Raw genomic sequence first — 255,302 nt, forward strand, 5'->3', positions numbered from 1 at the left:
CCATGGCCCAAATAGTAGTGTTCTTTCATATTTGGGCCACAGTTTTTGCAGGGATATAAGAATCATTAAATAAGAAATAGGTCTATTTCATTCACCAACATATCCTTAGCACTTAGTATAATGCCTAAGCCATCAACCATTTCAATAAATATTTATTGAATAAACAATAAAACCTATTCCGGACTTTTGGCCAAGATGGAGGCATCAGTGGACACACTGTGCCTCCTCGCATGACCAAAATTAAGGACAACAGAAATTTAGACACACAAAAACAACCAGAACAGACAGAAAATTGAACTGCAGGGAAGTCCTGACAACCATTCATCCAAACAGGTAAGAGGGGTGGAGACGAATCACAGCAGGAAAAAGCAGTGGCTGGCAGACTGGGTGCACAGGGTGCAGGCGGCTAGCAGACCCCAGGGGCAGACCCCTGGCACGGGCTCGGAGAAGGAACAAGAAGACCCAGCGAGACGAGCAAGGCAGCTGGCTGCCCACAGTCACACATTCATTCCCAGATAAACCATGTGAAACTGGCAGTGAGACAGACCACGCAACCCAGGGCCCCAACACAAGGAAATACAGCCTGAAAGCACTGATTGAAAACACTTGTGGAGGTTGAGGTGCCAGGAGAGACTCCCAGCCTCACGGAAAAGTTCACTGGAGACATCCACAGGCCCTAGAAGGTACACAAGCCCACCCACACAGGAACCAGTACCAGAAGGGCCCAATTCGCTTGTGGGAAGCAGCAGAGGGGACTGAAATTCGAAAGAGAGCAGAGCAAGCACCATTGTTCCCTCTCTGACACCGCCCCCACAAACAACATCACAACCCAGCAACGTGAGTTGCCCTACCCAGGTAAACATCTAAGGCTCTGCCCCTCATACATAACAGGCTTGACAAGACAAAAACAAAAACAAAAAAAGGCTCAAACGGAAAAACAGATCAAAGCCCCAAAGCCAATACTTTTGCCAATAGTAGCGACCAAGAGATAGCCAACCTATCAGATGCACAGTTCAAAGCACTGGTGATCAGGATGCTCACAGAATTGGTTGATTTTGGTCACAAATTAAATACTAAAAAATGAAGGCTATACTAAGTGAAACGAAGACAAATGCATAGGGAACCAATAGTGATGGAAAGAAAACTGGGAATCAAATCAATGGAGTGGACCAGAAGGAAGAAGGAAACAACCAATCAGAAAAGAATGAAGAAACAAGAATTTTAAAAAATGAGGAGAGGCTTAGGAACCTCCAGGACATCTTTAAATGTTCCAACATCTGAACTATAGGGGTACCAGAAGGGGAAGAGGAAGAGCAACAAGTGGAAAACTTGTTTGAACAAATAATAAAGGAGAAAGGAGAACTTCCTCAGTCTGGCTAAGGAAATAGGCTTCCAGGAAGTACAGGAAGCTCAGAGAATCCCAAAGAAGTTCGACCCAAGGAGGAACACACGAAGGCACACCATAATTACATTACCCAAGATTAAAATGAAGAAGAATATTCTAGAAGTATCAAGAGATAAGGGGACAGTCACCTACCTACAAAGGAGTTCCCATCAGACTGTCAGCTGATTTCTCAAAAGAGACCTTACAGGCAAGATGGGGCTGGAAAGAAGTATTCCAAGTCATGAAAGTCAAGGACCTACATCCAAGTTTGCTCTATCCAGCAAAGCTTTCATTTAGAATGGAAGGGCAGATAAAGTACTTCTCAGATAAGGTCAATTTAAAGGAGTTCATCATCACCAAGCCCTTATTATAGGAAATGTTAAAGGGACTTATCTAAGAAAAAAAGATAAAAGACATGTATAGTAAAATAACAGCAAAGTCACAGTTATTAACAACCACATCTAAAACAAAAAGAAACTAAGCAAACAACTAGAACAGGAGCAGAACCACAGAAATGGAGATCGCATGGAGGGTTAGCAACAGGGGAGTGGGAGGGGGAGAGAGGGGGAAAAGGTACAGAGAATAAGTAGCATAGAAGGTAGGTAGAAAATAGACATGGGGAGGGCAAGAATAGTATGGGAAATGTAGAAGCTAAAGAACTTATAAGTATGACACATGAACATGAATGAACTAAAGGGGGAGAATGTGGGTGGGAGGGGGTCTTCAGGGTGGAAGGGAGTGAAGGGGGGAAATGGGACAACTGTAATAGCATAATCAATAAAATATATTTCTAAAAAAACAATAAAACCTATTCCTATTGAAAAACATAATATCAATCCTAAGTTTGTATTCTTGTTTCACACAATATTTAATATAGCAAAAGTTTGGAACAAGCAAAACCCCTAATTACTGGCAGCAGCTATAGATGGGAGAATTAAAACAAATATGTTAGTATTTTTTCTCACCAAACAATCACAGCAACATATTCTCCAAAGTTTATTATGAAGCAAGATTTCAAATACATTTTTCTATTACTCTGTGTATGTAGACTTAGGACTAGCTTTCCAAGTAATCATCTGACTGTCCTTTCCTATAGTAATCCTATTGTAAAGGAACAAATACTGTCCCTCTCCTAATACATATGCACACATATGCAAACTTAAGTCTGTCTGTCCTCCAACCACAGATTCAAAACTATACACACTGAAAAGAAGTTTAAAGTAGATACCATGGAAGATTCTAAAAGTGAATACTCTAGCTTCACCAACTTCATGCTTACCTCAGTCTATTTTGCATTTTATCTCCATTGTTTGATACAACTTCTGGTTCTATGAAATTTTGGTGTTGTGTCAAAGAGTCAAGGGTCCTGGAGCAAATGCTGTAAACATTTTGGTTACAGAATAGACAGAGAAGAAATGCAAATAGGCCAAAATTCAGTAGATGAGGCAAGTTTTAGGAGGAATATGGTTGGTTGCAGATGAGGCTGACAGTACAAGAAGACATAGTGAAGAAGAGAGGTGCCCCAGCAACCCTTACAGAGAGTTGCAATACTCCTAAATGGACAGCTGCAGGGAAGAGATGATGTTATGTTTTACAGTGTGCCTCATTGAGTGGGTATTGTCTTGTGCTTGCTGGGGTACTTAGTGTCTTTCCCCCAGTCCACAACCAGGTAATTCTCACACAGGAGTCTTCAATCAGCGGGCACCTTATTGGCTCTTAACTGCCTACTCATGCTTGCACAAAAGCAGCAAACTCTCTTCAAGGAGCCAAGGTATCCCAATACATTGGAAAATACAACAGAAAGGAAAGAAAGAACAAAACTCTCCTCCAAGCACAAGGGTGGCAAGGAGCTATCTTACCCATCTGGAGTTTCCACAAAGACCTCCTGGCTGACTTGCCAAATTGTTGCAGATGGAGATGGCATCCAGGTTCTTGGTGGTCATGAACAAAAAATTGAACAGATTACACAAACACACTTAAGAAAAGCAAGTGAAACTTATTAAGAAAGGTACAGCCCTGGCTAGTGTGGCTCAGTGGATTTAGCACCAGCCTGTGAACCAAAGGGCCACCAGTTCAATTCCCAGTCAGAGCACATGCCTGGGGTGCCAGCCAGGTCCCCAGTAGAGGGCACACGAGAGGCAACCACACATTGATGTTTCTTTCCCTCTCTTCCCCCCTCCCTTCCCCTCTGTCTAAAAATAAAATAAATAAAGTCTTTTTTTAAAAAGTGCACTTCCCAAGATATGTGAGTAGACCACCTCTGACCACAGAATGACCCCTTCTGCTGAAATGGTGCATGCTTTATCGGATCCCATAATTCTCCTTGATAGCCCATACTGGGGAAGAAACCGCAATGCTAATTTATTATAATGAGGCAAAGGTGATACAGCAGTTAACTGAAGATCTGGCATGAAAGTGTGGCTCCTTGCCAGGTGTCACAAGGTGATTCTCAGAAATCAGGATGTTGACTGATGACAGCTGGAGTGTCTTAGGACTTCCTATTCTATCTCCAGCAACACTCAAAGTAGGCTATTGTGTGTAATTTTTTTTGTTGTATAGGGCTGAACTCTTCACTGTTTTACTATTGATTTTTAAAATTTTTGTTAAATCATTTGGTATTCCTTTAATTATATGCTTATTTTATATTACATTGGTAGATGGCCTCCAATAATAGACAACTAAGTGTATCAGTTAGGATTCTTCGTGTCCCTAATAACAAGGCACTAAAATTATAAGAAAATTTATAATCTCAGATAAAAAGAAAACCAATACGTAGAGTAGGCTACAAATGTAATTGCTTTAGTTACTCACTAAAGTCTTCATGGACCTCGGCTCTTTCTATTTTCCATTATGCTATCAGTAGTATTGGGCTTCAAACTAAGGCTTGTTCTTTTTGTGATTTTTACTGGCTGCAATGTGGGCTACATGATTACTTATTCATGTTCAACTATAGAGAGACATCAGTTTTTGGCATCTGTCTTAGAAAGAAATAATATTTCTAGAAGCTTCTAGCATTTCTCTTCTTATATCTAACTGATAACACTTATGCCACATACTCATTCCTAAACTATCATGTTTAGGATAAACTTGGCAAGTTTGACCTTAGATAAATTTCTAAATTCATTTTTCTTTTTTTAAATATAATGCAGTGATTATGTATTACAATTGTCCCATTTTCTCCCCCTTTGCCCCACTCCATCCAGCACCTCCAATTCCCTCCAGCAATTCCCCACTTAGTTCATGTCCCTGGGTCATGCAGATAGTTCTTTGGCTTCCCCATTTCCTATACTGTTCTCAACATCCCCCTGCCTATTTCGTACCTGCCAATTTTACTTCTTAATCCCTGCACCTTTTCCCCCATTCTCCCACAACCCCCTCATAACTGATAACTCTCCAAATGATTTCCATATCTATGATTCTGTTCTGCTTGTTTGCTTAGTTGGGTTTTTAGATTAAATTATTGATAGTTGTGAATTTGTTGCCATTATCATGTTAATAGTTTTGATCTTCTTTTTCTTATATAAGTCCCTTTAACATTTCATATAATAATGGCTTGGTGATGATGAATTCCTTTAGCTTTACTTTATCTGGGAAGCACTTTATCTGCCCTTCCATTCTAATTGATAGCTTTGCTGGATAGAGTAATCTATGTTGTAGGTCCTTGGTTTTCATCACTTTGAATATTTCTTGCCAGTCTCTTCCAGCCTGCAAAGTTTCTTTTGAAAAATCAGCTGACAGTCCTATGGAAATCTGCTTTTCTCTTGCTGTTTTTAAGATTTTCTTTATCTTTTACCTTTGGCATTTTAGTTATGATGTGCCTTGGTGTAGTCCTCTTTGGGTCCATTGTGTTTGGAACTCTCTGTGCTTCCTGGACATATATGTCTATTTCTTTCACCAAATTAGGGAAGTTTTCTTTCATTACTTTTTTTTAAATAAGTTTTCACTTTTTTCCTCTTTCCTTCTCCTTCCAGCACCCTTATGATTCAGATGTTGGTATGTTTGAAGATGTCTCAGAAGCTCCCTAGCCTATCCTCATTTTTTTAATTCTTTTTTCTTCTTGCTGTTCTGATTGGTTGTTTTTTGCTTGCTTTTGTTCAAAATCATTGGTTTGATTCTTGGCTTCATCCCCTCCACTGTTGGTTCCCTGTGATTTTTTCTTTATTTCACTTAGTGTAACCTTCATTTCTGCCTGGGTCTTTTTTATGCCATTGAAGTACCCAATGAGTTCCTAGAGCATCCTTATAATAAGTGTTTTGAACTCTGCACCTGATGGATTGCTTATGTCCATTTCATTTCGTTCTTTTTCTGGAGTTTTGTTCTGTTCTTTGGCTTGGGCCATATTTCTTTGTCTCCTCATTTTGGCAGCCTCCCTGTATTTGTTACTATGTGTTAGGTAGAGCTACTTTGACTTCCTGTCTTAGTAGCTTTGCCTATGTAGAAAAGTAACCATTAAGTTGAATGAGGCAGAGCCTTAGGTGATTGCTGGGTAGGGGGGAGGGACTCTTTTCGCTGCTTTGTGGCTCTGTGAGGAGGGCTCAGAGAGGGAACAATGATGCTGCCTGGCCTCTGGAGTTTTGTCCATTTGGAAGCTGCATCCTGGCACTCGCCCTGATGCCAGTCACTTCAATTTCTCCCCATATGTCACTGGTGACCCTCCAGCTGTTGCTCTGGTGCTGAAGCCCAGAGGTAGTGAGTCTGCCTAAGTCATAAGTCTGTTGCAGACCCTTTTAGATGAGACTCCTTAGAATCCCACAGCTTCTTCCTCCAGCCCAACCCCCAGTTCTTTTTATAGCCAGAAGTTATGGGGACTTATTTTCCTGGTGCTGGACCCCTGGGCTGGGTGGTCTGGTGTGGGTCTGGGATCCCTCACTCCCAAAGTATCTCTCCCAAATTTTATCTACCACACATGGGTGTGGGACCACCTGTTCCATATCTCAGCACCTCTCTGCACCTACACATGCCTTTTCACATCTATGCCCCTCCTACCTGTCTGGATGAATGTGACTTCTTTAATTCCTTGGTTGTCGTATTTCCATACATCTTGATTTTGTGATGATTCTGGGTGATATTTGTTTTGTAGTCTAGTTGTAATTTTTGCTGTGGTTGTGTGAGGAGTTCAGCCAAGTTTACCTATGCCTTTATCTTGACCAGAGGTCTCTGAAATCTATTTCCATTACTCAATGGGATAATGGAAGAATAAATATTGGATGTTTAGTATGAGGGTCACCATAATTTATTAAGTGGTTCTGGAATTATGTGCTATATTTTATGGCTTATGTAAAAATTTTTCATGCTCTATCATTATTATTCAAAGCACAATGCAGGACAATTCATAAGTTATGGAGGCTTTTATTAGCTATAAAATGTCTTTCATATATTAAGTGGTTGTAATAGTCTGCTTTAATAAATTTCAGATATATTGGAACCCAAAATTTGCAATGCTTCTCTCCCCCACTGCTGTCCTAAGGCAAGAAGGATTCCTGAGGAAGGGAATATAGGTTGGTGTACCTGTGTTCAAGGCTGGTATACCCTTTCAATTGGTACTACTCCAGAACAGGTGAGGCATTGCTTCCCCTTTCCTGCCTATATCACCTTCGTTTGCACCATCACAGGAGGACATTAACAGGCACCTCCTGATCCTTTGATCTCCTTAGCGCTCTTCATAGTCACCCTACTCAAGCCATTGCACAGCCTTTGATGGTTCATTCCATGTGGGAACAGGGGACCTATTACCTGTATCTCCTGAAATCCCTTTGGGGGTCTTCCCAACCCAGGTTAGGTTTGTAAAAAACTTAGAATATTCTTGCTCCCTTTACATTCTTGAAGAGCCAAGGAAACTAGTTTTAGTTAACCAATTCCCTCTCTGGTACTTTACAGAGAAGAGGCATACCTCTTCTCTTATGTTTTACTCCTGTAGATCCTTGGGACATGAGAGACCCTGGCCCACATAACTGGATTTCCTCACACTCAGGAACAGTTTGTCTGGATTGAGCAGTTTTTCTTTGGTCTCCAGTCTTTTGGGGAAATATTTCAAATGACTGGTATAATTCTTTCTCTACAACTCCTTGCAGGAGGCCAACTTATCCAGGCTCTTCATGAGGCAGGCCATATATAATTTAACCAAAACCTCTGAATTAGATACCAGCAAAAAGGGTACAATTAGTCCATGGCAACTCTAGTTTGTTTTCTTCTGGCCAGCATACTCAGTTATTAATGGGACAACACTTTATCAGCTGGTCAGTCCCTGATATTTGTAGAAAGCTTCAGAAATTACAAATGTGCCCACAAACTCCTATGGTGCAGCTGATAGATACTGCCTTCTCAATCTTTAACAATTGTGACTGAGTAGTAAAGAAAGAGCAGAGCCACCATGAAGATAAAAAAAGGGAGGAAGAGCAGGCCAAACTAATAGCATTAGCTATTAGCAGTGCCCTTGTCAATGTCCAGCCACCTCCAGGTAACCTGGGAAAGCCACGAAAATGTCAAGGGCAAAAACAGCAAACATGCTTTGAGTGCAGACATCCTGGACACTGGGCAAGGTGATGCACTAGGCCACCCCCATGGCCATGCCCCATGCACACGCACATGTAAAGTGCAAACTCTGATCCCTGGCCCTGGAAGTTAGACTGCCCCCATTCCCAGAGTGAAAAGATGTCATCACCTAAGGTCATGGGAGCACTTAAGGACTGAGGGTGCCTGGGAAGCAGACTGGCCCCAGACTACACCAGCACCTCAATCTCTACTGAGGAACCCCGGGTAACCCTTGATGTGGCAGGTAAGAAAATTAGTTTTCTTGTTGATACTGGGGCCACTTACTCTGCCCTCAGTTCTTAGAGTGGACTTCTCTCCTCTAATTCAATTAATATTATGGGGGTTGAAGGGAAATCTCAAACTTGTTTTTATACACCACCTGTATTCTGTCAATTTGAAAGCCAAATTTTTAGACATTGTTTCCTAATTATTCCACAGTGTCCTATGCCGCTGCATAGGACGTCTGCAACGTCTTGGACGGATAGGGGTGAGTTTGAAGTTTCACGAGGCCTGAGTTAAGATCTTTAAAATTATGTTAGCCAATGAAAGAAAGTAAACTAGAAAATGGTATCCTAGAATAACTTTTACAAAAAGTAGGTTCCCTAGTTTGGGACTCTGGGGTTCCTGGAAAAACTAAAACTTCCATCCAGTTCAAATTTGCTTAAATCCTGGGACAGCCTATCCCCATAGGAAATAGTATTCTGTCAAATAGAAGGCCCTAGAGGGTCTGTAGCCCATCATAGAGAAATTTGTAACACACAGGCTGCTAGTACCCTGTCAATCCCCCTGCAATACTCAGATCCTCCCCATTCTTTTTTAATGATGATTATAGCATAGCTGGGATATTTTTTATTGATTATGCTATTACAATTGTCCCATTTTCTCCCCTTCATTCCCCTCCACCCTGCACACCCCCTCCCACCCACATTCCCCTCTTTAGTTCATGTCCGTGTGTCATAAGCTCTTTAGCTTCTACATTTCCCATACTATTCTTGCCCTCCCCCTGTCTATTTTCTACCTACCATCTATGCTACTTATTCTCTGTACCATTTCCCCCTCTCTCCTCCTCCCATGCCCCTGTTGATAACCATCCATGTGATCTCTATTTCTGTGGTTCTGTTCCTATTCTAGTTGTTTGCTTAGTTTCTTTTTGTTTTAGATGTGGTTGTTAATAACTGTGACTTTGCTGTCATTTTACTATACATGTTTTTTATCTTTTTTTCTTAGATAAGTCCCTTTAACATTTCCTATAATAAGGGCTTGGTGATGATGAACTCCTTTAAATTGACCTTATCTGAGAAGTACTTTATCTGCCCTTCCATTCTAAATGAAAGCTTTGCTGGATAGAGCAAACTTGGATGTAGGTCCTTGACTTTCATGACTTGGAATACTTCTTTCCAGTCCCATCTTGCCTGTAAGGTCTCTTTTGAGAAATCAGCTGACAGTCTGATGGGAACTCCTTTGTAGATGACTGTCCCCTTATCTCTTGCTGCTTCTAGAATTCTCTTCTTCATTTTAATCTTGGGTAATGTAATTATGGTGTGCCTTTGTGTGTTCTTCCTTGGGTCCAACTTCTTTGGACTCTCTGAGCTTCCTGTACTTCCTGGAAGCCTATTTCCTTAGCCAGACTGAGGAAGTTCTCCTTTCTCCTTTATTATTTGTTCAAACAAGTTTTCCACTTGTTGCTCTTCCTCTTCCCCTTCTGGTACCCCTATAGTTCAGATGTTGGAACATTTAAAGATGTCCTGGAGGTTCCTAAGCCTCTCCTCATTTTTTAAAATTCTTGTTTCTTCATTCTTTTCAGATTGGTTGTTTCCTTCTTCCTTCTGGTCCACTCCATTGATTTGATTCCCAGTTTTCTTTCCATCACTATTGGTTCCCTATGCATTTGTCTTCGTTTCACTTAGTATAGCCTTCATTTTTTAGTATTTAATTTGTGACCAAAATCAACCAATTCTGTGAGCATCCTGATCACCAGTGCTTTGAACTGTGCATCTGATAGGTTGGCTATCTCTTGGTCGCTACTATTGGCAAAAGTATTGGCTTTGGGGCTTTGATCTGTTTTTCCGTTTGAGCCTTTTTTTGTTTTTGTTTTTGTCTTGTCAAGCCTGTTATGTATGAGGGGCGGAGCCTTAGATGTTTACCTGGGTAGCGCAACTCACGTTGCTGGGTTGTGATGCTGTTTGTGGGGGCGGTGTCAGAGAGGGAACAATGGTGCTTGCTCTGCTCTCTTTCGAATTTCAGTCCCCTCTGCTGCTTCCCACAAGCGAATTGGGCCCTTCTGGTACTGGTTCCTGTGTGGGTGGGCTTGTGTACATTCTAGGGCCTGTGGATGTCTCCAGTGAACTTTTCCGTGAGGCTGGGAGTCTCTCCTGGCACTTCAACCTCCACAAGTGTTTCAATCAGTGTTTTGAGGCTTTATTTTCCAGAGCTGGAGTCCTGGGCTAAGCAGTCTGTCTCACCCCGCAACTTTGCCTGGTTTGCCTGCATGTGAATGTGGGACTACTTGGTCAGCCAGCCTCCCTGTGCACCTCACTGGGTCTGCCCACTGCCACCCCATGCCAGGGGTCCATCAGCCACTGCCTTGTACGCCAGGGTCCACAAGGCTTTGCTGCAATCCCTCTCTGCCTGGCGCCCAACTCCACTGCTCCTGCTGGACTGGATGAATGTGTCTAACTCCTTGGTTGTCAGACTTCTGTACAGTCCAATTTTCTGTCAGTTCTGGATGTCTTTTTTTGTTTCTAAATTTTTGTTGCTCTTAATTTGGTTGTGCAAGGAGGCACAGTGTATCTACCTACTCCTCCATCTTGGCCGGAAGTCCAGATCCTCCCCATTTTTAAACCAGCAGAGGAATACAGACTGATCCAGGATTTAAGACTAGTCAATGAGGCTATCATCCCCCTACATTCTCTTGTAGCCAACCTTACACCATACTCATCCAAGTGCTGGACTGTACTCAGTGGTATACAGTTTTAGACTTCAAAGATGCTTTCTCTTGCATCCCTGTCCACCCAAATTCTCAATATCTGTGTGCATTTGAGATAACAGACCCAAAAATCATAACCCATCGGCAATATACCTAGGTGGTACTACCACAATTATTTAAAGATAGCCCTCATTTGTTCTCAAAAGCATTAGAAAAGATATAAGGTAATTACAATTACAAGAAGGAGCCATCTTACAAAATGTATATAATATCCCAGTCAGAAGACCCCAAAGGAAGCCTCAGATTGTGACATTATCCAAACTCTGAACTTCCCTGGGGACCGGAGATATAGAGTCTTTAAGAAAAAGGCCCAAATTACCAGGAAAAAGGTAAATGATTTAGGATATAGCCTAACCCCAGGATCTAGAACTGTCCCAAGAAAGAATAAAAGCAATCACTGAGCTATAACCACCCACTACTAAACAACTCCACTCTTTCTTAGAAATTGCTGGCTTTTGCAGAGATTGAATCCCAGGCTTTGGACTAATCACAAAACCTTTATACAAAGCTATTAAGGGACCACAATGCCTCCCTATAGAGGATATAAATACTTGTTACTCCTGATAGATACCTTTTCTGGATAGATTGAGGCTTTTCCAACAAGGATGGAGAAGGCCACAAAAGTAGCAAAAGCTCTTCTAACAGAAATAATACCCTGATTTGGTTTTCCACACTCCCTACACAGTAATACCAGGCCATTCTTTACATTTAAGATTACTCAATCTATCTCTGAGGCTCTAGGTATAAAATATTATCCCCATTCCACTTGGAGACCTCAGTCCTCTGGGAAGGTAGAGCAGGCAAATCAGACCTTGAAAAGGGTATTGGTAAAGCTCTGTCAGAAAACTTCTGAAAATGGGTTTAAATTACTATCTACAGCACTCATAAGAATCAGGGGCTCCCCTAAGGCTGATACTAGACTCAGTTTATTTAAGATGCTATATGGTAGACCTTTACTAACTCTAGATCTGATATTTGATACAGAGACCCACCAAGCAGTTAAATATATAATAAACTTAGGACAGGTACAAAAAACACCACCAGAATATGGAAACAAGGTCTTACCCACTCCCAGAGGAGAATTTCAGTACCCTGTATCTCCAGGGGATTGAGTACTTCTCAAAACTTGGAAAGAGGAATTTCCTACAGATCCACTTAGCCCTAAATGGAAGGGACCCTATCAGGTTGCCCTAATTACCCCTATGGCTATGACACTGCTAGGGTAGATAGTTGGGTCCATATTTCTAGAATAAAACCAGCCCCTGTTAACTCAGATATTCCCCCAGGCCAGCAGAAGAATCCAGACTCCACCTATACCTGTGAACCTTTAGAAGATCTCAAACTCCTGTTCAAGAAGAAAAACCTTAAAGATAAGTAATAGTTAATTTTCAATATGAAAAATCTCTTTACTCATTATATTTCCAGCAATCTTCCCTATTGCTACTCCGTCTTGGGTCAATGACTCTCCATTCCAAATAAGGCAGGATTTGCTCTGGAGCAATACTTTCAACAATTGCTGGGTTTGCCATTGCCAACCACAATATAGTGGGCAAGAATACTTTGAGCCAAATGAACTATAGTCTTTGATATTAATGTTTATAGGAAATCTGTTAGGAATTGCAATCCAGTGTATTAAGTGGACTGGCATGGTGGGGACTTGGTCTCTAGGATTTGTAACACTATTCTCCAACCAAATGTAAATAGTCACTAACAATCCTGTCAACCTCATCTGACTCTCTGGATCTCCATGGAAAAAGAGAGAACCAGGGCTACTCACAATTGGAATAGTGACCCTAATAGAGTCACTCCTGAGACAGGCTAAAAGAGTATAACAGCTATTTCCATTGTTGCTGGAGAAGCAGGACATGATTTCAAATTGCTTCAGAAGTCTCTTGATTTACTAGCACACATGGTAATAGATAATAGACTTGCTCTAGATTACTTATTGGCCCAGGGGGGGTGGGGTTTGTGCTACAAATAGAACAAACTGTTATAGCAAGCAACATGGCTAAAAGAATTATATTCCGGGAACCCCAAAACTATCTGGGATACCATTAAGGGATACATTCCCTCAGAAACTTTGTTCCTACCTCTGTTAGGACCTATTATAATCATCATCTTAATTCTAATCTTTGGCCTATGCATCTTTAACCTATTAATTAAATTTGTATCTTCTAGACTTGAAGAGCTCCACATCAAAATGATGATGCTCCAGGATTTTCAACCAATCCCTAATTAATCTAGGCTAATACTTTCCCACACACAGCATCCATGTCTGTCTCAGCAATTCCTATTTAACCTGTAGGTAAAATAGGGTGAGAGTTTTGTGGTTCTTGGCAGGCAGGGTCTACTGTTCCTTTCTAGCAGGAAGTAGCTACAGAAAATTGATCATCCTCTGTCAGCAATCCCAAAAAGGCACTTTTGAGAACCATGTCTCTTAGGGGAAAGTTGAGGCAGGAGATAAAATAGGAAGTCCTGAGACAATGCAGCTGTCATTACTCAGCATCCTGATTTCTGAGAATCCCCTTGAGACACCACGTAAGGAGCCAGTTGTGCACCAGAGCTTCAGTTGACTGCTGATACAACATTTTCTCATTATGATAAATTCGCACTGCAGTTTCCTCCCCTATGTGGGCAATCAAGGAGAATTATAAGACCCAATGATGACTGCACCATTTCAGTCAGAGGTGGCCTGCTCCCATATCTTGGGAAGCATACTTCTCTTAATAAATCTCTCTTGCTTCACTTAAATCTGTTTGTGTAGTCCATTCAATTCTTTGTTCATGACCACCAAGAGCCTGTATCTTGTCTCCATATGCAACATGAGCACATAGTATTCAGAGAAAATGTTTCCTATTTGATTAATCAAGTTTTTATATGATTGTTTACAAGCAAAATTTTTAAAAGTTAAACATAAAAGCTATCCTAAGGATGAAACTCTATATGTCAGTCTATCATTGTAAAAAAAAAAAAAAAACACTTTATGGAAATAATAGATGGAAAAGGCCTGTCTGGTTTGTCCTTTTGCCAAGGCATGAGTTTCTTACAGCATATTTTTTCATTGCAATTATACAAAAGGTCTCAATCCTGAGGCCTTAGTGAATAAACTGACTTCTAGCTGGGATTCCACCCTCCCCCACCCCCCCCCCCAAGTAATAGCACTACAAATGTGATCAAGTAAATTACTGAGGGATTTCATCCTATTCTGTAAGTCTCCTGGTCTGTTCTGAGGTGATAATTTCTAAATATAAAGAATAGGAAAAGGGAAAATGTTGTGAATATTTCAGAATAAACTCAATACCCAAGAGAGAAATTAAATTCAACAGAAAGAGTTGAAAAACATTCTCAGCTTCCATCACAGCCACAAACAGATATAGAGTTTGTGTGGAAGTAAACTTTCTAAAAGTTGTTCCTATTAAAAGGGCCATAAAACAACCTCAAAAATCTAACTTGCCATCACTAACTAACACACATCAATCACAGCAAAATAGTCAGGCTTCACAATTTCTTAAAAAATACTTATTCTTCCAAGTTTTACTTGTGCCAATCCCTTTGTTTAGGACTCCCTTTCCACCACACCCTGTCCCTTCCACTCTTCTCCTCTCCTTCATCACCTCTCTTCTTCTCTCATCAATCCTATTCTCCACTCCTCTTGCCCTCCAATTCCCACTCATCATTTCAAGTCTAATTCAAGTGTGACCATATGCCAGAAGAACCTCCCTGAGCATCCCTCTGCTCTGGATTCCTATAAAGGAAAGTCCATGCCAAAAACCAATATATCCTGATTTAATAAGGCAGAATGGTGTAATGAGCATAGTGTTTAAGAAGAAACAATAACTCAAAGGCCAGCTCTGACACTCAATAGAATACCCTCACTAAAATCAGTACTTATTATTATTATTATTAATAGCAGTAACAATTAACAATTATTAAAACCTGACTCTGCTACTTAGTAATTTTATGATCTTGAGCAACACATTTAATCTACCAAAACCTCAGTTTCCCTATCTGTAAAATGAATAACATCTGTTTCATCAACCTCATAAGGTTGTGAGTCTTTTTTTTTATTTTAATCATTGTTCAAGTACAGTTTTTCTCCCCCCTACTCCCATTCCAGCCCACCCACCCAACCCTCCCCCCTTCCCCCCACAAATACCACATGATATCACCTTTAACAGGAATCTAAACAACAAAACAAAAAAAACTAGCAAAATATAACCAAAGACACTGAAATAGGGGATAGTCTGACAGTGGCCAGAGGGGAGAGAAGAGGGAATATCAGGGGGGAATGGGTAGGGTTTACAGGAACAAATTTGGAGGACACATGGACAAAAACTAGGGGTGGGGGGTAATGGGGGAAAGGTTGTGAGTCTTGAGATAAGATAATGATAATAGTGCTTGTAATAATTTTACAAATACCTACATGAGGGATTCTAAGAAGGCTATTAAATATATTCATTAAAAGATTATTAATAGCATGGGGAATGCTTATATTTTCATGTCAAATTAACTGAGAAAAATAGACAATTATTCAACAATATAATTAAAAACTACATAAAAAGTTGATTTTATATGGCTCTAATGAAACATACCAAATAAGTAATAATAGTTTTCAGTGCAGGGACTAATGTGAAGCTAGTGAGCTGCACACAAAATTTAAGGAGACATTCCCTTTTCCCATACAAGTAAGGTCAGCCTCCTTAAATTTTGTACCAAAGGTAATATTCTGGATACCCAGATAAAGTTGCGATTCCGGGACAAGATAGGAACCACAAGAAGGAAGCAAGCCCTCCTCCCTACCTACTACCTTCTGATCCCCCTCTAGCGGGGCACCTCCTCTGGCAGATCCTAACAATAGACAAGAGTTGATGACTCTCGATCCCCAGCATTATAAATTATAGAGGGTCATTTGCTCCTGAGAAACAGTGGCTAAATAATTGGCATACAAATTAACTAAAACTCCCACTAGGAAGACTATGTCTTAACTGTTTTTCTTCTAATTAAATTATTTCTAAAGATAAATTCTGCCAGAAGGCAAAGGCCGAACTCCCAGCTAGAGGAGAGCATAGAGTAAAGACAGGAACCTATCATAGATTTGCATGTACTAAAAGGGCTTACCTTGGGTTGGAAACAGAACCTGCCTGGATTTTTTTTATGTTAGTCAACATATGATTTCATGAACCAATAATGATCAATTTTTCAAAGAAATAACTCAGTGACAATGCAGATAGTATAATGCTGTGGTTGACATCATGAATGTCCAAGTCAAATCACCCAGTTTCGACTCCCAGCTCCATTAATAGGCCTAATGACTTAAAGTAAATTACTTTAATTTCTTTGTACTTTAGTTTTCTCACCTATAAGACTAATACAATATTAGCACCTATCTGATAGTGTTATTGTACATTAATGAGTTAATCTATATGCAGTGATTAGAGTAGTGCATGGAATATAGTAAATGCTTAATAAATTCTGGCCATTATTGGTGGCTGATGATTTCAATTCTTCCTTTAGTTTGAAAAAGTATAAATGCTTCTAAGGATAACATTGTGACTTGTGGTCAGTTATTTACACCAGACTGTAAATAAAGATCTGAGGGCAGATTTGGAAGAAAAACATAAGGAATCAGGAGTGGAGATTTAGGAAAATACATGAGTACTATGTTTATAAAAAATAAATGGTAGAAATAATACACTGTAAGATCCACAGTATTTTTGCTCATGGTTATATCTCTTGCATAGTGTCTGACATATAATAAATATCACTAATTATCTATGGAACAGATTGCTTGAATTTAATTATTAAGAAGTATTGAAAGTAAAGCATGTAAGGGATATTTCTTCCTCAGTTTCATCTTGAAGGAGGTTGTTCAGTGCTTGAAGTATGACTCTAATAGATACTATGCGTCATTGTAGGTTGACTGGTTTAAATGTGGAACAGGAGGACCTAGTATTCCTTTTTTCCCTTCCACTAAATAAAATCATAAAAGATATTTGGAGGGAATCTAATAGTTACATAGAGCTATGTATGCAAAGTGTTCTCAAGAAACTCACTGAAGGAGACACAATTTATAATCATGAAATAATTAATGATTATCATCAGAGAGCATATAGCAAAGAACCAAATTGTCTGAAGTAAACAGTTAAGTACCACAGAAGTTTAGTGATAGAAGGGACAAATCATCAACCTTATTGAAGCTACAAGGACCTATCTTGTCCGGTCCCATACAACACTTCCCAGTATCAATGGTTCCAAAGGATCTGGAGCAACATAATTAAGTCAGAGGTCATTTGACTTGCAGAATCTGAGATTTTACTGGCAACATAATGTACTTCACGCCATGGAGATCAAAAATATGGTCTCAGTCTGATACAGAGAGAAGCTTTCACAAAGATCTTCTAAGTCCCCACATCACAACAACTCTAAGTTTTCCCAGTGTCCCCCTTTCAATATAGCACCTACATCTATGTATCATGGAAAAGGAAAAAGAAGCAGGAGAAGGAGTTTGGTCAGGAAAGAAAGCTTGCTGTCTTTTTCATAAGAGGTTTCTAAACCTATCTGTCTCAATGGCTTTATCTTATTCTTAGATCTGTTAAATAGGCCATGAAAAAACTCCTTGATCCCACAAGAAATCCTCACAAATCTTAAATGTATAGATAATGAAGGAAATCAGTCTTTACCATTTCACCTTAACTTTGTTTTCAGACAAAGTAATTGATGACAAGAAAATGAGACTTTGGATCTCACCTAACTAGTTTTCAATTAGCAAAGCGTTCTTCAAACTTTACTTTGCAACTCTTTAGTGGATCATGAAATCCATTTTGAAAATTATATTATATATTTGTATTTAGGTTTACATGTATATGGATTGTGATATAAAATGTATTACTATGGGCCACAAGACAAAATATTTGAAAAACACTAGTCTAATCTATTAACAGGAAATGAGATTTAAAAAAAAAAGAAATATACCATATTGATACCTAGCCATACAAAGCCTTATGGATATAATTTTCAGCAAATGAGAGGGGTGGATAGGTCATCTGATTTGCCAGATCTCCTTATAGTATCAGAACATTGCCAATCATTAATATGATAGTTGATAGTATCATAGAAGGACCTGGAGAGAACTCTATATTTGTATGTTGGGTTCACTGTCCCTCACCATTTACTCCATTTATTATGTCATGATTGTCATTTTCCCAAGTCTGTAAATAAAGACATATGCCTATGGATGTTGAAGAGTTATATATTTATATACAAAATATGTAATATAAAGTTTTGTGTCTATGTACAGAATATATAAGTGTAAATGGCATTTCTTATTAATATAAACAATGCTGGAGTCATTCATAACCAAGTTTGTTAAGGAAATTTTATCCAGTAGGACACATGCAACATAGGCAATTACCTCATAGGTTGTGGGGAGAATGCCCTGAAAACACAAGCTGCAAGATATGATAAGCTCTCTACAGCCAGGTGGCCAGAAGGCAGCTGACAAGGAACACAGATCAATGTCTGCATGAAAGGGCTTCTTCCTTCATTCCTATCCTGCTGTTTCTTGTTTATTTACTCTAGAAAGTTCAGCCCCCCTAGTGCCAAAACTGCCCTGAATATCAATACAGGAATAGACAGAGCAGTCTCCCTCATTACTGTTAGTGCTCATTATTTTTATCATCCCTCTTTTACCCCTTTTTAGATGATGTGCATTGCATGTCATACATGCTAGTGTAGGTAGCTAAATATTAATAAAGGAAGGAAGAAAAGAAAATCAGACATCACTAAGGATAATAGAGTGGGAAGTTGGCAGATAATAAACCTGCTTGCTTCTCTAGAAAGTTACATCTTCATACACTCCCCAGAGCATCCTCTACCTTTGGGACCTAATTCCCCAAAGCAGGTATGGAGGAATAAAAACAGCAGGAAAAACTTTTCTGCTGGGTGCATGTGCAGTAAAAACAAAGATGGCAATCATAGAGGCCTGTCCATCTAGCATGGGAAAAGGGTTGGCTTGGATAAGAGACACAGAACCCCAAAAGATCTAAGAAATAGATTGGTTAGGGGGAGGATCCAGTACAAGCCTAAGAAAGCTTGGGAAATTGACTGGTTAGTTTGAAAAGGTGCCTGGTCCTTTCTAAGCCCAAAGTAATACAGTCCCAACTTAACAAAGAAGCTCTCTCCCTTGCCTAGTAACACTCACTCACCCGATTGGTTCATGCATTTTCTCTCCATAGGAACCATGTGGCCCTATCAGCCTTCCATCAGGTTCCAAATCTTTGGACTTTCTGCTCAGCAGGACAAATGGAGATAAGATATCAGGAATCCAGGATCAGTCCTTTGATTTTGCCTCTACAATGACTCTCACCACGAAGCCTGAATCTCCCACATGTATGTCTCCCAGAAAGTTTTCCTTGAGATCCTATGCAAGAACCCCACTTTCACCACTAAGATACAAGCTAAACCGACAAGTTCATTAGACCGATTGCCATACTTCCAGGCTGTATGTATAGTTATTTAGACATCTTCATAATAAAATCATTTTCTTATCCATACATTTCTCATCCACACAAACTCTAAATCAAAGAGAAATGGAAAGGCTAACTGAAGCCTATAGAACTTCCCACAGAGCAGCATAAATCAATTTCACTTCAGTCTCACCTCTTTTTCCCCAAATATGATTGGCTACACTACCTATAACTGACATAAATAGAAGAAAGAAAAGCATAAGGGAGAAGAAGCGGGGAGGAAGTACTATTAAACTCCATTTTCATAGCCCTTAGCAATTTTACTAAAGCACTTACATATATTGTACATTATAACATTTTATCAGGACTACATTTTAGTGTTGTGGATAATATCATTTCTCTTCATTTTTCAAATAAGGGTTGGAGGCTCAGAAAGGTAAAAACAAAGCCAAGACTCAAACCCAATCCATCAGATTCTACCATCTACCACCACACTGCTTGTCTACTGATTCAGGTACTTTGGACTTGTTCAAACAGGATGAGTTTGAGCCCAGGTGAATACCTAAGGCCCCACCCCCTTACAACCTATCAGCTGCTCCAAGACAAGGAAATAGCAAGGAAACAGCAAGACAAGGCAAATGAAGGAACAAAGCAAAGTCTCAGAAACAGAACTAAGCGAGGAAGAGATCGTCAACCTATCTAATGGAGAATTTAAAGCTCTGTTAATCAAAATGCTCACAGATCTGATTGAGCTTGGTTGAAAAAAGAAAAAAACAAATGAAGGATATCCAAAGTGAAATAAAGCAAAGTATTCAGGAAACCAAAAGTGACAAGAAGGAAACCAGGACTCAAAGCAATGATTTGGAACAAAAGAAAGAAAGAAACATCCATCCAGAAGAAAAAGAAGAAACAAGAATTCAAAAAACTGAAGACAGGCTTAGGAACCTCTGGGACAACTTGAAATGTTCCAATATCCAAATCATAAGGGTGCCAGGAGAAGAACAACAGCAAAAAATTGAAAACTAATTTGAACAAATAATGAAGGAAAACTTCCCCAATCTGGCAAAAGAAATAGACTTCTAGGAAGTCCAGGAAGCCCAGAGAGTCCCAAAGAAGTTGGACCCAAAAGGAACACACCAAGGCACATCATCAAGTTACTGAAGATTAAAGATAAGGAAAGAATCCTTTAAAAAGCCAGAAAAAAGGAGACAGTTACCTACAAAGGAGTTTCCATTACACTATCAGCTGATTTCTCAAAAGAAACCTCCCAGGCAAGAAGGGGCTGGAAAGAAATATTTGAAGTCACGAAAGGCAAGGACTACAACCAAGATTACTCTATCCAGCAGAGCTTTCATTCAGAATGGAAGGGCAGATAAAGTGCTTCCCAGATAAGGTCAAGTTAAAGGTGTTCATCATCACCAAACCATTATTATATGAAACATTAAAGGGACTTATCTAAGATAAAGAAGATAAAAAATGTGAACAGTAAAATGACAACAAACTCACAAGTATCAATAAATGAACCTAAAAGAAAAGAAAAACAATGAGAACAAAAACTAAGCAAACAACCAGAATAGGAACAGAATCTGAGAAATGGACATCAAACAGAGGGAGCTCAGTGGGGAGGGGGAAGGGAGGAATATGAGGGAAAGGGGATAGGGAAGAAGAAGCATAATTAGTAGGCATAAAATAGACGGGGAGAGACAACAATGGTATAGGAAACAGAGTACTCAAAGAATTTATATGTATAAACCATGGACATGAACTAAGGGGGAGGAATGCTGGGGGGTTAGAGGGAGGGTGGAGGGGGAGAAAGGGGGAAAAATTTAGGAAAACTGTAATAGCATAATCAATAAAAATACTTAAAATGGTATTCAAGCATCTCCAGCCATAAACACAATGCTCAGCATTCAGCAAATGCATACTTCATGAACAGACAGATGAATGGATGAATGGGTGGATGAATGCATGTTTTCAACTGCAATACTATGAGGTGTCCTTTCCCCTAGAATCACCAACAGATTCTCAGCCTTGTTCTGCTCTCAGGCATTGCCAAGAATATGACTTTCCTGTCTCCCTTATGACATGACAGTGATGGAAAAAAGGAAGAAAGATCTTGGAAGGCTATTTTCAGAGTGCCAGACATTAAATAAGTGCAAGGGACTTAAAAATTGTGCATGACTTACTAGAAATAGAAGCAGAAGTACATAGCCCATCGTATTCAATCCCACCCCTAGTTTTTGCATTTGATCCAGTTTAGGATGAGGTAAAGGCTTCCCAAGCTGCAGCCTCCTCCTTTCAGAAGAAAACAAAATAAAATAAGTACATAAATAAACAAACAGGATGAGTTGAAATTATTTTTTTGATAGCATAGTGTGGTGTATCATCTCAATCTCCTTTAACCTTACCTGCAATTCTACACAATGTTGTAAAGGCCTCGTTAATATCTGGCTTTGTAATAGGTTCCTGCTACTACTAATTATTGTGGTTGATAGCCATCCTAAGCATTTGTGATAATTATGTATAACAGAGCAAATACACTCCTTGCCCCCATTTTCTCAGAGCAAATCTAATTTCTAAATCTGAACCTAGCAATGAACTAGATATGATATTCAAAATTCAGGGTCAAAATCAGGAAATTTTGTCATGTGTAACTCTCTGTAAAATATATATACAGGATCACTAAAAAACCCAAGTTAGGGTGGTCTTAGAATGTCCCCCTGCTTACATGAGTGTGTTTTCTGGGAAAATCAGTGTAGATGTGAAAAGAAACATCCTCCCCAGTGACTCAATCTTTCCCAGTCTCTTATACCCAAGAAAATGATAGAAAATATATTAAGCAATTGAAAGGAGAATATCACTTTGATGGTATAGCAAATTTTTATTTTTAAAATTCTTGAACACCTCTAATGTGCATGTAAAAATAGTGATGGTGGTAGAGCTTCAGAAACCCTTTGGATCAGGTCCTAGCAAATGAACAATAATTGTTCTTTAACATCTCATCTTGATGTTCCTCTTTTTCTCTCTGTCTTGCTTTCTTTCCCATAATCACAGGCTGTAAGTCTGACTTAGAACTCAAAGTTCCTAACTGAGACCACTTATATCTACCTAAGTGTCACAGAAAAAAACAACCCTGACTCTCCACTTGCCCTGATTTAATACGTAACATCTCCAAAGGGTTTTTAAATCATGTTCAGGTATCCTTTTGGGGGGTATGTTTTCTGTTTGTTTGTTTCCTTGGAGTTTATTGCTTTGGGTTTTGTTTGGTTTTGTTGTTTTTATTGTTTAGTTTCTTTCTACAATTAGAATTCCATATAATAGAGTTTAGTAATGGGAAAAAATTCCCAAATATGACATAATGAGATTACATACAGTATACATACACACACTACATAATACAAATCTAAATTTCAAATAATCAGATCCAAAAGGAAAAATATAAGAAATACCAGAAAATAAACTAGACTTATTGCAGTTAAGAAAGGTTATCTTTTCTTTCTTACTATATTGATAGTTTTATCACATTAGTATTCATCCTTTAGTACTATTCAGTCTTAACAGATAGTACTACTGTTCTTTGAAAATAGTTCTTATTGTGCATTCCAAGTAAATCTTCTATTTTAACCACTTGAAATGAATCAGGAACACAATACTTAATGTTAGCCAGTTGTAAACTTTTTGTCAAGTGAATATTTGCAACAATGCATAAAATTGAAATTTCAATTTGATTTGAAATTGGATTTCAACTGAAGCAGACATTGGGCTTAATATTGGCTGTGTCCGTAACTGACATAGGTCACTTTGAAGTTTCACATTCACAACTAAGTGTTACCCTGCAAATAGTGTTGAGTGTGTGCCCATGAACATTTCCTGTTAAAATGGCTGAAAAGAGCATGTAACTGTCTTGATCTAACTCATTACTGAATATTCCAAGTCGCCCTGTAATGTGCTACAGATGCAACAATGTTTTCAAAAACTAGTGTCTGGCTCTTATAGATAGTATCCCTCACAAGAAAATAAAAACTGACAATTCAAGTTGATGTGAAAAGGCACAACCTAATGTCCCAAGATACCACTCCTTCTTTCTGACCTCAATCTATCATCCAACAAATTACTCTACCATAAGTGACCTGAGACATTTATGCATACAGAAAATTGCTTAACATTTCTAGGACAGCATATGCCATATTGATGTGCATGAAAACTCTGTTTTAGAAAACTCAACTTACAGAGTCATTCTCATCAGGTTTAGGTAAAGTGAGATTCTAACCTAACCACACCTTATAAACTGAAAGTCTCAGAAAGCAGGCACTCAAAATTCTTTCCTGGTTCTTTCGAGAGAGGTAATGAGATACAATACAAAGAAAAGGGAATTGGCTATCAACCTCTACCCTAAGGAAAGTCCTAAGTAGTCTAGAGGGAGGATGATTTTTTTTTTTTTTGCTCTAAATTCTGCTTTCCCAGTGGCATAGGGGAAAACAGAGAGAACAATTGTAAATCAGAATAGGAGACAGCATTTCAGGAGAATAATGAGGAAAATCAGAATTTCTCAGAAGGTTTTCTAGGTCTTTGGTCAAGTTCAGATTAATATAGTCATCTTAAACTTTTGGGCTGGCCAAAAGTTTCATTCATTTTTTTTCCATAACATAGCTCTAGTAGCATTTAGTTGTCTTTAACATCATTCAAAACAATTTTGTTAGAGTGTATTTCAATAGCTGTCATATCAGCATGCATTTTTTAGAAAAACTTATAAAAATTGGCAAATTTTTGTATAGCCATTTTAACATTGAAGATGAAAGAAAATACACAGCCTTTTCAGCATATTATGCTTTATAGTTTCAAGAAAGCTAAAAATGATACTGAAATGCAACACAAGATTTGTGCAGAGTATGGACAAGGTGCTGTGACTGATTAAATGTATCGAAAGTGATTTGCAAAGTTTCATGCTAGAGATTTCTTGCTGAACAATGCTCCACTTTGGAGTAGACCAGTTGAAATTGATAGCAATCAAATCAAGGCATTAATGGAGAGCAATCAACATTATACCACATGGGAGATAGCCAACATACTCAAGTTTTTAAATCAAGCATTGAAAATCATTTTCACCAGTTGCATTATGTTAATTGTTTTGATGTTTGGGTTCCACATAAGTTAAGCGAAAAAAAACTCTTGACCGTATTTCCACATGCAATTCTCTACTTAAATGTATAAAATGTTTTGTTTTGTTTTTTAAAAAAATGGTGATGGGTGATGAAAAGGGGATACTTTAAAATAATGTGGAATGGAAAAGATCGTGGGGCAAGTGAAATGAACCACCACCAACTACACCAAAGGCCAGCCTTCATCCAAAGAAGGTGCTGTTGTGTATATGGTGGGACTGAAAGGGAGTCCTCTATTGTGAGCTCCTTCTGGAAAACCAGATGATTAATTGCAACAAGTACCAACTGAAAGCAGCACTTGATGGAAAGCAGCCCAAATTAGTCAACAAAAACACATGTCATCTAAAGGTATAATAAGAATTGCTCAGTCAAAAGGCAGTTACATTTTTAGTTTTCTGAGGAAATTCCATACTGTTTGCCACAATGTCTGCATCAGTCTGCATTCACCCCAACAGTGCACTAGGGTTCCCTTTTCTCCACAACTTCTCCAGTACTTGTAGTTTGTTGATTTGATCATGATGGCCATTTTGACCAGTGTGAAGTGGTATCTCATTGAGATGAATCCTGAAACACCAATTCAAAATAATCTATGCACCCCAAAGTTCATAGCAACACAATTTACAATAGCCAAGTGCTAGAAGCAACCTAAGTGCCCATCAGTAAATAAGTGGATCAAAAAACTGTGGTACATTTACATGATGTAGCAGAAACAAAGAAGGAGCTCCTTCCCTTTGTGAGAGTATGGATGGATCTGGAGAGCATTATGCTGAATGAAATAAGCCAGACAGTGAGAGACAGATACCATATGATCTCACCTTTAACAGAAACCTCATCAACAAAACAAACAAGCAGGCAAAATATAACCAGAGACATTGAAATATAAAGAACAAAAACTGACAGTAACCAGAGGGGAGGCAGGAGAGGGATAATGGAGGAAAATAGGAAAAGGGCCATCGAGGAACATGTATAAAGGACACATGGAAAAAGGCAAAGGGGGTAGGTTAGAGGGTGGGAGGCAGGGATGGGTTGGGTGGAGGGGATTGTGGGGGGAGAATGGAGACAACTGTACTTGAACAACAATAAGAAAAAACATTACAAAAAATAAAAATATAAAAGAAAAGAAAACACATAATCTTCCATCAGGATAATGCAATACCATATGTTTTTTTGATGACCAGACAAAAACTGTTACAGCTTGGCTGGGAAATTCTGATTCATTACCATATATATTCACCAAACATTGCACCTTCAGATTTCCATGTATTTCAGCCTTTACAAAATTCTTTTAATGTAAAAAATTCAATTCCCTGGAAGACTGCAAAAAGCACCTGGAAGAGCCCTTCCCTCAAAAAGATAAAAAGTTTTGGGAAGATGGAATTATGAAATTTTCTGAAAAAATAGTAGAAGGTAGTGGAACAAAGTGGTGAATACATCATTCAATGAAGTTATTGGTGAAAATAAAATCATGTCTTTAGTTTTACTTTAAAACCAAACAAACTTTTTGGCCAACCCAATAGAAAGGAAAGACAGCTAGTGCTGGAGAAAAGACCAAAACGGAGACCCTAACTCCCAAAGGGAATAATCCTCCCATTCATTGTCCAGCTTTTCTCAAGGCTGAGGCATATGCAAAGTCCACTGAGCCAGCAATAAATCAACAACCCAGAGCCCATATGCGTAGAGGGTTCAGGCCTTAACTTGTGCCTGACTTTGCCTCGGCACTGCAGCCACTTGTCTCCCAGTCTGAACCAACCTGGGCAGATATATTTTACTAAGTAACAGTCCCACTTCCTCAAATGAAGAAAATCTGGCATTTGGTACCTAAATCACAAAAACCAGATAAAAGACAAATGTCTTCTTTTCTCTCTGCTCTACAGGCATGATGTACACTACAATACTTTCTTTTTTCTTTTTCCATTGTTCAATTTCAGTTGTCCCAATTTTTCCCCTGTTGCTCTCCCCTGCCCAGCCCATCCCCTACCTCCTACTCCTTCACTCAGTCCTTATCCTGTTGTCCATAACCATGGGTCTTCTGTACATGTTCCTTGGCTTGCCCCTTCCTCTTCTTTCCCTGATTAACCCTATGCCCCCCACCTTGTTACTGTCAGTTTTGTTCTTTATTTCAATGTCTCTGGTTATATTTTGCCTGATTGTTTGTTTTGTTGATTAGGGTGCACTTATAGGTGAGATCATATAGCATTTGTCCCTCACCGCCTGGGTTATTTCACTTAGCATAATGCTCTCCAGTTCCATCCATGTTGTCACAAAGGGTAGGAGCTCCTTCTTCCTCTCTGCTGTGTAGTATTCCATTGTATAAATATATCATAATTTTTGATCCACTCATTTACTAATGGGCACTTAGGCTGTTTCCAGCACTTGGCTATTGTAAATAATGCTGCTATGAACACTGGGGTGTATAGGTCCTTTTGAATTGGAGTTTCAGGATTCTTAAGGTATAATCCCAGCAGTGGAATCAGTGGATCATCAACTTTTCCTGTTAGATGTATGTACTTTCTTATTTAAAATTTTTTTCCATTATTATATTGTTATTGGAACCCCAATGTTTTTTCTTTGAGTCTACCTGCCTGCATGCATTGGCACAAAGAAATGCACAAACAGAAGTTTGCAGTATAGAAAGAAAAATATAGTTTAATATTTAATTAGCCAATACAGAGACAGGGAGCTTATCCTCTAAAAACTTGGCTTGTTGACAGCAGATAGTTTGCAGATCAGGGCGAAATCACAAGTCATGATATGTTAGGAGGTATGGTATCATTCTAGGAACTGATTTGTTGGAGTTGAGGTGAGGAGAATAAATAATTTCTTTAAGTCTTGTGGACAGCTCTTTTATCTCAATGTCCTTCTCTCTGGTGTCATGGGAAAATAGCCAGGGGATCATTCCACTTTAGGGCTCAGGAGCTGAAACATAACTTAGGTCAAGATGTTATTTTTAGCCTGACAGAGGTCTGGACCTTGTGACGATTAGTCAGGTCCAGGCTACTATCTTCTGCTACCTTGGGGTTGCTGATTACGAAAGGAAAGGCTAGGTGTCTGGGGGATGGAAGAGAGAGAGAGAAGGAATTTCTAGAGCTAAGATTTTAAAATAAATTTAATCAGTCACAGATACACTTGTTCTCAATATCTGAGTACTTTTTTTACCATCTGTTGTCTGTTGCAACTTCAGAGATGCCAGTTGTCATTGTCTATCATCCATGTCTGGCGTCCTCTTCCTAGTTTCTTTCTTCTTCGTCTATTTTGCATTCACTGTAATCTTACGCCTTTCTTCCACCACATTAATTTAAAGGTCAACTGTATTTTCTGTTCTTTATTCTTTTAATATATTTAAAATGTTGTTATCTTGGTGAGCTTCCTTGATATTGAACTTATCTTTTTAGTTCATACTGTTGTTTTATATTCTTGTCTTTCAGACTTTCATTTCATTGATTTTGTTTTCATATGAAATTATATTATAGCAAGAAGTATGTACAAGGAAACAGTTTCTTTTACTGAAATTATAATTTATTGCAGATGTTTCATCATCTGTCTTTTACATGTATGTTTCAGTCTTTGTTTTTCTCTTAGCGCATTTGTAGAGTTTCATGTCATTTTTTATCTTACATATGCTTAAATGGGAACATTATTCAGACATTATTTGCTCTAATACAGTATTTTGCAATTATTTTTATTTCTTCATGTACAGTCTCTCATTAAAACTGTACAAGAAGCTCTGGCTAGTATGGCTTAGTGGATTGAGCACTGGCCTCCAAACCAAAAGGTCACTGGCTTGACTCCCAGTCAGGGCACATGCCTGGGTTTTGGGCCAAGTCCCCAGTTGGAGGTGTGCGAGCAGCAACCAATTGATGTTTCTCTCACACATCAATGTTTCTCTCCCTCTATTTCTCCCTCCCTTGCTTTCTCTCTAAAAATAAATAAAATCTTTTTAAAAATTAAAAATAAAAATAAAAAGATTGTACCAGAAGATACAACCGTTGAAGAGGAAAAAAATTTTTCCACCCTGAAACTGCCTTTTGGGATGTCGATTTTAAGCTGTGTATTAGAAACAAAAGACTAAGAAAGAACTTTTAACCCTCCCTCTTCCTGCCTAAGAGATTCAGATCAAAATGTTATTGTAGATAATTAGCTAACTTGTTTATGATTTGCTGTGCTCATTAAACTTTATGTTCTTTCTGTTTTCATAAGGTGTGTGTCTATGTCCTCATTTACCTGGTTGCTTGTTTACAGAGTATAGACCTCACTTTAGAAGCCCATCTTCATCACCACCTCCTAAAATGAGACTCAATAGCTTAACAGGATCGACTTGTTGTAAAGACTAGATGGTTGAGTCAGTGAAGTATGGGGTGGTCTATCAGCTTTGCTTGAAACTCCTTTCCCTTTTCTGTCCAAATGTTCAAACAGAAGAGGTCCAAAGGTCTTCAGGAGAGAAAATCTTAGGTGTTAAACTCAGCCTAATTTGAGTTTAGTATGGTAAACAAGAGGGCTTCAGGAAGGTGTAACAAACCTTCTTCCAGGGAAGCTACTCCTCTAACTTAATCTGGGACACTGTAAAGTCAGTCCATTCCTGTCACCTAGTTTTTACCTCTCACCAGATCTTTTGTTGCTATAATTCTCCTCATTTTTCACTATGCCTTTTTAATCTTCTTGTCAAATGTTTACTCCTAGACTATAACAAAGGTACCAATATGTCCAACATTACCAGCCTCTAGACATCATGTATGCTGCCTCCCAGGAATAGCAGACTGACCTGGACTTTGCAAAATCCCTCTTCCCTGCATGAAGACACCCCTTCTCTTTTTGTTTCTTTCTTCCTTTGTCAGATAGGAAGAACCTCTGGGCCTGGGGATAGGCAGGACTACAGCCCTTGACAGCAAGAAACAGATGCAGAAGATAAGACCTTCATCCGTTTACCTTTGTATAATTACAAGACCCATGGCTTCAGGGGGGAAATGTGAGCGTATGTAGTTAATGGACTTGATTCCTGATTATTAATAAAGGAAGGAGGCAAGTGAATTGGACATTCTTGACTGTAATGGGCTGTAAGCTTAGCCAGGAAGTTACAGGAGATCATAGCATTGCCTTGCCAAGAACCAATACCCCTGCCTTCCCCACTCTGGTACCGGATTATTGGGGAGAGCAGGGAAGAGGTAAGCACATGCTCAATAGAAGGCAAAATGGCATAGGAGGAGTTGCTTGACCATAGAGGCCTGTCAGTCTAACCTGGAAAAGGGGTCAATTGGCTGGGTGGTAGATATATCAGAAGCCTGCTAAAGGTTGGAAAGTTGATTGGTTATTTTGAAAAAGTTCCTGGTCCTTCCCAAGCACAAGATAATATAATCCCAGGGAACAAAGAAGAGCCATCTTGGTGACCCATGCTCACCCCATGAGCTTGCATGTTCTCTCTTTATAACCATGTGTCCCTGGCGCCCACATGGCCAATGGCCCCATGGACTCCAAATACAGGCTCCAGAAGGAAGCCTGCATACCATAGCATAGCAACAGAGTGCAACTGGGAATACAAGCTAAACTAGCCAGATGGTGAGAAAGGTTAGACTGGACTAAGCTTTATTATGACACAGAAATTCTAGACAGGGGCCTTTGTTTGGCCTTGTGAAAGATGTTGTTGGACATTTTCCCATGGCAGGACAGATGGAGATAGAACACAGGGACAGCCTTCTATTTCTTCTATTTTCACCCAAATAAATCTTGCCACCCCACAATCTCCCATGCATAAGTCCATGAAGTGCTTTTCTTGGGATCCCCTGAAAGAGTCTCACTTCCACCAGCAAAAGAAAGGCTTACTCCAGGAAGGGACTCTTAGGATGTTGCTCAGACTAATTTGAATTAAGTATGGTAAGTACGGTAAGGAGGGCTTCAGGCAGGGGCCTATTAGTTAGATATCCCCTGTGTCCCATTGTTTCTGAGCTGCCTAACAGGAATTTACCTGCCATGGGTGTTCTGTTCTTCCTCAACAACCTGCAAATATCCCATTTTCACTACTGAAATCTAAGACCCCATGCCCCACCTCTCTCCTTTGTCCAAATGCTTTATGTACCCAATGTTGCCTCACTATCTGAGGCATTTTCATGCATATGTGAATTCCCTATGTGTGTGTATTAAAATTTAATTTTTCTCCAGCTAGAACTTTGAAAGTAGGAGAAAAAGTATTATATATTTTTTAGTTCCCACACCCTGCTAATGTCTACAAAGGGGGAGAAAATAATAAAGTATTTTAAGTACATTTTATTGATCATGTTATTACAGTTGTCCCAATTTTTTCCCCTTTGTCCCTTCTCCCAGTACCCCCTTCCCTCCAGCAATCCTCCCTCTTAGTTCACGTTCATGGGTAGTACACATAAGTTCTTTGGCTTCTCTCTTTACTATTCTTAATCTTCCCCGTCTATTTTGTGCCTACCATTTATGCTTCTTATTTCCTGTATCCTTTCCCTATTCTCCCATCTCCCCCTCCCTGATGATAACCCTACATATGATCTCCATTTCTGTGATTCTCTTCCTGTTGCTTAGTTTTTGTTTTTGTTTTTTAAGTTCAGTTGTGGATAGTTGTGAGTTTGTTGTCATTTTACTGTTCATAATTTTTGATCCTCTTTTTTTTCTTAGATAAGTCCCTTTAATGTTTTGTATAATAATGGCTTGGTGATGATGAACTCCTTTAACTTGACCTTATCTGGGAAGCACTTTATCTGTCCTTCCATTCTAAAGGAAAGCTTTGCTGGATAGAGTAATCTTGGATGTAAGTCCTTGCTTTTCACAACTTCAAATACTTTCCAGCCTCTTTCTGCCTGCAAGGTTTCTTTTGAGAAATCAGCTTATAGTCTCATGGGAACTTCTTTGTAGATAACTGTCTCCTTTCCTCTTGCTGCTTTTAAGATTCTCTCTTTATCTTTAATCTTGGGTGACTTGATTATGATGTGCCTTGGTGTGTTCCTCCTTGGGTCCAGCTTCTTTGGGACTCTTTGGCCTTCCTAGACTACCTGGGAGTCTATTTCCTTCACCAGATTGGGGAAGTTTTCCTTCTTTATTTGTCGAAATAAATCTTCAACTTCTTACTCTTCCTCTTCTCCTCTGGCACCCCTATAATTCAGATATTGGAACATTTAAAGTCGTCCCAGAAATTTCTAACCTCTCCTCATTTTTTTGAATTCTTGATTCTTCATTCTGTTCCAGTTGGAAATGTTTATTTCTTCCTTCTGTCCCAAATAGTTGATTTGACTATTGGTTCCCTTCACTGTTGGTTCCCTGTATATTTTCCTTTATTTCACTTTGTAGTCTTCATTTCTTCCTTCATTTTGCATCTGAATTCAATAATTTCTGTAAGTATCTTGATTACCAGTGTTTTGAACTCTGCATCTGACAGGTTGTCTGTCTCCTTGTTGCTTAGTTCTTTTTCTGGAGTCTTGATCCATTCTTTCATTTGGGCCATATTTCTTTTTCTTGATGCTCCTGTTATGTTGTAAGGGGCAGGGCCTTAGGTATTCACCAGGGCAGGACAACCCTCTTCACTGTATTGTGGCTCTGTATGTGGAGGAGGGGTCAGAGAGGGACAATGCTGCTCAGTTGCTCCACTCTAGCCCCACTTTCTGTCACTTCCCTCACTTCCCACAAGCAGATTTTGTGCCCTTTCATGTGCTGATTCCCAGGTGGGTTCATTCTAGGATCCTGTGGGCCTCTCCAATGAACTCTCCTGTGAGACTGGGAGTTTCTCCTGCCTTCACAACCCCCACGAAATTTTATAGCTAGAGGTTTTGAATATTTAGTTTCCCAGTCAGCCAGCACCAACCCCCCCACTCCCTCCACCCCCAACCCCCTTCTCGCACCTTGCCATGGGTCTTCTCCACCCAGTTGCCCATCTCCACCCCTCCTACCAATCTGGATGAATAATTCTTTAACTCCTTGGTTGTTGGAGTTCCATGCAGTTTGATTTTCTGACAGTTCTGGTTGTTTATTGTTTTTAAATTGGTTGTTTCCTTCTTTTGGTTGTGTGAGGAAACAAAGCGTTTCTACCTAAGCCTCCATCTTGACCAGAACTCAATAATAACTAATATTTTTTAAACACTTCTATGTGTCAAACACTCTGCCAAGTACTTTAAGTTGATTATTATAATTTATTTAAGGGAGACACTAAGAAGTAGAGCTGAAGAGAATAAGATCTGGATCAAATTGTCCAGGCTTAAACCTATATAGTTTATCTTGGGCTAATAAGTAATTTAATCTTTCTAAACCCGAGTTTCCCAATCTCTAAAATGAGACTAACAAAAATACCTAAATCATTGTTGGGGGTGGGAGTAAATTAAACAAAACATTAAAAACACCTATGAGGCTCTTAGTGTTTGTCAAATGAATGAATGAATGAATGAATATATATTCTCCAAATAAAAATTATAACTAAAGTTTGAATAACTTGATTTGAAATTCAACTAAATTTGTGAACAGTGCTTTTATCATTTTTTCCTGATACAAGTACAGCTGTCTCATGCAAAGATGTGGGTTTGAAACAGCAACAATTTTTTAGCTTGATGCCTCTGAGAAATTGAAAGAGGAGGCTTGCCATCTAGTGGAAACCTTTTAAATTCCAGTGTTTTTTCTGAGTTCTGGCAAATTCTTGAATTCGAGTTAACTGATGATCTTATATCTTTTGTGAGAAAGTTTCTTCATGTAGTTTTCTTGCATACATTTATGTGGGAAAAGGCTCTGTGATAGAGTGAAATAATAATAATCCAGCTCAAATTATCCTCATGTTGCTGGTGAAAATAGGATTCTTACACAGAGTTATGAGAAAAGCATTTTAGGGACCCATGCACAGGAGATTGAGGTATACTGGCAAGATTTATTGGAGTAAAAATTAAGGATTGACCCCTGGTGCCTGGTGTCTCATCATTGACCAGATAGCTCAGCTCCATCCTGCTGTGGAAAAAGTCCAGCCTCTGGAGGCTTAAGTCTACACCTGCAACAATTAGGCCCAGCAGGGCCAGGACTCAGAGATGCAGGACTTCTCTGTGTTTCATTTCTCCACCTGCATGTCTACCGCCAAGGCTGCACTTGGGCCAGTATGGCTCCTGGGCCTGCACAGTGACCACAGAGAGAGAGTGTGCAAACAAATGAGCAAATGCACAAACGAACATGTGCTACCAACAGGGTCATTGTTAAGTTTTAAGTATACTACCTCGAGCTTGGGAAAGAGCAGGCTTTCTTTCAAACTAACCAATTCCTTTCCCATGCAGGCTTGTGCTGGGTTTTCCCCCTATCCAATCAGTCTTCTTCTGACATTCCCCAGGCTAGACTCCACCCCTTTTTGCTATTTTTGGCTTTTACTACTCTACTGTATATGCTTCAAAGTTTTGCCTTGTCATCTGGTTTTCGCCACACATGCACCTAGCAAAGAAATTTCCCCTGCTGTTTTTATTCTTCCCTCCATAATCCCAGCTAATGACTGGTAGCCAATTCTTCCCACCAGTTTCGTGGACTAAGTCCCCTCCACAGAGGATGCAGCTGTCCCCTGGGGAGCCCATGAATACTGTGGCTTCCTAGTGAATCAGGCTTAATATCCAATTCCATATGACCTTTCCCTTAACTAACTAGCTACCTATGCTAATACTCTGATCAAACAAAATATGCTCTACAAGATAACACTTATGTCATAGTATTTTCAGGTCAGGTTTGAAAGAAAATGTCAGAAAATAACAAATACATCTCCTTTTAAGGAGATGTGGCATCTCCTTAAAAGGAGATGTAAAAGGAGATTCCTTTTACCATCAAAATACAACCTAAACAATTTTTTTTAAATCTTTACTTGAGGATATTTTTCTTTTAATTAATTTTATAGAGAAAGGGAGGGAAAGAGAGAGAGAGAGAAACTTCAGTGTGAGAGAGAAACATCGGTCCATTGCCTCCTGTACACACCCTGACCAGGTAACAAACCTACAGCCTAGGTATGTGCCCCGACCTGAAACGGAACCTACAACCATTTGGTATACAGGATGATGCTCAACCAACTGAGCCACCTGGCCAGAGCTCCTTTTTTCTTAATATGTTATTGTGTTTAATAAGACTTCTTGGTTTGAATTTAATATTATTCCTTTAATCACCATAGAAGTACAATCTTAAAGTTGTCAAGTCTTATGAAACTAACTTACATCTCAAGACACAAATTACACTGTTAGGGTCATGAGCAATTCTTAGATGAAAAAGTAACTAATCTACATGTTGAATAAAGTTCCTTCTCTCTAAAAATAAGGAAACTTGACAAAGGTATGAGTGATAATTCTTTAAAAAGGCAAGTAAGTGGATTCCATTAAATTATTTGAAAGGTTAATGATTATAAAATATAATGAGACAGGAGCATGGTTAGAAGAAAAATACACCAGTGAGACAGGAAGAAATGCATTTGTGCATAGAATAGGATAGTCAATGGTTCCCAGAACCTCCTCTCCTGTCTTTCAAGGTCACATTTCCATTCTCAGCTGACCCATTCATAAACCAAGCTTGAGGGTTTTTTTTTACTTGTCCTTCAGGTAGTCATAAAGAATCCCCCATGGAATCACAGGCATGAGCTGAGGGAAGGGCACTGATATAATTATGCCACAGTTGTCTGTGATAACTGCTCATGAAGCTTGTTTGTGCCATCTGGTCATGCTTATACTTGCTCCCAAATGCACCACTTCCATCTTACAATGTACTGTTGCCAAGACTGTGTGACCCTTTTATGGGGTGGGAGGGGAAGAGTTTGACAGGAATCAGTTCATTACAGCAATTTCTAGATAGGATAGTCCCTTGATGTTCCATGGCCAGGCAGGACCAGAATACATCAAAAAATATATAATTCTTGCATGTTTGATTCTAGGTAGGGCACATATCTAGGTTGTGGGTTTGATCCCTGGTTGAGGCACAAACGAAAGGCAAATGATTAATGTTTCTCCCACACATCAATGTTTCCCTTTCTCTCTCAAATCAATAAAAAATATCCACAGGTGAGAAGATTATATATATATAATCTTAAATATATATAAGGGAAGACCATTACCTTCTGGAGGGCAGGCCCCTTGTAGCACAGGCTTCTCCCACTAGTCGAGTGTTCTAGAAACCCATCTGTGTCACTGTATCAGCTGGTGTTAATTGTGAGAGGCTGTGTTCACCTTAAGTAAATTCTCTTTGAAGACTCAATGCTTTTGCCCATTCCATGATGGGTGATTTATGAACACACCTGGCCACACTATGTTGAGTGTTCAGAAGTTTTTAACCAAAAATGGCACGACCCCCATGCTCTATCCTCCCTATTCGCCCAATCTCATCCCAAGTGGATTTTTTTATTTTCCTGGTTGAAAAAAGCCCTCAAAGGGAAATGTTTTGCTGATCTGGAAGAGGTGAAACAAAGAAACAATATAAGCACTAAAAGGCATCAAAATTGATGAGTTCAAAAATTGTTTTGAGCAGTGGAAATAAGTCATGATAGGTGTATTGCATCAAATGGAGAGTACTCTGAACATGACTGAAGTTTAAACATCAAAGAATAAATACCAATTTTTTATAAATAAAAAATATTATATATATGTGTATAATATATATTATATATGTGTGTATATATATTTTTCCACTGAAAATGGCTAGGCCTTGCTCCACAACTCAAGGGGCTTATGTTATGATTTTTCTGCTGGGGTTTGCCACAAACTCCATGCAACATCTTTGCTCACCAACACTTTTACATCATAGACTTTGCCAAATCATAGGGCCCAAGTGGCAGTGGTGCTTGCACCACATCCTGGACTGGTCGCTGAACTCTTTCCTAATCTAGATCCCATTTAAAGTAGTCATCCTTTATATATATCTTTTTTTCCCTCCCTCTCTCTCTAAAATTAATTAAAAGAAAAATACCCTCATGTGAAGATTTAAAAAAAAATTGTTGCCCTGGCTGGCGTACCTCAGTGGATTGAGCGTGGGCTGCAAACCAAAGCATCGCAGGTTCGATTCCCAGTCAGGGCACATGCCTGGGTTGCAGGCCACGGCCCCCAGAAACCACACATTGATGTTTCTCTCTCTCTCTCTCTCTCTCTCTCTCTCTCTCTCTCTCTCTCTTTCTCCCTCCCTTCCTTCTCTAAAAATAAATAAATAAAATAAATAAAATCTTTAAAAAGATTATTTAGGTTGTATTTTGATGGTGAAAGGAATCCCTTTTACATCTCCTTAAACAAGTATCTGTCTTTTCTATTGTTATTTTCTGACATTTTCTTTCAAACCTGACCTGAAAATACTATGACATGTTATCTTGTAGAGCATATTTTGTCCGATCAGAGTGTTAGCATAGGAAGCCAGAGAATTACACTTAGGTATAGAATTATGCTGCCTCCAAAACTCAGGGGCCCACCAGTATTGTGCTTCATTTTTAATGTAGGAGATACAAGATAAAATAAGTTGTCTTTACTTTGGAGGAGCTATCCAGTCACAACACTGATGAATATATGCCTAAAATATTTATAGATGTGGCAGGCACTTGAATCTTCATAAGATTGTCTCCCACATTCTAGATCACATGTCTTACCAGTACCACCACTGTGCTCACTTTTTTGCAAATCCAACCCAATCAACATAATGTCATCCAAGTAATTGGTTAAAATAATATACAGTGCAGGGTGTCAAGATCATCCATATCTCCATAGAATATATTGGGTTGGCCAAAAAGTTCTTTTTCTGAAAAATAAAAGACACACTTTTCATTTTCACCAATAACTTCCTTGATTTAGATATTTTGAGTATGTTGGCTGTCTTTTGCATGACATAACATCGAGTGTTCTCAATTAATGTCTTGATTTGATCACTATCAACTTCAACTGGTCTACATGATATTGGAGCATCATCTAGAGAAATCTCTAGCACAAAACTTCACAAACCACTTTTGGCATGTTCAGTCAATCACAGTACCTTCTCCATACACTGCATGAATCTTTTGCATTTCAGTTGCATTTTTTACCTTTCTTGAAATAATAAAGAGTACTATGCCGAAAATGTTGTGTATTTTCTTTCATCTTCAATATCTAAATGGCTGCACAAAAATTTGCCAATTTTAGTAAGCTTTTATTAAATGCACACTGATATGATAGCTGTCACAATACAATCTAACAAAATTGTTTTGAATGGAGTTGAAGACAACTAAGCACTACTAGAGCCATCTTATGGAAAAATAACAAACAAACTTTTTGGCCCACGCAGTATTATGACAGAAGACAGGAAACCAAAACAATCCTAGGACAAATGTATAAATGAATATTATTACCTACTTCATATGAATTGGTTTTTATTCTCTTTTTTAATTGCATTAGAAAATAATGCATTTTCCAACATTATGGCCACTCAACTCATACCTGTAGCCAAATTAATCTACTCTAGAAAAAGTTCCTTATTAAGCACACTGAGTACAATTATTTAGCTAAGCTTATAGTAGTCTACAATCATTCTTCAAGAACCATTGAATTTTTCAGGGGGCAGGTAATTTAAATAGACATATCATAGGGAATACCATTCCAACATCTAACTAGGAGTTGGCAAACTTCTGTAAAGACAAGATTATAAATATTTTTGTGTATGACTTTGTGGGTCATACATGTTGGGAACCACCCTGCCTGGTTTCAGAAATTATAACCCTTCCTGGCTAAGGCTGAGTAAAAAGACCTTGGGCCTTAAGCCTGAAACAATGCTGGAGGTGGGTGTGGCCCTGTCCTGGAAAGGGCGGGTTCCCTAGGGTGATCAGGCCTAAGAAAGAATGCATAAAATCCTATGAAACCTACTTTAATACCCTCGATTTAAATGATGAGGGTCCAAGCATGAAGTAAATTTGTTCCCCAAAGTTTTATGGCCCTTTAGTTATCTGACCCTGACTCAAAATAAGCCCTCAGAGTTCTTTGAATATAATCTTTTGTTTGATCATTACTGCCTAACAATGATTGATGAGCTTTATGTATACACCCCATATTTTTGTGCAAATTGAACTCAATAGAAGCCTGTCCAGGCAAGGGTTGGGGCCCTCTCTTTCATTGAGAGAGTGGCCATGTCATCCCTTTTTCTCCATGGAATTTTTATAGTCTGTGTGAATTTGTCTCATCTCATTCATAATGCCACAGACACTGCAGGCCGGTGTCCGCATCACTTACAGTCTCTGGCCGGTGTCCGCATCACTTACAGTCTCTGTGGCAACTACTCAACTCTGCCATCACAGTGTCAAAGTAGACAAAAACAATATATAAATGAATGAGCATTGTTGTATTTCAATAGAATTTTATTTACAAAAACAGGTATCAAGCCAAGAACTTGGTAATAGCCACCCTATCTTGTTTTCTGTACATAGGTGTATTAGGTCTTTTCTCTGTAAATCTCAAATACAGAGAATTTCATCCACTAGCACATTACCTTTTACTAATTTACCCTCCCAATTTGCCAAAGGTGAAACCTTAACAATGAACCATAACTTTGCCAGGAGCTGTTTGAGCTCTTGATTGTGTGCCAGGCACTGAATAACCCAGGTATAAAAACTCATCTTATTGACTACTTTTTTCAGCTTCCTCTCAGTACTAACTTCCAGCAATTTGCACTCTCCAGAAGTAAATGGACAAGAGTTGGAGGTACAAGATATTTACTAAAGATCAACACCTATGAAATGAATGGGGAGAAAGGAGGATTGGGGAGAGAAAGAAATTAAAATATGACATTGATCCAGCAAAGCCTCAGCCAATTTGGCAGCAAGCCCTGGAGGAAGTAATTCCCATCAAAGTATTCTGGGATGTGCCAGAATGGCCAGGCCTTTATACCTCACTCAGTCACCAGACACAAGCTGCCCAGAGAGGATATGACTTCAGGTAAAGTGGTTCTCTGTAGCCAAGGAAGACACTGGAGAGACAGGTGTGGTAGGTTGAATGATGGCCCCAAATATGTCCATGTCCTACTGGAAACTGTGAGTGTTAAACTATATGGTAAGAAGGACTTTGCATATGTAATTAAGTTAAGAATTTTGAGAAGGGAGAATGTATTTTGGGTTATTGGGAGGGGGAGGAGGGGAGTAGCAGGGGAGCTAGTATGGTCACTGCAGTTATTAGAAGAGGGGTGCAGGAGTCCATCGAAAGAGAAGGACATGTCATAATGAAAGAAAAGATTGGAGTAATATGCTTTGAAGATGGAGGGAAGGGGCACAAGTCAAGGAATACAAGTGATCACCACAAGCTGAAAAAGGCAAGAAAACAGACTTTCCCTTTGGAGCCTCCAGAAGGAACCAGCCTTACCAATGTCCTTAGCCCAGTGAAACTGATTTTGGACTTCTGTCCTCCAGAACTATATGTTTATAAAAAGACAAATATGTGTAACTTTAAACCACTAAGCTTGTGGTAACTTGTTTTAGCAGCCATGGGAAACTAATATAGCTAAAAATCTGGTTGGTGCATGCCCCTGTCCACCTCCCTATGCTAAAGCCATGAAGCCTTGGTCTTTGAGTATTCAAGGAGATACATAAGCTCCACTCTAACAACTGCACCCCAGAAAACAATGTATTGGAACAAACAAAATGAAGCTGACAGAAAAAATGATTGCATGAGATTAAAGACATTCTGTAAATCATGATGGATCAGTCATAGTCTTCCATTTATGGGTAGGGTGCAGTGATCATTCTAGAGATAAAAGGCAATGTTGGTCGTGAAAGCAGCAGCCAGACTTAAATGTCAGGAGCTCCAAATGAAACCAGCTTACACACTAGATTCTTAAATACAAAGACCAGTTGAGATCCAGAAATATCACCTATTGATGAGATAATCTGAATGTCTTTTGTCTTGTGCTTCACAGAACACCAAAACAGCAAATAACTGCCAAAGATTTCTATAAACATGGGAATGGCATATTCTCCAAGACTGCACTGGTATAAGTTCATTAGTGGAGTTTCTGGAAATTCCTATTCTACCATGCAATATCAATATTTAGGGTATATTGATCCAAAAGGTAAAACTTAACCAAGATTCACAGGCATTGGAAGTTGGTAACTATGTTTAATGAGATACTGGTTGGTTGAGATGGACTAGGGGCATAATGCTTAATTATGGACAAAATTGTTTCTTTCCCTCCCTCCTCTACACACCCCTTTAGACCCTTTCTGATTCCTTGTCCTCTGGTAACATTCCATGTTTCCTCCTTTTCCCACATCCCCACCAGGCTTGGTTTGGTAAGAGCAGGCAAAAGTAAAACTAGAAGGCAGCCAAAATACTCCTGCTCCCAAGGTAGCAAATGCTTATGTTCTTGGCATCTGTTTCTTCAAAATAAATGTAGTATGTGGAAGACCACAGCTTACTTCCATCTTTCCCATCCTCAGGAGAATCAGAAATGTAGGTTTAGCTCTGAAGAAACCATCCTAATAGAATAGTTATAAGGCTAATTTCACTAAATTCAGACTGTAAACTGAATTTTGAGGTTTTTATTGCTCATTACCTTACTCGTGGCTGTGGGGGAAGAGCAAATTTTTCAAGATTATATCATCAGGGCAGAGGGATTATTTCATTGTATATTTTCTTCTAAGACAGGGGTAGAAATATGAGATAAATCTAGTATTGGTTCAATGGCCAGTTTACTTCACCTCTGGATTGTGTTGATAGTCTTTACAATGTGCTTTGAACCACACTATTTGAACCTTAGACATTAGCTGGTCTTAGCTTTTATTTTCCAAGAAAAAAAAATCTGCAAAAGAGAACTCCCAAATTCCAGCTGAAATAAATTTTACATTTGTTATATTCTCCATTCCCAAGTCTAGATGATAATAAACAAAACCTAGGGAAATGCTTTACAAAGCCTTTTATTTAAAATGACTCAGGTTTAAAAAAAAGGAGAGAGAAAGATGAGGGAGAAGCTTTAAAAAGTAAAGCAGCAAATGATAAGATGTATTTAAATACAGGAGTGGGCAAAAGTAGGTTAATAATAATAAATAACACAATAATTAATACATAAATAACAGTACAAGAATAAACTCTGTTTCACTCACAACTATAAACCTACTTTGCCACCCATGTATTTGTTAAACTACACAGAGCACTTAAATGGCTGAATGTGACTGAGTTGAATTGTTCTCCATCCCATGACTATTTTGTATGACAGCCCTCGATATACTTTTCTAATTTAGTTTTCCATTGCAGTTTACATTCAAAATTATTTTGTATTCATTTCAGGTGTATAGCATAGTGGTTAGACAATCATATCCTTTACAAAGTGTTCCCTAAAATATTTCCAGTATCCACCTGACACCATGCATAGTTGCTACAGTGTTATTCACTGTATTCCCTGTGCTATCCATTTCATGACTATTTTGTAATTACCCATTTGTACTTCTTAATCTCTTCACTTCTTCACCCAGCCCCCCAACCTCCCTCCTCTCTGGCAACAATTAGTTGGGGTTTTTTTCTGAATCTATCAGTCTTTTTCAATTGTTTGTTCATTTATTTTGTTATTTCGATTTCACATGGTAATTGTCTTTCTTGGTCCAACTTATTTCACTTAGCATAATACCCTCTAGGTCTATCCATACTGTTGCAAAGGGTAAGATTTCCTTCTTTTTTATCAGCTCTTGATCTCATACATTAAGCAGACATAAACCATTAAAAAAGAGAGAGAGATTTCTCATGTTTTTTAAAGACTTCTGAAAGGGTGGGGGGGACCTGTATGTTTCATGTCCTCTCTCAGGAAGCTTCTTTTTAAAATAAGGCTCTTGACTCCTTCTGTCACTAGTAATGGGTATACACTAACCTGCCTTAGTCCATTCCCAAAGTGTAAGCCTCAGCAGGAAACAGAGGGGATGCTCAGTTAAGGTTTGAAGATATTTTAGTAGATGATCTACAGATGTGTGAAAAGAGTTTAGAGATTCAACAAGGATGTTGAGTACTCTGGGACCATTACCACATCTAGACATTCTGGAGTTGAGGTGATGGAGGAGCTGGGAGAATAAAGACCTATAGTTGTACAGCTGCAGTCACAGCCAGAATATAGCTGCAAGGCAGGGTCAAAGAGAAGGCAGAAATATCCTGATCTCTCCCTTCTCTCTCCTCACATGCTTCAACCCCTTGCTGATGCCTCCCATTGCCTGAACCAACTGGAAGCCAGAGGACAAGAAAGTCTACACAGCACAGTTTTTCAGGATTCACCTCCAGGGGCAAAGAGTATAGCAGAGAAAGGTGGAAGATAAATCTGGGGAAGGGGAGTAGGGAAAACAGAGAAAAACCAGCCCAGCACTCAGGTACCTTACCTATTAATGACAAATAGTAGCACGTAACAACCCATGCTCTTCTAAGAGCCTCTTAAGAGGTGTCCCTGGGGAGGTTCATCTCCAAGGATCGATGATGTACATGTCTCAACACTGAGAGGCCACCTCTCTCACTAGAGCGGATACAAACTAAGTCTCTTAAAGAGCATTCTGAGATTCTTGTATTATTTTAGACAACTACCAGAATTTCCAGACCTACTCTGCTTCACTCAAGGAACAAGCCACAAACAACTTTTCTCTTAATTTCTCCATTGCTTTGAATATTAGGTTTCAACTAGATATTTTGCTGCCAGCCATATATTTTATGACAAGGTAGTTATATCAGTTTTTGGAAAGACCAATTAAGTATTTTAGGATGTTGCCCTGGCTGGTGTGGCTCGTGGATTGAGTGCTGGCCTGTGAACCAAAAGGTCACCAGTTCAATTCCCAGTCAGGGCACATGCCTAGGTTGTGGGCCAGGTTCCCACTTGGGGGCATGGGAAAGGCAACCACACATTGATGTTTCTCTCCGTCTCTTTCTCTCTCCCTTCCCCCCCTCTAAAAATAAAACCAATAATATATTTTTAAAGTATTTTAAGATGTTAACTAAATTCAATTCACACATGACAATATATTAAACAAACATAAATACATATATGGATACTAGAAAAATTTTACCATTAAGGAAATAGTGAAGGTATAAAATACATAAAATGGGGTCACTTAAACCAAGTTGCTAAAATTGTTAACATTATGAAGGTTGAAGCATGAAGATTCCATTCTTATTCCAACTAGCCTGGGAATTTAACTTTTTAAAAACTTTCCAGTCTTGTGTCAATGCTTGAATATGCAACTGGACCTCCAAATAATCCTATAATTACCCTCAAAAGGACTCATGTATCCAGACCACCTGATTCCCCCCTCCTAAAGGACTCACATGTACACCTACCTGAGATCCATTATCCAGAAAACCAGAGCTGACCAAACCACCTGGTGCCAATCTTCTGGGCCACCTGGCATCCATCAGCCTGACGGCCTATCAACTAACTAATAACTGTCTACAACCAATCCTAGGGCTAAGATTGCAGGAATAATAATTCTCAGAAATGTACTTCTTGCTATAAGGACTTTTAACTTTTTTTCTGTGGTTTGAAACACTTCTGGGTTTTTTCCTAGCTTTGTTTCTAATTTGCAAAATCTAAGACCCTTAAATAAATCTTTCTCACATTTCTAGCAAAACCTTAAGACTCATTTTGAGTTTGTTCAATAGCATGAACTAAAAACATAATCAGTTCTTAAAAATCACTTTAACTGAATATAAATATCTCATACCATTTGAAACAAAAGAGCAAACAAAGGAAGAGAAGAAAAGCTATTTGATTTTTTTTAAATGAGTAAAATAAACTTTAAGGCATACATATTACATAAAATAATGGAATTTTTATTTTTTTACACAAAAAAGGCACAAAAAAGTCAAGTTATTGCCATTTAAACTATATCACACATTTGAATTATTTTTACTCTTCATAAGAAAACTAAATAAATCTTCTGAAGCCCAGACCAATACCTTTTCTGGTATGACCTATTTCTGTGGTAATACCATTCTCCATCAAATTTCCCAAACCAGAAACAGGAAGGTTTTGTTTTAAAAATTTCCATCTCCCAGGTCTCACATCAAACTGGCCATTTAACTGTGTCAAGCATACTCCTGTAATCAGTCCCCAACCTGCCCATCCTTACTTCCAAAGTTTTGGTCAGGCCCTTCTCTAGTCCTGCCTTGACTGCTACAAAAGCTTCTGAGATGGACTCCCCATCTGTAGTGTCATCCTGAAGCAGGAGACAGCATAGGAAGAACTCTGAGACTGTAATACTGCCACTGGCCAGCATTTATCACCCTGGTTGCAAGAAAACGCCTTTTATCAATTAGGTGGAATAAATAGTAAACCGAGGCAGGGAGGTGGAAGGAGACAAGTCTCACATGCTAACTCAGCAGTCCTAAGCTTGTTCTGATAATATTGCCAGGTGTTTCAATATCACAAGAAACACTATATTAGCAAGAAAGAGCCCATAATTTGAGTTTGGTTCATTGCCTACATCTGGTCACTGTCTTACAAGGGAGTCTGTGACGCTTATAGAAAGAGCCCATAAATAACTTTGGAAAGTGCCCCAAAATTTAATTAACTGCCTCCTGTCACATATTTTACAACAGGATGACCAAATGGAGCCTGGAGCAAGGTAAGAATTTGGGTGGACGGACCCCCATTCATCCCTAAATTGGGGTAGTCACATTCCCCCAGGAAAGCTGGCGCCACATTTACCCATTAATCAATATGTAACTTTTTCCCTCCTATCCCACCAACTATGTAAGTCCTGAGAACAAAGGACTTGCTCTCTCTGTCTCGGGGGCTCAGGGGGCTCTTGGCTCTCTGGCCACAGGGCCTCTGGCCACCCGGCCTTAGGCTGCCCAGGGGCTTGCCACCCTGGTCTTCAGCCTCTCTTGCTTTTCTCACCCTGCTTTGCCCTACAACTTTCCCTTTCACCCCCTACTCTACCCAGTCCTGTTCTCTTCCATGGAAGCGAGCCACTAATAAACTGATTACATGCTACTAGATTTGCTGATATGTAATTCTTTACATGCGTCTGCAAGAAGAACCAGGTCTCTCCCGTTAACAATCCGACCCTAGTTATTTCTCCACACACTACTACAGTGGTCATTCTAAAATTCAAATGTTGGTGAGAATGTGTAGAAACTGACTCACTCATACACTGCTGGTGGTATAGTAAAATGGTACAGCCACTCTGGAAAATAATTTGGCAGTTTCAAAATAACCAAACGTACACTTACCATATAACCTAAAAATTATACTCCTGGGCATTTGCCTGAGAGAAATGCAACCTAAAGCCACATAAAAACTTGTAAGTTATTATTAATCATTTTAGCAGTTGATAAGCTTTGAATTTTATATTTATTTCTCTTGTCTTAATAGCGAACATACTTGCTATTTAATAATGGATTAGACCAGACCATTATTACTTATAGCAATAGCCACAATTGGTTCCCAAACCCCATTCTCCCTCTACAGGGTGATGCAATAAAAGCCATTTGGTTATATTTGAATTAATAAAACAAGGGATGTTGCTCTGCAGAAGAGGATCTTGAAATTATGAATCTGAGAGCTTAGATAGTAACTGCTATAGAGCTGCCCTCCCATCTCCCTGAGAGAGAACAAATCATTTATCTCCCTAAGGTAAACAAGGCAAGTGGAATAGAAACAGAGGGCTCTGGATTTCACCTCTTTGGAATGGACCTGGTAAAGGAGACATACTTTATCTTCAGTGCAGCTCAATTTTCTTTAGTCAGAAATATGACGAAGTAAATATAGCAAATAAGTAATTCAAAGAGTCCATTTTTAACATCAAAATATCAGACAAAATAGAACTCTGGGACATAGTCAAAGGTATACAGCAACCAAGAAAATGCTGAATCAAGAAAGAGGTAACTTAAAAGTAGTAGTAAAACTTTATGAGAAGGATTTTTAATTACCCTTACTGCATCTCCCTCCTTGGTTTGGTGATAGTTTTGAAGACAGCACACCGTATTCCTAGTGTGGGACTCTGGTCCCTAGTTCCAGAGGAAGCAGAGCTGACTTTTTTCTCAAAGATTGTGCTGCTCTGTCCTCACCTTTTGGGGGCCTACCTGGAAGAATGCTACGAGGTGCTTGCCTTTGTTTTGATTACTTGGAACCAACTCAGAACAGAAAAATGGCTGCATAGAGAGAAGACAATGCTCAAAAAAATTAGAAGACAAATAAACAATATGCTGCTGTCTGAGGCAAAAGATTACTGTCGAGGCAAACATTACATGCACTGAAAACCTGGAAGGAAAAGCTAGAAAGAGTTCTCTGGGAAGTTAGGGTACTTAAAAGTGCCTGAATATACTGGGGAATTTGAAAGCCATGGACCTGTCTAGCACAGAATATATCCTTAGAAATAACCTAAGAAGACCCTAAGCTTTTATCTCTGGTGAAATTTTATTTTAATGTATTATTATTCTATCTTATCTTACTTTATTTTCTTTTGCTTTTCTATTCTATTCCAGAATTCAGGGAAATCTATATTGAACACTAATTGAACATAAGCTAAAGGAACAGAAACTTTAGAGACCACACATGACACAGAACACACATTTTACAAAAATTGTGTATAAAATATCACTAAATAAGCAAACAGCTACAGCCCACAGCATACAAAAGAAATCCTCACAAGGAAAAACAATCTGTTTCCAGAGTTAGCACATTTTAATATTCAAATATCTAATTTCTAACAGAAATTACAAAGCATGCAAATAAACAAGGAACTATAACCCATTCACAAAAAAACTTACAGAAATTAATTCCTAAGTCCCTCAGGAAGCATAGACAAAGTAGTAGACAAAGACTTTAAGTCAATTACTCAAATTGCTAAACTAAACAATAAGCAAAGATTTGAATGAAACAAGCAAAATAATCTCTCAACAAATAGAAATACCAATAAAGAGACATAAATTATAAAAATAAGCCAAACAGACATAGTGAAGCTGGAAAGTACAATAACTGGCTCTGACTGGTATAGCTCAATGTATTGGGCATCATCTGGCAAACCAAAAGATTGCAGATTTGATTCCCAGTCAGGGCACATACTTGGGTTGCAGGCCAGGTTGTAGGTTGGGGGCGCTCAAGAGGGAACCTATTGCACATCAGTGTTTCTCTCCCGCACTTTCTCTCTCACTTCCCCTCTCTCTAAAAATAAATAAATAAAATCTTTTTAAAAAAGGAAGTGATAAAGAACTCACATAACTCTACCCCAGGAAGACAAACAATCCAATTAAAAAATGGGCAAAGGACCTGAACAGACACTTCTCCAAGGAGGACATACACAGGGCCCAGAGACATATGAAAGGATGCTCAGCATCACTAGCCATCAGAGAGATGTAAATTAAAACCACAATGAGATACCACTTCACACTGGTCAGAATGGCCATCATAGATAACTCAACAAACAGCAAGTGCTGCCAAGGCTGTGGAGAAAAAGGGAACCCTATTTCCTTGTTGGTGGGAATGCAGACTGGTACAGCCACTGTGAAAAACTATGAAATTTCCTCCAGAAGTTTCTATTTTCCACGGCTTCAATCCCCACTTGTTTTTACAGCCAGATTACAGGGACTTATCTTCCCAGCACTGAAACCCTGGGCTGGGGACCTGGTGTGGGGCTGGAATACCTTAGTCCTGATATCCTTCCCAATTTTTATCTGCCATATGTGAGCGTAGGACTAGCCCATTTTGCATCTCCACCCCTCCACCTAGTCTCAGTGTGGTTTCTTTAATTCCGTAGTTATAGGACTTCCATTCAACTTAATTTCTTGGTGGTTCTGAATAATGATTGTTCTGTAGTTTAGATGTCATCCTGATGTGTTTTTGCCAGGAGGTGAGCAATGTTTACCTACACTACCATCTTGACTGGAAGTCTAAAATGAAAATTCACTAAAAGTTTACAACAGTATATTTGAACAAACAAAAGAAAAAAAATGAGTGAAGTTAAAGAAAGGTCAATTGAAAGTATCCAGTTTGAGAAACATAAAGAAAAAGAATGAAGAAAATGAACAAAGTTCAAGATACATATGGAAACCATCAAGTATATCAACATATGCATTCTGGGAGTACCAGAAAGAGAAGAGAGAAAGGAGCAGAAAGAATATTTTAAGAAATGGCCAAAAACTCCCCAAATTTGATAAAAGACAAAAATATACAAATAAAAGAAGTTCAAGAATTCCAAAAAGGATAAACACAAAGAAATCCACAGCAAGACACGTTATAAACAAATTATCAAAAGACAAAGACGGTCCTGGGCAGGGTGGCTCAGTTGGTTGGAGCATTGTCCAGTAGACCAGAAGCTTGTGGGTCCTATCAGGGCACCTGCCTAGGTTGTGGTTTCAGTCCCTGGTCAGGGCACATACAAGAGGCAACCTATGGTAGTTTCTCTCCCTTTCTTCCCTTCTCTAAAATCAAAAAGTACATTCTTGAATGAGTATTAAAAAAGACAAAGACAAAAAGCTGTAATAGATTATCACATACAACAGAACCTCAATATCATTAAAATCTGATTTCTCATGAGAAACCATGGAGGCAAGAAGGCAGTGAGATGACATATTTGAAATGCCAAAAGAAAAAGACTGTCTAAAAAGAATTCTGTATCTGGCAAAAATATTCTCCAAAAATGAAGGAGAAAATAATACAAGCCAGATAAACAAAAGCTGAGGGAGTTTTCATTAGTAGGCCTTTTCTATAAGGAATGCTAGAGGGAGTCCTTCAGGCAGAAATGAAGGAATGATAGGGGACTCAGGACTTGGAAAATTTTAGCTTAAGGTAAAAAGCTGCAAGTCTAGCAAGCAATGTGTGTGTTAAGCTTTTGTTTCAGAGACTATAGATAAGGCCCCTCCTAGCTCCTGGGAAAAGCAGCCAACCTCCTGGGGCACTGGCTAGAGATTACCGCCTGGGGACATCCGAACCTTTGTTCCAGGAAGAGCAGAAGACCACCCCTCCTCCTTGGAAACAGCTAACTGCCCAGGACAGGAATGTTGCAGCTTCTGAATCTCAAAGCCCTCACTGCACCTTGTTTGTCCTCCCCCACTCCCTTATAAAAGATCTGGCCAGGAAAGAGAAGGGAAGATGGTTTGTTAGGGTATGAACCCACCATCTTCTTGGATTGCCAGCCATCTGAATAAAGCGCCCATAAAAGATTCAATTGCTGTCATTGCTTATTGGATTTGGTAGTGATAGGCAGCCCGAAAGCCGGTGTCTTTTCCAGTTACGGGAACACTACATAGCAACTTGAAACAGTAAGAAGAAATCAAAAACTCAGATAAATCAAACAACACAGGTAAATAGAAAGCCAGTATTCTTGTATTTTGATTATAGCTCTTTTTGTTTCCTATATAACTTAAAAGACAAATACATAAAACAATAATTATAAATCTTTTGAGTTGGCTGTTGGAAATCGTCCTGCCTGGTTTCAGAAGCTGCAACCCCCCATGGCTAAGGCTGAGTAAAAAGACCTCAGGACCATAAGCCACTAAGGAGACTAAACTTATCCTCCTGGCAGGGGTGCAGCCTCTGCCCCCTTTATTTCACCCTGCTTGGCCTCTGGAAGATGGCTGGTTAGCCAATGACAGGTAAGATTCCTCAAGGGAGGGATGACCTAAAATGGGCACAATCATAAAAGGGCCATCAGGGAAGGATTTAGGGGACTATAGAAAAGGGGTGATGGACCTTCACCCCTCCGCTTTGTTATAGCCTGAGTCCTCATTCTGTCTGTAAAAAGTCTCCTAAACTTGGCTGCCTTACTTCCCCCACCTGATTTAATCCTAAAACAATGCCGGAGGCCTCTGTGGCCTTGAGCAGGAACGGGTGGCTCCCACCTCCTACAGCAGCGGAAGAAAGGATGCATAAAATCCTGTGAAACATGCTTTGCTAAGAATGCCCTCAATTTAAATGTTAAGGGTCCAAGCATAAAATGAGTTTGTTTCCCAAAGTTTTATGACACTTTGCTGTCACTCTATCTATCTCACCCTGACTCAGAATAAGCCCTTATAGTTCTTTGAATGTTGTCTATTTCTTGATCATTACTGCCTGCTTGACAATGATTGATGAGCTTTACATATGTAAATACTTCCTGTATTCCTGTGCAAACTAAACTCAATAGAAGTCCATTGAGAAAGGGGCTTAAGGCCCTTCTCCTCTGAGAAATTGGCTACGTTTCCTCTCTAAGCAAATCAGGTCTTGGTAGACTTGTTCTCATCCTCCATGGCCAGAAGGGCTCTGTGGGCAGACAACCCCTCACGCCCGCTGCCCACATCTGGCCAAAAAGTCCATTTAGGTTTTTTCCATAAAATAAAAGACACATTTTTCATTTCCACCAATAATTTAATTGACTTGGATGTTTTGAGCATGTCGGCTATATCCTGTGTGATATAACATTGATTGTTCTCAAATAATGTCTCAATTTGATGGCTATCAACTTGAACTGGTCTACCCAACCCTCGAGTATCATCCAGCAAAAAATCTCTAGCACGAAACTTGGCAAACCACCTTTGAGATGTACAATCACTCACAGCACCTTTTCCACACACTGCACAAATCTTTCTTTGCATTTCAGTTGCAATTTTACCTTTCTTGAAATAATAAAGCATAATATGCCAAGGATTGATCTTCAATATTAAAATGGCCACACAAAAATTCACCAATTTTGACAAGTTTTTTTTCAAATGCATGCTGAAATGACAACTGTCACAATGCAATTTAACAAAATTGTTTTGAATGAAGTTAAAGACAACTAAGTGCTACGAGAGCCTTCTTATGGAAAAAAACACAAACTTTTGGCCAACCCAATATGATAATGGACATATTATTTGATTTATAAAGATATAATTAATGACAGTAACAATATAAAGGCAGGGACAGAGCTTTAAAAGAACAAAATTTTGTATACTATTGAAGCTAAATTGGCAACAATTAAAATTAGATTATTATGCATTTAGGTAAAAACAATCCACTGACAATGGAGAAATGGACAAATACAAAGGGATAAATACATATGATGGAATATTACTGAGCCATAAAAAGAAATGAAGTACTGATACATGCTACAAGTATATGAACCTCAAAAGAATTATGCTAAGTGAAGGAAGCCACACACAGCAGACCACATATTATATGATTCCATTTACATGAAATAACTAGATTGGTAAACTCATGGAGACAGGAGGTAGATTGGTGGTTGCCTAGAAAAATAGGGAATAACTATTTAATGGGTATGAGATTTTTGAAGTGATAAAAATATTTGTAGGTGCTGGTTGCACAACATTGTAAATGTACCAAACACCACTGCACTCTGTACTTTAAAATTGTTAATTTCAATTTATATTAATTTCAATTTATGTTAATTTCATCTTAATTTTAAAAAAATAAAGCCTTAATCATGCAAAAACATGAAAATATTCACAGTGACCTACAGTTATACACAGCATTAAAAAAATGGTAAATATAAGAAGAAAATATCAGCATGGATTGTGCACATTAAAGGTAAGTACTGTTTTAAAAAATCTTATTTTAGTTATATGCAGTTTTTGTATTTATTAGTTTATTAGGTTACAGTGTGAAACATATTTCTTACTGTGTTTTACAACAAAAACATTAAAAGTCCCTTAGAAGGATCTTCTATTAAAATTGTTAAATTGTCCTTCTGTGACAGCCGTGAAAGTGTGCAATTCTAATCTCCTGTCACAAAAGAGTGCAGTTGCTCTATGAGGAGTGCAGTTAGCTGACAGCCTTCAACAGCATTGCTTTCAGGATCTGTTAAAGTCTTGACTTCGTTAAATGGTGTTGAGAAAAGTGGACAGCCACGTGCAAAAGAATGCAACTGGACCACTATCTTAGGCCATACATAAAAATGAACTCAAAATGAATTGAAGACTTGAAGATAAGGCCTGAAACCACAAAACTACTAGAAGAAAACATACAGTAAGCTCCTTGATATCAGTCTTGGCAAAAGTACTTAAGATTTGGCACTAACAGCAAAGGCAACAAAAGCAAAAATAAGCAGTGGGGCTACATCAACCTAAAGCACTTCTCTGCACATCAAAGAAAACCATCAACAAAATGTAAAGGTAACCCATGGAATGGGAGAAAAATTTGCAAATCGTACATCTGATAAAGAGTTAATGTTAAACACGTAAAGAACTCACACAATCCCAACAGCAAAAAAAATCTGATTTTAAAGTGGGCAGAGAAACTGAACAGACATATTTTCAAAGAAGACACTCAAATGGTCAACACGTACATGAAAGGGTTCTCAACATCACTAATCCTCAGGGAAATGTAAGTTAAAACCATAATGAGATGTAATCTCACAGCTACTAGGATGGCTGTCATCAAAAACACAAGAGATAGCCCTGGCTGGTGTGGCTCAGTGGATTGAGCACGGGCTGTGACCCAAAGCATCGCAGGTTCGATTCCCAGCCAGGGCACATGCCTGGGTTGCAGGCCATGGCTCCCAGCAACCGCACATTGATGTTTCTATCTCTCTCTCTTTCTCCCTCCCTTCCCTCTCTAAAAATAAATAAATAAATCTTTAAAAAAGAGAGAGATAAATGTTGGCAAGGATGTGAAGAAAGGGGAACTCTACTCCACTGGTCCTGGAATTTAGCTTGGTCTAGTCACTGTGGAAAAGAGTATGGAGATTTCTCAAGAAATTAACAATAGAACTACCATATGATCCAGTAAGTCTACTGCTAAGTATAAATCTGAAGGAAATGAAATCCCTTTCTCAAGGAGATAACAGCACCCGCATCTTCATTGTAGCATCATTTATAATCACCAAGACATGGGAACAACTTAAGTGTCCACTGATGGATGAAAAAAATGTGGTGTATATTTACAATGGAATATTATTGAACCATAATAGAGAAGGAAACCCTTCCATTTGTGACAATGTGGATGGTCCTTGAGGCACTATAAGTGAAATATAACAAAGAACAGGTTGGTCCTTTGATGAAGGGGGGGCACCGGGAAGAGGAGAAATGGGTGAAGGTGATCAAAAGGTACAAACTTCCAGTTATAAAAAAATAAGTCCTGGGGATATAATGCACAACATGGTGACCATATAATTATTATATTTAATAATTACAGTTAATGACACTGTATTTTATATTTAAAAGTTGTTAAGAGAGTAGATCTTATAAGTTCCCAGCACAATAAAAACAATTTTAAGCCCTGGCTGGTGTAGCTCAGTGGATTGAGCGTGGGCTGGGAACCAAAGTGTCCCAGGTTCGATTCCCAGCCAGGGTACATTCCTGGGTTGCAGGCCATAACCCCCAGTAACTGCACATTGATGTTTCTCTCTCTCTCTCTCTCTCTCTCTCTCTATCTCCCTTCCTTCCCTCTCTAAAAAATAAATAAAAAATCTTAAAAAAAAAAACAATTTTAACTGTGTGGTGTTGGATGTTAACTAGACATATTGTAGTGATCATTTCACAATATATAAATATATCAGATCATTATTTACACCTGAAACTAATATGATGTTATATGTCAATTATATCTCAATTTAAAAATCTTTTAATTAAAAAAATTTTAAGGCTTTGAGTCAAGTCATGTTCTTTCCAGGCAGGCCCCACATGATGAATTCCAGGAAGTGCCCATTTCTGCCCAGTAAAGAACTCCCCTATTAAGCTACCTCAAATTGCCCTTTTGGGTTAGCCAATACTTTGTCAATTCTACATCACAATTTTAGCTTCCCTCTCCCCAGTTCTATTTCTTTCGCCCCTTTTCCTTAAAAAAATGTCAGAGCTGCATCAAGGTCTGAAGATTTACCAGACCCAATACTTCCTCATCCTCCTTAAATTTTCACAGGCCTCATCTCCCGGTAAACATCTTACACTCCTAAATCCATCTTACCCTAACCTTCTTGCAGGATCTGAACTGATACATCTTCATAGCACTTACTATAATTCACAATGTTGTTTATATGTTTGTGTGTTTGTATATTATCTCTATCACATTGCAACCTCCTTCGGTGGCAGTCTTTTCCACTGAAGGGCTCTGCTCTCATAAAGCCTGGGTAACCTCCCTGTCGACTACATCCTCATCCTTCCTCTAGGCCCAGACAAGGCAGTAGTGGTTGTACAGCTTTATGTTACATAAGGGATCACAACAGAGAGGACTAAAGCCCCATTTTAGAGCTACATCTTCCAAGGGTAGGACTTCTCAATTTTGGCAGTATTGACATTTTACATTGGCTAATTCTTTGCAGTGCAGAGGTTGTGCTTGCACATTATGGGATGTTTAGTAGCATTCCTAAACATCTAGTCCTCTACTAACTAGATGTCAATGGCACATCTCAGTTGTGACATTTATGTTTACATATCCCCAGGGGTGGAAGGGTGGGGGTTAGCGGAGAAGTCCCCTTCTGGTTGAGAAACACTAGCCTTGAAAAAAGAACATCTTTTTTCTAATTCTCCCCAAAATGCCATATGGTGAATTAGAACCTCTGCTAGAATTTACCATGGTCCTGGCTAAGCAGATGCAGGCTAAGCAGACCCAGATGATTTAGCAGCAATTCCCACACAGTGTGAGGTTTTCAGTCCCTTGGTTGTATGTCTGTCCCTTGGACCCTGGGTGAAATTGCACGTGCTCCTATGAGTTACAGACTTAGGACTGAACAGAAAATCTCAGGTGGCTGGCTGTGCCTAATAGAAGCTTTCTGCTCCTGGCAGACAGAAAAATTTAAAGGAGGGCCCATCCAAGGAGTCACCATTGGTGTTCCAATGGACAGATGAACATTCCTTTGGCCTCTATGTCTTCTCATCACAAACTGTTTTATCCAGTTTTGCTTGGAAAATCATTAATCATCTTTATGTAAATTTCTGTTTCTGTTCACTCTGAAACATGCTACATACTGGTTACTTCTTACATAAGAAGTGCCTAATTTTTTAAAAAGTCTATAATTCTGAGTGACTGACCTTAATATTTCAAGGTACCTATTTTGGCTTAATATGTGAGCCATAGCTATCTCCATCATCCAGCATAGAACCTCTAATATCTCTATTTCAGATGCTTTGCAGTGTGAATGCCAGCTCTTCAAAGTTTTTTAGGTGTTTTTTTTAGACTTTATTTATTTATTTTTAGAGAAGGGAGGGAGAAAGAGAGAGAGAGAGAAACATCAAATGTGCAGTTGCTGGGGGCCATGGCCTGCAACCCAGGCATGTGCCCTGACTGGGAATTGAACCTGCGACACACTTTGGGTCGCAGCCCGTGCTCAATCCGCTGAGCAAAGTTTTTCTATTCCACACAGTGTATTTCATACGTGCCACTTAACATACATTTTAAGTTTGGCTTTTCCCACAAATTTGGTGTAAATCCATGTCCTGCCATTTCCTCATTATGCTGCACAGGCAGAAACTTCATTTTCTCTCTGGATTTGCTTCCCCTCCAACCCCACCCCAACTGGTTTTATTTCCTCACTTGCATTCATTTGCATGCTTTAAATGTATATTTTGGATTCTGAATATTTGGTGTGCACGACTTAGTGGATATGTAACCAGAAAAGACACTGGTGTTCAGGCTACCTGTCACTACCAAATCCAGTAATAACAGTAATTAAATCTTTATGGACACTTTATTCAGATAGCTGGTGATCTAAGATGGTGGGTTCATACCCTAACAAACCATCTTGTCTTTTCTTTCCAGGCCACATCTCTTATAAGGTTGGGGTGGGTACATAAACAAGTTGCAGTGAGAGCGTTCAAATTCAGGGAGGATTAGATGATTGAAGCCGCAGCATTCCTGTTCTGGGCAGTTGGCTGTTCCCAGGAATGGCGGTCATCTTTATCTTCCTCCAGCACAAAAGGTCTGGATGTCCCCAGGCAGTAATCTTTTAGCAGTGCCCCAGGAGACTGGCTGTTTTCCCAGGAGCCAGGATAGGCCTTATCTGTAGTTTCTGAAACAAAAGCTTTAACATACACATTACTTGCTAGATTCATAACTTTTTACCTTAAGCTAAAATTTTCTAAGTCCTGAGTCCCCTAACAGATACAGGATTTAGAAAGGGGGATTGCAAGACACTTGAATAAAATCCATTACAACCTTTTCAGTCCAGTCTTAATGGAGAAATGCGACATATGCCTCTAGAATGTTGAAGAATTTTCACGAATGAAACATAGAATAAACTTCTGCCCCAAATGCGGTTGGGGGGGGGGGCGCGGGGATGGAGGGAGCAGGGCAGAATTCGTGGAAAAGACGCAGGGCTGGAACTGGAAAGGGTTTAGGGCTGAAAACCCTTATTATTCGTGTGGCTCTTCCCTGTCAGAGAGCAAGACTGAAAGAAGGCGCTCTGTACAATGCCTCCAGCCAGGGACTACATGTTGCTGGGGCGCTGGAACAAAAATACACCAGTCTTCCCCGTGGTTAAATCAGTGGACAGCATCAGAGTATAGGGCTCATTCGAGGCGCCACCGTCACAAACGACACTGCAACACAAAGTCATACTTTCTGAGATAATAGCTCAAACTAAATAACGCAACGCTGAGTATAAATTTGCATTCAGCCCATTATCTCCTCAAAAACAAGACGTTCTTTCTGGGTCTTAAATACCAGAAAAACTACAAACTCCGCGGAACCTACTCAGCAGGGCGGGCGTTTATGCAAGCACAGCGAGCGAGCACACGCACCAAGAACGTGTGCCGCGGCGAAGGACCAAACTTGAATATCCACAGCGCGCAGACGACGAATGACGTAGGCCTATTTGGCGTAGGCCTCCTAGCCGCAGAGCTTAATGGGTGGAGCGGCGGAGCGCAACATGGCGCGCGCCGCTTGAATACGAAGGGAACTCTGAGGAAGACCGGAGAGGCGCGACCGGTACCCACGGTAACTTGGGTTACCGACCTTTTGTGGAAACTGTATTGCCAACGGAGCGCAGGGGCCGCCCCCAGTTTTCGTGAGTCCGCTCGAGACGCACAGTGACGCAATTCCAGAGCGCGCCGGTGCCGGGTTGGCTGGCGGGCGGGCTCTTCAAATTTGAATCTTACATAGTTGTGGGTGTTAAAGAGCTCCTGGCTGGCTGCTGGTTGGGGCCGGCGAGGGTCGGAGGCGCCACCCTCAGACGCCTGGGCCCGCATCCACACTAAGCTGAGTCGCGACTGCTGTCGTCTCTGTCTTCCAGGCCCTTCACTCCAGGTACGGCCTTCTGTCCTTCCGCTTCCCTTCTGCCGCAGAGTCCCTCTGGCGCTGCGCGTCCCGGCCCTTGATCATTCTAGGTCCTCGAGAGCTTTGTAATATTTCTGTCTTTGGCAGTAGTTTCACAACTACTCACTTATTCGGTGTGTGCATTTGTGGCGTGTCTACTGCATGTCAAGAAAGTAGCCCACTTTTGTTCAGATTTGTCTAGATGTGTGCTCTAGGCCTTTGTTCTAAAATCACTTCTGGCGTGGGGGGGCTGGCGGGGGACTTGACTTTAGAAAAATTACCAAGGAGGAAAATTGTGTGCATCGCTGCCCGGTTTTTCACCTTGGAACCCAAGATCCACAGGGCTGTAGAAACAATTGATCCATCCAGCTTTTGTTTTGTTCTGATTAAATTATATATTGGTTGCGAACATTTTAGATGTCAAAACTAATTAGAAGATGAAAGGCCCCTTCATCCTACTCTTCAAATATAGACACTTTACAGTTTGGTACGATTTCAGATTTTCCCCCTTCTTACTCTCGTGTGTGTGTGTGTGTGTGTGTGTTATCGTAACACGATTGTATGTTCTGTCGTGCTGCTTCTTTTTTACTTAATATATCCTAGCTATTTTTATGTCATCATATAATGTGTTTTTATTGAGTACATAGAATTCAGTTGTATGGATGTAGCAGAATTTTGTCCTGTATTAGACATTTAGATTGTTTCTCATTTCTTTCGTATTCTGGTGAACGTCCCTAATACAGTGCCTGTTTAAAACACTTGGGCTTAGAAATCAGATAGTTTTGGATCCAGCTCGTAATCATTGTCAGTGGGACTTTGCGGCAGGTTATTTAACCACCCGGTGCCATAATTTCCTCATATTCAGGGAATTTCTTGATCAGTGGCATGCACACCTGTATTTTGAAATTAAGCTTTACCAAGCTGATAAGTATAAGAAGTCTTACTATTTTAATTTGCATGTCTTCATTTATTAGTAAATGGAGTGTCATTTTACTCATTTATTGGCCTTTGTAATCTTTCTGTTAATTGCCTTCATCAGTGTCCTTTGTCCATTTTCTGTATTGATCATTTTTGAAATTGATTCATTTGTTCTCTTTGAATGTTATATAATTTAGTCCTTTGTATATCAGGTACTGCTTTTTTAGGGGGGTTCAAATTTACCATTTACCAGTTAATGAACAAGTCCTCTCTCATTTTTCCCAACTCAACCTCCCAATTTTGGTTAGTGTGCCTTGGAATTTTTTGCCCATTCCATTATCATAATTAGAAGTAGTACTGCTATCACTACAGTGAATTCCTAGAAAAAAAATTCATGTCTTTTTGGGAAGAAAAGTAATCGTTATATTCAGTATCCTGTTCATTATAACAGTTGTTTAATGTTATATTTACATTTACTATAAATGCCCCCAGCTAGCCTGTTTATGTAATGGTTTTCCCATGCCTGAGTTTTTAATTTCAATAAATAACAGTTTTTTCCTAGTATATCAATGTTTGTCAGTTTTTAGAATAAATTATAAGGATTAGATTTTTCCAGATAGCTTTAAGCATTTAATGAAAGCACAAGCATACCATTTTAGAATTCACCTGCTTTTCCCCAGTCCAGAAAGAAGATAAACATTTTTTTGTTAGTGACTTCTGTTGAGTCAAGTATACTAGGCCTTCAAGACACTGTTCCTTCCTTACTTAACTTGAGGAGTGCCAGTTACTGGATCCCCATTGTTTAATGTTTCTCTGTTTCATTGGAGTCTGAGCAGCATAATTTGTTTTCTTTGATTTGCTCTTCTTTTAAGGAGGAGGAGAACAGGGCCTTCAGGTGTTTCTTGATGGCCTCTACCCCATGGTGTTTTGTTTTTCTTCATTGTCTATTCTGCAAAGCCTCTATGGTCAGAGAAAATCCTAGGCGATTTGTTCCTCCTCTATTCTTTGTTCTAGATCAACCATAGTGAAACTACTGTCAATTATTGCCAACTCTTTTGGCTTCTATTGAGTTGCTGTTTACCACATGGTAGGAAAGAAGGGCTTTCTGAAGATGTTTAAAAAATTTGATGACCCATCCCTCCATCCTACCACATGGCTGAATTGAGAGGGAAGAAATTTGGGAAACATGGAAGAGGCGATATGAGCTGATCTTGGAGCCTTTCAATATGACCATAATTATCTGCCTTTAGATGCAGTTATGTGTGCCTACTACACATTGGGCTTATTTTTAGTTCTGCTAGTTAATTTATAGTTTATACTTCCTGTTGAGCATTTCATTAGGTTCTGAGGAATTGAGATTGTGTAAACTTGCCATACTTTTGCATTTTTTCACACAGTTTTCCATTTTATTAATTTTTGGTTTTGGGAATTGAAAATAAACAGCTAGTGAATAGTGTAACTGCTAGCACAGAATTTCCATAATACCACTAGTACATTGCCATATAATTATGTGTTAGTGCATCTTTGTTGAATTAATATTCTGTGGAAGAATTCATTGTTTTTGTATCATACAGCTAGACTCCCAAATACTTTTCTTTATCAGCTCTTGTTATTGAGAAATATTTCCTGCTCTTTTTCTCCTATAAACTATTGGATAAAATAGTTTGTATGTGAATTTTTAACTTGCATATTTATTTCTAATAGAAGTTAACTGTACATTAAGATTTTTGATGTCTTTGGTTTAGCTGCATTAGTATTTTCTGTGAAAGGCTTTTTATGTTTATATAATGTCAAAGACTTAATGGAATAGTTATAAATTCAACAATAAGAGATGCTTTAAATCTAGACTAATAAGTTCTTTGGGTTGAAATATTTTATTTATTCACCAAGTATTACAGAATGCAGTTATATAGCTTATCATCTATAATCTTAACTTCTAGGTGTCAGATATAAAATTTGTATATAAGAAACAAGCTAAAACAAGTGTAAGACCATGTATGCTCAAGTACATGATTCCCTTGAAAAATCCTAAATAGCATGAAAAGAAAATTTTAATTAGAATGATTTAAGGGCTTTTTAACTAAAATCTCAAATTGATATGTTCTATGACATAATAAAATCAAAACTGGGGATTATTTACCTAACTTGAGTTGATTTTTCAGATTTTATTAGGATATGTGATGGTATCTGCTGCCTTAAAATTTAAGTACCTAAAGGGAAAAACTATATTTGTGAAACTTAATCTTTTGTAACCTAATATACTGCCATATGCAGGTGTCCTTTAATGCTTTTTGATGCTAATACTAGCTTGGAACCTCCCGGACTTGAGGTTTAAGTAAATTTCAAAAATGACATTCAAAATTCAATTCTTAGAGCTATTAAGTAGATGTTTTGGTGAATCCTACCTTTTTGTTAAGAGATTATCTATTCAATAGATAAACTGTTTATCTATTGGAAAATAATAAAGTGAAGTTTAACAAAAATATAAAATCTTAATCTGACTTGTTAGCTCTAGGTAATCCAGTGTTATTATGAACCAATTAAACCTTTTCATTAGTATAATGTTGTTATGGAAAGCAAATAAACTTAACTTTTTTGTACCAAAGCATGATAATGGTTGATTTCAAACTGAATTACAGGTTCTTCTGGGCCCCTGCTGAAGATCTGTCCTTAAAATCGTGTCTGAATAAGTTTTCTAATAGAGGAAATCCTGTTTATCAAGATGATTACAACACCTTTGAAACGTCCAGGAATTCACTTGTCCTCAGAGACATCTTCTCAAAGGAGAAATATGCCCATTCATGCAGTCTTTTTTGATAGCATTCCTTCAGGCACACTTACTCCTGTAAAAGATTTGGTGAAATATCAGAACTCCTTTTTAAAATTGAATGACCATAAGGAGAACCAATTCTTAGAAATGCCAATTTCTAAAGATAAAATTGTATTTCAATCTACCATGCTAGCAGAGCCTTGCACCTCTAATAGTTTTCTTAACATCAGTGCTATAAAGCCCAACAAGGATGTATTGAAAAATAAAGCAAACTATGAATCGCCAGTAAAAGTATTTCAAAGAATGAAAGAAAAAGTACTGCGGAACAAGCAACAGCAAGCATCAAGAAACAGTAATGTGTTGGAACCACCGAAAAGTGAAAGTAACAAAATTTTCACACGTAATGGAGCTGAGAAAAGAGTGTTACAGCATACCTACCTCTGTGAACAAAAAGAAAACAACAAATCACTTCATTCAGAGGACAGCTCATTAAAAGGTTAGTTATGTGTCGGTTAAAAAGCTATAATGTGTTATTGTATACAGCACTATTTTAGGTACTCAGTATACAGCAGTGAACAAAATGAGTAAAAATCCCTGCCCCCATGTAGCTAACTCAGGTTCAGGTGGTGGGGGACAGAAGCAGTAAGTAATTTTATGGTACAGTAGAAGAGAAGTGCTATGGAAAGAAAAAGAAGGAGGATGAGGGTAGTTATAGCAGGTTGTAATTTTCAATGTGGCGTTCAGGGTATGCTTCAAATAGAAGTTGACTTTTGAGCTGAAAAATTGAAGAGGATGATAGATATATAGATAGGTATCTTGGGGAATGGTGAAGGATGATGTAGACAGGTAACAACTGTTACAGATGCCCTGAAATTTCTGTATAATTTCAGGAGCATGCTTCACAAATTCAAGGACTAGCTGTGAGATTAAGGTATCGTGGAGTGAGTCTGCAGAGTTGGGCAGGCGGAGATAAGTAAGTGGGTTGGGTAATGTAAGACCTTTAGGTCAATGTAAGAGTTTGTGCTTTTACTATGAGCAAAATAAGGAGCCGTCGGAAGGTTTTGAGTAGAAAAGTGACAAGACCTGACTTACATTTTTAAAATAGCACTTTTGCTGTTAATTTGAAATGATTACTGCAGTAATATAGGTGAAAGATGGTGTTGGCTTGGTCCAGGTGGTATCAGTGAAGGTAAGTAGAATTGGTGGAATTCTGGATATATTATAAAAGAAAAGCCAATCACATTAGCCCATATATGGGATATGGAATGTTAGATATAAAAGGATGACTCCAGAGGGCAGGTTTTTTTATTTGTTTGATTTTGTTGTTATTACCCAAGCAACTGGAAAGATGGGGTGATTGAACTGAAGTGGTGCAGACTAAAAGAGTGAGATCAGGATCAGTTATTTTTGTCACATGAGTTTTGATATGTCTATTAAAAATTGAAGTGTAGATGTGAATTAGGCTATTGAAAAAATATTAGTTGGAATTCAGTGAAGTACCATATTTTTCCATTTATAATGCACTCCTGTGTATAAGATGCTCCCGTGTATAACACGCACCCATATTTTTGGCCAAAATTTTCAGGGGGAAAAATCTTTCATTTTAATTTTTTAATTCAAGTTTTTTATTTATACTTAGATACTTATTTTTGTATTATAAAGGGATTTTAGCATTATTTCTTGACATGGATATTGTTATTGCTTTCTAGAGTTAAACTTAATGCATAAGCATAAATAAAAGGATTAAAAACATTTATATAGATATGGAATCTGTACTACCCATGTATAATGCGCATCCTTATTCTTCCCTCAAAAGTTTGGTGGGAAAAGTGCACATTATACTCAGCAATATATGGTGGTCCAGGAGTGAAAAATATATTTTGGAATCATTAGCACCTAAATGGTCTTCAAAGCTATGAGATAAGATGGGATCATCAAGGAGTAAATGTAGAAAGAAAACATTGAAGAATGAGTCCTGGGACACCCCAAAATTTGGAAGTTAGAATACAAGATGTAAAATGGTGAAAGCCACTTAGAAGAAGATGAGGAGTGATACTTTGGAAGCCAGAATAACAAAATGCTTTAAAGAGTCATTGGCTGTGTCTAATACTACTAATCAGTCAGGTAAGATGAAGGCTAAAATTTGACCATTGGATTTAAGAACGTGGATGTTGGCCCTGGATGTTGTGGCTCAGTGGAGGTCTGTGAAGCAGAAGGTCGCCAGTTTGATTCTCAGTCAGGGCACAGGTCTGGGTTGTTGGCCAGGTTCCTAGTAGGGGACACATGAGAGGCAACCACACATTGCTGTTTCTCTCCCTCTCTTTCTCCCTCCCTTCCCCTGTCTCTAAAAATAAATAAATAAAATCTTTAAAAAAAAGTGCATGTTATTCCTGACTTTGATGAGAGCAGTTTTGGTTGAGTAATAGAAGCAAAAACGTGATAGAGGGTTCAAGAGGGAATGTGCAGAGAGAAATTAACAGTAGTGAATATAGACAACTCTTTTGAGGAGAACTAAGAAGTATGGGAAGTATGCTTTTAATGGATTTTATTGTTTTTAATGATTGGTGAAATAACATTTTTGTGTGCCTTTGGGAATAATCCAGTAGGGAAGGAAAAACAGATTGGAAGCCTAATACCCTTGAGTAGCTGAGAAGGATTAAAATCTAAAAGTGGAGATTTGATCTTAGCTAGGAACATAAATATATCATAAATCAAACAAGAAGATAGGCAGTGTTGTATGACTTCAGATATAATCTGAAATGAGAAGTAAAGTCATCAGCTGAGAGTGAATGTAAGAAGCAGGTATTGAAATTTGAGGAGGTGGAGGTTTGAATAGTGTAGGAGAGTGGAAGAGTGAATGGTCAAGGCTTAAATTTGATCTCCTGGACGACACTAAGAACCTATTTGAGATTTGTGGGCATGAATTTAAATGAGACCAATCAGTATGGTTGTGAGTTTTCCTCTGGCGCTATTAGCTATTTAGGTGCTGGTGGGAAATAGGCAGGGAGTTGGATTCTTTCAGGATTGTAATTTTGCCAAGTAGGTTGAAATGAGAAAAAAACCACAGTAGTTGAGGTTGTATATGTGTGGCGGATACCGGCCAGCAGTATCCATCCCTGCTGCGGATGCTCATTGAAACACGAGAAAAACACACAGAGACAACTGGGTCCTGTGGGGAAATAGGGACGAAACGGCCACTCTCTCTAGTGAAGAGTGTGCTAAGCCCCTGCCTGAGAAGGCTTTTTATTAAGAATACACACACAGTTTGTGGATTCACAGTCTGGCAGAAAAGATCAAAAGGAATAGGTAACTTTCAAAGGTGCTGACAGAACTCCCGCTGGGATTCTGGGCAAAGCTTGGGGTTTTATCACTGCAGGACCTAAAAGCTAGTTTCTTTTCCTGCCTATGCCTTCATATTCTAAATTTTTTTTAAAAAAGATTTTATTTATTTATTTTTAGAGAGGGAAAGGAGGGAGAAAGAGAGAGAGAAACATCCATGTGCGGTTGCTGGGGGCCATGGCCTGCAACCCAGGCATGTGCCCTGACTGGGAATCAAACCTGCAATGCTTTGGTTCGCAGCCCACGCTCAGTCCACTGAGCTATGCCAGCCAGGGCCATATTCTAATTTAATAACATCCTCCAGCAAGCAGATCTCACAGGATGTTGCATATTCTATGTCCCAGGCCTGATTACCCTGGGGGTCCGCCGACTCTGGTCTGGGCTGCACTGCCCCTGTTATTTCCGCAGGCTTGAGTCAACAGTGGAGACAAAGGCAGCCAGGAGACTTGGATTTCTTACAACTAAGAACAAGAACTCAGGATCTGACAAAGCCGAGAGGGCAGGGGTTGATGTCCATCACCCCTTTATATCCACAGCCTCAAGTCTCTTCCCTGAGGCCTCCTGTGATCATGCCTGTCTTAGGCGATTCCCTCCATGGGAAATCTTACCCATCATTGGCTAACTGATCAAGCATAGGAGGCCAGGCACAGAACAGACAGCATTCATGCCAGGGAAATAAGTTTTGTCTCCTTAGTGGCTCCTGGTCCGGAGGTCTCTCAACTCAGCCTGAGTCACCGGGGGTTACAGCTTCCTGAGACCAGGCAGGGCAGACTCCATCATCTACTTAGGTGCTGGTGGGAAATAGGCAGGGAGTTGGATTCTTTCAGGATTGTAATTTTGCCAAGTAGGATGAAATGAGAAAAAAAACACAGTAGTTGAGGTTGTGTGTGAAGGTGGTAACCACAGTTGGCCATGAAATTTAAGTTGTTTACACAAGGAAAAGAGGACCTAAAGGAGATAAAAAAGTGAGAAGAAGTGTAGGTCTTATGGGGATACTAAGTATATTTAAGAGAATGATCTGGAAAGATAGAAAGTGGTCAGAAATGGGACCTGAGAGATGTTAGTTGCAGTAATTAATAAAGATATTTTACATGTGTTACTTCTTAATTCTTTCAGCAAATGCTGTGGTAGATGCTCGTTGAATAGTCTAGGAAATGTGATTACAAAGAGGTTTTATCTGCCCTGTGTCTCACAGATTAAGTGATGGGCTGTGAATTAAATACAGGTATCAGAAAGCCCATGACTTTAATTACTACACCATAGACTAGGGGTGCACTATTGCATTTCAAAGACAGTGATATATTTTGAAATAAAAAAAAAGTGTTTTCTGGGGGAGTTTAGGCTGGAGTTGGGGAAGCACATAAAATGGTCTCTTTCTCTTATAGCCTTGGACAAATGGGAGAAACAAATGAAATAATGAACATTAAAGCTCTTTTTATATGTAGGGCAGCATTAGAGGAAGAAATAACAGACTGCTTAGAGAATCTAATGACTCTTTCTCCAGAAAAGACACATATCTACAAATACAAATTTTGTCTGTACTTTCAGAGATCTGTTAGAGAGCCTCTACATGAATGTTGGACTCTCAAATAAATGACCTGAGTTATACAGCACATTATATTTGATTAAATTACCTGCTTTACTGCCTTGCCCTGCCATTTCTATGGATCGAGTTAAAGAAATAGAAATTTATCCTTTTATGACACATGTCATTATACTGAGAACTTTACATTAAGATTTCTAAGACCAAAGAAGCATAGTTATTAAAGTATAATCTTTCCCAATTTTGTTAAGTATAATAGTTAAATTTTAAAGTTAAATTTATTAGGATAACATTGGTTAATAGGGTCATGTAGGTTTCAAGTATACATTTCCATGATACCTGGTCTGTATATTGCATTGTGTATGTACCACCCATAGTCAAATTATCTTCGTCACCCTATATTTGGCCCCATTTACCCTCTACCACCCTCCCATCCCCTTCCCTCTGGTAACCACCATCCTGTTGTCTCTCTGTGTTTCTGGGTTTCAGTTTTATATGCCACATATGAGGGAAATCATATGCTTCTTAGCTTTTTCTGACTGATTTATTTCACTTAACATAATATTCCCTAAAGCCTGTCCTTGTTTTTGCAAATGGCAGCATTTTGTCTTTTCTTATGGCTGAGTAGTATTTTATAGTATATATGTACCATATCTTCTTTACCCACTCCCCTGTCGAAGGACCCCTTCATTGTCTCCATGTCTTGGCCACTGTGAATACAACAAACATAATGGTGCATATATCTTTGCAGATACATGATTTTGAGTTTTTCAGGTAGATACCCAGAAAAGGGATTGCTAAATCATGTGGTAACTGTATTTTTAGTTTTTGAAGAATCGCCATTCCATAATGGCTGTACCAGTTGACATTCTCACCAGCAGTGAATGAGGGTTCCTTTTCTCCACAACCTCATCAACATTTGTTATTACCTTGTCTTATTGATAATAGCCATTCTAACAGGTGTGAGGTTGTCTGTCATTGTACTTTTGATTTGCATTTCCCTAATAGCTAGTGAAATTCAACATTTTCTCATCTGATGGCCGTTTGTATGTCTTCTTGGGAGAGGTGGCTGTTCAGGTCCTCTGCCCATATTTTAATTAGATTGTTTGTTTGTTTGGTGTTGAGTAGTATGAGTTCTTTATATATTTTGGATATTAGCCCATTATTGGAGCTGTTGTTTACAAATAACATCTCCCATTCGGTTGGTTGTCAATTTCTTTTGCTGTGCAGAAACTTTTTAGTTTCATATAATCTCATTCATTTATTTTTGCCTTTACTTCCCTTGCCTCTGGGGTCAAATTCATACCACATTCTAGACTGCCGAGGTCCATAAGTTTAGTACCTATGTTTTCTTCTATATATTTCATTGTCTCAGGTCTTATATTTAGGTCGTTGATCCACTTTAAATTAATTTTGGTACATGGTACTAACTGTAGTCTAGTTTCCTTATTTTGCATGCAGCTTTCCAATTTTCCCAGCACCATTTATTGAACAGGCTTTCTTTTTTACACTGTGTGTTTTGGGCTCCTTTGTCAAAAATTGTTTGTACATATACCTGTAGTTTTATTTCTGGGCTTTCAATTCTGTTCCAGTGGTTAATGTGTTTATTCTGCCAATACCATACTGTTTTGATTATCATAGCTTTGTAGTATAATTTGAAATCAGGTAGTGTGACACCTCTGGCTTCATTCTTTTTTTATCAGGATTTCTTTGGCTACTTGGGGTCTCTTGTGATGCCATGCAAATCTGGTGATTTTTTTTTGTTGTTCTAGTTCTTTAAAAAAGAACATTGGAATTTTGATGGGGATTACATTAAATCTACATGTTGCTTTAAGTAATATGCCCATTTTAACTATGTTGATTCTTCTAATCCATGTACATGGGATATCTTTCTATTTCATTGTGTCTGTTTCAATCTCTTTTAATAATGCTTTGTAGTTTCCTGTATATAGGCCCTTCACATCCTTTGTCAAGTTTACTCCTAGGTATTTTACTTTAATTAATTTTATTTTTAAGTATATTTTATTGATTATGTTGTTAAATTTACCCTAATTTTCTCTCCCTTTGTCCTACTCCACGAAGTACCCTGCTTCCCTCTAGCTATGCCTCCCCTTATTTCATGTCTGTGAGTCATGCATATAAGTTCCTTGGCCTCTCCATTCCCTATAGTGTTCTTAACATCCCGTTGTGTGTTTTGTACCTACTAATCATGCTTTTTAATCCCTGTACCTTTTCCCCCATGCTCCCCCTTCTTCCTCCCAACTGATAACCCTTGTGATCTCCATGTCTATGATTCTGTTCCTGTTCTAGTCAATTGCTTAGTTTGTTTTTGTTTTTTTACATTCAGTTGTTGATAGTTGTGAATTTATTGTCATTTTAATATTCATAGTTTTGATCTTCTTTTTCTTAAATAAGTCCCTTTAATATTTCATGTACTAATGGCTTGGTGATGATGAACTCTTTTTAACTTTACCTGGTCTGGGAGGCATGTTATCTGCCCTTCCATTCCAAATGATAGCTTTGCTGGGTAGACTAATCTAGGTTGTAGGTCCTTGTTTTTCGTGACTTTGAATACTTCTTTCCAGCCCCTTCTTGCAAAGTTTCTTTTGAGAAATCAGCTGACAATCTTATGGGCATTCCTTTGTAGGTAACGCTTTACTTTTCTCTTGCTGCTTTAAGATTCTCTCTTTATTTTTAACCTTTGGCATTTTAATTATGATGTGTCTTGGTGTGTTCCTCTTTGGGCCTAACTTGTTTGGAACTCTGTGTGCTTTCTGGACTTGCATTTTTATTTCCTTGCCAAATTAGGAAAGTTTTCTTCTATTTTTTCAAATAAACTTTCAATTTCTTGTTCTTCCTCTTTTTCTTCTGACATTCCTATTATTCAGATAGGAATAATCTCTTTTGGAGATTTCCCAGAGTCTTATACTCTCCTTGTTTTTTTGTTTTGAATTCTTGTTTTTTCATTCTGTTCTGGTTGAATTTTTATTTCTTCCATATGTTCCAAATTGTTGATTTAAATCCTGGCTTTCTTCCCTTCACTGTTGGTTCCCTGTGGGTTTTTCTTTATTTCATTTGTTATAGCCTTTATTTATTTCCTTATGTTTTTGCTGTACTCAGTAATTTCTGTCAACATCGTTATCATCCATGTTTTGAACTCTGCATCTGATAGGTTGACTATCTCCATTTTGCTTGGTTCTTTTTGTGGGGTTTTGTTCTGTTCTTTCACTTGGGCCATATTTCTTTGTCTCCCCATGTTGGCAGCCTCCCTGTATTTGTGTCTGTGTATTAGGTAGAGCTGCTGACTCCCTGTCTTAATGCACCAATTAAGTTGTAAGGGGTAGGGCCTTAGGTATTCACCAGAGTGGGGCAGCCCGCTTCACTGCTTTGAGGTGCTGTATGTGGACAAGGGGTTAGAGGGGGGACAATGCCACTGCCTGGCCTCTGGAGACTTACCCAGCATTCACCCTGTTTCCATTTGCTTCAGCCATTTCCCATATGCTTCTGGTGCCCTTCTATCTGATTCCTTGGTGATGATTCCCAGAGTGGGTGGGTTTGCTTATGTTCTAGAACAATGCAGGCCCTTTAAATAGGCTGTCCTGAGAAATCAGCAGTTTCTTCCACTGCCCTAACCCACTGCTTTTTATAGCCAGAAGTTGTGAGGCTTTTTATCTTCCCAATGCTGGCACCCTGGGCTGCACAGTTTGGCCTGGGACTGGAATTGCTCTCTCCCAATGTATTCCTCCCAATTTTTATCCACTACATATGAATGTGGGACTACCTGTTCCACTGGCTCGCCACACTGCACCATATCCTCTCCATCCCAGCTCCCCATCTCTGCCCCTCCTACTGGTCTGGATGAATTCAACTTCTTTAAATCCTTGGTTATCACTTCCATACAGTTCAATTTTCTGGCAGTTCTGGGTGTTCTTTATTTAGGGGTTAGTTGTGATTCCCTTTCTTCCCTTCACTGTTGGTTCCCTGTGGATTTTTCTTTATTTCCCTTGTTGTAGCCTTTATTTCTTTCCTTATGTTTTTGCCATACTCAATAATTTCTCAATGTTCTGTATGTTCTAGAACCATGCAGGCCTCTTTGTGGTTGTGCAAGGAGGCGAAGTGTGTCTACCTACTCCTCCATCTTGACTGGAAGTCTGTTTTATTTTTATATTTTATTTTGGTTGCAATTGCAAAAGGAATTGTTTATTTTTTTCTGAAATTTTATTGATAGTATATAGGAAAACAATGGATTTTTATACATTGACTTTGTATACTGCAACTTTACTGTATGTTTATTGTTTCTGATAGTTTTTTGGTGGAGTCTTTAGGATTTTCTACATACAGAATCATGTCATCTGCAGAAAGTGATACTTTTACTTTTTCCTTCCCAATTTGTATTCCTTTCTCTTGCCTGATTGCTCTGGCTAGGGTTTCCAAAACTATATTGAATGTGGGTAGTAAGGGTGGGTATCCTTGTCTTTTCCTGATTTTAGTGGAAAAGCTTTCACTTTTTCACCATTAATTATGATATTAACTGAGGGTTTGTCATATATAGCCTTTATTATGTTGTGGTACTTTCCTTTTATATCCATTTTGTTGAGTATTTTTTTAATGTATTGTATTTGATTTGCTCATATTTTGTTTAGGATTTTTGCATCCATATTCATTAGTGATATTGGTCTGTAGTTTTCTTTTTCAGTGTTACTCTTGCCAAGTTCTGGTATCAGGGCTATGTTGGCCTCATTAAAAGTGTAAGGAAGTATTGCCTCTTCAGTTTATTTGGAAGAGTTTGAGGATAGGTATCAAATATTCTTTGAATATTTGGTAGGATTCAGCGGTGAAGCCATCTGGTCCTGGACTTTTATTTTGTGGGAAGTTTTTGATGGTTGTGTCAATTTCCCCACTGCTGATTAGTCTATTTAGATTTCCCATTTTTTCATTATTTAGTCTGGGAAGGTGACATATTTCTAGGAATGTATCCATTTCTTCTGGGTTACTGAACTTTGTGGCACATAATCATTCATAGTACTCCAGTATGATCCTTTGTATATCTGTGGTATCTGTGGCAACTTTTCTTTCACTTCTGATTTTATTTATATGAATCTTTTCTCTTTTATCCCTAGTGAGTCTAGCTCTAGTGAGTTGTCAATTTTATTAATCTTTTCAAAGAACAGGCTCTTTGTTTTCTTAATTTTTCGTATAGTCTTTTTGTTCTATATTTTATTCATCTCTGCTCTGACTTCTATTATTTCCTTTCTTCTGCTGGCTCCAGGTTACCGTGTTAAGTTGTACTGTTAGGTTAGCTTGGGGTTTCTCCTATTTCTTGAGATAGGCCTGCAATAATATAAACTTCCCTCTCTCTGGTTGGTGTGGCTCAGTGAATTGAGTGCCCGTCTGCGAATCATAAGGCTGCTGCTTCAGTTCCCAGTCAGGACACACACCTGGGTTGGTCGGGGCACATTCCTGGGTTGTAGGCCAGGTCCCCAGTTGGGGGTGTGCAAGAAGCAACCAATTGATACATCTCTTGCACAGTGATGGTTCTCTTCCTCTTTCACCCTCCCTTCCCCCCTCTCTAAAAATAAGTAAATACAGATCTTTAAACTTCCCTCTTATTACTGCTTTTGCTGCTATGTCATTCTGTCATTCTCCTTTTGCTCTATTTGCTCCACTTGCCCACCTTTAGATGGTTCAATGGATGGATCTCTCAGGCATGTTTGTGTGTTGAGCAGGGAATCTTGTCTTGAGATATGGCTGTTCAGATTGTTGAAACTTCAAAGAGGGGAGATTAAGAGGATCTCTCATGCCACCATTCCTCTGACCAACACTTGAAATTAAACATACAAATAATTAGTTTTCCTTCTCTGGTATAAATTTTAAGTCTATTACCTTTCTTTTTGTGTGTGAAATAAACATTTCTATATTGATCTAGGAGGTATAGTAGAATAAAATATAAGCAATTCTTGTAGTTTATGTTGTCCAGTTGATAAGCGTATCAGCATTGTGCTTTGAAGACCTGCTAAAGAGATGTTAAAGGATTATAAGTTATGATTAAGTTTGCTATTGAGTCTCAACATTTTGATTTTTAAAGTATAAGTTATATCTCTTCCACTGTTCTTTCACATTTTAGGCATTTATAGCAGCCTGAAGCAGAATCAGGATTTTCAAAACTGGCTGGAATTTCATATGTAATTTTAGCATATGTGTACGTGATTTGTGTCAGCACCAGAATTTTATTCCAGTTCTCTAGGCTTATAAGTCCAGTGGTATACTTTTGTCTAGAGCTTGCAAGTTGTGACATGGAGAAGTTTTTAAAAATTCTTTCTTAGCACAGGAATCAAGTGAAAGCATGAGAAGATTATAAAGGGTAAAACTTATGTAAAAGTATATATACTATACCGGTCTGGCTGTTACTGAACCTAAGTCTTTATTTCAAGATTTTTAAAAGGCATTTTTTTTTCCTTCTCAGTGACTAATATCAATACAACTCAACTTCTTTCTTCAAAAAAAATCTCAGACTCAGCCCAAAAAGTTCCTCTAGAACCATCAAGTAATATTTTACTCCCAGTAAAGCCGATGATTCAATGTCAACAGGCAAAGAAAACACCTCTGCACAACTTAACTTACGGTAAAGTGCTTTTGGTTTTGTTCCTTAGTCTGTTATTTGAATGTATTGTTAAACGTTCTAGATAATTATTTCCCCTGTGTATGCAACAAGCTTTGACTGTGGATGAAAGATTAAATCATAAAAGCCAGAGGTACTTGGAGAAGGACTGGGCAGGAGGGAGGAGTTTCCTAACCCAATGACTTCTTTTGAATATAAACAGTTATAAATTGTCCCATTTCTCTTTTAAATTTCATATGAATTTTCTACAAACTTGGTTTGACTTTGTGTTTTTTGCAGAGCTTCCAATTCTGAACCAAGAATGTGAAAATATTTCAGCTGCGGAAGTCTCAAATAGAGTGTTGACTCGATCTCAGCTGGGGAAACAAATTCTTCTTTCAAAGGAGAATACAGTTGCAACCACCAAGTTCAAAAAGAACATGTTTGTTTTAGAAGGCATTGATTCTGCCTATGAAAAATCCCAAAATACTACTGTTGAGACTCTCAATACTAACTGTGATTCTATCAAAAATGGCTGTCAATTAATGGTTTCTGATAGTAAAGTAACAACAAAAGGAACTTCACGACCAGAAATTAAGGAAGGAAATGAGAAGACAGTGCCCGGTGAAAGTGCTCTTCCAGGTTCTGTAAATGACACATGTAAAATTGTGCTTGCAACTCCAAGAGTCGATGTAACAATACTTCGGAGATCAAAAAGATATGCTTCAAGGCTTCCTCTGCCAAGTATATGTCAAACTATCACAGATGGAGTTAAAAATAATAAGGTAGGAAACCCTTAAGGCAGATGTGTGTTTGTTTTTTATTTTTTTATCCCCATTCTTTAGGAGCTTGAGCTCTTATGCTCTCTCATTATTAACAGTAGCTTCATGTTTGTTTTTTTATTATTTAACATAGAGGCAGTGTGGCCTAATGTAAAGAGTAGTGGTTCGAAAGTAAGTAGACACAGGTGTTAAATCTTATGCTGTATTATTAGTTGTATAGCCTTCAACAATTTACTTACTCCTTTTGGGGATGAACACTAATTCTATTTCTGTTTGTAATTATTTTACCTGATTTCTGCAGTACTATTAACAGAACAATGGAGAAAGGAATTACATATAGCATCTAAGGATTTGGATTTTTTTTTCTGTTGTAATATAGTGACCAATAAAAGACTTCAGACCATCAAACTGTTAATATTAGGACATTCTCTGAAGAAACTGGAATGGAACAAGTTCAAGGAGAAAGATACTGTGTAAAATTGTTAAAAGTTTGCCCCTTAATTTTAAAATGCTAATGGTGGTTTTTTTCCAGACAGCAGCCAGAGTCTTTATTTAATCCTCAATTTCCACCCAGCAGCTCCTTAAAATATTAAATCATGGCATCCTCTGTTCAAAAGTTTCTAGTAACTTCTTATTTCAAGAGAGAACACTGTCCTGGCTGATGTGACTCAGTTGGTTTGGAGCGTCATTCCTTACACTGAAGGGTCACAGGTTCAATTCCAGGTTAGGTACATGCTTAGGTTTCGAGTTGAATGCTTGTTTGGGCAACTGATCAATGTTTTTCTTTCTGTCTCCCCCTCCCTCCCTCCATTCCCCTTTCTCTAAAATCAATAAGCATGTCCTCAGATATGGAATGAAAAAGAGAGAGAGAGAAAACACTAAGCTTATACATAATTCAGTCCTGGAGATATTCAGCCTCATCACATAGTGCTCAACAAGTATTTGCTGAGTGAATATGAAAGCAGTATGGTACAGGACTCTGGAGCTAGAATTCCATTTTTACAACCCATCTGTGCCACTAACTAGCTGTGTGTGACATGGACAAGTTATTTATATTATTCAACTAGACCTTACAGAGTTTCTTCATTTGTAAAATGAAGTTAATAGTACCTGCCTCCCTAGTGGTGTGAGGATAACATGAGTCAATGCATCTGAGGTACTTGGAACACTACCTAGTGTTAACTTTTACTTTTGAAACCATTTGACTTATTCTTTGATATATCTCAGGTAGTTCCAAATGTGGAAGTAGAAAAAAGAGATTTTGTTGTTTCTTCCCTGAGTCCTACTTATATTTTTTTAAATGAACATAATTTCAGAAGGGCAGTAACTAAGCATCATTCCATTTTAACATCTTTTCTTGACTCAACATAAAACTACCATTGGAGAACTTACCTTTATATATAAATTTATGATTTTATATATAAAGTACATGACTTGTCAAATTAGTTATTTTATGCCTTTGGGCTATATATCTCATCAGAAATAGTTCAATGTTAAATTATTACACAATAGAAAAAATAATTTCTTAGCACAGGTGTTCACAGAAGTTTTCCTTTATAATAGAATTTTACTTGCCCTAGAATAAGGAATTCTCTGAGCTATTCAGATATTTGCTTTGGAATAGAATGCTGTTAAATATAGATTATTAGCAATTATCTTTAAAGCTTATAGAAAATTGAATGCAACTTCAACTTTGCAAAAAAATATGTAATTTTTCAGTGATAATAGTGATGGTGACATGTATACTACATAGCTGACTCATTTTCTCCAAGTTATTGGGTCTTTTGGTGGGAATTTATATTTTAATGGCTTTCTTAGGATTTTAGGTATTTTTTTTCACCAGTAGTGAGATATTAGATATTAAGAAGAGTTAAAATATAATTGATTCTGGATTGTAGAACATACTACAGTACTACTACAATTCAGTCTCTTGCCATTCACCTTTTCTGTTTATTGTTTACAAGAGTTTTTAATCTTATTGCTATTTCAAATAGAATGTGATTTTTATATAGATGTGCACTAAGGAATCATTTGGATTACTAATGAATTTTTTAATGTAAATTGATTTTGCAATATTTATGTTACAAGTAATGCAGAAAGTATATACTTTATTTTATGCTTGATTAGGTAGTCCAACTACAGGAATGGATGATTAAAATCATCAACAATAACACTGCTATATGTGTAGAAGGAAAACTGATGTGAGTATAACATTTTAATATTCTTTTAATAAAATAAGACACTGTATATCAGGTTAAAAGGAGAAACATGAAAAATATTATCTTCCTGTAAAATGACTGTCTAACTAGGCTGCAAACTGAAGGCAAAAAGTAAAATGACTATACATGTTGATTGTAACCAGCTTTCCTGTTTTTGCCTTTCAGGTTATTTTTAAAATAGTGACAGCTCAAATCTTTATATGCAGTGCTTTATTTTTTCCCAGAGGTTTAGTAAGTTGACTGGTATTCGCTGCTTAATTATGTATGGTTAGTTAATATTTACTACATGCATTTCAGTCCAGATTCTCACATCTAAATTGGGACATCCAGATATAAATTAGTGATCAAGCCAGGGAATCAAAATTAATTAAAAACTTTGCCATACAACTACATAATAAGTAATCAATGGCACTTTCTGGTTCTCCCTAAAGTGAGCATCATCAGGTAAGTGGGCTTTGCTTAATTCTGCTAATCTATTAGCACCATTTCCTATTCAAAATCAATTTCTTAGTAGTAAAAAAGAAAAAGAAAAAAATCATTAAAAATTCATGTAGTGAAAACAATACAGTATATCATTGTTAAAGTACTTACCTGGAAGTTTGTAAGTTGAGTGTATAACATCTGTTTTGCCTACTTCATTTCTGCCTGTTTGTGTGCATTTCCTGAATATCCAAAATGCAGCATAGATTGCCTTGGCTTGGAATCCCACTGCTGCTGCTTACTGACTGTATGACTTGTGCAAATTCTGTATTCTCCTTCAGTCTCAGTTTTTTCATTTCTATAATGGCAATAATAATATCTTTTGGGTTATTTTGAGGTTTAAATTAGCTATATTTTTAAGACTTGAGAACAGTACTTTGAAGTGTTTAAATGTTTGTGAAATAAAATTAATAAAGAAAAAAAAACAGGATGAAAAGTAATACTTTATTAAGGTACAATGTATGAATTTAGTTCCATTTGACCAAATGAAAGGAACTTCACTTCTTATTATGCTTAGATATAGTATGTTTATTATTATCTAGTGAACTGAAGAATGTTCAACTAATAGATCTTCATATTTCATTCTGTTTTGTATTTATTCTTAGCTTCATTTAAGGAAATATTAAGAGTAGATTTATGGGTAAATGATTGACATAGTTTGTTTTCCCTGGAACTTCTTTTTTGTACTTTTCAAAGAGAAAGGTAAAAATATTGGGCTGTATAGGGACGGTAAAAAACCCACAAGATTAACCCAGACCAATGTGTCTCAGTTGGTTCAAAGCAAAAGGTCACCAGTTTGATTCCCAGTCAGGGCACATCCCTGGGTTGTAGGTTCAGTCCCTGGTTGGGGCACGTGCAATAGGCAACCGATCTATGTTTCTTTCTCATGTCAGTGTTTCTCTTCTCTTTGTCCCTCCCTTCCCCTCTCTCTAAAAATAAATAAAATCTTAAAAAAAAAAACTCGCAAGATTAGATGGATCCAAACTGTATTATTGTATGAAATCTAATACAGTATAGGCCCTGAGGACAGGGACAGGGAAATCATTACTTGGAAGCTTAGCCTCAGTTAAGATGGAATTGCAAGCATTGTCAACACCATATATTTAGAGATGTTACCTGCTTCTGTGCTAATGATAATGATATATTAGGGGTATGGTTTGGTCACGGCACAGTTTCTTGGCACATACTCTTGAGGACCACATTAGCCAAGCAGTTGAGTTCTGCAGTGCTTTGCCCTCAAATGTCTTATAATTAGATTAATAATATTGTTAATATAGCTGGAATACAAATTTATTACTTTATATTATAAATATATTCACTTATCTATGTACATTGTGACTGACTACTGGTAAAATATGAATTTTTTTTGCCTTAACTAAGCTATTTTTTCCTCCTAGAGACATCACCAACATATATTGGCACAGTAATGCAATCATAGAACGAATTGAACAAAACAAACTTAGGACATTATCAGGCAACATTTATATATTAAAAGGAATGATAGATCGGATTTCCATGAAAGAAGCAGGTAATGACTCATTGTTGATTAATAAGTTATTTTAATAAGTGAAGCAATTAACCATTTTTCTAATACTAATCTACATTTTTTTTACTTTCAATTGGGTGTTTTAAAGTTGTGAATCAACTGTAATTAAAAATTAAAACAGGATTGACCACACTATGTACAACTATTTGACTGTTTAAATAAGTCTAGTGATTTTTCTTTTTTAATTCAAGTGAAGTGTTTCTTATTTGGTAAGAATTGCTTTATGAGAATGTAGTTTAACTCCCTAGGTCCTCTTTTTGTTAAACCTGCCCAGCACAACCTGTCTTGGCATAATCTAATTTTCTGTCTGAATGTGACTGAAGAAAAACACATCTGAACAGTCTACTTTAAATTTATGATTATTAGGAACAGGTTGTGGTCCCTTAGTGCCCCTGGTTTCCTACCACATTTCTCTAATCCATTCAATTTCCCATCCTTCTTGATGACTACTTCATATTTTTACAGATCTCCAATACCTCCTTCCTCCCCCTTTCAGACTGGGAGATGGGATAGGGGAGGGAGGGTATCACCTGAGCAATAGGAACAATCAGAAGAGAATGTTTTCTCATATCTACTGACCTGCTTGCATCTGGACCTCCTTTTATATGGATCAACAGTCCCTGTTTCTGTCTGTGTCAGTCTTTCCATTTGTACTCTAGCTCCCATTTCCCCTCTTAACTCAAAGATATCACTGCAGTGATCCTCCCTTCTCCTGTCAAAAACAATCCCTCTTTTTTTTTTTTGAGAGAACAATCCATCTTTTAACCACACTTCTTTCAACCACTATTGCTCTTAGTGACAGCAAAATAACTCAGAAGATTTGTTATATCTAATTACCCTTGAGGTTTTTCCCATTTTTTCTTGAATTCTCTTTAATCATGCTTTAATCTCCAATTCTTCACTGAAACAGCCTTTATCAAAGTCACCAGTGCCCCCCCCACCCCACATTGCTAAATCCATTATGAACTTGACACGGTTAATCATACTTAACTCCTTGAAACACTTTCTTAATTTGGCTTCTGGAATACCATATTCCAATTTTCATGCTGTCTTACTCCCTGTGGTTTCTTTGTTCATTTTTCCTTCTTTGCATCTTAATAACAGGGTAGATTAGGGCTCTTTCTATATTCAGTGCTGTACTGATTTCTTTTAGGCTTTATATCTTACCTATGTGGTGACAAGTGCCAAATTTATATCTTTAACCAAGAATACTCCCCTAGCCATTCAACTCCTTTTCCATCTGTTCATTTGACATCTCCATCATGATGTCTGCAGCCATCTCAAACTTAATACAATCATGCATTGCTTGATGACAGACATATGTTCTGAGAAATGATAAGTAGTTTCATCGTTGTGTGGACATCATAGAGTGCACTTACACAAACCTAGATAGTATAGCCTACTACACACCTAGGTTGTATGGTATAGTGTATTGTTCCTAAGCTATACACCTACACAGCATATTATTCTACTGAATATTGTAGGCAGTTGCAACACAATGGTATTTGTGTATCAAACATAGAGAAGGTATAGTAAAAATATGGTATAAAAGATAAAAATGGTAACCTGTGTAGGTCACTTAACCATGAATAGAGATTGCAGGACTGGAAGTTGCTCTGAATGAGTTGAGAGGGTGAGTGGTGAGTGAATATGAAGGCCTAGGACATTATTGTACACCACTGTAGATTTTTTAAGTACAGTATACTTGGGCTACATTAAGTTTATAACAATATTTTTCTTTAATAAATTAACCATAGCTTACTGTGGTTAATTTTCAACTCTGTAAACTTTTTAATTTTTTTAACTTTTAAACTGTTTTTGCAATAACTTAAAACATAAATATTGTAGAGCTATACAAAAATCTTTCTTTATATCCTTATTCTATATTAATAGCTGTAAGTAATACACTCACTGTGACATCATGATGGTACAACGTCAATAGGTGATATAAATTTTTGACATCATGCCAACTACAAAGTCACTAGGCACTACAAATTTTTCAGCTCCATTATGATCTAATGGGAACACCTTCATATATACTGGCCATTGTTGACCAAAACATCCTTATGCAGTACATGACTATATATCTAAAACCTGATCTTCTCCCTTAAATGTGCTTAGCCTACAGTTTTCCCCCTCTTTCCATGCTTCCAGTGGCTAGACAGAATACTCGGAGACATCCTTAAATCCTGAATTTCTCTCATACCTACACCTCTAGTGTGTCAGTACATCCTATTAGCATTATCGCCATAATATATCCAGAACCTAGGCTTCCCTCTTATTTTGTCTGAATCATTGCAGGAACCTCCTTACTGGTCTCATTGTTTCTCCACTTCCACAGACTCTTTTCAAAACAGCAGCTATTACAGTCCTGTTAATGTCAACTCCTATGGCCCCTCTGGTTGTAATATTTCCATAGCTTTCCCTCTCACCCAAAGTAAAAGACTGGGGCTATAAACTGACTCCAAGGCCTTGTATCACACACTCCTACACTGCCTCTGTTACACATCTGAGTAGCCTTCGAGTATTAGCCTCTCTCCTCACTCCACTGTAACTAGGCTCTTTGTTCTATAAGTGGACCAGGGACACATGTGCCTCATAGCGTTTTGTTCTCTCTGCTTCCAGTGTTTTAACTTCTTATTGCCACATGGGCTACTTCAAGTCCTTCAGAGCTTTACTCAGATGATGCCATTTCAGTAAGAACATCTGTGACTACCTTTTTAAAAATGCTGTTGGCATGAATACTCTGGTACCTGTATTTCCCCTTAACTGCATAATTTTTCTACATAGCGTCAATGACCATTTAACAACATAGTTTATTTATTGCTTTGTTTTCTGTTTCACACTAGAAGACAAGTTCCATGAAGGCAGGGGTCTTGGGTTGTTTTGTTAATTGCTGAATCCTCAGTGTCTGCAACAGTGCCTGGCACATAGTAAACATTAAGTGTATATATTTTTAATGATATAATAATTGACATCTCTTTAAATTTCTAGGTTTTTAGCTAATTTTGTTTGTTTATCGTTAAATAGGATATCCAAATTATCTCATAAGGAAGTTTATGTTTGGCTTTCCAGAAAATTGGAAAGAGCACATTGATAATTTTCTAGAACAATTAAGGTAAAGTACTTTTTAACTTTTAAAAAAGACAGTTTTATTGAGGTATAATTTACATTTGATAGAGTGCACCCATTTTAGGTATACAATTTAATGAGCTTTTAAAAATGTATATACTCATATAACCAGTGTAAAGTGGTTTTAATTTCTTTTTATGGAAATGCCAGTTATGAAGTTCTCTTTCATCTTAGACTCAAAAGGCAGTAATACTTTTCTAGAATTTCTGTCATATGGAATAAATCTAAAAGGTAAATAAAACCTTAGACATTTCAAGGAGTTGTTCTTAATCTACCCTTTAAGAGTCAACTAGCTGTTAAACACGAGTCTGAATGAAGTTCTTGGTCTTTTTTCTTTCATTCATTTCCTCTGTAGTTATTGTATTGGTGCAGGAAAAGAAGAATTTGATTAATTCTTGCCCTTATGAAACTCATAGGGATTGAACAACAATAAAGTAAGTTTTAAAAAAAACCTCATAGGGGGATAGATTGATGTAAGTTTATTAATTGTAATGCAGTGTAATAAGTTATAACAGGTTGGTATTTTTCTATAAAGGACCAGATAATGTTTCTATGGGCATGTTCCTCTATTACCCAACTCAACTGTTTTTAGAGGAAAAGCAACCATAGACAGTACTTGAATGAATGAATGAATGAGGCTGTTTCAGTAAACTGTATTTACAAAAATAAGCAGCTGAGGCCCTGTCCACATAGCTCAGTTGGTTAGAGCATTGTCCCAATATGCAGAGGTTGCAGGTTTAATTCCCAGTCAGGACACGTAAAAGAATCAACCAATGAATGCATAAAAATGTGGATCAACAAATCAATGTATATATGTCTGTTTCTCTCTCTCACTCGCTCTTGCTCGCTCTCTAAATAAATAAATAACAGAATAAGCAACTGATGGGATTTGTCTTGCAGTTTTCTTATAGTATCAGCTTAAGTAGGAAATACAAAAGCATGGATTAGGAAGCACTTGAGGCTATATTGGAATCTTTTGACTTAAGATACTGTACTTGAGTTTTTGTGGGAAAAGGTGTGGAAGCCATAAAGGCTTAAATAATCTAGGATTAAAGTAGTCTTTACTGTAGTGAAGAAAGCTTCACCTAAGGGAATTTCTTCTTTTTTTTCTTTTTTTTTTCTTTCTTTCTCCCTTCCTTCCTTCCTTCCTTCCTTCCTTCCTTCCTTCCTTCCTTCCTTCCTTCCTTCCTTCCTTCCTTCCTTCCTTTCTCTTTTCTTTTTTCCTCTTTCTTTCTTTCATTCTTTCTTCTTTCTTTCTTTCTTTCTTTCTTTCTTTCATAGGTATAGGGTTATAGTTAGGGTTAGTGTCAAAGGTTAGGCTAGGGTTTGGGTTGGGTTTAAAATTAGGGTTAGGGTTAGCTTTAGGGTTAGAGTTAAAAAGTTCAGGATTAGGATTAGGGTCTTTGGTATAGGGTTAGGTTTAAAAACTAGGGGTAGGATTAGTTTTAATTAAGGTTAGGTATTGTATTTGGACATAGTGTTAGGGTGATGGATCAGGTTAGGGTTAGTTTTAGAAGTAGAGTAAGTATATGGTTAGGGTTGGGGTCAAGGTTAGAATTAAATTTAAAATTAGTAACAATGTTAAGGTTAGAGTTATGGTTAGGGTTGTTATACTATAGTTGGGACTAGTAGGGTTATGTTTAGGGTTGAGGTTAAGTATAGGAGAATTTCATTTATTTGTGGGGGGAGTTGTTTTCATTTTTTTGAGACCTTTAGAGGAAAAATACTGTGTTTTTAGGGCCTATGAAAAGAAAAGGAGAGAGGCCACACAAAAACAGAAAAATGGAAGAATTGTCCCTGACATAGGAAAATCAATGAAAAATGATGCAGGAGAAAACCGAACATATGTCCTCCAAAGAACCAGCAGAATTTATGACTTTGATTGTAAACATTTAGGTATGTTTGCTCTTTTCTTCTCCATTGGTAACAGTGATACATTCTTACATAAGCCCCACATTGTTTAATTGTTTACAGTGCATATAGTATTGAGTTCACATAATGTCCTAAAATTTCTGCTTTTCCACTACTAGAGAAGAAACTGCAAAGCAGGTAACTCACAGTCATCATTCAGCTTGCATCATTAAATATCTTTTAATTAACCACACTACCAAGAATGCTGGTAACCATATCAGTGGAAGATAATTGTTCTTTCAGTTTCCTAGACCCAAGATATTAAGGCTGCCAGCCTACCTCACACCTACATTAAAGATGCCTATATATTTGTATTAAATTTCATTCCTGTTTATGGACAAAACCAGTTTGCTTTTATGGAGGAAATGGCATGTGGTTTTGAATGACCATTGCTATAAAGGTAGCTGGCAAAACTGTGTCATCTCTTGGCCAACATTATAATTTGCCTCGCATCCCAACCCCTCCCCAGCCCCCTGTGGGAAAAAGCATGAACATAAATTAACTTACTGCTTTTTCTAGATTATAATAAATGAGTAAAAGTTACTAGTATCTGCTATATAAATTTCTGCTGATTCTACTCTGACCTTGTAATAAAGAGCTTTCCAGAACTTTAAGAGCTCAGGATTGCTTCTACCAAAAAACATGATACCCATACTGGATATGTCAGTCCTCCATCCCAGTGTACCCCACTTCCCTGTGTCTGTACTGCCCCACCCCCTTTGAAATTTTGCTTATCCTTTAGGCTACAAAGGAATGGATTAAATATGCAGATGACTACTTGCTTAGAAATAGCTAAAACTTACTCTATTGTTGCTCCAGTTCCTTCCCGTACCTTCCTCATTTTGTCAAAAGTCATCCTATTGCCTGTAAATTAGACATATTGCTTGTTGTCATTGCTAGATTCTCTTCAGTATTCTGGAGTTCTGGGGCTACAAGAATTGCTGTGTACTTTTTAGTCTTAGATCTTAACATCTTTCTACCCCATCCGTCCTTTCTCTTAGAGCAGTGTTTTTAAGGGATTTGCTAAATTGTGAATGTTACTGGTAAAGTGTTTGAGGATATAAATGTAAAATACTAAAGTTTAGTAAACTTTTATATGCCAACTGTGTCCATACAAAAATCAGTCAACAAATATTTTTAAAGCACGTTACATGAGCCTTGATCCATGTTAGCTGCTAGCTACTTAGAGATGAATAAGATGAGATGCCACCCCCTTTGGGATGCTCAAGCTCAAGGGGTTGATGTTGTCTTCTGTTTTGGATATATCGTTTTTCTAGTGTGATTTGTTAGATCTGTGTTTTATAAAACTATTAAGACATTGTGTGTTCTCATGTTATATATAAGTTACTTTGAGTGGTGGTGGTTAGTGCTGTTACTATATTTAATATCATCATTACACTTTTCATGAGAAAATCACTGAAATAAAACAAAACCTCTTCTAGCATTAAACAACTAAAGTTATGCAAAGGTACCAACCAATGATAACTTAAGATGATGTGATTGTGTGTATTTTAGTGATTCACCTAAAATGTGGTTTTGCATATTTAGTGCTATAATCTGTATGTCATAGCATTGCTATTATTTTATCTCTGTTATTATACTTGACTAGAGTGTATTATAAATGATCTATTGAAAGATAAATCTCCTTCACTATACTGTAATAATCTCAAGAGCAGACCATCCATTATGTACCTTCAAGTACAGCTTCTCGGATGCTAAAAATGTTTTCATGGTTTTATGAGTACTTTTTAATTTATCTGGAATTTCAGCTCAATAACTGTTAAGCTTATATTGTATACTGTATAATTTGGTTTTGCTTAAAATTTTAGTTAGCATGGATTTAGTTATACATTGGTGTATATAAACTAATTGAAACATAAGAATTCAATATACATGAAGAAATATCAGGGAAATAGAGTTACTAGCTTACTGTTTAGTTGATATGGAGTTAAGATGAACAGGAATTTATTTGCAAAACAGTTTAACATTTTTATTTTGCCTGTAGATGTGACAAAGGAGATCCAAAGTAGATAATAATGAATAATATGGCTATCTATTTTTTTTAAGAGAGTAAAAGTAATTTAAACAAAACATCGCCCTATGCAGAATGATTCTGTTCAAAGAAAATTGCTTTATATCATAATCAAATTTAACAAATACTTATGACATTAGATTACACAGACTTATCTTTTATGTAATTATTTATTGAAATCTCCATCCTTATACTCATAGAACTGAAGAATAATAAACACAGTAAGTCACCAGTAACTACAGAATTAAACATTTGCCAGAGTTATCACCAAAATAAGCCACCACCCATGTTCCCCAGTGACCAGATAGATAATACTGTTCAAAGTGGAGGAGAATATAACTTATCTAATCAGGTAAGCTTTTACTGTACACTGTACAGGGGTGGTGTGACACTGAAAAGGTTTGGGACCAAATCAGAAATTATGAGTTCTGTTTGTTAAGTATCACTTTCAGTAGTTTTGACACTGTAAGTAAATGTCTTGATATTTGCTTTCCCAGTGTCTCATTAGAAAAATATAGGCAACAATAACAAAAGTTTTAGCTCTTAGAGTAAGGCTTAAGTAAAGTATATATGTATATACATATATAAGCACTTTTCAAATAGCATTATTAAATTAGTAAAGGAAATGTGTAAGAATGTCAGTACCCACATGGTGCTTCCAAAGCTTGAGCTCTGCATGCCTCCACAAAGGAAATTTGTATGTTTGACTCAGTACTGTGAAAATGCTTGAGGTCATGTTTATAGGCAGTACCTGTTACAGTAAAAAGTTACCTTTTGATTTTGAAGGAATTGATTGGAAAAAGAGAATGTAAAAAGTTGTCTTCAGAGAAACTCAAAAATTGTAAAAGAAGAACAGATGAAAAGATAATTAAGAGTCAGAAGCAAGGTAATACATTTTTATTGGTTTTGTAATAGAAAGCTATTTGAATTTTTTTAATTTTATTTTAATTTTATTTATTTATTTTTAGAGAGGGAGGGGAGGGAGATAGAGAGAGAGAGAGAAACATCAATGTGTGGTTGCTGGGGGTCATGGCCTGCAACCCAGGTATGTACTCTGACTGGGAATCGAACCTACGACACTTTGGTTCGCAGCCCGAGCTCAATCTACTGAGCTACGCCAGCCAGGGCTTGAAATTTTTTAATATAATAAAAGTAATCTCATAAATTCCCAAGTCTAAAATGGTAGACCAACTATTTCAATGCTCTTTCAGTGATTAATAATGTTTGATATTATTTTTTTCACAGAAGAATGATGTACATAGAAATAGTTCATTACATTAAATATTAGATTCCATTATAGGTTTGCCTTCTTTGATCTGGGTATCTTTAAATAATTTTGTATAGAACACAAAATGTATATTATTTTAAATGTGTCTGATACATTTAAAGACTGAATCCTTTTATTAAATTGGTAATTAACCAGAAGTTAGTTTTGTAACTAACTTCATGTGTAAATGTGGCTTTTCAGAGTGATTTCATTGAAACCCTGCATACCAGAATGTATAGAACCTTTTCTCTGTGCATTAGCAAGTTTATAATTTCACGTTGAGTTAAATCTATCAGCTTAATAGCATTTATTCTGTTTTATAATGAAATTAGTAAAAATGTTTTGGTCAAAGTTAGAAAGTTTGCAATTGAGCATTTGAATCATATTTTTGTGAAAATTAGAAGAAAACACTCTACGTATAATGTGAAGATAACAATATTCCATTAAGAAACCTTGTAGAAGCTTTCTTGATTTTGATTAGTACCACTTCATGAATTATAATTTATAAGGTTCTCTTCTTGTCATTCATCTTTAACACGACACATAGTATGTATAGGTTGTTGACAGTATGTCACTGATGATTGGTGTGATCATTTATAATTTGTATCTATTTTATAATTACAATTGGATCATTTAAAGTCAGAAATTAAATAGTTTGGCTTCTGGTTTCTTAAGTTTTAGATTTGAGAATTACATTTTAATTTGCTTTAACCAGTGACATGGTACAATAAAGACTTGTAGGTTCTATTTTGGTTGTTATGCCATGATGATTCATAAAGGTTTTAGGGATTCAGCAAAAGAGTGTGTTTTATGTCTACCATCAGGGATGAAAATGAGGCCATGCAGATAAAGTTCCATGTTCTCCTCCTTCCATGATTAATTAATACAGCTTCTATTTCATATATTACACACCCAGTAAGGTTTTAGCAACCCTATTGTCTTTCTTATGTCTTTTAAATATTTTAGCTCCAAAGAGTTGATATAACAAATATTTATTTAGCATGTACTATATACATGAAAAGACTCTGAATTAGCGTAAGCCAAAAAAATCCAAAAATGAAGACAAAGTATATTAAGTATTTTTTAAATATTTTATTTATTTATTTTTAGAGGTGGGGAGGGGGGGGATTGAGTGAGGGAAGGAAACATCAGTGTGTGGTTAACTTCTCACATGCCCCCTACTGAGCACCTGGCCCACAACCCATGCATGTGCCCTGACTAGGAATTGAATCGGCAACCTTTTAGTTCACAGGCTGGCGTTCAGACCACTGAGCCACACCAACCAGAGCTAGCTAAGTATTTTTTTTTTTCCAGTCCAGTTGAAAGATAAGTGTAATTATATGCAGGGTACATTGTCAGACGTGGCCTTATTTAGAAGTGTTCTGGAAATTTGAGGGAGTCTTCATCCAGAGATAATCAGGACAATTTGTGGACTAGGTAAGTTAGAGAATAGAATTGACATGTAGTGATTTGGTTTGAAAATATGAAGGAAACTTTCCAAGTATAGTGAAGGCTGAGAATTTTAAAAATTTGAGAAACAATGGTCTCATAGACACAGAATATTATTCAGATGTGAGTACAGTAAGAGATTAGAACTACACTGAAGGGCAGGTGAAGGAGTTCATATACACACTAAGTAGACTGTGAGAAGTCATGGACAAGATGGTATAAAAAATAGTGTGTTTATGATCGAAGGGGCAGTAATCTAAACAGATTCATGCTTCAGGGAGATTAATATGACAGTAGTGTGGACAGTGGGGTTTATGGGAAAAATAGTATGTTTTATATGTGAAAATAGTTTTTCTGTATTTTGTTTGTAATTTGAGATTTTAATCTTTGATTTTGTCTTATGAAATAAAAGAACAAACTGAAGAATCGAATGTATCCCTTGATATTATCATCTCGAGAGAATCACCTTTCTCAGACAAAGAAAGAAAATATATGACTGCTAACCAGAAGAAAGCTTATGTTGTAGTAACACCTCTGAAATCTAAAAATGTGATAGAGCAAAAATGTGTGAAGTATAATGTGTCCTCTGCTACCATTAAAGCAGTAACAGATTTTATAGTGCCAAAGCTTCAAAGAGAAAGTGAATCAGACTTAAATGAAACTACATGTCCTATCAGTAAGCTCAGAAAGACTTCCAAAAAAGCATTTGAGTGTGGTGCGGGTCATGAAAGTGGAAACAATGAAGATAGCATTGAACGAGATATACTCACTGTCAACCAGAAAATTATACCTAGTTCTGAAAAGAAACAAATGGTCACTTTTGACTTTAAGGAAAATACAACATTGTTACCAAAATTGAAGAAGATTGAAAAGCAAGTAACTATGTCATTCAACAAGCATCAGTCCTCAGATTTGTCTGGTGACAAGAGTGAAACAGAAAAGAAAATTAGAACAAAAGCTGGAGGTGTTAAGGAAATCAAAGCAAGAAATACCAGAGAAACAGTAGTTCACCAGAGGAAAAGCAGAAGGGATACCACAGGGAAAATCCCAGTGATTTCTGAAACTGAAGGAAGTGAAAATGAATTTCATATCAAAAAAAAGAAAGCTAGATGTTCTAAAAAAAATGTTCAGAAATCCGGTATTAGGAGTGAGTTGCCAATTTCTGACACAATGAGATCTGAGATGAAGAGTTATTCCTTAGAATGCTTACCTGGTTTAATTCAGAATGAGGAATGGAATGAAAAAGAAATACAGAAGCTTCAATGGTAAGTAGTTAGATTTGATTATGAAATATCTAGAGTGACCACAAAATAGTTGAAGACATAAGGAACTCCAATGAGGAGCTGATTTAATGATTAGAAATTATTAAATGGAGTGTGTAATCCAAAAACACATGTAGAGAAATTTCAATTTATACAGACAATGGGGGAAAAGTGTAGATAACTGCCAGCTAGATGGTACTTTGTGGCCATCTACATGGTCTACATATGAAGAAACTTCCTCACATGTAAGTGAACTTCTTTTCTTTTTGTTCCCATTTAATATTTCAAATACACCCCTCCCCCCACCCACCTATCCACCAAAGAAAGGAAACTATGTGAGGGGATGGATGTGTTAATTAACTTGATTGTGGTGATTTTACAGTGTGTGTGTGTGTGTGTGTGTGTGTGTGTGTGAAATGACCTTGTGTAGACTTTATATATAGTTTCACTGGTTGATTATACCTCGATAAAGCTGGGGAAAATATTTCAACACAGCTGTACATTTTAAGGAATATTTTATAATTAAAGCCCTGGTTGGCGTAGCTCAGTGGATTGAGCGCGGGCTGGGAACCAAAGTGTCACAGGTTTGATTCCCAGTCAGGGTACATGCCTGGGTTGCAGGCCATGACCCCCAGCAACCACACATTGATGTTTCTCTCTCTCTCTCTCTCTCCCTCCCTCCCTCCCTTCCCTCTCTAAGGATAAATAAATAAAATCTTTTTTAAAAAAGAAATATTTTATAATTAAATTCACCATTATAAAACTTTCAAACATAGAGATTTTTTAATAGTTCTCTGTCCTGCCCCACCCCACCATCCCTCCCACCCCCTGTTTATAGAGAATAATCTCAAATGTTTCCAAGGTTTCATAGTTGGTGCTGCTAATAAGAACTGTATTTGGCCACATAGACCTGGCAAGCAATATCAACAGTCTAGCAGTATTAGAAGCCAGATCATAGTTGAGCAGTGAAGAGTGAATAGAAGAATAAAGGCAACTTCGGTGGACAACACAAGAAATTTGGCAATAATAGGGAACAGAAAAATGCATAGGTAATAGAAGAGAGTGTAAAGATAAGGGAAGACATATGTTTGGTTGCTTGCTTAATTTGTAAGATGGCTTATGCAATAGTACAATGGTTTGCTGATAGAAATGACCTAGTAGAAAGAAAGGAAGATATGATTGATAAAAGAGATAAGGATAGCCCTGACCAGTGTGGCTTAATTGCTCATCCCACAAAGCAAAAGGTCGCCAGTTCAATTCCTGGTCTGGGCACATTCTTGGATTGGGTTTGGTCTGCAGTCAGTCAGGGTTTGTGTATGAAACAGCTGATCAATGTTTCTCTCTCTCATTGATGTTTTTCTCCCTATTTCTCCCTCTCTGTCCCTCTCTCTAAAAATGAATAAATAAAATCTTTAAAAAAGAGAGGATAACATAGAAACATGCCACATTGTGTTCCACTCCCTTATGTACCTCCAAACCTTGTAACATTTGGAATTCATTTTAAAATCTGCCTCCCTGAAATTCTCTCAACACATTCCTGTGCTACTATATGTACTCTTCCTTTTTCAGTTGCCTAAATGTTCCTTCTCTTTCTTCAGGCAGAGAAGATAATCTTCATTCTTTTTTTAAAAATATATTTTATTCCTGGCTGGCGTAGCTCAGTGGATTGAGCGCGGGCTGGGAACCAAAGTGTCCCAGGTTCAATTCCCAGCCAGGGTACATGCCTGGGTTGCAGGCCATAACCCCCAGCAACCGCACATTGATGTTCCTCTCTCTCTCTCTCTCTCTCTCTCCCTCCCTCTCTATTTCCCTACCTTCCCTCTCTAAAATAAATAAATAAATAAATCTTTAAAATATATTTTATTGATTATGTTATTACAATTTTCCCAGTTTTTTTCCCTTTATCCGCCCTCCAACCCCTAACCCTCTAGTATGCCCCCCACCTCCTTAGTTCATGTCCATGGGTTGTACATATAAGTTATTTGGCTTCTCTGTTTCCTATAGTATTCTTAACCTCCCCCTGTCTATTTTATGCCTACCATTTATGCTTCTTATTCCTTGTACTTTTCTCCCGAATTCCTCCCCTCCTTCTCCCCACTGAAAACCCTTGATATGATCGCCATTTCTCTAGTTCTGTTCCTGTTTTAGTTGTTTGCTTAGGTTTTCTTTTTGTATTTTAGGTTCAGTTGTTGATAGTTCTGAGTATGTTGTCATTTTACAGTTCCTATTTTTAATCTTCTTTTTCTTAGATGAGTCCCTTTAACATTTCATATAATAAGGGCTTGGTGTGAACTCCTTTAACTTGACCTTATCTGAGAAGTACTTCATCTGCCCTTCCATTCTAAATGAAAGCTTTGCTGGATAGAGTAATCTTGGATGTAGGTCCTTGCCTTTCATGACTTGGAATACTTTCTAGCCCCTTCTTCATTTTTATATTTTTAAGATTTTATTTATTTATTTTTTAGAGAGGGAAGGGAGGGAGAAAGAGAGAGAGAGAAACATCAATGTGCGGTTGCTGGGGGTCATGCCTGCATGACCTGCAACCCAGGCATGTACCCTGACTGGGAATCGAACTTGCGACACTTTGGTTCCCAGCCCGCACTCAATCCACTGAGCTATGCCAGCCAGGGCTAGCCCCTTCTTGCCTGTAAGGTCTCTTTTGAGAAATCAGCTGACAGTCTTGTGGGAACTATTTTGTAGGTAACTGTCTCCTTTTCTCTTGCTGCTTCTAGGATTCTCTTCTTCATTTTAATCTTGGGTGATACAATTATGATGTGCCTTGGTGTGTTCCTCCTTGGGTCCAGTTTCTTTGGGACTCTCTGAGCTTCCTGGACTTCTGGAAATTTACTTCCTTTGCCAGATTGGGGAAGTTCTCCTTTATTATTTGTTCAAATAAGTTTTCCACTTGTTGCTCTTCCTCTTCTCCTTCTGGTACCCCTATAATTCAGATGTTGGAATGTTTAAAGATGTCCTGGAGGTTCCTTAAGCAAGCCTCTCCTCATTTTTTTTTGAATTCTTGTTTCTGCATTCTTTTCTGGTTGGATGTTTCTTTCTTCCTTCTGGTCCATACGGTTCATTTGAGTCTCAGTTTCCTTCCCATCACTATTGGTTTCCTGTACATTTTCCTTTATTTCACTTAGCGTAGCCTTCATTTTTTCATATAATTTGCGACCAAATTCAACCAATTCTGTGAGCTTCCTGATTACCAGTGTTTTGAAGTGTGCATCTGATAGGTTGGCTATGTCTTCATTGCTTAGTTGTATTTTTTTCTGGAGCTTTGATCTGTCCTTTCATTTGGGCCACTTTTTTTTTTTGTCTTGATGCGCTTGTTACGTGGTAAGGGGCAGAGCCTTAGGTGTTCACCAAGGCAGCGCAACCCACGTTGCTGCATTATGGTGCTATATGTGGGGGAGGGGTCCGAGAGGGAACAATGGCGCTTGCTGTGCTCTCTGCTGGATTTCAGTCACTTCCTCCACTTCCCACAAACAATTTGTGCCCATCTGGTGCTAATTCCTATGTGGGTAGGTTTGTGTACAGGAAAACTGTACATTAGTCTCACCCATGTATCTAGATATATCAAAAAATAAATTTATTTCCCCTGCTTGTATACTTTTGCCTGGCATTTTTATTTCTGAAAATGGAGTTTTTTCAGTCAACTAAGTTTGAACTCTTTATTATTATTGAGTTTTAAAACATTTATTTAATTCCCAGGGAGCTATAGATTCTTCCACAGGGTCATTCCATCTGCACCTTTTTTCTTGAGACTGCTCTTTTTCAGATCTTTAATGCCTGTTGCTTAAACTATGGAAGTAGCCTTCTATTTGTACTTTGTTCTTTTCATCTGTGTAGTCTGTCATATACATCTCCAGATTAGTCTTAATGTATAGTTTTGGTACTAGAAAATCAAAAACCTTCATTGCATTCTTACTAATCTTTAATTTATATGGAGATTTTTCTGTCTTGCATTACAGCACATAATATATTGACCTCAGTTATTCTTTCCAGCTTATCCCCCATCATTTTCTTATAATAAAAGGTTCTCAACCTTTGCTGTGTATTTAGATCATCTAAGGAGATTTTTTAATGCTTCAACTGCAGGGATTAAGGCTACTACTACATGCATGCTTTTGCTTCTACTATGTAGCTATAAAACCTGGACAGAATGCATACAGCAGCTTTTTGCTGACTCAGGAAGATAAATAGTAGCCGGTCAATTGGGGAAGATTAAAATTTAAGTACTACCAAACTGTTAGCGAATTTCCGGTTTTCCTCTGGTGTCCCCCAAGCTAAACTTAAGGCTGCCTAACACTTGGAAGTGGGCACTGGGAGACAACAAAGAGTTAAGAGAAGCCCTCCAGTTCTGATGTGAGGAGTAGGAAAGGGTATTACTAACACTACAGAATTACAGAAACAGTAGAGGAAATGCCCCAGTTCTCTTTTTCTCCTTTCTCCTATACCCCAGTTCCGTGCAGTCCTGCAGGGATGAAAATCACAGCAGCCAATGGGGCCCACACATACCTAAAATTCTGAAATTGGGGGACCTTCCTCTCCAAACAGAGAAGTAGAGATCTCAAGAGAGTGGGGCAAATTGTGTTCTGTCTTTCTTTTTCTGTTCTTTTTGCTTGGCACTGGAGAAAGATGCAATTGTAAGAAGTGTATGACACCAATCCAAAAGAACCTATGCACCCCAGTGTTCATAGCAGCACAATTTACAATAGCCAAGTGCTGGAAGCAACCTAGGTGCCCATCAGTAAATGAATGGATCAAAAAACTATGGTGCATTTACACAATGGAATTCTATGCAGCAGAAAGAAAGAAGGAGCTCCTACCCTTTGTGACAGCATGGGATGGAACTGGAGAGCATTATGTTAAGCACAATAAGCCAGGCGGTGAAAGACAAATACCATATGATCTCACCTTTAACAGGAACCTAAACAACAAAATAAACAAACAAGCAAAATACAAGCAAAGACACTGAAATAGAGAACAGGCTGACAGTGTCCAGAGGGGAGAGGGGAGGGGGTTTCAGGGAAAAGGGGGAAGGGTTTATAGGAACAAGTATAAAGGACACATGGACAAAAACTAGGGGTGGTGGAAATGGGAGGGAGGTGGGGAGGACTGGGGGGGTGGGCTGGGATGGGAGTAAAAGAAAACTGCTTGAACAATAATTGAAATAAAAATAAAAACAACAACAAAAGTGTATGACAAAGCTAGGTAACAAAAGCCTCCAGCTTTCTGCTAGAGAACCAAAAACAGGAACCCTAAGGAATTTGTTGCAGAGAGGGAGGAGCTAGCTAAAAACTCTAGAAAGCTGTTCATGAATTTTGGGCTTGCCCCTGAGAAAGGTGGAGTGGTTATACTATTACCTGTGAAAGACTTCAGTAAGAAGAAAATTATCAGGGATAAAGAAGTACTTTACAAAATAGTGAAAGTGTCAGCTCACCAGGAAAGCATAACAATCCTCACTGTGTATGCAACTAACAACGAAATCTCAAAATACTTGAGTCAAAATCTGACAACTAAAAGGAAAGGACAGAACTGAAAAGATAAGCAAATCCACAATTAATACTGAGAGACTTCAATGGTCTTTTAGTGTTGGAAAGAACTAGTAGAAGGAAAATTATGAAGGGTATAGAAGAACTGAACAGTACCATCAATCAACTATTTAATAGCTGTTTATGGAACAGTATACCTGCTAATGAGTGGAGGGGATATGTTCTTTCCAAGGGTAGGTGGATCATTCATAAAGATAGAACATGTTTACTAGATGATAAAACAAATCATAAAATAGTAACTGACATCACCCTGGCTAGGCAGTTCAGTTGGTTGGAGTGTTGTCCCATGCACCAAAAGGTTGTGATTCAGTTCCTGGTCAGGGCACAAACCTAGGTTTCAAGTTTGATCCCCAGTCACCAATCACTGTTTCTCACATTGATGTTTCTTTCTCTCCTCCCCACCCACCACCTTCTCTCTCTAAAATCAATAAACATATCCTTGGGTGAGGATTTAAATAAATACACAAAATAGCTGACAAAGTGTGTTGTATGGCCATAATTGAATTAAACTACAAATCAATGAAAGATAACAGGAAATTTTCCAAGTGCTTGAAAATTAAATAACACACTGTAAAAACCTATGGGTCAAAGAGGAAGTTTTAAGGGAAAATATTCTGAACTGAACAAAAATGAAAATATATCAAATTTGCAGTGTAAGTCCAGAAGTTCGTAACTTTATCTGGTGGTTTTACTGAGTTCTCTTCCTGATTCCCAAGGTACTTCCTGCATAAATTAATTTGGAGCATTTTTGATGAATGGGCTATTGAGTAATGAAACAGAACTGTTGATATGTGTAATGACTTGAATAAGTTGCAAAGTCATTAGGCTGAGTGAAAAAATTTTATATGGTCCCATTTATATGCAGTCCTGGAAGAGACAACTAAAAAGAAAACATCAGGGATCGGCAGTTAATATAGTGGTGGGTGACAGCAAATGGGTAGGTAGCACTAGGGATTTTTTTCAAAACTCAGACCTGCAGCAATTCCTTTGTAATTTACCATACTATAAATATAAACTATAATATTTTTAATTCCTTAATTATATGTTGTTTCCTCATCTTCATTTCTTTGCCCATATAGTTGCCTCTTTTTCACCCATTATATTTTTAATCCATCAAATTATCTCACATTACCTCCTTGTAATATTTCCTTGTCATCATCTGTTTCTACCACCCACTCAGATATAATGCCTCTTTCTCAAAAATGCAACATATTGCCACTCCTTACCCACTAAATTGTCATGGATAGAGCCTGTGAATTTATTTTACTGGTTTGCTTTTGTTTCTTTGCATTTTTGCTACAAGCTCCACAAGTGATTCTTAGTTGCAGCCTACTGCTTTTGTGTGCCTCATAGTGCATAGTCACTGTAAGAAGTTTACGAGAATATGTTTCAGGGAAATCTGACTTAGCTCAGACAGATATTTGAACTAAGATCTAAACAATTATTTAAGCCCAAGATTTATGAGTACATTTTGATAATAGTATGTAAAAGTACAAAGAAAGAGCATATTTAGAAATATTAAAAGCAGGCCAAAATAACGAGTATAGAAAGTGAGGGTAGACTGGACAACCAGGCAAGGAATAATGGAGGTTATATTAAGTGTTTTGGTTTTTATGTTAAGAATAATGAAATGAGTTTTAAGTAGGAATGGAGTGATATGATTAGATTAAATTTGCCTTTTAAAGTTATCTGGGAGGAGACATGTTAATTATGGACTAGTTTCTTAGTAAGTGCACTGAGTGTTTTTATTATGACAAAAGAGACCTTTTAAGCTGGTCTAGACTTAAAAATTAGCTATATACACATCTAAGTAAGCTTGAGCCCCCAAATCTATTGTTCCACTTTAGATCACATGTGGGTTGATTAGTTATGAAAAAGAGTAGATCATTAACAGTATATAATAACCATAAGTACTTTTTCTCCTTTTCTGCATGGAGTGAATGGTATTATGTATTTAGCTGTTACCTGTTCACAAGAGCTGGTTTCTTAAATTTTCAGGAATCCTATAAATTTATTGTTTAACAGTCATTGAATATTAAAAATAACTATACTCTAAACTCATCACTTCCTAATTATTTTAGTACATTTTACTATTATATATATATATACTTAAGGTTCTTGACATCTATTGTACGTGTGTGATAGAAATTCTACATAATGGTGTATCATGGCACATTTATTTATTTATTTAGTATATTTTATTGATTATGCTATTACAGTTGTCCCATTTTTTCTCCCCTTTATTTCCTTCCACCCTGCACACACTCTCAAACCAGCATTCCCCCTCTTTGTTATGTCCATGGGTCATACATATAGGTTCTTTGGCTTCTCCATTTCCTATACTATTCTTAACCTCCCCCCTATTTTGCACCTACCATTTATGCTTCTTATTTTCTGTACCTTTTCCCCATTCTTTCCCCTTCCCCTCCCTGCTGATAACCCTCCATGTGATCTCCATTTCTGTGATTCTGTTCCTGTTCTAATTGTTTGCTTAGTTTTTGTTTTTGTTTTTTAGGTTCAGTTGTTGATAGTTGTGTGTGTGTGTGTTATCATTTTACTGGTCATATTTTTTATCTTTTTCATAGATAAATCCCTTTAACTTTCATATAAGGGCTTAGTGACAATGAACTCCTTTAACTTGACCTTATCTGGGAAACACTCTATTTTCCGTTCTACGTGATAGGTTTGCTGGATAGGGTAATCTTGGATATAGGTAGATCCTTGCCTTTCATGACTTTGAATACTTCTTTCCAGCCCCTTCTTGCCTGCAAGGTCTCTTTTGAGAAATCAGCTGATAGTCTTATGGGAACCCCTTTGTAGGTAACCGTCTCCTTTTCTCTTGCTGCTTTTAAGATTCTTTCCTTCTCTTTAATCTTGGGTAATGGAATTCTGATGTGCCTTGGCATGTGCTTTCTTGGGTCCAACTTGTATGGCATTCTCTGGGGTTCCTGGACTTCCTGGAAGTCTATTTCATTTGCCAGATTAGAGAAGTTCTCCTTCATCATGTTTTCAAATAAGTTTTAAATTTCTTGCTCTTGTTCTTTTCTTTCTGGCGCCTCTATGATTTGGATGTTGGAATGTTTAAACTTTTCCTAGAGGTTCCTAAGCCTCTTTTCATTTTTTTGAATTCTTGTTTCTTCATTCTGTTCTGGGTGAATGTTTATTTCTTCCTTCTACTCCAAACCATTGATCGGAGTCCCAGTTTTCTTCCTGTCACTGTTGGTTCCTTGTACATTTTCCTTTATTTCGCTTTTCATAGCCTTCACTTTTTCTTCTTTTTTTTTTTTTTTTTTTTTTTGCAACCATTTTTAACCATTTCTGGGAGCATCCTCATTACCAGTGTTTTGAACTCTGCATCTGATAGTTTGGCTATCTCTTCGTTGCTTAGATGTGTTTTTTCTGGTACTTTGATCTGTTCTTTCATTTGGACCATTTTTTTGTTGTCTTGGTGCACCTGTTATGTTATAAAGGGCGGAGCCTTACAATGCCAGAGTGGAGCAACCCACATTACTGTATTGTGGATGTATGTAGGGGAGGGGATTTTCAGAGAAAGAAAAATGCTACTTGCTCAGCTCGCAGCTGTCTTTCAGTGCCTTCCCCTGGGACCCACAAGCAAATTGGGCCCTTCTGGTGCTGATTCCCAGGTGGGTGGGTTTGTGTACATTCTAGGACCCTGTGGTTCCCTCCAAAGAAATTTCCTGTGAACTAGGAGTTTCTCCTGCCACCTCAACCCCCACAGGATTTTACAGTTAGAAGTTTTGGGGTTTTCTTTTCCTGCACTAGAACCCAGGGTTGTACAATCTGTCACGCTCTGTACTTGTTCCTCCCAGTTTATCCACACACAAATGTGGGACTGCCAGTCTCTGCCTCACCCACCTAGTCCTCCAGCTGCCACCTTGCCATGTGTCCTTTCTGCCCTGGTTGCCTGGACCAACCCCTTCTGCATCTGTGCCCCTCCTCCCAGTCTGAATAGATGTGGTTTCTTTAATTCCATAGTTTTCAGACTTCCATTCATCTTGATTTCTGATGTTCCTGAGTGGTATTTTTTTTATATTTTAGTTGTAATTTTGATGTGGTTGTGTGAATAGGCAAGCCATATCTCCCTGTGCTGCTATCTGGACCAGAAGTCCACCATGGCACATTTCTTATTTCTCATTTAGTGACATCACATTGATAGCTTGAAATCAGCCACCTTACTGGTATCTACAATATGGAAATTTTCAAACACTGCAAGAAGGACTTTTTAATCCCAGAGAGCTGTTTGTTAAAAATTTATCAGTATAACACTATACATTAATTGGTGAGTTAAATAGATCTCTACAGGCTGAACTGTCAGACTAACCACAATGTATAAAATCTCTTTCGGGAGAGTGATGGTGTAGTACAATAATATGTGTACCAAATTCTAAATAATCATTTACAAATGAACTTTCAGAATGTAACTCATTTGTTTAAATGAAGAAATACCTGATATTGACTTAGCTTTCTCCTATTTCAATTCTCATTTCCCTAAAGTATTATGTCTAAAATACTCTGTTCTGTAAAATATAATACTATAATGAAAGCAAGCATAATACTTTTCATTGAGTTTATAACCTGGAATACATATAACCTAAGAACTCATCTTCCAATACATTTTAGCACCGGTGACATTTGAGCAACAATGTAGAAAACGTAGTCATGCTAGAGTACCCCAGAAGATCAAATCATTGATTAGTTGGACTTAGGAACAAATGTCTTAAATCTGGGGATGATTTTTCAGGTTAGAATGCAACAAATTAGAATGCATCTACTAAATATGTTAAATTACATCTTCATATTTTAAGCACTAGTATAAGTTACTGAGGGAGTGATACCTTCTTTCCAAATAGTTACCTATAGAATGATTTTGGTAAGATTCTTTTAACTCAGTAAATCTCATTGATTTAGTGATATACATTCAGGAGGTTATTTTTATTTATTTGAATTTCTTATTCTTTAACTGGTTTTGGTCTTCCATAGTGCTTATGAATCTCTTCCTAAGCAAAAACCTGGTTTCTGGTCAGATGTAGCTATGGCTGTAGGTTCTTGGTCTGCTGAAGAATGCCAGAGGAAATACATGGAAGATTCCCAAGGAAATGGATCCCAGACACATGTGACTAAGAAAAAGCCAGTCAATCCCAAAAGCAAAAAAAATGGTAATCTTTATAGTAAATAATTTTTCCTAATCCTCAGTATCAATTTCTAATCACTCATTAGACATGTTTTATATTTACCTATGCGTCTTATAATAGCTGTTTTTTTACAGTTGTAAAGCTAGAGAGAACTCCAAAGGTCAGCTGTTTACTTTTGAAATCTTATCTAGTTAATTTCATCAGTTACCTTTAGCAACCTTGTGCTTTGAGTTTGTTCTAGGAATTCTGCATTTGGATCCAGAGATTATAGTATCTGGATTATTGTTCTCAAGGTCTCATTTTTGGGTGCTTGGGTAGGGTCCCCTAGTAATTCATAAGAAAACTCAGAAGAAATTTAGTTTTCATGGGAGGAGTATACACTTCTGCCCAAGGTTTATGCCAGAGAAGTCCTATACTAAGCTTTAGGGAGTATTCAGTATCCCTGTTCTAATTCAATGAGGTTTATATTTTAGCAAAATCAACAAATTTGTCGTCAGTAAGAGGAGTGTGGGAGGTAACCTTTCTCATGAGATAAAGACCTTTTCAACTGTACCTTGCTTGATCTTATATGTATTGTCTTCATGGGTATCTTACAGGCCAATCATATTATACCAAGCACAGTATAGAAAGGATCATTTGTTAAATAGGAAACTTATAAATGTTAATAAGAGAGGATAAGTTTACTTAATTTGAACATACCATTTAGATTTTACCAAGTTTGTTAACTTTAGAACACTTACTCTAAATGACCAAGTTCTTACCAAAATGTTTTGCTGACTCTTAAGGCAAGAGAAAGAGAGATGATACGGATCAGGAGCAAACTATTAAGATAACAGCCAAAGTGGGAACTCTTAAAAGGAAGCAGCAGATGAGGGATTTTCTGGAACAGTTGCCAAAAGATGACCATGATGATTTTTTCAGTACAACACCTTTGAAGAATCAAAGAGTACTGGTAAGAATTTGAATGCAGAAATCATTGTTTTCTTTATATTGACTCTTCTATCTCTTATTATTATACATGGTTAGTATTCATCCCTAACATTTAGTTCAAGGATTGATAGTCTCCACAGACATGACTAAGTGTAGTACAGGAAGCAGTCTGCCAGTACATGCCATTCTCATGAGTGTCCAGAGTCCATCCTTCAGTGGGGTTCACAGATAATGTTTATAGAATCAAATAGAAAACCCAGAAATAAGCCAAACATATATTTAAAATTCAAATGCAATGAGGCAAAATTTTTTAAAGAAAAAAGTGACAAGAAAAGATGGTACCTATTGTATAGTATATTCAGGGAAAGGATTAAGTGATAGCACAAGTTGACCAATTTTAATGTCTAAAACAGTTTTTGTAGTATGAAAAATCATATAACTAAAAACTTCATGACTAGAATAAAATATTTGCAAAAAATAAAGCCAATAGTATTTGTAATATGAAGAACTCACTCATATGTTACTGGTATATAAAAAGTGTCAAAATCACAGAAAAAGTTTTAAAAAATGATATTCACAGGCTAATGAATTAGTAATTTCACCTTTGCTTGTAATGTAAACCATTTTAGGCTCAATAATAATAAAATTTATGTAAACCAGAAAAAGAAAAAGTCTGAACAAACTGGCCATTCTATTTGTGATCAAAGGAAGACAAAGTAATTTATATGTAAGTATATCTTCTAAATTACAGAATCATTTTAAAAAGTAAGTTAAAATATCCACTAACAAAAAGCTATGGAGATGTTGATACAGTTATACGTCAGTGGATGCAGAGTTGAAGCATACCATTATGGCAACGTATGACAACTATAAACATTAATTTTACTATGGGAATTTATCCTAAGAAATTGAAAAGAAGACAAAAATCTTCATAGAGATACTCATTGCAGGTTTATGTTTACAGCAAAAAAAAAAGAAAAAAACTGGAATCAATGCATTTACGCACTAGGCATGTTCTTCATAAACATGGTGAAATACAGTACAAATACTAAGTACAGATTTGAGACTGTTTCTTGAATCTAAATACAAATGTTAAGAATATTAGGGTCAAAGTAGTACAAAGAGAGATGGATCTAGACACCTGGACTATTAAGTGTAAACACTGAAAGAATTTTTTTTAGTGAGCTAGACTTAGGGATACTTGTTTCATTTACCCCTTTTTTAAATATTAAATTTTAAAAGGCTAAACAATGCTTTAATAATTTAGTAACATTATCTGGGGCCCCTTTGCCTACACGGGTATTTTAAGGCATTTTAAGGGAGCCATTGAGGCTCTTAATCTGTTCTCTGCACAACAACCTTTGGGAATTATACCCATTATATTAGTCCACCAGCATTTCAGGTTCTATATGTTTTGGACTAAATGCAGTAGTCTCAACATTTCAAAAGCAAAGGTAATAATAAATAGAAAGAGAAAGTAGCAATTAGTTCATTTTCTCTGGCATACTTAAGTCTACTTTCTCTGAGGTGTTAATATAAAGGTAAGTGAAATATTAATTAAAGCGTGAATTGCTTATTGCACATTTATACACACAAAAGTTTAACACTGCTTGAGTTCATATTAAGTACCAAGCATAATAGTAAATAAATTACAGTTTTGTTCTGTATGGTCTACACAAGAAGTCAGCAAACTATGTCCCCATGGGCCAAATTCAGCATACCACCTTTTTTTGTAACCAAAATTTTATTGGAACACAGATGAGCCCAGTGTTTACATGCTGGCTGTGGCTGCTTTCCAACTACAACAGCAGAGTTAATTGCCTTGTTGAGACTGTGTGTGTGGACCACAAAACCAAAATATTGATACTTACTATCTGAATCTTCAAAGAAAACATTCGCTGACCCTGGTCTACAAGCTTTTAGAAATAGATGTTACTGTTTACATCTTTACACAACAGAAACTATGTTTTTTTAGAGGAGAAGCCTACTAATTTTTTAGAGAATTTTAACATTTTATTCTATTTTATTTTTTAATTATATTTTATTGATTATGCTATTACAGTTGTGCCAGTTTTTCCCCCCAGCCCCCATCCACCCAGCACCCCCTCCTCCCACAGGCAATCCCCCCACCAATGTTAATGTCCGTGGGTCATGCATATAAGTTTTTTGGCTGCTTCATTTCCTATCCTGTACTTTACATCCCATAGCTATTCTGTAACTACTTATTTTTTACTTCCTAATCCCCTCACCTCTTCACCCATGACCCTACATGCCCCTCCCATCTGGCAACCGTCAGAACACTCTCCACATCCCGGATTCTGTCTCTTCTGTTTAATTTGTTTTTTAGATTCAGTTAATAGATACATATTTATTGCCATTTCATTGCTCATATTTTTTATATCTTTTTCTTAAATAAGTCCTTTAACATTTCATATAATAATCATTTGGTAATCATGAACTCCTTTAGTTTTTTTCTTGTCTGGGAAGCTCTTTATCTGCCCTTTGATTCTAAATGATATATTTGCTCAGTAAAGCAATCTTAGCTGTAGGTCCTTGCTCTTCATAACTTTGAATATTTGCCAGTCCCTTCTAGCCTGAAAGAATCTTTTAAGAAATCAGGTGACAGTCTTATGGGAACTCCCCTATAAGAAACCAACTGATTTCTGTTGCATTCCTCTTAAAATGCTTTTAAGATTCTCTACCTTTCCCCTGGCTGGTGTATCTCAGTGGATTGAGCGCGGGCTGGGAACCAAAGTGTCCCAGGTTCGATTCCCAGCCAGGGTACATTCCTGGGTTGCAGGCCAGAACCCCCAGCAACCGTACATTGATGTTTCTCTCTCTCTCTATTTCCCTCCCTTCCCTCTCTAAAAATAAATAAATAAAATCTTAAAAAAAAAAAAGATTCTCTACCTTTCACCTTTGGCATTTTAATTATCATGTGTCTTAGAACGGGCCTCTTTGCATCCATCTTGTTTGGGACTCTGTGCTTCCTGGACTTGCATGTCTATTTCCTTCACCAAATTAGAGAAATTTTCTTTCATTATTTGTTCAAATAGATTTCCAATTTTTTGTTACCTCTGTTCTCCTTCTAGCATCCTATGATTTGAATGTTGGAATGGTTGGAGTTTTCCCAGAGGCTGCTTGTACTATCCTCCTTTTTTATATTCTTTTTTCTTGTTCTGATTGGTTGCTTGTTGGTTCCTTACATTCCAAATCACTGATTTGATTCTTGATTTCATTCACTCTACTGTTGTTTCCCTGTAAATTGTTCTTTATTTCAATTATTGTATCCTTCATTTCTGATTGGATCTTTTTTATGCTGCTGAGGTCCTCACTAAGTTCCTTGAGCATCCTTACAACCAGTGTTTTAAACTCTGCATCTGATAGGTTGCTCATCTCCATTTCATTTAGCTATTTTTCTGGAGTTTTGATCTGTTCTCTCATTTGGGACACATTTCTTTGTCTCCTAGTTTTGGCAGCCTCCTTGTTTGTTTCTATGTATTAGGTAGAGCTGCTATGACTCTCTCTTGATAGTGTGGCCTAATGTAGTAGGTGTCCCGTAGGGTCCAGTGGCACAGCCTCCCTTATCACCCAAGCTGAGTGCTCAAAGTATGTCCTTCTGTGGGCTGAGTACACCCTCCTCTTGTAGTTGAGACTTGATTGCTGTTGGCCGGTCAATGGGAGGGATTTACCCAAGCCAGTTGGCTGTAAGGACTGGCTGTGACCACTGAATACCAACCTCCTTCTGTGGAGAGTCAGCTGTGCAGGGGCAGGGTGGTAGTGCTCTGATGTGGTTTGCAGCTGACCACTGAGTGCGCTGGCCAACAAGGTCAGCACCATTTTTGTTTTCCCTGGGGACACCCTGCCTGAGCTATAAAGCAATCTGAGATGGTTGATACTTATGTTGGACTTGGAGATTCCCAGGGGAAACCAAGCTGTAAATCTAGGCTGGTTGTTGCTAGTACTAGGTCTGGGGCCACAACAAAAGATATGGGGACTGAGGGCTTACTGAGGCCTGCTAGGATTGTTTGATAGGATTTAGGAAGTTGTGAAGTATGAGACAAGACCAGTCATTCATATGGAAAAGTCTCTAGTAACAACTTGGTGTCCCTGTAAGCTGGGCAAGACAGTCTCAGAGGATCTCTAGAGCAGAGAAAAAAGTGTTAGGTTAATGGAGTCTCAGATATGGTACCTGCCTGTCAGCTCTGTAGCTCTGTGGGATCAGGTTGAAAAAGGAACAATGACCTGCCCTTCTGTCTGGGAGAAAGCTGTCTCCTAGGTCCTGCCTGAAGCCAGACACTTCAGTTCCCCCCCATATGCCACTAGTGCCTTTCAGGTTGCTACCCTGGTGCTGAAGCTCAGAGGGAATGAGTCTGAGTAAGTCTGTTTGTGGGTTCTTTAAGAGGAACTGCTTGGGACTCCTGAAGTTTCTTACACCAACTCAGTCCCTGCAGCCAGAAGTTATGGGGACTTATCTTCTTGGCATTAGAACATGTGGCTGGAGGGCCTGGTGTGGGGCTGGAACTCCTTACTCCTGAGTTATCCCTCCTGAATTTTTATCCACTGCTCATGGATGTGGGACCAGCCTGTTCCATGTCTGCGCCCCTTCTACCAGTCTGGATGGATGTGGTTTCTTTAATTCCGTAGTTGTCAGACTTCCATTCAACTCAATTTCTGATGTTCTGATAATGGCTGTTGTATAATTTAGTTGTGATTTTGATGTGGTTGTGTGAGGAGGTGAGTCATGTTTATGCCCCATCTTGACTGGAAGTTTCTCAGTGCTATATCTCTGCCTACTAATATTTTTTCATTATCTCAGAAAATTATAAGACAGAAAAAAGTTATCAGCCCACCAAAACCATTTTGTGACAATCAACAATTTTATTTTTAGGGGTTCTTGCTAATAATAAATATTTGCTTTCTAGCTGCCAAATTTCCAGTACAGTCAAGAAGAGGAGGATATTCTGCCAAATATGGACAGAAATCCAACAACTCCATCATCAGTTATCTTTCCATTGGCAAAAACTCCTCAGTGTCAGCATGTCAGTCCTGGAATGCTAGCCCCTATAAACAGGTAAATATTTATGATACTGTAATTCTCTGCATCAGCATTTATCATTTTATGAGTTGAAGAGAGTAGATGTCAATAATGAGAAAAGTCATTGTTAGTTTAAAAAAATTAAGAATAGTTCCTAGAAGTCAAGGATAGACAGTTTGAACAAGCAGAGGAGTTATTGAATAATGTTGGGATACACTTTATGAGGATAAATTCCAAGTGAATCAAAATTTAAACTATAAAATATACCTAAAATAACCTTGGAGAATTATTTTATAATCTAGATTAGTGAAGTTCATTATAACTAACAAAAAGAATGTTGTCATCTATATTTTAAAAATCTTATCTGCTACCCAGCAACTGTAAGTAATCAAAAGATGACAAATAACAATGGTTGGAGAGGACGTAGAGGGAAAGGAACCCTCATACACTGCTAGTGTGAAAGTAAATTAGGACAACCATTATAGAAAACAATATGGAGGTTCCTCAAAAAATTAAGAATCAAGTTACCATTTGACCCAGCAATCCCTCTTTGGGGTATCTACCCCCCAAATTTGAAAATATTTATTCATAAACCTATAGGTGCCTGTATATTTACTGCAGCATTATTCATGGTAGCCAGGACATGGAAACAACCCAAGGGGCCTTTGGTAGGTGATTGAACAAAGATGAGGTGCACACATACAGTGGAATACTACTCAGCCATAAGAGCAGATGAAATACTGCCATTTGCAACAAAATGCATGGATGAGTATCATGCTCAACAAAATATGTCAAATAGAAAAGTATAAGAATCATGACTTCATGCATATGTGGGATATAAAACAGAAACCAACAAATGAATGAAAAACAACTCATAGACACGAACAGTTGGTTGTTGTCAGAGGGGTAGGAAGGTCAAATATATGGTAATGGGAGGAGACTAAACTTTGGGTGATAAGCACAATGCAATATATGATGATGTCTTACAAGGTACACTTGAAACCTACTCATATATAACCTTATTGATCAGTATTATCCCTATAAAAGACAAATAACAGTTTGCGGAAAGACTGTCAAATTCATCACAGGAATAAAGCTATTTCCCTGATACAGCACTCCTACAAATTAGGGAAGCCATTCTCATGAATTGGCAGCAAGAAGGTAAATTAGTTCAGTCTCTAAAGGCAGCAGTTTGTCAATATATATCACAATTATAATTGTACATACGTGCTCTTTGACCTAGCAATCCTACTTTTAAAATTGTGAATGTTCAACTGATTCCTTGTTGTATTGTTTATAATGGCAGAATACTGAAAACAACTCAAATATCTTATCAAAGAGACTCATCAGATAACTTCTGGTACATTGTGTAGCTATAGAAACTAATGAAGTTTTTTATGTACTATTATGATAAAATGTCCACAATGTAGTAAGTGGAAAAAGTTATATACATTGAAGTAATTGGTTGCCATTTATGTATATAGGGGTAATATATGTGAGTGTATGTATATTATAATATAATGTGTATTATAGTATATGTACATAATTGCTTTATTTAATTAAAGACCTCTGAAAAGATACATGAGAAATTGAAAACACTGTTGTATTCCTAGGGAGGGGAACTAAGATATCTTGGGAGACTTTGAATTTTGAGCTATGTGAATATAGGAACTATTTGAAATATAAATAAAATCAAGAAAAATAGAGTGGCCAACAGTAAAATATCACAGAGAAGAGACAGAGAGTAATAAGGAGGCCTAAAAATAGGATATTCCATCTTGCATTTAAGCAGGACAATGATCACCTAGTAAGAATAATTTCCATGGGTGTGAGAGGGAGAAGCCAGACAATAATGACTCAAAAAACAGTATTCAGTACTCTCATGAATCCTGGTAGAATTTTAATTTGCATTTATTTGGCAAAAACATTTTTCCCTAGCAAGTCACAAATTATTTTTGTTTATTTTTTAATTTAATTAGTTCTAAAATGATAGGTTTGGGCAGGTACATATATACATTTGTAGCAGCAAAGATGTTCATCATAAAACCTAACACTGAAAATTCGGAATCGACCCAAATGTCCAATAACAAGAAAAGTTAAGTAATTAGGATTTGGGGCCTTCTGCACTCCCTCCTCCCTTTCCCTGGCCACCACTCTGGGCTCCCGGCTCCCGCTAAGCCAGCGCCTCTGCATCTCCATCCGGCCACCATCATGAGTGTCTACAGGGACCTCATCAGCCATGATGAGACATCCTCCAATATCTATAAGAACCGGGAGAAGCAGATGAGCTGTGCCTTAGAGGCGCAGGGTAAGATGGTCAGTAGGACAGAGTATGGTCAGTATGACTTGTTCGTTGATGGAAATGCCTCTACTGAATGCCCCAAGGCCAAAGCAGCTTCATCACTGGAGTTGGTATTGTCCTAAGCCATCACATACAGGAAACCAGATTCACAAAAGAAGCCCACAGAAAGTACATCAAAGATGACATGAAACCAGTCAAAGGGAAGCTTTGAGGAATAAAGACCTGAAAGAGTGAGCTTTTTATGACAGGGGTTGCAGAACAATCAAGCACATCCTTGCTAATATGAAAAACTACCACTTCTTGATGGGTGAACACAATGAATCCAGACGTATGATTGCTCTGCTGGACTACAGAGAAGGGTGCTATCCACATATGATTCTCTATAAGGATGGTTTAGAAATGGAAAAATGTTAACAAATTTGGCAGTTTCGTTCTATCATTTATATGCCAGGACTAGAACAGGTGGCACTTAACATTCTCTTGAGCTCTCCATTTATTTGACCTTGATTCGGAGTGGAGGCATTGTTTTTTTGTTGATTTTTTTTTGAGTCATGTAATTTTCTATTTATTTTTAGATCTAGAAATTCAGTTTTAAGGACAAGGAATGTATTATAGAACTATGAATTCATTGTAGAATTAAGATTTTTTACACTTGAAACAATATTGCATGTCAACTATAACTGAAAAAGAAAAAATAAAGTTAAAAAAGTTAAAATTTAACTTCATATCTAGGAATTTATCTTTAAAACAAGAAATTTATCCTTAGACATAGCAATTCAGTTTTGGGGACTAGGAATTTATCTGTAGAACTAAGAATGTATCTTTAGTACTAGACATTCATCTTTAGATCTAAGAATTTATCTTTAGAAGTACAATAGAAATTTACTTTTAGATCGAAGAATTCATTCTTTGGCACTATAAATGTTTCTATAGAACTAGGAATTTATCTTTAGAACGCATAATTTGTACACCTGAAACAAACTATTGTATGCCCACTGTAATTGACAAATAAAAATTATTTACAGTAGAAAAAAAATAAAGTCATGTAATTTTTAAAAAATAAAATGCATTTAAACTCAAATGAGAATTAGGATTTGTCCATATAATAGAATATGTAGGAATAAAAATCATGCCTTCAAAAATTTTTAATGACAGAATAATGTTCAGTGGATAAGAGTTTTAAAGCTAACAAGTAAAACTATATACAATGTGATCCCAATTTACATAACACATATACATAAGAGAAAGAAAGTTTCTTGATCAAAAACATTATCAGCTATTACCTCAAAGTTCTAGAATTACACTGATGTGGCTTGTGGCAGTGGGGGTGGGGGTTCTTTTTATTATTATTTTTACAATTAAGGAAAAAAGACTTTCTTAAAGCATATGATGGACTTATATAATGAATACATTTTCTAAAACTTTTATTTTAAAAAATAAGTTTCCTAGGCCTCCTTTACTGTCTCTTCACTCACACCAGCTCTAGTTGACTTCCTTTTTATAACAGTTTTAAATAATGAAAGTTTCTGTCACTTCAGAAGTGATCTCTTTGTACCTGACAACAGACTCTTAATTAAATTTATTATGGCGACATTGGTTAATAAGATTATATATGTTTCAAGTGTACATTTCCATGATACGTGATCTGTACATCATACTGTCAAATCATCTTCCATCACCATTTATTTGGCTCCCTTTTTACAACCACTCACATCCCCCTTACCTCTGATAACCACCATGTTGTCTGTGTCTGAGTTTGCTTTATGTCCCCCACATGAGGAAAACCATGGTTCTTAGCTCTTTCTGGCAGACTTTGCTTAGCATAGTACTCACAAGGTCCATCCATGTTGTTGCAAGTGGCAGCATTTCATCTTTTCTTATAGCTGAGCAATATTCCATAGTACATGTACCATATATTCTATATCCAATCATCTATTGAAAGACACTTAAGTTGTTTCCATGTCTAGGCCGCCATGAATAATGCTGCATTGTACATAGGGGCGCATACATCTTTGCAAATAAATGTTTTCATTTGTTCCCCCCAGAAAGATTGCTGGGTCATATGGTAGCTCTATTCTTAAATTTTGAGGGGAACTTCCATACTGTTTCCCATAGTGGCTGTACCAGTTTACACTCCCACCAAACTGAACAGGGGTTCCTTTTTCTTGACAACCTCTCCAACACTTGTTATTACCTGTGTTGTTGATGATAGCCATTCTAACAGGTGTGAGATGGTATCTCATTGTAGTTTTTGATTTGCATTTCCCTATACCTAGTGAAATTGAACATCTTTTCATATATCTGCAATTTGGCAATTTGTATGTCTTGGGAGAGGTGTTTAAGTCCTCTGCCCATTTTTTTAAATGGGCAATTGGATTGTTTGCTTGGTGTTGAGTTGTATGAGTTTTTTATCAAAATTCTGGATATTAACACCTTATTGGAGATGTTTGCTTGCAGAAATCATATCCCATTCAGTTGGTTGCCATTTTGTTTTGATTGAATCTTTATTTTTTTTAAGTATTGTACTATTGATGCTATTATAGTTGTCCCACTTTTTCCCCTTTGCTCCCCTACACCCAGCCCACCCCAAACTTCCACAGTTAACCCCCGCATTGTTGTCCATGTCAGTGGGTCATTCATATATGTTTTGACTAATACCTTCTTATTTTGTTAGCAGTTTGCTGTGCAGAAGCTTTTTTAGTTTGATATAGTCCCATTCATTTGTTTTTGCCTTTACTTTTCTTGCTTTTGGGATCAAATTCATTAAAATATTCTCCATGGCCAGAGTCCATAGTTTAGTACCTATGTTTTCTTCTATGTAATTTATTGTTTCAGAGCTTACATTTGAGTCTTTGATCCATTTAACTTTTGTACATGGGACAAACTGTCATCTAGTTTCCTTGTTTTGCATGTGGCTTTCCAATTTTCCCAGCATCATTTATTGAAAAGGCTTTCTTTTGTCCATCATGTTTTTGGCTCCTTTGTCAAAAATTATTTGCCCGTATATATGTAGGTTTATTTCTGGGCTCTCAGTTCTGTTCCACTTGGTCTGTGTATCTGTTTTTCTGCCAATACCATGTTGTTTTGATTTTCATTGAAGTCAGGGAATGTGATACCTCCAACTTTGCTCTTTTTTTCTCAGGACTGCTTTGACTATTCAGGATCTTTTGTTCCATACAAATAATGTCACTGAGCTTTTGATGAAGATTACATGAAATCTGTATATTGCTTTGAGTAATATGCAACAGTGTGTGTGGTATACATTATACCTTGATACAGTCACACATTTATAAATATCTACATGTCAAACTTTTAAAGTTGCTCCGTAATAGTCATAAAGCAAAGCATAATCATGTAAGACCTTGGAGCCAACAGAAAGAATTAGTGTAGGTGTTGAGCTGGTAGTTACTGTTAGAAAAAAGCAAGCTCTGGCTTGTGTGGCTCAGTGGATTGAGCACCAGCCTGTGAACCAAAGGGTTGCCGGTTCAATTCCCAGTCAGGGCACATGCCTGTCTTATGGGCCAGGTCACCAGTTGGGGGCGTGCAAGAGGCAACCACACATGGTTATTTCTCAACCTCTCTCCCTTTTCTCTAAAATAAAATCTTAAAACAAAAAACAATTCTGTTTGCCAACAATTTTCATCTCTAAATTATGAGTCAAGACTATTTGCTAAAAATGAGAGGGGAAAGAACTAAGGTAAAAAGAAATGTAAAAAACTTCATAGTTGGTATAGGAAATGTAAGAAAGATGTAACTGTGTAAATAAAAGGCTTGTTGAAAGCTATAAATTACGAGTTTTCATCAGCAGTTGTATCCTTAAAGTTACCAACTTCACAATTCCATCTGGACAGTGAAGGAAGTGACCAGGAAGAAGTAAAAGGTGTAACAAAAGGGAGCCCAGGGATGAGAAGTCTTGCTCAGTTTTGGGAATGAGGCAGCAGCAAGATAGAGATGGGAAAGAGCACAGATAGAACAATGAACAATAAGCAAAACCATAATTTCCTAGAATATTTTTATTTGATATTTGTTTCCTTTAAATGTTTGAAGCTTTTTGTCCATCGGTCTCCCTGGGTATCCACCATTGTCTTTTTACAAATGGAAAAAAAAAAACCACTTTTTAAAGATTGAAACACATCTTAAACTAATTTTGCCAACTGCTATTTAATTTGTGGATAAAAGTATGGTAGTTGATATGGACTTGTAATTATTTTGTATTCAAACAGGAATGATTGTGATAAATATGTTTTTCATATGCAAAAAAAACATAAAAGTAAAGGTGGCATTGTCTGGGGCAATCTCAAGAAAAAAACAGTAAGTATTTTTATCCTTCACACCAGATTTATTCAATGCATATCTAGTAAACAGCTATATAATACATGGCAAATTGTGGGAGTAATAAGTTATGTAACAGACCTTACCCTCAAGGTGCTTACAGACTAACGCAAGTAAATGAGAATACAAGGCTATGAATGAGGTAAGCACGGTACATAAGTGCTACAGGATTACAAATGGCAATCGATAGACTAAAGCATTTGAGGAAAGTGAGAATGGTAAAACATTTCATTCAGAGATGCCCAGTGGGGAAAGTATGTATAGACCAGGGAAGGATATTTCAGGCAAGACACAAAAGCATAACATCTGTCCAATGATAAGGGAATGATCCCGACTAATTGAGTTATGATTGTCATAGAATCAGAAACTCCACCAAATCCCATTCAGCTTTAGGATGGTTTCACATTCAGCTACATGATTTATATCCATAGATCAAGATTTAAAGTGTAATTACAGAAAAATTTTAACTCAGAGTTGCCTTATCCCTTTGATAAAAATATTGGGAGAATCCTTTATCCTTTTGAATTAATTTTTAAATAGTTAGTTTGCTTTTATTTTGGATATCCAGATAAATGTGCAAGTATTCTGAAAAAGCTAATTCACCTCAAATTTCTTCAAAGTGAATAGCTAATTTTAGAGAATGAGAGTTTATGGAGGTAGTAGAATGGGGAATGATGCCTCATCCCATGAAGGTATATTCCCTCTGACCAGGTTATAGCCATCTTTTCCTCCCTCTCCCATGTTGAAATATATTGCACACTTGCCAGAGTAAAATTCCATCCGTCTCTAAACTAAACATTGGGATTACTTAAATCATATCCAATTTTTATGGGTATCACTTGTCCACAAAAAATGATACCTATAGGAACCTTGGGTTAAAATCAGCCTGGACACTAAATTCTTCAAAAGAAATTTCTACTCCATAATCGAAGATGTAGGCAGACTCCTCTCTTGGTGTTTAGGTTCCCCTTTTCCAGCCCCAAATTCCTTACGAAAATGAAATTTTGGTTTGTTGCAAAGGACCAGGAATCACTATAGCATAGTGAGACTTGCCTTCTAGTCCCTGTTTTGCCAGTAGAAGTTGGTTTGCCTTGACAAGTGTTTCTCAAACTTGAATGTGCATGAAAGTCGCCTAAGAATCTTGTTAAACCCTAGGACCTGATCCACTAGATTTGATTCTGCATTTCTAACAACCTCCCGTTGATGCCCCTGCAACTCACCCACAGGCTATACTGAGTAGTGGCAAGACCCTCATCCACTGTTCTCTTAAAAATGATAAGTTCTGCCCTGGCCTATGTGGCTCAGTTGGTTGGGTGTCATTCTGCAAAGCAAAGGTCACTGGTTCAATTCCCAGTGGGGACACATGCCTGGGTTGTGGGTTCAATCCCCAGTTGGGGCATATACAAGGGGCAAACAATTGATGTTTCTCTCCCTCTACTTCTCCCTCTCATCTTGTCTCTCTAAAAATAAATTTTAAAAGAATTTTAATGATAAGTTTATATACGAGCCCTTCCTATTAAAAACTTATCTCTGTATTTCCGGCAGCATTTTAACTGCTTGTTTACTTTTGTTTTTCTTAATGGGTTATACTTTGAGCCACCAAACTATAGTATCTTTGTGATTTAGCCCCATTTTTTCATAGACTACTATCTGTGGCCAGTATGTAAGGAAAAGAGCAAAGGATTTAATGTTGAAAGTTTTGGTGTGGAGGTCTGACTCCCCCATACCAGCTTTGTAACAAAGGAGGCTACTTGAGCTTTCTAATCTCATTTTTCATTTGATGACCTGGGGGTCATGATAATAATTGGTTTCTCTCTCCACATGACTTTGAGAGCTAAGAAATATAACCCTGTTTTGACTTATTTCACAGGAAAAAATATATTTACATCCCATTTTCTGAACACGAGTTTGTATCTCAAGTTTTCTTTCAAAAAAACCCCCCAAACTTCCCTTAGAATAGTGGTTATATTGTCATGTTTTCTTTTCTATTTCTTTTAATTCATTAAAGATAATCAGCTATGGCCAATAGTTTAGAGAGCACTCATTGATGTAAGCATGTATTATATATATATACATCTTAAAGCTTACAAAATTTAAAAAAAAAACCTTTTAATTTATTCTACCATTATGGTTTAAAAATTGACATAGAATATTCCCCAGTGGTTGCAGTACATGCAACCTAACCACTGTAGCCAAGATTTTATAAAGTACAGAGAATTTGCTCCAGCTGGTGGCTTAGTTGGTTGGCGCATTGTCCCGTGCACCAAAGGGTTGCAGGTTTGAAACCCAGTAAGGCACATACCTAGGTTGCAGGTTCAGTCCTCAGTTGAGGGGTATATGGGACGCAACCAATTGATGTCTCTGTCTCATCAATAAACATACCCTCAAGTGAGGATTTAAACAAATAAATTAAAAAATAATAAACTATAGAGAACTTTATAATATTCCTAGAGTAATGTCATGGAATAAGTACTCAGTAGATTTTGGCAACTTTCAGGGCCCACAGACATCTTTTAACTGCTGCTGCATTAGTTTGTAATGTGGGAAACAACACTGAGTAAGTCATGGTTCTTGCCCCAGATAAATTCAACATAAAAGAAAATTAGACATTTCACAGATAATTATAATGGGACTAGGTGTTGTAAGTACTGTGGGGATAAACCATGCTTACTTTTGTCTAGGTTTGAGACAGGCTTCACAGGAAGTGCCCTTTTGCTGTTAATATGAAATGTCTTACAGGTTGAAAGTGACTTTTCAACTCCAACATCAAGAAGAAAAACCCCATTTAACAAAGGTAATACACTTATATCTTTCTTTTGTATTTCAGTTCTATTATAGGATAGTCTCTTTATTAACATGGTACTAAAATTGACTGCTCAAGTGGGCAGGCCTACCATTTGGTTTATTTTAGTTATTTTTGTTAAAATTGAAATTACTTTTAGAAATGTATTGTTCTTTTTTATTAAACTTAGGAGAAAACTCTAATATTGGAAAACTTTTCACTAATGCTATGGAGTCTTTGGATGAAGAAGAGCAAGATTATTATTTTTCAAACTCTGATTCTGCATAGTAAAAATGAGAAAACATTTCCAGTATTTTTATCAAGAAGCAGACAGCTCTTTGTACCTTCACTTGGAGTACATATATTTTCTATAACTTGTTTTGAAATTGTGGGCTCCTTTTCAAAGATTGTACATGTTTGTATTCAAAACTAAAGATCCTTCTATAGAATATTTGTTGTTGTTGCAGCTTACTAAAATTATAAGGAAAATTGATTGCTTATAGATATTTCTAAATTTCTGTTTTTGCTATGTTAAAATATATGTATATGTAAATGGTCTCTCATAAGCATCTAAGTTTAAGAAAATCATGTTCCAAACTGAATTGTTTAAAAGTTTTCAAGAAAATGTTGCTATCTTTAAGGGAGGAGGTGGGGAAGAATAAAAGATAGATTGTACTGGTAGCTACTGAATAAAACTAACATTTTCTAGTACTGCATATATAGGCCAGAGTTGGTATGATGTTTACATGTTGTTGAAACTATTTGATATGCTTTCTTTTCTCCAGATTGTTTTTCTTAAAACTTGCAATTGGTATATCTGTTGAACCTATGTAAATTTTAATTTATTGCTTTCTCATTATTGTATTAGATAGGATCAGAGAACAGATTTTGTTGCATTCTGAAGCCTTATTTACATATGCAAACAGCTTAAATTTGGTCTCAGTATTAAAAAGACTAGATGAGACAGATGTTCAAGTAGTAGGTCTGCTATTGTAAGGAGTCAAGTTAACATGTCACAGTAAACATTGTTTTCCTTTCAGATAGCTCTTTTAGGGGAGAAAAAAACTTATTTTAGCTTATTCTGCCATTATGTTTTAAAATTTGACACAGAATGTTCCTCTGTGGTTACAGTACACGTTCACCTACCCTTCTCTCCAGTTAGGTTGTTCAAATAAAATTAGTTTGCTTTTATAATATTTGCGTTTTGGTTGATTTTTTTTTTTCCCTCAGAACTTGTTAATAAAGACCTGATGGTAACCAGAGGGGAGGGGAGAAGGCGAAAACAGGGGAAAATAGGGTAAGGGCCATCAAGGAACATGTATAAAGGACACATGGACAAAGCCAAAACGGGGGAGGATTCAGGGTGGGAGACGGGGATGGGAGGCAAGGGGGAAATGGAAACAATTGTACTTGAACAACAATTACAAATTTTCTTGTGTCTTAAGAATTTAGTCTGATAATCAGCAGTTATATAATATAGGGTTCAGAGAAACATGAGATTTAAAAAGAATGATGCAGTTAGACTGAGATCACTCTCCTCTAAATTCCCATGCTTTTTTCTGCCACAGAGACTTGACGCATAGATGTAGTATGGAACAAATGAAAGTTATTTTAGAGTGGCTGTAAAAAATAAAGAGTTGTAGAAGTTAAGTTGCCAATATTTAGTATAATACAATGCTGCTTGATATTAATATAATGTTTTAGGAGTTAGAAGGTAGTTAAATTGCTTATTGGGCAACAAAAAGTAATTTTGAAATACCATAGACTTGATACAAACCAAAGTGTAACCACCTCCTGCCCCCATACTCACCATAGTTCCTGTGTCCTGTTAGAACTACTTGTAAGTCCTTCCTAGTCTAATTTTATTGTATCCCACCTGCCAAGTTCCAGGTTAGTCCCATTTCTTTCCATGAGGCCATAAGGTAAGCTGGCAGGTTTAAGGTAACCTCCAAAAAAGACTTAAAAGTAGAAAAGAAAGGCTTTAAGGGCTCAGAGAGAGAAAAATAGTTAAGATGGAGTCGTAATCTATAGGTTGATAGTTAAGTGCTACCAATGAGACCTACTGCAGCTTAAATATGAATAAAGCTCTTTACACAACAAGCATAAATAAATCCTCTATATTCCTCACACCATGTTAGTTTAGGACATATTTTGCCTGATGGGTGGACATAGAATCTTGACACATAGTGTCTGCACGGGAGATGCTGCGAGGTGGTCATCAGCCCAGGTCAATGTGAGGTTGTTGAGGAACTAACTGCAGGTTTGCTGCAAACAGCTGGGCAGAACACTACCAGATGTCCCCACCCACACGCACTGCTGACGCTGCATCAGGAGCAGGAAAGCGAAACAGCAAACTGGAACCAGAAAGAGACCCTGCTTCCTCCTGACAAAACTTAAACCATTCTCACTATAGGGAAAAATGCTCCAGAAGTCCGCTCCATTATGGCAGAGGGTACTGAAGGGTGAACTGAACCTGAGGGATAATATATTGGAATTTATACTGTCCCAAAGGAGCTAAATATACAATTATAGTAACACTTTAACATCTAGTATCTAGTTCCTGTGTTCTGGTTCTAGAGTTCCATAAATCACATGTTTCTGGGCCTCACTTTTATCATCTGATAACAAAGGAAAGAGAATAACAATTTGAATTAACAGTTAAGCTCTGAAGTGCTGCCAAGTTTAAGGTAAGAAAGTGCTCTGCTGTGACTGGCTTGAAAACCCAACAGTGTAACAAAAAAAAGGCAACCAGAGAATGAAGGGACATAAATGCAGGGAAATGTCCACCATGAAAGGCTGCTTCAGCATTAGAATGACTAGAAGGGCCCCGCTGTTGCAGGTAAGAACATGGTGCCATCTTCAAACAGGAACAGCCCCACAAACAGTGGTGGGTCACAATGAAAGTACACATTCAGTAGCTCATCTACAAAAAAGAAATTTTCCAAGTCCAAACCCATATATCACTTCTTTGAATATGATATCTTAAAGATTTTATTTTTTTAGGGAGAGGGGAAGAGAAGGAGAGAATCATTGATGTGCAAGAGAGAAACACTGGTGGTCGCATGCCCCAAGTCAGGGGCCTGGCACACGACCCAGGCATGTGCCGACCAGCAACCAAACGGGCAACATTTTGGTTCGCAGGCTGGCCTTGAGCTGCCGAGCCGCTGAGCCACACCAGTCGGGGCTACACTAATAGGATTTCACCTCTTGATCGGGCTTCCTTTGGTAAGATTAATACACTAAGTTACACTTTCAACTTTCCTAGTTACTGGGCCATTCATCTCACAATACACCCAAACTTTATCCAATGTCTGTGTAGATTCAGGACATGTAAAATATTCTAGATATTATAGGAAAAATTGTTTATGACTATTAAGTTGGCAGAAGTCAGATGCATCAGCCTATTAAGCTAAAAAATGACAACAGTACAAAAAAAATCTGGAAAAATTTCAAAATCATGTACTCTAGCTTTTTACTTTCCTAATAGCACTTTTAATAACCTCAATAAAAATACAGTTTTTAGTCCAGTTAATCAAATGATTATTGAACACCAGGTTTTTAAAAATATATAACCTATGTAAATAAAAAATACAGTATAAAATAACATGGAAATATTCTCTTATTTACATATTTTAAACTGATAACCACAAACCACAGCAATGATTATTTCAGTGCATTTGGTGTTGTGACAGTTCTTGGATAACCGCACCTGAGCAGTCTGATCATGCATCAGATTTCCGTCTACCTTGATTAAGACCATTTGGTAACATCTGCATGTCAAAAACATGGTGAATATATCTACAGATCTCCTCGGCCTTTTGATGAGTTACTTGTGCATACATGGCGATTTCCTCAGGTGAGCTGGAAAATAGACCAAAAAAAACATTACATTAGAACTTTTTGACTTATAAAATTTAATCTTTCTTAAAGACCACTAAATATAAAAAGCCTTTAAGATAATAATCTCTTTCTAAGAATTCTACATCCAGGTAATGTTTTTAGCATTAGTTGTATTCCCTATATTTAAAATCATATATAACAATTTCAACCTCTAGCCTATTTTCTAAAATCTTTTTCAAGCAATGTAATAATAAAAAAATAGCAAATGTTCTACTTGAATATTTTTCTAGTTACAGAACTAAACATCTACAGAATTGTTAGAATGCAACATCCGATGTAAATGCTCTCTATCTAGTTCCATATAGAGCTCCAAGCTCCTCAAAGGCAATGCCTGTCCTTTTTCCCTCCATTGGTGTCCTCTCCTTCATGCAGTGACAATTAGATGCTGGCAAAAAGAAAAGTCTCTCCTGAATGAAATGCTCTAACAGACTACTCATATACCTTTTTAAAAAAAACATTAAAATGTATATGAAATGCTTTTAAGTAGCCACTTAAAAACATTAAAACAGACATACCTGTTAGTCATCTTTTTCACAGATGAAAACTGGTAACACATATTTAATGCAGTTATATAACTTACATTGGGAATACTTAGATAAAATTGAAGTGCTTCCCATTTATTGCTATTCACTGCTGGAACTTGAATACCAACATTCTTTCTTTGTTCCAATAAAGACAGATCCTTTAGCAAATCTGCCGTTTCTTCTTGGCAGGAACTGAAAAGAATTCGAATTCCAGCACCAATTAAGGTAGTCAGCAGGTTGTCATAGCTCTTCGTTCTCTTAAACATCCTGGAGGTGTCTCCTAAGTATTTCATATTTAGGAAAATGCAAACCTTAGTAACTTATATTAACTAGAATCATTAATACTAATATAAAAAGTCTCAAGATCTTCACCATTAAGGAAAATAGTGCCACATTACTATGCTAATGAAAACCCTACCACTAAAGATTTAAATTGTCCAATATCCGAGAGAAAACATGGAAACCTGTCTTTATGAGTGTGTTGAATTGGAATCAACATAGGAAAGTGAGTAGGCAGGAAAATACTTCTATTCCTAGACAATTCATTCCTAAAAGCCAAGAGCACACTACTTATGTCTAATGAAATTCTTCATAATGCTAGCCCTGATAAAAAGGAAAGTACTGGTTTAACTGGCATAAAATTATTTTATGTATTTATTTCAACAGTAACTCAACTCTGTAGACCCATTTTAATGTCATCTTTAACTCTTGCCTATTAATTTACTTCCCTAAATTTCCCATTTACTTTCTTCCCATACTCTACCCATATTCTTTTTGGGCATGCTTCATACTCCAAAAGAAAAGATATTCTTCCATAACTTGCCATGTTACTTTCCTCTTTATTCCAAATTATTTTCTTTATAAAGGAAATAAGATGAAATTATGTAGGTAAAGATGAAATTACAGAATGTTAGCACTGAGAGGACTCAAAGGATCACCTAAAGCCCTCACTTGTCAAATTTAAAAGAAAAAGCCCAAACAGGATTACTAAGACAGAATGACTTATCCAAGACCATCAGTGACATAATGGGGATGAAAGGCTCATTGTTGGATCACCAAACCGGCCACAGTATTTTCTTCCACCTAATGACTATACAATTCTTGAATTCTTCCATAGTGGCTTTCACCTACATTATTTCATTTAAACCTCATAATATTACAAGATGAATAGAACGAGTATATTCACTCCTCAGAAGGAGGGATTTTTCAATGCAATATCACATAGCCATAGACACCAGAACTCTGCATCTTCTGATTCCATACCCCACGATCTTTTCACTCTTCTCGGACACTCCCTGTAGAAATCGTCCAAATGAAGCTCCAATCTGCATTCCCAAATGCATCCTAGGCATCCATTTCAGTGACCCATTGGAACCCAGTCTTAATGTGTCTAAAACTGAACACCCTTGGCCCTCAAATCTACCACTCCTCTTATATTTATAATATCAATAAACAGCACTACTACCTAACTGTCCAGTAACCAAGAAATTGATCAACCTAAGATTAACTCCATCAATTCCTGCTAATCCTGCTTCCCAAACCACCTGAATCCTTTTTCCCCACCACTGCCTTTTTTAGGGTCCACATCCTTTCTGGGGCTCCTGAAAAAGGCTTATGATTGGTTCACCTGCCTTCAATTTATTTCTCTTCAGTTCTCATAAGCTGCATTCAAACATAATAACTACTGAAAAACATTACGTAACTACAAAATGACATGCATGAGTCAGGTATGTCACACATCCTGACAATAGAAGAATGAACTAATTAACAGTCAACTTCTTTTACAACCTTAAAAACAAAAACATATTAAAATACAAACCTGTTTTTTCTCTGTCCTTTTCCACAATCACACATATTCTTTCAAACATGCTCTGCAGGTACTGGATCTGGTCAATGAACTTGTTCTTATTACTACTGTTTAACATCTCAGAGCGAGACCTCCTTTCCACCACCATGCGGTTACTCACAATGTAATCACAACCATTAAGAGGACAAACCTCTACATGAAAGCCATGAATTGCTCTGAGGGAAGAAATGACTTCTGAACCAGAAGTGATTTCACGACTATCTACAAGAATACATGTTCTCTGGCCTTGCCGTGGGAGTCTAAGGGAAGCACATGTGCCAGCCAAACGTGGTCTTGAATCAGAACAGGAAGCTACTGAAGTGCTAGAATCTTCCAGAGCACAACCAACCTGAAAAAGTGGAAAACATGGATCACAATAAGTTCAATATATATTAGCGCCATAGGCCTGAAGTTGATTTTCTTTACTGGTACTCTTTTCCTTCCTTCAACATGACCAAAGTGACGATGTAGATCACAGGTGGCAAACACAGGCCTGGGGCCAAATCCAGCCCTCCCCCTTGTTTCTCCCTGGTGGCAGCGCTGAGCTCTCGCTTAACTGTTAAGGAGCAGTTACATTTACACAGTCCTAAAGTTACATTTGGCCCCATGAAAGCAACCATGAGGCTGATGTGGCCCCCCGGTTAAAATGAGTTTGACACCCCTGATGTAGATGAAGGACCAAGCCACCACTGCAAACCTATTAGGATGGCTACAATTTAAAAATAAAAAAATGTGGGGGAGAAAAAGTGTTGATGAGAACATGAAAAGACTGGGACATACATTGCTGGTGGGAATGTAAAATGGTGTAGCCACTATGGGAAACAATTTGGCAATTCCTCAAAAAGTTAAACACAGAATTACCACATAAGCCAGTAATTCCACTCCTAGATGGAATGCCTTCCCAAATGTAGTGAAAACAGAGATTCAGATTCTTGAATACCAATGTTCATTAGCTTTGGAAAATTCTCAGCCACTGCCTGTTCAAGTGTATCTCTTATCCTGTTTCTTTTCCTTGATTCCAGTCACATGTGTTTTAGACCATTGATACAGTCCCACCGCTTTTGGACGCTCCATTTGTTTTTCACCCTTTGTATTTCAGGTTGGGTAAATCTATTGATGTTGCTTTAAATTTATTAGGTCCTTTCCACGGCTGTATTGAGTCTACTGATGGGCCCATTGAAGTCATTCTTCATCTCACTTACTGTGTTTTCCATTTATAACATTTCTACCTTGTTATTCTTTATATTTTTCATTTCTCAGATGGTTTCCCTTATCTAGTCATACATTTTTGTTTTACTTTTCATTCCACTGGAGCCTTTAACATAGTAATCCTATTTGAAATTCCCTGATAGGTCCAAGATCTGGGTCTTATTGGGTCTGGTTCTTAAGAATGCGTTTCTTCCTCCTTTATGTACTCTGTAACTTTTATTTGAAAGCCAAACATCTCATGTGAGACAGCAGTAATTGAGGTAAATACATTATTTATGCCTGGAAACAGGTGTGCCTTTCTCGTACTAGGCCTTGGTATTCAGCATTGAGTAAAAATTGAGTTGGGTTTGTTTCCTGAGATGACTTTTCAAAATGTTCTCTCAGTTTAGGTCCTTTCTGTGAGCCTGAACCTCAGGAAGCTTCCCTCCCCATCCTGTTGTTCCGATCAATAGACTGCTTTTGTTACTCAGTGTTCGCTAGCCTGGTGGGAGGAAACCACTGGGAGCATCTCGTTGCAGGGAGGGTATTCTCTCTCGTCCTAGTTCAGCCAGTCCTCAGCAGGACTTGTGTGGACTTGTGTCCCTGGGTCTCAGAGGTGCAGCCTTCTCTGTGATCCTGCCCTGCCTCCCAATGACTGTAGGCCTCACATGTTCTAGGCTCAAGTTGTTGTCCTGACCCCTTCTCAGGTACAGAGAATGTTTTTTGTTGTTGTTCCCTTCCCCCATCAGCAAAGGTGCTTCACCTAGGCCCTAAGGGCTTTAGGGTTTGCTGCTCTATCCCTAGTGGTCTAACGCTTTCTGTTCCACAGGAAAAAGAGGGGAGATGGAAGCAGGTGAGGTCTGGTGCCTTTCCCACAGTAACTGCTGCTCACTTATCCAAGGCCTATGGCAGGAAAAAGCCTTTTTCTTATTCTCAGTCTTTCCTGTGAACACCTGGTGAGTCTGTGGAGAGTCCATGGGTGGCCAGTTCCCCATCTGCAACTCACAGGAGTTCTAATGCTAGTCCATTACTAAACTTTCATGCTAGTCCATTGCCTTTTGTAATTCATTAAAGTTTTAGCTGAATTCTTCTTACCAGATTGTGCAGTGCCCAGTGACTCTACCAAATCAGCAAGTCTCTCACTGAAGGCACCTGTCTCCTCAGGTATCAGACTTGTTTGCCCTGCAACCACAGCTCCAAAAAAATCAGATAAACTTATGATTTTGTAGATTATCTGGATTTTTGTAGTGGTTGTTATATGGGTGGGAACAATGCTCTTTCCACTTTCCTACATCCGAAGCTAAAGATGGAAGTCCTAATCACTCAGAAATCTTTAAAATATATTCAATATTCAATTTCAAAACCCCCCAAAAAACCCCAAAATAAAATAAATGTAATGAAGGAAGAAATGGCCACTAAAAAAACATTTAAAAAGAACCCTAGAAATATGTACTTTTCTTGGAGCAGAAAATGGCTTTCTAAATATGACACTTAAGTCAAAAACTAAAGAAAAAAATCGGGACTGTATGCAAAAGTCAACTCTTCCTATGGCAAAACCACTACAAACAAAACAAAAAGGTAAATAACAGACAAAGAATGCTGTTTGCAATATACATGACAAAGTAAAAGTTAACATTTTTAGTATCTAATGGTTTTTGATAAGATGTTCTTTCTCAAATTTACCTCAAATTCTTTGCCCTTCTTATTTCAAGTGAAATAAATTATGCTATATATGGAATTGTTGTATTAGATGTAAAAGAAACACATTTCTGTTAAAATCTGTGTATCCCTTTTCCACAATCCTCAAAGTATTACTAGCCTATATCTATTTTTTAGTTCAAGCATACCAAAGTAGAAATGTAGATATTGCTCCCTGGGTCTCAAAGTTCTGTGCATATATCCCCTACCTTGACCTTTGGGATTGCTATCCTTATATTACAGCTGAGAAAACTGAGGCTCAGAGAAATCAAGTACTTTCTTGATCTCCAATCTATTATGAGACTTAATCTAGTTCACTCTATCCTCATTATACTTTGAAGTAACTTTGTGCAAAAAAAGCCGGGGAACAATTTAAAATTAGCCAATCTGAGAGCCCACTGTGTGTTCTGCTGCTAGGAGCATGCTGCTAGGGCAGAATGGACAGAAACACCTGGAATCAAAGAGAACAAGAAGTCTAGGTCTGGGTCTCTCCCCAAAATGACAATCAAGGATGTGGGTATTTACAATTAAGGATTCCTATTGCTATGAATTTAATCCCTATTTTAGTAAAACTACTTACAGTAACTAAAAATTCTTAAAAACTAAAAATGGCTTTAGGGATTATTTAAGCAATAGCAAGATATGGAGAAGCTGGAAACGGAACTCCTCAGCTATTCTGGAAGGAAGGAAATGAGGTGATGCCTCTGACCTCCTCTCCCCAGCAATGAGGTGAGAGGTACACACCTGCAGCCTTCAGCGGGGGGGAAAGAAAAGTTAATCTGGGTGGGGGGCCAGGGATGGGGGAGTACTAGTTCTAAGCATGTAATTTCTGGGTTTTTTTTAATCTTGCAGAAAGCAAGAAATTGCAAGAAAGCAATTTTCCTACAGCCTTTTTAATAAAATTAGCAAGTTTCCTTACAGTATTACTAAGAAAACTATGAACACATTTAACAAATTACAACCCAAGCATTCATATGTGAATTATCCATAAAATTTAGTGTGCTGTTTTCTGATTTGAAGACTTCCATCATTAGCTAACTTTTCTTTGACCTAATTATTTAACACAAAACACACAGTAAAGCAAAACAAAACAAAAACACCTATTGGTAAACATGAAGACTTTTTCCTCTACTTTGATCCATACCTTCAAATGAACTGGAAATTTGCTACAGTCCTTCTGTGAACCAACAGCAGTGACTGATGGTGACGTAGATTCAATTTTATTATGGCTCTGAGGTTTGGAGTACGAGATGTCAGAAACTGTATCCTTTGAATTAAGTAGTGTCTGCTGCCTCTGCTTTGGCTCTTGAGTGACAACTGGATTAGAATGGTCCTTGGGCTGTAAGGAAGATCCCGAAAGCACTGAATTCCAACAATGGCCCTGCTGTTTGCTCTCTGTAACAGTGCTGGGGTTAGCCACAGGAATGGATTCTCTTTTATCATTTACGTTGTTTTCCTCCTCACTTGAATCATCCAGTAAAATAATTCTGGATAATTTCTTTTTTGAATGTGCACTCTGTCTCATCTTCATTTGTTTTAGCTTTACTGCACGCCGGGTTTTATATTTTTTACTCCCACTTGCAAAGCAATCTTCAGTTATTAAATTAAAATCAACATGCACTTCTTCTTCACTTGATTGGCTTTTGCAAGATTCCTCTTCATGAACACAAAAACTGTCTTCTAAGTAGGTTTCATCTTGCTCAGGAATCTACAATAAAAATATGTACAAGAATATTACAGGGCCTAACTGGTGTGGTTCAGTGGGTTGGGTGTCATCCCGCAAACCCAAGGGTCGCCAGCTCAGTTCCCAGGCAGGGCACGTGCTGGGGTAGCGGGCCAGGTCCCTGGTTGGGGGCACGAGAGGCGGCTGATCGATGTTTCTCTCCCTCTCTTTTTCCTTCCCTCCCCTTCTCTCTACAAATAAGCAAATGAAATCTTTTAAAAATATATTACAAATTTCTTTCATAAAATCAACATGTAATTAACATAATCTTTAATATACAGGAGATTTTTATGAATATTTATTTCATTTTATTTTGAGTCATTTGCTCAACTAACATATACCAATTATATCCTCTATGGGAAAAGTGAGGACTTTAAGGATAAAAAAAAAATTATAATTTACCCTCAAGAAATTAACAGTCCGCAGGCTACGAACCAAAGTGTTGCAGGTTCGATTCCCAGTCAGGGCACATGACTGGGTTGCAGGCCATGACCCCCAGCAACCACACATTAATATTTCCCTCTCTCTCTTTCTCCCTCCCTTCCTTCTATAAAAATAAATAAATAAAATCTTAAAAAAAAAAACAAAAAAAGAAATTAACAGTCTAGTAAGGACCCCCCCAAAATATGCAATAATTTATAAACAATGCTACAAGTGCTATATAATAAACACAATGGAAGTACAGAGCTATGAATGGCCATGTGACCAAGCTGAATATGGCAATTTACAAACATGTAAAACTAATATAACAATGTAAAATAATCTATGATTTTTAGAATTAACATTTTATGAAAAAATAAATTTTCAGAAGAAATGACAACATATTAGAAAAATTTAACTAGTAGATGCTGAAGTTTTATTCACAGCCTTTAAACATTCTCCTAATGAGAAAATAATTTAATGGTATATTCTACTTAACTGAAATTAAAGAAAGACAATTTGATCACATTAAGACTAAAAGGGATTTTGAGAATTCATTTAGTCCACCTTCCTGACTGGACACAAATCATCCCCATTAGCTCTGGCAATCCAGTTTTAGAAACAAAATGGAGGTTTCATTTAACAAGAACATATTTCAACATTACCAATCAGGAAATTCTCTATAATGTCTCTAGAGTCCATACCTGTGAGAAAATGTTCACGTTGTTATGTTTCTCGTGGACCATTTTGTACCGACAGATCATCAACGGACTACGCAAAGATTTCGCGTAAATAGCTCTCATTTCAGAATCTGTGTAAAGATAATAAGAATTTTATATAGCAAAATTATTAAAATGAAAACTAGAAGTTTTTAATTTTGACGTATTCCAAATTCACACGATTCAAATCTTGTAGAATTATTTTACACAAAAGGTTAATATATAAAAAGATGTCTAAAAAACTGTAATTCAAAATGCAAAGTTTGAAGTTTGGCCTTTGAAATCAGACCATCTAGCTGGGTGATCACGCACAATTTATTTAAGCTCTCCACTTTAGCTATCTCTAATCTGAATTCCTATTTCCTAATCTGGAAATGAAGATTAGGATAGTGCCTTTTCATACAAAATAAATATATGCAAATACCTTACAACTGTACCTGATTTATAAAAAGTATTCAATGAAACGTAAGAAATCCAGGCTAAAAAACATTTCAAAAATGTCAAAAGCCACAGACAACAGTATATATGTTTCATAATTTTCAGTCAAGCAAAAATTGAAAAAACACATGGTTTTATTTATGCTTATATATTAAGGTTACAACCAGAAAGCAACTTTATTTTTTCCATACTTTTTGAGGTGATTAAATTCATTGACATCCATTATTTTGAGGGATAACTGCTAATTTAATGATTATAGTGCTTGGTACAAGATATATAAATTTTTCTTTTATGAGTATTTCCCTTATCTTCATTCCATAGCTAGCTTCAACTATTCGATAACCTCCTGACTTATATAAATCCCTACAAACTTAGTGGGACCCTTACTTCCAGTTTACTGTTTAGAAGGACTTAAAATCAAGATTTCATAGATTTTTCATTTGTTTCATACATTTGTTTTTTAGGTGTAATGTATATGCAGTAAAATTCAGCCTCTGTGGGGTACAGTTCCAAGTCTTAACAAATCCATTCTTATGGCAACCACTAATCTATCTGCTGTACCTATAGTTTTACCTTTTCCAGAATGTTGTGTAAATCAAAATACACAGTATGTAACCTTTCGAATCTGTCTTTCTTCACCAAGCATAATTCATGTGAGATTCATAAGCCTCTCATTTTTCCAGTTATAGCAAAGAGTACTTAAGAAACGAAACATGAAAAACAGATGTGAATTTTGCAGTTATTAAAAAAAGTTGAAATCCTATATATTTCAAACATATTGTGTCTAAAATGAAGTTTCGGATCTCCCCACTCTCCACTGCTCCACAGGCCGCCTCCCGACATCAGGCAGCAGAAACTCTGTCTTCCTGTCGCTCAAGCCCACTCACTCCTTTTTCTTTCTCATCCACCCAAAAATCCTGTCTGCTGTACATATTCAGAATCTAATCCTTGTCACCCCCTCACTGCCACCACCTCGGCAGGAACCACTGTCATTCCTTGATCAGATCACTGCAACAGCCTCCAAAATGGTCTGTTTGTCCACCTTTGCTCCCCTGTAGGCAGCCATTTGTTCAACACAGAAGGCAGAGTGACACTACTACAGTGAGTCAGACCATGAGCCAGCTGCTGGTCACCTGTCTGATCTCACTCTCTACCACCCCCTCTACCTTACTCAATTCCGGGAACAATGCCTTCCTTGCACATGCCAGGCACATGCCTGCCCAGGACCTTTGTACTGGCTATCTTCATGCATCAACATTCTCCAACCAGATTATACCATAAACTTGCAAAAGCCACTTCTGTTAATGAGTATCAAGGGCATCATATTAAGAAAACTTATTCTGCAAACCATATCAGGAGCAACAACTCAGCACTGAAACCTGTCCTTAACACTTTTTTTCTTTAAAGGCATAGACCTTGGGAAACTTTGCTGTCTTAAATCATCAGGGACTGCAAAAGCAGAATAAATGGCAAGATCTGTAAAAGATCAAAACACTGAAAAGCCCAACAGAATCTTTCCTATTTCTATTACAGCCAAACTGAATCATCTTCTCTTCATTATTGTGTATAAGATCTGCTCAAGCATTGTTTGGAGAGACTGTTGACTGAAAGTACATATCCCCTCCTCGGCAAATTTCATCAATTTAGCTTTGTGTCTCAGCTGGTTTTCACAATCCACGTTGCTAAGCTCATCATCTCCTTTTGGAGTTTGATAAATGTCATCTTCTCAATGAGTTCTACCTCTCAATACCTTATATGAAATTGTATCTTGTCCATTATTAATACCCTAACCCCTGCCACTCTAAATCCGCACCTTACTCAATGTTTTCATTTCTCTCTATATTTTTCACCTTAAAATATACTAAATAGCTCAGGCTGGTATGGCTCAGTGGATTGAATGCCGGCCTGCAAACCGAAAGGTTACTGGTTCAATTCCTAGTCAGGGCACATGCCTGGGTTTCCGGCCAGGTCCCCATTGGGGGGTATAGGAGAGGCAACCAATCAATGTTTCCCTCTCTTTCTCCTCCTCTCTCTAAAAATAAATAAATACAAATCTTTAAAATATACTAAATAATTTAGTTATTGTGTTTATTGTTTGTCTCCTTCCATTCAAATGTTAAGGGCAGAGATTTTTGTCCATTTTGTTCACTGATATGTCTTTCTCAAGAACCTTACATAGTACCAAGCACACAGTAGGCACTAAATAATTGTTAAATAAACATTTGTCACTGAGTCAGCCAGGTTGTTCTGGAGAGAAACAATCAAATTAGCAAGTCTATAAACAACCAAGTCTAAGATAAATATTACAGATTTGAATGGAATTGACCAAATATTTCACAATACCAAATTTAATTCCCTTTGAAGTCAAGAGTCTCTGAAAAGTAACTAAAATACTTAACTACAACCACATTAAAATCATAAAAATTAAAAGAAAAAGCATCACCACATCATTTACCATTTATGGCCTGTGAAAGTTGAGTCTCGTCATTTAAGAAGTCAAGTAATGAGGAATCTTTTTCATTTTCTGACTCATCATTTTCATCTGATGAAACACATTCTGCATCTTCTTGGGAAAGTTCTGCTTGATCATCTAAAAACGTTCTAGCTACAAACTAAAACAAAGTATAGAAAATAAGATGATACTGATGAAAAAAATCATTTCTTTTCCTTAAATAATTGAATAGTTCTGGAAAATGGATTTTTGCAAATGCTTTTTAAGGCAAAAAATGAAAATAGAAAACTGAGGGAATACTTGATAAAATAGCATACCTATTCAAATTTCTTCTGATAATTCTTTTTTTTAAGATTTTATTTATTTATTTATTTTTAGAGAGGGAAGGGAGGGAGAAAGAGAGAGAGAAACGTCAATGTGCAGTTGCTGGGGGTCATGGCCTGCAACCCAGGCATGTACCCTGACTGGGAATCGAACCTGCGACCCTTTGGTTCTCAGCCCATGCTCAATCCACTGAGCTACACCAGCCAGGGCTTCTTCTGATAATTCTTACAAGTAAAATAAGTTCAAGAAACATGTCAGCTTGCTGAATGTTTTTCTTATTTTTTTTTTTAATAAGCATAAAGTTTCCCAAGTATTCTGGCTATTTAAAATTTTGCCAGGAAAATACTGCTCCACAAAAGGACTAATCAGAAAAAAAGGTATTGAGCATTCTTTTCCAAAGATTTGAATATTGGGTAGAGATAAGAAAAACAATACAATGATTGTAAAAGCAAATATTCTAAAATGCAGATTTCTGTCTGTATATTTTCTTCAATTTGAATCTTAAACTCAGTATACTAGTTTCTTCACTTAGTTATTAAAAAGAACACAACACTGCAAGATAGTTTCAAAACACAAAAAGAAACAAAACTACAATAACCTTGAGATACTAATTCCATTTTAAAAGGAAAATTAGGGTAAAAATATTTTTGAACTTTGGGATTTTTTTCTATAAAGAAACTATAGAGAGAAATCTATATCTATGTAAAATCTAATGTTCTTTAATACATATATAGTATACACACATTATCTATAAATTAAAAAAATGAAAAAAGTTTACCTTTAGGTGACTTTGTCTCTTTTGGACTTTGGTGCTTCTTTTGGCATTCCTGTCATGACCCTTGAAGTTGTCTAGTTGTGGATGTTGTTCAGGAAAATCCTCGCTCTCGTCACTGGATGATAATTCTAACTATAATAATTCAAAAATTCTTGCATAAGAAAATATAATTGGATTATTGTATCTTAATGTATTTCTAAAAGGTTTTTGCTTTTATTTTCATTTTATAAAGTTTTTCCTGATTAGAAAAATAAAATGCTCTCACAACCCAGAACCCTGTTACAAACACATAAGAATTGATAATAAGTATTAAAATACTAAATTAAGTAGCTCCAACCAAGATAGAGGTGTAGGTAGAAACTCTTCGCTTCCTCGAACAACCAAAAGGAGGATAACAATCAATCTAAAATCAATAAATAACCAGAAGTGCCAGAAAATCAAACTGCATGGAACTCCGACAACCAAGGAATTAAAGAAAAAATCAACCAGAACAACCAGACCAGTAAGGACCTATAGCAAGGCTGGCTGGGAAAAACCACAGCAAGAGTTTGAACCACGCAGGTGGAGCGGGCTCAGAAAAACCGAAGCAAGGTGGCAGACTGGGCAGGCAAGGCTGACTGAAGAGGAAATTAAGACTCAGAGCTTACTGTGGACTACAGTGGTTGCCATGGTGGGAGAAACTCCCAGTATCACAGGAGAGAGTCCGTTGGAAAGTGCACTAGAAACGAGCCGGTGAGCTGCATTGTTCCCTCTCGGGCCCCTCCCCCACAGGCAGCCCCCCAGCGCAGCAAGGACAATTGCCCTGCAGGGTGAATATCTAAGGCCCCCCCCCTTACAACATATCAGCTGCACCAAGACAAAGAGATATGGCCCAAATGAAAGAACAGAGCAAAACTTCAGAAGGAGAACTATACGATGAGGATATAGCCAACCTATCTGATGGAGAATTTAAAGCCCTGATAATCAAAATGCTCACAGGTCTGATTGAGCTTGGTCAAAAAATGATAAAACAAATGAAAGATACCCAAAATGAAATAAAGCAAAATATTCAGGGAACCAACAATGACAGGAAGGAAACCAGGACTCAAAGCAATGATTTGGAACAAAAGGAAGAAATAAACATAAACATCCAACCAGAATAGAATGAAGAAACAAGAATTCAAAAAAAGTGAGGAGAGACTTACACACCTCTGGGACCACCCGAAACGTTCTAATATCTAAATTATAGGGGTACCAGGAGAAGAACAACAGCAAGAAATTGAAAACTTATTTGAACAAATAATGAAGGAAAACTTCCCCAATCTGGCAAAGGAAATAGACTCCCAGGAAGCCCAGAGAGTCCCAAAGAAGTTGGATCCAAAGAGGAACACACCAAGGCACATCATCATTACATCACCCAAGATTAAAGATAAAGAGAGAATCTTAAAAGCAGCAAAAGAAAAGGAGTTACCTGCAAAGGAGTTCCCATAAGACTGTCAGATGATTTCTCAAAAGAAACCTTACAGGCAAGAAGGGGCTGGAAAGAATTAATGGAAGTCATGAAAGGCAAGGACCTACATCCCAGATTGCTCTATCCAGCAAAGCTTTCATTTAGAAGAGAGGGGTAGATAAAGTGCTTCTCAGATAAGGCCAAGTTAAAAGAGTTCATCATCACCAAACCCTTATTTTATGAAATGTTAAAGGGACTTATCTAAGAAAAAGATTAAAAATATGTTCAGTAAAATGACAACAAACTCACAATTATCAACAAATGAACCTAAAGAAAAGAAAAACAATGAAAACAAAAACTAAGCAAATAACTAGAAGAGGAACAGAATCAGAGAAATGGACATCACATGGAGGGATTTCAGTGGGGAGGGGAAAGGGAAGAATGGGGGTGGAAGGTACAGGGAAGAAGAAGCACAATTAGTAGGCATAACATAGACAGGGAGAGGTTAAGAATGGTATAGAAAACAGAAAATTCAAAGAACTTATATGTATGGACATATACATATGTCCACAGTTCATGGACATGAACTATGGTGGGGGAGTGCTGGAGAGTTGCAGGGTACAGGGCGGAGAGGGGATAAAGGAGGAAGAATTGGGAAACAGGTAATATATGTAATATAAGTAATATATGTAATTCTAGTATAGTATTTATTCAATTTAGTATTATATAAAATGTATTTGATAAAAACTTATATTTTTCAACTGTTTTCTTTAGAAGATCCTAAAGGACTCAGCAAATATAATTAGGTGTATAAATATAGGTATCAGGATCAGGCCAAATACATATAGGAGTCCTTTCAAACCAAGAAACTAATATAAGAAAAATAAATTTTGACTAGGAGCCCTATCACTGTATCTTTTACAGAAGAATATAAAACTGATCAAAAGAATCAAAATAAGTTTATCAAAATAATTTCAATTAAGAGGAATAAAATTTAGTTTAAAACAGATTGATCATTTTATCAATATTTTAATACACTTCTCATAAGTCAATCAGACATTCTACTTAAAGTAGCAAGTTAAAGTGACTTTTCTCATTTTATATAAGTATACAAAGTTATTATGGACTTAATAGGGGAACTCAAGAATTAAAGATTTCGCTTTAGTTATAGGTGATAGGCTTAAGTGATTAAGGCATGTGGAAAGTTCTTGTTCCAGCAACTGTAATACGTGACTCCAGGAGGTTAACAAGCAATTCAACCTTGACTGTAACTCTTATTTGATTAACTTTTTTCCCCAAACCCCTTAGCTACCCTTTTCTTCTCCTCATAAAAAGGTCAGCTTGGGATGGGACAGCTTCTAGGGTCAGATCTGAATAAAGTGCCATACAAATTCAATCCTTGTCTCTACTTATTGATTCTGGTAGTGCCAGACAGTGACGGGGAACTCAAGGGTGGAAAACTTTAGTAGTTAATGCATGTGAAAAGCTATTGTTTCAGGAATTGCAGGTACGGTCCACCCTGACTCCTGGGACACAGCTAAAGACCTCTACCAGGGGCACAGCTAGAGACAGTCGAGCCATTGTGTTCCAAGGAGAGTCAGATGACCACCTAGGGCACAGTTAAATGCTCAGGGCAAGAATGCTGTAGTTTTTTAAATCCAATCTTCCCTGAATTTCAAAACCCCTCACAGCACCTTGTTTATTCCCTGCTATAAAAAGCTTGGCCTGGAAGGAAAAGACCAGATGGTCTGTTAGGGTGCAAACCCACTATCTTCTCAGCTCGCAGGCCATCTGAGTAAAGCACCCATAAAGATTCAATCCCTGTCTCTGCTCATTGGGTCTGGTAGGAGACAGGCAGCATGAATGTCGGCTTTTCCGGTTTCAGTGACACAAATGCCAACTTTTCTAGTTTCAGACTGGTTGCAATTTTAATTAATTTTGCACAAATGATTCTATATTTTATCAGAGAATTAAAGCCCACAAAATATCCTAATTTCAAAATGTAGTTATCAGCTATAAGCTGATGACAAATGAGTATTATCAGCCTTAAGACCTGCCTCCTACACAAACTTCATATTCTCATAGTCACCAATGCCTGCCAGAAACCGACATTTCACTATCACACAAAAACCTCAAATGCAAACACACTCAACACTGAACTTTTCTTTCTTGTCTTTAGATTTGCGAGACATCTGCCAAGCAGCCCAAGCCAAAAACCAGAATCATACTGGACACCTTCCTTTCTTCCTTATAAACCCATTCAGTAAGCACATGACGGAATAAAGCCTTCCAAAAACAGACCCAGATTTTTCTCTAATTTTACTTCTTGGCACTCTTTGTAGTTACATAGAATTAATAAAGAGATGCTGTCCCAGCTGTGTGTCACTCTTTAAGCTGTCTACTCTGTCAGACAGTGCCTTCCCCTCTCCATTCTCTTGCCTAAGGCCACAAATATGCTTTTAACATTTAATAAGGTTTTATCTTCAAGAAGCTTGCCAGAATTCCCAAGGGCGAGGCTAAGGGGTCATCTTTTCTTATCACTTAACTTAAAAGATTACCCATTTACTCATCTTTCTCTCCTAATAGATTATAGGTGACCTAAGATAGTTCCAGCATATTATCTTTATAGTACCTCCAGCATCTTATACAGTAGATATTGTACACAGTAGGTAGGTATTTAATGAACATATGCTGAACCACTGACATGTACTAACAAAAGTAGGGATGGTTTTTAAAACAAGTATAAAATTAAAGTAGAAATTCCAATCACATAGGATTTACTATCTTTCTGTTACTATATATCTGTAAGATCAAATTTACCTACATTCACCTATACACATATTATTTCTGTAATATTTATTCAAATAGGCTTTGAGTTACTATATACTACTATCTATACATTATTTGTTTACTTACCTTCTTTGGAGGAACCCTACGCTTTTGACAGCATGAAGTGGAGAATCAATTTCACTATGTTTCTGATCCTAGATAAACAGATAAAGCAAAGGGTAAAAAATAAAAAGACATAAGAAGAAAGAAAAAGTCTTTATATGATCATATTAATGTGATTACTGAATGACTCACCTCAGGAGATTCTAAAATATTTCCTTTTGCTTTTTTACTCTTTCTCTGGAAAATCTCACCACCTTCACTTTCATTGCTCGTTAATTGTTCATCTATAATTTATTTAAAAATAATGAATCTGGTCAATAGCTTCAAGCTTATCATACCACAACTATTTTATTGACAAGTACAGTAAGAATTCTTTAATCTCAACATTTACTCTAAAAAAGATAGCTTTTCAGAAGTTTAGCCAAAAACTCAGCATGAGAAGAGACAGAAAAATAAAATATTGCCAGTGAGAAAATTAAGAGATGATAACTTTTGCTCATAAACATAAATTTGACTCAGATTCAATTTTACAAATTAACTGAAAAGAAGCCAGAAGAGTATAAAACACAATTCTATTAGTCAAAGGTTCTAGAATTTATCTCTAAAAACCTATGAGAGTCTTCCTGCTCTTTGTGTCTTACTCTCTTTCTAGATAAAGGAGTTCAAGCATGAAAATGCAGGCTATAAAACAATGTATATAAAGCCCTATCTGGTGTACCTCAGTGGATTGAGTGCGGGCTGTGAACCAAAGCATCGCAGGTTCAATTCCCAGTCAGGGCACATGCCTGGGTTGCAGGCCATGGCCCCTAGCAACTGCACATTGATGTTTCTCTCTCTCTCTTTTTCTCTCCCTCCCTTTCCTCTCTAAAAAATAAATAATTAATAAAAAAATAAAAACAATGTATATAAAGCTTAATGCATGCATGTATGTATGTAGTATATATGTGCATATACATGTGTTTGTGCCCACACACAAAATTAAACACTAAGGTAAAGTAAGGTAAACACTAAAATGTTGCAACTAGAACACATCTGGGGGAATGAAAAGATTACTAAAAACAAAACCCCCATGTATGAAATGAGATGCTTCAAATATTTAGGTATATAAACAAAACTTTAAGTCTGCCCTTTCATAAAATTTTGATTGAAGATGCTTCTTTGTGTCTTTATGAACTCTTCTGTAAGAGCTTTATCATTATTTTAAGATATGTTCATAAATTCTTTCATATATCTCCCCTTTAAGAGAAGAATCAGAACTCCTCTCCCCTCATGTGTCAGGCAGATTTAGTCACTTGCTTCTTAAGAAAAAAAAAGAATATAATGAGCCCTGGCTGGTGTAACTCAGTGGATTGAGGGTGGGCCTGAGAATCAAAGAGTCATGGGTTTGACTGCCAGTCAGAGCATATGTCTGGTTTCCAGGCCAGGTCTCCAATAGGGGACATGTGAAAGGCAACCACACATTGATCTTTCTCTCCCTTTCTTTCTCCCTCCCTTTCCCTCTCTAAAATAAACAAATAAAAAATCTCTAAAAAAATTTTTTAAAAAGGGGAAGGGGGAAAGGGTTTGCAGGAAGTAGTATAAAGGACACATGGACAATAACAAGGGAGGGGTGGAGACGGAAGGGAGGAGGGGAGGGCTGGGGGGTGGGTTGGGATGGGGGTAAAGGGCAGAAAACTTTACTTGAACAATTAAAATAAAAATAAAATAAAAATTTTTTAAAATAATAAATATAAAACATTTTTAAAAAGAATATAATGAAAATGAAGATGTGTTACTTCAGGTTATAAATGTCCTTGAAGCCTCATCATTGCTCTCTGCCTCACTAACTCTGGAGGAATATAGATGCTATATTGTAAGGATATAAGAAGAAACCCTATGGAGACGCCAATGTGATAAGAAACTGAGGCCTCCACCAGCAGCAATGTGATCCTCTGAGCTTACCCAAGTCTTCAGGTAACTCCAGCCCTGGCCAATATCTTCACTGCAACTTCATGAAGTATCCTGAGCCAAAACCAGTCACTAAGCCACTCTCAAATTTCTGTTCCACAGAAACATGTTTGTTGTTTTTAACCACTAAATTTTCTTTTGGGGCGGGGATAATTTGTTATGCAACAGGAGATAATTAATACATATTGTGGTACCTGGAAATAGGGATTTGCCATACCAAAAAACTGACCTCTGGGAGGAGCTATAGAACTTGTTTGGGGGCAGAAGCTGAAAGGACTTTTGAGGAGAGTTTGGTAAAAACTTGAAGAAACTGAAAGGAATTGTTTATAGGAACAATTTCTAAGATTAATGGCTATTGAGGAGGCTATGGGCGAGAGATTAAAGTAAGCAAAATCTTTAGAAACTGGAGGAAAGAGAATCCATTATGTAGTACCAGACACTTGAGCAACCTTACAGTAACACAGAAAGTAGAAAATGTACCTAATGAGTGAGATGATCTAGCTAAGGAGATGTCTAGACAAAATGTTTAAAGTATCATCTTAGCATGTTAAGGTGCTTCTTGCTGTTAAAGTAAATTGCAGGAGGAGAGAGATAAGCTAAAGAAAGGACTATTGCACATGCAACAGTTGAGACTTGCTAGCTTTGAAAATTCCCAGCTTCTCAAGCTGGCAATGTTAGATTAAGAAATCATCGGGGCTAAGATCTAATCTAGAGGACTACCAGGAAAATATTGTTCAGATGAAGCTGAGGGTATAAGTAAATGCTTTTAAGACCTAAGAAAGATCAAAGGTGGTCCCCCCAAGTACCTACCACTCAGTCCTGTTTTAAGGACATTTCCCTCAGATCCTCTCAGGCCTTTTAGGAAGATTCAAGAACTATCTCTAGACATCTCAGCAGAAACCCAAGGCAGAGAAGAACTTAGCTGAAAAATAATTGTGGGCAAGCTAGTGTTTAATGGAATGAACCCCAATAAGATTCACAAGAAATTCAAAGATTTCTGAGAATTCATGGGAAGAAACACAGCCAGCTATGACTAAAAAGGGAAAGACAGGACACAAAATGAAAACAGGGCTTTGGATTCCCAAATTTTTGCTGAAAGAAAGTATGCAGAGAAACTCCACAGGTGCTATCTGTTAGGGAAAAAGGTGCTACCAAGCATCCAGAGAACAAAGTCAAGAACCATAGAGAATTATTCCCAAGCTGTGAATCCTAACCAAGGAACTTCCAAACTCAACTCTGCTGGATTTTAGAATCCTATGGACCAGAGATACCTGTGTGCCTCCCATCACCCTGCCCCCCACTTTGAACAAGCCATCTTGAAAGAAGATTGTCCAAGTCCAGCCAAGTGTTCAGATGACTGGAACCCCGGGTGAAATCTCGATTATAACCTCATGAGAAATCCTAAGCCAGAACCACCCAATTCAGAAACTCTTGAATTCCTAAACTACAGAAACTGAGATAAATGTTTATTTTAAACCACTCTTTGTGAGAATTATTTACACAGCAATAAAAAAACTAATACAAATTAACCCAGTACTGTTCTCCTCACACTATGACAATAAAATATCCAACCAGACAAATAAAACTTGAATAAATCCTTTTTTCTTTTTTTTTGCAAATAAGCACTCTGCAAGAAAGGTAGAGTTAAACGCAGGGCTCAGCTATAATAACCAATTCCAGGACACTCTCCCTGTAACTACTTTAGTAGAGTTTTAATGAACTATTTTTGTATACACATAACATGACAAATGACTTTAAGTCCTCTATTTCAATTAGGTGAAATAAAAACATACTAAATAATACTCTAATAAATAATTCCCTAATATATAAGTATTCATAATTATATTTCCCTTGGTTAGTAGTTAAGTGAAATACTAGAAAAAGTTTTAATGCAAATATGACACAGACAAAAGAATTTTCACCCAATAACAGACTTAACATAAAGGTGTTCAAACAAATATGGAAGGCTCATAGGCAACACATACTTAGTAAAAATGCATGTGTCAGAGTATATCCAAAACTAGTCAATTTTTGGAAATTAAACATATTTCCACAACTTACTTTTAACAAGCTTTCATCTTAAATAAAACATTCATAAATCATGCCCTTAATGCTACTGAGAATAGCGTAAGAAAAAGATTTATGAGGAACTCTCATTTTATACCCCAAGTACATTTTTCACAGCCATAAGGAGTAAAATCCATAAATGGCCTGCTGTAATAATCTGTACATAAACTAGAATTCAGTTTTATAACAGGACTTAAAGGCTACCTTAATAATGTTAATGTTAAGCATCTATTACCTTATTTTCCAGTTTTTCTGTAACCATGTAAGATTAGATATTCTGTAATCTTGTCTCAGTCCTCCAAATACAGTCTTATTTCTCAACTACTTTAATATATTAAACCCTCTACTTTACCCTATGCCCCCAAAATCTTATGCTTCTTACACTTTTCCCCACCATTTTATAACATCTAAATTCTCTCTGTATTATTTTCAACATATTCTATATTCCCAAGGACCCAAAATTTTAAAAATCTAAAAATTTTTACATCTTATCCAGTTCAAAATTTTGACAACTTCTGTATCTCCCAAATATCCACTATCTTTCACTGCCTAGCTTATTTCACTTAGCACAAGCAGAATAGAACCAGAGACATTGAAATAAAGAACACACCAACATTAACCAGAGGAGAGGGGGTAGGGGAGTAATGGAAAAAAGGGGAAGGGTCATCAAGGGACATGTATGAAGGACACATGGACAAAGCCAAAGGAGGGCAGGATTGAGAGTGGTAGGTGGCAATGAGGGGGGCGGTGGGGAGTGGTAGGGGGGAAATGGAGATAACTATAGTTGAACAACAACAAAAAAAATCCACTATATTATTATTCCTTCAGTACTTATTTATGCATTTTTACTGATATCTTTTCAAGTGTATATATCACACAAATGTTTGATTTACAATCAAGGGCTAAGGCCAAATCTTACATTTCTACATTTCACAGCGTAATACCTTTCCCATAGCATGCATGCCATGTATATGTAGATAAAATAAATCTCATGTCAGTAAGAATCAACTAAAGAAATATATCATATATCAATTATCTAATTTAATATACCATATGCTGATAAATTACATTTTGAAAAATTACAGAAGTTTATACAGAGTAATTACTCTAGAAAAATGTATGTTTTTATAAAGATGAACTCTTACCTCCAACAGAATTACAGGTTTGACGTAGACTGATTTGTTCCTCATCTTTAGCCTTTTCTGTAGAAAGTCCTGAATCATCAAAAGTTGAATTCAACGTTTCTTTGAAACTTTGTAGATTTTCCTTTCCCTTATTAGAATCTAGCAACCTAGGCATTTCCTTTCTCTTTTTAGAGTTCAATGTGTTTAACTCAAAAAGTGGTGTACTCATAACCTTTTCCCCTACTGGCAAAGAAAATTGAGAATAACCAGGAGACATAAATTCCTCATTTTTGGCTGTACTCAGTGGAAAATGCACAGAAGCTGGACTCTGCTTATCTTCACTTGATGAAATAGCAACAGATCTACTCTTAGAACTATCAACATGATCTCTTGGTATTATGGCTTGATTTGAAACATAATTTATATCACTTATCTCCTTGATATCTAAACACCTTCCAGATAGGGCATCTAAAATTTTATTCTTATTTGTATGTGATGCATGTTCTGATATTTCATCATCAGAATCTGGAATAGAAAATCCTAAATCAAAGGTAATAGAAAATAAATCCTTAGAGCAGTCATAAACATATTCATCACTCTTTAGTTTTTCCTCGTGTACACCTGTCAAATCTTCATGAGATTTCCAGCTCTTAGGATCATAGATAATTTGATCTTGTGGTTCAGAATCATTGTCTAACAAGAGTTCATCAGAAATTAAGAACTGAGACACTGGTGCCATTTTGTTTATACAAGTGCTATCTGACACACATGAAGATTTACATTCATTATTCGAGGGAGAAAGGCTCACATCATTAAACTCTGTATCTTCAAATAGTTGTAAACTCTCATTCTGATCAGTGAGCAATACGGGGAGCTCATTGCTATCAACACCATGATTGTTTTCTTCAACAAAATACTGTGGAGGGCCTATGTTTATTTGAGTATGATTGCTGGCTACTAAATTTTCATCTTTAACATCTTTATGCGCTTTATCATCATAGTCACAGAAGCTTGGCTCATCAAAAATCTTATCATTAGTTGTACTATAAATGCAACTTTTTCAGAAGGATGATTACTAAATTTAAGTGAATTCAATTCTGAATTCTGTCTAGAACTTATGGCTGAATGTGACATCAAGCAGGTAGATTTATTCTTTTGTAAATAGTCTGTGTGGGGTAGGTAAAGCAGATTTTCAAGTACAGAACCCTTAGTAACTTCATGTTCCAAATTTGAGAGTGCACTGAGAGATGGAGGAGAATGAGATAAAAATTCCTCTACCTTAACTAGCACCTCTTTTGTTGGTGAATAACAATTATAAAATTGGTCATCTGCTCTAGCTATAGCAAGCTCTCCTTCAAAAGAAAGAAAGAAGCTAGATAAAACAGATTTCTCATCACTAAAACTGTTATAACCAGAATCTGAAAACTGTCCAGCAAGAGGACTAATAGATTTATTTGTAATCTGACATTCAGTTAATGGCCTACATGGGTGATTTACAACATCTGCACTGACAGCGCATGGGGCAGCAGCTTCATCTGTACCTGATGTCCCTTTACCATTGAGGTCTATTTGAAAAATATCTTCACCAGTACAATTGCCATCAGGAGCTAAAGAACCCACAACATCATTATTTTCTTTTTTAGGCTGATCTTTTTTCAGTTTTTTAGAAGCTTTTCTCTTTAGAGAAACAATTTTAGTAGGTTTGATATGATTTTGTTTAAAAATTTCAGCACATTCTTCATCAGATTCTGTCATTGAAAATGAATTGCCTTCATTTATATTCTTTGTAAATGAAGATTTCTTGTTACTAGTAAAGTTGCCATTGGCAAGAAGATTAAATTTGTTCCTGTGAGCACTAAATGTTGAGCTAACATCTTCCATTTGTAAATAAGATTTAACTTTCAATTCATAGCTGCATTCTCCCTATAAAGAAAGAAAATGAAAAGTCACAAGGAAATAAAACAAAAAGCCAATTGTCTTTCTTTTTAAAATATTTTATTTATTTATTTATTTTTAGAGAGAGGGGAAGGGAGAAAGAGATGAAAAGAAACATTAATGTGTGGTTGCCTCTCTCATGCCCCCTACTGGGGACCTGGCCCACAACCCAGGCATGTGCCCCAACTGGCAACCCTCTGGTTCACAGGCTGGTACCCCATCCACTAAGCTACACCAGCCAGGGCCAAAAAATTCAATTCTAAGAGATGAGTTTTACTCTATGTTAAAATATTTTCCAAACAATATTATATTATTCAAATTATTTTCTTTTATACCTTAAAAATTATTATAATATACCAAATAAAATTATAAATGACACTACTATGAAATTACCATAATTTTTTAAAATTAATCACTTGATATTTTTGTATGCCCAGTACTTAATATAATACATGGAAGACCCATAATGACTATTTATAGAAAGAACAAATTTAATGAACGTACAAAAGATTAAACATTTTCTCACTTTTAATAAACTGAAAACAGATATTTATGAAATTTATATATTGACTATATAAATGTAAGACACACTTCCATGTTAAATTTCTTCTCTTTTTGAAGGTAAACTAAGAACAACTTTTAGAACATCTGAAATAATGGTACCTGTCTGTCTACCAGGCTATAGGCTAGTATATACCTTTTTCTTTTTAAGATTTTGTTTATTTTTAGAGAGAAAGGAAGGGAAGGAGAAAGAGAGGAAGGGAAACATCAATGTTTGGTTGCTTCTTATGCACCCCTGGGGACCTGGTCCGCAACCCAGGCGTGTGCCCTGACTGGGAATCGAACCAGCACCCCTTGGTTTGCAGGCCCACACTCAATCCACTGAGCTAATGGTATATACTAGCCCTGGCTAGTATTTTTAACAAATTTCCCAACCAAGAACTCTTACTGTGAATTCCAAGTCTTGCTAATCTCTAAATTCAAAACTATAGTCCCAGCCCTGGCTGGCATAGCTCAGTGGGTTGAGCGTGGGCTGTGAACCAAAGTGTCGCAGGTTCAATTCCCAGCCAGGGTACATGCCTGGGTTGCAGGCCATAACCCCCAGCAACCGCACATTGATGTTTCTCTCGCTCTCTCTTTCTCCCTCCTTTCCCTCTCTAAAAACAAATAAATAAAATCTTTAAAAAAATAAAAAACTATAGTCCCCACCACTCCTGGCTCATCCTTTCCTCTTCCCCACAAATGTTACTTTAGGTCACAATTCCTCTACTACTCAGGGACTTAAACAGTTACTGCTCTACTTTTTGAATAGTGAACACAATAATTATTAATGAGAAAATGTCTGTCTCCTTGGTAGTATGTATGTTCCCACTGATAGAATACTTTATCTGGCTTCTTCACTAATGTAGCTTCCAGGACAAGAACAGAGCATGGCATATACAGGACACTAAATAAATATGTTTTAATTTGATAGTACAGCCCTGGCTGGTGTGGCTCAGTGGATTGAGCACCAGCTCATGAAAAGAAAAATCTCTGGTTTGATTTCCTATCAGGGCACATGTCAGAGCACATTGCAGGCCAGGTCCCCAGCTGGAAGCATGCAAGACACAGCCAATTGGTGATGTTTCTCTTCCTCTCTTTCTCCCTCTCTTCAACTCTCTCTAAAAATAAATAAATAAAACCTTTTAAAAATAATTTGATGGCACAGGTTTTACTCAGATTCACAACTTGTTCTTTTATTTACATGTATTCATGAACAATAACTAATAATAAAAAAGACAGCTACAATCTACTGAGTACTTACTATGTGTCAGGTACTATTCTAAGTGCTTGACACATATCAAAATCATTTAATCCTCACAATAATCCTATGAAAAAGGTATTATCATTACCCCCATTTTATTAGTGAAACAGAGGCACAAACAGGTTAACACGTGCACAATTAGTAAGAAGTAGTGTTAGGATTCTACCTCAAGCATTTTGGATTTCACCCTCATAATAAGTTCATCATTCTGACTCTCTTAAGGAACCAACAGTTCTCCAAACTACCTCCAGAATACGAGAGATATACCAAATGACTCATGTGACAGACATTTCAATAAATCCCATCTAACAAAAATCCTAAATTAGTTTTACAAAGTTCATATAAATTATTAAACATATTAAAATTTTACTTTGGTCTATCAATAATTTACAGATGATGTTCTTCTAATTAAGTCTCCTTCTCCTACAACAGAAAACTGGTTCCTTATTGGGGTGAAAGGAGCTATATAAAATAATATTCCAGCTACCATTATTTATAATAAATACTTATTTCTTATAATAATGACTTCAAATTAAGAAGAATAAAGATCAAGTGTTCTACTTTCACCATGATACCAGCAAGAGAAAGTTACAATAAAACCCTACCTCTTCATGTCTCATTCCCTCTATCATTTGCATAATAGTTATAAAATGATGGCAACGATCCGAATGGTCAACTTGATATGTAGGAAGAGGATGATCTTGCCATAGTCTCCATTCAGAGAGAGAGAGTTGATGAATTCCACTGCTTGGTTCCTGAGTCTTGATTAACTATTTTAAAAGTAACAAAATGATAAAAAACACTCAGATTTCACAAACTGATTTTTAAAAAACCACACAATTCACTGAAAATCAGCCTAACATAAATAATTTGAATTCATTTAGATACTATCAACTAAAATCCCAGGAAAACAAAAAAGAATTTCATAAAACAAAGTTCCCCTTTAAATGTATTTTAAAAATAAATGTTATATGAATTACTGCTTGATCATAGTCCTGTTTATATAGTTCTGTGTTAACAATAATATTTAAGAAAATGTAGTTCTGGCCCAGATGGAGGTGTAGGTAGATAAACTTCACTTCCTCGCACAACCAAAAGAAGGAAACAACCAACTGTAAAACTAAAAGCAACCAGAACTGCCAGAAAAACAAACTGTATGCAAGTCCAACAATCAAGGAGTTAAAGAAGAAACATTCATCCAGCCTGGAAGGAAGGGTGGAGATGGGTAGCCAGGGCGGAGAGGAGGTGTGGCAAGTTGAGGCTGGAGGACAGGGCAGGTGAGGCTGGGGCTGGAGGACCAGGTGGTACAGATAAACTGGAAGGAACAACTCGGGAAAACCACACAACCCGGGGTTTTAGCATGGGGAAAATAAAGGCTCAAAACCTCTGGCTGTAAAATCCTGTGTGGGTTGTGGTGGCGGGGGAAACTGCTAGTCTCTTCAAAGTGCGGGAAGAGCTGAGTAAGCAGCATTATTCTATGATGCCTCCACCACATATAGCATTACAGGACAGCACAGTGAAGTGGGCTGCCCACCCTGGCAAATACCTAAAGCTCTGCCCCTTACAACATAACAGGTGCTCCCAGACAAGGAAATATTGACCAAATGAAAGAACAGATCAAAAATCCAGAGAAAGAACTAAGCAACAAGGAGATGGCCAATCTATCAGATGTAGTGTTCAAAACACTGATAATCAGGATGCTCACAGAAATGATTGAGTGCAGCCACAAAATGAGGAAGTAAAGGCTATACGAAGTGAAATAAAGCAAAATATACAAGGAACCAACAGTGAAGAAATGGAAACCAAGACTCAAATCAACCATTTCGAACAAAAGAAAGAAATAAACATTCAACCAGAACAGAATGAAGAACAAGAATTCAAAAAAAAAGAGAAGAGGCTTAGGAACCTCCAGGACAACTTTAAATGTTCCAACATTTGAATCACAGTGGCACCAGAAAGAGAAGAGGAAGAGCAAGAAACTGAAAATTTATATGAAAAAATAATGAAGGAGAAATTCCCCAATCTGGCAAAGGAAGTAGACATACAAGTCCAGGAAGCGAGAGAGTCCCAAACATGTTGAACCCAAAGAGGAACATATCAAGACACAACATAATTAAACTGCCAAGGATTACAGATAAGGAGAGAATCTTAAAAGAAGAGAAAATAAGAGTTTCTACAAAGGCATTCCCATAAGACTATTAGCTGATTTCTCAAAAAAAAAAAAAAGTCTTGCAGGCAAGAAGGTGCTGGAACGTATTCAAAGTCATGAAGAACAAGGACCTACAACCTAGATTACCCTATCCAGCAAAGCTATCACTTAGAATGGAAGGGCAGATAAAGTGCCTCCCAGATAAGGTCAAGTTAAAGAAGTTCATCATCACCAAACCCTTATTACATGAAACGTTAAAGGGACTTATCTAAGGAAAAGAAGATCAAAACTATAAACAGTAAAATGACAACAAACTCACAACTATCAACAACTGAACCTAAAAAAACAAAAACAAACACAAACTAAGCGAACAACTAGAAGAGGAACAGAATCACAGAAATGAAGATCACATGGAAGGTTATCAGAGGGGAGCGGGAAGGGGGAGAAAAGGGGAATAAGGTACAGGGAATAAGAAGCATAAATGGTAGGTAAAAACTGGGGGGAGGTTAAGAATAGGAAATGGAAAAGCCAAAGAATTTACATGTACAACCCACAGACATGAACTTCCCATAAGCGGGACATGAACAACCCACTTCCCATGAGAGGGGGAATGCTGGAGGGAATGAGGGTATGGGACAGAGGGGATAAAGAGGAGAAAAAAAATAGGACAACTGTAATAGTATAATCAATAAAGTACACTTAAAAAAGAAAATGTTTGGTTTCAAAACTACTATTTATATCCTATAATCTAATAAGGAGACATACATAATCTCTCAGTGATACTAATCCAAATTTTCATGCCTGCTGCCATTCTTCACTTTCCCTGTTAGTGAATAAAAAATACAAATGCTGAAGAGCCATATATTTCAAGCACTATGACTCTGAAATAAATCTTTCCTAAGGTTGTTTTTTTAGCTTTTGGGGTACAAAAGTAACCTTCGACAAATTCTCTTGGCTTTCATTAAATTCAAATTAAATTTTAATGCTAAATGAAATAAGCCAGGTAGTGAAAGACAAATACCATGCGATCTCACCTATAAGTGGAACCTAATCAACAAGACAAACAAGCCAGGAAAATATAACCAGAGACTTTGAAATTAAGAACAAACTGACAGTAACCAGAGGGGAGGTGGAAGGGCATAATGGGGAAAAGGAGGGAGGGTTCAGGAAAGGACACAAGGACAAAATCAATGGGGGTGGGATCAGGAGAGGGAGGTGGGGATGGCTGGGATTGGGGGGAGTGGTGGGGGAAAATGTAGATAACTGTACTTGAACAACAATAAAAAAATACAAATAGTTTTACTGTAATTTCAAAACAAAGAAATAGAAACAAGTCTGAACACAGATGCTCATTACAGCATAATTTTATGTTAGTAATGTATTGAAAAGAATACTAAAACACAACAGGGAAATAAGTCAAAATATGGTATAACTGCAGGATAACATAACAATCAAACTATGCCTATATAAACATGTTCATATGGTAGAAAGTAACAAAGAAAAGGCAGAAGTTATATAAATATATTATGGCCATGTAAAATATGTGTGTGTATATGCAATAAAGAATATAAGAAAATTAGAAGTTTCACACACTTACATTTTAATATTCTTTTTAAAACTGTTTACATTCTTAATTTTTTAGGTTGACATTCTGATCATAAACATCTCTGTACTCCCAAAGCTACTGAATAATCACCATAAAGAATATCTGAAAACATGTTCCACTTACCGATCTGTTTTCCTCATTTTGTAAGGATAGAAACTGAACTGGAGGCAATGTTATTTCTTTAATTTCATCACTGTCTCTTAATCTATAAAATCTGTTCCATAATTTAAATTCTTCTTCTGATAAGAAACAATCTTTCTTTGAATTACTTTGCCTCATTCCTATAAATTGAAAATTGAAAAAAGGTTAAAAAAAAGACAAAAAAGAAAAGAGGTTAAAAACATGTTCTAGGCAAACACAAAATATACATCAACTGTCTACTCATTTCTGCTAAACCACTGATTCTATTCCTTACAGCCAGTATTCATAATCACCCTAGTTTTCACTTCCTGCTTCTACATATCTACCAAACTTCTCTTACCTCTTTGAAAGCACACCCTCCTGTCTAAGAGCTAACCTTCGGTAATGACATCATTAACAGAACAGAGCCAGAGAGGCAGGCTCTAGGCCCTGGCTTCTTTTGGACTCTCTTCATTATGTTGTCTAACCTGGCATGAAACAGTCAGATAACTTACAAATAAATACTAGTATCATGATTCTATCATGTTATTAGAAAAGTTATCTGAAGCTTGGGGGGGGCAAGGGGGAGTGATGCAAAGACAACAAAGGCTTTTCAATTGTCTTAAATTGGGAGGTACGGGGAGGGAGTACAGAGGGGAGTAGAAAAGATCTACTGTTTTTTTAAAAAAATGACATAATAATATATGTTTCTAAAGAAAAAAAACAGTAAATTAACCCTTTTTCATTTCCATAATCTCTATAGAGGAAAATAATTGCCAAGCTGGAAAGGATAGTAGAAAGCAGAACTCTGGCCTAAAACAGATGGGGGCAGAAATAAAATCAGAAAGACTACTGAATTAGGCCCTGGCTGGGTAGGTAAATTGGTTGAGTATTATCCTTTACACCAAAGGTTGTGGGTTCGATTCCTGGTTGGGGCATGTGCAAGAGACAACTGATCAATATTTCTTTCTCACACTGATATTTTTCTCTCTCCCTTCTTCCCTTCCTCTCTCTCTAAAAGTCAATAAACATATCTTCTGGTGAAGCTTAAAAAAAATTCTTTTAAAGAAAAACAACTGAGTTAGAAAACAGGAAACTTCAGTCTTAGCTATTCCTGAACATTATAACAAGCTTTTATAAAATAGGGGGTTTGAACTAAGTGATCACTAAGGTCCCTTTTATTTTTTATTTTTAAAGATTTTATTTGTTTATTTTTAGAGAGAGGAGAAGGGATGGAGCAAGAGAGGGAAACATCAACATGTGGTTGCCTCTCACATGCCCCCTGCAGGCATACCTGGCCTGCAACCCAGGCATACACCTGACCAGGAATCAAACCAGCGACCCTTTGGTTCGCAGGTCCACGCTCAATCAACTGAGCTATACCAGCCACGGTGGTCCATTTTAGATCTAACAATCCAAAGCTCTAACACAGGGGTGTCAAACTCATTTTCACCAGGGGCCACATCAGCTTCATGGTTGCCTTCAAAGGGCCGAATGTAATTTTAGGGCTGTATAAGTATAACTACTCCTTAACAGTTAAGTGAGAGCTCAGCACTGCTGCCACATAGAAACAAGGTGCCTGGTCGAATAAAACAAGGTGGAGGGCCAGATTTGGCCCCACAGGCCTTGTGTTTGACACCTGTGCTCTAAGACTTTTGAAATAGGAAAGAATTCAACTTTCCTAGTCGCTTTTAAATAAATTCAGTCCTCTAAGTTCAGATGAATTATATACTAATATATAGATTATATTTATACACACTTTCTTGGCAAAGTGAATCACTAACACACTTGAAAAACCAGGGAAAATGAAAAACAGTACAGAAAAATAAACATGAACTAATATCTCAATTTTTTAAAAAAAGGACAAGTATTATAACACTGCTCACATATATGCTTGTCTAACCACTAAGCTGTACATTCAAAACCAATACATAATTTAAAAAATTTAAAAATTAGTGAAAACAACTGAGTTTACTATTTTTTTAAAGTATTTTTTTAAAGATCTTATTTATTTATTTTTAGAGAGGGAAGGGAGGGAGGGGGGGAGAGAGAGAGAGACAGACAGACAGACAGACATCCATGTGCGGTTGCTGGGGGTTATGGCCTGCAACCCAGGAATGTACCCTGGCTGGAAATCGAACCTGGGACACTTTGGTTCCCAGCCCGCGCTCAATCCAGAGCTACGCCAGCCAGGGCCTGAGTTTACTATTAAAAAAAAAGAATTTTACTAAAAACAATTGCCATCCATTCCTAGTAGCATTTTAAAATCAATTATTAAACTATGGTTAATCAACATTTATAAAAATACAAGAATAATTTATGCCAAACTAATCAAGTTTTGATGCTATTACTAGCTTAATAAACTCAAGAGAATTCAAAACATATACTGTCTTTTCATTTTAACCAAAAATTTGGCAAAGTCTTGTAAAATGACAGGTACACTCCTATTGAATGGATATGTATTAGCTTTAATAGGCATATCCAAAAAGCATTAATTAAGGGCAAGAACATCACAAATTAAAGTGAGTTCAAAGCAGATGACGAGAAGGAAAAGGACCTGGAAACAGTATGATTTTGAAAACCTTGAGAGGTACTCTCTTCAAATACATCAACAACTGCTACATAGCTAAACTAAGAATCATAACTTTCTTTGTATCTAGAAGACAAAATTAAATCAATGAAAAAAAGGTACAAAGACAGATTTTTCAACATAATAAATTTCTTCTATATAGGGCTGTTCAAAATGGAATGAACCCTCATATAAAAAAGTACAATTTCTTTTAAGAGAGATATTCAAGTTGAGGCTGGATATTCATTTAACAAGAATGCTGCAGAAAGCACTCCTACCTTGACAGGTAATTGGACCACAGGATCCCCAAGATTCCTTCCAAATCTTTTAATACAATTACATGATTTTATGATTCTTTAAAAAGCCCTCCTTAAAGACTAAAATTCAAAAGAAAAACTTTTTAGTCGCTCATTTTTTCATAGTGTTAATATTTCAATATAGTTCCTTGATATCACCAAAATCTCTGTAGTTTTTAAGCCAGCAACACTCATTACTAACTATGCTCCCTGGCACCAAAGTGTTTTTCATTGACTCAATATCACCAATAACTTGTTCTAACTTCACTACAAGTTTAAAAAGAAAAAGAAAATGAATTTTCACCTTTGCAGAAAGGGAAAGAACCATTCTCCCTCCATTTTTTAGAGCAATTACAGAACACCTAATATTTGTAAATCCTTTCTTTAACCCTTTGGTGTGCATGCAAATCTTTGTAAAAGCCAAGCAAGCCTCTAGCTAGCTTTTCAACCAGAAATGTTTTTCTTAAGGGCCTAGGAGCTGTCTCTATCAAATGTAAACATCAAGAAAGATAGTGTATCTACCTCCCAGTCATCAGAAGAGTTTAGCTTAGGCACCTATTCTCTTAGCTGTCACTATCTGCCAGTCGCTTGTCATAGAGATAAGAGAAATTTTATTATTTCTTTGGATAAAGACAAGTAGCTAACACAAGTGGCTACCTCAATTACCAGGTGAATTTGGGATGAAGTATGAAAAAACATATAGCAAACGGTACTGTCCTATTATGTGAGAGCATGTTACACTTGATCTTGAGAATATGTATGTAAAGAATTGTAAGGATTTATGCCCTGGCTGGCATAGCTCAGTGGATTGAGTACACGCCTGCAAACCAAAGGGTTGCTGGTTTGATTCCCAGCTGGGGCACATGCCTGGGTTGCAGGCTAAGTCCTCAGTTGGGGAAACATGAGGGGCAACTACACCTTGAAATTTCTCTCCCTCTTTCTCCTTCACCTCCCCTCTCTCTAAAAAATAAAGAAATAAAATATTTTAAAGAAAAGAATTGTAAGGATTTAAGGGGATGGATAGGATAGAATTTCTTTTTCTCTTCGTATTAATCTTAGTAAATGGCCTACAGTGCATATTATAATCTAGTTTAATTTTATTCAAAATAAAGCTTCTTTCTTTTCTACATTTTGTAAAAAGGATTCTCTTGGTTGGTAGGATATTTGAATTTTCCCAGCACTGAGTTGCAATCACTCTGTACTGCCCATGCATCTTTCCCTTTACTTTGGATACATCCCTTCCAAAGAAAACATCCATAACATCCTAGAATACACATTGAGTTCCTCAAAGAAGAAATATGATATATCAATACATGATACATATATCAACATATGATCTGCTAACTAACAACAGGAAAAATATGAATGTTTAAGATGTCAAAATTTTTATTTACCATTCCTACAGGAAAAAATAGATGACTTACGCTGTAATTTCCGAGAAGTCTTCTCTGGTTCATAGACACCATGTGTGATGAACATTTTATGTAATTTTGGATTAATTCCATCAGGAACCATTCGTGGACTTGCTTGGTAAAAATGAAGGACCTGCCTGTTACCTGAAATAGCTTTATAAATACTTCTTTTGTTGGACTGACTTTGATTATAAGTCTGTAAAAACAAATAAATATCAAATTACATTATTTCTTTAATAATCAGCCATAATAAGCAATTACTTATATTAGTTTGGGTTTACTCTAAACAGTAAATTAAACTCTGATCCACTTACTTACAGAATGGAATATCTGCTGCCTTGAATTTGAAGCCTGGTCAATTAACTCTTGATCAAACTCTATTATTATAAGTGCTATCTTAGTAATCATATTACACAAAGGAAATCTATCTTTTTTAGTATCTTGCTGTTTTTGAATAAGACTGATTCATTGATAATACAAAAATTGTACGAGCTACCACACATAACATTTATTGGGATCATTTCATAGGTAAACTAAATACTACACAGGAATATGCTGTGATCACATGAAAAATATTGAGAAAAATTCACTATTCAGGATAATTTTTTTAAATCACAAATAGGGTTTTTTGTGAATCACAAATAAATTGTAATACAGAATAGACATAACCATCTGTCATCTTGTCATCAGCATGACCTTCAATCCTGGTCTGCCATTTTTGACCATGGAACATATTTTGTCCCAGGTAAGATGCGTGCCATGGAAATAAGTCAGTGCTTTTTGAACTGAACATCCTCAGTAATTAGCTTGAATTTTCTAAATGCAATTTCATCATTCTGCAGGTCCAGTTGAGGCAGGAGATAGAATAGGAAAGAGGAAGTCCCTGGGGCCTGGCTGCTGACACCAATAGAGCGGCTCATCACATTCTTCAAGAATGTTGTGCCCTGATAGCCTTTGACATTTCTGGCTTTCTGAAAATGCCTGGCAGAAAGCTGTGCCTGTATCTAAGGACCCCAGGTGACCGATGTTTTACTTTTTCCCTACTATATCATTATAATAGATTAGCATTATAGTTTGACCCTCTGTGTGGGCAATCAAGAATTATGGGAAAACACATATGCAGAAACATAAAAGTTATGTAACCACTCACACATGCACTGTAAGAGCCCGCCGATAGGAACAAATGGGTAAAAACCCAATAAAAGCCACACCCCTTCAGTGGAAGGTGCCCATTCTCTGGTTAGAAGTGGCCCGCTCCCATATCTTGGGAAGTGTACTTTTCTTAACAAATCTTGCTTGCTTCACTTTACTCTGTGTGTGTAGTTCATTCAATTCATTGTTCACAACCACCAACAACCTGGTCCCATCTCCACATGCAGCATACTAGACTTATTTCAAAAACATGACCCTTGAGACCATTAGATGCGATTTTGGTTTCTTGAGTTCTTGTGACTAATGTGTTTCCAATATTTCTTATATTGAGCATAGGTGGTGTTTTCATATCACACTGATTTTCTGAGAAAATGGATCAACCATTTTTTTTCTTGACTCCCTTTTTGCCACCGTTCTTAATGCACTTGTTCTTGCCGACCACCATGTAGCATACTCAGCTAAAAGGTGTCAGGTAATTTGAAAAGGGTATATAAATGTTTAAAATCAATTTTTAAAAACTAACATAATTAATGAAAAAGTTTTTAATGTGAAACTATGTATTTGGCCACAGAAGTAGGCCCACTGAGTTACAAAAGTTAGTTAATACTTCTTAGTGTAATAAACACAAAATATTAGGCACAACATTGTATTGTATTTAGGAAGGTCTGTCATCCAAGACTGTAGCAAAGTATAAATGTAAACTCAAGTCCCTTATCACTTAGAACAGGCACCAGCAAAGTTTTCCATAAGGAGCCAGATAGTAAATATTTTAGTCTTTGCATATTCTTGTTGGTTGGTTGGTTGGTTGGTTGGTTGATTGATTTAAGGGAACTCTTTAAAAAGTAAAACAATTCCGAACTCATTGTAGTTGCAAAACTAAACATAAAAAACAGGACTTAAAAGCACAAGGATATAGTAAAACAAAGTAATACATATTAATTTTTGTGTGTAGGTATCTAATTTAATACTAAAGTACAAATGTTTCTTTATATGGATAAGAACTTGAAAAACAATCCAGTTGAAAACTCTCCTAAGAAAAAAAGAACCCTCAGAATCTTATAAGAATGGGACAAAAAATCAACCAATTCCTTCCAGGTTGTTTGGATTTTCAACCTTAACAAATTAATATTTGTTTTTTGGCTGTATTTCTCAAATTTCAGTTACAAAGTATGTTTCTAAAAGTCCACTTACACGTTCTTCTCGTCCTTCAGCAAGGATAACGACAATCCTGCCTTGACGTTTGCGGCCTGTCCTCCCCATTCGTTGTATGAGACGAATTGGGCTCTTCTGCGCGTCAAAACATATTATGAGATCGACTTCTCCTATATCTAAACCTTCTTCGCCAACACAAGTAGAAACCAATGTATTGTAACCACCACTACGAAACTGTTTCACTACCTAAAACAAAAATGATTTTAAAATAATTAGATGCAAATGTAAAAGAATTGTAGATCAAAACAAACTCCCCTCCCCTCAAAATGGTGAAGTCAGATTAAAAATTAGCATCTAGGATACTAGTGAATAGGAAAAGAAGTGGCAAAATGGCAACATAAGCCAGAAGAAATTGCCGTAAACTACAAAGAGCAGTCCTAATTTCTTTGCTTTAATAATGGCTGTGATTCCAAAAAAGTCTGTTAACAATTTATACATGAATAGGAAACTCCAAATATTATTTTAGCATCACTAACACAGGCATCGACAAGTTAGTCGTCCAGAACAATTACTACTATATATGTATGTCATACCCTAGACCTAAATTATTGTTAAGTGTATCTAAAGTAAGAATGTTTTGTTACTGCTAGAAGTTGTGGATGAAAAGGAGTAAGAAATCTAACCAAAGGTAACCTCACAAAGTGTTTGATCATAAATTCCTAACTGGGCAGGTCAGGGTAGGTAGTTTCACCCAGGCTTTAGTAACAGGTTTATCTTTGCATTAAGCCAGACCTGTCCATTGTTTTTGTGCACTAGGTTAACACACCTTCGAAATGCCTTTGTTCAGACCCCTCCAGAGAGCACTGATCTTAACTGTCCTATAATCTAATCCCCCACCTAGCTCTCTCCCACCTTCATATAATCCTCCTAACTGTCCCCTCATTCATTCCAATGTAGAAAAGAAACAGCAATTGTCATTTTCCAAAGTATTTAAACTTACTTGCCAGCATTGTCAGCATTGTTGTCAGCATCAGTTTGGCTCAAATAAACTTTTATAAGAATTCTCTACAGGTTTGGCCACTCTTACTCCAACAAATTCATACTTTACCTTTTATACTGTCATTCCAGTGAGCAATAGCAGAATATGCCACCCCAAAATATGACTGTATAGGTTGTCTAATTATTTTTTTACATCTCATTATTCTTTAATATAACTAGTAACAGATTAATAAAGAATGTCAAACAACTTCCCTGTTAGTTAACACTTATAAACTAATTGTTATTTATATGCCTAATATTGGTATTTAAATTTGCCTAAAGTTTGAAAAATAAATACATATCAGATGTTATTTACTTAACCAGAGAAAGGAATAGTGATTAAGTAACTTCTACCAGGATTTATAACCTACGGATTCTATCATCCTACTAATCCTATCATTTTTTCACAGTTTACCCTTTACCCTAGCTTAAATTCTATTCCCTTGCTCCTCCTCACTCCATATTCCTCTGACTAAACTCCAGCACTGGACACCTCCCACTTTCCAGGAAGTCTGAGCCTGTACCCATGCAGAATGTGGCTGGAGGAAAACTTCAACCATGCCGATTTCACACTGACTCAATCTCTCACCTTGAATGGGCCTCTGGTATTATCTGAAAATCATTTTGTATTTCCCTAACCCATTCACTGTCTCCAGTCTCCTGGATAACTGTACCCTATTCTCTCTTCTCTCACCAAGCTTCCAACCTTTCCTCCCCATCCTCACTCTCAGCTGATGACATGGCAAAAACTGGACAAACAAAAGAGATCTTCCACTAGGTGTCACAGACATATCTACCACCCACCTATACCTGTGCCTATATAGTCTACCTCTCCACCTATTGTTTTGGATAAACTATCCACATTCTTAACTGAGATCCATCTCTATAGTTTTGTTCTTGACCCCAGCCCTTTCCCTTCTCTACTCAAAGGTCATTCCAGCAATACTACTCTCTGCTCTTATCATTGATTTCCTTTATCAACTGATCATTCCTATCAGCATACAAACATACTGTTATACATCTCAACATAAAACAAACAAAAAGCCACTTCCATTTTTGCTCTTCTTTACAGCAAAAATCCTTGAAAGACTTGTATGTTTGTTATCTCCAGCTCCTTTCCGATGGCTTATCTCCACCATTCCACTCAAACTGTTCTTTTCAAGCTTAATTTCCTTCTCATCTCTTAATCCAATGGTCAATTCCCAGTTATCATTTTACATGACCTACCAGCAGCATTTACACATATAATCCGCCTCCTCACTTGACCCCAGGACACCACCTTCTCCTGGACTTTCTCCTATTTCACTAGCCACTTATTGTGGTTCCCTACGGAATCATAATTATTGCTATTGTTCATAACAAGGAAGTTCCCCTCCCCACCTCTGCTGCTCAGTTTTTGGATATCTTCTCTATCTCCATTCAGTTATCCAGTCTCATTTATATGATTATTTCCAATCCTAAAACCCATAAAACAAGATGTATATATTCAATTGTTTTTTAAAGATTTTATTTATCTATTTTTAGAGAGAAAGGAAGGGAAGGAGGGAGAGAAACATCAATATGTAGTTGCCTCTCAAGCGCCCCCTACTGGGGACCTGGCCCACAACCCAAGCATGTGCCTTAACTGGGAATTAAACTGGCCGACCTTTTGATTCACAGGCTGGTGCTCAATCCACTGAGCCACACCAGCCAGAGCTATATTCAATTGTTTATTCAACATCTCTACTTGTTTATTCAATATTGTTACTCAGTAGTCCATGAACTGTCTATTACTGGTGCCAGTTCACAAACTGTTTATTATTGGCCAACAAGAAGTACAAATACTAAGAGTAAGAGTTTAGAAGCTTGACAGGGTAATTCTGTTTATTAACTCAAATAATAAAAAATTTGAATGTAAGCTTTCCCAGTAACTTTACTCTTCAAGTAATTTATGTCTATTGCAATGTTCAAAAGTATCTGTCTGTATTAGGGGAAATAAACTGGTCCTCCATCAGTTTTGATAGTTTGAAAATCACTAATCTCACAGTCCTGCCAAAGTTAACTTGTCCAAAACTAAGTACCTGATATTCTCTCCAAAATGTGCTTTCCCTGCAGTCATACCTATTTTAGTTTACAGCAGCTCTTTTTAGTTGCTCAGGCCAAAAACCTTGGAATCAACCTTCACATACCTTTATCTTACATCCCACTCTAATTTGTCAATAAATCCTGTCAGCTTGACCTTCAAAATATATCCAGAATCCAATCATTTCTCAAAACTTTCCCTGCTAACATGGTTGCACAAACCAACATCATCTTTAGCTTGAATTATTGTAGTAAATCTTCCACTCTAATCCTCCTGTTTCCATTTTTTGCCCTGTAGCTTATTCTTAAGACAGCAATCAGTGTTATTATTTAAAAATATATATCAGGCCATGATCCTTCCCAGCTCCAAAGTCTCCAAAGGCTTCTTCCCATCTCAGAGTAAAACCCAGTATCATTAACATGGAAATTACCTACAGAATCCTAAACTCACCCTCTACATCCTCTCTGACTTCACTTCCTATCTCTAAATAAATGAATAATTTAACTACAACTATTTGCATGGAAGCTTATTTCAGAATAAAAGTGCTGTTACTAAAGCAATTATGTACCGTTGTAATAAAAAGAGTTGTTACTGTGGCACACATAAAAATACAGACTGGTGCAGCATAGCTGGTGAGGCATTGTCCAACAAACTGAAAGGTCACAGGCCCAAATCCCGGTCAGGGCACAAGCCTGGGTTGCCGGTTTGGTTCTGGTCAGAACACATAGGAGAAGAAACCCATCAACAACCAGTGTTTCTCTCTCACACCAATGTTTCTCTCCCTCTCTTTCCCCCTCTCTTCCCCTCTCTTTAAAAATAAATTCTAAAAAAAATAATAGAATTCCTCAGCTACTAACGTTGACAGAATTGAGAAAGTATCTATCAAAATAAATTAGACAATACAGATATACCTAATTGTCAGTGAGTAGACCTATAGCTGATCTGCAAAAACCTGTATACAGTTTATGAAAATTAAGTCTAAAATTTCCTCCAAAAAAACATATTACAGTACTCAGAAAACTTATGACTTCTTATTTAGAGCACATAGTAGGATTTTTAAATAACAGAAAAAAAAGGTTAACTGTTTGTAATAAATAACTATAATAGCTTAAATAAAACATTTATTGAAGGCTCTACAGTACAATTTCATTTAATGCCTACAACAACTTTATGAAGTACATTTACATATAAAGAAAGCTAAGGCACAGGGAGTAAGAAAATATAAGAGCCAGGATTCCAGTCCAAGCAGTATGATCCCACAGCCTTTCTATTTAACTACTACACTTTGCACTTACTTGAAAAAGAAGTTTCAAAACCACAAAAAACACTTTTTTTGTCTTTCAAAATATACCTACCTTTATTTAAGTTTTACTATAAAATTATCTTTAAGAAGTGCTAATATCAGCTAGTCAGAGAAAGATAAATACTATTTGTTTCACTCATACTGGAATCTAAAAACAAACTGAACTCACAAGCAAAACAGAGACAGACATAGAGAGCAGGCTGACAGCTAAGGTAGAGGGGGAGGGTGGAGGTGGAGGGGTAGAGCAAAAAGGAAAAAGGATTCATGGACATGGACAGCAGTGTGGTGATTGTCGGGGAGTCCATATAAGGTGACTAAATGGTAATGAAAAAAATACGATACAACTTTTTTCTGGAAAAAAAAGAAGTAGATAATTGACCTGTGAGTTAAAAAAGCTTAAGTACAAAGCACAAAGCTAATCAATTTTACTTTTATTTTCACCATCTCCAAAAGTAATTACCTCCAATTGCTCCTTCTGAGTAAAACCCTTCATGCTCTTCCCTTTTGTTGAGGCATGGCCAACAAAAGTCATTGCTCTGATAATTGGCTGATGCTGTAAAAGCATTTCTGCAATTTCTTGAACACTATCTCGAAATGAAGAGAAGATCATAACTCTGGTCTTGTCACATTTCTTTTCAGATGTGTTTTGAGCTATACAACAAAAATATTTAATTACAATTCTTTTTAAAAAGGCATATAGATGAGAACTAGTTCAAAAGACAAGCCTGAAATTATATTCTAATGCAAGACAATTCTTAAGACATCTTAAACCTTTGTTGATTTTTCTATCTTTCCTAATAATTTTAATAACCTTGGTTTCTAATCTCTCATTAGTTGTCTTAAAATATAATCCTAAACAAATAAAAAAAAATGACCTGAGTCACTTTGACTAGTCCTTCCTTTCATGCATGATGCCTATTATTCCACTTTGCCTTCTACATCAGAAGTGCAGAACTATAGAGTTCCCACTGATTTTTTAAATCTTCCTTTTCCTTTCTGATCACTGTCCTAAACCAGGCCATGGCATTCTACCCCAAATCTACGATTCTTTCAAATTCTTCAATAACTGCAGAATACACCCTACAGTCAATCATAAAGCTCCTCCCAGTGTCTCTGTGCTTGGGAGGTAGTAGAATGCATAAATGAGAACACGATCTCTGAGGCTGGGCCACTTACTCTCCCGGTGATGTGTGGCCATGGTAGTGATTTTCTCTCTTTAAGTTTTAGTTTCTTCACATCCACAATGGACTGAGGTGATAACTAAATGAACTAGTAAATATAAAGTATGTAGACTTGAACATAGCAGTGGGTTAATATTTGCAAGTTATATAGGGTTTACTCTAGTTGTTATTATGTTTCCTTTGTTTTTGCACTTGCTTGGGGCGTTGACAATCCTTCTTTCTCCCATATGAGTTATATTATATTAATCATCATGTGTGTGCCAGGGACTACACTAAACATTTTATAGATTGACTCGTTTAGTCTTTATAACAATCCCAAGGACTAAATTACCTAATACACATAAAGTTAATTCATGAAAAAGAAAAAGCAGCTGTTACAGGAAAATTATTCTACAAATACCTTGTTTGAGTCACCACAGCATCAAGCCTCTATATCTGACCAACAGCTTCTTTTTTTAATCAAAGATAATTTCTATTTTGAAATAATTTCTATTTTGAAATAATTTTCAAACTTATTTCAAAAAGTTGCAAAATTAATACAAGTAGTTTTCCCCTGCCAAGACATTTGAGAGTAAGTTGCTGGCATGATAGCTCACCACCCCCTCATGCTTCAATGTATAAACTGTACAAACAAGAGTATTATTCTATGTAAAGACAATAAACCAAGAAAATCAGAAAATTAACTTTGATTCATTATTACTATCTAATTTATAGGCCTTATTCAAGTGCTGCCAATAGCTTTAATAATGTTGTTGAGGGGAAAATGCACCAATCACTTAGAGCTACTTTCAGTGCAATGCCTATGTCCCTCAGCTGGCTGCAGCCTGCCTGCCTGTCTTCATTCCCCTGAAGCTCCACTACCGAAATCAACAACTTCCCTAATGCCCAATTCCACGGACACTTTCTAGTTTACTTCACCATGGGTCTCAGCAGTATTTAACACAGTCCACTCCTTCCTACTGAAACAGTTTCTTCCCTCAGCTTGTCTGACACTCTATTTGTCTAGTTTCTTTCTCAATCTTTCTTGTGGCTTTTTTTCATCTTAACTTTAAATATTGGTATTCTTTAGGACTACATTCTGGCCCCTCTTTTGTTACTAAACTGTATTCCTGGTGGCGTCATCACATCCATTCCTGAAATTTTAAATACTTCCTTTATGCTGATGACTCCAAAATTTATTCAAGTATGTGTAAATAGATAAATATAGCCCAGACTATTCTTCTGAGATCCACTTATCCAATGCCCACACATCTCCATTTAGATGTCTCAGAAGCATCCTAACATGTTTGCTTTTTCTTCTCTATGTTGTTCTTAATTTTCTCTTTGCTCATATAATCTTCCATAAACACTCCCCCATATGATTCCTTTCTTTTCTCATATCCTACATCCAATCCATCAACAAATACTGTTGGTTCCAACTTCAAAATATATGTAGAATCTATGACCACTTCTGAGCACTTCCACCACCACTGCCTTGGTACAAGCCACTGTTATCTGCTACTGTCTTTGACTATTGCAATAGCCTATTGAATTGATCAATACCTACGTTCCACAAAACAACCAGAGCGATCTTTTAAAAATGTAAGTAAGATCATGTCATTCTGCTACTCTATATGCCTTTGTGATGGTTTCACAAAACATGCAAATTGATAGAATAAAATCTGAAGTCCTGACTTGGCCTCTAAGCCCTACATTTGCCCCTGGCTACTTCTCCAGCCTCCTCCTATACCGCTGGTACCCTCTTACACTACTCCAGCCAATCTGTTTTTTTTATTGATCCTTAATCATACCACATACCTTAATGCTGCAGGGCCTTTGATTCTGCTATTGTCTCTGCCTGGAGTAACCCTCCCACAGAAATCCACAGGGCTTGCTCCCTCACTCCCATCAGGTAAGACCTCAAACATCACCTTATAAATGACTTTCTCTAACACTCAATATTAACCTCCTTCATGACTGACTATCTCCTTACCTAGTTCACGTTTCCTTACCATTATATTATTTATTGTTTTATTATCTGCTTCACTTATAGTGCCCCAGACTGACTTTTCTTTTTCAAATACCATGCAGTAGTCTTAAAATTCCCACCTATCCACCCAAAATTTCTCAGAGTTTCTTTATATTCATTATTCTCAGAGTTTCTTTATATTCATTATCCAGAGTAATTAAAAGCTCATGTTCTCTATAAGAAACTGTAAGACAAACAAATGAGTCAGTTTTAACTTTTACAATAACTGTCTTGCTGTGAGGCTATTCAATATGACCTACCATTCCATGACTTGAAGTGTTCAACTACAATTTCTTCTAATTTCTTTAATTTAGGATGACTATAGAAAAATTTTTTTTCTCCTGTAAAAAATAAAAATAAAAAACAAAATAGTATTTCAGTATTTTTCCATATTCAATTACATCAATGTATTTTCAAAACAGATTTGTTGAAACTTTAAATACGTAGTAGCATCTGGATAGCATATAAGCCTTATTGTAAAACAAACTTTGAATTTTCATGAAAATTTCATTCTGAAGGAGAATCCACACAGAAATCAGCAGCAATGTAGAAGAAAAAAAAATACTCATTCAAGTTCTAAATCGGTTTTTGGTAGTTCTAAGAATTTTTTCACCACCAGTAACAACTACTAACTTCTATAATATTACATACTGCTTATATCTTCATCCTATGTTATTCCATTTATTGTATTTTAATTATTTATTCTATTCTACTTATCCCTTTAATTATTTAACAGGTCTACTACTAAAGAAATATAAGTATAGACATGTGGATCAATGAAGTAAAATTTCACAATCCACCTTGATGAAGAGAACACAATATAAACTTTTAAAAGAAAAACCAGACCATTTTCGATAGGAGAAGTGCCACTTGCTGAAGCAGTACGTGTGTGTGCAAACATGCACTCCAGATGACTGTAGAGCTTCATGAAGTCCTTGTTGCGGCTAAGTTCATTTTTTGTTCGAGTCATTCCTTCAGAAATTAAGAAAAGGTTTTACCAATAAATAAATTTAATAGCAAAATCAATCAAATTTATAATGTAGTTTAAAAAATTAATCTTTAGTAATGAATGCAAGTTTTTCAAATGTAAACATGAAAACCAGCACCTTTTTCCCAGTTACACATTTGCATATGAATGGCTTGCCTTTTTTCCAGCAATTTATCAAAAACAAAGAAATATGGCCCTGACTGGTGTGGCTCAGTGGGTTGGGCACCATCCCACAAATGGAAAGGTCACTGGTTCAATTCACGGTCAGGGCACGTGCCTAGGTTACAAGCCAAGTCTGGGTTTGAGGAGTGAGAGAGGCAGCTGATTGATGTTTCTCTCACACATCAAAGTTTTTCTCCCTCTCCTTCTCCCTCCCTGCCCCTCTCACAAAAAAGAAATAAAATCTTAAGAAAAACAAACAAACAAATATGGTCATTTTTTATAAAACTATTTCATTGCTTTTTAAAGCATTTTTTAAGTACCCAAACTATTTAACTTCAGCAAAAATTATACATGTAAGTATTTCCTTAATTTACCTTTAGTTCCATCCATAATTCCACAAAGGAAGAAATATAATGATCTCATTCCCATTTGTTGCAATAATTCATAACCATGATATAGACTAATACAAAGAGCAAAATCTCCTTCAATTATACCTTGTTGTATTCCCTGGAAAAATAAACATATATCAAATTTAACCAGAAAAATAAAGATATATGCTCCATGTAAAACTTACTGGTTCTACTCAATGTCTAGGACATTATTATGGAAAGGTGTCAATGTATTTTCCATATAACACATCATTTCATATTTTTTTTTGTTTAATTCAATAGAAAACTTACATTTTAAAGAGAGCAAGTGAAGGAGGGAACTATTTATCATATACTGCTTTTTTATAGGTGAATTATTAGCAGCATGAGGTCTGTCCAGAAGGTATCCAGCCATGTAATATGAAAAATAGAGACATGTACTGAAGACACAAGATACAAGAAACACTGTATATAGGACAATGACGCCTCAGTCCCCTTCAAAGTAGGTACCTTGGGACCTCACACAGTTCTCCCAATCACCATCAGCTGCCCTGTTGTATTTTCCTGAATCTCATTGAGGGTCTGAAATCTTCCTTTTCAGAAGTGATTTTAGTTTTGAGAAATGCCAGAAGTCACAGGGCATCAAACCTGGCCTGTAAGGGGCTGAGTCACCTGGGTGATTTGATGTTTCACCAAAAAACTCTGCACAAGATGTGATGCATAAGTGGGCGTGTTGTTGTGATGAAGTTGCCAATAACCAGGTGCCCATAGCTGCGGCCTTCTAAATCATCTGAATAGTTCCCTCAGAGGAATATTCAAGCTTAACGCACAATTTGATGCAGATTTGTTATTCTACTCATTCAGTCATTTTGAATTTGATGGCCACACAGTACACATGCTCACTCAAAAGCATCTATCGCTTCCAATGACAACAGTGAAGTCGTCATTGCTCACACACGTGCATTCCAGTCCACTCTCCTTGGCTGCCAGGTTATATTAATGTCACACAAACCATTCTCATTATATTAACAATGGTTGGACTTTTTCCGGATAGACCTCGTATATAGTTTCATTTGTCTTTCAAAAATATTTAATAAGCATCTTCTATGTGTCAACAATCAAACCAAACATTTGGTATAGAATGGAAATAAGTGAGATATGGGCCTATCCTCACAGATATTATGGCATCAGGATAAATAATTCATCAGACTGTTTAACACTAATATTTTACACCAACTATACACACCACAATAATAAATGACACTGAGGAGACACTGTTATAAGCATATTACTTATACAAATATATTTATTCTTAATTCCTAGGAAGTAGGTACTACAGTTATGCCCATTTTACAGATGAAGAAGCTCATACAGGTGGTAAGTAATAGAGCCAGTATTTGAACCCAGGGAGTTTGGCCATGTTCTTGTGCTTTTAACCTCAAGGAAAAGTGAAGTACACATTGTGTTTATGGGACCATAGAATAGGTGTATCTATATAATGAGATAGTTTTAAAAGAAGACCTTTGAGAATGCATTTTAATCATTTTCCTTTACTAGAGACAAAGATTATTATTCTCTGGCTCATGTTTTTAGTAGCATTTAACATCAGTAATAATTATTTTAAACATTTCCATGACAGTGATAAATGCCCTACAATGGCAGCTTAATTACTTAAAGGTGTAAAATCAGCTTCCTGTAAAATATAAAATGTTGTCAGTAAAATCCAGTTCAGTGGTTTTAGATTTACTGTTTAAAATGTCAATGTATCGTCAACTCCTAGTAGAAATTTTAAAACATTTATTAAAGTTTAGTGTATTAAGCCCTGGCTGGCGTAGCTCAGTGGATTGAGCTCGGGCTGTGAACCAAAGTTTTGCAGGTTCGATTCCCAGTCAGGATACATGGCTGGGTTGCAGGCCACGGCCCCCAGCAACTGCACATTGATGTTTCTCTCTCTCTCTTTCTCCCTCCCTTCCCTCTCTAAAAATAAATAAATAAAATCTTAAAAAAAAAAGTTTAGTGTATTACACTGTAGTTGCTTAGAAAGGTCTCCTTTCCTGGTTTCCCAGACACTATGAAGTCCACATTTCTTGTGTTACATTTAGAGCTACTCCCAAGTGGTCACGCCTAGATTAACTAGCTCTCTGACTTCCTCAATCCTTTACCTGCGGCAAATTGGTTTACTCACTGTCTTACTTTCATTCATTCACCTCTGTTCTTTTGCACAAGAGTTTCTTCTCTGTTCCAAGAAAGACTCCTTTTTGTGCTTGCAAACATCTCTTGACTTTGGACCTAGGTTAATGATTATGTTCCTGCCTGGCTATTTTTTCTATGGCAATTAGAAATAAGAAGCTTACCGTGATGCTTCATCCAACCTCAGCACTGACAGTTAAAACAAAATGCTATGGGACTAAAAGTTAGTTAGGACCTACCCTCTATAGCATGCCCCTTGGCCTTTGCAAAAAAGAAATGAACTAAAAGACCAATGCTTAATTAAAAGTTTCAGGATAAATTTATCTTAATTGAAATCATAAAATTGTATTCCTGTTCAATTTTTCAGCTTTTATGAGGTATATAAATCATATCTTAATTCTTGATAAACTAATAATATATATACCAAAAAAATCATTATTTCCATTTTATCCTGGGGCTCAGTAAAAACTTAAATCTATTATTGTTACAGGGTGCAGCCAAGATGGGGCACCCCAAATAGGCATTTGAAATGGGGTCCAGAACTTAAGGTGTCCAGGAGATTTTAAGATGTCTCCATCCCCCCCACCCAGGGTGTGGGTTGGGGGAAGGGACAAATGGAGCAGGGACATTGAGAGCTGTTTAGCATAGCAACAGCCTTGCAGCTAAGCTCTGGCGTGGTCATTTAACATATCTATAGCCTTTGACTGCTTGCATAGATATGTTAAGTAGCTGTGATCAGCTCTAAGCCAGGGGAATGGAAGTAACTTCCCCACCCAGATGTAACTGGGCGGGGGTGGGTCCCCTGAGTTACAGCGCCTGCGTGGGAGCTCAGAGAGGACTGGCTCCAGGACATGGGGCCACACCTGCCCAGACTCATGATGGCAGCTCAGGAAAGCTGGAAGGACACGAGTTCTGGCATGTGAAGCCGAGTGTGGGAGGAGTCGGAAATGAGGCTGCAGAGGAAGATTGGCCGAGGGGATTTAAAACCCAGATTTGGCGGCCATTGAGGAGGAGAACCATGCTGCTTTAGGAGGAGAACCATGCGCAGCCCTGAGGAGGAGAACCATGTGCAGCCCTGAGAGAGAGAGCCATGCGCAGCCCTGAGAAGGAGAACCATGCTGCTTGAGGAGGAGAGCCATGCGCAGCCCTGAGGAGGAGAACCACGCGTCTTTAGCAGAGTGGAGACTCCCGCATCCCAGAGAGAGGGAACCACGCGGCCTGGCAGAGTGGGGACCCCCGCAGCTTTAGAAGGGGGAACCACCACCTGGTTTTAGCAGAGATCCCGGTGACTCAGCCGAGGGTGCCGGGAACCCAGGGAGGTCTCCCAGTCGAGAGGGATTACTAACTGGGAATAACCAGAGGACTGCCTGAGCCATGGACTTCTATTTCCTTTCCTGAGATACGGTACTCTGGACTGGGCAAAGGGGGAAGGAAGGAAGGAAGGAAGGACTGTGTCTGTTTGTGGGTGTTTTAAGGGACTTTGGGATTTTGGTAAAGACATTAGGTCACTACTTTAAGTTGGTATAGCATTAAATAAACATTTCCTTTCATTTTCACAAATCTCTGGCATTGAGAGACATCTTTCCTCTGGTGGCGGACATAACGGACCCAGGGCCTTCTTTCAATAATAGTATATCATCCCAGGCCCCCCTTGTTGTGTTCTGTAACATTATCAAAATTTATTTTAAAATACCTACCACAAAATTTGCAGGTGGGTTTTTTCTAAACTGATCCCTTGCCAGAATTAGCTGGTATTTTGTTAGATTGGGGATATCCCTTCTCATCAAAAGATTCCTCTGAATCAAAGAACTGGCAAATGATTCCAAAATCTGTAAATTTCAAAGAAATTTAGTTTAATCTTTTCTTAAAGTCCTTTTTCAAATATAATCATTTTATCACATACTAAAACAAGAGTTATATGTTAAACTATATATTAAAGTTTCTTCTAAAATGAATTTTTAAATAAACACAGAAAAGATCATGACAAAATTTTAAAGTAAAAATTTTAAAGAACTTGACATTTACCCCCAGTTAACATTAATGTGTGAGTAAGCACAACCATTTTTTAGGCCCAACTATAACTGAAGGACATAGGTGTTTATGTTTATTTCTTAATTCTCTCTCTTTCCTCAGCCTAAGCACAATGAAAGGATGGCCTTGGTTTCTTCACTGTTGCATCTTCAGTGCCTAGAACAAGGTCTGACACATAGGCAAATATTTGTAGACTGGCAACTAAGTCGAATGCTTTGAGTATATTTAATTTCATTTGTTGATTCATTATTTTAAGAAATACCTATTAAGCATCTATTATATATCAAGCACTGTTCTCAACACTGAGGATATTGTGGCTAAGACGAATGAAACCTCTACTTTCATAAAGTTTATATACAACGGAAGCAAGTAAAGAATAAAAAAGGAGTGTCGCAGGTTCGATTCCCAGTCAGGGTACATGCCTGGGTTGCAGGCCATGACCCCCAGCAACCACACATTGATGTTTCTCTTTCTCTCTCTCTCTTTCTCCCTCCCTTCCCTCTCTAAAAATAAATAAATAAAATCTTTAAAAAAATAATTTATTTAAAAAACATTTTTTGAAAAAGTGAAAAAAGGAAGTAGAGAATTTCAATTATGGTAAATGCATTTAAGAACCTAAAATACAGTAATGTTGGAGTCTTTGAGGGGAAAGAAGTCACTATCAAATAAGGTTGACAAGGGCAGTCTCATTAAAAAGATAATATCTGACATCTGAATGATGAGGTGTATCAAGAATGAGAGGATCTGAGGACAGAGCATGCCAGAGAGAGGAAACAGAAGACAAAAGGCCCTGATGAAGGAACGAGCTTAATGCCATAGTGAAGGAAAAAAGAGACCTCTGGATGAAGGTGTACTACAGTACTATATAATAAAGTAGTCAAATTTTTGCCTAATTTTTACTTCCTAAAATAGACCTATTTAGTTTTTTTGTTTTTAATCCTCACCCAAGGATATGTTTGACTTTTAGAGAGGAAGGGAGAAAGCAAGTGAAAGAGAGAGACAGAGACAGACAGAAACACTGATCAGTTGCCCCTGGTAGGCACTCCCACTGGGGATCAAACCTACAACCTAGGTATGTACCCTGCCCAGGAATCAAACCTGCAACACTTTGGCGCATGCCACAACACTCTGACTAACTGAGCCACGCAGCCAGGACCATTTTAGTATATTTTTCTTTTTCTTCCCTTCCTACTTTGCTGATCACACTGCCTAAAGAAGCACTCTCTCAGCCCTGGCTTGGTAGGTTAGCTGGTGAGAGCATCAGCCCGATATGCCAAGGATGAGGATTCGATCCATGCCCAGGGCACATACAAGAATCAACCAATGAATGCATAATTAAGTGGAACAACAAATTGATGTTTCTTTCTCTCTTTCCCTTCCTCTCTCAAAATCAATTTTTTTTAAAAAAGCACTTTGAAAAATACTGACAAAATTAAATTCTTATTATAGTGATTATACAAATTGCGACTTTTAAATTCTTGTAAGTAAAATAACTTTATTTTTAAAAGATTTTATTTATTTATTTTTAGAGAGGGAGAAAGAAGACAGAAACATCAATGTATGGTTGCCTCTCACATGCCGCCCACTGTGGATCTGGTCCACAACCCAGGCATGTGCCCTGACTGGGAATCGAACCAGGGACCCTTTGGTTTATAGGCCGACACTCAATCCACTGAGCCACGCCAGGCAGGGTGTAAGTAAAATAATTTTAATCATAAGCAAATGTATTAGTATTTAGGGGATGATTATTGGAAAGACTTTGCCTTAAATTATTAATTATGCTTAGAAATTTGTTACAAATAATTTAAAGACAAAATATAAACCATATTCCTATAAAACTTCACTTTAAGAAAGATTTATTAAAGGTTAAATGATAGATGAATGTATAACCAATGTTTTGGTTATACATTCTGCATCAAGAATTACTTCAAAACATCATAGGTCAAAACAATAATTTTATTTGCTCATGATTCTGATTCTGTGGGTAAGAATTCAAGTGATTCACTGAGACAGCCTAGGAGCTATGATACCACAAGGACAATAAGAACATCTAGTGCCTAGATCTTGGTTTCTACACAGCATTCTTCCATAAGAGGAACAAAGATTCCTTGGAAAAATGGTTGATTCCATGGCTGGGACAAGAAAAATACCAAATGAACATAAAATATCTTGTCATGCCAGAGAGACAGGAAGTTTTCCCCCTCAACCACACTCCCAAAAAAGTACATCTTCAAGAACACACAAGCCATCTTAAAGGAGGCCCCAGGCCAAAGCTGGTATAATCTGAGCAACAAAATTAATAATAGTACTGGATTTAACCCACACAAAAAAATATCTATTAGTCTATACTGATATAAAGAATTGAATTAATAAGAGAAGAAACAACTTCATTATTGAAGAATTCAAATTAACAAATGTAAAAGAAATAAGGGAAAGAGGGAACACTGATTAGGTAAACACTACAGAAATAGTTGTACGCAAGAACCACCATTATTATGCTAAAATTAGTGGGCAAAATATGTTGAGAACAGAATATTTGCATATTCTTAAAGTATCTCCCCCAGGGAACTCTCTAAGCTATTTTTGCAAATTTCCTGACATCCACAATTGCTGCAAATGTTAAAAATAAGAAATAAAAAAAGTGTCAGGGCACTGTGCTGATAGCTTGTCTCTGTACTCCTGATGGAGCTTCGGATGGCTGGGGGATAGCTGAAAAACCCCAACTGGAGCCATATGTCTGCACCTTCAATTCTAGTTACTTATCTACTGGTTTCTTCTTCTCCCTTCTCCTCAACATGGCTAGATTGAGGTTTATCACATGTATTGGTCAAAGTCAGCCACAGAGCCAGTTTAGTTTCTAGGAAAGGGAAAATGTATCATGTCTCTCAATGGGAGGAATGGCAAAGAAGCCACTTTAATCCATGACAATGAGGATATGAAAATAGAGTTTTCTCCTAGGATGACACTAATTATTAACTACTGGAAAAACATTGTGTTACCTCAAATTCTCCCACTGAAAGTGATAACAGTGTAAGAAGTTTCTCAATAACTATAATATTCGAATTTGGACCAGATAATTCTTTATTCTTTGTTGTTGGGAGGAAGGGCAGGCTCTCCTGTCCACTGCAGAATGTTACACAGCATTCCTGGCCCTCTATAAACTAAATGCCAGTAGCAAGTCCACTCCCCATCCACTCCAGATACGATAACCAAAAATGTGTCAAGACATTGGCAAACATTACCAGATGGGCAAGATTGCCTCCAGTTGATCAGGGAAAATATTGAAAATATATTTATTTCCTTACAAAGAAACGTCTGGTTGAATCTAGGTAAGTGTTATGGGTGTGATCGTTATGTGAAAAGTCACTGAGCTGCACACTTACGTTTTGAGCATTCTGCTGTGTGTGTATATGGGAGGGTCATACTATAATTAAAAGAGTTACTTAAAAAAATACAAAATGAGCCCTGGCTGGTGTAGCTCAGTGGATTGAATGCAGGCCTGTGAACCAGAGAGTCATGGTTTGATTCCCAGGCTAGGGCACATGCCTGGGTTGCAGGCCGGGTCCCCAGCAGGGGGAGCAGGAGAGGCAACCACACATTGATGTTTCCCTCTCTCCTTCCCTTCCCCTCTAAAAATAAATAAATAAAATCTTTTAAAAAATACAAAATGATATAAAGCTATTATTGACTTTAGAAATGGTATATCATTTTGTATTTCTTCTTTGTCAGTACATGTAAAGAATGGTGCTATATCCAAAAATTTTCATTTCAAATAATTTTTCGACATGTTAATTATAAACTGATAACCACATATTCTCACAGCCAGATTCTATTAAGTACAGTAATTACACTGTCAGTTCATTTATTTGAAACACTGAACTGTGATGAGAATGGTTTACCTGTACATATGCCTTTTGGATGGCTGCAAGTTCTTCACCAAGGGGAACAACAAGCTTTTCAACTCGTCTTTCATGAGAGTATGGCAAAATATCCTGGGAATCTTCAGAACGAAGTTCTATCTGCCCAATTAGTAGGTTAGTAATAACCTGTTGCACAGCCTACAAAAAACCAATGAAATATGATTATAAATTACATTACATATTAAATATATGTACTTTACTTTGTCACTAACAGAAATAAGATAGTAAAATTTGAAAGAAACATTAAAAATTCACACCATTAAATGTTTATTTAAAAAACTATAAAAACCATCAGAAGTGACACAACTAGTACATGCCCAACAAGTTAATCAAATGTATTTGCACTCTCTGATAACAATGATGTATTCCATCAACCTTTTACAAAGATACAGACAACAGAAGTTTCATATCAGCAAACTAAATCCCTAAAACATTGTAACAATAAATTTTAGAGCCAAAACTAGAATCCAGATTTCCTGATTCCTTGCAAATACTTTCCAGTGATATTTGTGGGAGACACAGAGCACTCTTGTTACTATTAAAGAATAAAAATGTATCTTACATTTGTAAGGAGTACCATAAAATCAACCTGTTAAGAATTTGAGAGTACAGGACCTATACTAAATCAAGTATTGATAAATTAGCAGAATATTTTTCATTTAAATCAATATATATAATGTGAATCTATTTCTGGGAATGAATTTCATTCACCCAAATGTCATAAAGGAACTTAATTGTAAAAATACAGAATAAGAGCAAAAAGATAAAACCTGTTGGCATGAACAACGACTATACCATTAGACTATAGTATTGACAACGTAATTAAAAACTAAAGGGGGGGAGAGGTAGGAGGTGGGACATAGGGGATGGGGAAAGAGAGAGAGAAAGACTCAATTGTAAACATATTTAAAAATTAAGAGCTTTAAACAAAAACAGAAAAGCTTAATGGGCTTAGTTTCTGACAAAAAATTCCCAAGGGCAAATAATCACGTCTTAATCACCTTTGTATTCCCAATACCTGGGCCTAATAGGTACTTTACTATAGTTATAGAAAGCTCACATAAATTTAAAATCTAGAGTAAATTTGTAACCATTTTATAAACATGAGTAATACTTCAATATTTTTTTAATATATTTTATTGATTATTCTATTACAGTTGTCCCATTTCCCCCCTTCTCTCCCCTCCACCCTGTACCCCCCTCCCACCCACATTTCCCCCTTTAGTTCATGTCCATGTGTCATACTTATGAGTTCTTTAGTTTCTACATTTCCCGTACTATTCTTGCCCTCCCCCTATCTATTTTCAACCTACATTCTATGCTACTTATTCTCTATACCTTTTCCCCCTCTCTCCTCCTCCCACCCCCCTGCTGCTAACCCTCCATGTGCCCTCCATTTCTGTGGTTCTGTTCCTGTTCTAATTGTTTACTTAGTTTCTTTTGGTTTTGCTTTAGGTGTGGTTGTTAATATTTGTGAGTTTGCTGTCCTTTTACTATACATGTCTTTTCTTTATCTTCTTTTCTTAGATAAGTCCCTTTAGCATTTCATAAAATAAGGGCTTGGTGATGATGAACTCCTTTAACTTGACCTTATCTGAGAAGCACTTTATCTGACCTTCCATTCTAAATGAGAGCTTTGCTGGATAGAGCAATCTGGGATGTAGGTCCTTGTCTTTCATGACTTGGAATATTTCTTTCCAGCCCCTTCTTGCCTGTAAGGTCTCTTTGGAGAAATCAGCTGACAGTCTGATGGGAACTCCTTTGTAGGTGACTGTCCCCTTACCTCTTGCTGCTTCTAGGATTCTCTCCTTCGTTTTTACCTTGGCTAATGTAATTATGATGTGCCTTGGTGTGTTTCTTCTTGGGTCCAACTTCTTTGGGGCTCTCTGAGCTTCTTGGATTTCTTGGAAGACTGTTCCCTTTGCCAGACTGGGGAAGTTCTCCTTTATTATTTGTTCAAATACGTGCTCAATCTGTTGCTTTTCCCCTTCCGATTCTGGTACCCCTATAATTCGGATATTGGAACGTTTAAAGGTGTCTTGGATGCTCTTAAGCTTTTCTTCGATTTTTTGAATTCTTATTTCATCATGCTTTCCTGCTTGGTTGATTCTATCTTCCTTCTGGTCCACTGTATTGTTTTGAGACTCATATTCCTTCCTTTCACTATTGGCTCTCCTCCAAGTGTCTTCCTGCATCTGTTTTATGGTAATCTGCATTCTTTCACCTAAATTTGGTCCAAAATCAACCAGTTCCGTGAGCTTTCTGATCACCAGTGTTTTGAACTGCGCATCTGATAGATTGGCTAATTCTTAGTCGCTCAAAAGGATGAGTCCTGGGGGACTGATCTGCTCTGTTGAAAACATAGTTTTTTTTTGTTTGTTTGTTTTCCCCCCGTCTCTCCTTTTTTTTTTTCCGGTCTGGTTGCTCTTGTTATGGTGGGGGGCGGAGCCTTAGGTGCTCGCCGGGGCTGGGCACCCCAGTCGCTAGATTGTGGGGGCGAGGTGGGAGAAAACAATGGCGGTAGTTCCATTCCCCTGGACTCAGACCCTTGTCTGGGCTTCTGGGCCGCGAGTTCTGCCCTGGTCCACAATCGCTACCCCTCTGGGTCTGCCAGCCGCAGCTTGCGTACTCAGGGATCACCGCTGCCTTCTTGCGCGCCGGATGGCTTTTGCGCCGATTTCGCGCCAAACCTTCCCCCGACCTACGCGCGCCGCCGACCCGAGGCAGCCCCGCGCCCGCCCAGCTGGTCTTCTCCTACCAGTCCGGATGAACGCGTCTACTTCAACTTCTTGGCTGCCCGACTTCCATTCAGATAAATCCTCTGCCGGATCTGGGTGTTATTCTGATAGTAAATTATTGTTGTAAATTATTGGTTTTCTAATCTTGGTTGTGCGAGGAGGCACGGTGCGTCCACCTATTCCTCCATCTTGCCAGAAGTCCAAAAGACCCTTATACTTCAATATTTTTAATCATGCATCCATTCCAGAAAGGTCTGAGTAACTCCCACCTGCCAGGTATTGAGCTGATAACAGAGTTATAACTGAGATAGATATCATCCCTGCATTCATGTAGCTACTATTTTAGTGGATCAAAGTGTCAACAAATAAATGAACAAGCAAAGGAATCACAGATTATAATAAATATTAAGAAAATCACAAGATAGGGGAGCTGACTTTTCATAGCATAGGGTGGATCTCTCTGAAGGGATGACAATTAAGCAGAGACTTAAAAGTTCAAGTCTCTACTAAAAGTAGGCATATTTAAACAAAGCTAGGGGAAGGGGCAGAAATAAAATAGAAATTTCAAAAAATCAAGGCTATGCCCAGAAAAAAGAAAGTCTTACAGAGTGGCAGAGTTATCTTAGAAAGTATCCAAAGCCAATACAAAAGCTCTTTCAGAGCTACCAAACTCAGAATGTCATGGATAGCACCCAAAATCTGCATTTTTACCAGCCTCCAATAAAAGAAACCAGCACTCCCTGGGCAAATGGTTGTTTCCATGGGTAAAACAGGAAACAATCTGAACATACCAAATGAACATAAAATATCTTGATGCCAGAAAGTTAGGAAGTTGTGTGTGTGTGTGTGTGTGTGTGTGTGTGTGTTTAAGTGCTTTCTAGACCCTGGCCGGGTACCTCAGTTGATTGCAGCAGCATCCCAATTTACCAAGGCGGTGTGTTCATTCCCCCATCAGAACATATACAAGAATCAACAAATGAATGAGTAAATAAGTTGAATAACAACTAATCAATGTTTCGCCCTCTCTCTCCTCTTCCTCTTTTTGTGTACAAATCAATAAATGAAAAAAAATTTTAACAAAACTAAAAAATTGTAGGGAAAAGGGTACTTTCTAATGGACACAAAAGCCATCTCAAGGATAGTCCAACGGTCAAAACTGGAACAATTTGAGCAACAAAATTAATGGTGGTATTGGATTATAGTCCATAAAAAAATCCATTAGTCTACATTAACATAAAGAGCTGAACTAGGGTGAAGAAGGCAGCATAGGTAAATATGGCTCACCTCCTTGCACAATCACATCAAAATTACAGCTAAAATATAGAACTATTACTCCGAATTGTAACAAATCGAGTTGAATGGAAGTCTGACAACTATTAAATTAAAGAAACTATATCCATCCAGACTGGTAGAAGGTACAGGACTGTTCCAGACGTGGAATAGGCTGGTCCCACACCCAGGCATGGTGGATAAAAATTCGGGAGGGATACCTTGGAAGTGAGGAGTTCCAGTCCCACACCAGAGCCCCCAGCCCAGGATTCCAGGGCCAGGAAAATAAATCCCCATAACTTCTGGCTGCAATAAACAGCAGGGACTGAGTTGGTAGAAGAAAGATCTGGAGTCCCAAGCAGTTCCTGTTAAAGAACCCACAAACGGACTTACTCAGACTCACTCCGACTCACTCCCTCTGAGCTTCAGCATCAAGGTAGCAGCTTGAAAGGCACCAGCGGCATACAGGGGAGAACTGAAGTTTCTGGCATCAAGGCAAGAGCTGGGGGACAGCTTTCTCCCAGACAAAAAGGTGGGCAGAGGCCATCGATCCTTTGTGAACCCCGCCCCCCACACAGAGCCAGCAGATAGGTGCCATATTTGAGACTCCATCAATCTGGCTAAGGCTGTTTGCCCTGCCCTAGAGGTCCTTGAGACTCTGTCCCACCTAGCTTACAGACACACCTAAAACTGTTAACAGAGACTTTTCCATATGAATGGCTCATTTTGGCTCCTATATCACAACTCCCTAAATCCTATTGAACAAGCAACAGCAGGCCTCATAAGTCCAGTCTCAGTAAGCCCTCAGCACCTATATCTCTTGCCAAGTGGCCCCAAGCTCAGTATTACCTGCAGTCAACCTAGATTCACAGCTTGGTTTCCCCCAGGAATCTCCAAACCCAACATAAGTATCAACCATTTTACATTGCTTTATAGCTCAAGTAGAGTGGTCCAGGGTAAAACACAGGTGGGTGATGACCTTGACCTGCACCACCCAGGAAACCGTATAGCCTGCTCACCTAGTGGACAGCTATAGACCACAGTGGAGCACCACCATGCCGCTCCTGCACAGCTGATCCTCCACGTAGACCGGAGGTTGATGGTCAGTGGACACAGCCAGTCCTTGCACCTGACTAGCCTGGTTAAATCCCTTCTACTGACCTGCTAACAGCAACCAAGACTACAAGAGGAGGGTGTACTCAGCCACATGAAGGGCACACCTCGAATACCAGCCTTGGGTAATAAAGGAGGCTGTGCCACTGGATCCTACAGGACACTTACTACGTTAGACCACACTACCAAGATAGGGAGTCATAGCTCCCTAGTTCTACCCAATACATAGAAACAAGCACAAGGAGGCTGCCAAAATGAGGAGACAAAGAAACATGATCCAAATGAAAAAATGGATCAAAACTCCAGAAAAAGGACTAAACAAAAGGGAGATAAGCAATCTATCAGGTGCAGAGTTCAAAACACTGGTTATAAGGATGCTCAAGGAACTTAGTGAAGACATCAAAAGCATAAAAAAAAAAATCTAGTCAGAAACAAAGGCTACATTGATTGAAATAAAGAATAATTTACAGGAAGTCCTGGCTTGTGTGGCTCAGTGAATTGAGCACTGGCATAAGAACCAAAGGGTCACTGGTTTAATTCCCAGTCAGGGCACATGCCAGGTCACCAGTAGGGGGTGCGTGAGAGGCAACCACACACTGATGTTTCCCTGCCTCTTTTGTCTCCCTCCCTTCCCCTCTGTCTAAAAATAAATAAAATTTTTAAATTAAAAAAGAATAATTCACAGGGAAACAACAGTAGAGTGAATGAAGCCAAGAATCAAATCAATTATTTGGAACATAAGGAACCAAAAAATGATCAATCAGAACAAGAAGAAAAAGGAATCTGAAAAAGCGAGGATAGTGTAAGCAGCCTCTGGGACAACTCCAAGCGCTCCAACATTCACATTATAGGGGTGCCAGAAGGAGAAGAGGAAGAGCAAGAAATTGGGGATCTATTTGAAAGAATGAGGAAAGAAAACTTCCTTAACTTGGTGAAAAAAATAGACGTGCAAGTCCAAGAAACAGAGAGTCCCAAACAACGTGCATGCAAAGAGGCCCACTCCAAGACACATCATAATTAAAATGCCAAAGATTAAGGATAAAGAGAGAATCTTGAAGATCAAAACTATGAACAATAAAATGGCAATAAATATAAATCTATCAACAATTGAATCTAAAAAACACACTAAGCAAGCAAGAAGAACAGAGACAGAATCATGGATATGGAGAGGGTTTGGGTGGTTGTCATATGGGAGGGTGTGGGGCAAAGGATGAAGAGGTGAGAGGTACAAGCAGTTACAGAATAGCCACAGGGATGTAAAGTACAGTACAGGAAATGGACTAGCCAAAGAACTTACACACACGACCCATGGACATGAACAATAGTGTGGGGACTTCCTGAGGGAGTAGGGGGTGCTGGGTGGAGGGGTACATAGGGGTAAAAACTGGACAACAGTAATACCATAATCAATAAAATATAATTTTTTAAAAAGTTACCTTGTTGCTAAAAGGTACTATGTATTTAGGCCTAAGATGATTGCATTTGTACTAAACATGTACAGACTTATTCTTCCCGTCATTATTCCCTAACTACACAGTAAAACAACTAATTCCATAGCATTTACATTGTATTGGGTATTATAAGTAATCCAGAGATGATGTAAAGTATATAGGAGAATGTGTGTATAACATTTTACGTAAGACACTTGAGCATCTGTGGATTGTGGTATCCATGGGGTCCTGGAACAAATCTCTTGAACATACAAGGAATGACTGTAATTTCACAATGGAGAAATTGGCACCTTCAAAAAATCATAATTGACAGCACCAGCAATAAGGCATATCAACACCATGTATTCTCTAATAAAATGTGCTGAGAGAGATAGCTCTTCTAGGGTATCCTTGCCAAAAACTCCACTCACAAGAAAATATCAGCCAAACATAAACTGAGGGATATTCTGCAAAATAACTGGTATCCACCCTGCAAGAACAGCATGAAAAACAAAAAAAGGTCACAGAAGACCAAAAAAGACAGAGGAACTATCACAGTAAGAAGGGCCCAGGAGACGTGACAACTAAATGCAATGTGGGATCCTGAACTGGAACCTGGAACAGAAAAGAACACTGGCGGGAAGAATGGCAAAATTCAAATGAGGTCTCCAGATTAATTACTAGTATTGCACCAATGTTAATTTCCTGCTTCCGATAATTTTACCATGGTTATATAATATGTTAACATTAGAGAAAATTAAGCAAAGGATACACAGATACTTCAATTTTTACAAATATTCTGAAAGTCTGAATTTATTTCAAAATAAAACTTAAAAAGAAACTCTTTTTAAAAGACTGTATTTATTATCTTTAGAGAAAGTGGAAGGGAGGGAGAAAGAGAGGGAGAGAAACATCAATGTGTGGATGCCTGTTGTGCAGCCCCAACTGGGGACCTGGTCTGCAACCCAGGCATGTGCCCTTGACTGGGAATCGAACCAGGGATCTTTTGGTCTGCAGGCTGGCACTCAATCCACTGAGCCACACCAGCCAGAGCTAAAAGAAAACTTTTAAAGAGAACAGTATAATTTAACAAACAGCTTTAGGTGATTCTCATGCACACTTAAGTCTGAAAACTACTAATGTAGAAAAACCCCTGCAAACACAAGGGAGGCATGCTATAGAAAATGTTGGAGTCCTAAACTCAAAGTAAATACTACAGTGGAAAACTTCCCTGGCTGTTGTGGCTCAGTGGATTGAATGCCGGTGTATAAGGCAAAGGATCACCAGTCTGATTCCCAGTCAGGGCACATGCCTGGGTTGCAGGCCAGATCCCCAGTAGGGGTTGTTTCAGAGGCACCCACACATGGATGTTTCTCTCCCTCTCTTTCTCCCTCCCTTCCCCTTTCTAAAAATAAATAAATAAAATCTTTTTTAAAAAAAAGAAAAAAGAAAACTGATCCAGCCATTTACAAAAGTTCTTATTTTTGTAACTGTTAATAAATGGAAAAACATTTTACTTACCTTTATATCACTACCTGGTGTGGCACTAAGAGCCAATATTCTAAAGTGATTTGTATATTTGACTAGTTCTCTTACAACCTTAAAAAAAGAAAAAAAGTTCTTTGATTTCATACATCCATTACAAAAATAACAATGATTCTGTTAAATAAACCAATATATTTGGTACATTATCATTATTCCTTTATTTAGAATACTGATGGTCTAGTGGATGGAACTATCATTAATTATATCCAGAGAGTAAATAATTTAGGTTTATAGTCTACACCATTAAAAAAAACACTTCAGGGTTTCTTCTATATATAAGCTACGACATCAGGCCTAACAGTGGCAAATGGAAGAAGAGAAAGTGCACTCTCCATTGCTTAGACCACAATCCAGCCTTACAGCATATTCATATGCACACTTACCAGATTCAGATACATCATAACATAAAAATAGGAAAAACTTAAATACTAATATAAAAGGAGATTTGAAATGAAAAAAATTGTTTTAGGATTTTAAGAAGTTAGATTGTATTAGAAAGCTCACAATTTTTCAATTAAGTTTATTCATAAAAGAATAAGGTTAATTGGGAGTTACTTTAAAAGTTTAACTTTCCTTTAAAATCCTAAAACGTTTTCTCAGTGGCACCAAAGCATCAGTCTAAGCTCTCCAGTTTAAGTTCTATACCACTTCCAATATGATTAATACTGGATAATTTGGCAGATTCCCATATGCCCCTTTGCACAAGTCCTCAATACAAGACAAAACAACCGCTAAGTAAAATGAGGTGCAGAAACAGCTCTTAAGACCCCAGTTTCCCACTAGCTATGGAAACAGTAAAATTAGATTATTTAAAACTACTCTAATTTCAACCCATGTCAAGGATGAATTCAATGAGACTCACACTAAATCTTAATTAATATTCAAAAAATATTAATTCTGGAGGATTTTTAAAAAGCTTTTATTTATTTTTAGAGAGAGGGGAAGAAAGGGAGAAAGAGAGGGAAAGACATCAATGTGTGGTTGCCTCTTACATGCCCCCTACTGGGGACCTGGCCTGCAACCCAGGCATGTGCCCTGTGGGAATCAAACCATTGACCTTTTAGTTCAAAGGCTGGCACTCAGCCCAATGAGCCACACCAGCCAGGGTTATATGTAATTCTGGAGCTTTTTTTTTTAAACATTATACCTAATGAATATAAAGATACAACATTATACTTAATGGAGACTTAAGTAGAATTGTTCTAATTAAAAACTGATGTAAGACACAATGTCCCTAGTACATGACTTTTTCCAGAAGGGATTCTCAAGCGTTTTGTAGAAGAGGAAATGGTGTTATGTTTGAAATCCTGGAAGCTACGTTCTTCATGGAGCTGTTGGAACCTATACCTGGAACATTCAATGTAGCATAAACTCTCAGGGATATTGGGTAGTAATGGAGTAAATGCATGTCTCATTGTACTCAATAAAAGCATAAGCCTTGTAATTGAAACAAGAAATCACCTAATGCCTAGAAATTTCTTGAAAATAAATGAGTTGCCTAGCTGGTGTGGCTAAGTGGACTGAACATAGGCTACAAGCCAAAGAGTTGCCAATTCAGCTCCTGGTCAGGGATGGCCTGGGTTGTGGGCCAGGTCCCATGTGGGGGCATGCAAGGGGCAACTGATTGATGTTTCTTTGCACATCACTATTTTTCTTTTTCTTTCTTTTTTCTTTTTTTATTTTTAGAGAGGGAAGGGAGGGAGAAAGAGAAACATCAATGTGCGGTTGCTGGGGGCTGTGGCCTGCAACCCAGGCATGTGCCCTGACTGGGAATCGAACCTGAGACACTTTGGTTCGCAGCACGTGCTCAATCCACTGAGCTATGCCAGTCAGGGCTTAGATCACTATTTTTCTCCCTCTCTTTCTTCCTCCCTTCCCGCTTTCTAAAAATAAATAAATAAAATATTTTAAAATAAAGAAAAGAAAATAAATGAGTTAAAGTTGCTAAATATGAGCTAAATCTACAAAATGAATTCCACAGTAGAATAAAAATTTGTACATGCCCCTGAAGCAGAAATCTTAACATAGTTGGGAATTAATTTAATGTGGAAAAATACAAATGAATGGAAAAATATATCCATTTAACCCTGGCTGGCGTAGCTCAGTGGATTGAGTGTGGGCTGCGAACCAAAGTGTCGCAGGTTTGATTCCCAGCCAGGGTACATGCCTGGGTTGCAGGCCATGACCCCCAGCAGCTGCACTTTGATGTTTCTCTCTATCTCCCTCCCTTCCCTCTCTAAAAATAAATAAATAAAATCTCAAAAAAAAAGGAAAATATATCCATTTCTTGGCTAGGATCAACTCTAAGAAAGATGACATTTTCCAGAAGATAATACAGAGATATAAAACAATGATACTTAAAAGGTTCCCAAGGAAACAGCTTTATAAATTCACAAAATGACAGTGAAATTCATCCATTTGCACTAAATGAAATCAATGTTCCTTTCTATCCTTATCTGATACCCTCCCTAGTATCACCAACATTATAGTTTTAAGTACCTACCTCCTACATGCTGGTGATTTCCAAATCTGTTATCTCCAGCTCAGAATTGTCCAGTGAGATCCACACTTCCATCACCTACTGCCTAGTATACATCTACAGCTAGATTCTCATAGACACCTCAAACTCAACAGTCTAAAATGGCACTATCTTTCCTATCTTTCCATAATACCCCAAATCTTCTCTGCTTCCAGAACTCTTCATCTTGACTGGTAACACCAACATCCTCACAATCTTCCAATAGTCAAATAACTGGGAGTCATCCTAAATTCCTCCTATCCCTCATTTCACACCCTGCCTTTAGCTTTCTCTCCTCTAGTCCCTTTTAAATCTTAGGTATCTTGCAGCTAAACATTTTTTGAGTCTCCACCACCTAGATCCCTTACGCTTTACAAAGAGCATTTGAATTGGTAAGCACAAAATACAAATGCCTTCATGACCTGGTTGTAAAGCACCTTACCAGCCCATAGCTCACCTCTTCACCTTTGTCCTTCGTATTCCTGTAGTACTTAACTGGAAGGCACTGTTAGGTGTGTTGTATACATTATGTGATTTAATCCTTAAAACAACCTTAACAGTTAAGTATTACTTTACCTACCTGCCAACAAGTGACACTGCATATCCACTACCAATTTTGGGATTACCTTAGTTCTAAAACTCCACCCATACCCTGCTGTGAATCAGTACCTCAATGACTAAGCTTTCATCATCTACATCTGACACTAATGGCTTTGTTAACCATTTTTTTTTAAAAGACAGCAGATCACAATCTGTTCTAAGATAGTAGTAGATAAGGCCTTTCATAATAACTTCATCATCAATAACATCCATCATTAATAATTATTCCCCAAAATACTCTATAACAATGTTTATACTAAAAAATTACTTTTAAATGAAATATTACCTGGCAATAAGCATAGTTCCCAAGAGCTTTATGAGCTTCATCAATAACTAGACACTTTATTTCAGCAGCAGGACAAGCTCCTCTAGAAAGATCATTTACCATGACTTGAGGTGTAAGAAAAATGACTCTCTTACTGCACCATATTTCCTTCCTGGTGGAAGCTTGAGTAGATCCTGCAAATAAAAATGACACTGGGTAACAGATGGGGTATATATACACACTTAATAGCTTCAAAATGCTCTAATTAGCTACAGGGATTCTCTGAAGACTGAGTCAAGCAATCCTATTTATTAGGGCTGGACTTACTACAAGGACAGGAGTACCTCAGAGACATAGAATGTTCGGCTCCAGACCACAGTAATAAAGCGAGTGGTAATCTTTTAGCTGGTGGAGGCTCTTGCTTTCAATTTGTAAAAAGGTGAAACATCTGTGAAGCACAAATCTAAATGCAATGAAAGGTATGCCTGCAGATGATGCTTTAGGGGAGAAGATGCAAAACGAAGATATGATCTGAGGACTATTCCACATGGGTCAGGAATTTCTTTGGCTCAATTCCCAACAGAATGTGTCCTTTGTCCTACCCAGCTCTTTAATTTCAAATTAGCCCACTCTTTCGGAAATACCTGTCATTTCGGCCATGTGGGACTGCGGGATACCCATCACTCGGTAGCAAGCCTCAATCTGCTGTGTCACCAAAGGTTTCGTGGGGGCCATGAAGACTACCTTGCCAGACGGGAACCAGCGGTAGAAATTGTACATGACCACGGCGGCAATAAAGGTCTTTCCCAACCCGGTGGGCAGACACACCAGCGTGTTGCAGAACAGAGCGGCCCGGGAGATGTGCAGCTGGTAGTCCCGCACTGGGCAATTAGTAGGATAAATCCATAGGGCGCCCGCTGAGGTGCAGAACCCGCCATTCTCTAGATTCAGTTGCCGCTCTGCTTCGTACACAGCAACCAGGAACACGTCGTCGTCCGACTCCGGCGGTGCGTCTGCAGCCTCTGCGGCGGCAGAAAAACACGCCCCGGGGCTGCCAGGGCTGTGAGGTCGCTCAGTTCTAGAGCTGCAAACCGGAGCCCCAGAGGATCGGAAGAGGCTTGCGCCCCATGTCTGGAAAAGCGTTCTTTGCCGTCCGCTCATTAAGCCTACGACCACCAAGGGCTTCTCTCAGACGGCAGCAGCTGCTGCAGCTGAACTGCCACCCATTCGATCTCCATCTGTTACCTCCGCAAAGAACAGTGGAACCAGAGGGCGGGACTGAAGTCAGTTTAGCCACTTGAAAATGCCGCCACCGAGTTTACGTTAGGAATATGATTGGCTGGCTTTCCGGAAACCCTCCCCTGCCCTCCAGAAGAGGCAGGCGCATTGTTTTGGAGTTACTCTAAATTTGGTCCCCTATTCAGATTTTTATAGACTCTAAATTTGAGTTCCTTTTCCAATGACTACATGTCAGGGCGTCATTGCTAAAGTCAAAACGCTTAAAATAATAAAAGTAAGTAATCTTGAGATCCCCAGAACAACAGATACCCATATTTTTGTGAACTTAACGTTGTTGATCATCTAATGTGCTTTATTATTTGTTGGTTGTGTTTTTAAATGGGAAGATTAGGTAAAACACGAAATTGTTTAGATTGAATTAAATAGCTTATTTTTCTGTCCAGGCTGAGAAAACAAAATGTCAGTTCTCTTTTTTACATCATTAGGAGGGCAACCCATTATCTTAATATTTTCATTATGAAAAGGGAACTAAACGGTTTGGTCCTGATATTCATTGAAATACTCTAAAGAAAAAGGCATTCTGGTCGTCCTTTACATTGGTGTGGTATTGATGAGGGGCTCGAAAGTTGGAAATTTTTACTTTAATTAATAGCTAATAAGGTTAGAAATCAATGCATGTAAAAGCTGTTGTTCCAGGAACTGAAGTTATGACCCACCCTGACTGCAGGAGACCGTAAACAGTTCCACCTTTGTGCCTCAGGAGGACTGCAAGCCATCAAGATAGCATCTGAGACACTGTATTCGAGTGAGACGACCACCTCCCAGGACCCAGCTAAAGACCACCGACCACACTGAGAATGCTGCAGTTTATTTTCAATCCAATTAACTTTCCCCTGAATTTCAAACTCCTTACCTACACTTTGTTCTCCTTATAAAAAGGATCATTTTAAAATGGAATTCATGATGGTCTGTTATGGATGGTTCAGTATGTCTACTCTAGCAATAGCTTTCTTTTAATTTTTTTTTAAATGAGAATTTAAGTTATGTGAGCCAAACGGATGACATGCCAGAAAGCAAGATCTCAAATTCTGCAGAAAATGACAGTTTTGTGGTTTCTTTTTACATATTTGGAGTCAAGGAGGGAACACAAGAAAGATTACATGAAGGTGGGACAAAGCAAAGTACATGTTAACTAGATTACATGCTCCCTTTGCTGGAGGCTGTAAAAACAGCACCAGCATGTTAGACAGGTAGAATTGAGTCAGGATGGTAAGAGGCTAGACATTCCTTGGCAAGTAGAGTAGGGAAACTGAGACAGATAAGTGAACAAAATAGCTAAGCAGTTTATAGCCACATACAGAAGGTCATCTCCGTAGAGGTAACGTCTAGAATTCAGTTGTATATCAGCTCCAGGCCCAGAAAAGCAGAAAAACCAGGTGGGCAATGCCAGGACCAGCTGCAATGACTAAAGACCCCTGCCCTGTCATAGACCAATCAGTGGAGACCATAACTCTAAAAGAGCACACCTGGAAAACTAATAAATACTCTGCTGAAATCCTCCCTTGAGACCTCCTTAAGATCCCCACCCACAAGAGAGACATAAAAGCCTAAAGACAAAGGACCTAGTGAGCGCGTCCTCTCCCTCCCTCTCTCCCTCTCTCTCTCTCTCTCTCTCTCTCTCTCTCTCTCTCGCTCGCATTCCAATTCCTTTTCTCTCTTCTTCCTTCTCTTCATCCTCCACAGGATCCTATTTCCTAAACTCTAAAGGATCCCATGAGACTTGCAACCAGGGGAGAAATGGGCAGTGGCACCTCATTTTTCTCTGACTTCCCAGTGAGTTAAGGAAGCCCAGCCTAAGTCTCTATCGTGGCTTCTTCTACACTAGGCCCTTTGTCTCACTGACCCCAGTTTCAACAAATACATCCTCATAGTCATCTGGACTCATGTTGTGAAATCTTTCCTTTATGAAGCCAAGAACCCACATGCTACCAGGTGGTCCTAAGAAGACCTGCTCAATCTCAGGCCTCCTATTTGGTAAGTCAGATGGACTCTATTCAGCAACCTCATACTTGAGTTCTGGCTAAGAAAGAATTCAGAACCAAGACTCAAAATACAAAACGAAAGTTATTTAGAAAGTCACAGAGGGAAGAAGTGAGCTGTAGAAGAAATTGGGCTCAGGAAAAAAGTAGAGAGGCAAAGGAAGGGGCCCTTGGAGCTCAGGAGAGAGAAAGGTAAAGATAATGCCCCCAGATGGACAGAGCAGGGGAAAAGAAAAGGCAAGGGCAGCTCCCCAGAGTGAGAGTGCTCTAGCAATAGCTTTCTATATCAGACTGTTCCACTCCAAATCAAGGCCTTAATCTCTGTAAATCTGTTTTCTTGTATTTTGAGGGAAAGTACACACATATTATGAGGTGTTTTGAACATTAATAACATCACCCTCATTACCAAGTTGTTTTATTTGGTCAAGTTCTAAATTTGCTTTTAGACAAAGTGTTTCTCTTGTGTTTATATTTTTAGGGGGAAGGGGACAGGTTGTATTTTAGTTTCATTTGTGTTAGTCTCAGAAGGGAGATGGTTGGATATGGGTTGTTCCAATGGACAAGGACTGAGTCAATTTAGGAGGTGAATATTAGGCTACAACTAGATAAAATGAGATTAGATGACTGAACTCTTGTTTTGTTTATACAGGTTATAGACTTTAAAGGCATAACAGCCATAGGTAAAAAACAAATGTGTGTAATCAGTGGTAAATATAACTACAATTACAAGGGTTCCAATTAAGAGGTGATGACAGCTTGCAGTCAGTCTAGGGCCAATCAGGCAAGGGCCAACATTAAGTTTTCACTCAGCCTTAACAAAGAAGCCCTCAAAGCACAGCCTCCCCGTCACTCAAAGGACAGGCCCCAATCCCGAGGGGTAGCGCTATGACCCCGCCCCCTTCAGCTCCGCGCTGGGGCCACCCACGCCCCGGGGGCGGGGCGATGCTAAACCGAGGCGGGCTGGCTCAGTAAAGCAGCGCCAGCGGGGGAAGATGGCGGCAGCCGTTCCACAGCGGGCCTGGACCGTGGAGCAGCTGCGTAGCGAGCAGCTACCCAAGAAGGACATTATCAAGTTTCTACAGGACCACGGTTCAGATTCGGTACCAGAGGCGGCGGGGCGGCCGGGCTGGTGCGGCCAAGGGACGCCTCATCCCCCCGTAGCTGTCCGTACATTCTGTATTCCTCGGATCCCCCGCCCTCGTTGTCCCGCTGCCGGTGGCCTGGAAGGCCGGAGAGGCCTCGCGTGCGCTCGGAGCCACGCTCCCGCCCCTCGGGCTGGCCCTACTTGGGCGAGTGGAGCAGCTTTACTGCTTGCGCTCGCAGAATTAGAAACACATTGGGATCCTTGAATGAGGATGGAGGCCATGAAATAAAGGAACCCTGGAGATACTGGCAGCTGAGGCGAAGGGTTGGGGGGTGTTGCAGGGGGTAGGGGTGGAGCGGGTGAGGACTGGGGTGCGGGCTGTTAGGGAAATGGGAAAGGATATGATTTCTGTGGGAGAGATGTGTGCACGCCCTGCCTTTCTCATCAATTCTAATACTGAACACAAATGCGTGTGATTTGTTTAAATCCATAGATTTCGATTTTAACGTTTTAAAAATATGAACCCTTTAAATGACCTTTTTCACTTTTATATTGGGGAGTTACATGAGCAATTCATGTACAGCTGTCTCTCATTATTATAAACCAAGAAATATATTAGGCATTCTTTATAGTACGCCCTGTATTTTTCAGCAGTCTCCATCTTAACTATCCGTCTGTTGTCACGTTATTTTTGTGAGATGTTTTTCCTTCTGAAATTAAGATCATTCATACCTCTTAAGTTGTTGAACGATTGTACAATTTGTTATGCCCGAGGCATCGCCCACTACCAGAAATAGAAGCAGCAGTCTGCATCTTGTTCTCTACGGTTTAGTTTAGGTTCTAAACTAGCATTTAGAAATAATGTTTCTGGGTTCCTTTAAGAAGATTGTAGTTTTTCACTTTGAGGGGTCTTGAAGGGGAGATACAATTATTCTCCAACTTCCATCTCCACGCTCCTGAATAAGCATGTCGACATCAGCAAACAATTACATATCTATAGCAAGAACTATGCTCAGTGTATGGGAAGACAAGGATGGAACTGGAAAGACCATGCTTCTGGGATACCATTTTAGTGGAATTGTTTTAAGCCAATTCATACTTTAATTAAACATTAGAGTAGTCATTTATTAACATGTCAATACTCCATCGAATTCTTATGAAACAAATCATCCCAATGTGGAATCTAATGTAAAACTGACCAATTTCAAGAAAGGTAGAGTATCAAAATACTTTTTTTTAAGTCACCACTTTTAAGATTTTATTTATTTTTAGAGAGAGGGGAAGGAAAGGAAAAAGAGGGAGAGAAATGTCGATGTGCCAGAGACAGATTGGTTGCCTCTCGCACGCCCCCAACTGGGGACCTGCCCCACAATCCAGGCATGTGCCTTGTCTGGGAATCAACCAGCTACCCTTTGGTTCGCAGGCCAGCACTCAATCCACTGAGCCACACCAGCCAGGGCCCAAAATATTTTTACATTTTTTTTTTTAGACTTTATTTATTTATTTTTAGGGAGGGAAGGGAGGGGGAGAGAGAGAGAGAGAGAGAAACATCAATGTGCGGTTGCTGGGGGTTATGGCCTGCAACCCAGGAATGTACCCTGGCTGGGAATCGAACCTGGGACACTTTGGTTCCCAGCCCGCGCTCAATCCACTGAGCTACGCCAGCCAGGACTTATTTTTACATTTTTAAGTGCATATTCTCCAGTGTTCATTCACATACTTAAACCTAATATATTTGGCAATCACCAGTTTATTGCTCTTAAGATGTCAAGGCGATGTTTATATTTTGGATATTTATCTGGAATCGTGCTAAAGAAATCACAAGAGGGCTAAAGTAGCTTATTCTTTTAAATCAAAATAGCCTTTTGGTATCAGCCTTTATCATTTAGAAGTGGTAGAGAAAAAGGAGAGAAGAAATACAATAGTGTTAAAATTTCTAATTGTTTTATCAAAAGGTTAAATAAGATAACTGAGAAAGTAAGAAAATGAGGGATCAAGCAAGGACCATAGGCAAAAAAAGAAGTATAATAAAATTATTAAAATCCCTGTTACATGATTTTGGCTTGAAGTTATTTTGATGAATTGATATTCCAATAGTATTTTGGTTTCTATCTGCCAACTTAGTCTTATGTTTGAGAGAAAGGTAATTCTGTTGTGCATTATCCTTATAACCACTTTCTGATGCACATGCTGTTACTAATCTTCCGCTATGAGAAAGAAACTGAGTCTGGAGGAAAATTTAGTCCCTTGTCTGAAATCAGCTAGGATTTTTAACCCAGATGGTCTAAACTACCATATTGTTCGGACTATAAGACCCCCCGCCTCAATTTGGGAGAAATAATGGTTGTTAATGCTGCTGTTGAGTTCTGTTTATATTTACACGTTGGTGAAATATGTTATGTCATTAAATACTTTACCACATTTTTTGCTTCAAAATGTTTTTCCCTATTTTCCTCTAGAACATAGGTGTGTCTTATGGTCTGAAAAATACAGGTAACTCCACAGCCCATAAACTTAACCACTGTATATCCAGCATTCTGTAACAGTGCTTCTCAGTCTACCAGGAATGGGTTACAGATATTTCAAGATAGCTGTGCCCAATATTGCTGGAGGCTCCCATTATGCCAGGAGCAGCTTCACCCAGTTACCAAAGTGTGCTTGCTGTATAAATGTGTTTTTCTGTGAGTTCCATGATGGAAAAAGAGTTAGTACACACCAGTGTGACCCCTACAAAATAAATATTACAGTTCCACTCTCACAATTCTTGTATGTACCCAATGGGGTTTTTCAGTCTTCTTTAAACCTTTTTAAAAACTTTATTTATTTTTAGAGGAGGAGGGAGGGAATGAGAGAAACATCAATGTGTGGCTGCCTCTCGTGTGTTTCCTAGTGGGGACCTGGCCCACAACGCAGGCATGTGCCCTGACTGGGAATTGAACCAGCGACCCTTTGGTTCCCAGGCTGGCACTCAATCCACTGACCCACACCATCCAGGGCCTTAAACCTTTTTTTTGTTGTTGTTATGAAGTAGGATATAAAAGTATTTCATTTTTTTCTGTCATTGATAGTGTTATTGAAAACAATTACATAAAAGATCATTTTGTAATTTTATACCCTCATATGAGAAACTGTTTCGACTAACCAGCTTTTTTCTTGGTAGTTTCTTGCAGAACATAAGTTATTAGGAAATATTAAAAATGTGGCCAAGACAGCTAACAAGGACCATTTGGTTACAGCCTATAACCACCTTTTGAAAGTAAGGTGAGTATTGTTATATATTATTGCCAGAATATCACATTTTGGATATTCCCAAAAATAAGTTTGAATGCACTTATTTGCAGAATATGTTGCAAGTTTTTACACCTGCAGTTGTTCATAACTGTAACCATAAATGCTGGCAGTCAAATCTATTGAGGCTTGTATGCAGTTTAGCAGGATGTTTTGATATTTTGAAAGGGACCAGATTTTTAAAATAATTCTCTAGTTAGTTTAAGACAACAAATTCTTAAGGGTACTGAATAATTATAAATTTGAAGTAAGTTCCATTTCTTATTTTTTTTAGAGGGGAAGGGAGGGAGAGGGAGAGAAACATTAATGCTATAAACATTGACTGACTCTTGTACATGCCCCATCCGGGGACTGAACCCACAACCTGGGTATATTCCTTGACCTGGAATCAAACTGGTGACCTTTCACCTTGCAGGACAATGCCCAACCAACTGAGCCACATGAGTTAGGGCAGTTCCACTTCATTAATGAGCTTGAAGTCTTTGTTACACTTATGCTGAGCCTTTAGATAAATTTTAAGAAATTCTCCAGTATGTGTTCTCTATGAAATGACCACCTTCCACAAAAAAGAATCTTTATTAAAGAGTTATTTGAACAGTATTCATATTCAGGTTTGTTTCAGAATTTATATTGTGAGATGGTTATAATTTGGTGATTAAAATGCTTAACATAAGATGCTTCCTTTGTTCTTATGAAGTTCCTATTGATGCAGATAAATGTCCATGTATTTGAAAGGCTAAATTTATCTATAGGTCTCTCCTAGCTTTTAGCCTCAATATGAAAAACATTAAAATATTTCCCTTACAGCGTTTCAAGGGTACTGAAAGTATAAGTAAAGTGTCCGAGCAAGTGAAAAATGTGAAGCTTAATGAAGATAAACCCAAGGAAACCAAGTCTGAAGAGACTCTGGATGAGGTTTGTATATAGTATTTTCTTATTTGGCTCTCATGAGAATATGAGAAAAGTATGTGATTTATAGCGCTGATTCTCATAGTGATAGGTAGGTGAGTGTGGTCACTTAACAGTGAGCTAAATGCTAATTGGAATATATCTCCCTTAGGTGTAACGGAATCAGAAAAAAAGGCCTAAAGGGGGTTAGGGAAGCCTAAGAACCAGTGCTTTACCATTATGAAGCCTTTTGGGAGATAACTCTAGCTTTGTATTTTATATTGCCTCTGTGTGTTGTCAGAATTTATGAGCTGTCAAAGCTATTTTAAGGTCCTGCTTCTATAGCCAAGTTGGACTGAGTGAAAGAAACTTCATTTTGATTATTTTTAGCTTTTTCAAATGTGCATGGTGTCCTTGGCAATAGGAATAGTCCAGGCCTGGCTGCAGGGTGTGGGTTCATCTTCTCATCTTTCCCAAATGTTTGAAGAACCAGATAAAATCATTTCTGCAAATGAACAGCCTTTGTACAGTTAAGGACAGCTCTTAGAACTGCCTCCATAGAGCTTAGCTGATTACAATCTTGACACTTCTGATAATATCTCAACTAAGCTCACTCATTCCCAGCAGCCTTAGTATCAGTGATAATAATCTAATAATAGTAGTAGTTGTAAAGAGATACAACCTATTGATAAGAGGTAACATTTGGGTATTAGTGGAAAGAAGTATAAATGTTTTATGACTAAAGCTAGTTAATTTGCATGATCTCTTCCTATTGATTGAAAAGTACGTATTAATGTTTATAGGTATGCACACACAAAAAGCAATTTTGAGGTTTACCACAACTATATTATTTGATAAATGTTATACTAGGCAAATATTGAGCAGCTAGTAAGGTAAATAGAGGTTTAATAATTACTAAAAGGGTTGCAAAAGCAATACAGTCTACCTTTCAGAACATTAGAAAATAAGGGTGGTATGAGGCAGCAGATAGTATGCATATCATCAAGAAGTTAAGAAAAAGAGAGTTACAAATAAAAGTAAAAGGCTATAAAGGCTGGAGACATCCTAGAGAGATCTTGTGAGGGTCCTAAACTATATCCTTTTATTTCATTTAACTGGCCAGCCTGAGCCCAATTATGTGCTTTCATTGTCTTCCTAACACCTGGATTCCATAGCCTCTTGGCCAATACTTTGCTGATTCCTGCTATCTGCTCCCTCTGTTCATGCCTTGGAAGTGCAGAGCAGGCACTATGAAGAAAAATAATCATGATAGGTGTAATGGGGTTGGTATAAAGTTATGCTTAATATCAGCCAAGCATGTTTTCTAATTTCAGTGCTACTTGGCAACCTTTACAGTATCCTTCACTCAATTCCTTGTCACAAATTATTAGAAATTGTTGAGGAAAGTTTGTTAAGTATGAATGAATACTGGACAAGAGAGAAAGTACAAGGGTGGGCAAAAGTAGGTTTACAGCTCTAATAAAATAATAACACAAGAATAAACTTTGTTTTGTGTACTCAAAATTGTAAAGCTACTTTTGCCCACCCCTGTAAAAGTTGGGGGAGGAACTCACACTCAACAGTTGGAAATGACTGTGAAAGTATTCAAGCAGAAAACTGCAAGATTCATCCTTTAGAACTCCTTCACATTTAATCACCAAATTCTGTTGATTCTGTATATATGTATCTCAAACCATGCATTTTTTGTTATCCTCACTTTTAGCACCCCAGTGTAGACCTGACTACTGCCTTTTCCTCACTTCCACTGTTGATTCCCTATCTGGTTCCTCACACTGGATACAGTGATCTGTTTAAAATGCAAATCCAAAATTCTATTAACTTCTTTCTTAGGTTTTTTTAAAAAAAATCCTCACCAGAGAATGTTTATTAGATTTTAGAGGAAGGCAGGGGAAACCATAGATCTATTGCTTCCTTTACAAACCCTGATGGGGGATCAGTCCCTCAACTAGGCATACTAGGTATGTACCCTGACTGGGAATCAAACCTGCAATCTTTTGGTGTATAGGACGACACTCCAACTAACCCAGGCACCCAGTCAGGGTATCTTGGAAACTCTTATTGGCTGCTCAGTGACTTGAGGATGAAATCCCAGATTCTTAACATATACTACTTGTCTTCCAGCCTCATCTCATACCATTCTCTTCATTCCTTCCTTGCAGACTATACTATTTTCTTGCTCTGGTCTTCCAGCCTCATCTCATTCCATTCTCTTCATTCCTTCCATACTATTTTCTTGCCCTGGAAATGCTATTCTCTGTTGTAAACCTTCCCTCATCACCTGAATAACCTCTTTTCTTTCAGGATACAGTTCAAATATTCTTTCAAAGTAACTTCTACCGCCTCTAGCCTCTACTGGGTTGTCACTGTGTCATTCCTATCATAGCATCCTGTGCTTCCTCTACATAACATGTAATTATACACGTCCATCTACATTTTCTGATAGGAGGGCCAAGACCAAGTCTGCTAACTCACCCACATATCTCTAGTATCTAACACAGAGAACATGCTCAAATATTTCTTGAATTAATAACAATTATGTACTGTAGTCTCATTTTCATTGGCTATGATGTAATCCATTTCATTGCAATTGAATGATTATTCTCAATGTCTCTTTATCTCTGGGTCTAGAAGTACCTAGGTCAGACCCAATCTTGGGAATATAATTCTTTCCATCACTTTGGACTAAGAAATTGCTGCAAAGCCAGGAAGTTACCTAAAAGGTGGGTTCAAGCATATAACTCTCCAGGAAGGCCAGCCTTGGAACTGATGTGACTTCTTACTATGAACCAACCAGATCCTTGCAATTAAGGATCTGTGTTTTCCAAACGTAATTACATTAGACTCCTTTTCTTCTAACGATGTTAATGCCAAGGAATGAATGATCCATAAAGGACACTTTGTGAAACACTGAAATGGAGGCTACCAGTGGGCAGACTGGCACGTTCACCATTAAGAATGAACCAAAACCACCAATTTAATGTGTGTTTCAGTTGTTATTCAAGGACCTCCTTTAATGTAGATAATACAATATGCCATGCTACCTGAGACAACAAATAGGGAAAAATGGAATGACAGTATTTAAATGTGGTTATTGTTCATTCTATTGTTCATGCTAATTATGTATTCACATAATTATATGTAATTTATTGAAGATATTCTCAAATATATGTAGTCATTCTTATTTTGTAGCTTCTAAATTTTTAATTTAAAATTATTTTCAAGTTTGGGACCATAACGTTACTAGATTTTTGTCACATTACTATATATTTTTAAACCATTTGTTTTTTCTGATACAAAAATAACATGCTATTTTTAAATACAAAACAGAATGATAGAATAACTTAACACCTAGAAATGAACATATTTAACATTCAGAATGTTCTTTAATATATATGCATATATTTTTAAAGTTACAATTTTACTGTAGTTAGAACTTTGTTGCTTTTTCATATAATGTAAGAATTTTCCCATATTATTAAAAACAATACTATATTACTATAAAATGTGTGGTTATTTTGCCATTATAACAGTGTACTGGGTAGTTACATAAATTATTTTTTCCTAAGTTTCATATTACTTCTTGAGCATATCTGTAACACTTTGAACATCTTCCAAACTGCAATTCCAAAAGAATTGCACCATCACACTGCTACCACTAGATACCTGACCATTTATAGTACCATAACACAAGCTTGCAGTGAGTGTGTTGCAGTGGGAGTGGGAAGTTAATGTCTACTTTTATAATGTACATTGTATTCAAGCTATAGATGTGATTTACTTTTGATCTGGGGTGGCAGCCTAGCTGTACTTCATAGTGCTAATTCTTACTCTAGAGTGGACAGGGCTCGTTACCCTATCCAGGCCCTTACTTTTTATATAAAAGATATGGGAAAGACTGTCAGACTGCTGTTAAATTAAATGAATTGACATAAGAAAATGACTTGTAGTAAAAGGGTAAAGAGCATGGGCTGTATGCCCAAGCTGACTGGTTTCCAATTCTGTTCAGCCACCTAGGAGTGACTTTGCAAATTACTTAACCATTTTGTCCTTTTTTCCTTATCCATGAAATAGGAATAACAGTACCTGCCTCAAGCAGAAGTGAAAATTAAAAATCAATTGATTACAAACTACTCACAGGGATGTAAAATACAGCATAGGAAATATAGTCAATGATACTGTAGTAACTATGTGTGGTGCCAGGTGGGTACTTGAAATATCAGGGAGATCATTTTGTAAATGAGTGGTTGTCTATATACTTTGGTCTGCACCTGAAACTGATATACTGAATGTAACTGTAATTAAAAAAACTAAATATTTTTAAAAGGGGGAAAAATAAAGTGATCACAAAGAAGTTAGTTTATGTAAGGTATTTGGAATAGTGCCTGACACATAACGGTGTTCAATAGATATTAACTGGTAAGATCAGTAGAGGTTAATTATCATTGTCACTGTTTCTTAAGCTGTTTTGGTATGGTGTCTAGTCAAAAGAATAGGGCCTTTGGATTCAGACAAATCCAAGTCCGTATTCATTCTCTACTACTCATTAGCTCTGTTGCATAAATTCCCTGAACCTAAGTGTCTTCCTCATCTGCAAAAATGCAAGTGACACCTTCTTCAGAGGAGGATCGTTAGGATTCAGTGGAATGTTATTTAAGTGACTGGTAAACATAGGTGCTTAATATCTCTTACTTTCTTTCCCAATATTAAATGTTTTACACTATTAAATGTCTATATATTATCCTGCTTTGTTCTAGGAAATATGCCTGTTATGGTGCTGTCTATAGATCATTCCATTTATTGTGTGAACTTCAAGTTGAAGAACAAATGCATCATTACTGTATTTATTCTCATTAGGTATAATAAAAATATTTGGTAATGTCAATTATTGGTGCTAAAAACCATTCACATCTTTGAGAAAATTTCACAATGCTTTATTTAATGCCTTATGATTTTTTAGGAATAAAATAGTAAATATTTGAACCTTGGGAAATAATTGATTTCATTTTATAGTTTGTTGAATAATTAACAGAATCTTGCAAAAGGACATTTTCAAAGAAGGTAGAAGTTTTTGTAAATTAAATTATAAACATCATTACTCAAAGAGCAAGGCTGACAGCTCTGCAGAGGGGGAATGGCAGGATGGAGCAAAAAGAAAAAGGACTCATAGACATGAACAATAGTGTGATCATGGGAGGAAGGGATGGATAGAGGTGGCAGATAGTGTAAGGGGGATAAATTATAATGGAAAAAAATACAATTAAAAATGCATCTGTGATGCTTCCTGCTCCTCCAGCCCCAATCTGTCACCTAAGCCCCCATTTCCTTCCAATAAAGCCATTTCTGCTCATAAATATATATATATTAGTTACTAGTATTCTCACTACAGACTTGAAATGAGATAATGACCTTTTTTAACTTGGCATGAGCTAAAGGCAAAATATTACTGCATCTGTGAAACTCCATGACCAGACTTAGATCACATGGCTGTATTAAGTATTCCCTTGTTGTCCTTCTAAAAGGAGGACATGAGTTAGAACTCTGTTTTCTCTCTCTTTAGGGTCCACCAAAATATACAAAATCTGTTCTTAAAAAGGGGGACAAAACTAACTTCCCCAAAAAGGGAGATGTTGTTCACTGCTGGTATACAGGAACACTACAGGACGGGACTGTTTTTGATACTAATATCAAACAAGTAAGTCTAAATGTTAATTATTTCTCTCTGGATTCAAGGCATTACAAAACACAAGGTCCAGCACAAATACACCCCTTTTTTATTATAAAAATCATAAACATGTAATTCTGTAATATAACAGTATTATACTCAAGCATACCATGATATTGTAGGTGAAATATTCAAATTAAAACTATAAATTATTACACCCATATTAGCACCCTACCAACACACTCAAGCAGGCGTCACTTTGGCCAGAACCCTGTATTTGTAGATGAAATGGTTCACAGTACCTTTTTCTCAGCTATCACTTTTTTCCAGAAGTCTATTGCATCTGTGATTTACCTTGGAGGAGGTCTTCACTTCACTGCTTATTGGCTGTATAAGTAAAAGACCTCTTGGCCATTGAAGAGCAAAAAATAGCCCTGGCTGGTGTAGCTCAGTGGATTGAGCATAGGCTGTGAACCAAAGGGTTGCCAGTTCAATTCCTAGTCAGGGGCACATGCCTGGGTTGTGGGCCATATCCCCAGTAGGGGCGTGCAAGAGGCAACCATACATTGATTGCATTGATGTTTCTCTTCCCTGTCTGTTCTCCTTCCCTTCCCCTCTCTCTAAAAATAATAAAATCTTTTTTTTTTTTTTAAGATTTTATTTATTTATTTATTTTTAGAGAGGGAAGGGAGGCAGAAAGAGAGAGAGAGGGAGAGAGACATCAATGTGCGGTTGCTGGGGGTCATGGCCTGCAACCCAGGCATGTGCCCCGACTGGGAACCAAACCCGCAACACCTCGGCTTGCAGCCCATGCTCAATTCCACTGAGCTAACGCCAGCCAGGGCGAAAATCTTTTTAAAAGGGCAAAAAAATTAGTCTAAACTTGGTTAATAATGCTCCCCAAAGTAAAGACTTTAGTTTGTTAATGTAAAAGGCAGGACACATACTATTTTAGTGGTTGGTGTAAATATAGGTCCTTACCCTTTCCCTTTTAGACCCTTTTTTGCATTCAGAATGTTCTTAATTACCTAACTTTCTGAATTTTTTCAAATGCATAGTATGATACTTCTGAAATCAAGTGAAAAGACTTAAATCTGTTTTTTCATTGGAACTTCATCATTAATTATAAGGAAAATCTGTTTTACAGGTTCAAGAAGAAGAAAAACGCCAAGCCTTTAAGCTTTAAGGTTGGAATAGGCAAAGTTATCAGAGGTGTAAGTAAAAAAGTAGTACTGTATCGTTAGATAGATTCTGGCACTGATCCTTGTTGGCATGGTGCCAAAAGACTTAAGATTGGGGATATCCTGGAACAGCCTTTGGAGTCTGACAAATTGGCTCATCATCATCACTAACTGTTCTGGCACAAGTTAGTAAGATCTTCTGGGTCTCGCGTTTCCCCATCTATAGAATACGTATTTTGAACCACTCACAGTGTAGTTCAAAGACTATATTAAACTCAGTTTAACCATAGTAAAATAGCACTCAAATATTTCCCTCTAGCCTAACCCCTTTGTTACTTTTTCTGCTTCTTAAAGTAGTTCTTAGAATGCTTGGCTTTTTAAGTTTATCTTTTAACGTTCTTGTAAGATGTGCCTTGGCCAGGTGGTTCAGTTGGTTGGAACTTCAGCCTGTACAATAAAAGGTTGCGGGTTTGATCCCTGGTCAGGGCACTTATGGGAGGCAACCAATCAGTATTCCTCTACCTTAAAAAAAAAAAAAAGAGATTCTTGTAAGGTGTTACTCGGCTGGTTGTACCACTTAACAACATGATCAAGAAAAGTAAGATACCTGTTCCACCAAAGTACTAATAAAAGCAAGAGTGTTCTGTAGCCCTCACTCTCACTACCTAGGCCAAATACCAGAAAACCTTTCAACAGCCTTTACCTATGAGAGATACAGAAGGAAACTTTAGGTGAAAAAGGGAAGTTAGGCTTCCGATATACCAGACCATTACAGTGTACAAGAGGTAAAATATTAGAGCTAGCTATCAGCTTCAATGAATCGGTTTATTATTATGTTATGGCCCACTTACTGTTTGTTTGAATTGTCTTCACTTAGGACATCAACATTAATAACTGAAACACATTTTTAAATGTTAGTTACGAGAATCCTTGGTATGTTATTCTTTTGTACTAAGACCTAAAATATGGTTTGTAATTTCCAGAGCCCAAAATACAATTTGAACCTTAAGGTTTAATTTGAAATTAACCTTACTGCTACCTGATTACACTAAGTTGATGGCAAATACTTGTCAAGTTGAACTATTTTTCTATTATAACTAAATTTGCTTACAGGTGTATTTCTTTTAGTTAACCATATTCCTAATTTCCAGTATGTCCCAAAATTATCCTTTGAACTTTGTGACTTAAATTCCAAGAGAGTATGTATTAGTCACATATTCTATATCCTTTCATTGTGTTTTACCTATTTTTGGTCAATGGCTTTAAGATCCAAGCTTGGACAAAATGTAGGGGCAGCCCAGAAACCTCCATCATTTCTTTGAGTAGTTTTATCTTCTCCAGATTTTTTAATGCTCTAGCATATAGTAGCATATAGTTTGTTTTAGCACCAACATGACTCAACTAAGATAGTTTTACAGTGAGTACTTGTTAGTTTTTCCCTATAAAATAAATTCAGAAGTTTTCCCCATGATATAAAAGTGGAGCAAAAAGTTTTATGATAATGCCAATTAAACTAGTTTCCATAATGTTTCCACATTACAGTTTACACAAATACTCTCTTTCATATTATGTCATTGAGGTGTTACACTGAAAAATTACTGTTTTGAGATATCCTTTTCTCATTGAAATAAAGGACAGTGATTTGAGGACTCACCCAAGGATATTACCCTAGGACATAATGAATCCAGCAACATTTTTTTTTTTGTATAGACTCTTGCTGTCTTCTGGTTTTGCATGTATTTTTGAGAATCATTAATTCTGACTTGATATTGTTGCTTATAGTGGGATGAAGCACTCTTGACTATGAGTAAAGGAGAAAAGGCTCGACTGGAGATTGAACCAGAATGGGCTTATGGAAAGAAAGGACAGCCTGATTGCCAAGTATCCTTTTTACTTTGTAATTAAAGAAAGGAAAAAAAAACCAAAACGAAAGATCACCTAAAGATATAAAAGATGTTTAGGTTAACCTCAGTGTCAAGAATCCTGTTCAAATCAGTATTCCTGATATTTAGATGCTTTTGTGTCAGCACCTCCAATATAGACAATAGTTAATATTTTCTGTGATTCAAGCTTGAGCTGGAATCTGCCCTGTCATTCATTGCTCTTAATTTTCAAGACTTAAACTGTGAGGTTTAAGTTTTCCTCTTTGGAAGGCACTTATTAATATTTGATGGGTTTACTTGAAGGAGTTAAGAGATGCCCAATACAGACAACTACAGCAAATTAACCATGGGATACAGATATGGCTCATGGTAATTTTTGTTATAGTATACTTTAGGAAATTAAAAATGGGATTACCAATTGGGAATTACCAGTTGTGAAATGAAGGTGATCAGGGTCCAACATACTATAAATATTTGTGATTAGTACTAATAACTTTTTTTCTGATAGGCCAGGCTCATGAACTTTTTTTTTTTTTTTTAAGCAGAAAAATCCAAGAGCTGTGTGGCAGAGTAGTCTTTTCTATTGTTGGTTCCATTCCCATTGGATTAGTTGAACCAGTTAGAGTAAGTTTAAAAAAATTTTTTTGTAAATACTCTCTACTCTTACAATTCAAAAGTACTGGGAATGTATCTCTTTTAACCCTATCAAAATAAGATGGCCAGCTGCAACTCCCTCTCTCCTGTGAAGCATCTTAAGATCAATCAGATAAAAGTCACACTCGCCTGTAAGTCAGCATCTTAAAATTCACAGCAAATATCAAGTACCACCTGATAGGAACTTTGATTTAATATATACCAGCTATATTGGTATCTTTTTTTGAATACTAACATAACAGTCTTCATTAAATTGGTGGCTAATTTTGGGAGTAGTAGTTAAACATCCACTTAAGGAAGATCCTAGTACAAGCTAAACTTAGCATAGTCAAGCCTATAATCTCCATATGCAAAGATACCTCTGTTTGGAACCACTATGTATTCACCTCTGAGCCACAATGCCCATATTTTTCGAGTTCATCGGCCAATATTCAGTCTAAATAATTTTAATTTAGACTAAAGTTGTTGGAAGTGAGGAGAGAAGCAACTTTTATCAAATTTACCTTGACAACTTCAACAGGATTCCACCAAATGCAAAACTCATTTTTGAAGTGGAATTAGTGGATATTGATTGAAAAACAATGCTTCAGATCTAAAGATGTCAGCAATGGCCTTGAAGAAACTTACGTAATTAATTACAGTTGGTTACTATTGTAAGGGTAGAGTCAACTGGAAAATTCAAGGAGTTGTATTAGAACTCATTTACTTTCTCCCCAAACTTTTAAGAAATGTAATCCATTATAAATCCCTTAAGTTTAAAATATTTTACTACAGCTTGTGTAAAATACTGGTTAAGGAGAACTCATTTTCCTTTTACCTCATCTTGTAGGTAAAAGGCTCAATAAAAATTTACCCATACTTTGATTTGTTTGCTGTTAACATTAATGTTCTGATTAGGATCACTAAGACTTAAATACAGAGTAATAGTCACTGTCTAGATGGATTTTCCAAGGATACTCATCTTAAAATCTTTAAGTACTCCTATACAGTGAGACGGCAAAAGCAGAGATTAAGAGGAATGAAAAAGATAAAGGGTCTAAGAAATTCTGGCAAGAAGATAATAGTTGAATTCAAGAAGAGCATAGTTCAAAACTAGTAAAACACCAACCATGTTAATATTACCTAGGTGATCCCACAAATAAATCATAACAATTAGTAGATGAGTCTTCAATTTTATTACAAAAATGAAGATGATCAGTTTGATCAAAATGAAAGCGTGCTCACAAGTTTACATGAATATTGTACATACAAAGTCTCCTGAAACAACATTTTGATATGATTTTCATTTTCTTAAAGGGATGCAAACATTCCATTTTCTGATTTGAAATCTCTACTCCAAGACAGAATATTTTAATAGTGTATCTCTTCTGCAGTTAGATCAAAATTGACAAGGATAACTGAAACACACAGACAAAACCCGGTCAGGAAAGATTAAAAATGCATTTTTGGTGTTTTTTTTTTTTTTTTTTTTTTTTTTTTAACAGAGGAATGTAAATCCTTAATAATCAGCCCTTACATAGTTTCAGAATTTTGTACCTACACTGACGTTATTTGCAGTCAGTTTTTTTCCTACCCTTAAGGCTACAAAACTCTGTTGCAAATGCATTGCAAAAGAATTCTAGACCACTTAATGCAAAAATCAAAAAATAGTTCTCCAATAAAAAGTAAACTTTATAAATGGTAGGAAATAGTATCTGTGGTTTGCTACTAAGTGACATTTTCCCCTATACTAACAATCATATTAAACAGAAACAGGGAAGACAAGTTATCAAATACAAACAAGCTTATGCTATGTTTTACATCCCTCATTAAAAAAAAAAAGTCTCGTACTTTTGCACACTCCATCTGATATTTGTATGTTCCCATCAAGTTGGAGGGGAGGATAATACTGTCCATAATTCCAAGGATTCTGGTAATTGTACTGAAAGGAAAAAGCAAACATGTTAGCATACTAGAACTATGGCTAAGTCCATAAAAAATAACTAAAGTATGTGTTCACTGCTGAAATTTCAAGACTTAACCACAAAATAATAATGTATGATAAAATCTGAAACAGAAGCAAAGAGTTGTTTTTCTATTAAAAAAAAGACTATCCTAATTTATGCCTTTTTAATAACAACTATGAGCAAAAAACTCATTTATGACTCCATAAACTCACTTGATACCAGGCACTGTAATTATATGCAGCTTGGTTTGCCTGTAAATCACCCTCAATCATCTGTGTAGATGATGAAGTTGTATCTTCTGTGTGTGCTTTCTTTTCTTTCTGGTTCTTCTGATCTAAATAAAAGGTAAAAAGAAAATTTAAAAACTTTAGATAAGCACTTCGACAAATAAATAAACATCACTTGTGTACATTTGTTTTACTGACGTTCTTAACCATTCAGTTGTATGCAAATTTTAAAATCATAAAAGTATCTGAATTATCAATGCAAGGCAACATTTTAAAATATTTGTATTTAAAGGCATTTCCACAATGAAATCTCTTCTTTTAAGCATCCCTTCCTGATTCAACAAATGTACATACCCATTTTCTGCTTTCCTTTTTAACGAATCTTGTTCTTTTTAGGAGTGTCTGGTGTTCATCATAAGCATTCAGAAGCCTAAGAAATTAAAATAACCTACCATCGGAATATACAAAACCAAAATGTTAAATTTTCAAGTTTTTAAGTTATTAGTAACACAAAAGAACATCCTTTGATTTTTTTTTTCCATTTTTTAAATAAGCCAGCAGGCAAACCTGTCCCCAGATACCTTTCATTGATTTATTTCCTTTGGGAAAACACACTGCCCTGTACTTTCCTTCTCACTCTATGTGGTTCAAAGATACAAGCCTGGTTAATTACATTATGCCCTTGATGAATGACTGGTTTAGAGATGAGAATATGACCCACCCCAGGAGTCCCATAATTTTTGATGAACTACTTTTCTGTAGTACAGTTAGCCTCAAGCTGATGGGACTAATGGCCAAGAGCTACCTGTGTTATCATTTCTAAAACATGGGGAGAACCTGTCCTTAGAATCTATGACACAACCCAGACAAGGACCTTGATATTTTGTCCAGTGCAACATGATACTTGACAATTTTACAACTAGTGTTATACTTTTGAATCTAAATTTACCCAATGTTATTGAAGACACCTGCCACCAGGTACAATTAAAGTATTTAAAATTTGGCCATGCTATAAACCAATTAATATCAAACTGCCAGTACCAACTGGTTGTTCTACAAAACCTTTAATACAGCGGTGACTGTGACATATCACTTAAGCATTTATAAACAATGTCACTTGAACCCAAAATTGGCCGGGTTAAAAAAAATCATGATTTCAATTTTGCTTTTGATAACGTCCTGAAATATTTTTTAAAAGACAAAGCTGGCCTTTTATTAGTTTCTTTCCCAGTTTTTTTACTTTTAAATAAAGAATGACGTCTTTTTTCATAGTAATCCATAAACCTGAACACAGATAATTAACATCTATGTAGAAATGACCTTGAATATTTTACATGCTTATACACTTCCCTAGGCCTCTTGCATTAAATTTTAAATTTGCAAACAATTTAATAATATTTACAATACTGGTCCCTAAAATGTTCACACAGCGATAAAACTGCTCATACCAGTAATTTCAGGTTGAATGTTTACTCATTATCAAGCACTTTAAATGGGCTAATTTCCTTAATTCCTTTAACAACCTGTACAGATAGAAAGAGACTCACTCTCCACATGAGAAATTTTGAAAACTGCAGAATACACAATTCATTAAGTGACAGGACTAGGATTTAAGCCTATATTTGTCTGACTTCAACATTAATTCTTATCAACTCGTTACACTGCTACCTAAATTTTTACGTGGCTCACTCACATTTATCAATATTACTCCCTTTTTATAAATCAACCACAACATACTGTCTAATGTTAAAGACCTTCCCTAGTAATATTTGCAAGGGCCTAATTGGCATTTTTTGTACTGAGCCTCTGCTCTGGCTACATATTATTGCCAAATTAAAATGTCATTTAACCTTCATCAAAACTCTTTAATAGCTTCCTACTGTCAACTGTGTACTGCATGTTCTCTGAACCAAGACTAGCTTTTGAAGCACAGCACAATTAACATCACTTTCAAACTTCAGAAAACCCTTCAATCAAGCACATGTTGCTGTTATATAAACTTTAACTTGCTTCTGCATTTTATCCTTTTTTTAGCTTACCAGTATCAGTACTTAACTCCGCCTCCTCTATGAAGGACATGTCCATTCTGATCCCGAATCTTAAGTTATATACTACTTTACACACTTACATAGTTCTGTGATCACCATAGCATCTAACTAGAATTAAAGCTAGAATTATATATCCCATTTTTTATATATTTTCTTCAGTTCAAACTAAACAGAAGACACTAAATATACAGGACATGAGACGGCCAAGAGCAGACTGTGAAGTAAATTCTAAACCCAACTGCACATTAATAGCTAAGTAACCTTGGGAAAAATGCCCAGTCTCTCTTTAACCTCTTCATCCATTCAAAAGATTAACATACCTATATCCCTCACTGGACCGTTACGTATTTTACATTAGATAATTCTTACAAAACATTTAACTGAAACCAAGCACACAACATATATATGTCATGGTATTAAAATGTAACGTCACTAAATTTTTTGAGGTTAATTAAAATCTTACGGCAGGCTGGAAGAAAGAAGGGATAGACCAAGTAACATACACGCATGACCCATGGACCTGAACAACATTATGGGTGATGGCTTCCAGGGGTACACGAACAACAGTAGGGAGACTGTGGGGCTGGCGGAGACTGGGTGGAAGTGGGCAAAAAGGAGAAAAGTGGGGACAACTGTAGCGGCATAATAAAAAATAAATTTTTACTCAGCCATCACAATGTATACCCCCACATGTAATACACAGACATAAAAGTAATTCTTATGTTATCACAGCTGTTTCAGTAGATATCTCTAAATCAGAATTATTAGAGAAGACACATGCCTAACAGGAACGGGGATATTTCCTTACTAAAATCATTAAGAAGGGAATCACAGCAATGCTCTAACAAATTTCTAGTCTTCTATTTGTAAATTTAAATCTTAAATCTGTCCTTTCCCAAATCCCTTAGAATGAACCCTTCTACTACCCTCAACTTTCAGCTTTTTACAATACACAAAGATGAGGCCATTAAGCATCATCTGTAGAACCATGTCCATCCTCTTTTCCAATTTGAAATACAATGACATTCCTATTCCATATTAGTCCCATCAGTGCACTTGTAGTGGCCTCTATACTAAAAGTTTCTGTGTTTCAGGGTTCAATCCTTGACCCATTTCGTTTTCAATGGGATTGCTGCTTCCTGCCTTCTCTTAACCACTCATTTTTTATTGCCATGCTAGAATTTTGAAATATGGAATGAAATAAACCATATGTCCTGCTATTAAGCACATACACATCTGCAAATTGAATCTATCCCACATACACATGAGGAAAAAACTTAGGCAAACATTTTAAATTTAACAATATATTAATTTGTAGTAATCATCAAATTCCCAACCAGAATTATCAATGCTCACTTACTATTCAAATAGATAATATAGGATTAAAATCTTACTTATTAACATCTGAACCAAAATCTTCAAGAAATTCCACTTTTCTCTGAGAAAATGTAATTCTCATTTTAATAGGTAATGAACCATGTATAGCTTTGTCAAAACAATTTAGGATATTTTCTTCATTTTGTTTGAGATCACCACTATATTCCATTTCAAGTAAATTGAGGTATAACTTTGTGTTCTCCTGTGTAAAAAAGTATAAATTAATAATATTTCTAAGATATTTTGTCTAGACCACAGATATTTAAAATGCCCTAATTTTTATGTCTCAATTTGAAAAATTCCATATGGAAAATTGTGCCATATTAGAATGTGTTAAATGTTTTCAGCATACGTTAAAATGGGAAAAAAAACTAATCGGCACATTAGGGCACATCTTCCTAGTGTTTCCCCAACAATATGCAAATTGTTCAATACCAATAAATTAAAAGCCTATAGCCTACCTTGAGTCTAATGTGGCTTGACCTACCATAAGAAATATTAAGTAAAACATTAAAAATGATCTCTGTACTTCCCAATAAATTCAATTTTACAATGTAGATAATCATCTTAAACGGCAGCTGGAAGCAAACTGTTATAAGCCAGTGTCTTAGACCTGGGATCAGGTAAAAATAGGGGAAAAAATGAGGCATTTCCTATACACTGCCTGCTCTTCAATTGATATATAAAAGGAAATAGTCTGAAAAGGAAAATTAGTGTCACTGCTACATTTGCTATAGTGTAGGAGACTGCCATACTTTTGTTCTCCCAGGCCCTCTACTTAAAAGTCAGTAAATTTGCTATAAAATTTCTAAAAATGGAGGAAAAAAAGAGTGCCACAATGTCTGCAAACTTAAAAAATGGCAACATCAGTTTAGAGGGACTGTTGTCCTCATTTAGTAATTACATATATTACATACAGACCAAATCTTTCATCATCGTTGCCAAAAAGGAAAAAAAAACCAAAAAACAAACCACTGCTATTTTAAGAAAGATACTCCAAAAAAAATATACATACTTTGTCTCTTTCAATTGCTTCCAAAAGCACCTTTCTTGATTTTGCAAAGTTTTTTTGTATTTTGAAAAGATGTCGGGCTAGTTTGATAGCATAAAACGATGATTCGTTATTTGACTTGGCACTCTTAATGGCATCCTGAAGCAAATGTTCAGCTTCTTCCATATTTCCATGTCGTCGTTCTAAACTTACTCTTCTCAAACGAACCATTGCCAGTCCTAGAACACATTCTTCAAATGTTCTCAAGATATTCCTGGCTTCATTAATATTACCTAGAAATAGTAATTCATTGTTTATGCTTTTGTTTAAACTTCTGAAATATCCTTTATGCCAGGTACTGCCAAGTAACAGCACACAGGATAAAAGTACCAGCCCTCTTCCTAAATGTAACATGCTCAGTTGTTTATTGTCTATGGCAGCTTTTGGGCTACAATGGCACAGCTGTGAGGAAAGAGACCATATGGCCCACAAAGCCTAAAATATTTACTATCTAGCCCTTTATACAAAATTTTTACTAACCTCTACATTATCCCTTAAGATTCAATTCCTTTATCTTTATCCAAAGGTGACTTAAAATTCCCCAAATATCAACTGAATTGCCTCATTCTTACCCTGCTGTTCCTCAAAAGCTGCCCAAAGCATATGCACCATGGGTTTCTTTGGGAGATGAATAGTGCAAGCTCTGCTGAAGACATGCCTCACTCCTTCGATGCTATGGTTTTCCATGTACTTGGCATACTACATACAGAAACAGAGGAAATACTGAATAATTTACAGTTGAGCAAGCCATTAAATATGTGACAGAACGATAAAATTCTATTTTTAAACCCATTCAGCACCTTTATTGAACCACTAGACTAGTTTCTGTAAGGAAGGACGAAGAGAGGCAACGAGGTTGGCATATGCAGCAGTCAAATCTGGTTGCAAGCAGACCATCTCCTAATGCAACAGATATAGTTATATGAACAACATTCAACAGACAAGTACAATAAAGGTTAGTCACTAGATCAATGTTCATAATATATTCAAGTTTCAGAGCATATAATTTCTTACCTTAATCCAAAACTCCTCATAGAGGGCACATGATGACACATCTTTCAAAGAGAACCACAACTCGTTCATGAGTCCCATTTTCAATTTCAAATTCTAAATATTCTTTCCAGTTTTTTAGTTGTGCCTTTTCCAATGGTTTCACATGAAAATAAGGTCTTTTAATCTGTAATCAAAGTGACATGGCAATGAAAGTAAACCACCATCACAATGTGCATGAGTACACTAACAACATTATTTAAACTGTAATTGTTCATAAACCAAAAATTTTAATCACCATATTTTATGATAAAAAAACATTTAACATTAAAACTCCTCAGGCTTTACAAATGGAAGAGAATATATATTCCATTTACTCAGTTATTTTAACAGAACTACACAATTTTTTTTTACATTCAGAAAATTTTATTCTTTATTTTAAAATTAAACACACCTTAGCAGCAGAAAACAGATCAGTGGTTGTTGCCTCTGGGGCTAGAAGTAGGATGGAGCTACTGACTAAAAGGGGACAAGGGAACGACAGAATAGTTCTACATCCTGATTTTTGTGGTGACCGCAATGCACACACATTTGTCAAAAATCATTTTGTTAGCCAGCCACAAAAACCTACATACAGCTGACCCTCCACATCTGAGGGTTTGCATCCATGGATTTAACCAACCACAGATTGAAAATATTTAAAAACAAAAACCCTAGAAACTCCCAAAAAGCAAAACTTCAATTTACCACACACCACGCATTAGGCTGGATCCACATGAATCAAGTGATGCATAGACATACCCTGCTGTACCCTACATGCAAATGTAGATTATATACATATACTGTGCCATTTTATATAAGCAACTTGAGCAGCCAAGGGTTTTGGTATCCATGGGGTTTTTGGAATCCTCTAGGGTTACCAATACTGTATTGCATGATTTCATTAATATAAAAGGCCATAACAGGAAAATCTATAAAAACAGAAAGTAGATCAGTGGTATCTTAGGGCTGGGACTGGGGTTGGAAGAGTATCAAGTGAGTAAAGGAATAGGGGTGAAGCCCTGGCTGGTGTAGCTCAGTGGATTGAGCACAGGCCTGTGAACCAAAGGGTCGCTGGTTCAATTCCCAGCCAGGCCACATGCTTGGATTGTGGGCCAGGTCCCCAATAGGGGCATACAAGAGGCAACCACACATTGATGCTTCACTCCCTTTCTCCCTCCCTTCCCCATCTTTCTAAAATAAATAAATAAAATCTTAAAAAAAAAAACCTGTAAACAAAAGAATACAAATGAGCAAAAAACAGAGTGCATTAAAAAAAAAAGGAATAGAGGGGTGAGATCTATATGGTAAGGTTTCTTTTTGAGGTGAAAAAAATATCCTAAAATTTACTGAGTTGTAGTTATTTGTGAATATTTAAATGAACTATTGAATTATATAAAGAGAACTATATATGTGAATTATATCTAAAGCTGTTAAAAACATAAATAAAAAATCAGAATTGTAAGAAAACCCTCATTTTACTGTATACCTAAAATAGGTGCATTTGTTGTGTGTAAAGTATAACTCAATAAAGTTGACTTTTAAAATTGAAAAATTGTAAAAAGCACTGTCTTCATTAAAGAGATATCTTGCAATTCAAGGAAGTCTAAATCTAGTAAGATTCTGAAACTGATCATGGAAAATGATAAACATGGTAATGGGAGCAACAAATGGGACAAATACCATGACTTAAATAAGTAAGTAAAGAAAGAAAAAAAAAAAGAAAAGAAAATAGTAGTATAGAAAGTAGTAAAAAAAGTAAAGGAAAAAAAGTAGTATAGGCATTACTTGAAACTGAAAAATACATCATTCCTCTTACTATATTTCAAGAAAATTACAAAATAAAAGCACTTACACCTTCTTCAAATGTCCACCTTTTACTAACTTCATGCTCATTATAATTAAACATTTCTTGATGAATTTCAATGATTCGATGCCTCATGTTTTCTATTTCAGTAATTAGCTTGGGAAGAAAATGAAAAAATTTAAAGTCACACAAGTTATATACCGAAATGTTTAAATATCACTGCATTTTACCATTATCTATACACAGTTTAGTCTTGGAATAGTGGCAGGTTTTAAACTGTTATCAATTTTATGCAAGTACAATTAACAGCACTAAAATTTGTAAGAGAATTTCCTTACAACCCACTTTCTAATTTGTTTTTTAAATAGGGCTTGTACAGCACAATTAGGCAAAATATTCTTTTTAAGCTATGTCTCATAGTAAAATATATTCTCTACTTAAATTTCTATTTAAACTATACCAGCTAAAGAATTCCCACTTACCTTAATCAGAAATTAACTTTATATGAGCTATAAAGAATATCTCATACACAGTCAAATTGATACAAAGTCTAGTTTCTCAATGGATTTTTAAATCAGTCTAATTACCTTTGCTGGATCAGTGATGTCTTCAATTCCCGATGGCAGATCATCACCAGGTGGACCATCATCACCACTATGTCCATTTACAGAAGCTAATTCCCTTCGCAGCTGAAAAACTGTTCACCAGTCAGAAGATCTCTAGGCAAATTATTCTGTACATGCTCTTTAAATCTAAAAGACAATAAAAATACATGCTCTGTTAACTCCTACTACACATTTCTCTTTCAAAGGACCTCTGATTTAAAGAAACCGAAACCACAGCCTACTACTTCACAAACCAGTCTACTGACATCTTCATTTCCTTTCTGCCTTTGCAATAGTATCGAGAAGGCATGGACAGGCATAAAGTCAATCCCAGTTTTATCTATTATTAGTTTGACTTAAGAAACATTTTCCCCTTCTTTTAAATCCTGGTTTCTTCTTCTGTAAAACTGCACGTGCCCTACTTTGCAAAGTTACTATAAAATTAAATATAGTTATCCATATTTAAATTATAAATGATCACTTGTAAATGATCAACGTTTGCATTTCCTTCCCCACCTCCCAATTATTCATGAATCCATGTGTCTGTATCAAACACTCCACTGAAATTAGCCTGAAGTAATGAAGAACTTTTTACATGCAAAATTAAATGGTCACTTGTTTCATAATACATACACAGTCTCTACTCTAATGATGTCTTCAGTACTTGAAGCTGATAATAAGCACACCTTCCTTTTAGAACATTCTGCATCCATGACTCTGAGTTACCACTTCTTTGGTTTTCCTCCAAGTCTCTGACTGCTTCTTGATCTCCTTTGAGGGTTGCCCCTTACTATCTGCCCCTAAAGGCTAAGTATTCCTAAGGATTCAACTCTGCATTTTGTTATCACCTATTTTTACATATTTCTCTAGCAAATCTTATTATTAATACAGTTAAATAATAAGTTCATTATGACTTGGAACTATAACTCAAGCCCAACTTTTCTCCTAAATTTCACATTAATATATCCAATTATTAACAATGCACAAAAAATACACAGCATTTTGCTGTGTGTAATGTGCACTTTTTTGCCCAAATTTTTAAGGGAAAAATAAGGATATGCATTATACATGGGTAGTACCTGAAATACGGTCTATCTGTTCTCGGGTTTTGTAATTATTTGTTACATAAAATTTCTTCTACCATATTATGTTAAAGAATAAATGCTAAACTTTTTTAATATAAAAAAACAAGTATCTAAATATAAAAATTGAATTAAAAATTAAAAGATTTTTTTCCCCTGAAAACATGGGTCAAAAATGTGAATGTGCATTATACATGGCAAAATATAGATTAATTTTAAGCAAAGATCATTTTGAAAAAATATTTCATTTCATTCAGACAAATTAATTCATATATATACACAAATTTTAACCCAACACACTAATTGTAGGAGCTAAATATCTCTACTATCTCAATTTGGAAACTTATATACAAAATGTCTTAAACTGTCTTCACCCACACATTTCAACACCCTCCACATTTCTGATCTTGATTAACGGTACTATTAGCGAATCAGTTTCCCAATGTCTTCCACTTAAATTAACACCTATATTCCACTGAATACCTAGTTCTACTAATAAAACACCTTCATGCCTTGTTCACTTTTCACCTGGATAAACTGGTCTTCCTGCCTCTAGTCTCACAACTCTCATGCCCACCCCAATACTACTACCAAAAATGTTACCAAAAATTAAAACTGAAAAACAAAAGAATAAACACAATCATAAGCCCCTCCTGTCAAAATAATTTCAGTAGGTTTATCCAGCAGTCAAGCTAAAATCCAATCTTCTCAGATAAATCTTTCGTATTGTGACCAAGCCTTTGACCCAAATCTACCTCTTCAATGTAATTAACGGACATGGTTGTACATGTACCACATATTACATGAATTTCCCAAGTCTCTTAAAATTCATTTAGGCTACTGACACACCTAGATTTTTAGACTTTCACAAATGTATGCAAATGACATTAGAAAATAATTTAAATTATGCAAAATCTACAGATAAAAAGCTTAACCTGGATCATTTCACTACTGGGAGGAAAAAATGCAGACTGCCTTATTTTAAAAACATCAAAAATAAAGAGGTAATTCTCAAATACATAGTAACCAATAAACAATTTAATATTCAGATGTTAAAACTCAAAATGGAGGCCACAATACAGGCAAGAAACTTGAATAAGATAAAACTGAAAATTACTTACAGAGTATGAATTTAAAATAAGTGCTACATTGTACAGTCTTTCAAATGGTGATAAAATATGCATAATACTAAGCAGTAATTTTCCATCAGCTTTTTCTTTAATAAAGAATGGATGAGTGTCTAATACATTATTCTCTCTTTCTAGGTGTTAAGAAAAAGATTTAATAAGCTTCAAAAACAGATGTGTGAAGGATACAGAAGATACAACAGTGTTATTAGTGCTAAGATAAATAGGTAAAGTGATGACACAAATGACAGAAGATACTTTCTATTACCTGAATGAACTGAGAAAGATTCCCAGAGAAAACATTAAGCTGTATGTTCCTGAGAAACAGGAGTTCACCAGAAAAATGGAAGTGAAAAAGGTATTAGTAATAAAAGTATAAATCACCCACCCTTTAGGAAATTATCAGTACATGGGTATTTCTAGGGGTTAGGAACTTCCAAAAACTAGATCTGGGAAAGACATTACAAAATCCTGATGCTGAGAAGATTTATTAGACATTTTCTTAAATATTCAGTGTACGAGGTCTGTCTGCAAAAGGACTAATCACTGTTAATATAACAAGAACAGTTTGTGTGACATCAGTGTAATTTAACATCCAAGGAGAGTGGACTGAAATGAACATGCATGAACGACTTAACTGTAGTAGTCACTGGGGACAGCACACGCTGTTGAGTGAGCATGTGTACTGTGTGGCTGTTGCATGCGAAATGAGCAAGAACAGCAACAAATCTGCCTCAAGTTTTGTGTTAAACTTGAACACTGCCCTGCAGAAACTATTTGGATGATTCAGAAGGTGGCAGCTATGGGCAACTGGTGATTGGCAGCTTCATCCAAAACAAACAAACAAACAAACAAACAAAAAACCCCACGCCTACTCATGCATCACATTTCATGCAGTTTTTTGGCAAAACTTCAAATCATCCAGGTGGACCCAGACCCCCTAAAGCCCAGATTTGGCACCCTGCAACTTCTGGCTTTTCCCCAAACTAAAATCACCTTTGAAAGGAAAGAGATTTCAGGCTCCTGATGAGACCCAGGAAAATATGATGGGGCACCTAATGGCAATTGGGAGAATTGTGTGAGGTTCCATGGTGCCTACTTTGAAGGGGACTGAGGCATCACTGTCCTATGTACAATATTTCTTGTATCATCTTCAATAAATGTCTCTATTTTTCATATCACATGGCTGGACACCTTCTGGACCAACACTGTATATCCAATATGTACATCTGTATAACAGAAATATTTCTACTGTAGCACTTAGAGTACTTTTCTTAACATATTTCATTTCCATAAGGCCAAGCCCACTCACACATAGCTGAGGGATTTGAGATTTTGTTCCTGTAACATAAAAAGTTTATCATCTGTTACATGGCAAGTGCTAACTAAATGACTTTAAATAGGATGAGTATATTACGCAAAAGAAAATATTTCGGTGATTCTCAAAGTAGATAGTCATGTGAATCTACTTATACAACTGTAAGATTTACCTACATAAACACTACTTGTAAGTTTGCTACACACTGATAAAGAAAGTGGTTCTCAATATATTAGTGAAAAAAGCACATTAAACAGCAGTGGTTCTCAATATATTAAGTGAAAAAAAGGCACATCAAACAGTACTATGTATAATGCAATCAACAAATTTTTATTATAAATGTATATGCACTTTTAAAAGTCTAGTGGGAGCTCAGTTAGTTGGCACATTGTCCCAATACACAAAGGTTGCAGGTTTGATCTCCGGTCAGGGCAGATATAAGAGTCAGCCAATGAATGAACAAAGAAGTGGAACAACAAATCAAAATTTTCTTTCTCTCTCTCTCTATATTTACATATATTTATAAATATATGTTATATGATTTTAAAAATTTATAAATATATACATATATAAAATTTAAAAAATAATAAAATTAAAGAAAAAATCCTAGTGGAATGATTCATTTAAAAAAAAAAAAGATTTGGAGGACACTGTATAAGAACTTCAGGGTAACACTGTCTAGTTTCTAGTCAGCTTCCAACCACTTACTAATGCTGTGACCTTATGTGAACACTTTAATCTTTCACAGTATCTATACCTCCCTGATTTACTGTGAGGATTAAAGAAGTTACAGGGCACTCAGAACAGTATCTCCTAGTCATATTTTATTTCCTTGCTAAAAGTAGGGTTTTTATAATCATAGATTTTAGCTTTATGTTAGATTGTAGGAAAACTGGTTTATGAAAAGGCACCCCTTTTTGTCATGTTTAAAACCTTTGTGGTGATCTATAGATTCAATGCAATTCCCATCAAAATACCAATGGAATATTTCACTGAACTAGAACAATCCAAAAATTTACATGGAACCACAAAAGCCCCCGAATAGCTACAGCAATCTTGAGAAAGAACAAAGCTGGAAGTACCACCTTACCTGATATCAAACTATACTAAAAGGATATAATAATCAAAATAGCATAGTAATGGTATAAAAGCAGACATATAGATCAATGGAACAGAAGAGAGTCTAGAAATAACCCACACCTATATGGTAAATTATTATTTGACAACAGAGGCAAGAACATACAGTGGGGTAAAGACAGACCACTCAATAAATGGTGTTGGGAAAATTGGACAGGCACAAAAAATGAAACTAGACCACCTTCTTATATCACATAAGAGGTTTATCCAAAAGGTATCCAGCCATGTGATATGAAAAATAGAGACATTTACTGAAGAAGACACAAGGTACAAAAAACACTATATGTACTGGGACAATTATGCCTCAGTCCCCTTTAAAGTAGGCACCTTGGGACCTCACACAGTTGTGCCAACTACCATCAGCTGCTCTGTATTACGTTCCTGATCTTATCTACGATCTGAAATCTCTTCCCTTACAAAGGTGATTTTAGTTTTGGAAAAAGCCAGAAGTCACAGGTGCCAAACCTAGGTCATAGGGTGGCTAAATCACCTGGGTGATTTGATGTTTCACCAAAACACTGGATGATATGTGATGAATGAGCAGGCACGTTGTCATGATGAAGCTGCTAATCACCAGCTGCCCACAGCTGTGGCCTTCTGAATCATCTGAATGCATGCACATTCCAGTCCATGCTTCTTGGTTGACAGGTTACACTGAAATTGTGCAAACCATTCTTGTTATATCAACAATGGCTGAACTTTTCCTGCAAAGACCTTGTACAAGAGTAAACTCAAAACAGATTAAACACTTAAATGTAAGACTCAAAAAGTCACAAGAAAACATAGGCAGTAAAATCTCAAACATTTCTCTTATTTTTCTGATATCTCCTGGGCAAGGAAAAATAAGTGAGATTACATCAAACAAAAAAAAAAACCCATTACACAGCCCTGGCTGGGTAACTTAGCTGCCTAGAGTGTTATCCTGATAAGCCACAGTTGCAGGTACAATCTCCAGTTAGGGAAACCAATGAATACATGGATAAGCAGAACAACAAACAGATGTCTGTCTGTCAGTCTGCCCCACCATCTTTCTCTAAAAAATAAAATGTAAGTCAATAAATTAAAGAAAAAGATTCATTCTTATTGAAAGTTACTGCACAGCAAAGGAAACCATCAACAAAATGAAAAGGAAAAAAGGATACATATTAAAAAACATTTTTAAACAGAAAACAAAAACACTGAATGGGAGAACATATTCCCAATACATATAAAAGGTTAACATCCAAATTTTACAATGATTTCATACAACTCAACACCAAAAAACAATCCATTTAAAAAATGGGCACAGAACCTGAAGAAGCACTTCTCCAAAGTTGACATAAAGATGGCCAATACACATATGAAAAGATGCTTAACACCACTACCCATCAGACAAATGTAAATTAAAACCACCATGACATATCCCTCACACCTGTCAAAATGGCTATCATCAATAAATCAATATCCACGGGCCAGCAGAAAACTGAAATACAGCCATGCATTTTTATATCTTTCATTTTGTTTTTTTGATCAAGTTATTTAAAATTGCCCTACAACTTACCACTTGCATGTGTGTAACTCATTCTTGTAAAATAATCTTTCCATATGTCTTTGTTTGAAACAACAACAAAAATCAACAAACAAGTTATCGAAGAAGTGGAGAAAGTGGAACCCTCCAACACCATGGGTAGGAATGTATATTGGAGCAGCCACTATGGAAAGCAGTTTGGAGTTATCTCAAAAAATTAAAAATGAGCCTGACAGGTGTGGCTCAGTGGTCTGGGGGTTGTTCCCACAAAACAAAAGGTCACCAGTTCAATTCCCAGTCAGGACACTTGCCTGGGTGGCAGGCCAGGTCCTCAATTAGTAGCATGCAAAAGGCAACCAACTGATGTTTGTTACTACACATTGATGTTTTTCTCCCTCCCTTCCTCTCTCTCTAAAAAAAATATTGTAAATAAATCTTTTTAAAAATTAAAAATGTAACTGTCTTATGATTTAGCAATTCAACTTCTGGGTATATACCAAAGAAAACCAAAATACTGATTTGAAAGAATATATGCACCACTATGTTCACTACAGCATTTTCCTTCTTTTCCCCCCAAGATTATTTATTTACTTTTAGAGAGAGGGGAAGAGAGGGAGTAAAAGAGGGACAAAGGGGGGAAGGGAGAGAGAGGGAGAGAGACAGGGAGGGAGGGAGGGAGCGAGGGAGAGGGAAACATCGACATGTGGTTGCCTCTTACATGCCCCCAACTGGAGACCTGGCCTGCAACCTAGGCATGTGTCCTGACTAGAAAATCAAACCAACAACCCTTTGGCTTGCAGGCCAGAGCTCAATCTACTGAGCCACACCAGCCAGGGCTTACTACAGCATTATTTGTAATAGCCAAGATATGGAAGAAGCCAAACTTCCAATCAACAGGTAAGAGGATAAAAAAGATGTGGGGTAAATATGTAAAATGGAATATTACTTGGCCATAAAAAGAATGAAGTCTTACCACTTGAGACAGCATTGAGAGACCTAAAAATTATTATGCTTATTGAAGTCAGTTGGAGAAAGATACTACCACATGAGAGGACCCAAGATGGCAGTAGAACATGTAGAAGCTACACTAACCTACCACAGGACAAAACTGGAATTAGAACTAAGTTATAGAAAATCATCCCGAACCACCAACTGAACACCAATTGGAGAGAAGCATTATAAACACAGGCAGATGGAGGAAGCCACTTCACCCACAATGAGACTGGTAGGGAGTACAGAGCAGGCGTGAAAAGACTGGCTGGGCTCCCACAGGTGGCAGCAAAAGTTCCAGAGGGATATTCCTACAGACAGGAGATTCCCCCTGAGGGTGGGGTCTAAACCAACTTACCAACTTACTGGGCTACCCCAACTTACAACAACAGAATCAGGAAAGGAACCCAAATAAGATACAGTTGTAAAAAATGGCAGGGTTTCTGTCTACCAGGGAGATATGGCTAGAGATGTAGACAGTGTCTTAAAGGGCCAACAAACAAAATGCCATTTACAGCCATTTACTCTGGGCTCCAGCAAGGGAGGACAGAGTGGACTAGAGACAAGGGAGTAGAGTCTGGGACTGGTGATTCTAGAGAGAGAACTAAACAGTCAGCCATCAGGATCCCTATGTTGAGTCATTCCCCATACTACAGAAGCCATCTCAGGCAGAGTACTCCCCACCAAGAGGCATCAGCCTGAAGGACAATAGCCCTGCCTATAGGCATTACTCTGCCCACCTTGTGGTGCTTAAGCCCTGCAGCTGATGAGTAGAGCTGTTAAGACATTAAAACTGATTAATGCTACAGAAAGTCTGCAGGCAGAGGAAGATCGCTGGGAGCTCTAAGACTTCAGCAGAGTCTTCCCTGGGCCTGGCAATAATAAAAGCCAGCCTTGAAGTGCAGCCAGGTTCTTTTTGCACACACAAAGGCCCAGGAGAGGAAGCCACACACACTGTGGACCACTGATACCTCCAAATAGGTGGCCCTCCAAATAGGGCAAGTCACAAACAGGGTATGAGTTAGGCCTGCACCAGAGTCTTACAGATCTACCTGTTATATAGAAACAAACATAAAGAGGCAGCAAAATGGGAAGACAAAGAAAAACCCCAAATGAAAGAACAAGAGAATTCTCCAGAAGAGCTAATGAAAAGGCAAGCAATTTATCAAATAGAGTGTTTAAAGTAATGATTATAAGGATACTCAACAGCATGAACTATAAAATATTACAGTTTAAAGAAGCATATACTTCAACACAGTTCTATTTTCTTGATCAGAAAGACTGAGTCCATATCAATTAGATACTTTGAGTATATCAGAACTTGCACACAGAAATAGCTGTTTAATAACAGTTCTAATTAAAATGAAATGATACCAGTTTTAATGGAAAATCATAGTAGAAAACTGAAATGAAACGATTTTGATGCTTTGACTATAGATAGGGCTTACTACATAAAATACATACTTCACCATTTGGATATAGGTATTACATGAATCACAAGCACATACATTTAGTATATCAGTTAAGTTTTAAACAAGCATCTTTATGTGCCATGTACAGGGTTAATTTAGTACTGCAAACAATAATTAAACTAAGATTCTATTTACTCATTCCTTCACTACTCTGAAACCTCAGTCAAAGACAGATTCCTGTTGTTTCCTCACCTATAAAATGTAAGGAGAAACTGATGTCTAAAAACAGTAAAATTCCTAACCAATTCATAAGATACATGGGAAAATGTCTAAATTTAAAAATGTATAAATTGTGATTCTGGACAAAAATAACATTCCCGCTTGCATCTAACAGACTTAACATTTCAAGAGAATTATAATCTCCACTATTATGAATTAATAGCCTGAGTAATCACATATTTTAATGATCTGATTTTTCCACCTACCTCTGAAAATGATGACTATACAGCTGTGTTGGAATACCAAGAATACGATCATATATAGCTGTAACTTCTCTCAGGTTTCCCTGTTCATTCTCCCAGTTTATATACATTTCCCACAGTCTGTCAGATCGGAAATCTGTTCCTGCAGCTAGAACAGCATGCTCAAAAGTTCTGAAAAATTAAATTACCTTTAAATTATCTTTCTAAGATAAATGCACCTTAAAAATATTATTTCTATATTTTGCAATATATACAAATATCGAATCATTAAGTTGTATACCTCAAACTGATACACAGTAGCTACCCCTTATTCACAGGGAATTAGTTCCAAGGCTCCCAGCAGATGCCTAAAATCACAGACAGAACTGAGTCCAGCTATTTTTTTTTCTATACATACATACCTCTGATAAAGTTCAATTTATACATTAGGCACAACGATTAACTAACAATGAAGTAGAACAATCATAATTATAATAAAGTTACGTGAATGTGGTCTCTCAACAAACTAGCACAAACTTATCTTTCCTTCTTGAAATTTCATGATTAGAAGATTTGCTCTTACCGTAGATCTTAGCGACCTCAGCATACGACATTTTTTCTTCCTTATTAAGTCGAGAACTTTCACCTTTTCACTTAAAGGAAGCACTTTACGGCTTCTCCTTGGCATATCTGAATCACGAGAATCACTACTCTTGCGCTTTGGGGCCATATTAAGTAAAATAAGGGTTACTTGAACACAAGCACTGCAATACTACTACAGTCAATCTGAGGGACTAACAAGCAGGTAGCATATACAGTGTGAATATAATGGACAAAGGAATGATTCCCATATCTCAGGCATGAGAGAGAGAGGAAGTCACAATTTCATCATGTTATTCAGAATGGCACAGACCTTGAAACTTATGAATTGTGCCCTGGCTGGTGTGGCTCAGTGGACTGAGTGATGGACTGCAAACCAAAGGGTCAGTGGTTCAATTTCCAGTCAGGGCACATGCCTGGGTTGCAGGCCAGGTCCCTAGTAGGGCCGTGCAAGAGGCAACCACACACTGATGTTTATCTCCCTCCCTTCACTTCTCTCTAAATAAACAAAATCTTAAAAAAACTTATGAATTATTTATTTCTGGAATTTTCCAATTAATATATTCAAACCATGGCTGACCACAGGGAACTGAAACTGTGAAAAGCAAAATTGTGGCTGAGAGGGCTACTACTACTACAATATATATCAATTAAAATTCAATTTAAAAAACTTTAAAAATAAAATAGGTAATGATAAATTAAAAATATTTAACTGCTTCCTATACAAATAGATTAAAAGAAGGAATAATAAAGAATGTGCAGAGCTGCTTAAAAATGTGAGAAAACATAAAGGAAATAAAATATACTTTTATGTAGTTTTACCATAAAATTAAAATTCAAACATACACACTGCAAACATGTATTTTTTTAAACTTGAAATGTTGCTGAATAGATTCATTTATGGCAGAAGATACAGACAATTATTATCAATTTAAGAAATAATTTTCAGGCAAAATAACTCTCCAAAAAGGGATCCAGCTGCCTTGTAAAGTAATGAAAGTCATATATCTTAAAACTCTCAAAATCTTTCCTAATTCTAAAACTCCACAATTAGTCCTGGCCAGGTAGCCCGTTGGTTAAAGCATCACCCCTATGCACCAAGGTTGCTGGTTCAACCTCCAGTCAGGCACTACACAGAGTCATCATGAGTGTATAAATAAGTGAAACAAAAAGAATTTCGAAATTCTCTCTCTCTGTCTCTCTCCAACTCTCTAAAATAAATAAACAAGTAAATAAATAAATACAAATAAAATTCCAGCCCTGGCCAGTGTAGCTCCATTCCATGGAAGGTATCATCCTGCAAACTGAAGGTTGTGGGTTTGATTTCTGGTCAGGCACATGCTGGGGTTACAGATTCAGTCCCTGGTTGGGGCACGTTGGAGAGACAATGGATTATGTCTCTCTCCTCAATCTCTGTCTCTCTCCCCTCGTCCCTCTCTCTAAAATCAATAGCATCTCCTAGGGTGAGGGTTAAATAAATTTATTTCCATAATTCTAGTTTGATTACAAAAATATATATTTTAAATACTGAACTCATATGTCAAGACCATTTCTGTAAACAATTTAATCATAGATTTGAACCCGAATGGGATAAAACCCTTAGATACTATTTTAAATAAGTATTTTAGAATCAGAGAGGAGATTTTAACAGTCTCCAACTATACCTACCTAAATTAATCCATAACTTTAACTAGGATCCCAATCAAAGCTCTAATAAATCTTGTGGTGAATAGCAAAAAAAACAAATTCTAACATACATTTGGATTACCAAAAATGTAAAATATTTTGTGTAATGAAAATGCAGGAGTTTTCCTGAAAATAATCAAAAGAAATTAGGAAGCTATAGTAATTAAAGTTGTGGCACTTGCCTGGGAACAGAAAAATGTTTCAAAAGAACATATCAATGTATACTGAGTATTCAGCATATGATAAAGAAGGTAGTTTAAATCAATGCAGAAAAGCTGGACTATTCAATAAATTTTAAAAAAGGTTAATCTCTATTTCACAAAGGACACAAGCAAAATGACAGATAAATGATTTTTTAAAAGCTATTTTAAAAAACAGAATACAAGATTTATATATTCTTGGCAAGATAGGCACAGAACTCATAAACCAATATAAGACTGAACACTGAACAACAGCAACAAAACAAAACCTCTGTATGATAAAAGCATACCCTAAACAAATCAAAAGGTATGCCAAAACTGTAGGAAATATGTTTGATATATACAGATAAAGGATTAAGAGTGTGTATATGTATACATGCATACATGCATATATTTGTGTGTAAGGTTTTTAAGAGAGTAAAATACATGTCACAGCCTCTGGAGAAACTCAAAATGATTCAGGAAATTAATGCACCAGGTACTAAGAAAGTGGAGGAAGTTGGGAGAGGAAAGATGATAAAAAGATAGAATATTAAAAAGATCTGATTAATGAAGGGTCAGAAATATGAAACCTTATTTCCTGCCCAACTATGGAAATTCAGAAACTAGGTACACATTCCCCAGAAATTCAAATGTTCCTTCAATGAAGAAACTGTTTGGAATGGGAGTAAGATATGATGCCATCACTGGGACTCCAACAATCCCAGTAGCTACCTGATCACTTTACTGTTAGGTCCTCCAGGCCAGCTAGAAATGGATCCCAATACAAAACACAGAGAACTTCCATTCAGTTTACTAATATCTAATCCAGAAATCAGACATGTCAGAGATAAAAACAAACAAAAAAAACAAAAACTTCAGAGGAACAATGCTAGGAGCAGAGAAAAACTTCCAGTATCCTTAATATCCTCAAAGGAATAATAAAAAGAGCCCTGGCTGGTGTAGCTGAGTGGATTGAGCACTGGCCTGTGAACCAAAGGGTCGCCACTTCCATTCTCAGTCAAGGCACACACCTGGATTGCGGGCCAGGCCCCCAGTGGGGGACATAGGAGAAGCAACCACACACTGATGTTTCTCTCCTTCTTTTTCTCTCTCCCTGCCCCTCTGTCTAAAAATAAATAAATGAAGTCTTAAAAAAAAAAAAAAAAAAAGAAAGAAAGCATAAAAAGATATGCAGCCATGGGAGAAAAGGAGAATATAAGAAAAGGAACAAAGAACAAGAAAGAGTCTTGGATAATAAAAACCATAGTGAAATCTAAGGAAAATATATCAAAATATGAATATACACAATAGCATTTCTAAGAACTGAAGGACATAAGCATTCCAGATTGAAAAGGCCCACTAAGAAAACACAAACCGATTTAGGAAAAAAAAAATCCATACCAAAGCACATCATTAGAAAATTGCATTCAATCAAAGATAAGAACAGTTTAAAAGCTTCTATGAGGAAAGAACAACTCATATTAAGAGAATCCGGAAGAATGATATCATACTTCTGAACAGCAACACCAGAAGCTGTAAGTGAATGAAGAGATACCTTCAAAGCCCTACAGAAAAATTACTTTCAACTCTACATCCCACTGGACCATCAATTTGGGTGTTTGAGTCATACAGGCCTTGATTTCTTTTTTTCCCCCCAAGCATCCTTTATCAAATAATAGGATGTACTTCTCTAAAAGGTAAGCATGAACCAAGAAAGTGCAGGATCTAATAACTCTTAACAAATAGAGCCAGAAACCAAAAATGAGGGTAAAGACATATCCTAGAATCATGATAAAAAAAAATTCCCAAACTTAAGTGAACAATAATTTAAATTAAAAAAAAATCCCCAAACAACTGCTGTGGCAGAAAAAGAACAGAACAACCAGTCCAGATTACATAAGAGAAGGTACCAGGAGGGACAGCTCCAACAGGGAAGGGAAAAAGTGGAATTTATAGATTTCAGTGTGTAATTAAATTCTTTTAGAATTTTCATATTAGGTTGAATTTTTAACTCCCAAAATAATTTACAAAGCATTTGTACATTATGTAAAGTAGTTTTAGTATAGACTACTGAAAGTAGCTGTTGGAGAAGGCGAAAAATTTCTAAATGTTCCAAAAAATCTAGGCAAATGGAAAAAGGGGGAAGCAGCAGAATAGTAATTAACTCCAGGAAAAACAAAAGGCTATGAAGCCTACCCATTTGGAAAAATGAGGAATGGAATGACAGGACAGAAATGAACTAAAATTCTTAGCTACCATAACAGACTCATAATGTCCTCAGCTAATGAAGACAGAGAAAAAGCAGTAGAGAGCTACTACTACAAGCATGTTAGAAAATACAAGGAACAGCTAAAATATCTGAAGAGGGGTCAAAGGTTTACTTTTTGTTACAAGCAGTTCAATCCTGACTTTTCAAACTACATATACATGCTTGAATAGAAATAAAAACCAAAAAAATTTTAAAATCCCTAAAGTAAGTAAGAAAAAGATAATGCAAAGGTAAAAGGAGCAAATCATATGAACAAGCAATGTGAAAATAACTTATACAAGCATATAAAAAGATGGCAAACCAGGATAAGTGATTTAGAGATATGTAAAAAAAAAAAAAAGTGATACCATTGAGAAGGTTAAAGATAAATGTGCTCTAGCTATGGGAAAAATGACTACCCTCACACACTGCAGGGCTTTAAAATACCACTTTTGAAGACAAATTTGATAAAATATAGCTATGTATTCCTTTTGACAGAATTCTTTTTGGAACATCTCTATACAAATATGCTTACAGAGATGTTCAGTGAAGCACTGATTATTCCCTACAAATAAGAATTTGGTACCTTGATATAGTACCAAATTCTTGATAGTGTAAAATACTTTGCAATGTTAAAAAATTATGGTTAAGATTCCAAAACATTCTGTTAAAAAAAGGATATGGTATACACATATATGTGCATCTGTATGTATCTGAAAGAACATACATCAAGCCATTAACCAGGAGAGTGGAACAGGGGGGTATGAAATGGAGGGGAACTTTATTATCTGCTTTTTTAATAATCATGCATACATTTATTACATGTATCATTCTTTTTGAATAGTGAAAATATACGGAAGTCAAACTTTTAGGTTGTAACATTCATGAATACTCTATATCAACATACGAATACTTGACTTATAATTTATAAGTTCATCTTTGAACACAAATGAGTATCAGAGTTTCACATACCCTCTTATTGTACTGTTTGTCTCAGAATCCCCAGGGTCCAATGTTTCTTTTAAGAAGTTTATATAATGTATCCAAAGGTCAACACTAAGAGGTATTGCCTGAAAGCCCCCGGCGGTACACCTAAGAAGGAAAACAACAAAAACTGTACTTCAAATATTTAATTATGTATTAACAGAGAGGCAACACTGTGTTATCCGGTGAACCCTTAGAAATACTAATTACTGGAATTTTGTTTAAATAATCTACCATTACCATTTGGGTGGAGGTTGGATAGACATGGCCATGTCTGATCCCCACGTGCAGAGTCTTGATCTTCAAAGCGCAGCAGTCCCTGCATTCTGACCGGGTTGTGTGGGCAGGCTTTGGGTTACAGACCATAGGGCACAGACCCATTAGAGCACCAATGACAGCGTCTGACCAAAAATGCAATAAGACGTAGCAAATGTGACTAGCAAACCAACTATATTGTTTGGAAAATGAGAAATAAATGTAAGTGAGAGAAAAGCCCTGCCCTACTTGTTAAGCTGCAGTGTAATACAGAGGCTTGCACTGCAAAGCTTGACAAACTGTAGAGGTTTAAACAGCACCTGCCAACAAGAGAGAAAATATTAGCTACAAATGCCACAAGAGTGACAAATGCAAATAAATACCCTATAAAATTGTTTGACCAAAAATTGTAGGTACTGCCAGCCAAAAAAAGTTTTTGTTTTGTCATTTGGCTTACAGTACCTAATGGAAATAACTTGTTCAGTATGTACGCACCTCATCTGATTGTTAATGTTGTCATGCCGCTTTTCAAGGTCTGCATATTTTTTCCAGTAACCATAGCAATAGGGATAGTGTATGAAAAATTTGTCAAATCAAACGCTTTCCTGGCAGCCCTCAAGTGATTCTGATGAAAATAAAATAGGGTATTTAAACATCTTGGAAGTTTTTGTCACAAATATATTTATTATGCCTTTCAAATGTATTATCTCAAATTAAAAAAAAATGACAGGTATAAAAACCACGCACAAAGCAGTCCTTTTATCTGCAAATGCAGTCTTATGCTTTGAAACAAAAGGAACTAATTCTGTCAAACTACAAGGTAACTTTTCATTCACGGATTTGATACACAGATATACACACACAAATTATTACAAATATTAGACTTGTACTATAAATGCCATAAGGTTTTTTGAAGTTAAAAAAATGTATCTATCCAATGTTATTCAATTTAATCTAAAAACTAATTTTCAAAAGGCAACTTTAATTATAAAACAATAAGGCCCAGTCTAATAATTGATTAATCCACCCCTTTAGTCCCATTTAAAAAACTACTAACCTCCTGTTCTACATACTGAAGCAAATACACCCAGCCTGTAAATCCTGAGGATTATTTTCTACAGTTTTCCAAAATTTTTCATAATCTGGAGGGAAATTTGCTTCCGTTCTGTCACTGGAAGGTCCACAGCATTTGCTATTTCATTTTCTTCTGTAGTTGCATTCACATTAGGAGATCCATCAGGTGACTGTTCCATTTCCGTAACATTCATAATTTCAGTAGTGAAATCAGCAGACTGTTCTACCACTACCTCTGAACTATTGTCTGTGCTGCCATTACTAGAATTTTTGTACTCATCCATATGAGAATTTTGCATAGCTGTTTATTTTGTCTTCAATTAATAATCTGTAGAAACAAAAATACAGAGAAACACATTCTAAAGGCTTATCTGGCATCATCAAACCACTTTTAAAAAGGCTCTTATTAGCTATAAAAGAAACATTAATTTGATTATTGATCTCGCTTATAACTCCTAATTAGGTTTATTAATGTCAATATTACAAATGAAGTTCTGTAACATAAATTTTCCCAAAATCTACCATTTTACTATTAGGTGTTGAGTAGAACTAAATAAAATAACTAAGAGCTTATGTCCTTCATCCATAAAACAAGTAAGGATTGTGCCTGCTCCCTAAAGAAGCAATTCTATCTGAATTCAATGACTCTTAGCCAGTTAAAAGTATAAAATTCAGACTTCCGACCAAGATGGAGGCATAGGTGGACACACTGTGCCTCCTCACACAAACAAAATAAGGATAACAACAATTTAGAAACAAAATAACAATCAAACTGACAGAAAACTGAACTGTATGGAAAGTCCAACAACCAAGGAGTTAAAATAGACACATTTATCTGGACTGGTAGGTGGGGTGGAGTTGGATGACCGGGCAGAGAGGGGTTGAGGGACAAAATCGGTGGCACCAGGTGCACAAGGCACCCCAGGTGCTCAAGATGGCAGCAGGAAGACCCTGGGCACACTGGTGGCAGCTGGCAGAACCTGGGCTAGGGGTGGCAACAGGCAGACCCAGCAAGGTGGTGACTATGAAGCAAGGCACTGTGTGCAAGGCAGCCGGCTGACTGGGCGGTCCCAAATCCGGTTGCAGATAAATCAGGCAAAGCTGGGGAGCAAGACAGACCATGCAACCCAGGGTCCCAGCCTCAAATATTTCCCAGCCAGGAAATAAAGCCTCAAAACACCAAATGAAAACACCTGTGGGGTTGAGGCACCGGGAGAGACTGCCAGCCTCACTGGAGAGTTCGTTGGAGAGACCCACAGGATCCTAGAATGTGCACAAGCCCACCCACGTGGGAATCAGCACCAGGAAGGCCCAGTTTGTTTGGGGGAAGCAGCAGAGGGGACAGGGGTCCTATAGAGAGCAGAGCATGTGCCATTGTTCCCTCTCTGACCCGACCCCACATACAGAATCACAACCCAGCAGCTGGGTTGCCCTGCCCTGGCGAACACCTAAGTCTCCACTCCTCATACGTAAAATGCGCGTGTCAAGCCAAAAAAAAAAAAAGGGGCGGGGGGCCAAATGGAAGAACAGGTCAAAGCTCCAGAGCAAATACAACTAAGTGAGGAACAGATAGCCAACACTGGATACATACACAGTTCAAAGCACTGGTGATCAAGATGCTCACAGAACTGGCTGAATTTGGGAGCAAATCACATGAAAAAATGAAGGATACACTAAGTGAAATGAAGGAAAATGCACAGGGAACCAATAGTGATGGGAAGAAAACGGGGACTCAGATCAATCGAGTGGACCAGAAGGAAGAAAGAAACAACCAAACAGAAAAGAATATAGAAACAAGAATTCAAAAAAATGAGGAGAGCCTTAGGAACCTCCAGGACATCTTTAAATATTCCAACATCCGAATTGTAGGGGTACCAGAAGGGGAAGAGGAAGAGCAACAAGTGGAAAGTTATTTGAACAAATAATAATGGGGAACTTCCGAAATCTGGCAAAGGAAATAGACTTCCAGGAAGTCCAGGGAGCTCAGAGAGTCCCAAAGAAGTTGGACCCAAGGAGGAACACACCAAGACACATCATAATTACATTAGCCAAGACAAAAATGAAGGAGAGAATCCTAGAAGCAGCAAGAGATAAGGAGACAGTAACCTGCAAAGGAGTTCCCATCAGACTGTCAGCTGATTTCTCAAAAGAGACCTTACAGGCAAGAAGGGGCTGGAAAGAAGTATTCCAAGTCATGAAAGGCAAGGACCTACATCCAAGTTTGCTCTATCCAGCAAAGCTTTCATTTAGAATGAAAGGGTAGATAAAGTGCTTCTCAGATAAGGTCAAGTTAAAGGAGTTCATCATCACCAAGCCCTTATTAGATGAAATGTTAAAGGGACTTATCTAAGAAAAAGAAGATTAAAAACATGCATAGTGAAATGACAGCAAACTCACAATTATTACCACACCTAAAACAAAAACAAAACAAAAACAAACTAAGCAAACAACTAGAAGAGGAAAGAACCACAGAAATGGAGATCACATGGAGGGTTATCAACAGGGGACTGGGAGAGGAGAGAGGGGGGAAAAAGGTACAGAGAATAAGTAGCATAGAAGGTAGGTAGAAAAGAGACAGGGGAAAGGGCAAGAATAGTATGGGAAATGTAGAAGCTAAAGAATTTATGACCACACGACATAACTAAAGGGGGGAGTGTGACTGGGAGCGGGTGTACAGAGTGGAGGGAATGAAGAGATGGGAAATGGGACAACTGTAATAGCATAATAAAATATATTTTTAAAAAGTATAAAATTCAGTGTCTGAATGTTATCTTGCTATTAATCCTAGAAAATAGTAGATCTTTAATATCTATTGCAAAGGCTAAAAGTAAAATAATAAAGGAAAATTTGATCATGGATATAAATGTTTTAGAGGTAAGTCTACCATTTAATTCAGGATAAGCTTTAGAAAATAAAAAGGTTATATTGTTAAAATATAGCTACATATTTATAATAAAATTTAAATCCTAGCAGCTAGATCTGATTTTACTATAGAAGATATAAATCAAAGTTTTAAAAATTATAGTAGTGGTTTCTAAAGTGAATAAATGAAAATTTTACCATCTGGATAGTAACTGTATAAAATCATTTAAATTAAGTCCATCCTGTTGTTAAGGCCATAAAATAAAAAGGGATTATACATTTATGCTATCAGGTAGTACCACAATATTTTTGATAGTTGATTTCATCTCTTTCACTATCAGTTTAAATGGAAAGTAAACCATTAAATTATAGGACATGTCTTTCAAGTGAAAGATATTCTCCAAACTAAATAGACTGTAAGACTGGTTTACTAATTCTGCATATTTTATGTTATGAAAATAATCAAACAAAAATACTTATTAGTTTAAGAACATTCATTACAACACCATTTTATAGCAAAAAAAGACAGAAGTATTAAGAAGAGGACTGCTTTAGTAAGTGGCATATTTATCCAAAACTTATGTGACACAGCGAAGGCTGTCCAGGGAGGGAAGTTCGTAGTGATATAGGCCTACCTTAAAAAGATAGAAACATTTCAAATAAATGACCTAACTCTACACCTACAAGAACTTGAAGAATAACAAAGACAGCCCAGAGCAAGTAGAAGAAAGGAAATAACCAAGATCAGAGCAGATTTAATGACATAGAGACTAAAAGCACAATTCTAAGGATCAATAAATCCGGAAGCTGGTTCTCTGAAAAGATAAACAAAATGGACAAGCCTTTAAGCAGACTCATCAAGAAAAAAAGAGAGAGGGCCCAAATAAACACGATCAGAAATGAAAAAGGAGAGATTACAACTGATACCACAGAAATACAAAGGATTGTAAGAAATTACTATGAAGAACTGTATGCCAAGAAATTTGAAAACTTAGCAGAAATGGACAAATTTCTAGAAAAATATAATCTTCCAAAACTCAATGAAGAAGTAGAAAGCCTGAACAGACCAATAACAGCTGACAAAATTGAAGCAGTAATCAAAAAGCTTCCGATACACAAAAGACCTGGACCTGATGGTTTCACAGGAGAATTCTACAAAGCATTTAAGGAAGAGCTAACCCCTATCCTTCACAGATTGATTATTCCAAAAAATTGAGAAGATGGAAGACTCCCAAGCTCTTTTTATGATACCAGCATCATACTAATCCCCAAACCAGATAAACACACAACAAAGAAAACTTCAGGCCAATCTCGCCAATGAACATAGATGCTAAAATCCTCAACAAAATGTTGGCCAACCAGATCCATCAATACATTAAAAAGATCAAACACCATGACCAAGTGGGATTCATCCCAGGAATGCAAGGAAGGTACAATATTCGGAAATCAATAAACTTAATACATCACATAAACAAAAGCAAAGATGAAAATCACATGATCATATCAATAGATGTGGAAAAATGATTTGATAAGGTATAGCACCCATTTATGATAAAAACACTTAGCAAAGTGGGAATAGATGGAACATTCCTCAATATAATAAAGGCCATTTATGAGAAATCTATAGCCAACATCATACTCAATAGGCAGAAACTAAAATCTTTCTCACTAAGATCAGGAACAAGACAAGGATGCCGGCTTTCACCATTCCTATTCAACCTAGCATTGGAAGTCCTAGCCACAGCAATCAGACAAGAAAAAGAAATACAAGGCATCCAAATTGGAAAGGAAAAAGCAAAACTGTCATTGTTTGCAGATGACATGATAGTGTACACAAACTCCTATGGACTCCACCAAAAAAACTACTCAACCTAATAAGTGAATTTGGCAAAACAGCTAGATACAAGGTCAATATTCAGAAATCAAAGGCATTTTTGTACACCAACAATGAAATATCAAAAAGAGAAATCAGGGAAAAAAAATCCCATTTGATATGGCAACAAGAAAAATAAAGTACCTAGGAATATACCTAACCAAGGAGGTAAAAGACCTGTACTCAGAAAACTACACAACACTGAAGAAAGAAATTAGGGAAAACACAAACAAATAGAAGCATGTACCATGTTCATGGACTGGAAGAATTAACATCATCAAAATGTCCATACTACACAAAGCATTTTATAGATTCAATGCAATCCCTATTAAAGTACCAATGACATATTTCACAGATATAGAACAAACATTTCAGAAATTTATATGGAACCATAAACAACCCTGAATAGCTGCAGCAATTCTGAGAAAGAAGAACATAGTAGGAGGGATCACAATACCTGATATCAAACTGTATTACAAGGCCATGGTAATCAAAACCGCCTGGTACTGGCATAAGAACAGACACATAGACCAATGGAACAGAACAGAGAGCCCAGAAATAAACCCAAGTCTCTATGTTCAATTAATAATTGACAAAGGGGGCAGAAGCATAAAATGAAGTGAAAATAGCCTCTTCACAAATGGTGTTGGGAGATCTGGACAGCTACATGCAAAAAATGAAACTCAAGCACCAATTTACACCATACACCAACAAAAACACAAGGTGGATAAAAGACTTAAATGTAAGTCCTGACACCAGAAAAGTACTAGAGGAAAACATCAGCAGGAAAATTTCAGACATTCCACGCAGCAACATCTTCACTGATATGTCCCCTAAAGCAAGGCCATAAAGGAAAGAATAACAAACGGGACCTCATCGAATTAAAAAACTTCTGCATGGCTAAAGACACAGCATTAAAATGAAAAGAGAACCAACTATATTGGAAAAACATATTTGCCAATGATACCTCAGACAAGGGTTTGATCTCCAAAATATTATAAAGAACTCACACAACTCCACTCCAGGAAGACACAGAACCCAACTAAAAAAATTCAAGCAAAAGACTTGAACAGACACTTTGCCAAGGAGGATATCCAGAGGGCCCAGGGACATATGAAAAGATGCTCAGCATCACAAGCCATCAGAGTGTTGCAAACTAAAACCACAATGAGATACCACTTCACAAGGTCAGAATGGCCATCACAAACAAATCACCAAACAAGTGTTGGAGAGGACGTGGGGAAAAAGGAGCCCTAGTGTACTTTGGTGGCAATGCGGGCTGGTGCAGCCACTGTGGAGTACACTATGGAATTTCCTCAGAAAACCAAAATGGAACTGCCTTTTGACCCAGTAATTCCACTGCTAGGATTATATCCTAAAAGCCCTGAAACACCAATCCATAAGAACCTATGCACCCCAATGTTCATAGCAGCACAATCTACAATAGCCAAGTGCTGGAAGCAACCTAAGTGCTCATCAGTAAATGAATGGATCAAAAAACTATGGTACAAGCCTCAGCTGGTATAGCTCAGTGGATTGAGCGTGGGCTGTTGAGCCAAAGTATTGCTGGTTCAATTCCCAGTCAGAGCACATGTCTTGTTTGCAGGCCAGATCCCCTGTGGGGACCACATGAGAGCCAACCACACATTGATATTTCTCCCCCTCTTTCTCCCTCCCTCCCTTCTCTCTCTAAAATAAATAAATCTTTAAACACACACACACACACACACACACACAAAACCGATGATACATTTTCACAATGGAATACTACGCAGCAGAGAGAAAGAAGGCACTCCTACCCTTTGGGACAGCATGGATGGAACTCAAGAGGCCATTATGCTAAGTGAATAACCAGGTGGTGAGGGACAAATACCATATGAACATAATCAACAAAAGAAAAAGCAAACAAAATATAATCAGACATTGAAATTAAGAACAATCTAACAATAACCAGAGGGGGAAGAGGAGGGTACAATGGGGGAAGGTTTTCATGGACACGTGGACAAAACAAGGGGGAGGGTGGAAGCAAAGGGATGGAGATGGGTTTGGCTGAAACGGGGAGGGAGGGAAATGCAGACAACTGTAATTGAACAACAATAAAGTTATTTTAAAAATTAAAAAGAGAATGCTTTAGCAAAGGTATATTTACATACCAAATTAATAATTAATTTGTAATATTAATAAATGCACTATATTTGCAATTAATAATGCAATTAATTATTGCAAGTATATATGCAATACATGTTCTGTAAGGATTTATACCAAATAAAGTATTTATACCCAATAAAAATGTTGATTTTTGTTAACAGTTGTTTTCCTCAAATATTGGGCTGAGGCGGTTCTTCTTTTGGCTTATCTGCAATTATTTAACAGAAGTGAAGGGAAACAAAGGACAGGTTTTGTTTGCCTTAAGAAAAGCCAGCTAAAGTATACCAGTGGTTGGCTGGCTACTTTTCTTTCTTTCTTTTGTTTTTTGTTGTTTTTTGCAATTTTATGCCTACTTTAAAAACCTGGGTTTTCATTATAGTCTACACAGAAATTCTCGAACCCTGGCTGGCGTAGCTCAGTGGATTGAGTGTGGGCTGGGAACCAAAGTGTCCCAGGTTCAATTCCCAGCCAGGGTACATTCCTGGGTTGCAGGCCATAACCCCCAGCAACCGCACATTGATGTTTCTCTCTCTTCTGCCCCCCCCCCCCCCGCTTCCCTCTCTAAAAATAATAAATAAAATCTTTAAAACAAAAAAAAAAAAAAAAAGAAATTCTCAAACCCAGCTCCACAACAGTTACCTAGTAAGTTAAAAATACAGATTCCTTGGCCCCAAATCCATGATTCTGAGATCTAGCCTTAGCATTCAGAAAGTTGTATTATACTTCTATTAAGTTCTCTAAATATTTCAGGGAACAGAATCTATTCACGAGTGAACCGTGAACAATGGAACAGTTGCATCAAAGAATATATGGTATATTTAATTTGGGAGGATGCTGAAAACTTATCTCTGGAAAAGTTGCAGTAGCCATCTGACAAGACTTATAGGTTGCCTATCCACTATCTCCTCTCACCATCTTCCTAATAAAACATTGTGTTTGTTCAGAGAAGCAAGACAGCTAACCTATGTAAGGAGAGATCAGGAGACTAAAAAGGACATACACTGCAAGAGCTCTGGAGAAAAGACTTTGCTTTCCTGATTAAAAAATTAAGAGAGATGGAGAGTGAGTCATGCCCCCTAGCCAGTGTGGCTCAGTTGGCTGGAGCACTGTCAGTACCACTGAAAAGCTACAGGTTCAGTATCTGGTCAGGGCACATGTGAGAAGGCACCCAATAGATGTTTCTATCTCTCATATTGATGGTTTCTCTCTCTAAAAAGCAATGGGAAAAAATGACCTCATATAGCAGGATTCAAACTACAATAAGTCATCCCCCCTGCTCAAAAAGAACATTGTGTCCTTAACTATATCTGTCTCCTATGCTCCTGTGCAGCCATGGACAGTTGGTCTCATACATATCATTAAAAAAAAAAAAGTCCTCAGGTGAGAATAAAAAGAGAGAGAAACAGAGTCACAAATAATAGACAGGTATGTTCCATCACTCTTTCTTACCTGACTGTGAGCATATCTGAATAACCTATTACAGGAAGCAGTCAATAGGGACTGGCCGGAAAAATTAAGAATGCCAGCCCTGATATCATCAAGATATTAATAACAAACACAGTGCAAGATTCGTACCTTGTGAGAAAAATCCCTGGTTGCTTAAACTACTATCAATTGACAGGTTTCCCTTACTCAAAGACAAATGCATTCCTAACTGATTAACCAATGCATGACAATGTCCATTTCTCCATCTCCCCTTGTCAGCACTACGTACCATGAAACTTTAATTTTGCTCATTTGTCTTAAAAATAAATAAGTAGCCCTGACTGGTGTGGCTCAGTGGATTGAGCATCACCTGCAAACCAAAGAGTCACCAGTTCAATTCCTGGTAAGGGCACATGCCTAGGTTGCGGGCCGGGTCCCCACTAGGGGGTGGACAAGAGGCAACCACACATTGATGTCTCTCTCTCTCTCTCTCCCTCTATCTATCTATCTATCTATAAATAAATAAATAATTTTATTTTTTAAGAATAAGAGTGCCACTTCATTTTAATTTGCATTTTCTACCTATGAGGAAAATGAATATCTAGTTCTCTTTTTTTCTTAAAAGCCTTTCCACATCCTTTGTCCGTATTTTCTACTGCATTACTAATTGTTCTTCTCACTGGTTTGTACATGCTCTTTGTAAACTAAGGAAATCAGATCCTTATGATTTATATTGTACAACACTTTTGTTAGTTTTTCTTACTAGTTTTAGGCTCTTTTGTGTGTATAAAGGGCATCTTTTAAATTGTCAAGTACATATGAAATCCAGACTTCAAATGTTTATTACTTCAAAATGTAGTATGAAGCAAACTGTTTCATAGGATAAATTTAAATATAAATCAAGAGACTTTTTGGCACTGAATGTCACAGGAAAAATTAGCTATGACCAGGTAAGTCTAGGGAATAAAAAAAAAAAAAGAACAAGAAAAATAAAGGAAGTCAAGCAGGGACAAAAAAGTTCTCAATGCCTAATGTTATCTAGCACTCTATTACATTCTTTGTAGAGAACAGCTAAATATAAGTTCACACTCAAAGGCAGGGATGCCCAATCTTTTGGTGTCTCTAGGCCACACTAGAAGAAGAAGAGTTCTCTTGGGCTACACATTAAAGACATAAACACCAACAAAAACTGATGAGCAAAAAAAGTCCATGCATAATTTTCGTGATATCCACCACCACAGATAAGCAAAAAAGTCCCCACATAATAACCTTTATTATTCAGTGGCCCTTCTGATAATCTTTTAAAATCATCAAACAGGTCCCAAGTTTGTGATCACTAATATAGAAAATGCACATACCTAAGTAATAAACTTTAGTAATAAAATTATGTAACGTTTTAAGTAAATTTATGATTTTGTGTTGGGCTGCATCCATAGCCATCCTGGGCCATGGGACTAGTCGGAAAGAGAAAAACATGGAAAACAATGAGAGAGAAAGAAAGAATTTCAAATGAGACAAAAAAAGATTATTGCAATCAACTGAAAATTATAACCATCTAGAAAAGCTTCATGAAATATATAACTGTTAATTTTGAAAAACTATAGGTTTTGAAATAATAGAAAAAAATAACAAATTACCAAAGAATAGGGAACCACCCATTTAACTTATGAGTTCAAACCTTCTTGACAGTTCCCAAGAAGTCAGAAATTAGGATTAGTTCAAAGACAAGACAGATTGAACAGAATGAAGAGGGTTTGCATTACAGAAGGGTAAGTAGTGGAATAAGCAGGGTAAAGCCAGAAGCATTTGAGAAGAAATGTTATAAAAAGAAAATTTACAGAGGGTCTTGAGACGTTTGAGAAGAAATGACAAGAAGAAATTCTACAGAGGAATTTGAAAAGAAAAAATACAAGAAGCAATCTAGTTGGTACATAATAAAGGAGACTCCAAAGCATTAGACTACCAGAAAAAAACAGGTTCCTTTCTTTACTGACTGGCTGTCATACACGTCTTTTCCAGGTTTAAACCATTTGAGGCCCTACAAAAAAGAAATCCGAAAAGCTTCTCCATTTATTTCCCTCTCTTCATTCTTCTTTAAAGACACATTTGAAGATTGTGCATTTGCAAATGTACTTGTAATTTCCAAATGCAAATTAGTTATTACTTTTTGTCTTTTATCAAAAAGCAAAAGAAGACTGCTGGTTGATACATTCTGAGTCATTTACTACCTACCCTACTCTAATTGCATATTTAAACCCTTGCGATGTAAGGGTTTCTTCTAGAATCAGCAAATTTACCACATTCCCACATCTTCAGATTATCAATTACTCCACTGCAATTACATTGTTGTAAAAAGAATTAAGATCAGCCTTACCCATAAGAAAATCAATGTGCCAAAATAATAGTTATTTTTTGTTATTCCAACATATTCTTCATTACGTGGCAATTACTAGAACCAGTTTTTCTTAACAACAACCATAACTTTCAACTAACATTAAATGACAAATGGGTAAAAATAGAAAAAATGTATCAAAAGGAGAAAGCCAACATGTGATAGTAAAATGAAGACAAAACCAACAGAATAGTTACAAGACACTTTCTCATACATAGGCAAATGCTCTGACAAAGGTGTCAAATGCAAAAGAATGAAGTTGGACACTTAACACCATATAGAAAAATTAATTCAAAATGCATTAAAAACCTAAATGTAAAACCAAAACCTCTTGCTGGTGTGGCTCAGTGGATTGAGTGCAGGCCTGCGAGCCAACGGGTTGCCAGTTCAATTCCAGGTCAGGGAACATGCCTAGGTTGTGCAGGCCAGGTCCTCAGTACAAGGCATGTGAGAGGCAACCACACATTGATGTCTCTCCCTCTCTTTCTCTTCCCCATCTCTCTAAAAATAAGTAAATAAAATTAAAAAATTAAAAAACAAAACAAAAAATCCCAAAACTCTTAGAAAACATAGGAAAAAAGCTTCACTGATACTAAGCTTGGCAATGGTTTCTTGGATATGACACCAAAAGCACAAGCAAAAAAAGTGAAAGTAGACAAATGGGCCTAAAGCACACCTTAAAACTTTTGCACATCAAAAGACAACAATCAAGACAGTGAAAAGGCAACCCACAAAATAGGAGGTATTTGCAAATCTTAATATCCAGAATATATAAAAAACTCCTAAAACTCAATGATTAAAAAAAATCAATTAAAAAATGGGCAAAGCACTTCCTCCAAAGATGATACACAAATGGCCAGTAAGCATGTGAAAAAATGCTCAACACCACTAATCACCAGAAAATTCAAATCAAAAGCATCAGATATCCCCTCACACACAGTAAAATGGTTTAATAGCAACACATAACAGAAAATAACAAGTTCTGGTGAGGATGAAGAGATATTGGAATTCTTGGGCACTAACGGTGGTACTGTCAAATCACCATAGAAAACAGTACAGAGGTTCCTCAAAAAATTCAAAATAGCCCTGGCTGGTGTGGCTCATTGGATTGAGCACCAGCCTGCGAACCAAAGGGTCGCTGATTTGATTTCCAGTCAGGGCACATGCCTGGGTTGTAGGCACATATTAATGTTTCTCTCCCTTTGTTTCTCACTCCCTTGCCCTCTGTCTAAAAATAAATAAAATCTTTTTTAAAATTGCAAAATAGAACTACCATGAGATCTAAAAATCCAACTTCAGGTATATATACAAATTAACTGAAAGCAAGATCTCAAAAAGCAAACCAATTTCACAGAAGTGCTATCTGCAAAGGCCAAGAGGAGGAAGCAACTCCAATGTCCATTGATAGATAAATTTATAAACAAAATTTGATATATATAAGTACATACAATGAAATATTATTCAGCCTTTAAAATGAAGGCAATCCTGTCATATGCTATGTGGATTGGATGAACCTTATGCTAAGTAAGATAAGCCATTCACAAAAGACAAATACTGTATAATTGTACTTATGTGAAGTACTTAAAGTAGTGAAACTCACAGAAACAGAAAGTATAATGATGGTTACCAGGTACTAGAAACAGAAAGAAAGGGGGTCCGTTGATTAATGGTAAATTGTGTTCAATGGATATAGTTTCAGATTCGCCAGATGAAAAAGTTCTGGAGATCTGTTTCACAACCATGTGAATATAGCTAACACTACTGAAATGTAAACATAAAAATAGTTAAGGTGAATTTTATGTTACATGTTTTTTTTTAAATAAAGGTTTTATTTATTCCTTTTTAGAGAGGGGGAGAGAGAAAAAGAGGGAGAGATTCACTGATGCATGAGAGATACATCGATGAGTTGCCTCTCACACGCTCCCAACCAGGCACCTGGTCCATAACCCAGGCATACGCTGACTGGAAATCAAATGGGGGACTCTTCGGTTTGCAGGCCAGCACTCAATCTACTGAGTCATACCAGCCAGTGCAGTTATGTGGTTTTACCACAATAAAACAAAAAGGGAAACAGCTAAATTGTAAGTAGATTACAAAAAATAAAGTACAAAAGACTAGGAATTTCCATATCCTTCTTTCATCACAAGTAGTACAGGATGGTAAATAGTACAAAGAATGTTGTTGGGGGGGGGGGGGGGGGGTTGGGGGGGAGTAAGTCCTGATCCCAAGTCAGTCTTATTTTTCATATTAAATGGGACTAATGAGAATTGCATTATCTGCTTCACAGGGCTATTTCGAACACCAGATAAGATAAAAGCATGTGAAAGTCTTAAAAACTAAATTCAAAGAAATGGAAGTATCACTGCAAACAATTTCTTAGAAAGTACTATCCAAACTTATGGTGATATACTTTAAAATTAGTGAGGAAAACAAGATGAACTTCACAATGCATTTTATATCTATTTGAAGCTTTAAGGGGAAAAAAAGACTTCAAAAAACCTGATAGCCAACAGAGTTGATCTGGAGGTATGTTATTTCTTGTTTTGTTTTGTTTTTTTTTCTTCCAGTTTTAGACATCTTTTGCTGCCCTTCTATCAGAGATTTGGATTTAGCTATTATACCAAATATATGTGCACAATTTCCCTTTCTGTGCTCCCAATATAACTCTACCAGTTTGGAATTAAATCAATATTCAGATTTACATTAGTATGCCTATATAAACATTCTTCTTATTATCTTATATACTATAATTACATTTCCTTGCTACTACCTCTTTAAATCTTTCCTCATTAATTTTCACATGTTTGGCTGTGCTTGAAAATTGACCCCACAGCCCTGGAGAGCTCTTATAGAATTCCCTCAAAAACAACTAGCTCTCATACTCATCAATTCCATGTTCTCTTCTGGAGACATTCTTTCTAAAACCATCAAACCTTTTCCAGCATTCAGACTGATTTGCCTTGTCTAGGTTTGTCTGTTTGTTTTGATCCAAAGAATTCCCTTCACTTATCTCCTGGGATAAATCTTATTTATAACAGCCAAAATACTTACTTTCTTAATTTACTCGCTCTTTTAGAGAATCATTTCTATAACTTTCTAAAAGAAAAGAGTATGTGGGGATGAAAAAAAATAAAATTTTTCACTTCTAAAATACTCATAATTGAGTGAGAGATTGAGTATAAAATTCTATAATGAAAATAATCTTACTTATGATTTTTGAAATAATCTACTCACTGTTTTCTAGCATCTAGTGTTGCTACTGAGAAAAGCTGGTACTATTTTTATTCCTCACTTTTATGTCTGACCTGTATTTTTTTCCCCACAGAAGTTTTTAGTTTCTTTCTTCATTATGTTCTGAAATTCTACATGATGCGCCTTATAGATGAGTCTTGGCCATTATTTTGTGGGCCTACTTTAATTTAAACATGTACATCATTCAATTCTTAGGTTTCATATTTATTTGCTAATTCTCTCTCCATGGTTGTCTGTTCTGTCGATTAAATTCACAATAGTCAGGTGTTAGACCTCCTGGATTGATCCTATACTTTTCTTATATTTTCCCACATTTTTTCCCCATCTTGATTCATTCTACTCTGACATATCCCTCTTACTGGATTTTAATATATGAATCAAATTTATAATTTGTTTTAAAATTTTACTTATTCATTTTTTTTTAGAAAGAGGGGAAGGGAGAAAGAAAGAGAGGGGTAGAAACATTCATGTGAAGACAAACATCAATTGGCTGCCTCTTGTATACCTCAACCAAGGACGGAGTCCTGCAACCCAGGCATGTGCGCCCTGACAAGGAATCAAAGTGGCACCTTCTGCTTGCAGGACAATGCTCAACCTGTTGAGCCACACCAGTCAAGGCTCAAATTTTATTTTTAATTTCTTCTGAATAATCAATTTTATATTCTCTTATCCTGTTCACTGGTACAATATCTCCCGTTATCTCTCTATAATTTACTTCGAATTTCTTCTGTTCTCAATACTGTCTCTTCTGAGTACCTTTGGACTATTTGTTTGGGTCTCTCAAGTACAGTGATCTTCAAACTTCTATTAAGTATTAGGCATCACAAAACAAATTAGAAACCAGATAAAGTTTGGCAACTGTGGGAGTCAGTGCAGGATGACATTCTGTTGGGAGGTGAGAGAAACCCACTAAATGTCAGTGCTTTACATCGTTCCCCTTGGGATGTGTCTCCCAAAAAGAATATTTCAATGTTAAAAATATATTAAGGAAGCCAACAAGCATTCTGGGAACAAAAAAGACAGAGTTAGAGATCTCACCATTCAATAAATAAACTTTTCATTCAATTTCCCATTTTCATTAATTAATACTCTTCACCAATGTTCAATCTCCCACCAGATGGTGCCAAAACTTTCACGGTGCCACCCTCTTCAAATAATGAATACCCAGGTTTTTGCTGGCTATACTAAATGGAGAAGGCAAGTCTAGAGTCTAAACTATACCAGATTTTCAACCAGTCCTGAAATTTTTAGTAGCACCACAGATTTTTGTCCTCGGCTATCTCATTTTCTCATCAACACACTCCTTGGGTGGATAATGTGTTCTTCTTTGATACATTTTTTAAACATTTTTTCATTTATTATTTATTTTTAGAGGGGAGAAAAGAGGGAGAATGAGAGGGAGGGAAACAGGAACATGCGCCAGATATATCCATCAGCTGCCTGTCACATGGCCCCAACCAGGGACAGGACCTGGTGCACAACCCAGGCACCTGTCCTGACTGGGAATCGAACCAGCGACCTTTTGGTTCACAGGCCAGCATTCAATCCACTGAGCCACACCAGCCAGAACTGATATACCTTCTTTACTTAGCTACCAGATCATACCATCTCCTAGTGCTACTCCTTCCTACCTCACTATCACTCCTAAGTGATAGTCTACTGAGACTCTGGGTACTCTTCTCCTGCATGATCTTTAACGATAAGAGTGTCCCAGAACTTAGTCTTTGGTCATTCTACCCTTCCGTATCTCCATTAACTTCCAATCTCACATGGTTTTAAATACTAATTAATAACGCCCAAATCTCTATCTCCTGCCTAAACCTCTTTTCCAAACCCCAGATTCATATATCCAACTGCTACCTGACCTCATCTGCATATAAACAATCACTCAAATTATATAATGTCCTTATGTGAACTGATTTCTCCCCCCCAAAACCTGCTCTATCCACAGCCTTTCACATTTCTGCTGATAGAAATGCCCTCCCATTCCAGCCACTCAAATAAAAATCTGGAGTCATTCTGATTCTTCTCTTTTTCTCATACCCAGCCAACCAATCTGTTATGGGATCTGTAAAATATACTCAGAATCCACTTACAACCCTTGTTCAGCTACTCATCTCTCACCTAGAATGCTAATACAGTCTTCTGTAACCTATCATAGGCTTCCTGATTGTTCTCTTTTGCTCTACTCCACCCCTTCTTATCTGTCTCCAGGCTGTTCTCAACACAGCATATAGTATTCTTCTTCAAACATAAATCAGACAATGTAATTCCACTGCTCCTTCTCAGAGAAAAAGTTGATGTCCTTCCAATGGCCCATTCCCCTTCCCATTATTACTTCTTTGACTTCATCTTCTAGTACTCTTACCCTTTCTACTCAGCCCCAGCTACACTGACATCTTGCTATCTCTATACAGAACACACTATCCAGTTTTAGGGCCTTGGCACTGGCTGTTTCCCCTACCCAGAGTGATCTTCCAGATACCATGTGACTACCTTCATACCTTCCACATCTCCTCCTTTGTCACCCTCTCAATAAGATCTACTTAGACCATACTATTTAAAGTTGCAACTTGCTCCCATCCCCAGTATGCCTGATCCCCTTTACCTTCCTCTACTTTTTTGCTTTTACCCACAGAATTTACTATAATCTTACATAGTAAACAATTTACTTAGTATACCCTAAACATAAGAATTAACCAGCTTGTTTCTTTTTAGTCATACTACTCATCCTATAGTTTAAGTAATCATATCTCCCCACTAGACCAGTATTTTTCAAATGACAGACTACTTCAAGGGTGTCCAACCTTTTGGCATCTCTGGGCCACACTACAAGAAGAGTTGTCTCGGGCCACACATTAAATACACTGCAACATGTAATCACATAAAAACCTCATAATATTTTAAGTAAATTTATAATTTCATGTTGGGTCATATTCGTAGACAGCCTGGGCCGCATGTGGCCCATGGGCTGCAGGCTGGACATCCCTGCATATCCTCTTCTCCCTTTTAGAAAATGACAAATAATCTAACACATATGCAATTCAACTATTGTATACAAACTGTAGTGAATTGCCTATCACACTGAGGACACTCATTATTTTTAAAAGAATGAATGAAAGAAAGCATGTCTTCATGTACTGCTATGACTTCAATTAGCTATTAGTGACAATAGTAAGAGACACTATTTAGTGAACAAGTATTTTGTTAATTCCACTCTCCCATTCTTAAGAATGGGGAAAACAAAACTGATTTAGTAACTTGTCCAAGGTTACATGAGTAGTAAAAGACAGAGTCAGGATCCAACCCTATCTTCTCTAGCACAAAAACTCTTGCCTATTCTCTAATAAATTCTACAACCCAGATATCTATTTCTGTTGAGGTTTTGTTTGTTTTCCAATTCAGCTCCTTTCAGCTTCACAGTCTTAGTGTATGCAGTTTCTTCCACAGGGAATGCTCTTCCACCTCTATCCCACCCCAAGATTCCCATTCAGAACCTTCAACCTAATTGAAGCCATTCTTCTGGACAAAGTTAAAGCATCAATTCCTGAAAAGTATTCCCATACCCCCTAATCAGTTAGGTTCTTCCAAGGATGCTTCCACAACAATCAGTCTTTTTCTCCATAGCACACATCATAGTTGTGATACCTGTTCCATGTCTATCTTCCCTACTAGAATGCAAGTTTCTTGCCAGTAAGGACCAGACCTATCAATAGCAGGGATATAGTATATCTGGAGGCCTAGAACCCATTCAATTCACTAAATAACAAATAAATAGCATCAAAGTCCTTAGTCACCACCCCACTCCACCAGACTAAAACCTAGTATATTACTTCATAACCAAGACAGGAGTGACATAATAAAGTGCTTGGGCTTTAGAGTCCTGCAGAACTGAATTAAGGATCTGTCCCAGCTATCCATTAGGGAACTTTGGGCAAGTTTCTTAACCTCTCTATGCCTCATCTGCAAAATAGTCCCACACACCTTGTTATAAAGATTATCCTCTTCTTTTCATTCCCACTGCTATTGTTATAATTCGAGAAATTATCATCTCCCCTCCTGAATCTTTTTCAAACTTCAGAGTGCTTCAAACCAGCTTCCCCTGCCCACCTTTTTCAAATGAAAACACACAGAATAAAAAAAAATACACCATAGTGCACACACACTTAAGGGTTATTGTAGAAATATACAGAGAATTAAACTACTGTTATTGGGCTGCAATGTTACATGCATATAACACAGGGTGGGGAAAAACTAGGTCTACAAAACACAGTTTATTATTATATTATTTATTAATCATTATATTATTTTCCATATGAACTGTAAACCTACTTTTGCCCCAACCTGCATTATGGGTTCCAGTAAAAAATATGTGATAAACATTGCTACACTATTACTATGATAAATTTATGTTAATAGAATATTACACTCAGTGAGAACAGAGGCCTTTGTTTTGTTCACTACTGTGTCCCTAGAACCTAAAGTAGTGTCTAACAGTATATGAAAGAATTTGTTGAAAAAGTGAGTGCTATAACTGGTCCCTACTTAACTTTTCAAATGAAAGTTTCCTACTTTATCCAACTCACCAAAACCACCAATGCTTTTTTTACTACATTGCACTTTCTTATAAAATCATGAGAGGCATAAATTCTACAAGTACAAAAGAGAACATAATAAAATAAATATGCAGTACAGGAAAAAATACAGTTCTATAGTATGCCTTTAACTTTTAGTTTAGTTATGATATAAACTTCTTTAAATCCTCACCAGAGGATATGTTTATTGATTTTTTTTTTAAAGAGAGAGAGAGAGAGAAGCGGGGGAGAAAGAGATCAATCAATTGCCTCCCTTCCATGCCCTGAACCAGGATCAAACCAGAGAACTTTTTAAAAAATTCTTTATTTTTAGAGAGAGGGGAAGGGAGGGGGGGAACATCAATGTGTGATTCTCTCTCCTGCCCCTGGCCTGCAACCCAGGCGTGTGCCCAGCCCGACAGGGAATCAAATCAGTGACCCTTTGGGTTGTAGGCCAGCACTCAATCCACTGAGCCACACCAGCCAGAGACCATTTTGGTGTACAGGAACGATGCTCCAACCAACTGAGCCACCTGGCCAAGGAGGCATACATTAAATTTGTGACTAACAATTCAACCTGCCATGGTAAAATTTAGAGGATGAATAAATAACCCATGCATAATTAAAAATGGGAAGTTTGATCTCATACCTTATTTTTTAATACTACATTAACTCTACATCCATAGAGTCAAGTGATTATCCTCATTAACAGAGCAACAAATAAAAATCTGAAGACATCACTAAGGACTGAAAGTCAAGAGTTTGAGGAATACAAATCAACAAACTTTGCAACCTACAAGTTACTCTATGCCTCATCCACAGGTAAGACTCAGGCTGCTAAAAAAAAAAAGAAAAAGACTCTCATAGCCAATGGTTTTAGCAACCGTTTCAGAAACTAAGTAGAATGGTCATAGGTTGACCTTTTAAAAGTTTCCAACTATTAAACATTTATTATGTTCCAGAAACAAGAATAAAACATATATACACACACTTATAAAACCCTGCATCCCTCAGATTTTTTTTTTAGGAAAAAAAATCATCATTTGGCTGCAACTACTAGTTTCTCCTTTGGGTATTTAAAAAAAAAATCCTATGCTTTATGCATAATTGCTAACATACCATGGTTCTGTTCTTTCCCTTGAAACACAAACACAAATTTTATCATTTGACTTATAAAATTATTTTTCTTCTTCAAATAAGTAAAAATACTACCAAATACTGTGACACTAAAATTTACACTTTTCAATTTTCAAATACCTCATGCCATCTACTAATAATTAGCCAACTTTGGCCAACCCTAATTATTCTCGAGTTCACAATCTAAGAACTAGTCTTCCTCAGTAAAATTCCTTTCTTTCATTCACTTTTTGCCTACCAAAGGCTGTAGAGTGGAAAGTTCCAACTTTTGCAACTCTAGAATGAGGTTATAAATGGGGGGGGGGGGGGGGCGGGGAAGAATAACCTAACAGTAAGTTGTTTGTTTTTTTTCAAGCCACTTAAGCTCCTACAGACCCAAAACACTAAAGTTTCAACCTGAGCTTCATACCTCCATCTATGAAACTTGCTTTAAACTTCAACCTTTCCAGCTGTAGGAAAATTTACCGTATTTCTGAACAGACTGGATCAGTTGCCAGATCACCTTAAAGTAACAATCCAATGGCATAAAATAACGCAGTATTCTAGTATCATCATCAATCATACATTAAGAGCAGTATTACTTATTAACTTGAACATTATTCTTTGACAGATTTCTTCAAAAGGTCTTCAATGTCTAAATTTCTCTGCTTCTATCCTATCCTGGCAAAAGCTTTGGCTTATCTCTGGCGTGCTGTGCCTGAGGGTCCACAAAATGTGGCTTATGTAGTCAGAATGCAGAACGCGTCCTACAAGACGCCTAAACTAAGCTTTATTAACAGAATTTGTATTGTACTTCACTACGCTCTGTCGGTTACTAGTGAGCTCCTTCCACTTCTAGTCGTCCCAGCCACACAGTTTCCAGCTCTTGAAGGGAGCAAGCAAGGGCTTCAGACTTACCCGCAATTCGCTTCGTAAATCAAGGTGGAGGCCCACATTTCCCCGCCCCTCAAGAGAAAACGTTCGTCTAAGAAAAGAAACCTCGCACTGCTCCACCAACAGGTGGGAAGGGGCAAGGAATGGACAACTGGGCGCCGAAGGCAGGGTAGGCCAGGCCGCAAACCCGGCGGGAGACTAAGGACCCGGCCCCGGTGCGGCCTGAAACAAGGCAAGCCTTTCGTGCCCAGTGAGTCACCCCCGCCAGCCATTCCAACGCGCCCACCCCAACTGACCTGACGGTGGATGCGACTCAATGCCATAAGCCGCAGACGGGTTAACAGAGCCGAAGACAGCACTTCCACGGTCTCAATCCCCACACCCCTCACAGCACCGCCACCAGCGCCTCAGCTACCTCCTCAGAAGAGAGCGCGCGGCGCGCATGCGTGGATATTCCAGGAGGCCACGTAGTCACGTGCGGCGCTGCGCGCCAGCCGCGCCCAAAGCAGGAGCGAGAAGACCACGCCCCGCCCCGGGGCTTTAAGGCGGGACGCCGCCTCCTGCTCAGTTTCCTCTGTGAGGACTTCCCCAGCTGACAGCGTGTTTTGGTTTTTTGACACCCCGATCTTAAAAACAGGCCAGCACCCCCGTCCTTCCGCTACCCCCGAAGAAAAATATTGTTATTCTTTTTGGGCAAATCTAAGGTTTCCCAACAATTGCCCAGGTTTTACCCCACGCCCTAAAAATCGACACAAACTAAACTCAATACCCTTGTGAAGAACCCTGGGTGGGTAGCTCAGTTCATTAGTGCGCCGACCAGTCAGGGCACATACAAAATATGATTTCTAGATCTAAGATTAAAATTAAATTTAACCAAAGTCATAAGTACCCTCGGTTTCATTCATCAGAAATCTCCGAAGGAGCACATTTGCTTCCAAATATAATCAGTCTTCTTACTGTTTGCATTCACTTTCATCAAACTGCATCCAATTACAGCTTTCCCTTTCCTATTCTTCGAGCTCACTTCTGTTTTTTCTTTTTTAATTCTCCAGCAATGCACCCATGCTTTGTAACTGGTTTAAACAGTAATTTTTCGATGTCTCCTATGGGAAGGAGCAGTGAAGGGCCGATAAACTGGAAAGGCATGTGTAGTTTGCAGCGGGCTTTAAGTGCCACTGCCTTCTTCACTCCTTTTCTGGTCCTTTCAACCTTTTCTGGTCATCTAAAATTCTTCATCAGTAAATGAGATTAGCTAGCGCTGAGATCCCATCCCCCTCTAATAGCCGTTTGCAAAACTCCATCTGCTTCAACTTTATGTACTGTAAATTCACTGGTTTCCCTTTATCTAGTCTCCTACAGATTATCTTTCAAGCCAGTGATGCTGCTTTTACTCTCCTGTTTTTCCCCACTGCTTGTAAGAAAAACCTAAAATTTTTAACACTGATAGGTCTTTCATAATCATGACAGCCTTTTTTACTGGTTTCTGACTTCCCATAGTTCCACAAAACCAGTGTTTCCTTTTATGTGTCTCTTTGTTCCTTTTATATGTCTAAATCTTTCGGTCTGCATTTCCCTCTGTCTAGAATGCTTGCACCACTGATGAAAACTATTTAAAAAATTCATTTCGCTTGTGTTGGCTTTAAAATAAATTGTACACCAAAATATAAGTGTTGGCGGGAAAAACGATATAAACAAATACTGTAGGTTAGAGGGTGGCAAGTTCTAAAATGTTGTAAAGTCAGATATTCTCAGAAACAGACAGAACAAAGAAATTGGACAGATGAGGAAAGGTATTATTATTATGTAATGAATTTCTTCATTTGCTTATTCAGATCAATAGCCCACCCTTCTCCAAATTCCATTCTCCACAGATCGATCCTTATGAATTATATCCCTTTCTCCCTGGCTTCTAGTTGGGTCTGGCCAACAAAGAGTCCTGGAAGAATGGAAGGGAGGAGTGAGGTCAAAATGTTTTGTTTCTCAAGCTTCTCCACATGAGGATCTCAGGTCTTATCAAGGTGTCCTCTCTGTATCACTTTCTTCTTCTAGGTTCCAGGTTTCCCGAAACCCCACCTTTGCAAATAGTGCTTTATTAACCACCTCTCAAAGTCCCCTGATGTTGATATGCCATCTATTTCCCTCTGGGATCCTAACTGATAGAAAACAAAAAACTTCTTGTGATATCCAGTGTTAATCACAACTTCTGGGCTATTCAGTATAAAGTTCCTGCTTATTTCTACAAAATGTAACATGCAATGAAAATGTGCATAAAAAACTGCATGGCTCACTTAATTTACAGAATATGGAATTTGTCCATTTATATTGTGCATTTACCACTAAATTCAGTGTAATTCACCTATAACCATGTATCCTTAGAGTGCTAAGTGCATTCCCTTTGCCAAGAATTTAAGAAATACACAGGTGAAGGTGTTATTGGTTGAATTTTTTTGCAGCGTCTGGAAGAATTTCCTAATACCTATGTGGGAGGATAGGTTTATGTGGTGAACTTTATTAACTATATAAAATTAAGAGGGTTCCCCCCTGATTTCCCAATGTCCAATCTCTGTCTCACCATGGAGAACATCCAATCTTGTCTTCAGTAGGGGCCAGAATAAAGGCCACTGCCCAGAGTTTCTGTTCCATATTAAAGTACGATCCAGTCCAGCATCTAATTTAGCTTGTGCTTCCAGCTGCAGTCCATCACTGTGCTGAAGTATTCAGGCACTCTCCTGGAGACCGTGTGCAGAGCCCACACAGTAGTGGCTATGCAGCTGCTAGGGCCACATGGCCATGGACAGAACAGGCACATGAGGGTTATTGGGCGAGAAAAGGGGGGAACTCTTCTTTGTTCCCTAGTTTGGGCTTGGAAAAGACCAGAAGCTTTTCCAAATTGGTCAATAAATTTCCCAAGTTTTTGTGGGCTTTGGAAGGATTTACACCCCCTAGTTAGACTGGCAGGCCTTTGTAGTTCAGCACCTCCCTCTATGCCCCCTCCATCCCCATCCCCTGCCCCCAACAATTAGGTGCTGGAGGGATGAAAGGAGGAGTGCTAATTCCCTTGGTAGAGCAACGTTATAATCACCTGGAGTGTGAAGAGCTGTAGCTTCCTGGCAAAGCGAAGAGGCTCATGCTCCCCATTTTATTAAGCTCAATGTCTAAGTCCCTTTGCCCCCCCTCTTTTTATGAATAATTAGTTAAATACCAACGATAATAAAGGGTGAGTCAGGATCCTTTGAAAAGTATTAGTGGTGGTTCTTTTCAGCTGGGGATGCTACAATTGATACAGGTGCCATGATTTCAAAGATGATACAAATTCCTAGATGGCAGAAAATTCAATTATCAGAGACAAATGGACATGATTAAGTATAAGGAGCAGGACCTTGTGGTAACTGAATGATCTGACCAGCAGGGATATTTAGTAATATATAATTGATCATGGGATCAAAATAGATGAGTAAAATACTAAAGTCAGTTGTCCTATATTTTAAAAACCCCTCCAAACTAGTGAAGAGAGCCATAATCTCTCACCTACTCTCCTAGGACCCCTTGAAATAAGATGATAGCAAATAACCCTAGAGAAAAATTCTGTGGTAATATCACTATGACTATTCCTCCTATTCTCCAAAGAGACCTTTGAAGACTTATCAAAGAAGCTTCACACTGGAAAGCTTACTTTTTTTTTTTTTGGACTTTAATTTAGAGAACGGGGAAGGAAGGGAGAAAGAAAGGAAAAGAAACTCAATGTGAGGAAGAAAAACATCCATCAGTTGCCTCTCCCAGACACCCTGACCAGGAGTCAAACCAGAGATCTTTTGCTTTTGCAGGATGATGCCCAACTAAGGCACACCACTCAGGGGAAGTGTGCTTAGTTTTTGAGAATTTACTGGACACTGGTTCTAAACTAATACCAAGTCTTGGAGTCATAGAATGCTATCAGACAGAGTGGGGGTTTTAGGAATATGATAGATTGTAGGTTAGATTACTCCCACCCATTCCCAACTATGTTCCTATTGCCGTCCTCTACTATTGAGACTAGGAATTAAGTACTCAAGTTCTAGCCTCCCTTGAATCGAAGCATGTCTAAAGAGATGTATGACGAAGTACATAGAAGGGCGTTCTTTCCTAAATAAAAAGCAAAGCCTTACTAGAGAAAACTCACTAGTGTAATGAATTTTAACTGTTGACTCCTTTATCCTCCTAATCTAAGGTGTCATCAATCAGTTCAGTTTTACCCGAATACCTTACAGGTCCTTTAATTCTCACGCTTCTACTATAGTTTACACCTTAACTATATACAGTTTAGCTCTGAGCTCTAGCTAGTAACTCACTACACTCTTCTTCAAAACATTGCACAGGCATACACTATCAACCCTTTCAAGCTGGAACGTTTGATGAAAATCTATCACAGGTGGGCTTTTTTCATTGGTGCCTCCAAATTGATTTCCTTGCCTGTAACCTTTCCTTACTCCACCAACTATCCCTCTGCTACTGGTTAAACTATTTTAAATACACTCCTTTTCAGTCTTGAAAACATTGCTTCCTATCTCCAGAATACATTTCAAACTTATGTATCACTCACCATTTTTATTCAAGTACTGTTTATTTAGTACCCAGTACAGGCCAAGGTACTATTTTAGGAATAGCAGTGAAAAGAAAAACTCATTCAAAATTGGTCATAGTTTGGTATACCAGATCATTCTAACATCATTGTGCATAATATTGTTTCACACCTTCCATGCTCTACTAGTTTTTTAAGAGTATTTTGCGAACTCTGCAATTTAATGACTTTAAATCTCAGCTTATCCCATTGATCTGCCCAGAGTTTGAGTTGAGTTTGTTCCCTTTTACAGTACACATTATCAGACTATAAATCATTAATGATTAATACTACAGTGCTTAATTGATTTTGCCTTTGCGTGACATATTCAGCGAGCTAATGAGCAATGGCATAAGGTGGCTTAGCTTATCCTAGCACTAAAGATTTCTATAGGGTTTCTGCTCATCTTTCATCTTCATTTGCTGCTGGAATAAATTATCTTCGTAGAGAATTCAAGTTTTACAAAGTTTTCTTATACATAATCCCATTTTAATTTTGGACCTCAAAACTCCAGTATATATATGTAAAGACTTAGTAGATAATAAAATTGGATTCCAAATCCATGCTTTCTGAATCAAAGTTTTACACTCTTTACCTCTATAATTTACTTGTTTCCCTCACTCATCTCCCTTCTGGTCGTATCACTGTCTACCTTCCTTAGCACTTTCCGTTATCCACTATTGTCTCTTTTTTGGCCATATTTTCTCTTTCATATTACCTTTATTTTCAGATTCTCTTCAGATTACTTGCTTACTGTAATTTAATTTTATTAAATAAGCAATACATGTTCATTTCTGAAAAAGGGAAATTGCATATAGGAAATTGAAAAAACTTAATTTTTTTTATTTTAGAGAAGGGGATAGAGGGAAAGAGGAAGAGAAACCTCAATTGTAGAAATATTGACGTGTTGTCTCTCATAGTGCCCCGATCATTGACTGAACCTGCATCCCAGGCATGTTGACCTGACTGGGCCTCGAACCAGAGACCTTTTTGCTTTGCAGGGTGATGCCCAACCACACAGGTCCAAGGCAAAACTTATTGTTATTTATTGATTTTGAGAGAGAGAGAGAGATGGAGAAAGAGAACGATTGTTGTTCCACTTACTTGTGCATTTATTGGTTGATTCTTTTTTGGTTTTGATGCTATATTCACTATCATTGGTTAATTCTTGTATGTGCCCTCACTGAGGGGTTGAATCCAGAACCTTGGGTACCGGGATGATGCGTAACCAACTGAGCTAGTCACCAGAGGAAAAAAAAAAACTTCTTTACCCACATTTTACCACCATTAACATGTTGGTGTATATACTCGTTTTATTTTATGTGTGCATATATACTTGATAGAGACACTGTACTTATTTTATAATGTCTTTTTTCCTTTAACACATTATGAACGTGTCCTGTGATTAAAGTATTTCATATATTAATGACATATAAATTCCATTGGGTAAGTATTCCATTAAAATGTTTTTCTCTTATTTTTAGTTGCAGGGCTAGTTAGACTTTTATAATTATCACTGCTTGTAAAAAACACCCTTTATTCCCCTTTATTCAGTCCTTCAGCTTTTCTTTAGTTCTTTCAATGAGTGATCAGTCTGCAATTCTTTGTTGACTTTTGGGTCAATAATAGTTCTTGATAACAGTGCTAGACTTCTGAGTGCTCAATGTCAAGAAGTTACTTAAAGTAGAAAATTCTTTTAGGCTTGGAACTCTGTTGTAAATTGATTAGTTTCTTTATAACAAAAGAAAACACACAGATTATGTGAAGTCTTTACCTTACTAGTAGTGAAGGGAAGGGAAGGGGAAAGAGAGAGAACATCAATGTGAGAAACTCTGATGAGTTGCCTCTTTCATGTGCCCTAACTGGGGACCAAACCTGCTACCAGGAACGTGCCCTGACTGGGAATCAAACCAGTGACCTGGTTTGTTGGGTTTGTGGAACAACACCCAACAAACTGAGCCACACTCATCAGGGCAGTAGTAGTGATTATATTTACTTTCTTAAATACTAAGTTCAAACTATATATATTTAAAATAACAGGTAAGTAAGGAATAGTTTTCTTTTGCCTTTAAAATTTTAAGTTCACCTTATCCAACAATCAATCAATGCAAACTTAGTAGGCACGTTTGCAATGACACAAAGTCAGTGGTCAAAATTAATAAAATGCGGAATCCATAATTATGGTCTCGATGCTTATCATAAAGGGTTGAAGCACGTTTAATGAGGCATTCAGATTTACAACTAAGGTTAAAGAGTCTAAACCAGGTGTTGGCAAACTATGACAGAGGCCTATTTTTGTTTGTTCTGAACTAAGAATGTTTTTCTCATTTTTAAAGACTTGTAAAACCAAAAACATAAAACAAAGAATATGCCACAATCTGTCCATAGCTTACAAAGCCAAAAATATTTGCTTTCTGGCCCTTTACAGAAGAAATGTGCCAACTTTAGATCTAAATTATAGGACCATAAAATGCACTTGGAAGAAAAGATCAAGTATTTAAAAGTATGTTTGTAACTATAAAACAGTACATATAAATAGAAAGTAACCAGGTCTTTACTCTCCTTTCAGCTTAGTTGCAAATGACATAAAAACTCAGTTTTTTGTTTTATTTTTAGAAGTCACAGATTAATACAAAAAATCACAATTTGAAAAGCACCCAAATACATTTAAAAACTGGTTAGTGACACAAGAAATAAAAGAAAACGAAAATAGATCACAACTGTAATAAAGTGATCATAGAGTAAACTACAACATAGAATCATAGAATTTT

At 37.2% G+C, this 255,302-nt stretch overlaps 4 protein-coding genes, 1 non-coding gene and 1 pseudogene across 5 annotated transcripts; 3 read left to right on the forward strand and 3 right to left on the reverse strand.

The window, feature by feature from the left end:
* The first annotated feature begins 57,040 nt into the window (after window positions 1-57,040).
* MIS18BP1 (MIS18 binding protein 1) lies at window positions 57,041-116,112 on the forward strand. The gene is made up of 17 exons (XM_028505967.1): window positions 57,041-57,567; window positions 61,134-61,760; window positions 72,610-72,768; window positions 73,045-73,529; window positions 75,654-75,727; window positions 77,623-77,753; window positions 80,802-80,889; window positions 82,642-82,799; window positions 85,047-85,198; window positions 85,633-85,732; window positions 87,975-88,827; window positions 99,381-99,556; window positions 100,318-100,484; window positions 105,388-105,536; window positions 112,026-112,113; window positions 114,874-114,928; window positions 115,107-116,112. The coding sequence occupies exons 2-17, from the start codon at window positions 61,217-61,219 to the stop codon at window positions 115,202-115,204; spliced, it is 3,477 nt and encodes a 1,158-aa protein (XP_028361768.1). The 5' UTR covers window positions 57,041-57,567; window positions 61,134-61,216; the 3' UTR covers window positions 115,205-116,112.
* On the forward strand, window positions 106,144-108,216 carry LOC114491726 (annotated as a pseudogene).
* Window positions 116,113-118,062: 1,950 nt separating the features above from the next.
* Window positions 118,063-184,588, reverse strand: FANCM (FA complementation group M). Its single transcript, XM_036028806.1, is given in 25 exon segments — window positions 118,063-118,777; window positions 119,332-119,620; window positions 121,160-121,535; window positions 125,217-125,780; window positions 126,920-127,026; window positions 129,828-129,984; window positions 130,927-131,055; window positions 135,269-135,291; window positions 135,294-135,336; window positions 135,437-135,528; window positions 140,404-141,438; window positions 141,441-142,305; window positions 144,727-144,882; window positions 148,000-148,157; window positions 152,286-152,469; window positions 154,617-154,823; window positions 159,441-159,631; window positions 162,430-162,510; window positions 163,016-163,141; window positions 163,694-163,826; window positions 167,575-167,706; window positions 171,808-171,966; window positions 179,900-179,977; window positions 183,328-183,500; window positions 183,951-184,588. Coding segments are annotated over 25 exon segments (6,114 nt in total). The 5' UTR covers window positions 184,468-184,588; the 3' UTR covers window positions 118,063-118,638.
* Window positions 184,589-187,529: 2,941 nt separating this feature from the next.
* On the forward strand, window positions 187,530-202,109 carry FKBP3 (FKBP prolyl isomerase 3). The gene is made up of 7 exons (XM_028508223.2): window positions 187,530-187,684; window positions 190,829-190,924; window positions 191,764-191,871; window positions 197,423-197,569; window positions 198,682-198,741; window positions 200,491-200,585; window positions 201,763-202,109. Exons 1-7 carry the CDS (start codon window positions 187,577-187,579, stop codon window positions 201,818-201,820), a joined length of 672 nt encoding a protein of 223 aa, XP_028364024.1. The 5' UTR covers window positions 187,530-187,576; the 3' UTR covers window positions 201,821-202,109.
* Window positions 202,110-202,405: 296 nt separating this feature from the next.
* On the reverse strand, window positions 202,406-227,725 carry PRPF39 (pre-mRNA processing factor 39). The gene is given in 19 exon segments (XM_028508221.2): window positions 202,406-203,166; window positions 203,404-203,520; window positions 203,769-203,810; window positions 203,812-203,848; window positions 206,861-207,045; window positions 207,859-208,127; window positions 208,467-208,593; window positions 208,909-208,942; window positions 208,944-209,071; window positions 210,779-210,886; window positions 211,318-211,424; window positions 211,427-211,482; window positions 220,394-220,561; window positions 226,058-226,177; window positions 226,820-226,917; window positions 226,920-226,949; window positions 227,382-227,425; window positions 227,428-227,487; window positions 227,490-227,725. Coding segments are annotated over 19 exon segments (2,070 nt in total). The 5' UTR covers window positions 227,698-227,725; the 3' UTR covers window positions 202,406-203,034.
* LOC114493734 lies at window positions 207,702-207,787 on the reverse strand. Its single transcript, XR_003684335.1, has one exon. It is a non-coding gene; the product is annotated as a small nucleolar RNA SNORD127 (small nucleolar RNA).
* Window positions 227,726-255,302: the final 27,577 nt, after the last annotated feature.

This window comes from Phyllostomus discolor, chromosome 1, assembly GCF_004126475.2.
Source record: "Phyllostomus discolor isolate MPI-MPIP mPhyDis1 chromosome 1, mPhyDis1.pri.v3, whole genome shotgun sequence".
Lineage (NCBI taxonomy): Eukaryota > Metazoa > Chordata > Mammalia > Chiroptera > Phyllostomidae > Phyllostomus > Phyllostomus discolor.

Bases quoted from the DNA above. Each gene is read 5' to 3' on its own strand.
- MIS18BP1 (XM_028505967.1), top strand. From the start codon at position 61,217: ATGATTACAACACCTTTGAAACGTCCAGGAATTCACTTGTCCTCAGAG. The intron at 72,769-73,044 runs GTAAAGTGCTTT...TGTTTTTTGCAG, and splicing joins TCTGCACAACTTAACTTACG to AGCTTCCAATTCTGAACCAA. The intron at 88,828-99,380 runs GTAAGTAGTTAG...GGTCTTCCATAG, and splicing joins GAAATACAGAAGCTTCAATG to TGCTTATGAATCTCTTCCTA.
- FKBP3 (XM_028508223.2), top strand. From the start codon at position 187,577: ATGGCGGCAGCCGTTCCACAGCGGGCCTGGACCGTGGAGCAGCTGCGT. The intron at 187,685-190,828 runs GTACCAGAGGCG...TTTTCTTGGTAG, and splicing joins AGGACCACGGTTCAGATTCG to TTTCTTGCAGAACATAAGTT. The intron at 197,570-198,681 runs GTTAATTATTTC...TACAGGTTCAAG, and splicing joins TCAAACAAGTAAGTCTAAAT to AAGAAGAAAAACGCCAAGCC.